At 33.4% G+C, this 285,340-nt stretch overlaps 14 protein-coding genes, 1 long non-coding RNA gene and 3 other non-coding genes across 31 annotated transcripts; 9 read left to right on the top strand and 9 right to left on the bottom strand.

Moving 5' to 3' along the window:
• Positions 1-10,291: 10,291 nt before the first annotated feature.
• Positions 10,292-10,364, top strand: TRNAK-CUU (transfer RNA lysine (anticodon CUU)). Its single transcript has one exon. It is a non-coding gene; the product is annotated as a tRNA-Lys (tRNA).
• Positions 10,365-22,707: 12,343 nt separating this feature from the next.
• Positions 22,708-22,780, bottom strand: TRNAK-CUU (transfer RNA lysine (anticodon CUU)). The gene has a single exon. It is a non-coding gene; the product is annotated as a tRNA-Lys (tRNA).
• An 18,457-nt stretch (positions 22,781-41,237) lies between these two features.
• LOC112283412 (uncharacterized) lies at positions 41,238-43,323 on the bottom strand. The gene is made up of 3 exons (XM_024522042.3): positions 42,814-43,323; positions 42,490-42,597; positions 41,238-42,280 (listed from the first exon to the last, which is right to left on the bottom strand). Exons 1-3 carry the CDS (start codon positions 42,832-42,834, stop codon positions 41,687-41,689), a joined length of 723 nt encoding a protein of 240 aa, XP_024377810.1. The 5' UTR covers positions 42,835-43,323; the 3' UTR covers positions 41,238-41,686.
• Positions 43,324-48,797: 5,474 nt separating this feature from the next.
• LOC112283357 (hydroxymethylglutaryl-CoA synthase) lies at positions 48,798-53,191 on the bottom strand. 2 transcript variants are annotated; one of them, XM_024521947.3, is made up of 12 exons: positions 52,709-53,191; positions 52,066-52,172; positions 51,762-51,894; positions 51,380-51,523; positions 50,998-51,156; positions 50,668-50,741; positions 50,469-50,544; positions 50,287-50,342; positions 50,056-50,143; positions 49,813-49,953; positions 49,478-49,618; positions 48,798-49,292 (listed from the first exon to the last, which is right to left on the bottom strand). In XM_024521947.3, exons 1-12 carry the CDS (start codon positions 52,778-52,780, stop codon positions 49,098-49,100), a joined length of 1,386 nt encoding a protein of 461 aa, XP_024377715.1. In that variant the 5' UTR covers positions 52,781-53,191; the 3' UTR covers positions 48,798-49,097. The 2 variants fall into 2 exon arrangements, with proteins under 2 accessions (XP_024377715.1, XP_090107123.1); XM_090250997.1 differs by having other exon boundaries at positions 52,066-52,224; positions 52,709-53,147.
• A 795-nt stretch (positions 53,192-53,986) lies between these two features.
• On the bottom strand, positions 53,987-56,873 carry LOC112283356 (uncharacterized). Its single transcript, XM_024521946.3, has 2 exons — positions 56,170-56,873; positions 53,987-56,035 (listed from the first exon to the last, which is right to left on the bottom strand). Exon 2 carries the CDS (start codon positions 55,957-55,959, stop codon positions 54,298-54,300), a length of 1,662 nt encoding a protein of 553 aa, XP_024377714.1. The 5' UTR covers positions 55,960-56,035; positions 56,170-56,873; the 3' UTR covers positions 53,987-54,297.
• Positions 56,874-64,648: 7,775 nt separating this feature from the next.
• Positions 64,649-74,884, bottom strand: LOC112283730 (uncharacterized). The gene is made up of 10 exons (XM_073534645.2): positions 74,652-74,884; positions 74,361-74,484; positions 72,902-74,086; positions 72,625-72,726; positions 72,234-72,393; positions 71,901-72,035; positions 71,559-71,648; positions 71,165-71,379; positions 70,371-70,887; positions 64,649-70,015 (listed from the first exon to the last, which is right to left on the bottom strand). The coding sequence occupies exons 1-10, from the start codon at positions 74,683-74,685 to the stop codon at positions 69,878-69,880; spliced, it is 2,700 nt and encodes an 899-aa protein (XP_073390746.1). The 5' UTR covers positions 74,686-74,884; the 3' UTR covers positions 64,649-69,877.
• A 160-nt stretch (positions 74,885-75,044) lies between these two features.
• On the bottom strand, positions 75,045-81,665 carry LOC112283731 (uncharacterized). Of its 5 annotated transcripts, none has more exons than XM_024522790.3 (20): positions 81,395-81,665; positions 80,369-80,575; positions 80,134-80,217; positions 79,888-79,938; positions 79,617-79,717; positions 79,221-79,502; positions 78,872-79,049; positions 78,586-78,717; positions 78,275-78,439; positions 77,781-78,047; positions 77,605-77,661; positions 77,341-77,451; positions 77,092-77,196; positions 76,805-76,914; positions 76,486-76,573; positions 76,125-76,379; positions 75,888-76,016; positions 75,733-75,786; positions 75,506-75,583; positions 75,045-75,387 (listed from the first exon to the last, which is right to left on the bottom strand). In XM_024522790.3, exons 2-20 carry the CDS (start codon positions 80,573-80,575, stop codon positions 75,352-75,354), a joined length of 2,490 nt encoding a protein of 829 aa, XP_024378558.1. In that variant the 5' UTR covers positions 81,395-81,665; the 3' UTR covers positions 75,045-75,351. The 5 variants fall into 5 exon arrangements, with proteins under 5 accessions (XP_024378558.1, XP_024378555.1, XP_024378559.1 ...); XM_024522787.3 differs by having other exon boundaries at positions 80,369-80,694; XM_024522791.3 differs by having other exon boundaries at positions 81,293-81,665.
• A 15,030-nt stretch (positions 81,666-96,695) lies between these two features.
• Positions 96,696-98,303, top strand: LOC112283261 (uncharacterized). Its single transcript, XM_024521757.3, has 2 exons — positions 96,696-97,240; positions 97,485-98,303. Exons 1-2 carry the CDS (start codon positions 96,986-96,988, stop codon positions 98,118-98,120), a joined length of 891 nt encoding a protein of 296 aa, XP_024377525.1. The 5' UTR covers positions 96,696-96,985; the 3' UTR covers positions 98,121-98,303.
• Positions 98,304-103,617: 5,314 nt separating this feature from the next.
• Positions 103,618-105,150, bottom strand: LOC112283821 (uncharacterized). The gene is made up of 2 exons (XM_024523041.3): positions 104,592-105,150; positions 103,618-104,449 (listed from the first exon to the last, which is right to left on the bottom strand). Exons 1-2 carry the CDS (start codon positions 104,776-104,778, stop codon positions 104,121-104,123), a joined length of 516 nt encoding a protein of 171 aa, XP_024378809.1. The 5' UTR covers positions 104,779-105,150; the 3' UTR covers positions 103,618-104,120.
• A 5,294-nt stretch (positions 105,151-110,444) lies between these two features.
• Positions 110,445-119,743, bottom strand: LOC112283675 (putative helicase MAGATAMA 3). Of its 2 annotated transcripts, XR_016503217.1 has the most exons (23): positions 119,470-119,743; positions 118,650-118,809; positions 118,185-118,321; positions 117,754-117,942; positions 117,352-117,558; positions 117,084-117,119; positions 116,594-116,679; positions 116,307-116,357; positions 115,949-116,063; positions 115,463-115,568; positions 115,190-115,287; positions 114,815-114,928; positions 114,565-114,657; positions 114,373-114,426; positions 113,957-114,015; positions 113,716-113,800; positions 113,027-113,392; positions 112,620-112,742; positions 112,167-112,253; positions 111,715-111,966; positions 111,401-111,544; positions 111,025-111,115; positions 110,445-110,840 (listed from the first exon to the last, which is right to left on the bottom strand). XR_016503217.1 is itself a non-coding variant. In XM_024522723.3 (20 exons), the coding sequence occupies exons 1-20, from the start codon at positions 119,590-119,592 to the stop codon at positions 111,727-111,729; spliced, it is 2,529 nt and encodes an 842-aa protein (XP_024378491.1). In that variant the 5' UTR covers positions 119,593-119,743; the 3' UTR covers positions 111,404-111,726. The 2 variants fall into 2 exon arrangements, 1 of the variants encoding a protein (XP_024378491.1); XM_024522723.3 differs by lacking the exons at positions 110,445-110,840; positions 111,025-111,115 and having other exon boundaries at positions 111,404-111,966.
• Positions 119,744-121,289: 1,546 nt separating this feature from the next.
• On the bottom strand, positions 121,290-122,234 carry LOC112283676 (large ribosomal subunit protein eL22y). The gene is made up of 2 exons (XM_024522724.3): positions 121,929-122,234; positions 121,290-121,511 (listed from the first exon to the last, which is right to left on the bottom strand). Exons 1-2 carry the CDS (start codon positions 122,171-122,173, stop codon positions 121,367-121,369), a joined length of 390 nt encoding a protein of 129 aa, XP_024378492.1. The 5' UTR covers positions 122,174-122,234; the 3' UTR covers positions 121,290-121,366.
• Positions 122,235-142,020: 19,786 nt separating this feature from the next.
• On the top strand, positions 142,021-150,179 carry LOC112283799 (branched-chain-amino-acid aminotransferase-like protein 1). Its single transcript, XM_024522969.3, has 19 exons — positions 142,021-143,944; positions 144,525-144,626; positions 144,850-144,921; positions 145,173-145,262; positions 145,384-145,521; positions 145,849-145,907; positions 146,391-146,496; positions 146,703-146,882; positions 147,047-147,147; positions 147,238-147,292; positions 147,541-147,627; positions 147,817-147,868; positions 147,975-148,060; positions 148,198-148,251; positions 148,505-148,588; positions 148,790-148,861; positions 149,035-149,115; positions 149,399-149,434; positions 149,583-150,179. The coding sequence occupies exons 1-19, from the start codon at positions 143,816-143,818 to the stop codon at positions 149,700-149,702; spliced, it is 1,704 nt and encodes a 567-aa protein (XP_024378737.1). The 5' UTR covers positions 142,021-143,815; the 3' UTR covers positions 149,703-150,179.
• Positions 150,180-152,529: 2,350 nt separating this feature from the next.
• On the top strand, positions 152,530-156,317 carry LOC112284120 (uncharacterized). Its single transcript, XM_024523697.3, has 2 exons — positions 152,530-152,844; positions 153,438-156,317. The coding sequence occupies exon 2, from the start codon at positions 153,582-153,584 to the stop codon at positions 155,730-155,732; it is 2,151 nt and encodes a 716-aa protein (XP_024379465.1). The 5' UTR covers positions 152,530-152,844; positions 153,438-153,581; the 3' UTR covers positions 155,733-156,317.
• A 2,976-nt stretch (positions 156,318-159,293) lies between these two features.
• On the top strand, positions 159,294-160,499 carry LOC112284001 (F-box/LRR-repeat protein 4-like). The gene is made up of 2 exons (XM_073534944.2): positions 159,294-159,669; positions 160,026-160,499. The coding sequence occupies exon 1, from the start codon at positions 159,294-159,296 to the stop codon at positions 159,630-159,632; it is 339 nt and encodes a 112-aa protein (XP_073391045.1). The 3' UTR covers positions 159,633-159,669; positions 160,026-160,499.
• LOC141044401 (uncharacterized) lies at positions 160,260-167,867 on the top strand. 5 transcript variants are annotated; one of them, XM_090250999.1, is made up of 8 exons: positions 160,260-160,401; positions 160,563-161,198; positions 161,486-161,670; positions 161,869-162,895; positions 163,170-163,719; positions 164,107-164,200; positions 164,529-166,245; positions 166,440-167,867. In XM_090250999.1, the coding sequence occupies exons 7-8, from the start codon at positions 164,560-164,562 to the stop codon at positions 167,544-167,546; spliced, it is 2,793 nt and encodes a 930-aa protein (XP_090107125.1). In that variant the 5' UTR covers positions 160,260-160,401; positions 160,563-161,198; positions 161,486-161,670; positions 161,869-162,895; positions 163,170-163,719; positions 164,107-164,200; positions 164,529-164,559; the 3' UTR covers positions 167,547-167,867. The 5 variants fall into 5 exon arrangements, with proteins under 5 accessions (XP_090107125.1, XP_090107126.1, XP_090107127.1 ...); XM_090251000.1 differs by lacking the exons at positions 164,529-166,245; positions 166,440-167,867 and adding an exon at positions 161,827-161,868 and having other exon boundaries at positions 161,991-162,895; positions 164,107-164,502; XM_090251001.1 differs by lacking the exons at positions 164,529-166,245; positions 166,440-167,867 and adding an exon at positions 161,827-161,868 and having other exon boundaries at positions 161,529-161,670; positions 161,991-162,895; positions 164,107-164,502.
• On the top strand, positions 167,760-177,041 carry LOC149989109 (uncharacterized). Its single transcript, XM_090251563.1, has one exon. The coding sequence runs from the start codon at positions 167,760-167,762 to the stop codon at positions 171,759-171,761; it is 4,002 nt and encodes a 1,333-aa protein (XP_090107689.1). The 3' UTR covers positions 171,762-177,041.
• Positions 177,042-214,135: 37,094 nt separating this feature from the next.
• On the top strand, positions 214,136-215,784 carry LOC149989110 (uncharacterized). 2 transcript variants are annotated; one of them, XR_016503218.1, is made up of 3 exons: positions 214,136-214,629; positions 215,043-215,141; positions 215,410-215,784. It is a non-coding gene; the product is annotated as an uncharacterized LOC149989110 (long non-coding RNA). The 2 variants fall into 2 exon arrangements; XR_016503219.1 differs by lacking the exon at positions 215,043-215,141 and having other exon boundaries at positions 214,136-215,018.
• A 45,200-nt stretch (positions 215,785-260,984) lies between these two features.
• Positions 260,985-266,465, top strand: LOC112283133 (uncharacterized). Of its 3 annotated transcripts, XR_016503220.1 has the most exons (6): positions 260,987-261,395; positions 261,723-261,866; positions 262,130-263,244; positions 263,464-263,782; positions 263,954-265,028; positions 265,249-266,465. It is a non-coding gene; the product is annotated as an uncharacterized LOC112283133 (transcript). The 3 variants fall into 3 exon arrangements; XR_012217626.2 differs by having other exon boundaries at positions 260,985-261,395; positions 262,130-263,782; XR_012217627.2 differs by having other exon boundaries at positions 260,986-261,395; positions 262,130-263,724.
• Positions 266,466-285,340: the final 18,875 nt, after the last annotated feature.

Consider the following 285,340-nt stretch of genomic DNA (forward strand, 5'->3'; position numbering starts at 1 on the left):
TTTCTTTTCATTTCGGTCAGATATTTTATTTAGTGGATATTTTTAGCCTTGGAGAAATCAGTTGGCAGAGAGGATGGCAAGGACCACTTTCTGGAATGCTGGGGGAGCTGCTGATGGGATGTGAGCCCCACCCCCACTTGGGCTCATAGCTAATTGGTGACCCATGACTTGTGACATATAAAGACAGGCCATGTGGATGTCTCTAGCAGGGAATTGAGAGTTGGGACTAATGCATGCAAACTCCCACTCCAAGCAGCTAACTCAGCAGCATCCTCAGCACATCTGTAATGTGATTGATTTTAATATTGTCCCATCCTTTCTCTGTGATTTTGAGATATCATAGAACATTCTTTGCAGAGGTTGAACTGCTTCACACTACTGGCCTGTGAGCCCCCCATCAATCAGCTCCACAGTTCAATTTTCATTCCACAATCATGTAGAAACACTGAGCACTCATGTGAAAAAAGCACATCATCCTACAAAAACTAGGAAAGTGTATGAGTATGAATGCTATAGCATTGCTACACAGTACCAAAAGGATAAAAAGAAGTAAGAAGAAAAAAATTAAACTCCTCTTCAATTGTTAAGCACATTTCTCAATGCCTGAGGTTGACATGCATTTTGAAGAAGTTGGTTAGCCCAGCTCCAAAAGAAGTTGACTCTGGACTTTGAATCAGAAGACCAAGCAGTGAACAAAATTGATAGTGTCATGTTTTGTAGGACAACTAGAAATCATAGAGGAAGAAGGATAGAGGCAAGAGAATCAGAGAAGACGATAAAATATATACAATTGAGCTTCTTGAAGGTCAAACCAGGATGTTGAAAATGCTGTTTTATAATGAGAGAAAAACCAGGTTACGTGCTCATGGAGGCGCAATGCCAGTTGTCAGGAACTGTTGGTTGTTGCTGTGCATTGTGTGGAAATCACTGGCAGGTAGGACAAGTTGGGCAGTCAGAACCGAACTGGAGGATGGAAGAATTCTGTTCCGATTCCCTTTTTTCTAGATAAAGAGCTGATAGCAAGAGGTGTACGCAGTCTCGAAGGATGTGCATGAAAAATTGCTTTGTTCCAAGGAAGCAGGGTTTGGAGGAGTCCGCTCACTTTTTCGGTGGGCACATCATAGCCTCTTCTTAATGCTTTCTTCTCTTTTTCTCTTTTTTGATTTCAGTAAGAAGATGCATCTCCTTAAGATTCAATCGGATGCCATGAAGGAACCCAATGACGAAGCGCAGTGTGCAGCCCAGATGTATTACAACGTTGGTCAAGCAAAACTCTTATCCCGTAAAGAATTCCAAAAAATAGCAGAGCTCAATGTGGGTACGCAATTGAATATGTATGGTTCGTTGCTAGCAATTGAGAGCGTTGCTGCAAAGGTTTCAGTTCACGAGGTCACGCAAAAAAACTCGTGCAATCTGTTCACAATTGTGTAGATTTGCTAAGTTCTTTTTTAACATTCACGCTCTTTCCACACAGCATCTATCAAACATGGCTGGCGTAAGACGGACACTGTAGTAAAAAGGTTGCCAGTTGAGAGAGCTCAGGAGACCAACTTACTGGTCCTCCTGATGTTTTCGAGCAGTCAAGCGCAACTGTTCACATCCTTCACTTCCTTTTCATTTCATTGCTACGTTTTTGTACTCCTGCCTCAACTTGCATATACTGGCGCAGGCTCAGTGTTTGAAGAAGATGGCGTGATAGGCATGTATGCAGATGGCTTGATTGCGTCCATCCCTACCAAGTGATTGTATCTCTCTACACCGTTTAGATCAAGACGTGACATATCCAGGAGAGGCAATGAAAATGGAGAGAAAGACCAGAATTTCGGGGTCCCATAGTGATCAAATAGTTGAGCTTTCTGGATTTACGTCGCTGTCGACATTAATATCTTCACCCCCGATCCTACTGGCGCCACCAGTGGTCGTCTTCATCAGTGGCAAGAGGCTCTTCCAACTAGAAGGTCGCCCAATTACCTCTAGGTTTCAGTTTCGTGAACTGGGATTGGAGTTCATTGAAGAGACAAATCACCTAGTAAAAATTGTTAACAGTCCAAAAACCTGTCAATCCAAGCATGATCCTGATCGTGCATTCTTTTCATAGCAAATTTACTCAGATTTACTCGGAGCATTTGAATGTTTTCACTTGAATCCACCGTCGGATTAAAAACAATTGCGGCTGGGCGGCGAATGCCGGTTACCATATATTCCAGTTGGTCGGAATGTCTTCGAGATAAGCACAGCAAGCATTCTTAGTTTCCAGGAATCAGTCGGTCTCCGTGTTGAATTAAGTCGTAAGTGCTGGTGGCCCACTCTCATTTCTACGAAGGTAGTAAGGCAACATACACGTATTTTCACATGCAGCCTGCAGACTTGCCACCGCCTTTTTGCGGGAATTTTGCCAAATTTCTGATTCTTTAATTTCGACAGTTCTAACAGCATAATATCTACTCCTGCACTGGAAGCGCAGTCCTCTGCAAGTCGGTAAGCTTAAGTCTTACAAGCTTCAGAGCCCAAAAGCACAAAACCCGCTCAACAGCATTTGATTTACTCGTTTATTTTTGGTTACCTTAGGTTCTTGTCTGATAAATAAACACTCCCCTGTTGTTGTATCAAATGATTGGTGAGGACTTTTCGCAAAGCAGAAACTAAACAGCTTGACAATCTGTAACAGCTTTCTCGACAGTCAACGGCGCTGCTCCTCATGGTACCTTGTCCCGACACTCAACAAGAGCCTCGAAATGCTCTGATCAGGGAGAAAACACAAGTGATGATTCAGTAGAAGTGTGTACAAGTCATTGCACTGCCTCGCTCTCTTACAAACAGTAACAATATTTCACCGATTAATAGCTCTACAATTAAAAGGAACTTTCTAGTTTACCCGAAAGTAACCACACGCTCTCATTAACGGACGCAAGATCTCAATACAAGGGTGCTAACAGTGGCTTGCAAGACACTCAAGTTCGTAATACAGTTGTGTCGAATTTCAGTCAGAGGGTGAAGTGGAGCCGGAACATTCGTGCATCTGGCAGCCTACCATCGCATTGTTTTGGGCAGAGGATCCCTCGCATGCAGCGATGAAAGTGAAGTTCCACTTTCTGTGGACACTGCATAAGCTTCAATAAGTAAATTTTGCTTTTCAACGGAAAGAATCTATCACCGAATTGGAGGAAGGGGCGGCAGATGCTGGTAGCTTGTTTTCGGGTCCATCCACAGAACTCCCATCTCGATCTGAATCTACCTCGAAGTTGGTGTTCCGACGTGCACAGTAACGGGGTGCCCGCCCATCCCACCGAGGGCATTGCTTTTTGAACACTTTCCCCGGTTATGCTACCTTCATAGCTAGCTCGGGGGAGGGGGGGGGGGATTTTATTTTATTTTTTATTTATTTTGGTGTGGTTTAGTGTGATAAAAGTGAAGAAATAAGGTTCTGATGTGCCCCAAAAGAAAAAAAAAAATGAATTGCCACAGTGGTTTAATTGATAAAAATTAACAAAGAAATTTTTGTATTTGATCCTTAAACCAAAGCATAGACTTGAGCAAAACTATCCACTTTCATCATACTAAATCACACCCTTCCTCTTTGTAGAGATTGTTGATCATTGGTGGGTTTGGAATGGCCTTGGAATCTTTCTACATGAAGAATGGTTATTTTTGGGTTTGTACAAGCGCAATTTAGGTCATGGGTTGGTTGAGGGGCATGACTAATTTTAAGGTATTTTGAAATTAGCTAAGTCATTGCAAAACTCCGGTTGCCTTTGTCATATTCTATGACGGACACTCTCACCATGGATAATGCTTTAGGGTTTAAGTTTAGAATTATGTAGTAGAAGTAGGGATTAGAACTAGGATTGGATTGCACTAGGTTGCAACTATTTCAAATCTTGTGTAGTAATTGACCTCAAATCGGTAGTATTGCAAATCAAACTATTTCAAATTTGAAGTAGATTCTTCTGTAGCATATGTAATTGAAGGAGTACATGATTGAGGTTGCAATCAAAATGTATGTATTTGATTTCTATTTAAATAAATTGTTTCTAGTTGGTTAGGATATAGCATGAACTAATTTAGCAACAATGTTTGGAATTTTTTGAATTGAGTTATATTATTCTATTATTTAAAAGTTATTCAAAAAATTTAAGCAAATATTTTTTTACTTTTTTATTTTTTAAATCTTAATTTATTCAATTAGAATTATCAATTTTTTCTACAAGTTAATAAGATAGCTATAAAAATATGATGTACTTATATAGATAATGTTATTTAACTTATATACTTAGGATATATTTTAAAATTTGGTTTTTATAAAAAAAATTAAATAGTCGAAAAAATAAAATTTAAATATATATACAAATTTTTTAAATATTTATATATATAAATATATATTTTAAATACACATGTAGTGTTGATAATGCCACCACGTATTTTGCTATTGTTACCACAATCTCTCATTCACTACGTGCTACTACAACTTTTGCTATTGCCATCATAACTTACTACTTATTTAACATATTCTTTTATTATTTATTTTATTTCAATAAAAAATTATATTAATATATATATATATATATTATATAATATAAAAATAATCTTATTAAAAATTAATAAATAAGATGTATTATGTGATTATAATTATTTAAATGTACAATACTCATTACTATATTGTTAAACAATCTCTTATTATTTTTATTGTATGATATCTATTATACTTGAATAAATAAAAATACTTAGAATAAGATAAAAATTTGTTAAGTTCAAAAAAACTCTTTAAGAAGCTTTGAAGAAATATTTTAAAAAATACTTAGATATTTAAACTTTTATAGATATACCATATAATTATTAAAATATATCCTACAATTTTTTTACATTTAAGAAGTTATCTCGAAGGCAACTTGTAACTTGATACTTGAACCACAAGCCATTTGGTCCTTAAGAAGTATCTACAAGACCTTAGTAGCCAGTGTTTACAAAACAAAGATTAAAGTTATCATAGGTCTAATCAATATCTTTTAGATACATTAATCAAAAGTGGATTTGCTATTATGAAGAATGCAAGGATATTCTTGATATTTCAACATATTTCAAGGATATATATAGTATTTTTTAATATTATATTTGATAGTTTTAAAGTAATAATAGATTATAATATATTATAATAGATAAAATTCTATAAAATAATAAATTTATTTAAAAACCTATCTTTATATGATTAACTACAAATAATAAAGAATTATAAAAAAGTATCAAAGTTATGACATTTAATATTATGGTTCTAGCAAAACATTAAATTTGAAGTTATTATAAGTAGAATATAATATGAATTGATACTTTATTATTTCTAAACTAAGACACATTACAAAACAAATAAAAAATATTTAATTAAGTAAAATTTTAAAAATAATATTAATAGAAGTACTTTAAAATATATGATTTAAAATAAATACCAAGATATTTAAATTGTAATTTATTTTAAAATAGTCCTAATAAAAAGAAATTATGAAATAAAATTTATTTTATTTTCTTTATTAAAATATTATAAAAAATAATAAGAACCTAATTGAATAATAACCAATTTATATTCTATATACATATTTACTACACAAAGATTGAGAGTACCACTAACTTAAAGAAGTTGTAAATTGAGAGGTTTGAATTTTCAATTGATAATTTACAACCAAAACATTAAACAATGACGACACTAAAAATCTTTTATAAAAACGTCATACAATTATTGGCTTGCTTATAAAAGAACACATTTTTTCAGTACATGACAATTGTATTGTGGACTTTCATATTGATATATAATCTATTACATTCTTATATTATTCATAAAAAAATAGATCAAATAATTGACGATGGTATTTGCATTAGGAGATGGATAAATAAACAAGATTGTAACCCAGATCCTCTAAGCTCATTATGATATTTCTATTATAAAACACATCAAGGGGAGGCATAAATCAACTAAATAAATTAAGGAGTTGAATTGGTCTTTTGATTGATTAGATTCTCAAGCATCATTGTTTTTATCAAAACTTAATTTAACTTGCTAATTTATAAGGCCTTAACAAAACAAAAGTGACAACACTTATATTGATAAGGCTCAATCTTTTTTTTTTATTAAAAATTTAAATTTTGTAACTACAAAGGTTTTTTTGAAGAAGCATTTTGATCAAATGAGTCTTTTTTATATATTTTATAATAAAGATAAGCAAGTGCATTGTCTAGAAATAATTGTAGTTAATAGTTGTTGCTACTATTTTTGCTCACAAATGTCTAATAGAGCCTTGAGAAGTTTATTGATAAAGTTGTAGGATTTATAACTTTCAACTTTGTAATCTATACTATTGGGTCTTAGGATCATTTATTTTTAGCACTAGTTGAAGTGCCATGAGTGATTCTTCCATTGTTTTGCATAGATTCTACAACAATGCTGTATGTCCAACTTTGGCAAGAAAGAGTAGTAGTAGTGAACATGAAGCCAAAGTTTTGTACTCATTCTATCCACTTACATGAAATTTGGATGAATTTCACTACTAGATATGAATATAATGTTTTACTATAGATATAAGCAAAAAAATACAATAAATAGTTTATAGCTTACATTGCATTTAAATGTCCATAATTTTATATAGAATTTTCTTTTGTAAATAAGACGGTCCTTATTTAAATGCAATTATTGAAACTTTTTAAACCTAATGTAGACCATGGTCCCTTGATTCATGTTATACAAAAATAAAAGAAGGTTTTTGTAAGAAAATATAAATATTTTAGAGATTTCAAATCTAGATTAAAAAAGATAAGATTTAAATTTAGAATAAAGATTAATTTTATCTTTTTAAAACATAAATTCAAGTTGATTATTACAATCAATTTTCTTCTTACTCTTCTTATTTTATCATAAATACTTATAGCAAAGTCTTTTGTCTTTTCTTAATATATATATATATATATATATATTTGTATATTTATATATTTTTAATATTCTTATTTTATCTGTTGTACAAAGAAAATATTATGTTTATGTTTACGCAATTTATGTAGAAACCATCACATATGGCAAATGATAATAAAATGTTAAAAAAGAGTTTTAAAGAGAATAAGTTTTTATTAGTTGATAAGTGTCTCACAAAAATTAAATATAAATCTAATTTTTTTATATGACTCTCAAAAAACTTTATAATTATTAAAAGTAGGAAATCTAAAAATAGATATTAATGATTATATGACTTGAGTAGATTAGCTTGATTAATTCATCTAATTATAAAAGTGTTGAAAAAGTATTGCAAGTGTTAAATACTAAAACAAAACTACATAATGACTTAGATTATGATAAGATATGATTACAATGTGATTTCAACAAATCAACAAAAGAAAATGTTACTCAATATTATTTAGCAATTCTATTAGATTTCAATGTACTAAAAGATAAGTATTGACATAAATATCTACAAAGTAAACTAATAAATGAATAAATAAATAAAAGCAACAACAAAAATAATAATTCTGAATTTTACAAGATTTAATTTTAAAAAATGTTGTAAAATAAGTACAATATAAAACTTTTGTGGCTTTTAGTTTGTAGTAAAATCAAATAATCATTGTTACAATCACATTGAAGCATGATGATTTAGAAGTAAAGGTAGATTACAATGCCTTATAATAGATAAATCTTATTGATAATAATGTTTTTTTAAAAAAGCCTTTCTTTATACAAAAGTCATTAAGAATAATAAGGAATTATAAAAAGTGTCAAAGTTATGAAATTTAATATTATAGCTGCAACAAGAGATTAAATTTAAGATAATTATAAATAAGACACAGCACAAGTTGAGACTTTATTATTTCTAAACTAACACACACTGTAAACAAAATAATTTTTTTTTGTTAAGTAAATTTCAGAAAATAATTTTGATAGTAGCACCTTAAGCTTCTTGGTATTTGATTTTAATATTACAATTTATGCATCTTGGTATTTATTTAGTGTGTCAACAATGTTATTTCATAATTTGATTGATATTTATAAAAATTACGTTTTTTGTTAGCAAAATATCATCAATGTGGTTATTTTTTTCTATAATATTCTAATGAGAGCAATAAAATTAGCTTTATTTTATAATTTCTTTTTACTAATACTCTTTTTAGTCATATTACAATTTAAGAATCTTGAAATTTGTTTTTAATGTTACACTAACCATATTTATTATAAAAATAATTAACTGACGATTATGCCAATAATAACCCAATTTATGATCTATATTCATATTTACTACACAAAGGTTGAGGGTACCGCCAACTTAAAGAGGTTGTACGTTAAGAAGTTTGAGTTTTCAATTAATAATTTCAACCACAACATTGTACAAAAACCACACTGAAAATCTTTCATGAAAATGCCACATAATTACTGGCTTGCTTGCAAAACACATTTTTTCTGTACATGACAATTGTGTTGTGGACTTTCATATTAGTATAGAATTTATACTGTTCACCAAAAACAGATCAAATAACTGAGGATGGTATCTGTGCTAGGAGGTGGATAAGTAAACAAGATTGTAACACAAATCCTCCAAGTTCATTGTGATATTACTTGTATTGCATGATGAGCTACATACTTCCCAATTACATACACAATTTAGACTTCAAATCAAATTCCACGATAACTACGTGGTGACTTATATTGGGAACAAAATGGTAATTTCAAAACCCACAGAAAACTGTGAAAAGCACTTGGAATTGTCAAGATTTACCTCGAACAAACACATACTGCATGCCACCTGCAATATGAAGATGAGTTGTTCGGAAATGAACCTGTAATTTTACATCATCAATCGAACCGCAAAAAGAACTCCAAGAATTAAGAGAAACAGATAGACACATAAAAATCAGGTGCAATCGTAGAGAACACAATGTTGAAATCAACGATAGAAGATTTGGGTCCTCTGTTAGGCTCCACTAACTCCTCCTAAAAAGCTTGAGAACAACTCATCACAAAATCATGGATTCATCCTTGAGGTATTTTAGTGAGGACAACATAACTTTCCCATGTGATGCACATCGGGATGCAACAAATGCAACAATCCAAAGCAATTCATCGTCTTTCAAGTCTCCGACCGTCTCGAATTCAACAAGTATGTTGCAGTGGACATCGATGAAACCAGTTTAGGAACTGTTAAATGTCTCACCCAAACAAAATGACTCATAGCAACATAGAGAAAATACTCTGATTCGGACACGAAAATTTTCCACAACAACAATCTGTCAGAAATACACGAGCACCTATCATTCTCTGGCACCACTCCGGAGGCGCTGTGAGCACATGATGCAAGTGTCCTCTCTGTGGCATTTGAGTGGGCGCGGCGTGACTCCTCTCCTTCAAACCAATTCCGCGTTATGCTCCGTGGTAAATGTCGCTGGTTTCGTGGAGCGCACTCTGTTGTTGTTTGCAAACTAGACGGCGGAGTTTGTGCGCGGAGCACTTGCCCAAGGGGGCAGCCCAGAATGCCTAAAAGAAGAGGACGATTTGAGGGAATATCGTGGCACGTCTTGGAGCTGAATGGTGTGAGAATTGCGCAGAAAATATGCATAGACCTTGTGAGGACCATGTCGAAGAGATTAACGCGATGCATGTGCAGATTCACCGCTTGTGTGTGCAGGATTAGATCCTGAGGTACTGATACACACGTGCACGAGGATCTGCTCAGGAGCCTAGAGTGTGTGCGGGACCAGGTGGGGGCGGACGCGGGAGCATGGAAATGCGAGCACCTGCTGAAGGAGGAGGTAGGCAGCGGCAGCAGCAGCAGGTCGACGAAGGGCGAGGATCTCCGACGTGCGAAGGCTGAGGGGTGTGGGTTGGGGTGCGAGCGAGCGGCTCAGACGAGACGAGACGAGCAGCAGGGGAGAGCACCACGTTCCTGGCGCTATGAAAACGCCAACGCCCGCAATGTTTTGGGGGAGTTGTGAGGATGGAAGTGGGAGGCTGGGCGTGTGCACAAGTGCTTGTGAGTGCAGCAGCAGCAGTAGGTGCTGCAGATTCCTTCATGTGGGCACCTGCTTTCACCAGGTTGTCGCCTTTGGCAGAGGTTTGTTGGTCTCTACTTGATCCGCCACAAAGTTGTGCTTTTCTTGTGGTTGGTGTTGGGGGTGGGCTTGCGGAATGTACAGGATGAGCGAGGGAGTCTCTGAGGCGAGGATTGAGGATGGTTACTCTGTGTTGCTTTTTCTGGTCAGAGGGAAGGAGAGCGAGGACATAAATATGGATTTTTGCTAAAAATGATTCTTGTTGCAGTGTTGACATGAAGCCGTCCTAGCTCAGTTGGTAGAGCGCAAGGCTCTTAACCTTGTGGTCCAGGGTTCGAGCCCCTGGGGTGGCGATGATTAATTAGGTCCTATTTTTCTTTTTCCACACACTTCTATTACATTTCTAACCTCTTTCTAAATACAATTATCAAACATCATGTTGTTTTTAACACTTACAAACAACTAATCATGTTTTACTTTAGAAAACACTTATTATCACTAACTCTATCATTTTATCATGCACTTGTCACCTAATCCATCTCTAAAGTATTGACTACTCTTCAATTAAACAATCAAGTAACCTACAAATCAACTTTCAAAAAACACCACTCTTTTTATTTATTTTTAGAGGTCTTTAAGATTATTTTTTTGCACAGATTTTGTTATAGCAATTTCTTCTAGTATTCTTCTAAGTGAAGAATGTGACATAGGTTGTATTTTTATTTTTATTTTATTTTATTTTTATTATTATCTTTCTTTTGCTATACAACTTAAGTGCTCTTATTATTCTCTTCATATCTTCTATGTTGTAGAGACAAGGGATTCTTCTTTGAAACTTTATTGTCATGTTCATGTATGGTTGTGAATTTATAATATTAGATTTGAAATTTATAATATTGTGTTTGCAATCTATTATATGAATTGATTGAGTGAAGTTGACTAATCAATCAATACAATCATCTAATCCTATTGACTTACTCAACTAACAATTCCAATCTACTAATCCAATTGATTAATTCAATTAATTGCAAAAATAGGATGTGATATGTCATTGCCATATCACCAACTCAAATTGTGGACTTTAAGATTAAGAGCCTTGGCTTTTATTAACTGAGTTATAAAATCTTCTTTAGAACTAAAAATAAAAAAAAATTAGATGCATTGGATGGCAGAAATGATAATTGTCTTATAAAATGTAAATTTTTTGTTCCTTTAAACACAAGATCTTGCTTTTAGGATATTTCAAATGTTTTCTTTTTTCAAATTTTTCCACAAAAGTAAAAATTGCTTTGCTTTATATTGTATTGAATTCTTATAAATGTGAGTCTTATAGTTTGTGTTGCAATGTTGTGTATATTATTGCTAAAGTAATTGATAATGTAGTCTAGACTATTGCTACCCTAGTATATGAATTCTTTTTCAAGGTCTTTTTCATTTATATGATTCTACTTTTTGTGTTCTTTAGTACGATGACTCATTCCTATCTATTTTTATAAGTACTGTCAATGAATCATAGGATGTCAATATCAGATATGTTGGTCAAGGCCATTTGTGAAAAAAATATGATGTTAAAGATTTACAACTACGTGGATAATGTATTGCCATGCATAGTGAAGCATGCAATGAGATAGTAGTAAATATTCAAGATATTGTTTCATTGCTACCATAGCTATTGTTGAATCAATGAGATCTTTAATGTATTATGTTATTGTATTGAGTGGACCATATAAGATATCTTCTCAAATGTCTAGTTGATTGAAGTTGGCCATAGTTTATATCAAATTATATTTTACTCATGCTAATTGGATATGTGGAAATATTAGAGACATACATATTTATTCTAATAGTTATTTAGATCATATGAATAAGTAGAAGTAGGTAAAAATAAATTAATCTAATAATATCTTATAGATAAGCTTCCTAAAAACTTTATAGATGTAAATCCAACCTTAAAAATGCCTATAGGTGATTGATAGGTTAAAAACTTTGCCAACAAATTAGCCATGTGTTATATGTATTAGTAGCTTGTGGTATTAGCTAACCATGTATTTAGCAAATTAGACACATATTGGAGGTCCTATAGAATGTCATCATGTAGTTTTTAGTTATATAGTATATATAGAAGCAAAAATGATGTCTTTTTCAAGGATCTTTAATTTATTTTTTTTAGAAATAGCCATTTTAGTTTTTTTTAAATATACATGTTTATTTATTTCTATTTTATTATCTTTTTTGAAAAAACTATTATTTATTTATTTTCCTTTATTTAATTCTTATCTTTAACAGATTGACAAGAATACTTTTACAATATCAAAGTTTTGTCTTTTTTTCATTAAATGTAGATTATTTCTTTCTTTTCATAAGACATAAGAATATTAAAAGTTGTAGATTAACTTCTTCTAAACTGATATTATTTTTAATATTTTTTTATTGACAAGTCTTATCTTTTACTTATCTTGAAGAACATTAGACATCATCTTTTTGTCTAGTATTATTATGGCACATCTTATTGAAATAAAGAATACAATGGCACAAATGTAAGAATAATTTAGGAAGTTATTGCTTGTTATACATTAATCTAATTTACTACCACAAGAAATAATCAGATTTCTAGAAAATAAAGATATAGAGATGATTGGACCTACTTCAATATTTGCACAAAATCATATTACTTGTCAAATATTAGAAGACCAAGAGTTGCCATATCTAAGAAGTTAAATGGTATAAGATCAAAGTTTCAAAGATTTATGAATCAAGTACAACTAGTACTTGAACTATAACTTCAAAGCTATCCAATTTCAAGATCACAAGACACATTTATTAAAACATTACTTTTACGTTCTACATTATCATGGTTTTTTTCTTTTCTTAAATGATGTGATCTAATATTAAATAATTTGGAGGTTTTTTTCTTTTTTCTTTTTTTTTCTTTATTTTCTTACAGAGTTTCAATCTAAGTATGAAAACCATATAATACTACTAGTATCTTAAGGCCTAAGATCTAAGGCAAGCTTGAAAACCATATTTCACATATTTGGAGTTGTGATTCTGGTGTTCTATAACATAGTATAGCCTTCCAAGGTTCTATTCTAAATATGAGTCTTTGAGCTATTAATTTGGCTATAAGAGCCTTGACTTAAATTTTTGGATCAAACACCTTTATTCCTCTGTATATGATTGAATGGATTGTTGTGCTTTATTTTGCTTTTTATTTTCTTGTTGTTCCATATGTAATGCTTGATAAAAAGATAATTACATTCTACGACATTTTCTTACTTGAAAATTTTATTTTCAATACTTACACAAAAAAACAACATATAAAATTGAGGCCAATATGACTTAGTTAAACATCATTATTTTGCTTGCTAGTGAAATTTTCTTTGAGTCCCATTTTGCTAATTGAGAAGTAATTTGGTAGATGATTTTAGATCAGTTTTCAACAAGGGGCATGCAGAAGTCCAATAAAAAGTCCAGGTAATGAATCGAGGTTCTCCTCTATTATCTAGAGCAAATCCAAAAGCAAGACCTTGCGTTCAAAGGAATAAAAAAATTTGTATTTTATAAGACAATGCCCATTTTTGGTGCCCAATGTGTGTAATTTTTATTTATTTTTAGTTCCAAAGGAGATTTTATGGCTTAGTTGATAAAAGCCAAGGCTCTTAACCTTGAAATCCACAATTTGAGTCCCTAGGATGGCAATGACATATCACATCCTATTTTTGCAATTAATTGAATTAATCAATTGGATTACTAGATTGGAATTGTTAGTTGAGTAAGTCAATAGGTGTCACGGTCATAATCATGTAAGCTAATAATTACATATAGAAATAGGTAGAAGTAAGTAAAAGTAGATAAAAGTAAGTTAATTCTATAATATTTAATATAGAAGCTTTCTAGAAACTTCCTAGATGCTGCTTTGACTTCATAGGTGTCTTTAATTGACTTTTTGGATTAGAAACGTGGTCAACAAGTTGGCCATGTGCCACACATGTTGTTAGCTTGAAGATCAAGCTAACTATGTGGCCCACACGTAGAAAAACTTGCCTTGTAAGTCAAGGCATGTGTCCTACAAAGTAAACACATATTGGAGGTCCTATAGAACGTCGCCACGTAGCCCCTAGTTAGATAGTATATATAGAGACAAGAGTGAAGGCTTCTTCACTCTTGTCAACTCCTTTCTTGCTTCTAGTCCAGGTTCAAGAATCTTTAGTTTCTTGTCTTGTGGCAATAGCCATTCCAGTTTCCTTTTAATATACCTACTTGTTTATATTTTGACTTATTATATCGAGATAGCCTTTTTGTGTATATTTTCCCATTCTTGAAGATCTTCATCTCGATTGCGTCGTCTTGAAGGTTGTGACAATCGTAATGTCTCTTCCGGCAGGTCAGTAAACGAAGGTTCTTGAGTTGAATCCGCTGGTTGTTGGCTCTCCATCTAATTAGCGTCACAAATGTAAAGAAGTTACAAACAAGGATAGGAAATTGAATGTTATCTTGCCTCAATCTTGTCTCTTTTATAAGAGAGATTTTCATCTTGGTTTTGATGGATGTCGTTGATGAAAAACTTTGACTTTAGCTGATGCATTTCCTAGATTCCTGGATGGCTCTCATGTGCATTCACTAATATCATATCCGTGCCAATGAACAAGATATTTCAGCTTATTTCGGCGCCGCCTTGAGTCTAATATCTCTTCCACCTCAAATTCTTCATTAGGAGGCGGTGGCATTTGTCTTCTTCCTTGTATATCCACTGTCTTATATGGTTTAAGAAGAGACACGTGGAATACAGGATGGATCTTCATTGACTCCGGTAGATGTAACCGATATGCAACTGGATTGATCTGTTCTGAAACAGAAAAGGAGCCAAGCCTACGATAGTCCAACTTGTCACAAGGTCGAGTAGTCTTGATATTGCGACGAAGTAGCCATACCTTATCACCTACGTCGATTTGTGGTTGCTCCTTACGATATAGATCTACGTTTATCTTTTGTCGTTCTTGAGCTTCCTTCAATTGCGTCTTCATTATTGCATGTAACTCTGACAACCGATTTGCCATATCTTCTGCTGCAGGATTATCAACTTTTGAAAAATCAAAAGTATCAAGTCGTGGATGATAGCCATAATTGGCAAAGAAAGGTGTTTTTTACGTGGAAGAATGTACCGTATTATTATAAGCAAACTCTGCCAATGGCAGAAGGGTTGTCCAATCATCTTGTTGGTAGTTGATAGTACACCTTAAATATTGCTCCAAGACTTGGTTTACGCGCTCTATTTGTCCATCAGTTTGAGGATGGAAAGCCGAAGATAGCTTTATGTCCACTTTTAAAATCTTGAAAAGGGTCCTCCAGAATCTTGACACAAATTGAGTTCCCCTATTCGATATGATATCTTTAGGTAATCCATGATAGCGACAGATATTATCAATGAAAAGCTTAGCTGTTTCTTCACCTGTGATAGATTTTGTACATGGCACAAAATGTGCCATCTTGGTGAAACGATCTACTATCACAAATATAGAATCATAAGATCTTGAGCTTGGAAGATCTGTGATGAAATCCATAGAAACAGAAGACCATGGTTGTTCTGGTATAGGTAATGGCTGAAGAAGTCCGTAAGGTCGATGACGAGGAATTTTTGATCTTGAACAAATATCACATGATTGTACAAAGTCTTTGACTGACTTCCACATTTGTGGCCACCAAAAATCTCTTGATATGAGTTCCAAAGTCTTATTATATCCAAAGTGCCCTGCTGCTGGAAAGTCATGACGTGCTTGAAGAACACGTAAATGTGCTTCTCCTTCTGGAACATATAGGCGTCCTTCAAAATATAATAGATTATTCTTGAACTCGAACTTAGAAGGATCATGAGACTTGTAAGAATTATTCTCGATATCATAAACAAGAGGATCTGAGGACATACTGGACTGGATTTGCTTGAGAAAAGTTGAATCAACAGTCAATGTTGATTTCATTGCTCGGAGATGAAATTGCTCATGAGAAATCTTTGATGAAGATCCGATAGTAATTGGCAAATCCCAAGAAACATTGGACATCTCTTACCGTCCTTGGAATCTTCCAATCCATGATTGTTTGGACTTTCTTAGAATCCATCATGAGACCATCATTTGAAATGATGTATCCTAAAAAGTCAACTTGAATAGTGTGAAATATACACTTTTCCATCTTAGCGTACAATCCTGCATCTCTAAGTTTTTGTAATACTTGACGAATATGTATTTCATGTTCTTCGACATTCTTAGAATAGATCAAGATATCGTCTAGATAGCAAACGACAAAATTATCTAAGAATTCACGAAATACATCATTCATGAGATGTTGAAAAGCAGCTGGTGCATTCGTGAGTCCAAAGGGCATGACATTATATTCGAAATGTCCATACGTGGTTCGAAACGCAGTCTTCCATTCATCTCCTTCTTTGATCCGTACTAGATTATATGCTCCTCTTAGATCTATTTTTGTATAGATCTTAGCTTAATTCATTTGGTCAAGGAGTCTTGATATCAAAGGTAATGGATACCTGTTCTTGATTGTGATCTTCTTGAGTCTTCGATAATCAACACACATTCGTAAAGATCCATCTTTTTTCTTTACGAATAGAATTGGAGCTCCTGCTGGAGATTTTGAATGGCGTATGAAATTCTTCGCTAAATTCTCGTCAATATATGTCTTGAGTTCAGCCATCTCATCTTGCGATAAACTGTAAATTGGTCCAAATGGTGGCTGAGTTCTTTCCTTGAGGTCGATTGAACAATCATATGGGCGATGCTCAGGAAGAATATCTGCATTCTTTTTCTCAAAAACGTCTTGATACTCCTGATATTGACTTGGAATGCCAATTGAAGTCTTTACGTTTTCAGAAATAGGTGCAACATAAATAGCAAAAGTTGATCCTTCTTTTGCTGCGTGTATAAATGCTTTTGCACCTATCAGTACGGGTTTTACTATACTAGACTTATAATTTTTTACTTGGTTGGTAGAACTATTAATAATGCTTTGGGAAAAGTCAAGTTTACGTGAATTCCAATCTATGAGCAATTTCATCTCCGAGCAATGAAATCAACATTGACTGTTGATTCAACTTTTCTCAAGCAAATCCAGTCCAGTATGTCCTCAGATCCTCTTGTTTATGATATCGAGAATAATTCTTACAAGTCTCATGATCCTTCTAAGTTCGAGTTCAAGAATAATCTATTATATTTTGAAGGACGCCTATATGTTCCAGAAGGAGAAGCACATTTACGTGTTCTTCAAGCACGTCATGACTTTCCAGCAGCAGGGCACTTTGGATATAATAAGACTTTGGAACTCATATCAAGAGATTTTTGGTGGCCACAAATGTGGAAGTCAGTCAAAGACTTTGTACAATCATGTGATATTTGTTCAAGATCAAAAATTCCTCGTCATCGACCTTACGGACTTCTTCAGCCATTACCTATACCAGAACAACCATGGTCTTCTGTTTCTATGGATTTCATCACAGATCTTCCAAGCTCAAGATCTTATGATTCTATATTTGTGATAGTAGATCGTTTCACCAAGATGGCACATTTTGTGCCATGTACAAAATCTATCACAGGTGAAGAAACAGCTAAGCTTTTCATTGATAATATCTGTCGCTATCATGGATTACCTAAAGATATCATATCGAATAGGGGAACTCAATTTGTGTCAAGATTCTGGAGGACCCTTTTCAAGATTTTAAAAGTGGACATAAAGCTATCTTCGGCTTTCCATCCTCAAACTGATGGACAAATAGAGCGCGTAAACCAAGTCTTGGAGCAATATTTAAGGTGTACTATCAACTACCAACAAGATGATTGGACAACCCTTCTGCCATTGGCAGAGTTTGCTTATAATAATACGGTACATTCTTCCACGTAAAAAACACCTTTCTTTGCCAATTATGGCTATCATCCACGACTTGATACTTTTGATTTTTCAAAAGTTGATAATCCTGCAGCAGAAGATATGGCAAATCGGTTGTCAGAGTTACATGCAATAATGAAGACGCAATTGAAGGAAGCTCAAGAACGACAAAAGATAAACGTAGATCTATATCGTAAGGAGCAACCACAAATCGACGTAGGTGATAAGGTATGGCTACTTCGTCGCAATATCAAGACTACTCGACCTTGTGACAAGTTGGACTATCGTAGGCTTGGCTCCTTTTCTGTTTCAGAACAGATCAATCCAGTTGCATATCGGTTACATCTACCGGAGTCAATGAAGATCCATCCTGTATTCCACGTGTCTCTTCTTAAACCATATAAGACAGTGGATATACAAGGAAGAAGACAAATGCCACCGCCTCCTAATGAAGAATTTGAGGTGGAAGAGATATTAGACTCAAGGCGGCGCCGAAATAAGCTGAAATATCTTGTTCATTGGCACGGATATGATATTAGTGAATGCACATGAGAGCCATCCAGGAATCTAGGAAATGCATCAGCTAAAGTCAAAGTTTTTCATCAACGACATCCATCAAAACCAAGATGAAAATCTCTCTTATAAAAGAGACAAGATTGAGGCAAGATAACATTCAATTTCCTATCCTTGTTTGTAACTTCTTTACATTTGTGACGCTAATTAGATGGAGAGCCAACAACCAGCGGATTCAACTCAAGAACCTTCGTTTACTGACCTGCCGGAAGAGACATTACGATTGTCACAACCTTCAAGACGACGCAATCGAGATGAAGATCTTCAAGAATGGGAAAATATACACAAAAAGGCTATCTCGATATAATAAGTCAAAATATAAACAAGTAGGTATATTAAAAGGAAACTGGAATGGCTATTGCCACAAGACAAGAAACTAAAGATTCTTGAACCTGGACTAGAAGCAAGAAAGGAGTTGACAAGAGTGAAGAAGCCTTCACTCTTGTCTCTATATATACTATCTAACTAGGGGCTACGTGGCGACGTTCTATAGGACCTCCAATATGTGTTTACTTTGTAGGACACATGCCTTGACTTACAAGGCAAGTTTTTCTACGTGTGGGCCACATAGTTAGCTTGATCTTCAAGCTAACAACATGTGTGGCACATGGCCAACTTGTTGACCACGTTTCTAATCCAAAAAGTCAATTAAAGACACCTATGAAGTCAAAGCAGCATCTAGGAAGTTTCTAGAAAGCTTCTATATTAAATATTATAGAATTAACTTACTTTTATCTACTTTTACTTACTTCTACCTATTTCTATATGTAATTATTAGCTTACATGATTATGACCGTGACACCTATTGACTTACTCAACTAACAATTCCAATCTAGTAATCCAATTGATTAATTCAATTAATTGCAAAAATAGGATGTGATATGTCATTGCCATCCTAGGGACTCAAATTGTGGATTTCAAGGTTAAGAGCCTTGGCTTTTATCAACTAAGCCATAAAATCTCCTTTGGAACTAAAAATAAATAAAAATTACACACATTGGGCACCAAAAATGGGCATTGTCTTATAAAATACAAATTTTTTTATTCCTTTGAACGCAAGGTCTTGCTTTTGGATTTGCTCTAGATAATAGAGGAGAACCTCGATTCATTACCTGGACTTTTTATTGGACTTCTGCATGCCCCTTGTTGAAAACTGATCTAAAATCATCTACCAAATTACTTCTCAATTAGCAAAATGGGACTCAAAGAAAATTTCACTAGCAAGCAAAATAATGATGTTTAACTAAGTCATATTGGCCTCAATTTTATATGTTGTTTTTTTGTGTAAGTATTGAAAATAAAATTTTCAAGTAAGAAAATGTCGTAGAATGTAATTATCTTTTTATCAAGCATTACATATGGAACAACAAGAAAATAAAAAGCAAAATAAAGCACAACAATCCATTCAATCATATACAGAGGAATAAAGGTGTTTGATCCAAAAATTTAAGTCAAGGCTCTTATAGCCAAATTAATAGCTCAAAGACTCATATTTAGAATAGAACCTTGGAAGGCTATACTATGTTATAGAACACCAGAATCACAACTCCAAATATGTGAAATATGGTTTTCAAGCTTGCCTTAGATCTTAGGCCTTAAGATACTAGTAGTATTATATGGTTTTCATACTTAGATTGAAACTCTGTAAGAAAATAAAGAAAAAAAAAGAAAAAAGAAAAAAACCTCCAAATTATTTAATATTAGATCACATCATTTAAGAAAAGAAAAAAACCATGATAATGTAGAACGTAAAAGTAATGTTTTAATAAATGTGTCTTGTGATCTTGAAATTGGATAGCTTTGAAGTTATAGTTCAAGTACTAGTTGTACTTGATTCATAAATCTTTGAAACTTTGATCTTATACCATTTAACTTCTTAGATATGGCAACTCTTGGTCTTCTAATATTTGACAAGTAATATGATTTTGTGCAAATATTGAAGTAGGTCCAATCATCTCTATATCTTTATTTTCTAGAAATCTGATTATTTCTTGTGGTAGTAAATTAGATTAATGTATAACAAGCAATAACTTCCTAAATTATTCTTACATTTGTGCCATTGTATTCTTTATTTCAATAAGATGTGCCATAATAATACTAGACAAAAAGATGATGTCTAATGTTCTTCAAGATAAGTAAAAGATAAGACTTGTCAATAAAAAAATATTAAAAATAATATCAGTTTAGAAGAAGTTAATCTACAACTTTTAATATTCTTATGTCTTATGAAAAGAAAGAAATAATCTACATTTAATGAAAAAAAGACAAAACTTTGATATTGTAAAAGTATTCTTGTCAATCTGTTAAAGATAAGAATTAAATAAAGGAAAATAAATAAATAATAGTTTTTTCAAAAAAGATAATAAAATAGAAATAAATAAACATGTATATTTAAAAAAAACTAAAATGGCTATTTCTAAAAAAAATAAATTAAAGATCCTTGAAAAAGACATCATTTTTGCTTCTATATATACTATATAACTAAAAACTACATGATGACATTCTATAGGACCTCCAATATGTGTCTAATTTGCTAAATACATGGTTAGCTAATACCACAAGCTACTAATACATATAACACATGGCTAATTTGTTGGCAAAGTTTTTAACCTATCAATCACCTATAGGCATTTTTAAGGTTGGATTTACATCTATAAAGTTTTTAGGAAGCTTATCTATAAGATATTATTAGATTAATTTATTTTTACCTACTTCTACTTATTCATATGATCTAAATAACTATTAGAATAAATATGTATGTCTCTAATATTTCCACATATCCAATTAGCATGAGTAAAATATAATTTGATATAAACTATGGCCAACTTCAATCAACTAGACATTTGAGAAGATATCTTATATGGTCCACTCAATACAATAACATAATACATTAAAGATCTCATTGATTCAACAATAGCTATGGTAGCAATGAAACAATATCTTGAATATTTACTACTATCTCATTGCATGCTTCACTATGCATGGCAATACATTATCCACGTAGTTGTAAATCTTTAACATCATATTTTTTTCACAAATGGCCTTGACCAACATATCTGATATTGACATCCTATGATTCATTGACAGTACTTATAAAAATAGATAGGAATGAGTCATCGTACTAAAGAACACAAAAAGTAGAATCATATAAATGAAAAAGACCTTGAAAAAGAATTCATATACTAGGGTAGCAATAGTCTAGACTACATTATCAATTACTTTAGCAATAATATACACAACATTGCAACACAAACTATAAGACTCACATTTATAAGAATTCAATACAATATAAAGCAAAGCAATTTTTACTTTTGTGGAAAAATTTGAAAAAAGAAAACATTTGAAATATCCTAAAAGCAAGATCTTGTGTTTAAAGGAACAAAAAATTTACATTTTATAAGACAATTATCATTTCTGCCATCCAATGCATCTAATTTTTTTTTATTTTTAGTTCTAAAGAAGATTTTATAACTCAGTTAATAAAAGCCAAGGCTCTTAATCTTAAAGTCCACAATTTGAGTTGGTGATATGGCAATGACATATCACATCCTATTTTTGCAATTAATTGAATTAATCAATTGGATTAGTAGATTGGAATTGTTAGTTGAGTAAGTCAATAGGATTAGATGATTGTATTGATTGATTAGTCAACTTCACTCAATCAATTCATATAATAGATTGCAAACACAATATTATAAATTTCAAATCTAATATTATAAATTCACAACCATACATGAACATGACAATAAAGTTTCAAAGAAGAATCCCTTGTCTCTACAACATAGAAGATATGAAGAGAATAATAAGAGCACTTAAGTTGTATAGCAAAAGAAAGATAATAATAAAAATAAAATAAAATAAAAATAAAAATACAACCTATGTCACATTCTTCACTTAGAAGAATACTAGAAGAAATTGCTATAACAAAATCTGTGCAAAAAAATAATCTTAAAGACCTCTAAAAATAAATAAAAAGAGTGGTGTTTTTTGAAAGTTGATTTGTAGGTTACTTGATTGTTTAATTGAAGAGTAGTCAATACTTTAGAGATGGATTAGGTGACAAGTGCATGATAAAATGATAGAGTTAGTGATAATAAGTGTTTTCTAAAGTAAAACATGATTAGTTGTTTGTAAGTGTTAAAAACAACATGATGTTTGATAATTGTATTTAGAAAGAGGTTAGAAATGTAATAGAAGTGTGTGGAAAAAGAAAAATAGGACCTAATTAATCATCGCCACCCCAGGGGCTCGAACCCTGGACCACAAGGTTAAGAGCCTTGCGCTCTACCAACTGAGCTAGGACGGCTTCATGTCAACACTGCAACAAGAATCATTTTTAGCAAAAATCCATATTTATGTCCTCGCTCTCCTTCCCTCTGACCAGAAAAAGCAACACAGAGTAACCATCCTCAATCCTCGCCTCAGAGACTCCCTCGCTCATCCTGTACATTCCGCAAGCCCACCCCCAACACCAACCACAAGAAAAGCACAACTTTGTGGCGGATCAAGTAGAGACCAACAAACCTCTGCCAAAGGCGACAACCTGGTGAAAGCAGGTGCCCACATGAAGGAATCTGCAGCACCTACTGCTGCTGCTGCACTCACAAGCACTTGTGCACACGCCCAGCCTCCCACTTCCATCCTCACAACTCCCCCAAAACATTGCGGGCGTTGGCGTTTTCATAGCGCCAGGAACGTGGTGCTCTCCCCTGCTGCTCGTCTCGTCTCGTCTGAGCCGCTCGCTCGCACCCCAACCCACACCCCTCAGCCTTCGCACGTCGGAGATCCTCGCCCTTCGTCGACCTGCTGCTGCTGCCGCTGCCTACCTCCTCCTTCAGCAGGTGCTCGCATTTCCATGCTCCCGCGTCCGCCCCCACCTGGTCCCGCACACACTCTAGGCTCCTGAGCAGATCCTCGTGCACGTGTGTATCAGTACCTCAGGATCTAATCCTGCACACACAAGCGGTGAATCTGCACATGCATCGCGTTAATCTCTTCGACATGGTCCTCACAAGGTCTATGCATATTTTCTGCGCAATTCTCACACCATTCAGCTCCAAGACGTGCCACGATATTCCCTCAAATCGTCCTCTTCTTTTAGGCATTCTGGGCTGCCCCCTTGGGCAAGTGCTCCGCGCACAAACTCCGCCGTCTAGTTTGCAAACAACAACAGAGTGCGCTCCACGAAACCAGCGACATTTACCACGGAGCATAACGCGGAATTGGTTTGAAGGAGAGGAGTCACGCCGCGCCCACTCAAATGCCACAGAGAGGACACTTGCATCATGTGCTCACAGCGCCTCCGGAGTGGTGCCAGAGAATGATAGGTGCTCGTGTATTTCTGACAGATTGTTGTTGTGGAAAATTTTCGTGTCCGAATCAGAGTATTTTCTCTATGTTGCTATGAGTCATTTTGTTTGGGTGAGACATTTAACAGTTCCTAAACTGGTTTCATCGATGTCCACTGCAACATACTTGTTGAATTCGAGACGGTCGGAGACTTGAAAGACGATGAATTGCTTTGGATTGTTGCATTTGTTGCATCCCGATGTGCATCACATGGGAAAGTTATGTTGTCCTCACTAAAATACCTCAAGGATGAATCCATGATTTTGTGATGAGTTGTTCTCAAGCTTTTTAGGAGGAGTTAGTGGAGCCTAACAGAGGACCCAAATCTTCTATCGTTGATTTCAACATTGTGTTCTCTACGATTGCACCTGATTTTTATGTGTCTATCTGTTTCTCTTAATTCTTGGAGTTCTTTTTGCGGTTCGATTGATGATGTAAAATTACAGGTTCATTTCCGAACAACTCATCTTCATATTGCAGGTGGCATGCAGTATGTGTTTGTTCGAGGTAAATCTTGACAATTCCAAGTGCTTTTCACAGTTTTCTGTGGGTTTTGAAATTACCATTTTGTTCCCAATATAAGTCACCACGTAGTTATCGTGGAATTTGATTTGAAGTCTAAATTGTGTATGTAATTGGGAAGTATGTAGCTCATCATGCAATACAAGTAATATCACAATGAACTTGGAGGATTTGTGTTACAATCTTGTTTACTTATCCACCTCCTAGCACAGATACCATCCTCAGTTATTTGATCTGTTTTTGGTGAACAGTATAAATTCTATACTAATATGAAAGTCCACAACACAATTGTCATGTACAGAAAAAATGTGTTTTGCAAGCAAGCCAGTAATTATGTGGCATTTTCATGAAAGATTTTCAGTGTGGTTTTTGTACAATGTTGTGGTTGAAATTATTAATTGAAAACTCAAACTTCTTAACGTACAACCTCTTTAAGTTGGCGGTACCCTCAACCTTTGTGTAGTAAATATGAATATAGATCATAAATTGGGTTATTATTGGCATAATCGTCAGTTAATTATTTTTATAATAAATATGGTTAGTGTAACATTAAAAACAAATTTCAAGATTCTTAAATTGTAATATGACTAAAAAGAGTATTAGTAAAAAGAAATTATAAAATAAAGCTAATTTTATTGCTCTCATTAGAATATTATAGAAAAAAATAACCACATTGATGATATTTTGCTAACAAAAAACGTAATTTTTATAAATATCAATCAAATTATGAAATAACATTGTTGACACACTAAATAAATACCAAGATGCATAAATTGTAATATTAAAATCAAATACCAAGAAGCTTAAGGTGCTACTATCAAAATTATTTTCTGAAATTTACTTAACAAAAAAAAATTATTTTGTTTACAGTGTGTGTTAGTTTAGAAATAATAAAGTCTCAACTTGTGCTGTGTCTTATTTATAATTATCTTAAATTTAATCTCTTGTTGCAGCTATAATATTAAATTTCATAACTTTGACACTTTTTATAATTCCTTATTATTCTTAATGACTTTTGTATAAAGAAAGGCTTTTTTAAAAAAACATTATTATCAATAAGATTTATCTATTATAAGGCATTGTAATCTACCTTTACTTCTAAATCATCATGCTTCAATGTGATTGTAACAATGATTATTTGATTTTACTACAAACTAAAAGCCACAAAAGTTTTATATTGTACTTATTTTACAACATTTTTTAAAATTAAATCTTGTAAAATTCAGAATTATTATTTTTGTTGTTGCTTTTATTTATTTATTCATTTATTAGTTTACTTTGTAGATATTTATGTCAATACTTATCTTTTAGTACATTGAAATCTAATAGAATTGCTAAATAATATTGAGTAACATTTTCTTTTGTTGATTTGTTGAAATCACATTGTAATCATATCTTATCATAATCTAAGTCATTATGTAGTTTTGTTTTAGTATTTAACACTTGCAATACTTTTTCAACACTTTTATAATTAGATGAATTAATCAAGCTAATCTACTCAAGTCATATAATCATTAATATCTATTTTTAGATTTCCTACTTTTAATAATTATAAAGTTTTTTGAGAGTCATATAAAAAAATTAGATTTATATTTAATTTTTGTGAGACACTTATCAACTAATAAAAACTTATTCTCTTTAAAACTCTTTTTTAACATTTTATTATCATTTGCCATATGTGATGGTTTCTACATAAATTGCGTAAACATAAACATAATATTTTCTTTGTACAACAGATAAAATAAGAATATTAAAAATATATAAATATACAAATATATATATATATATATATATATTAAGAAAAGACAAAAGACTTTGCTATAAGTATTTATGATAAAATAAGAAGAGTAAGAAGAAAATTGATTGTAATAATCAACTTGAATTTATGTTTTAAAAAGATAAAATTAATCTTTATTCTAAATTTAAATCTTATCTTTTTTAATCTAGATTTGAAATCTCTAAAATATTTATATTTTCTTACAAAAACCTTCTTTTATTTTTGTATAACATGAATCAAGGGACCATGGTCTACATTAGGTTTAAAAAGTTTCAATAATTGCATTTAAATAAGGACCGTCTTATTTACAAAAGAAAATTCTATATAAAATTATGGACATTTAAATGCAATGTAAGCTATAAACTATTTATTGTATTTTTTTGCTTATATCTATAGTAAAACATTATATTCATATCTAGTAGTGAAATTCATCCAAATTTCATGTAAGTGGATAGAATGAGTACAAAACTTTGGCTTCATGTTCACTACTACTACTCTTTCTTGCCAAAGTTGGACATACAGCATTGTTGTAGAATCTATGCAAAACAATGGAAGAATCACTCATGGCACTTCAACTAGTGCTAAAAATAAATGATCCTAAGACCCAATAGTATAGATTACAAAGTTGAAAGTTATAAATCCTACAACTTTATCAATAAACTTCTCAAGGCTCTATTAGACATTTGTGAGCAAAAATAGTAGCAACAACTATTAACTACAATTATTTCTAGACAATGCACTTGCTTATCTTTATTATAAAATATATAAAAAAGACTCATTTGATCAAAATGCTTCTTCAAAAAAACCTTTGTAGTTACAAAATTTAAATTTTTAATAAAAAAAAAAGATTGAGCCTTATCAATATAAGTGTTGTCACTTTTGTTTTGTTAAGGCCTTATAAATTAGCAAGTTAAATTAAGTTTTGATAAAAACAATGATGCTTGAGAATCTAATCAATCAAAAGACCAATTCAACTCCTTAATTTATTTAGTTGATTTATGCCTCCCCTTGATGTGTTTTATAATAGAAATATCATAATGAGCTTAGAGGATCTGGGTTACAATCTTGTTTATTTATCCATCTCCTAATGCAAATACCATCGTCAATTATTTGATCTATTTTTTTATGAATAATATAAGAATGTAATAGATTATATATCAATATGAAAGTCCACAATACAATTGTCATGTACTGAAAAAATGTGTTCTTTTATAAGCAAGCCAATAATTGTATGACGTTTTTATAAAAGATTTTTAGTGTCGTCATTGTTTAATGTTTTGGTTGTAAATTATCAATTGAAAATTCAAACCTCTCAATTTACAACTTCTTTAAGTTAGTGGTACTCTCAATCTTTGTGTAGTAAATATGTATATAGAATATAAATTGGTTATTATTCAATTAGGTTCTTATTATTTTTTATAATATTTTAATAAAGAAAATAAAATAAATTTTATTTCATAATTTCTTTTTATTAGGACTATTTTAAAATAAATTACAATTTAAATATCTTGGTATTTATTTTAAATCATATATTTTAAAGTACTTCTATTAATATTATTTTTAAAATTTTACTTAATTAAATATTTTTTATTTGTTTTGTAATGTGTCTTAGTTTAGAAATAATAAAGTATCAATTCATATTATATTCTACTTATAATAACTTCAAATTTAATGTTTTGCTAGAACCATAATATTAAATGTCATAACTTTGATACTTTTTTATAATTCTTTATTATTTGTAGTTAATCATATAAAGATAGGTTTTTAAATAAATTTATTATTTTATAGAATTTTATCTATTATAATATATTATAATCTATTATTACTTTAAAACTATCAAATATAATATTAAAAAATACTATATATATCCTTGAAATATGTTGAAATATCAAGAATATCCTTGCATTCTTCATAATAGCAAATCCACTCCTCACTTTTGTGGAAAATATTAAAACTATCCTTAAGCTTTTTAACGTATCAGAATATATATATATATATATATATATATATATATAAATATATTTTTTAAGTGGAATTGAGACTCAACCTATTTGCTATACCAAATTTGGCAAATTCCTTGTATATATTTTTTAGTGTAAAAGTTTTTTTTCTTGCATAAGTTGAGGTTTCTTTCTGCTGATTACTTTTGAATTTAGGTTGGTTTGGTCCTTTCTTTGCCTTGCTTACTTATTGATTTGTTTAAAACTCCAGATTTTCTAAGAAAAATTGATTTCGTAGTAGAAAATAGTGTAATATATAGAATTAATATAAAATATTGTGAGAATTTGGATTTGAAAATTTTAAGAGTTATTCCTGTCTTTATAAGCTTTCTAAAAAGCTTGTACTTACTATGAGAAGAATTACTATGAAGTGACAATGTTTTTTTTGGATAAAAAAAGAACCAACCATTTTTTAAGGTTTTTCTTCTCAAATTTCCTCAGATTTTATTTTGAATTTGGATTTGAAATTTTGTAGAGTTGTTTCTTTCTTTTTAATCTTTCTAAAATATTTTGTTTGTTCAAAAAAGAATTAGTTTGAATATGTCTTTTTGGAAAAAAAAAATCCAATTACTCTTTAAAGTTTTTCTTTGGACGTTTTTTAATAATATATTTCAAATTTAAATTTGATGTTTTTGTCATAAAGCTCTTATTTTTACTAAAAAGAGTTAGTATGAAGATGCAATGGGCTTTTGAATAAGGAGAAAACTAATTGATCTTCAAGATTTTCTTTTGAGTTTTTATTTAGGATTTTTCTTTGAAGGTTTTTTTATAATGTATTTTGAATTTTGAATTGATATTTTAAGAAAGTATTCTTTTCTTTATAAGATTTTTATAAATCTCTTTATTTCTTTAAAAAGAATTAATATAAAATTGTAGTGTATTTTGAATAAAGAAGAATTAATTGCCTTATATTAATATAAATAAAGGTTTTTTTTTCTCATAAAATTTATCATAGAGAATTTTAAGAAGTCAAATTTGGTGTACATATGTATGGACTAAGTAGCTCTCTAAAATGCTATCACATACTCAAATCTACTAAAGTATGGAGCTATGGCAACTAGTTAAATAAAAAAGGGGTGACAACTCCTATATACTATCATGAGTATGAGATAGGAGAGTTCATTTGAATGAAAAGTTTTATTTTTTCATATCTAGCTGCAGCCATTAATCTTATATTCGTATAAAGCAAACACTTTCATGTCAACATGTGGTGCTTCCACTAAGAGAAGCTTTAGGGCTATTAGGTTGATCAAGGCAAAATAAGAGTTATAGATGAAGAAGGCTCAAATAGAGGAGGTAGTCAAAATCTCATAGAGGAACTTTTAAGGACTATGCAGATGTTCATGGGCCAATAAGTTGCCAATGCAAATGGACAAGGGGCCACCAAAGCATTGATGGATTTTATTAGCAAAGTAGGGAAGTTTAATAGAAAGAGTATCACTGAATTTTTGAAAGCCTATACTTGTAAAATGGAAATCTATCAAGTTCCAAAAGACAAGATGATTGAGACCTTTAAACTAGCAATTATATTAGAAATTAGAAAAAGGATGAGACAACTAAATGGAAGTATTTATGTAAACACATCGACTAGATTTTAGGAGAGATTGAGAAATAAATACTTTGATGAGGACACTAAAAGAATGTCTAAAAGAGGTTTTTTTGATTAGATGGGATAACAACCAAGTAAATACATGGAACCAAACTAACTACCAAAGAAGTTTAAAAAGAAGTTTTGACAACTTCCATTATTAAAGAAGCACCTAAAAGTGAAGAAACTAGAATTGTTATTATAAGCTACAAAGGAGGTACTAGAAGATAGATTACTTTTCATATTTTAAGATGAAATGGTAGATAGTGGTTTTAAGATCAATTGGAAAAAGTTGAAGGAAGTGGTGAGCTTCATTACTAAACAACACTATATGAAAGCTAGAAAATTAGGGACAAGAATAGAATAATATCAATGATAGATTGAAGGCTCTTATAAAAACTTTATCTATTTTTATTCCATCAAGCTTTTTAAAAGATAAGATTATAATTAAAGACTTTTTTAAGGAATTAATGAAGGGTATAAAAGAGTTGAAGGTAAAAAATAAATACTTTGAAGAAAAAAATAAGGTCAAAGACTTTATAATTGGTTGAGGGATCTAAGAGGTTTGTAATGAGGTATATTTGGTGCGATGATCCAAATCACAAATATAGTGACTATAGATTCTATAAAGATGCTAAAAAGAATGATATTATAACCTTTAAAAAAGGCAAAATTAGAAATGATTCAATGGATGAGAGAGATGGCATGAAGAAATTGATGGATGATAGATAAAAAAAAGAATAGATCTTCATATAATAGGGAGGTAGAGACTTTTATTATTGATGCAACGTATAGCAAGGTAAAAACCTCTATACATATATCTCAAGAAGTGATGGTGAAAGAAGTATAAGCTAACAAAAAACTAATTAAGAGAAATAATTTAATTGATGCAACGACTATTAGGATCTATCTGATAAGTGAGCACACTAAGAAGAAATCTTATGATGTATCAATGGAGGTTAAGAGAAAAAAAATTAGTGAAGAATAAGAGATAAAAGAACTAATTAATAAAAAAAAAAAAAACTCCAAGTGATAAAAAGACTATTCTAAGAGATGGACTAGTAAGTAATATGAGACAAAAGTATGGCCTTTTGCTTCACATTAAAGAGCTAATATTCTATTTTCAAAGGAGACATGAGAGGAGATGATGAGCAATAGCAAGAAAAAAGAGAAAGAAGACAATACCAAGAAAAATGATAAGACACCAGCCTATAAATTCCAATCAAATATTGAACCTTTAATTAACATAATAGATATTTTTGAAGAGAAGATTTTAAATGCGAAGATTGAATTTATTTTGAGAGAAGCTTTTGATATTATTAAAAAAGTTTTTTATGAACTCATCATTGAGGTAATTAAGAGAAAGTGGAAAATAATAAGTGAAACAATAATAGCAAAGATATTTGATACTTTGATGACCAAAGAAAAAGAAGAAGAGATTGGAGAAGTATTTTCCTTGATTTGTGATAATTTAGGTAGTGGTAACTAGAGAAAAAAGTATGGAATGATTTTTTATAAGATTTAAAATACAAAAATTGAAGTTATAGATGAAGTTTTGTTTGATAAGATGGAAGATAAAGTATTGCAAATTTTTTTATGTGATGGAGTTGCCAACATCAAGATAGAATAAAACACTAGCAATAATCAAGAAAAAGGAATTGGAATAGAAGCTAAGCTATCACAATGCAAAATTAATAAGCTATCAAAGAATAATGGTGAAGTTTTGATAATTTATATTCATCCATTCTGCGCAAGAGTTCTACAAAGATTGAAGACCTTGAAGAGCCAATCTTAGCATTGGTGGATTATAGATTTAAAATCAATATCTTATCTAGAAAATTTTATAAGAAAGATAAATGGCCAATTGACACCAACCATAGATAGATATTAAGAGTTCTCAATAAAAAAAATATATCTTTAATGAAGAATGTCTAAAATTAGGTATTAAAATTGATAATGTAAAGGTAGAAAAAAAATTTAAATAAAATTAAAGAATTTATTCAATCATTTTGAGAAAGCCATTGTAACAAAGATAGACACTAAGATATTAGATGATGGCTCACAGTATACTAAGGTGCATTGCAATGATAGTAAGAAGTCAGTCTAATTTCTCACAATAATATTAGATCATAGGAGGCATAGAGATCAACTTAGAAAAAATTCTATGGACCATGAATATGATGATTTTTTGGATTTTTAGATTTCCACGTGGAATATTAGGTGCCATGAGTGCAAAGAAATTATCTACTATTACATGCCTTAATATATAAAGGAATAGTTATAGGATTTAAAATTTAACAAAAAAAAATATCTATGAGTTTTTTGAAGATTGAAGATTTGGATTTTATGTATAAAAAATCAATTAAGAAGCTTGGAAGAAAATTATAAAAAAAAAGTTTGATTTTGAATAATAAATTTATTTTTAGAGTTATTAAAGAAAATAGATTTTTAAATGATATTTTATAAGTTTTGGAGACTTTGCAAGAAGAGGTCAATACATCTAGTCATGTGATAGTAGAGGTTTATATAAAGAGATATTAAAGATAGTTATTGAAGCAAGGCTGCTTGGAAGTTATGGCTTAGAGACTTAAGCAATGACAAATATTAAATATATGACCATTATTGTGTGGTAATAGGACTATATAGTAAAAATAAAAATATTGATGTTATTATAGAAGAGCCTAGCAAAAAGATGTAGTAGAAAAATAAGAACAAAAGATAAAAATGTAGTGAAAGACTAAGTCTTAATGCTATCTTTTTATAGAAGAAACTTTTATTTACTTTTTAGAGGCATAAATGAGCCAAATCAAAGTAAATGAAATAAGAAATTGATATAGTCATGTTAAGAAGAGAATCAACAACAAGACAAAGCAAAATTTACGTCAAATTATTAAAAATTGATACCCAAAGAAGATTGGTTTTCAAACTCGATCAAAATTAGATCCCAAGGCATAAAACCACACCTATACGGCGACTTTGGAGTTCTTTGGTAAATCAAAGGGTGGAATTTGAGAGAAAACTTGAGAAAAGATTTTTAAAAATTATTTTTATGACGATTAAATCAATATTGAATTTTTGAGAGTTTTTCAAAGTTTGTAATGTTCTTGGTTGGTTTAGATTTTAAAAAATAAAAATATATTTGCAAATTTGAAGGTTTCTTGAGTTTTTTGGTATATATATGAATGAATTTTGGATAGTATGCTATTGTATTAGTTATAAATGTGTATAAAAATTTTGAGGTCAATTGAACCATTCAATCAAAAAGTGTAAAGGTTTTTGTTGATTGAGGTCTCAAAAATTGGAATATGAAGGTAAGTGAGTATTTCTAAGATCTTTAGCAATCTAATAATTGGATTGAAGTGAAATTTTTTAATATGGATATTAGTCTCAATTTCCAAAATTTAGGTAAAATTTAAGAGTAATTCAACAATTCAAGAAGGAAATATTAGTATTGAAAGTTTAGCATTTGGGTTGGAGTAGGGGGCCATCCAATATGTGATTGGATTATCTTACATTTCTTTCAATTAATAAGTGCAATCGATTTCATCTTTCTTGTACTTATTTTTAACTAAGATATTAAGAATTATAAAAATTTTGAATTAATATTAATAGTTTTATCATTAATTTTTGAGGTTCTATTTTTCTACAAGGTTTAGTTTGGAGTTTGACTACAATTTGATTGGTGCATTCTAAAGCAAGAAGACATGTAATATGGCATAAGTAGTGAATCCAATTTAAAAAATTGAAGTGGAAGGTATTGGAGTTGCTTATTTCTTATTTGATAGATAACAAAAACAAGAGTTTTGAAAGAGCTATGGAAGGAGCTTCAAGTAGAGCTAACAGTAGAGTTTCCACTAAAAGACAAGGTATGTATATGGATCCGACCATTGCAAACATGTTCCAAGCTTTCAAATTATCTATATAACAACAGTAGAGCAATGATTATAAGGAAGCTTTGGCAACTAAAGCATTACAAGCAATACTTAACAAGCTTGATCAATTTGATGGAAGAAACATCTCAAAGTATTTAAGATGTTATGTGCTGGAAATGGAATTAAATTGGATCTCTAAGAAGAAGATGATTGAACTATTTGGACTTGCCACAATACTAGAGATACGGGAACTTGTTATATCAATAATGAAGTATTATAAGAGTTCATGAGAGATATTTTTACATGCATTAAAAGAAAAATATTTCTTAAATGACATTAATTGTGTTACTAAGAAATTATTTTTAAAATGGATTAAATGACCTAATAAGAATTTATAAGCAACAAAGCTATTAAGAAAGTTGTCACATATATACTCTAATAAATACTTATATTATTAGGTAGAAATAGATAAAAGTAAAATAATTTCATTATACCTTCTTGAAAAGCTTCTTAGAAGCTTCATAGATGTTGCTTTGATTTTACATGTATTTGTAGTTGATTGATAGATTAGAAACTTAGACAACAAATTCACCATATCTTGGTAGTTTGTGGAACATGCTAACTAGATGGCGTACATATAGTAAACTTTCTTTACAAGTTAAGTTACAAGTCTTACAAAGTGAACATGTTTTGGAGGTCCTATAGGACGTTGCTACATAGTTCTTAGTTAAGAGTATATATAGAGGCAAGAGTGAAACCTTCTTCTTTCTTGTCAATGCCCTTCTAGTCTTTAGTCTTATTTTAAGACTTTCTAGTCTTTTTGTTTTTAATAATAGTCATTCTAATTTAATATTATATCATCTTTGAGTAACTTTTTAGTTTTTTTCTCTGACATAAGAGTGTAATGAGGATTTCTTTCTTTGAAATTCATGTCCTTGATAATTTGACAAGAATGCTAATTTATTGTTTTCATGCTCTTCCTCATTTTTGGAGAATATCAAAATATCATCCAAATAGATGACAACGAAATCGTCAAGGTACTCTCGAAAAATATCATTCATCATATATTGAAAGACCGCTGGAGCATTGGTAAGACCAAAAGACATGACATTATACTCAAAATCGCCATACCTTGTACGGAATGCTATCTTCCACTCATCTCCTTCCTTGATTCGTACGAGGTTGTAAGCTCTCGTTAGACCAATTTTTATAAAGATCCTTGCATGTCCAAGTTGTTCTAAAAGACCAGAAATCAAGGGTAACGGGTAACGATTCTTCTTTGTTACCTTGTTGAGGCCTCGATAGTCCACGCACATCTCCAATGAGCCATCTTTCTTCTTCCCAAATAAGATGGGTGCTCCAGTTGACGATTTTGAATGACGGATGAAGTTCTTGGTTAGATTCTCGTCGATATATTTCCGCAACTCTGCCAACTCCATTTGCGATAGATTGTAGATTGGGCCAAAAGGCGGTTGTGCTCGTTCTTGCAAGTCTATGGCGCAATCATATGGTCTGTGTTCCATTAGCATGTCGGCATTTTTTTTTTGAAATACGTCTTTAAAATCCTTATATTGCTCAAATATACTTGCTGTCAAGATCTTCTCTCCGGTAGTTCAAGCCGCATAAATGACAAACGATGTGCCTTCCTTAGACGATCTTATAAACGTTCTTGCTCCAATGAATAAGGATTATTCTATTTGGGGTTTTCTACTAGGCTTGTTCTTGGGTGGTTTTGTAGGAAAGGTCATCTTGCGCAACTTCCAATCGATGGATGGGTTATGCTTTTTCAACTAGGAAAGACCAAGAATAATAGGATTTGATGGGGTTCTAATAATATTAAAAATAATATGACTACTATGGCCCTTAAACATCACTTCTATAGGTTTTGATTCATAGGTGACACTACCAGACAATAAAGGTCGCCCATCTATGACCTCAACGTGAATAGTTTTGGATTTTTGTACTAAAGGGATCTTATGGTGCTTCGTAAATTCTTTGTCTAAGAAATAAGCAGATGCTCCTGAATCTAATAATGCTAAGGTTCTCAGTTTCTGAGGGCCAATAAGCAAAGGAATTGTAAAGCAAAGGGCAGGTTGAGCGGAAAGAAAGGAACCTAGTTGTTATTGCGATATTTCATTGTTCAGCCGCACTGTTCCTATTGTGGCTGGGTATCCTCGTTTTCCTGAACAAACGCATTCCTAGTCCTGACAATACATCGATTTTGCTTCTTGAGGCAGTTTCCAACTTTGTGGCCTTCTTCACTGCAATATAAGCATAGTCCTCCCTCCATACGTCACTTTTTTTCTTCTAGAGTAAGGGATTTGACACGTACTACATCAATTTGCATGTCTTCTACCTCTGAATGTGAATTCACGCTGCTTGTCGACATAGTTGGGGCATGGTGAATCATATGTTGTCTTGAACATTGATCTTGGCGACATTGAAATAGGCAGTTATTGCACTTCACAACTTGGCTAATAGCTTCGTTGAGCATTTGCGGATCAGGAAGAGTTAATAGCAAATCCTTGACATTGTCCCTTAAAGTCCAATAGAACTCACTCATCAATGCTTCTTTGTTCCAATTCATGTCGCATGCTAATTGCCTGAAGTCCGATGCATAGATTGATGTAGAGCGCATCCCTTGTCGTAGTGACCAGATCTTTGTTGTAGTCCATCAAACCTTGTCGTGTTCATCAAATGCTTCTGCAAACGCCTCCAAAAAGGTTTCAAAGTTGTTTAGTATGGACGATTATTTCTCACACAAAGGAGTAAACCATGATAGAGCTTGCCCTGTAAATAAGGTTCTAATAAGCTCAACACGTGACTCCTCCGTTGGATAGCGTTCGAGCTGTAAAACTGTTATCAACCTGATTTGGTTGACGAATCCTCAAAACTTTGAACGCGTACCATCTAACTTGTCCGAAAGGCTAACTCGAGGCTCCTTATGTTGTAGAACCAGTGGTGCTTATCGAACCTAAGGCAAAGTTGCTTCTCCAAGTGCAGAAGTTTGAGGCTGGTGCAACCTAGATTGTGTCATCCCAGATGCTCCATCATTATGAAGCCTTGCCACGACTCCTTCAATCTCTGCAGTTCTTTGTAATAACGAAGTGAGGACATTCATGATAGCATCCAACTTGGACTCTGAACTTTCCGTCATACTAATGTCTTGGCCTCTGGCCATTCTAAGAGAAGGACAGAAATGACTCTACAAGAAGACAATATTGGTTTAGAGGAGGGTACTCCGCAACCTCTAAAATGCCTTAAGAGCTTCAAGAAAAGGGATAATCCACTCTCTCCAAGAAGAATAAGACTCCAATATTGTAACAAAAGAAGTATCAGTTTAGAGGAGGATAATCCGCAACCTCTAAAATGCTAGTATACTTCCGAGTAGGGAGGTAATCCACACTCTAACGAAGAAGAAACTAGCTCTAATATCTGAGGTGAGTGAAGTCTCGACAAACTGTCACGGACACAGAAATATAGACTCGAGATCTAACAAGAAGTTCAAGAAGAACTGGCAAGAACTAGATTAATCAGATGAATACAAGAACAACACCAGAGAGGTGAGCTAGAGCTCCAAGAGATGTATTGTCGAGACTGAAGAATTCTTCAACCTCGATTCCAATTTATGTTCTTATTTAGGAAGCTTCTCAAGTAACTTCTACCAACTAGGAAGCTTCTAGAAGGTTCCAAAGACTTGCTTCTAGAAGGTTCTAGAAACTTGTCTCTAGAAGGTTCTAAAGACTATGTCCCTAACATCTTCTACTAACTAAGAAGTTTCTAGAAGGTTCCAGAGACTTGTGTCTAGAAGGTTCTAGAAACTTGTCTCTAGAAGGTTCTAAGGACTATGTCCCTAACACAAGGTATATTTTAGAACCTGCTATGACAAAATTTTGGTCTAAGATGCTAGCTATTATAATTGAACCATCAAAACTTAAAAAACCATTGGTACTATGTGCCCCTTAAAATATGCTCTATAGGTTTGTTATGGATTTTTAAGACTTATCACAATAATTTAGTAGAATCAAAAAGCCATTCTATAATAAAATACCTTACCAAGAAGGCAATATGGTTAAATTGAGTGGAAGTTAAGTTATCTTAGTTTTAATATCTAGGATAGCACCATAATTTTAAGATATATTTGAGTAAATATATTAATTAGCATGTACCATGTGAATTTATCAATGGCACTATATTTTTTGTAGTTGTCTAAATTTTGAAAAATAGATTTTATCAATGTTGCATTACAAGTATTCTTGCTTGAGAATTCAGCAGAAACCTAGTTGTAGAAGACAAGTAGAAATACAACAACAATTCTATCAACTCTAGTAGAATCTTAAATAAACTTTAAGTAATCCTAAAAAATCCTAATCAAACTTCAACAAATCCAAAATAAATTTAAAAGAAGTTACAAAAGAAATACAAATAAATCATAAATTAATCTCAAAAAAATAATAAAGAAATCTTAAAGAAATATAAAAATAATTCTTTAAAGAAAGAATAATAATCTTTAAAAAAATACTATAAATAAAAAATTAAAGAAATAATAAAAAAAACTATGTAGATGTAATATAAATATAAATTTTAAATAAATCTTAAATAAGTCCCAATCAAATCTTAATTTAATCTTATATAAAATTTTAATAAACTTTAATAAAATCTTAGATCAAATCCTAATTAAAATCCTATTGAATCTTAACCAAATTCTAAGTCAAATCTTAATGAAATCCTAATAAACTCATAAATCTTAAACCAATCTTAATAAAATCCTAATAAAATCTTAAATCCTACCCAAATCCTAAACAAATCATAATCAAATTATAAATCTTAATCTTTAACCAAATTCTAAACCAAATCCTAATCAAATTCTAGACTCTAAATAAATTCGAGTCAATCTTTAATTAAATTCTAAACTTTAAACAAACTCTTAATAAATCTTATAGCAAATTAAAAATTCAATAACTAATGCTTGAATCATTAGTTTTGATTCAAAATTTGTAAACTTTGCAAAAACTAAGTTAAAAATAAGTATAAAAAATTTAAAGAAGATCACATATACCAATTACAAGAAAAGCTCTTAAAACTTTTCAATTGTTGGATGCCCTCCTTCTCCGACTTGAAGGTTGATCTTTCAACAAAGATTTTTCTTTGCTAAACTATTCAATTGCTCCAAAATTTGAGTAGTACGTAGATATTCAAGTCCAAATTGCTCTCACATATTTTTGCTTCAATCAAACTAGTAGATATTGCCAAATTACAAAATACTTTACTAATCCTAAATCTCAATTATTCAAGACCATAACCTACAAAAACCTTCATATGCTTCAATCTAACCACTCAATTGATCTCAAATTTTTCATTTACATTCACAACAAACACAAAAACATTTTCACTTTTCACTTGTTAATATACTAAAAAACTCACAAAATCTTAAAATTTGTAAATTTTTTTATTTTTCAAAATCCAAATCCACACAGTACATTACTAATTTTGAAAATCCCTCAAAATCTCATTATTAATCCAAATAATATGAAACTAATATTCAAAAATCTCTCTTCAAGTCAACTCTCGAATTCTATTTTTTAATTGACAAAAGAATCTTAGAGTTATTATAGGTATGCAGTTGTGTGCCTCAGGGTCTGATTTTGATCTAACATGTTAACTAACCTAAACATGTTGTTTTCTACTTGTACTACTTCATGCCTTTACTTTTTGTTATTTATCAACAAAGTAGTACAATACTACGAGAGTAAAGAAAAGAAAAAGAGATTAGATAACAAATTCATATAATACAAAATCTCAAAATAAGTAGATTAGAATGTAAGTGAGAATTTAGACTTATTATCAATATTTTAAAACATGCATAATTCTTGTTGTAACTATTAATATTTATTTTAGGAATAAATTATGTAAAACTTAATTAGATATAAAAAATCTTACATACTAATTGAATAAGATTTAATGGATTAATATACAAAGTTTCTACCATTTTTAGATACCAACTAGTTACAAATTTTATCATTATTAGCTTTATTAAACTTTAATTCATTTTTAAGAGGAAAAATTTAAATAAAGATAATAATATAAAAATTTAGTTATTTATTTATTTTAGTCATTTAAACATATATGTGGTAAATAAATAAGCTTGTTTTTTATTTGATATAATTTAGGTTATTATTATTAAGCTAAATTTGTATCATAATTTATAACATCTTTTTGAAAGATCTAAAAAAGAATAGTTATTATATTTTGTTGTAGAGGTGGATTGTTGTGTTTAACATTATGTTTAAGTATTCAAGTAGTCATTGATCAAAAATTTATAAAATCGAATCATATAAATGCCAAATCTAATAGTAATACAATATACAATAGTTATATAATATATTGCTTAATTATGAAATTGAAAATCAATTTTTTTAATCTTATGATCTTTTTTGTACATGTATATAATTAATTTAACAAGATTAATTAAAATTTTAATGCATACTATTGAAATGATTGTATTTATTCTAATAATAAGATTAGATACTAATAAAAGGATATGCATAAAATATTTGTATAATTTTAAAAACGTGCTGATGAGTTTACCAAAATAAATAAAATAATGTATAGTAAGATCCTAGTAAATTTCAAATGTTTAGGAAGACAACTTTTGCAATTGAACTATCAAGTCATAGACTTAACACATGTAACCATCATCAGTAACATACAATTTGGATGATAAATTTTTAAAATTTAGATATAATAAATTAATTCTACTTGCAATAAAATAAAATAAAGTAAAAAAATACCATGATGCAAATTGTTATACTAAGTCTCAAATTGTCAACTATAATACTACTTTAGAAATAAATGTTAAAAGTTTGTTGTTAGTACAACATGGCACATAGTATCATATTTATATAAGTTTGGAAACGAAACTTAAAAGCAGAATAGTTTAGTTTATTTTATTTTCAGTTAACATAACTACAACTGAACGGCTCATTGGTAAAATTGCAGGGTTGTGTAGATGGATCACACATTGTGTACCCCGAGAATGGAACATGCCCCAAAGACCCAAGTATAGCAAAACTCAAAAGAAAGGAAAGTGAGCACCAAAGTGGGTATTCTGATGCCTGAAAGAGAACGGTATATAAAATACTGATGCGAAGCCACGGCTCGGTTCATGATTTCGGGAACTGCTCACAAAAACACATGAAACTCCGTGCTCTTCCAGAAACAGTGATCCACATGAATGTGTAAATTTAACTGAAGTTGCCCATTCTTGCTTGAATCAGTGTCAGTCTTTTATTTTAGTTTGTGCGTCCAACATCGATAAACTGGAAGCAGATTCTCGGAAGGCTTTGTCTTCAGATTGTCACAAGGCTCGATGGCATCACGTGAGGAAGGAACTTGGTCCAGCGTTTGAGGGTTTCGAGAAACAGGAGGCGGTGGAGAGTTCGAGACGAGCAATTCCATTGCATTATTTTTATACATCATATCTAAAAACATTCATCAGCCAATTGCCCTCATCTGATCTGTGCATATTGTCGTTGTTTTAGGTGGAGTGCAACTCAGCGGAAGGGCATGAGAATCTGACAGTATATCTATCTTGCCCTGCTGCATACCCACTCAACCGATATGCACTTTCAGGCCGATGAGTTGCTGCAATACTCTTCATGGAAAATGGAGTTGGCAGTCTGGTGCTGTTTATTTATCATCATAACAGACGGGGAGCCGTTCACGGCCGTTACATGATGTACTTAAAACAAAACAAAACAAATAAGTTGATTCGGCAGGTTCTCTTTTGCTTTTCGAATCGTCTGGTTCTTACACAGACGCTCAATAATCATAGGCTTTCACTATACACTCAATCTCATATACCCCCTATACACTGAATGATTTTCACTGCGTCTTACACGCCGCAATGACACGTCTCCGCTGTGGAGCTCAGATACTCTAAAGCACTTGGATTACCAGAGGATCACACAATGGCATCCCGGTTGCGTCCAAAACTTTTAAATTCCTACAATTCTCTGCCAAAACTCTCACGTTTTCCTTCACACTCTGCTGGTATAGAACAAAATTGATATGATGCAAGACAAGGTTCATGAACAATACGGAGTTAGTAGTGCGCATACGAGGCGTTGCTCTCCGGATAATCTTCAGTGTAATAACTTTCAGAGTTTGATGGAACCCTCTCGTGCCCAAATGATCTGCTTCGTGGCAAGCAGCCGAACGATGACGATGAAGGACGAAGATCGCTGTAAGAGCCATCGTCATCAGACGCTGAATCGTACCTGTCTCTGTTCGAGGGCCAGCGGAAGCTGGAACTACGACCTAGCTCCCTTCGAAACGGCTCGCTGTGAAATGGCTCCCTGTTGTAGGAGACCTGGCTTGAATTGGACCGATATGAGGTCTCTTGTCTGGAGTGATGCTTCGTGTGTGAGCTATGGTGGCCGTGGGACTTATGCTTTTTGTGGGAGTTTTGCATGTGACTGTGTCTCTGGGATGGTTCACTCTCGTCCCAGAAATTGGACTTCTTCTTGATGCGTTTCATCTTCTTCAGCGCGTGATATGGATTGACAAAGTCTGTAACTGCCACTCTCTCACTGAGCTGATCGGTAAAAATGTCGCACACGCCTTGCAGCTCCAAGAGTTCCTCGCGAACCTTTTCCTCGCATTTCGAGCAGCACATTGGAACCCTGAATTCGTAGGTCTGCAATCATCCACAAACAACAAGCTCGAATGAGTATCGGAAGGTGAAACTGAGTAAAAATGTCTCACAACATGGAATCCTCTCCTCTATTACTGCAGCATAATTAAGTGCTGTGGATGGAGGGACTTCAGAAAGTTTCAACCAGAATAGAATTGCTACTAAACAGACCATTACAAGTAAAATCCCGGGGAAAACAAAGCGATGCTTACAGGCAGAAGTGGACCGGAAGAACGACAATCGGAATCAGCCGCATAGTCGTAAGGACCCCGGTAATCGACATAGTCTTGCCAATTAGGCTCATTCCCTCCGCTAAAAATCTGCACATCAGAAAGAAATGAGAGTTCACGACATCAATGAAGAAGCTCGCCGCACAGCTATGTCTCCTTGCAAGGCGTAAGCGTCTCACAATCACGATCAATGGCTAATACAGTGCAGATAGCCACAGCAATCTAAACATGCGAAACTCTCACAAAACTTGAGCTGTGCAGAAAAAAAAAAAAAAAAAAAAAAAAAAAAAACACACACACACACACCTCGTACATCAGCATTGCCATTCTAGAAAACAGTCCCTGTTGTTGAGCTCCTCTGTCTTTCTCTCTTCAAGACCAATGCCTGTAGCGCTAAGATGGTGCCGTCCAAGTGTGCAGTAATGGATTGCTCAGAAGATTGCACTGGAGACAATGAAGCCAGCAGCCGTGCTCATAAGGGAGCTCCAGAAGGCGCGTTTCACAGCAAAACCAAGATGTTCGCGGCTCATCATTGGGATGCAGAACGACGAGATTCTCCAAATGCAGGAATGGGCTCTCACAAGCGTGGTGCAGCCAGCTCCTAGAGATGACCACCCTCCTCAATGCGTCGACTCCACGTTGGTCACACAACCTGAATAGAAACTTACTGCTGGGGATGATACTAATCTGGCACCGAACTTGGATCCGAAACTGGCTCACGGGGCATTGTCGATCGACCTCGCAACACCCCATTCCCGGACAATTTTGACGCTGCCTCCGCTACCCCAGAATGCGAATCTACAAGATTTGAAAAAAAAAAAAAAAAAAACAAAAAAAAAAACACTCCCCTCGGTTCTGACAGCGGAGATTCCAAGGCCCTCCGGAACGCTGGGCGCTGGACTGAGCCCTTCGCTTGTGCCTGTGTCAGTGCCTTCTCGGGGAAGGGATCCAGTCGCTGGGATTCATTAGCACTGCATCACATCCGTCTCAAGCATTCTCGATCGCAGTGCGACGTCAATTCGTCGCCCATTCCGATACCGAACTCTATCGATTTTTTATTATTTTTTATTATTTTTTATTATTTTGTCAGAGGATCTTAATCTAATGCCTGTTGACTCAACCGCAGGATATATTTAGCACGTCAACGCAATCAGGGCTTCGCTACAACTCCCTGCTGCAGCAGCACAAACTCGTGTCTGCGCAATGCGATGTCTAGGTTTCTAACCTTCCTTGCTCGAACGTGCTACGACCCCACATTTTGATCGTCTGACTTCGGCATGGGGACCACAATCGAAACCAACTACAGTTTCTAACCTAAACCACCACATAAAAATATCAACAAAAAAAACCTGAGAAAATTTGACAGTTTGATAAGTCGAGATGAAATCGTCGATTCTGTGCGAAATCGATATCCTCCAGCTTCCGAAACTGGTGAGATCTCGTGGTTTCTGACAAAGATTTACCGTGTGTATCAGTTGTTAGTCTTGTTGCCTTGTTGTTATTGTTGTTGATTCTATTCTTGCAGTTTCGGAGGTCTAAAATTGCGTTGTTTGTCATGGGGACCACCCCCACACAAAACAAAAACTGTAGATTGCAATACAAGCATGATTAGTTGAGTTCAAAAACTTGGATGAAAGCAATTGTATAAAGGAAGCTGGTTGTGTTGTTGCCCTAAATATGTCTCTTAAAAATACACATTCATTTTATTATATTTTGCAATGTGTTTTCTTGGTGCAAAAGAGCTGGTGTACTTAACCGGGGGGGAGGGGGGGGGGATGTTTTTTTATTTGATTGATGAAATTGGAATGAATGTGCATTGACCATTATTTTTTTGCCTGTAGATTCACTTATATAAATATTACCTATGTGTGTGGTCTTGTCAAAAGAATTATGTGTAACCTATTTTGGTTCAGTAGATTTGTATAAAGGCATATTAGCACAAGAAAATTGATGAAGTGCATCAGAATAATTAACATGAATTTTCATACATATACATACTGGATAAAATGACCATATGTTTATCAAAGTAGATTTCGTATTACCAATAGTCATTAAAATTTAAAAAAAAAAAAAAAAAAAAAAAAAAAAACAATGTTCAAGGATTCTGTTTGGAACTTGTGAAAGTATTGAGGATCAACTTCAGAATTCAAAAAAATGAAGTTTTGTTTTGTTCCAACTCTAAATCCATAGGTTACATTAAGTTTAAGCCTTTTTGGAAAAAAACCATACCTTTAAGCAAGGATTCGGAATTCACTAAAATAAGTAATAAGTGCTATGTCAAAAAATCATAAATATGTGTATATATATATATATATATATATCTCGTGATTCTAATTTTAGAAATATATTTTATGCCCTTAGATTTTTCCAACAGTGTCATATTGGACTTAAATTAATTGGTCTAAGCATGTGGATACTAAAGTTGGAATTGACAATATTCAAAGGGAGAATAATATTAGTAATAAAAAAAAAATATATATATATATATATATATATTTCAAAAAAGAAAGAATGACACTTTTTTCTTATCTTTTTTTTTCACAGTGTGGCTATTTAGAGCATTGGTAAACACTGCTATGAAACAAATGATCAAAATGTTTAAAAAATGTGACAATTTTAGTACTGCCTTTAACAAAAGTGATTTGTTTTTAATTCACTCATTATTTGGAAAAAAAAAAAAAAAAAAAAAAAAAAAAGAGCATATAGAAATTAATTTTTGTGGATTTCAAATTTTAGTTAGAATAGTTACTGCATAGATATGCATGATTTTGTGTATGTGTATGACTATATGTATATATATATATATATATACACACACAAATACATAGGGAGTTGTTAAAGCTACATTCCAATTTTGTTAAAGCCACACCCTACTTTCCACCTCATGATCCATTTTGTACATGTCCCTTGTATCCAACCTCGTTCCCAACACCTCCTCCATTTTTCCCATCCCCTCTCTACCCTGTCCAACCCCACCTTTGTCCTAAATGTTTGAAATTGAATAATTCAATTGGTTATTTTTTTTAATATTTAAATAAAATTTATCTTATACATTAGCTTATAAAATTTATCTAAAATAAAATAAAAAAATCTTCACATTTATTTTTTAAAATAATAAAAAAAAAACCTTCAATACTTCTTTTGTTTTCAAAATGATATATTAAATACTTATGATAAAAATTTATGTCCATATTATTATTTGAGTTAGTTATTTCTCACATCCACAATTCTATTTAGAATTCTATGAAATTTAAATAAAATATTTTTGTTTCATATTTTCTATCATATTATAAGAAAATAATTATTATTTTTTTAAATCAATTAATATGCTTATTCATATATATATATATATATATATATTAATTCCACATACACATGATATGAAAAAGAAATAACAAAAAAACCACATAATTTTTAATGGTACTTTTGATAAACTTTTCAACCTTTTTTATCCATATAAAATTAAAGGATTGTTATAGATTTTTCTTAATGGATACTTAAAAATTTTAGCTGAAAATAAAATAAATATAGCTTAATTTGATGTTGATTTGGAATAACCATATCTATTATGAAATGCCAAATTTCAAACTTCTTATATTATATCTTAAAATTTAAGATATATATTGAAATATTTCTTAATATTTTATTATTTCCAAAATTCAAATCATATTATTATTTTTATGATTATTGAAAATATTCACAAAAACATTAAATATTTTTAATTTGATATTATTAATAATATTTTTACCAAAATTAATAAGTTTAGTACGATTAACAAACTTAAATAGATGGCTTAGAAATCAAAACATTCTCAAGTGAATTTCTTTTTGTAAGGAATTATTTTTAAAACTTAAAAGAAAATAAAATACACACACACACACACACATATATATATATATATATATATACCCATAAAATCTTTCATGAAAACATGTATGATTAATTCATAAAACAAAAAATAAACTCTTAGGATGGGGGTGCGGTGGGATTAGGGTTGAAACTGGGGTAGACACGAAAGGGGAATGAGGGAGGAGGGTTGGGAACAAAGGACATGTACAAAATAGATCATAAGGTAGGAAGTAGGGTGTGGCTTTAACAAAATTGGAATGTGACTAAAACAACTCTCTATATATAGAAATATTCTTTACAAACATATTATTGTTTATTATTATTGAAAGTAATTCTATATTTACCGGATAATTTATACAGCATAAATTTAATAAACTTGTGTTATGAAAATTTACCTGATTCTTTATTTGTCCACACTCATGTTATCATATTTAATCCATAAAGACTTACATAAACGAATGTATGAGATATGAATCACAAATAATATTAAATTAATAATTCTATAAAATAATAATAAAAATAATGAAAAAAAGTAACATATTATGCAGAGAATAAAAATACCTACATTGGAACAAAACTGATAAAATGAAAAAGTCTCACTTTATTGCAATCAGTGTTTTGAAAAATTTTATGAATATTAAAAAAAGGTTCAATGCTTAATATAGAAGGCACTTAAATGCTATTGATAAAGAAGTATTTTGATATATATATATTTACATAACACAAAGTCATATATTTTCTAAACATAAATAAAATTATTCTTTTAAATACTAATATTTTCAAATATATATCAAATAAAATGATTTAAAATGAATGTTCAAGTTTATATTTATGCTTTTAATTATAAGTTTGTCTAAAGATCTATACTCAAAAATTTCTTAAGCAATGTTGTTGTGTATTTAATCAGAACAAAGACTATCTACGTCAGTTTTTAGCCAACTACCACCTTAGAGGAATTAATAAAGAATTGGTTGGTGTATTAAATAGAATATATATTGCTTCAAAATCAAACTAAGATAAAACTCTGGCTACAATTATCCTTGTAACTCTGATTGTTTAATATATATTAAATTTTATGAGAAAACTATCTAACCATAAAAATAATTGATATTCTGATTGTTCATATTTATATTCTTCTAATTTCTACTATGGCTTGTCAAATTCTAGATTTTAAATTAAATTACATACAATCTTGCCAAATCTGTAAATCAAACTGTAGCTTTTAACTGTTACAAATCTTTCAAACTTCCACACAAAACCTATAAATTATGTTCACCAAAATCTTGGACACTATTAATACTCCAATATTGATGCATATGATTAAAGATTTTTATTTGATTTAATTATATTTACCTGCATGAGTATTTAGATAGAAATTAAAATTTTTAATAATAATAATAATTAATAATAACAATTAATACAAAGTCCAAGTGTAATAATAATTACACATCCTACTACATGTGAGGCACTTGGACTTGGTATGAATTGTTCAAGGTAGCCAAGAGGAGCTTTGATTGGTTGAGCCTTCAAGTGTTTGTGGTGCCATTGTGCTTGGTCAATTTGAGATTTAGGTGGATCAATTTGATATTCTTTTATATATATATATATATATATATATATATAAACTCTTAATATAATGAGTTATTTAAAAATAATAACACAATATATGAGCCATGAACATGAATACTATTTTGATACTAAATTGTCAAACTCAAAAATAATAGTAAATTAAAAAAAAACTAAAAATCTACAAGTATTTCAGGCATCAGTATTTACAATAGATTTTAATTGGTACACTGTAAATGTTTTTTAAACAATAAATATCCAAATCACCATCTAAAGAGCAGTAAAAAGATTTCTTGGAATAAAATAATGTTTTGCCAATCCTCCATTTGATATGTGATTATATCCGCTTGTGTCTTAATATCAAGTTTCGGCTGTCTTCCAAGCTATTTTTGTACTTACATAAGCACTCTTTAGCACCAATTTCGCAGCAACACCAAAAAAAATAAACATGCAAAATACATGTTATGAATTAGATAAGCATTTCACTACAAAACTACGAATTCAGATTTGAAATTAACTTCGTAAGTCAGTAGCATCTTAGTCCGGAGTACATATATTGAAGTGACTACATTAATTGATGTCCATCAACAATTTCTATTACAACTTCAGTGATGAAACCTCTGAACTGCTTCAAAGTGAAAAGAAATCAAGAATGAAAATGTTTTCAACCATTTCAAAATCATCTCTAGAGAGTTTCAGACTTCACAACAAATTATACAGAAAGCTTTTGACCCAGAAACATGAACCTCAACCAGTTCCATGAAGTTTTTATATGGTTTTACTTAAGGTTGTAAAACACGATTTATGATAATAATCTCACAAAAACAAACTATCTTACGTGGAGCAGTAGAGTACATTTCAGACAAGTAGAACAATTGGTGGAAAACTCTAGGTTTTCTTTGAGCAATCATCTCAAGGTCCGAATCATTGTTAAATTCAACTTCAAATAATTGTAGCGAACTGAGAAAAAATGGGAAAACCTCCAACATGTACACTACATTTATTCCCAAACCAGCGAGCAAGGATGGTTCATATGATCTGCAGTTGTTGGTCCTGGCTCATTCCCTTTCAGACTCAGTTGCCCCTACACATAGCAGCGGCATCAAAACCTCGGGAATTTCAATGTGGAGATGAAGTTAGTAAAGCAGATGAGAAACATTCAAGTTCTGAAGCTGCTATACACCATTGGCTTCCACCTTCTCAAGCTTCGCTTGGTATCTTTCGTAAGTGCGGCGATAGAGGGCATCAACTTGAGTGATGTAAAAGGTTGAGGGGCGTAGAGTAGACTTGGAGCTGATTGGCGTGTAATCTTTCGCACCATAGCGAGTCTCCATGAGGTGCATGGTTTCCACAAACTCCTTGGGTGTGACCTAAATTATTCACCACAACATTATCATTACGTCAATGGGAACTTACAGCTGCCTTGCCAGCAACAGCACTACATTTCTATAGATATTGTTGACTGCAACAATGCAACCTGGGGAGAACAGAAACACGTAGAATTTCTAGGAGATGGGCTACTTCTGCAAGCAAGAACAGCAGTGTGTAGACTTACTGCTATGCGAGAATCCAGTTTGGCGACGATGTCCATTTTCTCTGCTATTTCTGACAACTTTTGGCCGCCGGTAAATTTACAGGAGAATAGGCTTGCTGCTAAGCCACTTCCGTAGGAAAACATGAGTATTCTTTCTCCATCCTACCAATGCAAGAATCAATTTCACATAGTTAATCACGGTTCACCTTGTACCTAGGAAAGCTGATCACCACCTGTACATCAGAATTTTAAAACCCTATCAAACACATAATGTGCGGATGATAGATGCATCAACTGAAGTGGCACGCTGGTATCAATCCACCCAAGAATCGAGTTATAAGAGGAAAGTTAATTACCAAAGAAGATGACTTGTTATGCACGAGAGTTGCAAGACCAGCATACAAAGACGCACAATACATGTTTCCAAGCTCCTTGGGCAACATTGTCGTGGGTCCAACCTTTTCATTGTACTGTTTCTTCGCAACTTCTTGTGAGACCTACATTCCCAGACACCCAGCAAATTGCCATCAGCACTGAGTAGATTTAAGATAGCCATGCAAAAAGGAAACCATAGCTAGAAAGTAAGAGTAAGAACGCACCTTTTCAAGGTCGCGGTTCAAAAGACTATCCGTTGGTGACAATATTGCAAATGGTTGGAACCTAGCACCCGCTTCTTCATCAACAAAGCTGGAGGGAGTCGTAACAAACGTAAGTTAAAGTTTTGTATTAAGCATTTTCTGAACAATTAATCAGATAAAAAGTCACCGTTAAAGCATCAAATGTTGTATTGGGATATTAGAAAGACACATAAAGGAAGCCGTAACAATTACCTGGCATTTCTCAAGTAATCATTGTAAACAAGACGGGCAAAACTTTTTTGCACAAGCTGCACAATACTAACATAGTAACTCGTGAGTATTTAGTTATCTCAAATGCCGCTCGTAAGGATTGCAAAACCAGACGTGCAATGAACTAATACTGTGTAAAAAATCAGTTGAGGAAGACAAAGTACCTTGTTGTAAGGTGCATGGCATATAACATATGAAGCATCTGAAAGGGTGAAAGGTTTGCCTGCAAACTTCTCATACCTGTCAAAACGCATGACACCATTAGTTGCCGACTTCGAAAGTGACACATGGCGGGTGCGGAACGTTTCATAGAATTGTTAACAACACATGGACAGCGGAGGAGTGAAGAGTGAGGAAACGTACTTCAGGCAGAAGCGCCGATAACACGAGTCTACGGCTTGCAGATAGCAAGTTTGCGATAATTTTCCATCAACGACCTGTTATTGAGCACTGCAAACGTCACAAAGGTGGACTTCGACGCAAATTCACATCATTAAGTAGCAACATCACATGATCAAACATCAATGATAACAGATTAAACGAAACAAGATGAACTTATACACAAGCGTTCTTGTTGGAAGTTCACCAAAAATCAAGAATATAAATAACTAAAATATAAACATAAATAAACTTTTCACACCCGTTTGACAAGTTGGAGCCGAAGAACAAAAGGATGTGAAATGAAGGACCTACCGGATATTCACTAGCCAGATTAGGCTTGTAGAAATCGTACGCATTTGCCATATGAGTTCCACTAAGCCTACGCTCGAAGACTATGGGCGCATCAGGTCCGATCAGCATGGCAACAGCTCCAGCACCACCCGTTGGACGTGCAGGCCCTTCAGCATATACCTGCCACAATACTTCCACGACTTAGTCAACTCCCTCCTGTTTTTATTACTTTATCCAAGCAAAGCTAACCCACGAAAATGAGTATGCACCTTACCGACTAGAAGCAGCAGCATCTGCATGACCTATGCAATTAAGAGGAACAAAGTACCGTGAAAAAGTAGGTTTCTTCAGTACAAGGCAGAAAAATCAGCACGACAATAAAAGCAACGCTCAAATAACATACAGCGCTGTCTGCAGCAACGACAATGGCATAACGTCCATCCCAGGCACTACTCTCCACCCAGTTCAGACAATTCTGCAGAGCTGCTGTTCCTCCGTAGCAGGCATTGGTGGAATCTACTCCCTCGATATCTCCGTTACCCGAGTCCTGTTTGTCAATAAACCCATTATATATATTAAAAAAAATTGGAAGTTACGCGTTTTCTACAACCCATTTGGACAATAATAGAGTAAGTCAATAAAAATGTAAAATATTGGCATTCTACGAGATTTGGACTGTTACCAAAGACTTGAGTCACTGTTTATGCATTGGATCAAAGTATGATAGAGACTCCTTGAAGGCTTTAAAATTGATTCACTGTAGAGAAAGTCATCAAGAAACGCACCTCAAAAAGCTGCATCAGGGAGGTCTTGATAGCCTTGCTTTTGTCGATCACCGTCTCGCTGCCCACCTCTAGGCGACCGATGCGGTCAGCTGGAATCTCATATTTCTCCAGCAAAGACTTCACCACTGTCAAGCTGAAGCCCACCGAAACAAGCCGAAAATACCAAGGTTAACAAGACTGGCACCAATTCCAAAAGACAAGAGTGCTCGTCAGTTTGCTCCGTCCGATGATCTGAAATCCAAACACACACACGGGAACAACAGAAACCCCCAACCCCAAGCAGCGGATTGCAGTGGGAAGGTACCTCATGGAAATAACATCCTCAAGATCGGTGCAGAAAGCGAGCCGGTCTTGGCCAAGACCAATAGTGTACTTTCCCTTGCTTACACCGTCGTGCTCCTCCAACTCCTCCTACGAACCCGGAGGATGCACTGTAACTATTCCGATTGAAATACCGACTCATCTGAAAACAGTTACCACTGTCTATCTAAACAACGTGTACACGATCGGCCTTACAAGGACAGATACCCGTGACTACACTTCGTGATCTATAGCAAATGACAATAAAAGTCTTGAAAAAATAACGACTTTCATTCGAGCTCTTAATCATACAAGGCCACAAAGGAATTTTAATATCAAAGCGGATTTTCAACTACAACAGGTTGATCGACAACTACCCGACCAAGGCCCCCAAAAACGAATAAAAACTGGCTGCGTACCGATGAGATTCCACTTGAATAAGGATTATCGTTAACAACATACCTCAAGGGGACAGGGGATCTGGACCGCTTGAGCACAAATACAAAAGATATAAATATTCAAAAGGAAGACAGCCCAAAACCCCAGCCTCAAGTAAACCTCTTCACTTACATCAAAACAAAACACAAACGACCACGCGTCCAATCCCAACAACACCAACTACGACAATCCAGCGCTCGATTGCATACCTGGCTCACATAACTCGCGGGGAAGTACACGTCCATAGCCAAAATACCCACATTCTGAGGCCGCGCTGCCATGACTGCCGACCACACACAGCAACCCTCGATCCCCCCTTTTCTCACTAATTCCCCTCGCCTCTCACAACCCACTCCAAATCATTCCTACACCTCCACCTTCTTCACAACAGCAACACAAAAAAAAAAAAAAAAAAAAAAAAAAAACGTTCCAACTCGCGCACAAATTCGCGCAACGACAGACTCTAGACACAAATTCAATAAAGTAACAACGAATCCAACTAGAGAAGTCGAAAACAAAAGGAAAGGAACACAGACCCAGAGCACAGCCAGTTGCGGAATGAATACTACAAAGGGAAAAAAAACAGGAAGGAAGACGAGAAGGGGAGAAATGAGTATTGAACCAAAGCTGCAATGAAACAAGCGAGTGGGATCCAAAATTGCAACAAACAAGGGGGGAGGTGAGATTACAGGGCGATGATGTCAGTGCAGTGCAGTGTGAGAGCAGCAGCCAGTTCCACGCGCCGACTGGCGAATGTAAAAGATAGTGACCGCCCAAAAAGGGAGATCGTTATTGGTGATGGATCGGACGGTGAGGGAGGAGCGAGACGGTAAAGAAGTGGGTGTAGGAAAGATGGAGAGTTTTCGTCAACGGAGGTGGCGCAATCGTTCGGGGAGACGACGGACGCTATTCGTCGACGAGAAAGGCAGATGTAGTCGTGACGACGGCGCCGCGTTCGCATCACGGGAACTGGGAACTATCTCCACGCGGGGTGTCTTAGGTTAAGAAACTCTTCACTAGTTTAATAAAATTAAAGTTAAGCTACTACAATCATTTTTTTGTTTCTGCAATGAGTTAATGTAGGCTTTGCTGTAGGAAGACTACAAGTTTACCAAACTATATGTTGACCTCTCCATGCTTCCAACCAAAGATAATTAAATTCCCACTTGAAAGATACAATCTCTAAAAGTCCTGGACACAAGTCTTCTGAAATTCAACACAATGTTTACTATTCTGTTGAATATGTTCAAAAGAACCTTAGATACTTTAGTAACAGCCTCAAAGAAGGCACATCTTTTTGTAGAAATACTATACAACCAACTCAATTACACACACATCGGACTGTACATTCGTCTACAGAAGTCTCTCAATTATTAGAGACATGAGTAATTCATAAGCCAGTTAGATTCTTCACCTGGTGGGTACGCCAAGCCACCTGCCAACCTCATTTTTCAGAAGGAAGTCTTCATTCTAAAGGACAAAAGTCGTCAAGCAAAAAAGAGCTTTGAACAGAGACAGACACCTCAGTCAAGGCCTCGTGCTGATTTTTGCGACCTCCAGGAAAATGGTAGGTTGGGTATGTTACATACTTTCCTCTGACAATCCTCTGGGCATGCAATGGACCACTATCACTTTGTGTGCACATCGAGAAACCGCCTCGGAGTAGTTTCAGAACAAACAATCAATTTTCTCTAAAATTGCAAGTCAATTCCCGTATCATACATTTTCTGCGCTCGGTCCGAAGACATTGCGGCCCGCTTATGTAAATAATATATAGAAAGCTCTTTCTAGAGGTGTGTCACTGTACATATGAGCCTCTCCTCAAGCCCGACTCTGCTTCCCAAGGTGTCAGTTGGGTTCGACTCCGCTGCTCTTCGTAAGTGTTGGATGGGTCCAGAGAGTTGCGAGGAGCTTTCAAACCGCCATCTTCCATGGAAAATCTACGACCTTGCTCATCGAAGGATGACCTAGAAGCTCGCCTAGTTATAGCTGGAAGCGTTAGTTCGTAGTCTTCGTCCTCGGGGAGAACATGGTGGTGGTGGCGATGCCGTGTTGCAGGCTCAGGCAATGCCCCAGACAGCTCGCCGCTGTGATTCTTACCCTTTCCGTGTCGGCGGTGGCCATGCTCGTGTCCATCCTGATGATTGTGTTGATGGTGCTTGTACTTCAGTGTCCGATCCACGTCGCTCTTGCGCGCTTCCTCCGTGGCAGTCTCCTCGTGCTCACTCGACATGCTAGCTTGACGACTGAATGGTTTTGAAAGAACCGATTTGAGTCCGAATTTCCAGAAATGAGAGTGATCAGTGCTGCGGCGATGCTCTTCGTGACCCGATGGAGCAGTGGGATGGACATCCTTCGAGACTAGCAGATGCTTGGCAGGGAAGCGGTGATCGTCCTGTTCTTTACCGAAAAGCTTATGGCTGTGGTCGTGGTCGTTGTGCTTGTGGCCATGACTGACGTCGTTGTGATCGGGCTTCGCACGGCTTTTACCAGCTTTTTGATCCAGCTTCTTGTGCGAATCGTGTGGTGCAACTTGGGCGTGGAATCCTTGAAATCTATTAAACAGATTGTTCGCTCCGTCGAGGTGCAGAGTGTGCAAAAGATTTTTCCATTTGCTGCGATGATGATCATGAGGGTCTCTTTTCGCAGGTTTGACCTGACCCGAGCTGTCAAAGGATCGACGAGCACTTTGCCTCGCATTGAATGGACTAGGCGTGTGAACGAATGAGGCGAATGGATCATCCTCTGTATGATCATGACCATGGCCACTCTTTCGCGAATTATCAGGTTTGGCGCTACCGGGAAGTTTGTAGCTCACCACGTTTGGTCCCGGCAACAATGATTTCGACGGTTTCAGAGGACGCTTTTCGTCCACAGTATCCAGGCGACCGACAGCGTCAACGTCTCTCACACTGGGCAAGCTTCGTTGCGCATGTACGATCTCTTGGCGATGAGGCTGGAGCTGCGGATGTGATAGCCAAGACTTCTGCGAATAAACTACCAGAGCACCAGATTCGTTTGGACCGTCATCTGCACGGCGCTGCTGCGACAACCCTGCTGGATTCGCAGCCTGGTCCAGCGTCCTCAGCAGGGAGTCAAGCTCGAATGAATCGAAAAGAGTGCTTCCAGCATCCCAGTTCGCAGCCACAGACTGCGCCACTGACCGATGTGCAAGTTCGTTCTTCATCTGTGCCTCAATCTTGAATCGCGAGGGCCTTCGAACAGCACTCCCATGTGCGGGGCACTGGTTAATCCCTCCTCCACCATGATGTTGAAACACAGCCCAGGCAGCCGCCTTCCTCGCCTCCTGGTTGTCAACCTCGGCCTTAGGATGCTTCTCGAGCGGTACAGAATGAAGCTTTGTACTCTCTTTCAAACTAAAGTGGTGGTTTCGTTTCTTTACTTTCTTGCCTTGCGGAGACTTCGATGGAAAACCTATTTCGGTACCATGAGGCCCCATGTCATGCAGAGGGCATCCAGATTGTGACAATCACTAGCCCATCATGCGGTCGGGACTAGCTCACCGCTCGCTACAGCTACATCATCCTTAGCATTAGCCTTACCCCAAGAAAAAGAGTCCTACGCTTCAAGATTCCATCCACCTTCACAGAAACGTACGCACACAAATCCCCGCATGTAGCAGCAAAAGAAGGCTAAGTATACAACTTACGGAGCAAGCAAGTTTCAGGTGAGCGGGGCCTCTGATGTCCTTCAACCAGATGCACCACAATGCGGGGAAAATTAAGTAAGGGTGAAGACCCGCCGTGATTCAAGTCCCAAGCCCAGACTACTCTTCGCCCTCCGCGAACGTCAACTACATGCCAGAGATCGTGATTACGAACACAAGCAGTATCAGAACCTCCCAATTAGACAATCATGAGTGCCTCACAAGCTGCCGATACTAGACACACCTTCGACAATGGCTCTGAAACCCGGTGCGGTACTCCTCCTCCCACACTTACAACTCTCTCTGAACTTCTGAGGACAAAATCTCGCCAGCTCCATGCAAGGAGAAGCTCGCAGCTGCTTTCGACACCACCAACTCATAACTCTCCCACGAACAAGCTAAACACTTAAAGTGGAGTCTCCAGACTGATATCCAAGCGCTGCAGCAAATCACGACAAACGGACAGGCGCTGCCAACAAATGCCAGCCCTCCAAATCAGGCAAGCCCTCGTGCACTGAAGGGATTTTACCCCCCTGCCCGCCCTCGTCACCACCAGCGCATACCAACTGGATAGACCCGCAGCGTCGCGAACTCACAGACCCACCAGAGAGTAGTTTGTATGGGCAGGAATCTGGCACCCACAAGAGGCGGCATCCTTGCGAAGCACGAGTGCGTGCCGATGTTGATAAAAAGGACTCTCGCCATCCATCGCAAGGTTACCATCGCGCGCATCGCACAGTAACATTGGCTGCGATTAAGAGAACTCGGGGAGGGGGGGGGATGCTGCAAAGCCGCGCTACAAGGTCCACAGAATCCACCTCCAATGTCTGCTTCCCACCTGCAGCAGCTAGCAGCACTGGACCCCACTCGCTGCCTTTGCCTGCCCATCCTGTTTTACACCCGCGGCCTTCGTCGTTCTCCCTTTGTTCGTCGACACACTCTCTCGATTCGTCGACCTGGCCCGCGACTTCGTCCGTGTGCTCCGTCAGTGCTTTTACGACGTGATCCTTCACTTCGTCCGTGTTCTTCGTGGGTTTCTTACGATGTGATCCGTCACTTTGTCCGCACGCTCCTCAACGATGCGATCCGTCATTTTGTCTGTGTGATCCGTTAGCTTTTTCCACAATGTGATCCATCATTTCGTCTGCGTGCTCCGTCAATTTTTTGATGACGTGATTCGTCACTTCGTCCGTTTACTTTGTTGTTTTTTCGAGGACATGATCTGTCATTTTGTTCGCATGCTTCGTCAGTTTTTTGACGACGTGATCTGTCATTTCGTCTGCGTGCTTCGTCAGTTTTTTGACGACGTGATCTGTCATTTCGTCTGCGTGCTTCGTCATTGTTTAATGACATCATCCATAACTTCATCCATGTCCTTCGTCAATTTTTTGACAACATGCTTCGTCAACCGAGACGGTGGGGCCTCTCGACCTCCCACACAAGCATTGCAGTCTTATTAGGACTTTTTGGAATACTTAGGTTAGATGCAAAAGTATATGTATGCATATACTTTTGCTATTGTGTGTGTGGCTAGTGTATTTATTACGTTTTTTCTATGCATTCACAAAAAAAAATTCCTTGAAAAAGCGTGAGTTGAAAGTATTAACTTAAAATTGCAAAAAATGCTTTATTTATATGAATATTAAGGCTAAACTATGTATTACTACACCACTAAATTTATAATAATGCTTATTTAAGATATAAAAATATATTCATATAAAAATAGGTGGTTATTATATTTAAAATTTACATTTTATATTTTTAGTCCATATTAAGTAATCAAATTAAAGATTATGAGCAATAAAACTTTAAATGTAAAAATATTATATATAAACTTAATTAAAATAGGAACTTGATTAAATTATTTAAAATAGTTTAATTTAGAACTCTCAAGAAAATAAATTTAAGTAATAAGAAAATACAAGCAAGATTCAATGCCAATAAATAAGCAATATTGACCAAGTTTATTTAAGGTAATGTAAATCATTCTAAAGGATTATTCAGAATCAAGAAGTGCCTTGATTTGGATGTACTACTTTGCTTGCAATTTGCCTTCAAGTCCAAAGTTTGATAGATTCTTACAATAATTATCTTTTGCCAACCTCAAGATAAAGAAGTTAGATTCTTTAATATATATTCTAACGAAGAGATTTGCAATGCTACCACAAAACTTGACTACGTTTAAAAAATATGCACTAAGTAAGATCCAAGCATTGGCAAATAATGTCTTCTCATCGTAAGCATTGATACTTGCTTACATAACAAATTCATTGTGGTAGGTGTAAAAAAGAGCTTTATATTCATTAGCAATTTAATCAATGTGCATTCCAAAATAATGAAATTGCAATGAAAAGCTATATCTATGAGCCTTGTAAATGAAGTTAACTACAAAAATCAAAACAAGGTCATGTAATAAATACATGTGGTAGCAAATGTGGCTTTATATGTAGATTGTTGACTATGATATGTTATACAAATATGTCTTCAATATGACCATATGTTATAATGAAGATGAGGCCAACATGTTGCAACAAATAATTGGGCTCAAGTTCTTTAGCATCGTTGAGAATAACTTCATCCTAAGATGCAAGGTCTATAATAAATTTGTACACATTCACAAAAGAGACAACATAGCAACTGCTTATAACTTGTATCATTACATCAAAGCTTAAGATTATTTTATCATTGAGAAGGCCAATTATTCCTAGGTCTTTAATAGAAGTGCTCACAAGAGCCTTAAACTCTATGTCTTATTGTGAGATTAGAATTGTTAGACCTAAAATCTTGCGAAACATCTTAGTATTGTGTTCCATAGAGGAGTCCATCATAAGTCAATAAACCTACCAAAGCCAAGGCGAGGCACTTGTAGGCTCCTTCATCTAAATGTAAGCAAGAAACTTGGGCCAATACTACTTGAATTAGATGGTTTTCATGGACATATATATTTACCTAGATAAGCAATATTAGATTGAAGGTAATTATAAATAAATTTGATATTATCTTGTGGCAAAGCTTCTTAGAAGATTCATAGATATGGAATTGACTTTAGATGTATTTGTAGTTGATTGATACATTAGAAACTTAAGCAACAAGTTAGCCATGTATTGCATGTTGTCATGTTGTAATACGACTATATAATAAAAATATAATCAAAAATTAATTTCTAATTAATATCTAATTATCTTGATTCAATAATAATTTAAGATATTTAAACATGGTTTTTATAAAAGCCTCTCAGTTTATTTTCTTGTCTTAATAGTTAGTAGGTTTGAAGTTGGTTAGTAATTTTACCTTGTAGGTTATAGAGACTCTTTTATTACCTTAAAAAGATCATAAATTGGTAAAAATAAGTTAAAAGAAATAAATAATTAGGATGATTGATACTAGGATTAAGTTGAGGGTAGATTTGGGCTAAAAAAATCCTAATAATAGATTAGATTAATACTTAAAGGTCGACTATTTGTGAGATAGGATCAAAATCAAATCTTTAACTACTTAAATGACGACTTAGGGTAAAATAGGGAGGCATTTGAAGATCGGCAATTAAGATTGTGGAGCTAGCTTAGAGCTTATTTTAAATACATAAGGCTTGTTTTTATAGGGTTTAATTTGACCTAGCAATAATTGTTCAAAATCAAGATTTGTATTAATGACTTAGAATTTATGCAATACAATTAAGGCTAGCACTCTCAACTAGTTTGTATAATTAGTATTACATCTATAATTTAAAATTTGACAATGCTTGGTTAATTAAGTGTACTAAGTATATATAAAATTTTATAATAATCTAATGGTATTGTTGAGAGATAATTGGATTTTAATACAAGAAGATATCAAAAGTTGGGAGTTTGGAGTTGGATAAAGTTTCTATGATATCTGAAGATCTACAAGTCAAATTAAAGTGAAATTTGGCATAATATTAAAAGACTTGAAAATCAAGCTATATATCAATTTTGATTGAAGTTAGTAGTTGGAGAAGCAAAAATCATTGCTGGAACATTTGCATGAACTTTTAAGTTGGCAACTAAGTAACGTCAATGTGGTTTTTGGATGTTTTCTCACGATCTGCAAGTTGAATTGAAGTGAATTCTTTTTGAACACATAGAAGACTTGTAGTGGTATTTGTATGCAAAATTTTGCTTTAAGTTGTTGATTAGATTAGGAGCTACAGCTTACTAAAGCTTGCTAATTAGGATTAGGACTTACAAAGAAAAATCAAAATTGCCTAAGTATGAAAGTAACAAGGTAATTGGAGTTTATGTATAGTTGAAATTACTAAGAAGAGTGTTTTTCAGCACTTTGTATTAGATTTAAGCACTTTTGAATTAAAATTCAACTTGCATTCTTCTTATAAGGGCGAAACTTATTAAGTTTTTAGATACTTGTAAAATACAACTTCACCTTCCACAACCAAATGCTCGATGCAGTTCCAAACATTATGACATGTACTACAACAATGTATTAGTCGCTTATAATATAAGCTTATTAGATGGCATACAAATAAAAGACTTAACTTGTAAGTTAGATATATGTCTCACTAGTTGGATACATGCTGGAGGTCCTATAGAACATCACCATATAACTCTTATATAAATAATATATATGGAAGTAAGAATAAAGCTTTCTTCACTCTTGTCAACACCTTTTTTTTCCTTAGTCTTCTTTCAAGACTTTTTAATCTTTTCATCTTTGGAAATAGTCATTTTTGTTTAATATTATATTATCTTTGAGTGATTTTTTAGTCTTTTCAAGTGTCACAAGAGTATATTGATCTTTTTATTCTCTAAAATTCACATCTTTAATAGTTTGACAAAAGTCATAACTTAATGTTTTTGTTTTGTCTTCTAGAAGGACAGTTATTTTTATTATTGTATTTTGAAGGTTGAAAATTATCCACCTTTAATCTAAGACTTAGTTTTTTAACATTGATTTTTTTTTTAAAAAAGAAAGGATTATCTCTCTTTGTAGAAATTTTTATTTTATATTAGAATTACAGATTATTCTTTTTTAATTTGACTTATGGATTGGTTTGACTTATCTATAAAAGAAAATATTATGGATGCTACTCTCAACAAAAGTGAGAATAGATTTGTAACTATTGCAAATTTGTATGACCTTAATAATACTCTTAAGGTGGAAATATTATATATTTTCAATGTGAATCATGGAGGTACTATTCTTATGGCCATTGAAGAAATCAACAATGAAGTATAAAGTCTATAGCAAGTTGTGTAATTAAGAGAAATAAATAGATTAAATTTATAACTAAATCTTAGAAGCCTTGCTACTATAAGTATAAAAGAGATAAGAATAAGTATGATGGAGAAGTTTGATGGAATAAGATCAAAATTTCAAAGGTTTCTACAAGAAGTGAAGTTCTATCTAAAGATGTATTATTTCCAATACCTTATTAGATTTGTGGGCATACTTCTATCTAAAAGTATTCTTTCTTGGTTTGTACCTTTGATGGAAAATAATTCATGACTATTCTATGATTTGAATTCATTCGTAGAAGTGCTTATGGCTACATTTGGAGAAAGTAATTGAGAAAAGATAGCAAAAATCAAATTTATATCTTTACAATAAAGATCACATTCAATTACTATATATGTTGCTAAATTCTAATATCTTGCTTGTGATATAGATTAAAATGACAAAGTATTTATCAATTAATTTTAATATGGATTGAAAGATAATATCAAGGATTTATTGTTAATAATATCAAGAGCAAATTCATTAGAGAAATTTATTGCTTTAGCTCTTGCACAACTTAATAGAGTTTTGAAAGATGCTAAAAACAAAGATTTGGTTAAAGAGATACAAATTAAATTATTGTGATACCTTTCAAGCTTTTGGAAGCTTACTTATCTAAGCCAAAGCTTATGCAAATTGACATGATATGCTTTAAATTTCTTATTGAACAAGAAATAATTTGATGTTGTTAAGAAGGTTTGTACCTATATTATAGAGAATCCAAATATATTACTCAACATTATCCTAAAAAATAACATAATCACAAAATTAGAAACATAGTTGCAAAAAAAGATAATGTATTGAAAAAAAAATTTCTTCAATTACAATATGATTATGTTGCTAAAATCTTCTGTAATACCTAATAAAGATCTTATCTTCTCTTTAAATCCCTCACCTTGTTTTACAATAGAAGTTTGTTTAAGATCAAAAAATTATAAAGTCTTAACCTTGTTAGATTTAGGAGCCTCAACTTATTTTATAAATAAAGAAATTGTAAAAAAATAAGAAATATTTTTAATTAAGAAAGTCAAATCTATACATATAAAAATAATAGATAATCATTTTTTATCTTTTGAAGATGTTATCCATGAAACTATTCCTTTGGATGTAACAATTAATGGTCATAATAGCTTATTAACACTTAATGAAATTAGATCTCTTTTCAGTTCAATTATTTTAATATTATTATAGCTAAAAATAATATAATCCTCAAATAGACTAGATTTCTTATAACCTTGATTTTTTTGTAGTTTAATCTAAGATTTTGTTAGCCAAGAGAAACCTATAAGTCTAATACAATGAAATTCTTATTGATAGGTGTAAGAGTTTTCATGCATGCTACAAAAGAAGGATCATCATTTTTCATGTATGTTATATCCATTTTGATGGTAGAAAGACTACAAGTAGCATTCCAAGTCAAAACCAACATTATCAAGATATTTTGAAAAGAAGAAAGTATATATCCTTCCAAAACATTGTCTATATGATTTTTCAATTAATCTTCAAGAAAGAACTAAATTGTCATTTGATCCAATCTATAACTTATTGCAAAATAAATTTGCTACATTTAAAGAATACATTGACAAGTACTTAGCTTAGAACTACATATGCCATTTAAAATCTCTAATAGAAGCTCCTATCTTATTTTGAAAAGAAAAAAGATGGATTTTTGTAAATTTGTGTGGTTTATCAAGGATTTAACAAGAACACTATTAAAAATAGGTATTCTCTATTTTTGATTTCAAGATTTTTTGATCAACTCAATCAAACAAAGATCTATAAAAAAACTAGATGTACAAAGAGCATACAACTTGGTATACATTAAAAAAAGAGATAAATAGAAGATTGTATTTTGAACCAAGTATGGGCATTTTAAATATAATTTCATGTCTTTAATACTTACAAATGTACCATCTATATTTTAACATCTAATGAATGATGTCTTTTGTGAGTTTTTTGATAATTTTATTATATATAAGAATTTTTTGATAATCTATTCTAAGAACATAAAAGAATATAAATTTTATTTTTGTTGTGTATTACAAAAACTATTAGATAAAAGATTATATTCTAAGATAAAAAAGTATTTATTTCATACTATTCAAGTTGACTTCTTAGGATATAACATTTCAAATGATGGCCTTATAATAGATTCTAAGAAGATCCAAACTATCATTGATTAAAAGATCTCAAAAATAATAAAAAATATAGAATATTTTTTAAAATTTGTTAATTATTACCAAATCTTCATCAAGAATTTTTTTCAAGTTGTAGCTATTCTTACACGTTTGACATGTAAAGACAAACTTAAGTAAATCAAAGAAGCTAAAACATCTTTTGAAACTTTAAAGATAACATTTATTTCTACATCAATTTAATTATGCATCAATTTTTTCAAAGCATTTTTTTATGTAAACAGAGTAATTAAACTTTACTATAGGCTTTATTTTGTTACAAATACGAGCTAATGACAAGTGACACCTAATAGTTTTGGATTCTAGAAAATTTTCAGTAGCTGAGATCAATTATGAGATCCATATAAAAGAGCTTTTTGTAATGGTGGATTCATTTTAAGAATGGCTTCATTATTCTATTTCACAAGATGATTATATATTCCAGTAAATAAAGTATAATTATATATTCTTCAAGCTCATCACAACTTTTGAATAACATGACATTTTGGATATAACAGGACTTTAGAGCTAATATCTAAAGATTTTTAGTGGCACCAAATGTAAAAGGTAATCAAAGGCTTTATATATTTATATGATGATTTTTGAAGATAAAAAACTCTTTATCATCAGCCTTATTGACTTTTCAATTATTACTTATTTCAAAATAACTATAATCTTCTATTTCTATAGATTTTATTACAAATCTTTTAATTTCAAGTTCTTATGATTCTATATTTGTGATAGTAGATTGTTTCACTAAGATAACATATTTTTTAAATTGTACAAAATCTATTACAAACAAAGAAACAACTATTTTTTTTTAATAACATTTATTACTATTATGGATTGCCAAAGGATATTATATTGACTCAATTTGTATCATGATTATAAAAAACTCTTGTAAGATTTTAAAGGTCAATACAAAAGTATCTTTTGCTTTTCATCTTCAAATTGATGGATAAACAAAGCAGATGAATAAAGTTTTAGAGCAATATTTGAAGTAATGTTATCACCTACCAATAAGATGATTAGACAATTTTTTTATTATTGATGAATTTTGCTTATAATAATGTGGTACATTCTTCTATTCAAATAATTTTTTTTTTACTAATTATAGTTATCATCTATAAATTGATACTTTTGATGTTTGAAAAGATACTAATACTATAGCAAAAGATTTAGCAAATCATTTATTAAAGCTATATGCAATAATGAAGGCACAATTAAAAGAAACTCAAGAATGACAAAAAATCAATGTTGATGCCTATTACAAAGAATAACCTTAATTCCATATTGGTGACAACGTATAGTTACTTTGTTGTATTATCAAGATTATTCTCTATTGTGATAAGTTGGATTACTATTGACTTAGACTATTTCCTATTTGTAAGCAAATCAATCTAGTTGAATATAGATTGCACCTACTGTAGTCTATGAAGATCTATCTTATATTCCATGTCTCTCTTTTTGAGCCATGCAAGACAATAGATATATAAAAAAGATAAAAAAAAATGCCACCTCTTCCTATAAGAGAGGATAATTATCAAGAGTATGAGGTCAAGAAGATTTAGATTCAATATAGCACCAAAATAGGTTAAAATATCTCGTTCATTGGTGCAAATATAATATTGATAAACTAAAATGAGAGATATTCAAGAAACTTACAAATGTAGCAAAAAATGTTGATATTTTTTATCAATAATATCCATTAAAATCAAATTGAAGAAAAGTTATAAAAGCCTCAATATTAATCAAATATCAAAGTAGTCTTATTGCCTTAGATTGAAACATCATTAGTAGTTGAAAGGATCTATCAATTATCATCAAAAGAAATAAAGTTCAAAATATGTGGTAAATATAATTTGTCACATCTCAAACTTTTTCATCATATGATTGCTACTCCTTGTAGAACTTCTCTCTAAAAGGAAGAATAATATCACAAACATATATATTTACTTAAATAAAAATTATTAGATAAAAGATAATTGTACGTGGATTTTATATTATCTTGTGACAAAGCTTTTTAAAAGCTTTATAGATGTAGAATTAACTTTAGATGTGTTGTAGTTTATTGATACATTAGAAACTTAGCCAACAAGTTAGGCACGTGTTGCATATGTTAATAGCTTATAATATAAGCTAATTAAATGGTGTACTAATAAAAGACTTATCTTGTAAGTTAGACAAGTATCTTGCTACTTGGACACATGTCGGAGGTCCTATAGAATGTTGTCACATAGCTCTTAATTAGATAGTATATATGGAAGCAAGAGTAAAGCCTTCTTCACTCTTATTAATGCCTTTCTAGTTCTTAGTCTTGTTTTAAGATGTCTTAGTCTTCTTGTTTTTGGCAATAGTTATTATAGTTTAATATTATATGATCCTCAAGTGATTTTTTAGACTTTTTGAGTGGCATAAGAGTAAATTAAACTTTTAGTTCTTTAAAATTCATGTCCTTGATAATAATAATCTTATATATAGAAAGTAAATAGTTTATGATATGAAAGCATGTTGTACCTATTTTTACAATAAAGTTTTGTTGCTGCATGAAGTGTAAAATGAAATCCATTATCATAGAAAAAAAAATGCTCCTTCATTAATACTTTTATGATGTGCTCTATGACTAGATCATGCTGATTTTTTTTTTACACCATATACAAATTAATTTGCAATTGTTATAAAGAGCTCCTTGAAGTCGAGTCATGACTTCTAATATATAGTCAATTATGTTTTGAGCTCCATTAGTCAATACTCCAAGAAAACACATCCACTAATCAAAACAAAATTTGTCAAGAAATTTAGCAACCATGTTGAACATGGCTTTATTTATGTACTACTTAAAAATTGACAATATGCACCTATACAAGTTGATAATGATGTTTTTTTACTTTATATACACTCAAAAGTGCACATCAAGATATGACATGCTTTAGTAGGCTGCAAAATCAAGTACCAACAAGAATTTCCATATATTTTGAAGTAATTTTGGTAGCCATTAAAAATTAATAATATAATTTATTTTGACAAAATTGCTTATATTGCTACAAATACAAGAATGCAACAATGGAGCAAAGAGGACTTTGTACATCTAATCAATGATATTTTCCATCATGTTGAATGATGTTCCATGTACAATGTATCAAATTGTAAGGTTCAATAATTCCATTTTCGTCTTTGAGATTGTGACAATTTAAGAATATAGAGCTTCATTCTATTGTCTATTGACTCACTTCACTTAAAAAGTAACAACATTTACTTCTTTGTCTTCATGAGAATTATATAATTATTGCTCATTGCAACACCATGTTTAGCATGATTGCCAAATGCAATCTAATCTTCATCATGTTTGATGTCATTATCATTGTTATAGATTTTGTCCTCTACTGAATATAATATGTCATCAATGATGATTTTGACAATGGCTTTGATAATATCAAACACAATTTCATATTGGTCCAAAGCTTCAGAGACAAAGTAAGACATCATCAAATTTTGAAACAAGACAACAACATTATCAAAGAAGGCATCTTGCTTTACTTTCAATTGGAGCTATCATACTCTTGAAATTTCAAAGCATGTTGCTTCTTCTTATATAAGTCAATATTATTGTATTGAAATTGTATACTCCAATCTTGTACATTGGTCATGATTTTGTGTTTTGCTCCAATATCTTCTTCACAATCAAATACAATACAAAAGTGGCACTACACCTTATTGACAATTAAAGTGGTAACATAATGGAAATCAATTTTCAATCCATACTTTGTATCATTGGCCTTGATGTAACTTGAGCTATGTTTGTTCTTGGATATTGAAATTGGAGGTTTAAACATCAACAAAAAAATTAACTATCTATTACTCCACTTTAACCTAGTTGCAATTGAAAAAGTAACATTGGCAGTCAATAACTACCACTTTATTTGACTTGGTTGCAATTAAAAAAGTAACCTTTGTAGTTAATAACTACCACTTTGCTCCCAACCCCGACTTGGTTGCAATTGAATAAGTAATTTTGGCAGTTAGTAACTACTGCTCCACTCCTAATCTTATTTTAGGCTCATTTGAAAAACTCATGTAGGCAATTAAGGCACAAAAATCCTAGATTGCCTATTATAAACATGCATTGATATATGTGTATAAGTTATATTTTTATTTATATGAATTCCTTCTAACCTTTCTATATTTGAATAAAATTCATATTACATTTAGTAAAACTATTAACTAATGACTTTTGGTATTACAGGATGTAATTATTGAACCTATTAACATTGCAAAATGCTTTGTTTTACATCCTGTAAAAAATGTTACAGGAATTTACTTAGCCTATTGAAGTGAACCAACTCTTTCACTCATTAATTTAAGATGTGCAAAAAATCTTAAATTTACTGATGAATTTTTTTTAAAAAAAAACCCCAAGACAGGGAAATTCATGTTAGAGAAATTATTATCATTACTATGACTATCATTATCATTTTCATTTTCATTATCATTTTCATTATGTTATCATTATCATCAATATTAAAACAAATTGTATAGAAAAAATAAAAAAATAAAAAACTTTTCAATGCCAGAATATGCATGGTACTCTTATATTTAAAGCATTTTACAATTTTCATAGGATATTGCATTAGAATTCGCATTTGATTCTGTAAGATTGTACATCCCAAAAAAAGAAAATTAATAAAATTCCTAAAACTTGATATTTAACATGAGTTTCTAAAAAAAGAAGTCTGGCAGCTTAATTTGGATATGACTCGTAAAGGGTTTCAAAGTACTTGATAAACTCACATTACTTTCAGGAAGTAGTGTTTGACGTTATTTGACTACGTAAAGTTGACATCTTTAAAAATTGATGTACATTTATATTTGCGCAAGTTGTTCCCAACAAAAGACAAAAAAACATCACTCGAGGCTTGGCCATCTTATGAGGCTGGATGTTAAAGGCACTAAAAAACAAACACAAAGAGTCAGTAAAGGTGACTCCCACAATCTATAAAGATGAGTGTTGTGAACCCCACCTTAAAAGAACACAATGACCAGAAAAGATAAAAGAGAGTTTTGAAGTAATTTGTAGGAATTCAAAGCTTTGAAAATGTGATGTCAACAATTACACAACCATGCAAATAAAATAAACTAAAATAAACTAACAAAAGTGCTCTTCAATGACTTGACTGGAATTCTTGGTTTAACTAGGAATGAAATCTGTCATTTCACCTACCGACTCTTGCAAAGACGTCATCCTGGATTGGAAGGGCTTCCAGAGCAGCAGCTGTTTCTCGAGTCTCCTGCACATTATAGTGTTGATGGTTGCGTCTCTTGTCTCTCGTCGTCGACCCGACAGTAGTCAAGAAAGGTGGGATGTGTCTCGGGGACTATGGGTGGTGGGTTCGGAGGCGAATCACCACAGGAGATGAGAACATGGTAGCAGCTGATGATGGTCTGGGTTGTGGCATTTTAAAACAAAAAGAGAGAGTTGACAAGAATTCACAAGCAAAATTTTAGGATTCTGTAAACAAATTCGCAACGAATCGTTCGGAAGGACTTTGGTATACATGGATACATTCAGTATGATCCCTTTCACTGTGATGTGGATGGATATTTACTGGGGGACAGATTGTATCCATAGTATACCAGAGCTTCCTCATCAAACGTTGTGGATTACAATACCTACAAACTTGAGTGGATGGTTCGCAATTCCTGAAAGGTATCCCATGATTCAATCAGGGCAAGGGCAACATGGACGAATCACCTATTCTGTTGGACGTAAAGACACGTGTATACGCTACCAAACTTCGAAAGCACTTGTACAACTACGGGAAACGAATTCTCACTCGTTGACTGACTTGTTGAATGTTTTGCACCCCAAAAGCACCCCATGTAGAGATCATTGCGAATGATTCTTGTATGTGTGCCAAATGGATTTGGCTAGCACTCGATATTTTGCTGACCATCGCATCGATGAATGGTATCACAGCATTCTTTGACCAAGGCTGCAGCTTCTCCCTCCCGCTTTTCTTCACACAATTTACATCTTTTTGCTCGGTTCCCTGTTGCCTGCATTTTGACCTCCTCTAGTTTTTCTTCGATAGATTTTTGTAATGTTATGATGTGCTCGAGGTCAAGGATAATTAGATGACGATTTGCATCACTAACTTCGTGACGATCCAGAAAATGTGCAAACGTAATAGACACAGTTAATGAAGAAGCTCATACAAGGAGTTAATGAATGGTATCACAGCATGGTTTAAGGGTTTATATAATAGGGCTTGATCAAAATGCTCATTTCATTTGTAGCAGCTAAAAAAGGATATTTTTTCATTGTTTTTGGAATCCAGAAGGAACTTCAACTTAGCATTATGAGCCATCACCTCCGCCAATAGATCATTCGCACTCCGTTGCTTTTGTTGCAGCATGCTCAAAATCTGCAAAAGCGCTATCAGTACACAAACATATGTTGTCCTGATTATTAATATCGAAGTTGTTAGGTACATCACATTTGATCATTCAACTGATACAGGATAAAAGGCCGATATCCAGCGCCAGAGTTGTTTGGGACAGTCTTGACCCTTTCTAATATGGTTCAAATGCCATATTTTCACAAAATAAAATCGAACAGTTTCTCAAGTTCTGGGATGTTTGACGACCACGAGGCTGCCATGTAATCACATGTCGAATAGAGCATAAAATCTGGTATCGAGAATTAATGCCCCTCACATCTCGTCAAACTGCAGTTAGCAATTTGAAATGAGGATCAAACTAGAAAGTGGACGAAATTACCTCATCAAGCTCAACCGAGCAGTCGGCTGTTGTCTTTGAGATAGTGCCGAACGTAGTTTCATTCGGGCAGACCTGACCCATGGTATCCACGGATCGTAATTGGGTACAACTTTCTTTCAACTTGCGGAGTTCTCGTTTTTCGTGCACTTCATTCGTGCAACCCATTCGATTATCCCGCAGTGGCAATTGGGAACCTTGCTTTCCGTGGGTCTTTTGGTACTCAATATTCTTGAAAACTTCATGTTTATGATTCATTGCACCTGTCAAATTTTCTATGGTATTCTCGAGTTGTGAATGAGAACTAATGATTTTGGATTTCTTCTGGTTACGCCTACCGCTCTCCAGTTTATGAGTCATTGCTGATGCAGGTTGCTTAACAACTTCAATATTCGCTATATCAACCTTGTGGTTGCGTGGAGGGCTTCGAACACACAAAGATTTTGAAATCGCAGGTATGTTCTCTGCCCTATGAATGTCGATCCTTGCTGCAGCAGGCCCAAGTCCAGTTTCTTGAATTCTGTGGTGAATTCAAGGGTAAGTATCTTAAACCAACTCCTACATTCTCCAAATACAAATTAAACCAGCTTCAGACATTGAACATACAAAAAGTTCTCAACAATGCGGGTAAACTACCCATCAGACATGTAAGAAAACTTCACTATTTAATATTTTGAAGCAGAACTGCAACAAAGATTCATGAACAATATTGATACCTAGTAATAAAATCATTGTAAATTGTGTTCCCGATTGGTCATTGATGCATAAGATTGAAGCTGGAGTATGGAAAAGCATACCTCGGCTGAGGTCCGAGCTTGTTGTTGCTTGATGGTAGGCGACTTAGACTTTGACCTGATATTGATGAAGCATGTTTAGATACTGAGAGTTTTTCCAAAGCAAGACTTGGCGCGCTCGTCGATTTTCCTTGTCCTGCATATAGGGGCTTAAGCTGATGGTTTTCTGCTTCGGACTGGTGTGCAGCTTGGACCTTAGGACGTTTTGAGTAGTCCTCCTGTAACGAACAACACATGAGCATCAGATCATACACTCTTTGCCAACTAAAAACTTGGAAAATGTCAAAATTAAACCAAACGATTTCTGGCGTACGATATCCGTGAATATACGCAAATGATTTACCATGGTAATTTAAGTGTCTGCATTGAAATGTCTTAGGGAAAAATGAGAACTAGCCTGTTCATCAGCTGACTGTTCTTCTGGAGGGCCTCGTTTGCTACTGAGGATTGCCCTTGTTGGAGGATGTATTGGTGTTTCTAATGAAATCTGATTTGAAAAATATCCAGAATGTCATTCTGAATTAGGATTTTGCAGAGTAATGTTTGAAACGAAATTTAAATCACAGCAGCTGGAAAAAATAGAAAATCAGGCGTCCAACATAAATTTGTTAGTGTTGCCAATTGATTGTGAAACGGAGCTACTAAAAAATCCAAATAATTGTTGACTACTTATTCCTCACACAAGAAAGTGACTGTCACTCATGAGTGTCTTCATGTTCTTGAAAGATGCGATCTATACCGTTTTAACGTTAACTGGCGGTTTCAATTTCATGCGCAAATTCTCGCCATTTTCATTAGATGTAGGATCCTCAATCTGTTTCTCAGACCTCAATGGTGGCAAGGCGTGAGATCGTGACGTCCGCAGAGAACTAACCTACAGAGGAACGGTACTTTCACGTGAGACTAGAATGATACGATGAATGATTAGGACTACAGAAGTGGAGAAGGTTCTCTCAAAACCGACTCCAAATCACGTCATAATGTGCAATATACACGTCAAATGTAGAAAAGAGCCATCAAGTAAAAGAAAGGAACATTCTTTTTTCTCGCAATTTTAAGGTTATACAAGAACCTGTGTAGGCTTAAGGCTCTTGAAGGCCACAGATAGGTTGTCTTTTTGTTTCCGATCTATTGTTTTAACTGTTTTTAAAGGGCCTCTTGAATCTGGCACGTCCACTTTGCTGATGTCCTTGGTCAGAAATGAACGGGCGACCTTTGCTGGCAGTGGAGACCTGGTAGCGTGTCAAAAATTCACTTATCCTACATAATTAGCTTCAGGGTAAAGTTTTCAAAAAGTAAATAACTAGCCACTAATATTCGCGTCAGTAATTGAAACACAGCTCGCAGAGCCTCCCATTATGCCATTGCCATTAGCAGCATTCTTCGGAGAAAGGGGAAGTCCGAATCATATCAATCGGACCGTCTCCAGTTGCACAATTTAAAAAGATTTCACCCCCTTGTACCTCTTGATGTTATTATTGCGTTCAGTTGCAGGCTGGCTAGTTCTGTCTTCGTTTGTCTTCCTCGAAGGAAGATCAGATGAATTTCGCTCTTCAGCTGCGGGTCTAGAGTATCATAAGAACCACAGCAAGGAAATAGTTAAGGATGGATCTACAAGTGACAAACGACTTGCTGTCTGCTACAGGGAAGTCGCAGTCCCAAACATGCAGTGGCAATATGATTTTCATGCAGTTAAGAATCGCCCCACAAAGAATGGTAAAGAATTTTTCTGAAGGTCACCTCGTTGCTCTTTGGCTGTTGCGTTGTAGCCTGCCTTTCATTGAGTTTCTAGAGATCACTCTTTGCACTGGTGAATCAACGTTCTGTTCTGAGCCTGGAAATTCCTCTTCAACCTCGAAGTTTATTTTAGCGCAACTTGCTTTTGTCTGGTCACCAACTATGGAAGGCAGCAAGTCTGTCCAGTGAGTTGTGACTTCCAGTACCTGACTGACAAGAGAAGCTTTAGGCTCCCCTTCTCGAGTATGTGTTACTCCAGCAGTTACATACGTCTGAGCAACATCAGTAATTTCACAAGGCACTTTTTCGGCCTGATTGATATGCCTGACCTGCTCATTATTGATTTGACTCTCAGCGACAGTTTCAAATGGCCCTACCACAAAGAGAGATTCTCCTAATTTAATTTCGCGAGGCTGGATATCTGTCAACTCCGTAGCTTCCCCAACTTTGGCGACAAGACCATTCGACTGTAACTCTATGTCATTCTCCTCTATTTTCCCTTGTGGCACTCCTTCAGTGCTCCTCTGTTGAACGCTTGCATCCTGGTGGTCAACAATTTTTGTGACAACTGAATCGTTCTGGTTTGATAGGGCTTCCACAGGTGGTAGATTTTGCTTTTGTTGTTCCTTTGATTGAAAAGTTGATGCAGTAGCTCCCTCCCCTGAAGATTGTTTAGTTATTTCTGGAGCACTTTCAGTTTGTTCGCCAACTATATACCATCCTTGTAACACAGCTTCTTCAAGGGATTTAGGAGATGAGCCATCATGCGCAGTTACTTTTAACATATCATTATTGATTTCTTTAATTGTTCTTTTATCACTGGAATCTAGATATGCCCTCGTCATCTCAGATTGGCTACCCCATGAAAATGCCTCGGCAGAGTCAGCAGTCTTGGATGCTCTTTTTGGTTCAATCTGGTTTTGGCATTTCATATTCAATTTTTCCTCAACAACCCGAGTCTTTGAGGCAGGATCTAGCTGCTCTTGACCGGAAAGAAGAGAGGCATCATTTTTTGTATTGTATTCGAGAGAATCTTTAGAATGCTCAGAACATGTCATCTGTGGTTCCCTTCGATTTCCTTTATCTAAGTCGCCATATTTTGGACTTTTCAAGAAGTCGAAATCGATATCGAAGGATGACAGTTTGCTGCTTAAGCCAGACTGAGTGCCAAAGTCTATTTCCATGTCACTGACAAAAGAGTTCTAGGATGGTTAGCCTTCGAGGAATGTAAATGCCAGGCACAAGCGATTCTCTTCTTTTTTTAAATCTAAGTGCTAGTCAATATTACAGCAATTTGCAACTAGCTTTGCGACCTTCGTTATTATTAATCTAATTCAAACGAAAAAGCCACGTCACCACAACCGCTGAGAACACATAGCTGGTGATATAGAAACTAATGTGCATGTAGAAGCATCATAAGGACCAGATAATTCTCTGCTATGCCAAGCTGAGGTTTACTCACAAATTGTTAGGTATCTTGAAAGCTTTTCCAGAAACACTCGGTTGAGAGCACTCGAAGTCAAGATTCGGAACAGAGCTCATATTGCCCGGCTTCCAGGCACTGAGGAAGTCGACTCCGATGTCATCTGCTTTGGACCGTAAATACTCCACCGTTAGAAATTCCACCACGACTTATTTCAGATCAAGCCGAAGAGAACACAGTCCAAAACAAAAACTATCCTCAGACATCCACCATTTCCCAGTGCTCTAACTAGCTCAGTTTCGCACACAACAAAGCCATAAATCGACTCACCGAAGCAACTCATTGGATTTTTCTTCTCCTTCATCCTGAAGCTAGAATCAGACCGAGACAACTATTCCACCCACGGTAACTTCACCCTGCAACAATCTTCCACTCAACTTCTAAGAGGCAAAGACGCTCAGTTAGTCCTAAACCAAGACTCGCAACAAATTGCACGCCTCGTTAACGCGCATCGCTTACAACTCCGACCACGATTCCAATCTATAGACTGCAAATTGCATTGTGCGACGATGGCGCGAATTCAAATTTCATTTCAGCAGCGGCGCGCGCAAACAAAACTCAGACAGACACCAGTCAATCTCAACGGATTGGTCATAAACTCTTCTTTTGCACGGTGGACAGCTCCCCTGCACCCGGTATTAGGGTCCATTCATTTGCGGTCGGTTTGTGAAGACTCTCAATGTTATTACAGTAGAGTTTAATACAATAATGTCACATTTTATTATTCTCTATCTGCGTCTCTGGGAGGGGCTAACAAGTCGCCGAATCATGGTGTTCATCGCAAGCACCGCAAGCAATGTGCCCGTGAAGCGATGTTGCTAAATCTTCAACAATAAGAATTAGTGCGTCGGGGGAGATAGAGGAAAGAAGACGCGCTCGACCACCCGATGATTTGTCACACAGAACGTGTGTTGTGCTACCGCTGACTACAAGAAATCTTTTTTGTGGTGCTGAGCTAAGGAAATTGGCTTCACTGGTGCTTGGCGTCCGAAGGAACGGGTGCAGACTGCATTGCATAACAGACGGTATACGATCATTAGAGGATGAGCGATTAGGGAGTGCACGAAAAGAAAAAAATAAAGATGGCTAGGGACTACTCGGGTTACAATTCGGGATATTCATACCTTAACATTCCAGATGTCCTTGGCGTACTCTGCAATTGTGCGGTCACTGCTGAAAACGCCCATCATGGAGGTGCTCGTCTGTAGATATGAAACATGGAGTTATCAGAAGAAAAAAAATAATGTCCAGGATTTTAAACAAGGAACGTAGGGGTTGGTGCGGGTACAAACCATGCGAAGATGCACTACAAAGAAATGGTTGAGGTTGAAGGTTGTAAACTGGCACTTACAATACACCGCCGTGTCCATTCGGACTCGTCCACAAAGATTTGATCAACCATTTCCTGTAACCAAAAATAGTGCCAGGTTACTACACAATTACAGGGAAACATTAGTTCTATTTCCAAAGGATATGGCAATAACTCTTAAGAGAAAGCATTCTGACCTGGGCATCGAGGTATGAGGGCCAGTCATGGGCGAGCAAGTAGTAGTCTCTCCCCTCGCGCAAGGAGTACAAGATAGGCTCAAACTCTTCGTATGGTCCAAAGTCACCAGCCTCGATAGAGTGATAAACCTATACATTTCAATCTTTGTGAGACAAAGTTGCTGGAACATAGCGATTCAAATAAACTAACGCAAGTTTTCCCTACTAGATTTGTTTGTGGAGAAGGTGGTAATTTACTTGCAGGAGCCGCTCATCGATCAAGTCCTCGCCCTTGTGCTTCAACGCATGCCGAAGTCCTCCCACCTCTTCAGCAGTAGCTCCAAAAACAAACATGTTCTCCCGTCCACACGCATTAGCGATCTCAATGTTGGCTCCGTCCATGGTGCCGACAATCAATCCTCCGTTCATTACGAACTTCATGTTGGACGTACCACTAGCCTCCATTCCAGCAGTTGAAATGTGTTGAGAGATATCATTGGCAGGGATGATCACCTACATAGATTGGAAGTATGCGAAGTTATGAGGTAGCCCAACCATGCTTCCCATGCGCACTCAAATCCTGAAGTGATCATTTCCTTCTGTTGTATAGGACTCTTACCTCGGCAAGTGAAACGCTGTAGTTGGGAATGAACACCACCTTCAAGGTATCTCCGACATCAGGGTCATTGTTCACTCTAGCACCAACCCTGAGAACAAAACTTCAAGCTGTTAAAAAAGTGCGTACTAAATACTAGAATTGAGTGTTACACTACTCGAGAAATACATGACGGCGAAGTGTAAGAAGAAACCATTCAGGATATGATGATCATAAGATGTTAGTGTTTAGTGTAATCAAAGCTACACAAATAACGCTTCACATGAGTGAGTTAAAAGAAAGATTGAGGACTATTTCAACACATTGCCGGAGAAATACTCACGCGTTGATGAGTTGAATGATGCGCTTAGCCAAGTAATAGCCAGGAGCAGCTTTTCCAGCAAAAATAGCCACACGTTTCACAAACTTTGCACGGTCTGCTGGTGAGGCCCTCTGATTCATGCAGCAAAGAGTCAAACATCAATTGATTGATTTCAGTGACTCATTTAAGAGGTAGCTTCGATCCAGGAAATCATAGAACAGAATCGTGAAGTTATTGGACTATGAAAGTGAAGAATTTCGACACACAAGTCTTTAGATGTATTCGACAAAAAGAGCGGTGACCATTACCTTAATGCACTGGTAACGGTAGATAAGACTCAATATGTTCAAAAGCTGTCGCTTATACTCGTGAATGCGCTTGATTTGCACATCGAAAAGCGCCTTCTCAGACACCTGAAACAGGAGCAGAAGGTTTCTTTTAACTGACCAACATATTCGATTGCCTCGAGAACGATTAAGCCAACCGAAAGCATATACCTTAACAATTGAAGCTACCCTTTTCGATACAATTTCAAAAATTTCACACTGTTTGCTTACTTCCACACCACACCGACTCTTGATCAGTGCTGCAAGCTTTGCCTTGTTAGCACTCTTTGCAGCTTGGAAATCGTGCTGCAAGGTTTTGTTACCTGCCAAGTGCTTCATCCTCTGAAGGAAGATATACCAAAAGACAAAGAAAAAAATGAATACAAAGTTGCCCAAGCAAACACCAGCTAAGATGTAAAACTTAACAAACACCAATGGATAGAGATTTTATACTTCCAGTTGCAATTAGGGGAGATAAGAGTGGCGATAACAAACCTGGAGTAAATCAAGGTTCAGCACCCAGTCCTCGGTTTCCACAGCTTTAGTGATGATCTGTAGGTGAACAAATTTGTGAGATCTCTAAAGCGTCGCTTTCAATAACTGCAACGAAATTTGGAAGTTCCAGTTAACACTAATGTAACCAAATAACAAACTCAGGGGATGATGAAAACCTTGCTGAGGCCCGGGTTAGCTTGCAAGATCCACCGCCTGGGGGTGACACCATTTGTCTTGTTTTGGAACTTTTGAGGTGAAAGCTCCACAAATTCTGGGAAAAGCGAGGTTTTCACCAAGCCTGAATGAATCTCAGCGACACCGTTGATGGCATGAGATCCAACAGTGGCCAAGATTGCCATTCGCACCGCCTTCGTGTTACCCTCTTCGATAATGCTCATCTTGATCAGCTTTTCGGTATCATTCTTCCACTTCCCCTCAACAACCTGACATATCGCTCGATCTCTCCAATTCAGAAATTGACCATCATTCCACGACCCAAACAAAGAAACTGTTTCTTAATCGTTGAAACTGTGAGACAAAGTGATCTGAGCTTGAAATACAAACCGACTGCCTCGCGTTTAGCAGCTGTTTGTAATCGAAGGATTCAACGCAAAGACTCTTTCGAATCCATAAGACTGCTTAAGAGTGAGAGTTAACTAGAGGGCATTACCTGAAGATGACGATGGTTGATCTCATAAATGATTTCAAGATGACGGGGAAGGAGCTTCTGCATCAATGGAACAGACCATTTCTCGAGCGCCTCTGGAAGTATAGTGTGGTTGGTGTACCCGAATACCCGGGTGGTTATATCCCAGGCAGCATCCCAACTCATTCCCTAAAATCACAACAGGAAGTAAATGAATGCGCACAATTGGACAAGATTGTAGATTGAAATGCAGAGATGACGCAGAAAACAAGTTAGAATCCATCCTAGATTCTAGATCTAATCACGAAAGTTGATGTGATTAATCTGCTCCTAACCTCCTCATCCAGGAAGAGGCGCATTAACTCGGGAATGGCGATTGTAGGATGTGTATCATTGAGCTGCACAGCGACTTTGGTGTCGAACTTCGAGATGGCGTCTCCAGATGCCTTGTAACGCTTCATGATGTCCTGAACACCCACGACAAATCTGATTAGTTATAGTGACAAACCTTGCATAAAAACTAGGCTAGAAAGTGTTGTCAGCATGAATTCCAAGCCCATTACTAGAGCATGTCGAAATACCCATCCTCAGAAAGCGCAATAGCTGCAGTTAAAAGATTACCTGTAGTGTGGCAGATACGAAGAAGTATTGTTGCTTGAGCCGCAACTCCTTTCCTGCATCGTGGTTGTCATTGGGATACAGGACAGAACTGATAGCCTCCGCTCTGACTCTGGCCTCTACTGCCTGAGCGTAATGACCTTCATTGAATTCTCCCAAACCGAATTCTTCTAAGGGCCGCCTGCATCAGCAAATGGAAATTAAAGACTAATGGACAAGAACCGACAGGGATCCAATGTACTGATAAGCGGTATACGATACCCATGACATTCCCGAACGACATTTCACCACGCAACTGTGAATGAAACGAAATGAGCGCAGACACTCAAAGTTGAAGGAGAAGGGTGCATACGCGCTCCATAGACGCATGGTGTTGGTATTCACTGTGCCGAAGCCGGGAATGGGGGTATCATACGCCACAGCTTGCACGACCTCTCCACCTTCCCACTTGAACAGAGTCTTACCATCTTGATGGTGTGTGACTACGTGTCCGTAGAAACGAACTGGATAAACAACATCCAAGCGCTCAATTTCCCATGGATTTCCCTTGGACAACCAGTAGTCTGGACGTTCGATTTGCTTGTTATCCTGAATGAGCTGCTCGAAAATCCCGTACTTGTATCTAATTCCATATCTGAAGCAGACCCAGATGATAGAACACATATTAGTATTTCCTCATCAACGAAGAATGGACGGTTGCATTCAAGGCGGAAAACACTGAAACTAAAAGAATTTTCGATGGCATTACCCGACGGAAGGGATGCTGAGAGTAGCCATGGAATCGAGAAAACAAGAGGCCAGACGTCCCAGGCCTCCATTACCAAGACCTGCATCTCTTTCCTCCTCGACCTGAAATTGTGGGTTATCAGTGCTTCAAATCGAAGTTATTTTGCAAAATAACATAAAATAATATAAAATTTCAGTTATCATTTTTCCCAAATGGAAAAGTGAATATGCCTGGTGGTGACAAGATCATTAAATAAAAGCAGAAAAACTTGCAGCTAAAGGTCGAGGTTTACCGTTTCTTCTAGGTGGTAGCCCAGAGCTTTCAATGCCTCAGAATATTCACCCTGCATCACAAATTTCCTGGGGTATAAATAAAAATTGAAACAGGTCTGAGCGGCAAAAAAAAACAAAACAAAACATTACAATACAAAAAAACAAAAAACAAAAAAAACGGCTTGAGACTGTGACTAGCCCCGAAAGAGCTGAGACTTACGAACTCTATTAGATAGTCCAGATAGATGGCATCAGGATTTACACACCTTGAGCCTCAAGTTCAAGATTGCGTTCAGCAGTGAACGACCCACCAAGTACTCCAAAGAAAGGTAATATATCCTCTTGGCATTCTGAAACAAGCAGGCGCGTAGAACACTGTCAGTCACCACCGAAATTGGAAAGAAAATTGCATGCACAAGGAAATTCTTGAGTAACCTCGATCTGAGTGAATAAATTCGACGGAAATTCAACTAGCCATTGTTAGATAGTTATGCCACCTACCGTCTTGGTGTAGTGTTCCTCTGTCTTAAGCCAGCGCTCAACCAAGCGATCCCGGACGGTCTGTGCAGTCGCCTCGTACATCACTGAGGTGTTGAACGACGGCCGGGGGTGCGCGTAGGTGACTTGAGCATGGTGGAGAAGCTCCCTTTGGAGGTGCTCAACCTCTTCGGGCGCCTGTTTGGTGCTCCCATTGCCAAACAAATGCATCTTGAAAAACGATTCGCACAAGCGGTAGAATTAGCGATCGAAGTCCACGTGAATAGGAGAGGAAGAACTTGGACCGTGGCACAACCAAGTGATCAATGGATGTATCAATCGGGCGGTGACTGCAAATCCACAGAAGAAAAAAACCATAAATGCATTACTCCTATGTCCCCAATATATAATTCTATACCCAAGGCAGGATACCACCATGCACTTCCGTTGAAGTGATTTGTTCAAAGAGCGTGTATTCTAAAGTATTGTCAGTACTAGGATTAGTTTCTACTAACACGCTAACAAGAACAACAATTTTTCCAGCACTCAAAAGAATGCGGCGATAAGTTCTCTTCGATCCTCAAGTCAATCCGCGGTACTTCTGGTATCGAGGTTTTAGAAATACAAACAAAGTGAAACAGATGTAATGCGTCCCAAAATCCTCCCCACTACATTCACAAGATTGCAAAGCACGCCCAAACCGCCGAGGTCTTGTCAAACTCTCCTTAACAAACGCACAGACAGACAAACGCAACAACCACTAGGTACGAAAACTGAAACACAGGTACACACAAACATTAAAAACTCGCACCAACCACCTGCAGAAAGGCACACAACTTCAACGCGATGCAGGTTGAGGCCCGCAAATGCAAATCTCCAATCGAAAGTCGTCTACAGAGAGACCACTCACACAGAAAACCACCAACGCTAACAGGGCAACTCACTCACCAGCGGATAAAAAACCCACAAACTAAACACCTCTGCAGTTCCCGAATCGAGCTTCCAGCAAAAATACAAAAAGAACAAGTAAAAGCAGTGCTACGATCTAACCTCCTAGAAACATAGGAGACGACACGAGATCAACGAGGGGGTCGGAGCTGCTGGGCCTCAAGAGAGGAAAAAAATCACAATGATATGAACATCAGGACAGGTGACGCCCCCTCAAAGGCAGAGTCGAATTCCAGAGACTAGAAAAGGGCCAAAACAGTCCCACTTCATCATCGTTCATCCCACGAACATCCTCCCCGTCTCAAGCCTCGCTGCACGAAACGCCGATCCATCCATCCACTCACGCACGGGGAAGTGGGGAACCCGATCCAAAAGATCCTGGTTCTATATACCGAAAAGATGCTTCATTAGAGGGCTTCTCATCAATTCTATATTCAGCCTTTTTGATGAACCAGGGCAGATTCATTTCTTTTACACAGGGATGGCGACAACAAGCGGGTGTGATAACTGTGACGAGAAGGTGGTGGTTCGCAATCAGGTGAGAGAATGTGCGACAAATTACTCGTGCGTGGGGCCTTATTATAGCCTCATGGTGGTGCATCCGATTGCAGCTTTAGGTTCCCATCTCTCACTTGCAAAGCCCGAGAAGAAAAATTCGCAAGTGCTCGAGTCGTGCAAACTTCGATCCGAGGCGCTGACCGTCGCGCGCTTTGCTTGCCATGCTATACCACTCTCCCATTGAATGGAATTTGAGCTGTCCCCAATTTGTACGCCGGTACGCTTTTCGAGATATTTTTCTCTTTTGCGTTCTCCCAGTGGGCCACATGTGCTCGTCCGAGAGGGCGACCGTATCTCGTGACCTCCTTTCCCCCACCTCCCCAGTAAATTATCACAAATTCTACGACGTGGGTCGATGTTGGAATCGCTCGTCGCGTGCCCGCTGCGGCGATTCTGCACGCGCAGTGACGACGGGGGACGGCGGACTGTGCTCGGAGGAATTAGGGTTTCGTTGCGACGACGACGAAGATGACGAAGGCGACGACCACGACGAAGACGATGCTTCTTCGTCGACAAGAGGAATCGCAAACCCTCACATATTGAAGTTAAATAGTGTGATTTTTAAATTGGTGTTGTATGGGAATTTATTTTGTTGCAGATTTTAAAATATAAAGTTGTACCTGGATTTTCGGTTGATGAACTTGATTTACTATGTATGTTTTGTTTACATTTCTATATACATGTTCTTGCATATTATGGTTTTTACATATTAAAATAACTTTTCATATAATAAGTTACCTATCTATTAAACTATTTGTATGAATGTATACATGGCTTGAGAAAAAAATCCCTATGTTGAATTCAATATGGTGAAAAGATTAACATAAAAACTTATTCAGATTCTATTTAAAATTTCAATAAAAATGCTATCTTAAAATCTTGTTTAAAATCTTATTTTTTATTTTTTGGATTAAAATTTTACATATTACACTATAATTGAAGAACAGTCAAAATATGTACATATTCTAATCATATACAAAATGATTTAAATTAAGTGTATAAACAACATGTTTAAAATCAAGTTCATATTAAAAAAATTACAAAAAGAAAAGAATAAAAACTTTCAATTTTTTAAAGAATTCTCAACATCCAATTAAACAGTTTAAATAATTTTAAAAAAAATCTAATAAAAATCTAAATGATACATTTTAAAAAATATTTATGATAAATAATTAAATAAATTATATTTTAAAATTAATAGCATTAATAATATAAGTTATATAATATATAAATCACCTTAAGCATTTATTTGATTATTTTTTTTATTTACTATAGATTATTACATAAATTATAGAAACTAAAAAACTTTTAATGTAATGTAATGTAATAATAATAAACTAAAAAACTTTTAATGTAATGTTAACTTTTGTTAATCATATAATTTAAAAGTTATAAATAAAATTTAGATTTAAAATTTAAAATTAATGTCTATTGAAATTATATTATATTTTTCTTGTCATGGATATATATATTTATTATAATATTTACCTATATGATTAAATAGAAATAGGTAAAAGTAGATTTATCTTATAATATTTTCTAAAGAAGCTTCCTAAAAGCTTCATAGATGTTGCTTTGGCTTTACATGTATTTGTAATTGATTGATAGGCTAGAAACTTGGTCAATAAATAACCACATGTTGATAGCTTGCAAAACAAGTTAACTATGTAGTCTACATATAGAAAATTTGCCTTGCAAGTTAAGATATATGTCTTGCAAAGTCAACATGTTTTAGAGGTCTTATAGGATATCGCAACATAGCCCCTAGTTAAGAGTACATATGGATGCAAGAGTAAAGCCTTCTTCACTCTTATCAATGTCTTTCTAGTCCTTAGTCTTGTTTTAAGACTTTCTAGTCTTCTTATTATTGGCAATAGCCATTCTAGTTTAATACTATATTATATTTAAGTGATTTTCCAATCTTTTTGACTGTCACAAGAGTGTATTGATATTTTAGTTCTTTGAGGTTCATTTCCTTGACAATTTACCAAAAGTGCTAACTTTTTTTTCTTGTCTTCTTTTATAAGTGTGTTAATTACCTACCTTCAAACAAATTATTTAATTTTCTAACATTGTATTTTTATTTTATTTTTTAAGAAAAATTGATTATCCTTCTTTGTACAAATTTTCATTTAATATTAGAGGTTGCGGATTACCCTCCTCTAATTTGACTTGTGGATTTATTAAGTTGTTTGAAATGGGGTAAAAAATCATGGATGCTATACTTGATGGAAGTGAGAATAGATTTGCAACTATTGCAGATCTTTACGAACTTGTCAATACTTTTAGAGTGGAAATTTCACACATCACTTATATCAAACATGGAAACATTAATCCTACACCTATGGAAAAACTTCATAACCTACATTAAAAAATTATCCAATTGAAAGAAGCAAGTAAATTGACCTCACAACCAAAATTAGGAAGTTTTGCTTCTACAAGCATAACAAAGACATTGATTAATATACCAAATAAGTTTGATGGAATAAGATCAAAATTTTGAGGATCTTTGTAACAAGTCAAACTATATTTAAGGTTGCATCTCTTCCAATCCCTTGATGGATTTACTTAAGTTGAATTCATAGATACACTTTTAAGTAGAAGTTCTCTTACTTACTTTGCATCTTTTGTTAAGGACATGAATTAAAAGATGTATAAACTTAAGAAATCCGTGTCAAAAAAAATGTCACAAAATAAAAATAAAGAAATATGTATATTAAACAGAAACTAGAATAGCTATTGCCAAAAGACAAGGAAACTAGAGACTCTTGAATCTAGATTATAAGTAAGAAAGGAGTTGACAAGAGTGAAGAAGGCTTCATTCTTGCCTCTATATATACTATCTACCTAAGACATACGTGGCGATGTTCTATAAGACCTCCAAAAATATATTGACTTTTCATGACACATATCTTAACTTGCAAGGCAAGTTTTCTATGTAGACACCAGATAGTTAGCTTGTTTTGCAAGCTACCAATACATGTGGCACAGGATTAGCTTGTTCATCAAGTTTCCAATCTACCAATCAACTACAAATACATATAAAATCAAAACAACATCTAAAAATTTGTTTTAAAAGGTATTATGAAATTAATCTACTTTTAGCTACTTCTATCTATTCATGTTATCTACATACCAAATACAATAGATATATATCCATGACATCTTTAATAAAAAATAATTTTTGACTTCTTTATGATTTGAATTTATTCATAGAAGTGTTTATGGCTACATTTGGAGAAAGTGGTCGACAAAGAATTGTAAAAACCAAGCTCTTATCTTTATTCCAAGGATCATAATCAACTACCATATATATTGCTAAATTCCAAAATATTGCTTGCAACATGGACTAAAACCATAAAGCTCTTATTAATCAATTTTAATATGAATTGAAGGATAATATCAAAGATTTTTTATTGACAATATCAAAAGCAAAATCTTCAGAGTAATTTATTGCTCAAGCCATTGCATACCACAATTGATTATTTGAAAGGTGTCAAAAATAAAGACTTGGTTAGAAAGGAATTATCACAGACATATACATTTATCCAAATAGTTACTTATATGATTAGATAGAAGTAGATAAATATATTTTAATTTATAAAGTCTAAAAAAGCTTCCAAGAAGCTTTATAGATGCGATTATGACTTTACATGTGTTTATAGGTTAGAAACTTAGCTAATAAATTAACCACATATTGATAGCTTTTGAAACAAGTTAATTATGTAGCACATACATAAATAACTTGCCTTGTAAGTTATGAAATGTATCTTGCAAAGTCAATGTGTTTTGGACATCCAATAAGACATTGCCACATCACTCTTAATTAAGAGTATATATGGAGGCAAGAGTGAAGCCTTCTTCACTCTTATCAATGCCTTTCTAGTCCTCAGTCTTGTTTCAAGACTTTCTAGTCTCTTTGTTTTTGGCAATAGCCATTTTAGTTCAATATTATATCATCTTTGAGTGACTTTCTATTTCCTTTTAGTGACACAAGAATATATTCAGGATTTTCTTTCTTCAAGATTCATCTCCTTGATAATTTGACAAGAGTGTTAACTTACTATTTTTATCTTATTTTAGAAACAAATAGAATATTCCTATTCTATTGTTGTATTTTGAAGGTTTTTATCCACCTTTAAATAAAAAATCTTATTTTTTAACACTAATATTTTCCTTAAACAGAGTGAATTATCCCTTGTTGTGGAAATTTTTATTAGAGGTTGCAGTTTATCTTTCTTTAATTAAACTTTATGAATTTGTTTGAGTTGTCTATGGAAGGAAAGATTATGGATGTTACTTTCAACGGAATTAAGAATAGATTTGCAATTATTGCAGATCTTTATGAGCTTGTCAATACTCTAAGAATGAAAATCTCACGTATTTCTAACTTGAATCATGGAGGTACTATACCTACACATATAAAAGAAGTTCTGAGTCCGTGGCAAGAAGTTATGCAATTAAAGGAAGCAAGTAGATTGACCTTGTAACAAAATCTAAGGAGTTTTGCTTCCACAAGTATGATGGTAATAAGGATTAGTTTGCTTGAGAAGTTTGATGGAATTAGATCAAAGTTTCAAGGATTTTTGCAACAAGTCAAGCTCTATCTAAGGTTGCATCTTTTTACTCAAGTTGGATTTATAAGCGTATTTTTTTAAGAAAGTGCTCTCTCTTGCTTTACACTTTTAATAAAAAAATATTTGTAACTCCTTTGTGATTTAAATTTATTCTTAGAAGTGTTTATGGCCACATTTGGAGAAAATAATTGAGAAAGAGTAGCAGAGACTAGAATCTTATTTTTATTGCAAAGATCACAGTTAGCCACTATATATGCTGCTGAATTCTAAAACCTCGCTTGCGACATAGATTAGATCTTACATAAGTCCTAGTAAAGTTCTGATGCTTTCTTCAAATCCCTCACCTTGTTTTACAATAGAATTTATTTAGGACCAAAAAATTACAAAGTCTTATCTTTATTAGATTTAGGAGTTTCAGCCTATTTTATAGACAAAGTTTTTGTCAAAAAATAAGAGATATTATTATTCAAAAAAACTAAACATGTATATATAAAAGTCATAGATTGTTATTTGTTATCTTTTAGAGATGTTATGCATAAGACTTTTTTTTTAATATAGCAATTAAAGATCATAATAGTATAATAATATTTAATATAATAAGATCTCCATTTAATCTAATTATTTTAGAATTATCTTGATTAAAAAAGTATACTCCTTGGAGAGATTGGATTTCTTATAACCTTAATTTTTTTGATAGTTTAATCCAAAATCTCCTTACTCAAATAGAAATATATAAGTCTAGTACATCCAAATCCTTATTAATAGATGCAAAAGCTTTTATGCATGCTACAAAAGAAAGATTATTTTTTAATTTATATGCCACGCCTATTTTTGATGGTGAAAAGACATCGAATAATATTTCTAGCTAGTATTAAGATTTTCATGACGTTTTTGAAAAAAAAAATACAAATATTCTTTGAAAACATCGTCCTTATGATTGTTCCATCCATCTTCATGAAGGGACTCAACCACCATTTGAACCAATCTATAGCCTATTACAAAATCTGTTGATTGCATTTAAAGAGTACATTGATGAAAACCTAGCTAAGAATTTCATATGTCACTCCAAATCTCAAGTTGGCGCTTCCATCTTATTTGTAAAGAAAAAAGATAAATCTTTGCGGATGTATGTGGATTATTGACAACTTAATAAGATCACTATCAAGAATAGGTATTCTCTATCCTTGATTTCAAGACCTCTTGATCAAGTAAATTAAGCAAAGATCTGTAGAAAAATAGATCTATGAAGAGCTCATAATCTAGTACACGTGAAAAAAGAAGATAAATAGAAAACTATATTTTGAACCAAATATGGGCATTTTGAATATAATGTCATGCTTTTTGGATTCATAAGTGCACCAGCTGCTTTTCAACATCTAATAAATGATATCTTTTGTGAATTTTTTAATAATTTTATTGTTTATTATTTGGAAAATATCTTAATCTATATTAAAAATAGAAAAGAGTATGAAGTCCATATTTGTTGTATATTACAAAAACTTAGAGATACAAGATTATATGTAAAGTTAAAAAAATGTGTATTTCACACTACTCAAGTTGACTTCTTAGGATACATCATTTACAATGAAAAACTAAAGATGGAACCAAAAAAGATCTAGACTATCATGGATTGAAAGATTCTAAGAATAATAAGGTATGTGTAATGCTTTTTGAGCTTTACTAATTACCATCAAATCTTCATTAAGAATTTTTCTCAAGTTGTAATACCACTTATACATTTGACTTGTAAAAACAAACTTAAGTGGTGTAAAGAAGCGAAAGCATCCTTTGATGCTTTAAAAAAGGAGTTTACTTCTTCACCAATCTTATATCATATTGATTTCTCCAAGGTATTTTTTATGGAAACAGATGCATCAAACTTTGCTTTGGATATAGTATTATCACAAATAGAAGGAGATGACAAACTCCATCTAATAACTTTCTATTCTAAAAAAATTTCAGCAGTCAAGAGATCCATAACAAAGAGCTCCTTACAATCATAGATTCATTTTAAGAATGGCGCATTAATAATGTCATTATTTAGAAGGCACATCAAGTCTAGTCATCGTATATACATTTCACAAGAACCTTGAGTATTTCATATTAACACATGTTTTAAATTGTCACTAAGCTCAATGGAGCATATCATTATTAAGATTTGATTTCAAAATCACTTATCAACCTAAAAAACAACAAGGTTTGTCCAATGCCCTTTCTAAACATTCTTGTCTTGCACCAAAAGAAGTAGATGTATCTTTTGATCAAAAAATAATAATTCTCTTGAAGTTAATATATTTTTACCTTCAAGCAACAGAATCAACATTAACTATTGATTCAACCTTTATTGGGCAAATTCAATGAAGTATGTCCTCTGATCTCCTTATCATAATATCAAGAATAATTCTTTTAAGTCTCATGATACTTCCAAGTTCAAGTTTAAGAACAATCTACTCTATTTTTAGAAATAATTATGTATTTTAGAAGGTAGAATAAGATTATGTGTTCTTCAAATTTGTCATGATTTTTCAACAACCACACATTTTGGATACAATAAGACTTTGGAGCTAATATTGAGAGATTTTTGGTGGCCTCAAATATAAGAGGCAGTCAAAAACTTTGTACAATCATGTGATATTTATTCAAGATCCAAAACTCCTCGCCATCAACCTTATGGACTTCTTTAGATATTACCAATTTCAAAACAACTATGGTCTTTTATTTCTATAGATTTTATTATGGATCTTCCAATCTCAAGTTTGTATAATTCTATATTTGTGGTAGTAGATCATTTAACAAGATGGTATATCTTGTACCATATATAAAATCTATCACATGTAAAAAAATAGCTAAGCTTTTTTTTAACAACATCTATCACTATCACAGATTGCCTAAAGATATTATATTACATAAGGAGACTCAATTCGATACTTTTAAAAGTAGATAAAAAAATTCTCTTTAGCTTTTCATCCTGAAACTAATAAGCAAATAAATTGGGTATCAAGTTTTGGAGCAACACTTGAGATGTATCATCAACTATTATCAAGATGATTAAACAACTATTTTACCATTGGTAGAGTTTGCATACAATAATTTGATACATTCTTCAACACAACAAATACCTTTCTTTGTCAGCTACGGTTATCATCCTCGATTAGATACTTTTGACTTTATAGAAGTTGATAATCATATGGCTGAAGATTTGGCAAATCATTTGTCAGATCTATATACAACAATAAAGGCACAATTAAAAGAAGTATAATAACAACAAAAAATTAATGCAAATAAAAATCACAAGGAACAACCACAATTCAACGTAGGTGACAAGGTATGGTTACTTTGTGATTATTTGTTCTTGTGACAAGTTGGACTATTATAGGCTTCGACCTTTTTCTAATAATGAATAAGTCAATCTTATTGCTTATTGATTATATCTACTAGAGTCTATGAAGATCTATCCTATATTTCACTTGTCTTTTCTTGAGCTATATAAGACAGTGAATATCTCAAGAAGAAGAAAAATGTCACTTCTTCTTATAGGAGTAGATAATAATGAAGAATTTAAGGTAGAAGAAGTCTTAGATTCAAGGTGACACCAAAATAGGTTAGAATATCTTGTTCATTGGCATGGATATGATATTAGTGAATGCACATGAAAGTCAATAAAGAATCTTACAAATGTAGCAAAGAGAGTTAAAGCTTTTCATCAATGATATCCATCAAAACCAAGATGGAGAATAGAAAATCTTTGCTATTAAAGAAACAAGATCAAAAGAAGATAACATTGTATTTTCTATCCGTCTTTGTAGCTTCTTAGTATTTAAAGAAATGAAAAAGCAAGAATCAGCAAATTCAACTCAAGAGTTATCACTTATTAATTTATCAAATCAAACATTATAATTGTCATAACATTCAAGATGACATAATCAAAATGAAGATCTTCATGAATGATATGTCCTTTCTCAAATAGATGGGAAGATACAAAGTGTTTGATATCTTAACTTTGGAAGAAACTTCTAATGTTTGGTGATTTTATTAGAGGTTGAAACAACTCTTGATGGTGTTCCAAATATTTTATTTAAATGAAGTTACAAAGGCCTCAACAATGATCAAATGATTGATTAGTCTTTCTATCTTGGTATGAAATACTATTAATGGCTGAGAGGACATATCAACCACCTTCAAAGAAAACAAATATCAAAATATGTGGCAAATATAATTCGCCACATCTTGAATTTCTTCAACATATGATAATCGTTCTTTGTGGAACTTGTTTTAAGAAGGGAAGGAAAGGGGGTATATATATATATATATATATATATATATATATATATATATATTATGATATTTGCCTATAGAATTAAATAGAAATAGGTAAAAGTAGATTTATTTCATAATATTTTTTTAAAAGCTTCCTAAAAGCTTCATAGATATTGTTTTGAATTTATATGTATTTGTAATTGATTAATAGGATAGAAACTTAGTCAATAAGTTAATCACCTATTGATAGCTTACAAAAAAAGTTAATTATGTGGCATAAATATAAAAAACTTGGCTTAAAAATTAAAATATATATCTTGCAAAGTCAACACATTTTACAGGTCATATAAGATATTGCCAAGTAGCTCTTAGTTAAGAATATATATGGATGCAAGACTTTTTAGTCTTCTTGTCTTTGGCAATAGCCATTCTATTTTAATACTATATTATCTTTGAGTGATTTTTTAGTCTTTTTGAGTGTCTCAAAAGTGTATTGACATTTTAGTTCTTTGAGGTTCATTTCCTTGATAGTTCTATTTTAAATTTGATTGTAGAAAGTTTTGACATTAAATCCATAATATATAATTATATATATTAATAATATTTTTTTAAAAGTTTAAAAACTAAATAGATGTTTGGAATAATAAAATAAAATACATCCAAAATTTAATTTTGTTTTTTAATTGTGATTAAATTATAATTTTAATATCTATAATGTATTTTTTATAAGTATATAATTAAAAATATCTTAATTTAAAAGTCTAGTTATATCTTAAAATAAAATTATGTCATTTGACACTTTAGGTATAAATAATACCTTAAATATAACTTCAATCAAATTAATGAGTGATGCTAAAAAAAAAAGTACAATTCTGGATTATTAAGTGTAATATATTACAAATAAATTTTTCTTATGTATTGATGTTATGTCTACATGGCAAGCATAGAGCTATTAGTACATAAGAATTGCTAAAATTTAAGAGTAAAATTAGCATAAAATTGCTAATCACACACATATACAAAATATATTTTAAACAAGAGACATTTCAAATGATAATTTATTTATTTTAAATAAAGTAAATTTTATGTTGAATAAAGCAATAAAATAATTTGGTGTAAAACTTTTAATTGAGTATTTGATTGTAACATTGACTATCAATTTTAATTATCTAATTTATATTTAAAATATATAATTAACATCAATTTAATTACTATAATGCTTTTCAACATCATGCAATAAGAATTTAATTTCATTGTTGGTATTTCCAAAAAAAACTTATTATGTTATTTGTTACAATGAGTTTTTCATAAGCATAAAAAATAAGGATTAAAACAGTTTTCTTTTGCCATATTTGGAAGAAAATGGTCTTAGTTTGCAAAAAAATATACTTGACTCTGATTTGAAAATTAAATCTATGGTAGCAGATAATTTGAAGTTACTAGGTATGTATGTGTAAATGTTGAATCATGTTGAAATATTTTAAATGATACATTACTTTGAAAAGCAGAAATAATATCTAGAACAACTATCCATAGTTTCTTTTCTTCTGATACTTTGGCTTTGTGACATTGTGAATTTGAAAAGAATAAATTGATAAAAGATAAATTAAAAAATATATAATACCATCATGGTATTATTTCTTTCTATGTTGCAAAGGTGGATTTATTAGAATTTAGTTTATAAAAAAATTCAAAAATTAAATTTATTTTCAAAATTAAAAATTAATATGCCTGTAATAATAAAATAAAAAATAAAACTAGAAAATACAAAGAATGAAACTAAGGTTGTTTATCCTGTTAAACAAAACCTGATTTTGTCTCGGTCTGAATAAATTTCCCAAAAAAGTCGATTGGATGTTTTTCAACCCATTTGAATATATGTAACAGAAAAAGTTCCATGGTTTTTTGTTTTTGGTTTTTCTAAATTGAAAAGAATCAATAGTAATGAAATGTTGTAACAGCTAGCAAATAAAATATGACATGGGTCCTTAAGGCGCTTTAGATGTGGGTTGAATTAGTATGTGCTGTCTCCAAACTAAACTATATCATTATCATGTTAATTATTTTTCTCCATGATTTTAAAACATTATGATACATTAAAAATATGGAATCTCGAATGGAGTATTCATCAAATACTGTTAGAATCAGTATTCTTGACTAAATGTATATTTTTATTTTTAACTATTTCAGAGATATTAAATGAATAAACATTTGTATTCTGACAGCCGTATATCATAAGTCACCATGGCATAAAACGTAAACATTCATAAAACATATAATGTTTTTATAATACTTGTGTACAATAATCATTCCCTGAGCATTTTATTAGTGAATGACATCATTCTCTAAATACACCAATAATTGCCAAAAGGTGTTTGGTATGAATTTTATAATGTCTGGGCGGAATAAAATATTTTTTTGTTGCAAGAAATTCAACAACATTAAATCAATGATCAATGCAAGATCATAATAACAAAGAATCAAGACCAAATTAAAGTTATTTTTTTAAAATAGGAATTCATTTCTCTGACAAGCACATTACTGTGAATAAACATAATGATCCATTTTACCGTTTGAATTGGTTCTGTGGTTTTATTTTATTCTAGGTATTTTTTTTTTGATTAATTCATATTTAGTATGAAATACTGTCAAATGCGAAGTTAATCTATAATAATAATAATAATAAATTATGTAACGAAACCTTTGGAATACATCAACCTTGATTGATTTTGTTTTGTAGTAATTGAGTTTTTTTGACAGAATGACAACAAATTTGGATATCTTTAGTAATGGACCAAAAGTGTCTTATATATTTTTTTAAAAATCATCTGACACATAATTTTTGACAACTATGAATGCAACGTGTCTTCATTTCTTTATCTGTTAACAGCATAAAATTACTATCAAATCAATAAATAAATAAGTAAATATACATATATATATATATATATGACATGCAGTTATGTAGGTTTAGCTCAGTACTATTGGAAATATTGCAAATGTAAGCAATTTTAGTTTGAAATTTAAGGGTAAATTGATTTTCATTCTTTATATTATTAGACCAAAAAAAAATCTTATACATGATTTCATAGAATATTATTTTTTTCCCCAACTCTTAATTGAATCAATTATGAAGAAATGTTTCTATTGTTAGTTTTTGAAGTGCACATATATTTTGGTGTCGCTTGTGATCATATATATAAACAAAAACTTACACATTCTTATGTTCATGCTCAAATTGGAGGTACCAAAATATCCATGCTTATATATATATATATATATATATATATATAAGTTATGACAATCATTTACATCTAACACTTTTTATTTGAATGCACAAGTTTAGGTAAACAACAAAGCCAAATTTATAAAGATTCATGTTTATATAGACATTGTTCATAATCCAAGCCTATGTATGACAATGTGTGTGTTTGTCTATAAATATATATATATATATATATATAAATGATCATAGAGGGTATTAAAAAATTCATGAGGGGATACCAAAATATCTTTACCATTTTGAAACCTACATTCCATGGTCCATTCTAAAGTGTACATTCCTTGGTTTATTCTAAAGTGTTGCAAAAGTTGTATTTCTTATGTACCAATAGAATAATTATTTTAATATTTTAAAAAATAACTTTTAATTGTCTCTTGAATTGTATCCCATTCCTTTCTTCACTTTTTACCAACAACTACAATTCAAGCTGGCCATTCAACTTTAAAAAGTATTTATAAATTATACTATAGTATCCTTGTTATATATATATATATATATATATATTTACAAGTATTTTGTACAAACTAATAATTAAAACTTTATTTATTTGAATGTAGTTAATTAAAACATAGAATAAATACATAGGAAGAATCATTATTTATTCTTCAATGTAAAAAGTATAAAAGATCACCCTTATTTAATCAAATTTAGTACTTTGGTCACCAAAACTAGTGTTAGTGTTTCTCCATTTTATTCTTGGTTTTTTGGTTATAGCTATTATTCTCAATATTAATAACAATTACATTTGATCTATGCTGAATTAAATGTTTTATCTTATAATTAAAAAAAATAACATGACAACTATAGAAAATAATCAAACTGTGTGAAGCACCTCTTACTAATTTACAAAAAAAAGAAAAAAAAAGAAGAAAAAAACCATGTCACCAACTTAAATACTATATATATATACTATGCACACTCCATTTTTTTAAAAAATCAAACCAATCTTTAGTACACACATCTTCTAATCAAATTTAAAAAGTGCAATCATCTTTATGATCCTCACAACAAATATGTCCGATAGCACACCCTCTAATATCTATAGCTAATTTTTTTTAAGATTAAAAAATCAGCACAGAAAAAATAATGCAATATTTTAGATTAGGCATATCTCATTTTATTTTATTTAATTTGCCATAAAAAAATTGTTAATATGTTTTTATAACCATGTTTTCAATATATATCCAAAATATAACATTGAAAGAAATCAAGTGAAGCATAAGTATAAATAATCATTATTAAATTTTCACTTCTATTTGTTTTATATACATTTGCAAGCAAAAATACGAAAATACTTACATGTAAAATGGCATATGCTTAGTGATGGATTTAATATATTATTTTTATATTATTTGATAATATTATTATGATTATATATATATATATATATATATATATATATCAACTGTTTAAAGAAATTCCTATATATTATTTTAAGCCAAAAATAGTTAATAGAAATTAATAGCTTACAATATAATTTAATAGTGTTTTTAAATAATCTCGAAATAAACAACAAAAATATATTTTTTTAAGAATGTTGGCCTATTTTTTACAATCATTTATTATGTTATAGTTATTATAATGCATAGTATTATGAAATATAAAATTTAAAGTCTTATCTATTCATGCATTTATGCTTAGTAATTTTAAGAAAAAAGTAATATACTTTATAAATAATCATAATTACATTATATTATATTGTATTAATCATTATAAAATATTTTAAAAGAAAGCTCAGAAAGAAATTAAAAAAAACTATGATGTGATTCAACCTCTAAACCAAGTAATTATTTTATGAACATCATATTAAAAAAATAATAATAATTAATTTATAAATATATTATTAAATAAATATTGTGCATTTATGAATTACTTATAGATTCTACTGAGTTAAACTTGTTAAATATAACTAAAACATAGAGTAGATAACAGTCCAATTTATAATAATAATATTCATAAACTTAAATTAGAATTAAAATTATACAATTTTTTTTATTTACGAAGGAGAAGATCAAATTATACTCTAAATATATAAGCATATTATATAAAGAGAATTCTTAATGCTACATCCCTAATTGATATCACTACATCCCACATGACCTCCACATGACTTAAATTGACTAAAAAGCACACTTCTAAACTTAGAGTGCATTTGGAAACCCAATATTTAATCCCAATATTGATTGAAAAATAAAAGACATTAAGAATTAAGTTGTTTTGGCAACGAAATATTTTTTTTTCTTAAAAAAAAATAATTTTTTTTTTTGAGGAAATAATTTTCTTTTTTAAGGAATGGCTTGCAATATTTTTTTTTTTTGTCTCTCTCTCAATCACTACTCTTTTCGTAAAGCAAAAAGGAAAGAAAATTGCAAAAAAAGAAGAAAAGAGAGACATATTATTAGCTAGTTGTCTACAAGGAGGTCATGTGGAGTGCAACAATATCAATCGGGAAAGAAACATTGACAATTCTCCACATGTGAATATATATATATATATATATATATATATATTCAAAATACATACCATAAAAATTCACAAATTCAAACCAACTGTAACGAAATAATGGGACGCAAGTTCCCTCAACGAACGGGAGCCGAATAACGGACGAGAACAAGCAACGGAACGAGAAAGTTGCCACGTTGCACGAAAGAGCCACGTCACCACTGCCACGCGGAAAGACCCCTCAAATGCCAAGTGGAAGAGGAGGCCTCGCCACACCGCACCGCACCGCGTCGCTCTCTCTCTCTCTGATCTCTCTGTGTCTCTTGCTCGCTGTCTTCGGCCAATATCCCTCATTTCCTCTATCGCCACCGTCTTCAAATTTCACTTCTGGAGGTTGTGAACCCAACCAACCGAAGCAGAAATCACACATATTGTTTTCAAGGATACACCATTCGCACTTGGGTTGTATCGGAGTTTTGTGGGTTGCGAGGTTTCGTTGTCGGAGTTGTGAAGTAGAATTGGAGAGATTCGTGGGGTTGTTGAGCGAGAGAGAGAGAGAGAGAGAGAGAGAGCAGAATGGTGGTGTTTAAGATGGACGTTTTGGCCGTCGGGCAGGTTGTTGGCACGGTGAGAGTCGGTGTGGAGAGTGCGTGTGGGAGGCGAGAAGCAGTGGCCGTTTGTTCGAATGGGAAGAAGCCGCAGGGGCGTGTGATCGTGAGCGCGGAACGGCTGAAGAAGTGGCCGTCTGTGCGTGTGGGCGCGCCGTCGTCGCTTGGAAGCCTTGGAGTGAGGTGCAGCGCCACCTCTGGGGGCGATGACGAGCCCAAGAAGGTGCGTGTTCGCTTTGGGTCATGTGTACCTTGAGGTTTTCAAAAGACGCATGATGTTTCTTATCAATACTATTGTTGTTGTTGTTATTCTTTGAGGTCGTCCGGTGTTGGTGCGTTGATGACATTGTTGAGTCATACGAGGCTGGACATTGCAGACAGCGATGCGTTTGTAGGGTATAGAATAGTCTATCCTTTCTCTCCTCGAAGGAAAGAAATGAGTAACGTAAGCCGATTGTGGAATGCAGAGTTATGACCTTAACGAAGTGATCGAAAGAGTAACACACGAAGAGGAGAACCAACTACCGGAAGAGGAAAAGGACACGCCAGAACCGTTACCTGAGGGTGAACCCAGCCCATTCTCTCCAGCAATCGACACAGACGACACAGACGATCAAGCATTTCAAGGAGAAGGGGTTTCGAAGGACAGTTTGGTGATGCCACCGAGAGCTGATGCGACGCACGAGGGTGCAGCTTCTTCATCAATTGGAGAAGGCCTTGGAGTGAATGATATATCAGCAATTCCATCGACTCCAGTAGGCGGCAATGCAAAGAGCCGGGATTGGAGAGTTTACATGTCAAACGGCGGAGAACCTGACATGGATTTGAGTCCAAGTTTGGAAAAAGCAAGCGACATTGGGACACACTCAGAGCACCAGAAAGAGATGTTTGGATCCAGTGAAGCGACTTGCGATGAAGAGAGCTCGTTCATGGCAGAAGAAGGTATCTTGGAACAGGATGGAGGCAATTCAGTGGACGATTACAAGCTTCGGGCTCACATTTTTGAGGAAAGCGCCGTTTTCTTCTCTGCTTTGAAGGATCGAGGTACACATAGTTACTGTAATGCGGCAAATTCCTTTACTACTTCCGACTTAGTTGATTAGGCAAAGTTTTAGGGTTTTATTTTTGTTTTTTGTGTTTTTCTTTTTTTTCTTCTCTGCCATTACGCGTAGAAAGCACGTGGTCTGAGATTAGGGTTTCCTTGTACAGCTAAAATGAAGTTGATACTTAGTCTTTGCAGTGAACACTCACTCTTCTTTCAAGAAACTTCACGTTATTTTATTTTATTTTTCTGAGTCTTATTCGCATCTTATTGTTTCCCTCCTCCTAATTGTTGTTAATTTTGCCTTCCGTTGAAATTATTCCCAAGCTGATATTCTTGAGCCCAAGGAAATGTTAATGTTAATGTGATTGGACAACTAGAATTCAATAAATTTATATTTGGGGAATGCAACCTCGTGAAAATAGAGAACTTGATATTTATATTTTGAAATGTGGCCAGTGCCAAAGCTGCAATATAGATAAAAGGTAACTTGTAATGAATAAGTTTTTTATTTTATTTTATTTTATTTTTTACGTTTTTTTGTGTACTTTTCTTTTAAAGTTATTAATTGGCATTTACTTAATCCAACCTAGCAACTAAAAAGAACTAGAAGATGGGAAACATAGCATTAGTTTAATTTGTTATTAAGTAGTAATTGTATTTGTTAAGAAATATTGAGCACAAAGTTGTAGAAGTGGATATTTTAACATAGATGACAAAGATTAAATCTCAAGATTTTGATTAAAATAAAGTTGTTTTGTAATTGCAAGATATAAGTGTAAACTTACATTTAACATTCAATCAATTTATTTGTTACACTTTTTCCATTGTCTACACAAAAAAATTAGATTTTAGTTTTGCTTACACCACATAAGATATGAGATGGTCAATGCAAAAGAATTTTAAATTACCACCACATTTTTGTACAAACTTAATCCTTAAGAATTGTCAAGTATTATGTTTTAATTTTTACAATAACTACCATTTAAACACTTATAAAATGTGTTTTAAATTTTTTGATTTAATTATTGTAGCAAAACATGTAATTATGCAAATCACAACCCACCATATCTAGTTTCTTTGGAAAAATCAAACAAAACAATTACTCTTTTACATTAGACTTAGTAAAAACATAATGTAATATACATGATCTTAGAATTTAGTTGTACAACATAACAACATTATCAAACAGTCACATCACACTAACAAAACACTTTCGTATTGGAATAAAACTTTATAAAATAAATCACATACCTTTGCAAAACCAACAGATTACATCAAATCTAGTCCCACCATCTTACAAAGCACATTAATCTCAAGAAATATTTGAAACACTTTTAAAAAAGAATCTATCGAATGTATATCAAAAGGTTCCAATTTAATTAGTGTAGCTTACGTTTCTGAATTAGAAACAAAAAGATTGAGTAATATATTTTCTATAAGAAAGAATCCTCCAAACCATCTTCTACAAATGCCCCATTATTGACAATAATACATGGTTCTTGAATAATGCCTGAAGATGAACATAGCATCACTTAAATTCGTGCATGGTTGCAGCGGCTTTGAATGGACTGCAACATCAAAATGACCTCTCGATGCCGAAAAACTTCGATTATTGTCTCCGATTCTATTCTTGCCTCTTTGACTCCCCACAGGGTCTCTCACCCATGAATTCTTACTTCCATGGACTATACTAACATGTGGTTCTTTCCCCTCTTCAAACTCAACGTTCAGAATCCAAGCCATCGATGTGAGAGAAAGAAAAAGAAAAAGAAAGAAAAAAAACATTGTAAGAATCATGAACTTGTCTTCCATTGCAAGCAAAACATCAACCTGTACAACACATTCCTCACTGCAAAAACTGCCACTCGTCCGTGAACTTGGATCTTATTCAAGATATGATGCTAGTTGAGCTGTGCAGTGGGTGGTAGTTGTAAAGACGCCGGTGTCGTTTACACCACAATCTGTCCGTGGACAAACGGCATTTCACCACACTAAGCTCGACGTCAACAAACTTGGAATTAACACCGTTTGTGTCGGTATTTCAAGTGGTGGAAACTTAAATGGCAGCCACTGGGATCCAAAAATGAACCCCAAGCTTTGTCGAGGATAACTTTTACAAACACTTGTATGTTTGATTGATTAACTGCATTCGACATTAACTTGGACTAGTGAAGCGGTGGTGTTGAAATCACAGTTCACAGAAGAGCATCAATCTGCTTTCAACAAGTGCAGATCTGAGAGAGACCCCTTCATCTCTCTAATGCACCAGATCACAATTTATTGTGATGAACATCAGGATTTGGACGTTCAGTTATCGATCTGCGTTCAGTCAGTTGCATTGGATATTGAGTTTTGGAAGTTGGCTTTTTTGATGATCATGCTACTTAACTTCCGAATTGACTGGTTGATGATTTTCAGTGAAGAAAGAAGAAAGAGTTTGTGCACATCAACATCTGCAAAGTTCTTCCTTTAATAGTAAAATGCTTTTGCTCTTGATATCTGGTGCACACCTTGCTTTCTGTCATTCGGTTGCTCTGTGAACACAGATATGAGTTAAATTTACTCACTTTTGCGTGGTGATGTTGCATTTTGGAGCCCACAACATGAAAACTTGAGCTCATAGTAAACCATTTGGAAGGGTCAATAGCTCTTCTTTCCTTTTTTATCTAGTTCAATATGTACTCACATCTAGAAGTTTTAATCTATGGAGGATTTAGTAAGAAATACTAATACTTGTTTTGATTTTAAAATGTATAAAATTGTTCACTCATATTTAAAAAAATTATATTAATATTTGTGGATTTTTTTTGGATGACTATTTATGAACAGTAGTGTCATCAACGAGGTCAATTATGTATCGGAAAAATAAATTAAAAAATGAAAAAAATTACAAATAGAAAAATAATATAATTTCATTTATTTATCCAAATTATTGATTTATCAAAAAACATTATTATTTTAATTATTTTAATAGTTTATATATATATATATATATATATATATATGTTTATATATATAAAAGCAAAAGAAATTAGCTTGTGAATAGAAATAGTATGTACAGTATAAATACTATTTTGCAGAATATGTCATGTTAAATATAGGTCCTAATAATGATATCAATCAAATTGTAAAATACAGTAGTTAAAAAATAGAGCAACTATTGTTAGCTAAACTACTTTAACAAAATCTTTTGGTTGATATTGTTGTTTATTAATAACATGTGCAAGGAAAATAATTATTACACATTAAGAAATTTAGAGATGGATTAGAAAATAAATTATTTATAATATATATATATATATATATGATTTTTTTTTGAATCTATAAAATGATTTATATCATCTTCTTATTCTTTGTCAAAGTTTTTGTTTTAAATTATTTTAAGCTATTATATTAATGGCTTTAAAAAAGAGACTATAGCAAGAGCTAAAGCAATAAATTTTAGTTTATAAAAAAAATTCTTCATATTTTTAAAATTAAATTATTGATTTAATTTTTTTTAGTTATTTTTTATACATAACTTTTGATTTTTTTATTAGAATCCAATATAGAACATTAAGTTGCAAATACCATCTTAAGGTATACTCAAATTTTAAAAAATCTTTTGTTAGCAAGTTGTATAAATAAATAAACTTTATTTAGAAAATTTGGTAAAAAAACAATTATGGTAACAAAAAATATTAAGTTACTAGATATTTTTCAAAAAATGATAAAATACTAGATCTAATCAATTATTTGCAACTACTAGCCAAATTTTCTAGTACTTAATCATAATTTAAAGTTTATTTTTATTACACTCATGGTCACTTTGACTTTACATGTATAGCTCTTTTGAGTAAAAATTATGACATCATAGATAATTCTTTGCTTAGATTACCTCTATTTATTAATTTTGTAGTAAATTTCAAGTTTAAAAAAAAAATAATCTTAATTTATTTCAATTCAATATTTAAGTATGTAACAATAGATGGACATAATCTCATAATTTTGTGTGACCAATTTTTATATCTTTTAGTTTTTTTTTTTTTTTATTCATTTATCGAAATTAACTAACATAAATATTGTAGAAAGTCATATTATATGTATAATGTGTATAATACTCAAGAAGAATTATAATTTCAATAATTACAACAGCTAGGGTAATTAAAATAATCTAATCTTTAAAAAATTAAAATAAAATTATTACCCATACACATCTAAAAAAACTTGATGATTCTATCTACTACAATATTTCATTTGATGCATAAGAAGTAGCTTCTTTAAAACTTACAATACCATTCAAGGCCTTGTTTGATCTACTAAAGAACCATTTCATTACTTGGATGCTTTAAAAAGCTTGCAATCTAACAACAATAAGAATATAATTTACTAACTAGACCACCAAGAAATGCTCAAAGTGTTAATCTTATTTATGGATATTAATTTATCCGTTTTTTATTATAATAAATGTGATATTTTTAAATACATACATACATACGTATATATATATATATATATATATTCATATTCATGTGGATATTAATATTTGAATATTAGCAATCAAAATTTTTGTTCTTTATTAATACTTTTTTAACGTCCATTTATAATTGTATATAAATAGTGTAGTTTTATCTAGATGTCTAGAATAAGCAGTCTTTTTACTTTAATAATAGTTACAAAACAACAACAAGGATTAATATTACATAAATTAGTGAAAAGGAGGCGGTATATGGTAACAATGGATTTGTAGCCAAAGTGCTCAGGTTTATAATTCACAAAAATTTCAAAATCTCATTAATTAAAACAAAAAATACAATAAATTTCAATTCTTGAAACAAAAACACTATTTTTCTTGGACTTCAGATTTTGGTATGGACCCACTAACACAACATTATAGGATGCGTACTTCTCTTTTAAATATTTTTAAATTCAGAGTTAACAAAGGAAAGACAAAAAGTTCACCATTCTGAAAGAAATTCTCAAAATAAATTTATGAAAAATGATGCTCATGCGACCACAGTCTTGGAAACACGTTATAAATATCTGTGCCTAAAACACGAAGTCACGAGAGAAAAACAATTTGCACATTTACAGGAAGGCATTCAGGATTGATCTCAAAAAAGCGTTGAAAAGAGCGAGTTTACAGTTCAAAGGAGCAGATCACACATCTTCAGGCGTTCAACTCCGCTTGTGAAAGAATGATGTCCCATTTAACTATTTAACTAATGCATTGGTTCATAGATAAAATACTTGACTTAAACAGAATTGATATAAATGAACACCTTCATTGTGAGAGACATGTCTCTAACCTGTGTCAATATTACTCAGACACTCGCAGTTTGTAGTCAGAATGCAAACGCTCAAACTAAACATCTTCAAGTGGATGATTCGACGATGCAGTGGTTTATAAACTCAACAATGAGAAAACAAACTACAAATAAAACAGCTTGGAAAGAGCAAACAAGCATGACGAATGTGAGCCAGCACGAAGAGCCATAGCATCAATTTCTGAAACAAAGCTACTGTAGTTCTGATGAACTGGGTAAAGACTCAACACATGGCGAGTAAAATCACTGTTCCGAACAACTCCATGCAGTTTCAATTTGATATTATCTGGAACAAAGAAAAAAGAAAAAAAAAAAGAAAAAACACAACTGCTCTGAATCAGAAAAAGCCAACGCCATAGCCCATCTCATGAGTGTGGGTATCCTTCACCATCTCATCAGTCCAAGTCGCACGAGCTACACCGATTGCTCGCACCAGCAACTTCTCTCGTTTCTATTCTGAAACATGTCTACACCCCTTGCACTTCCAGATGTTTCTATATTTACATCATCCCCAACCTGTGCCGGCGTTTGCATGCCACACCAACTTGGTGTAAAGTTCATCTCTGACGAATCGAGGTGAGAAATCCGGAGTCGGAATCCCCTATTCGGCTACACACCTACAATACATATATCTACTGTGCCCAGCATGAAGATCTGATGATGATAACAAATGGCAACATCTCCATGAGAAGGAGGCAGTTTACGAAGCGGATGCCCTCCGCATGTTACCAACTGTGTGTGTGATCCTGGCGTTATTGGTGCAGTGATGCACCTAATTCCAGCAACGCGAGGTGGAGAGACCAGAGCTGCGCCCCCAAGGCCGATACAAACAAGATGGACATCACGGGCAGCACCGCCATGAGCACCGACGCAATGCCTACCACAGTCCCAGGCCTCAACGTCAGAAGCTGGCTTTGCATAGTGCTTAGTAAGAGGTAAACGTCTGCGCGGTAGTTGGGGTAAGCGGATCGCTCCCATTCTGCCCAATCCGTAGGAATATCGTTGATGCCCTCTTGGGTGCGAATGCTCTGGATACGCTTCCTCAACACCATCATGTTTGAGTCAACTAAACTTGGGCCACCTGTATGATCGAATATATTTTTGTGTCAAACAGAGGGCTAAGGACGAACTCAAGAATCGCAAGAAATTGCAGAAGGCTGTTTCATTTGCAACAAGGAGGAGCAGTAGGATTCAAGCATTGACGACAGAGAGCAAGAGTTTACCTGTTCCAGCCGACTCGGGCTCAGCCGTGCCCGAAGCTCTTGCAATACCCACCCTCTGTCTTCTGCACTTCAACGGCCTCTTCAGATCACCCAATTGAAATCGTGTAGATCGGATTCCGGCCGGAGTCGATGGCAAAGAGAGCGAACCAGCCATCACTGTCTGCGACGCCTGCACTTTGAGAGCCATGGCGAAAAAGAGATCGCGACTGACACCAACCTCAACAAAGTGCAGACTCGGTTCTCAGCGGAAACGTCGCAATCATCGACCTCTTCTACAAAACCCGCGCATACTCTTAAACGCACCTCTAATTACTCCACAGGAATTTCTCGCTTTTTGATTAGTGACGGAAAAAGAAGCAATAAGAAATATGAAGACGATCGATCATGCGATGGTCATGCGATGGTCATGCGATGGTTGACTCCCACTTTGACTTGCACAACACCATACTCTGCGCACTCCACAATTCAAACTCGACCCGATGCGGGATCGCCGATCGCAAAGCAGAATCAACTCTGAACCCGCAGGAATGCTTGAATCATCCCACACGAGCAAAGGCGAATTGTGGTGGGCGAACTGCAGAGGCGGCCCCAAGAGTCTATTTGAGAGAGACGACCATTGCTTCCTAAATCTACAAATCCAAATCCAACCCACCAAACTACTCGAAATGTACCAGAGATGTGCATCTAGCGAACCGATAGCAAATGCGGTGACGAGAATCCTGGGACACATGAAACAAATTCTCTATCCTCATTCATGTCAGAAATTCAACGAAAAACTGTCCATCGCAGTGAGCAAGCCGTTAGACGGATGGGAGGGCAGGGAACGTGGATGATGAATTGATGGAGAATGCTTTTGGGGAGAGAAACAAGTGGATTTTTTCGCTCATGGATAGAGCTCGATCCTATCCCACTCACCTCTACGAGACAAATTGCTGTGTCGACCAGCTGAGGGGTAGAGTTGTTCATTTAGGTGATGACGCTTTTCCCTATTACCTTCCTTTTTTACGCGCACTCAACGCTTTCTCGCATGCGCTTCTGCTGGACCCCACTCACGGTCTCCCCGCTGCGCTCTGATTTGATTCTGCAAAATTTTATTAATGCGGGAAGTGTTTTGTAGTCAATCCTGCTCCTCCGGTTGCCGCTGCTCCAAGCTTCGCTTTTGTGTCAAGTGGGACACTAACCCAGTTTCCACCTCCCAACGACGGCGTCATCTCCAAAAAATCCCTCACATTCTCGCACACTCTCGATCAAAACCACACCCACCTAAGACTGCAAATCGGACAAGCTCGACAAAACCGACGCGATCTCATTTGCGAAATTAGGATTTCGGCGTTGAGGTCGAAATCCGAAGGGATGAATGAGGGGTCAGAGTGAATGGATGAGAGTATATTCTGCGCATATATTCATCTATCGGTAATAGGGACTGGATCCCTCTAGCCGTGCTCATGGGCTTCGATTGTGGCCATGGGTGGGGAATCGAAGCGGAAAGGAGAAAAATCTGGTGAGGCGAGGATGATTGAGAGCCCCATGGCCACAACTTTAAGGGACCCCCACACAATTAAAGTGTTTTTATGTGGGTGGGTCCAACAACTTGCTTTGATCCATTTTTCGGGTTATAAGTGCCTATTTTAAAGGGGGAAATGTAAAAGAAGAGGGGGTGTAAATATCGGCCCTATCTTGCTTTAAAGATGGAGAAAAAATCAATATAGGGACAAAGTTTTTTCTCATACAAGAATGCTTTTTAGGGTTCCCAATTTGATGCACAATAATGAAGCTCTCATGATTGGGTATATCATATCCTATCACTTTAAAAATTCATACTTTTTAATACTTTTTTAGTTATTTTTTTCATTTAGATGTAAGAAATGACTGTGAACAAAGAAATAAACAAATGAAGATGAAATTATTTAAAGGAAAATAAAACAATTTGAGCGCTGATTGTCATGGACACTAAAAGGGTGTCTAATTTTTATAAAAATCTAGTAATTTGGAATCATGTATCATATAGGTCAAAGCACCTTTGTGTGATAAATTGTTTTTAACATATTATTTTTGCCTCAATCAATATGCAATATTTGAAGCTAAATAATCAAATCACTACTTGTAAAAAATTGATTTTTTTAATATTATTATTAATTTTTTTATTTATTTTGAAGAAAAAATTATTTTAAAAAAAATCATACATTGTACATCTTCAACTTTCATATGGTAAGATTAATTATTATGCTTTAAAGATTAAAATAGGTCACCAATGTTCTAAATCTATTATACCTTCTTCTTCTTCTTCTTCTAGCAAAGCAATTTGTTTTTTAATTAGGCTTCTACCAAAAGTTGTAATATTGTAATACATTATGAGTTTCATTCAAAAAGATTATGTTTCATGTGAATATTTTGATTCAATTGATAGTTTTGTTAAAATTTATTTACCTATCTAATCAACTAGATTGGATTTTGAGTTAATTGATTCTAAAGATATATTTAATGTATACCATTTACTTTCAATATAAAAGCTACATCTATAAGAGAATACATTTAGGCAATGACATTATTACAAGCCCTACTTACAATATACAATCTTTATTGCATACTACACAAAATAAAGCCTACAAGTGCACCTTCTTATTTGACATGTGAACTTATCAAATTCTTAGAAAGCCAAATCTTAGATTATACCAATAAGTCTTAAAATAAAAAAAATAAAAATACATACAAAAACATTACATTAGACCTTGCTAAAAAAGAGTTTATTTATTTATTTATTTATTTTATTTCACTTGCTTTTTTCTTCTTGTCTTAGAACCTCCACAACTTGGATAGCAAACAAGACACATATGCAATATTTTGGTCCTAAAAATTAAAAGAATTATTGGTTTGATATTATAAATTAATTTTAAAAAAATATTATTTTTTTCTTAATTTTTAAATATTATTTCTAAATTGATATATGATTGATTAAATCCATAAATTTATCATTCAAATTTTGTGTGTGTATATAATAAAATAAAAAATATATAATACTAGTAATAATTATACTAATAAGATGTCTATTTTTATTTATATTTTAAATGATAAGATTATATTTACTTACAATTATCTCTTAATTAGTTATATAATTTTTCTTCTCATATAATAAATTATATTCTACTTTAATATTGATATATATATATTTTTTTAATAATATACAAATTATTTATTTTATTCACTGAAATTGTGCATTTTTATTCGTTTTTTCTTTTTATGTAAAAAAATCTATTTTATTTTAGGAACCAATCATTTATTTTGTAAAAAATAATAAATAACTTTGTCTCTTTGATTAGGATAACTTGAGTAATAATTTATATTTTGTGGTATAGTAGAATTAATAACTTAACTTAGACATTACTAACTAAGAAATGTTAATATGATAGTTTTTCAAAACTTTGGATCACTTCTTTTTTAATTGTACATAATCATCTTCTATCTTTGTATTATATTATAAATAATTTTTATTTTCATATTAAATCTTTTTATTATAATTTATATGTATATCGACAATTTTTTAATTTTTTTTAATTTTTGTTTTTTTTTCTTGTTTTACACTCTTTTGTCATGTTTAATTACTAACAATTATGGTAATGTCTAATCTATAACCCATTTGTGATTCTTTAGATTGAGTTGATAAGTATATTGTCAATTAGGTGTACGTAGGGGCACTTTATACTTATGACACAAGGGGAGTGGCCTTAAATTTGAAATGATTTGATTAATTGAAATTGTGAAGCCTCTTTATATTAGCTTTATACTTTGAAAAATGAGTCTGTAGACCCTAAGAAGAAAAGATGATGTAGAATGCACTTTTTTACTACATATCATAAATAGTATTGTCTTCCAAAATTTTTACTAGGTTTGTATTAAAGAGGTGGTGTTTAAAAAAAATTGAGAAGCTATAATAACCATTAGAAATATGAAGTTAAGTTCATTACACTTCGTATGATTTGTTGAACCAAGATATGGATTGATATATTTAGACTTGTAATAAAAAAATGATATAGTCTATTTTATAGAATCTTTTTTTAATCCTATTCCATATCCAAAGGCCAAGACTTCTAAATATAGGTTTTTAAAAACCATTAGAGAGTTCTTAATAAGACATTTAAACCATTGCCTTTTCAAGTCCGCTTCTAGGTGTAAAGTATCCCTTAGTAGCTATGTTTATAATAACTTCTAATTGTAATTTATCTATCTATTTGCAACTTCTTTTTTATTTTTTTTATTTTCATAATATAATATTTTAAAAATATTTTTATTCATAATTATACATTTTATATTTAGTAAAATCTTAATTATCTAAAATTTTCTTTTATATCAAATAGATGCAATATAAATTAAAATTACTTTGAAATCTAAATATAATTATTGAATTTTAATTAGATATAAAAAATAAAAAATAGATTAAATTATTGGTTGTAGTTAATTATATAAGTTTTTTGTAAGAATCTTTTATAATTACAAAAAAAATTATCTAGCCATATAATATATAGAGAATTGTTAACACTACATTTTAAATTGATATTGGTACATCCCACCTGATCTCCACATGATTTAAATTAACTAAAAAGCGTGCTTCTATGCTTAGGGCAGGTTTGGCGGCTCAATATTTAATCCCCATATTTATCTAAAAATATAATAAATATAATAAATAAAAAATAAGTTTTTTCATATTTTTGGCAACCTAATTAATTTAAAATAAAAATAAAAACCAACAAAATTTTGAATTCAGTTATTTATGACAAAAATATTCAATTTATAAAAAAACTTGCAACTTGTTTTTTTATAAAATATTTATTATCTCTCTCTCAAGAATCACCATTCCTTAAAGTAAAGAAAGGAAAAAATGTGCAAAGAGAAGAGGCATATTATTAGCTAGTTGTGCATGTGGAGGTCACATGAGGTGTAGCAACATTAGTCAGGGATGTAGCATAAACAAAAAAAAATTCTTTCTCTTTCCTTTTTTTCTCTCTCCTTTCTATATATATATATATATATATATATACATATATATATATACATACATATAATTAAAAAAATTAATATTGGAGAATTTATCCCTAAAATTGATATTATTTTGGTCAAAAGTATATATATATATATATATATATATCTATGCTTTAAATTTTAAAGAGTTATTTTGATATTTTTCAAAAATATGGAAAACAAAGCTCCTAACACAAAGCAACTCTAACAGCTCAAAGTTTATAAGTTTTTCTTTGTTTTTTTTCCAAAGAAATTCTAAACCCTAAATCTTATCACAAATTAATTCAAAACATTTTATATGTTTCCAACACCTTTAACTAATATCTTTCTGTGCTTTTATTGATCAACAAGTTTTGCAATCATTAAAATACTTTGTCATGTACTTTTTACAAAAAAAATTTGAAAATTGATTTTTGTAATAACAAGCAAATGCATAATTTCCTCTATATCTCTTATTTATCCATTTAATAGTGTAGTATACAATTTTTTTTGTGTAATTACTAGATGATTTTACCGATCTGGAGTTCTCGTGTTTGTTTTAAAATCATCTAAGTTTGAGAAATTTTTCAAAGCATCAAACACTTTTTGTATGGTTCCCAAGTCTAGGGAGTACGTTGAATCTGAATTGCTCAAGAGTATTGATAATGTAATCTTTAGTTTTAACACCAACTTTGCTAAAAATTGGTTGATGCTGGAAGTAATGTTCATTTGCACATGCAAATTCAAAGAAAATAATAAAGAACTCATTTCTACATGATCAAAACAAAAGTTACTAGCATTGGGTACGTCCTGATTGTAGCTTAAAAGAGTGCTCAACTATGATCGCAAATCACATTTACATATTTCAAATAAAACAAATGAATAATATTTACTTAATTAGAGGTCGTACATATACAAGACTGAATCTCATTGCTTCGACCCAATTGTGTCATAACTACAATAAACAAATGCCACGGATCAAGAACTTGAGGGAGCACTCACTTTCGTTAACATGCAGTATTAGTTGATATGAGTACTACAACAGAAAATAGATCACACTGTTCTAAATACACCTCGAAGGTGCAATGAAAGTGGTGCCTTCAACAGTCCCCACATCTCTACGTTTATGTTGATTTTGAAGAAATTTGGAAACAAAGTTAAGTAAATTGGTATCAAATCTATGAGAATGTCGAGAGCTTACTAGAGACAACAATGTACAAATGTGTGGATTGAGAGGGCTGCTCAGTACACCAATTTCTGTACATGATCCACCAATTTCATAAACACGGGCAGATTTAAGCAGGACAACCAAAACATACAGTTAGCAGTAAATCACAGAAAACACGATAATACAAGGAACCTCATTCTCGCCGATCACTGCAATTTTTAGGCAGATTGAGCTCCTAGACTATCCTTCACGTTTTTAGTGGTAAGTGTTGACCTGCACTATCCCGCCGCACGAGTTCGATGGCGCCAAGCTTACTCCATTAACTCCATTACAGATAGCCGCAGCCGAGTAGGTACCCAGGTACCTGGTACGGGATGAACAGAAAATCTAAATGGCTCTTCGCACCAGAACATTTTACTAAACCCTGGACCTTTTACCTTCTCAAATTGTTCGTACATGATTTTGTGTTTTTTTGTTCACCCCAAACTCATAACCCTACACCTCACTTACCACTATTTTAGGGACTCCCAACAATTGGTTGCCCGTCAATAGGACGTTCAAAAAAACTGAGGCAGCTACCCAACATGTCTACAGACACACACGGACGACGGACAGATGCAGTAAAAAGGTCAGAGTGCGAGCTGGGTACCTGTTCTGCGAAATCGATTACACGTTAAATGTGAGAAATTTTTAGTCTTGGAGCCCAACCAATGCATGGCACCTAGAAGTTTTACAGTGCATTATCCACTGCGACTTTACACCCACAGTGTGTCGAGAACTACTTCAGCAAATACTGAACGCAATACACGTCGTTGGTCAGATCAGACTGAGGAAGCACCAATTCTCAGCGACATCCTAATGTGTAACAATCTAAAAGAGCGTGGTTGTCAGAAAACTTGAATAGTGGCTTCGAAAAAAGTGAGGCACACTTAAGCTACAATCACCATTATTGGTAAAGCTTACAGCATGTTTCCTTTAAATATCTTCTACATCCTCGTCAACATCTCCAAAATTTTCAGCAATCTCATCTACGTCTTCATCTGCATAAGCATCTAGAAGTTCATCCATGTTCGTGTCTTCTACATCAGTGATCACAGCTGGGGTGTCGGGTTCCGCCAGCTTTCGTTTAGCTTCCTCTTCTTCGTATTGCTCCGCAAGTTTCTTCATATTCTCTAAACTTTGATCGTTGAATAAAGCATGGAAAGGCTTTGTCACCTGAAGCAGAGGCATATGCACGATGATAAGGAAAAAGGTTTGAAAATCATATTGATGCTTTACAACCTTCGTCACAAAAGCTCTAAAAAATATGCAATCACCAGCAGAATCTACAGAAAAGTACACAACACATACTGAACGCTTCCAAAAGTCCAGAACAGACAGAGTAGCATTAATTTCACAGTACAGCATCTGCACACCTTGTAAAGACGATGCCGCTCAATTGAACTGGTTACAAGATTTCTCCAGTGCTTATCAATCTTTAAAGCTTTTGCACATCCTACAACCTGCAAAGTAATTTGGATAACAAGAAGTCAAACAAATATACTCGAAAGTATTCTTAAGAAAAAGTCGACAAGCTTCCTGCTATTTCATATCAGCTTAGTAATACCGTAAGGCTTGGCCAAAATAATGTGGTGATATCATAAATTGTGACGATGTTTACCATTGCAACACACCTCTGCACTCAAGGAAAAAGATGATATCGACGATAGTCCACAATACGCTTATACATCAACAACAAAATCCATAGCCCTTTTCGCATAGTACAGGAAACAGAAACAGCCACACACATGCTGCCTATGGCTGTTACTGTTTTTGATCCATTAGTAGCACACTTCGCAAACAAAAGCAGTGAGATTGAGAACTCTTACCAGCATAGATGCCCTAGCTCGGGTTAATCCCACGTTCATACGTCTAAAATCAGAAACAAACCCTATGCTTTTTCCTTCTGTAGCTCGAACACAAGAAAAGATAGCGATATCTTTTTCTCTTCCCTGCACGTACAGGAAAGGACACAATGAGTCCAGAATGACAGCAAGGTACACAGTAATCACTAAGACCTCATTAACGATGAATCTAGGAAAGAAGAAACCCAGAAGAATGTCAATTAATAAGTTAAGTTTCCAATAGCACATTAAGCACAGACTTCTTACATTGAAAGGGAAAGAAAACTAAAAAAGGAAAGTGTTATTCTAGTCACTAATGGAATGAACCTTAATACATGCCACAATACATTGTGTTGCAAAAATTGGGCAACATCTAGACTTCGGTAGTATACCTGAAACCCATCAACAGTGTTGATATCAACAAGACGAGCAGTTTCTTTTCCAAGGACCTCAGTAAAGCGTTGGCGAAGTAATTTGACTTGGAGCTTGTATGGAGATATCACAGCAACAGTAGGAGAACCTTTCAATTCTGGATATAAGGCGACCAGATGCCTATACAATACTAGAACAAACTCAACTTCATCTTTGTTGACCCAGGACCCACTTCCTGGAGGTTGACTCTCTTCACCATCTATGTCGAAAAAAGTGTAAGGCCCAAAACATCGGTGTTCGTGCCACGGACGACTTGTCACTCTTTCCACGTCATCACCATCCTCTAATGCCCCCTCATAAAATTCTTTTGATGGAAAAGCGCGGATCTGACACAAGAAACATTCATGTAATATAAACAAGGTCCAAGTAACAATGAGCTACGCCCAGCGAACCAAAAATCTACCTCTCAATAAAAAATTAAAAAACATAAAATAAAAATAAAATAAATAACACACATCCAGAAATAACATGAATGAGCTCAAGAGGCAACTGTCAACAAGAACCTTCCAAACAAGAGAACTGCATCTGCAAGCAGATCTTAAATTTGAAACTAAGGTCCGAAATCAGTGGATTATAATTTCTTTTTGAACTTAGAATGCTACGTAGAGTAATTCAAGTCAATCGATGTTGGGTCAGCCACGTAAAATACCAGGGGATGCATACGATACTGCGTTTTCAGCATTTTTACAGGATATCCAGCCTTCTGCAATCGCTTAAACATGCTCATCCCATACCTTCAGAAACAAAACATTGTTCCATATATATTTTTGTAACAGGAGATAAACTTGTAGTTGTAGAATACAAATTCAAACACACACATACACAGATAGATAGATGGATAGATGGATAGGAAGATATGAACGAATGCCACGCAATGAACAAATGTTTACCCATGAGAAACTGCTTTAGTGGATAAAACAGTGGCTGGCAGTTGCAGTGGATCTCCAACCTGCATTGTCATATGAAATTCTAATGAGGCGAAACTGAGTTCAGCTACCTGGAAAAAAAAAAAAAAAAAAAAAAAAAAAAAGAGAAGAAGAAGAAGAAAGTGAAGGTCCAGGTTCTGATGTTCATCATGTTCAACAACCTTGATTCTTATTAACATAATAAAAAGTTCTGTCCCTTTATATTTGAAGTGGTAAAGGTGCGTTCTCAAGGTCATGGCTCAAACAATCTGATTCTTTCATGTACCAAGTACTATCAAGCCATATTCTGCAATCTTCAGTCGTGTTCAGTGCTCTAAGGCCCTCGTAGTATTAACATAACCAACCTTACTGGCCAAAACCTACACAAACCACGTACATACCAGAAACACTTGCCGACAACCATGAACAAGCGGTACAAGTGTTGATGGCTCCACCTGCACATGCTTCCACGATTTTACTTACCACACAACTACTTTTCCAAATTATAAGTTTGAGATCAGCACAGAACAGAGAAACTTTCACGTTCCAAGTTGAAACAATTCAACAACGCCAGAAAAGGATGTGTTTCTCACCGCCTGGGCTGCCTCATCAATGATAACAACATCAAAGCCACGATTCATTCGCAAGAAAACGCCTGCGCCACTGAAGCTCAACGTAGAACATACCTGCAAGAATCCGTATCAGATGTCATAAATTTATAATCACTTCAGGCCACTTCACGAATATCCATCAACTAAGAAAATCATCCACATGCACTCAAAACATGAACGAGAAATAGTTCCTTCAAGCTAATGTAACATTATGGATTTATTGCAAACTCACAATGGCCGCTTCGTCTAATATGGAAATTCGACAACGGTCACGTTCCATTCCAGCACTAGCCTTGGGACCAGCTGATACAACTGACTTTTGCACACCGCTCAAACGTTGATTGACCTGCATATTTCATTTTGATGGTTATAAAATGCATCTAAGAAACGACACTATATTTTCATGTCCGTACAGTCAAAAGACTCATGCGAAAGGACCACACATTCAGAATACTAAAATCCTGATATAGACTCTTAAAACATCTGAAAAATTCGAGCTTTGGTAAATTTGGTACTATAAAGACACTCATTCTAACACATCACTTGTTACTTTGCATGCGATAACCATTCGTTACAAACGAAAAGGAGATAGGATTGCGAAACTCACTAGAGTGTCCATGGTAACAGCAGACACTGAATGATGTGCATTAAGGCCCACTCTGACTACGTTTGGTGTATAAGCTTGTCCATTTTCATCCCGAAGTCCTGCAAGTATTGGTCGCCAGTTTAAGTTGCAGCTTCAATGTACAACATTGATTGAAATCATCGCAATAACTTCAACGTAGCATGCTAAATTAGTTCAAAACAAATACAAAGACGTCTTCAGATAAGCCACACAATTCCAAATAGGATAAAACAAAATCTAGTAATATGGAGCGACCTGTGTTCAATAGACGCAACACTATTTCATCCAAAGCTGAATTCGATGGAGCACACACTAACACGTGTTTGCGATGCTTCCGCTTAGCTGCAATACTCTCTGGCCGCTGCACTCAACCAACTGAAGGGATTAGATGCTCAGAATCTTCAATTGCAATACTAAGTTGCTTAAAAAAATCTCCAGGAAAATGCCTATTTTTTAGCTGCAAAGTTAAAGAAGGAACTCGTGACAAGGCCATAGGCTTATAGAGAATCGTCAATGCTTGGAAGTCAAAAATATGTATCTAAAAAGAAAACCGGTGAAAGTATACAGTAATTAGCCTAACTATACGATCTCTGACCTTGGTGAAAGAAGGCAAGAACGATATAACACATTATCAAGACATATGTTGTACGATGCTCGTTAGACAGTGAACAGTACACGCTGTTGCTAAACAGAAGCACCTTTGACAAGAGTTCTATTAATCTGACATAAACACAGACTTACAAACTGATTGGTAGAGGTGGGAAAGAACCCATCATCACCGTCCATGGGCATGATGAGATCTCGAGGGTTCACACTTTCATTTAGCCACGGTGAAGCCTTTATCCAGTGATCCATCCTGCAAGGGAATGCCAAGAAGCACAAAGAATCATATCAAACGAGAGAACAATAAGAAGTCTAAACCAATTGCAGAGTGAATTTTCAAATTCCCAATCTGTTAAAAGAGTAAACAACTCAACACATTTTCATTCACATAATTTCCATCATCTCGTATTTAAATAAAAAACGATGTTTGGTGGAGTTGTGTATATTTCCAGCAAAAGAAAATTGCAAAAAATAACCATATGTCAGGAAGTAAAACCTCTTCGTAGATGTGAGTTCCAGCTTGTGTTGGATAGATACATCACCATTCCTGCAAATTAATGATTCATTATAAGTGAAACCCGGGATATATGGTATTGCAAAAGAAACAATGAAATGATCATTTCAAAAAGTAAAACTTAATAGTCTATACCATTAATCAGTTTTCCTGATTTACAAAATCTATTGCTGAAGGATTAACAGGAAAGCATACGCTGGTTAAAACTGAAAACCTAGATAAGTAAAAGCAACTGCATCAACCGAGAGAAAACGAAGCGACAGCACTACTTGAAAGGCTGTCTAACCGGTGTGGAGTGCAAAACAACGCTGAGAAGGCCAAGGATAGTTTGTGTCTTGCCTGTTCCAGGTGGCCCCTGCATCATAATAGAAAGTTTACAAGGAGGAACATCCAACCTTTCATGTAAAGAGAACTAGGCATAAGTGACTGACTCAAGAAGAGTGAAAATCAAACGTACCCAAATTCGAAAGCTGGGGAAGGATTAAAGCAGCTAGAACCTACAACAGCGAACAGCTAAAAAACAGGAAGCACCTACTGATGATTGTTCATAACGCTTAACCATAACAAGGAAACTCTCCTACCTACGATAGATGTACCATCAATCAGGTGAATCTATAATTCTAATACGTTTTTAAATTCGGGGGTCCGATACATTAGACTGAGAATTCAGGCTTACGGTCTGTATAAGCCACAAAAAGTGACAAATCTACTCTCATTCACAGGTAACACAAATGGTCTATGAAGAGAAAAAGGAAGAACCTGGATAAGGACCAAAGGATCACGTGAACAACCAGCCTGCGTCAGTCCAACTGAGACTCAGAACATACAAATTTTACAAATGAAGCACAAGTACAAATGAAGCAACCTTCGTCTGACTACGCTGATCTTGAAAAGAGTATGATTCAATGTGAATGTTTCGGAAGTAGGACAGTACACCCTTCCTTTATCGTCCCTCCAATTCAATAGCTGAAGAGGATAGTATAAGACAAATTACTATTCACGAGAAATTATGAGGAGATGGGAATACCTGGATAGCCTGAAGCTGGGATACATTATGAGTATGATTTAAGTGATCCAACAACGAAGGAGGAATGGTCCATTGACCTGAATCTTTTGCTGATTCGGGGTCATCAGATTCAACGAGACTAGCAGAAAGAATGGTCTTAACGAATGGTAGCGTGCCTACTGATCGAAGCGAGGTATACTCTCGTGATATCGTTGACATGTTGCATAGCTGTATGACAGAAGAGTGCATAAGTTACTAAACAAGAGAAGAATCTACAGTAAACAAGACTATACAAGATGTAAGTGATGAAATAATAACTCACTCGGAGTTACAAACGAGTAAACATGAACAAAGATATTCCAAAGATATTCTTGTTGTTTAGCCTTGTACTGAAAAGACTCTTGATTGCAAGCACGTGACTACCTTAAGGATCCACCAGGCAGTTTTCGGGCCTGAAAGAGATGCGAGCACTTTATCTGAAGCGTCATTCTCAATTGAGATCCCCGTCTCAGCTTCCTTATCCAGATACATGCGTATCCGTAAAGCTTGTTGGCCCTCCCGACTTTCCACATTTGCAAGAGCATACGTACTCGGCAACTTCCCTTGCCCTAGCTAAAATTTTCAAAACAATTGTTCTCAGTAGAAAGTGGTAATATTGAGAAGCATATCTACCTTTCAAACACCTTTGCGTTCGTCGTAAAAACCTCAGCTGCATCTAAAGAATACAGATGATGAGACCTATCAGTAAAAAGCAGCTCACGCAAACAAGCCTAAAACCATGAGTATGTTTCACACGCTCGAAGACGTTAAATGAATGTTTGTAAAGGCTTAACGTGCAATATCATCACATATACCTGCTCTTTGCTTAAAAGCACCAGATCGTTCTCATAGTACTCTTGACATTCCCCAGCATCAATGGCGAGTTTTACGAAGTGAAATTCGTTGACTCTCTCGCATTGAATCACTGCCACCATATGGCATTGTCTTGCACCTGCGCCACACCACAAAAGTGGGCGTAATCCTATCTGGTTACACACGTCGTGCTCATAAAACGAGTGACACAAAAATTTTCATTACAAAGAGCTCTTACACTCTATCTAAATTTGAAAAGTGAATGAAATAACGTTTAAGTCTGGCTGTGTGTGAATGCTGCAGGTGGTGGTTCAAATAGCGTCGATTGTTGCATGAAACATCCATTATTATTTTAAAATTAGGTGTTGCCGAAGCAACTAATTTGTTCATGGGCCACAAGAAATAAACATTCATATATATAGAGGATCTGAATAAGATTGGCGCATCAAAATGAATACTGGGCAAACCTTCTTCTTCATCCCCACGCAGAATTTGCGCACGACATTCCTCGAGAAGTAGAGACTCAAAAACCTCTAGATATTCATCGAGGTCCTTAAATTTATCAGGAACATTACGCAGTGCAGACCCTTTAGCTAAATCTGATGCCTTCCTCTTCTTCTGGTTGGCCTGCCATGAATACAGTGCGTTGCGGTTAGAGGGCAGCCTCTAAACCAAGTGCAAAACATTATACAACGTTGTTCTATTTCTAAAATCTGAGAACTAGAAAGAACTGGAATCAGTCCACAATGAAAAAGTCAGCACTCTTCATTAAAACACAGGTTCCACCTTTGTGACATGTGTAGTGAAAATAAATCGTATCTTAATGAAAACGAAAAACCTGTAACGTCAACACATTCTAGAAAAATCTATAGAGAGCTCTCAAATCATGCACTGATAACTGATTAAGCTCACACCTCATTTTTGATGTGCATCGAGAACAACACACAAAAGAATCACCGCAGCACCCGACGGAATTCCTCGATCATAAGAATTGGAAAAGAAACTATATCCAAGTGAATTGGAAACAAAACCATGACTACGGAGAGAAGCATCGCTCTAGGGTTCAAGACTGAGATGTCCTAAATTTCAATTTCTCACCAAAATGGCACAATCCCACACTCAATCAACACGATTTTCTCGTGTATTTCAACGAAATCCCTCGTCCACGCTGAACTACATTATGACGACCTTACTGTGAAAGATGAAAGACTCCACACAATCTAGAGGACGAATCGATGCCGCGCTACACAAAAATCGCGCTGAGGCCGATCACTGAAAAATTCTTACCTTATCTTCTGTGACGATGCGAATATAATCCCAAGCGAGGACGGATTTCTGCAGACGAGTGTGGTGCGATGCGACCTGCGCAGCGCGGTCCTGTCGTGCCGCGCCCATGGCGTTGGTCCCCATAGCCAAGTCGCAAGCTCAACAACAGAGCCCCCTCCAAACACAAAACCCAGAACCCTACCAATTTCAGAATAGCAAAACGCATGGGGAACGACCAGGGGAACTCTGTCCCCAGAGATTGGGAACCTTCGTTGACAATTCTTTGGAATATTCTAACCCATCAATAAAAATGTCATATTGGCTAATATTTAGTTTAGCTTTAGTCTGTAACGACGACGAGAACATTCGAAAATCACTGACAATGTGAAATGCCGATGTGGATGAGAACAGAGATGCCAAAACAGATAAGAAAATATAAAATCTTTAAAAATTATCCTTTCTAAATTTCACATTTTCATAGAAGTTCTTCTAGTACTGGTTCATGGATTTCAAAATTCTTTGATACCAAACTTTGAGGATTAGTACTTGGGTTACATGCATGTATGTTGATTCTGAAGTAGATTATTCATTTTTATGATGTAGTGGATGTGAATTTGAACGGGTATAGTTATTGGGTTGCATGATATGCAATAAATTTTATAAATTTATTTCGTACAGTTTGCAGTTTACCACATGAATATGACTCATTTGTCTCGTCCTAATGCACCATGAGGAGAGCTACTTGGTTGGAAGTCCTGTAAAGGTTTCGCTTACGTGAGCTTGTCTCTAAGACACTGTCAAATTCCATTGGTCGAAGTAAAATGTTTGTCTCTCTGTTTATTCCACAAATGAGCCTCTCCACCCATCTGCAAAATCTGTTGCCCATGTGCTGATATGAAAGGAACAGCTTCCGCAGCAGGAAGAAAAGGAGAAGATAGAAAAGAGCAAGTGCGGAGACTGTTTCACGAGCTAGAACTAAAATTCCAGCAATGTAGAGCAAGGTTGACTCGGATCAGAGTTCTCTGCAAACATGCACACTCGGACTGATGTGCGAGCTGAACCATGGCAGTTCACAATTCTGACGTAATCCATGCATACAATCTACTTGTTGGTTCAGAGTATTTCCTATTCATCTACATTTGGATAAATTCTTTCCATGTAGGGCCCTGGCACTTGGAATCTCAAAATCTGTGGTGCAACAGTATCATGAGCATCCATTGTTTGTGTACTCCTATCGTTTCGGTTGCTAGAATGAACATCTGCGAACCAGGAAGCTTCAAGATGACATGGATACGGTAAGTAGAGAATGTTTTAGAAGGCAGCTCATGTGGAGAATGTGTAGATCGTTGACATGATCAAGGACGAAGTGACCAACGAATGGGTCGAAGAGAGATCTATGAGCACCACGGTACTCATGGATGCTCGTAGGAAGCGCATCCGCCCATTGAAAATCTTCGATAGTGATAACTGCATCGTGGTGTCTCCACGCGGCGAAGTGAAAGGCATTCATGTCGAAGCTTTCACCTTTAAAAAGTAGAGGGAAAAGATAGTTTTCAGAGTTCTCAGTTGCGAGTCGTCACGAAACCTAAGCACCAATTGAGCATAACGGAGTTCGTACTCCGGCGTGGACTAGGAATGTTGTTATGGTTAGATTTATACTACATCATTGGGATTCAAATATCCAAACCAGTCCTGAACTAAATCCAGATTCGCAAAGTTGCCAAGTCCCACTGTATCACACGGTGTTTCATGCCACATACAAGACACCCAAGAACAGAATTTCAAGGTGCCCAACACCGGTCAGCAATTGAATAACCATAAACGTCGTGATGTCTTCAATAGAAAGTCCGAAAGTGTAAAATTTACTTCAATAAACTTGAATACAAAAACCGCGAGTTTAAAAGTGCACTACCGTAATTTAATCTTCCTCTTCTGCCTCGTTGTCAGCAATGTTGAAGTACCGCAACTCATAGACGTTCCTGTCTTTGTTCGACGCAATCACCCGCAACCAATCTCTCACATTATGCTTCTTCAGATACTTCTTGGTCAAATATTTCAAGTATCTGATGAGTCAACAATTCATGATTGCAGGCCAACAGAGGCAAATGTGAGGAGACAACTCTAAATGTACAACCCAAAAATTCACAGAAAACAAGTTGGATTTAATCGGGTGAAAAGTTTAAGCGAACTACGCTCAGAAACTCAAAATTTTCGTCAAATAACAGACTAGCCCGCTGAGAGGATTCTTACAGGGAGATTGAAGAGATAGGCCAATGAAAAATGAAAACCCTAATTCAAAAATTCGAGCTTATGCCAACGAAACATACTTAAATACAACAAAAAATTCCATTCGATTCATCCCAACGCATACACGCCAAGGAAATACCGCCAAATTTCACTTGCACTAAAATGCACTTTCACGAAGTTTTAATAGCAGGAGACAACTACACCCCGACAAGAAGGATGTAACAAAAACGCACCTCTTAGAGAAAGAGCTCTCCGAAGTGACGCTGATTTTGTTCTTCTCACGAGAGATGGTAACAGCGCTACCGAGAACTCCGGCCTTTCCGTCGACTTTGATACGATCGTTGAGGAACTTCTCAAAAGAGGCAATGTCCATGATCTTATCTTCAACGGGCTTGCCACAGTCGATGGTGAAGGTCTGAGCCTTCTTCTTCCCCTTAGACCCTGCATGAACTTTCTTGGACGCAACTGGGGGCGCCATTGCTGCGGGTCCTGCGATTCACTACCTGCTCTGCTTCGTGGGAAGAACACTACGTCAGGCCGCGAAAACAAAAGGAATCTATCTCCGCAGGCTCAACCTCATGTGCGAACCCGCAACACAGCATCAAACCCTAATGGATGGATGGATGGATGGATGGATGGATGGGTCAATGCATGCATGCATGGATGAATGGATGGATGGATGAATGGATGGATGGATGAATGGATGGATGGATGGGTGAATGCATGGATGGATGAATGCATGGATGGATGGATGGATGGATGGATGGATGACATCTTTCGATCTAACATCCAAAGTCGTCGGCTGATGCATGAGCTGCTTAGTATGAGAGTCACCAACCTCCATTTTGAGGAAGCAACTCACAATTTGTCCAACTGAAGAAGATACAAAATCGTGAATTAAAACATACTAGAAAAGTAGAAACAACACACTTATTCGGTCTAGGAAGTTTTATATTTAAGATATTCATGTGTTACAAGTATTCAAGAGTAAATATAATTAAAAGGGGCCAATCCAAAATAAACAAATTTAGGACTTAGCATTTAAAATGTATTTAGAATATTGGATTTAGAAATCTGTATTTGATTAAAACTTAGAATTTAGCGTTTTCTTTGTATATAGGATTTGAGATTTAATGTTTTCTTAGGATTTAAGATGTATTAAAGTTTGTTGATGGTAGAATTGAGGTTTAGATTTTTTTGAGAATTTCTTAATAGATTATTAAGTTTGGAATTTCTTAGGCATTTTTAGCATTTATAATTTAGAAATTATAAAATAAAATTTTTGATTGGATCTAAATGAAGTTGAAGCTTAAATTAATTAATTAAAATATCTAAAATAAAAATAAATTAAAATGTAAGGATTAATATGTATGTTAAATTCTAATTATATGCAATTATAAAATTAAAGAACACTGTAGGATGTTCCTAACTTCTTTGTACGAACATATTTAACAAATAGATGGTCTTAGAGGTATACAATTCAACTTTATAATACAAACATCTGACTCTATAATTTACATTTAGAAATAATATTTTATATCATATATTTATTAATTAAATCCATACTATTGTAATAGAATATATGTAAAAAATAAGTTACATTTGAATAAATTGTAAGAAACAAATTGTAATTAGCAGCTATAATAAATTGTTGCAAGAGCAACTTACTAGGTAACCAAGTAGAATGACTTCATGTTGGCCAATTGATGATGTACACAACATAGCCATGGCTTAGGAAATACAAAGTTTGATTTAGTTGTTTGTCTGAGTGAAAAATTAGTAGGTCATTTGCCACTGATTAGCTCTAGCAACATAACACTATAACTATAGATGTTACTTTTTTTCAATAATCCATCCACTATGCATGTACTCTATATAATATTCGAAATAATTTAATAATTTGTATTATGAAGACAACCAATATTATATAATTGCTAAATGCATCATGTTTTTTTTCAAAATTGTTGAAATGATGTATTTTTATAATTACATACTACAATATAAAATATAAATTTTGGATCTTTTTACTTATCAACATAATAAATCTAATAATATAAGCATGTTTGGTGCCAAAGAACCAAACGTGCTAGCAACAATTGTTGTTATATAGAGGGTTTGCTTTCTAGTAGCTTTGCCAAATTAAAATCAAACCTATGACGCTCCAATTTTCATCTAACAAAACATTTAAATACCTAAATTTTCACACCCTAAGAATCATAAGATATTTCTTCTATGCTTCTACATAAGAACTATCATAAATATACAATAGATCTAGATTGAGGTCATCTAATTCTTCCATTCCAATTATCAAGGTTGATATCATCTAATTCTTTTATGCCAATTTATTTCTAAATATATCTTCAACAACTTGATACTTCTATCTATTAATTTCTTTATTGATACATGTCTTGTAATATTCTACCATTCACTTGAATTTGTTCATAACTTAAGATTTATTCAATGTATTAATAAAGTAGAAAGATAAGACATAATAAAATTGTATTTATAAACTCTTTATTGGAATTTCTATTATGGAATCTTTAATAGAATTTTTTTTCTATTTAAGTTTATAGATAGTAAGTTTTTTTTATTGCTATTTGGATTTAATAAATCTATTCTATTTATAACTATCTAAACTACTTATGGTGGTTGTAACTATCTTATCTTTCCAACACATAGATAGCTAGTCACTGTGCTTTTTTAATTTTTTTTTTATTCTAAATCTTTTTTTATCTTCATTTCATTGTCTTTTTTCTTTAATTTTATACCAAGATTTTTTTTTCTTTTTATCAATATTTATTTTTATTAAATTTTAAAAAAATTAAATCTTAAGCTAGAGGCAAAATTTATTAATTAACTTTAAAATTATATTAAATGTTTTAAGAATTGAAAGTATTTTTGAAGATAATTCTAGGATTTAAACATTTTTAGACTTGATGTGTCAATGAATGACTTGAAGAATATAATTGTAATAAAGATATGGAATTCCTTAGGCTGAGCCAATTGCTACATTCATTCATGTATTCTAACTGAGATGATCTTCATATACCAACTTCTTTATATCAAAGAAATTAATCTTTGATTATGATTTAGCTTTAATAAAATAATATTAAATAAAATCTATAGTAGCTTAGTTGTTTATTTGGTGTGTCCAATGTGTTAAGTCAAAGATTTAATTTGCTCATGACTTTGCAGTAGAAGAGCATCAAAAAATATGACTACTTGAGTGAATACTCAATTGACAATTTCTCCACATATATTTGATTTGTCTTCAAATTTTTATCAGAAGGTCTTCTCACATATTTCCTTTAGATATAAAAAAATAATCTTGTATAATTTTTTTGTATGACAAAAATCTTATCATTTTTCAAATGTGTGATTATGTAATGCAATGGGTTGTACAATGGGTTATACTCACATTTAATAATCTAATAGCTCATTCAACTTTAAATACATTAATGTATCAACAAAATAAATGCATTAATTCTTTATTGTCCCTATATTGAAGGTAAATTATGTATTTTAATACTTAAAAAAATTAATAATTTTTAAATTATTCCTTTGGAAAAAACTTCAATTTTCTCCACATTGTCTCTTATAGCTATCCATAAGTTCCTGCAATCATCTAATTGGAAAGATAAAAGGCTTAAAGTAAGAAATAAAGCAAATATCTATATTTTTATTATATTATTTACATGTATTACGGATATATACTTATTGTAATTATTATCTATATTATATGTATTGATAAAAGTAAATAAAAGTAGATTAATTTAATAATATCTTCAAAAATAGCTTCATAGAAGCTTTAGAGGCATTGTTTTGACTTTACATGTATTTGCAATCAATTGGTAGGTTAGAAACTTAATCAACAAGTAAATTATGTGCCACATGTTTTGCTAACTTGTAAAATAAGCTAACTATATGGCGTTTATATAGAAAACTTGTCTTGCAAGCTAAGATACATGTTGTACAAAGTTAATATATTTTGGAGGTCCTATAGAACATTACCACATAGCCCTTAGGTAGATAATATATATAGAGGCAAGAGTGAAGCCTTCTATCATCGACATATATATTTATTCCAATAGTCACTTATATAATTAGATAAAAGTAGATAAATATAGATTAATTTTATAAAATCTTCTAGAATAACTTCTAATAAGCTTCATAGACGTGATTTTGACTTTAAATATGTTTATAGGTTAGAAACTTGGCCAATAAGTTAACCACATATTGATAGCTTATAGAACAAGTTAATTCTATGTAATAGCTTGTAGAACAAGTTAATTCTATATAATAGCTAGTGGAACAAGTTAATTATGTGGTGCATACATAGATAACTTGCCTTATAAGTGTCAAGGACAAGAACTCGATGAAAAACAATTCAGACAAGTGAGCCTTTACTCAAAGAGAAGTAAATAAACAAATATATATATTGAAAGAGAAACTGGAATGGCTATTGCCAAAAGACAAGAAAACTAGAGACCCTTGAAACTAGACTAGAAGCAAGAAAGGAGTTGACAAGAGTGAAGAAAGCTTCACTCTTGCCTCTATATATACTATCTAACTAGAAGCCACGTGGCGATATTCTATAAGACCTCTAATATGTGTTGACTTTCTAGGCCACATGTCTTTGCTTGCAAGGCAAGTTTTCTATGAGTGGACTACATAGTTAACTTGTCCTTCAAGCTACCAACATGTGTGGCACATGGCTAACTTGTTGACCAAGTTTCTAACCTAAAAGTCAACTATAGACTCCTATAAGGTCAAAGCAGCGTCTATGAAGCTTCTAGGAAGCTTCTCTAGAAGTTATTGCACAATTAACCTACTTTTATCTACTTTTACATACTTTTATCAACTCTTGTAGTTAATTATATGTATATCCTTGACATTACCCCACCTTCTAGGGACGAGTTCCACGAGGAGCGGTGATTATATGTTGAGAAAGTCTAATATGCGGCTAATTGTATTTGCTACATACTCTGATCTCTGTTCTCTTCGAAGGTAGTTGATGGGTCCTCTTAGCCATCGATAGTGTCCCATTCCAGGGCGGGAAGACCACCCTGTTATTTGATCATTATTGAGGCCTTCATAACTTCCTTCAAATAATACATTTGAAACACCATCAGCAGTCGTTCCTATCTCCAAAAATATCACCAAACATCGAGAATCTCTTCCAAGGTCGTGATACCAAACGCGTTGTATCTCACCATCTATTCGAGAAAGAACATGTCGTTCTTGAGGGTCTTCATCTCGGTTGCGTCGTCTTGAAGGTTGTGACAATCGCAATGTCTCATCCGGTAAGTCAGCAAACGAAGGTTCTTGAGTTGAATCCGCTAGTTGTTGGCTCTCCATCTAATTAGCGTCACAAATGCAAAGAAGTTACAAACAAGGATAGGAAATTGAATGTTATCTTGCCTCAATCTTGTCTCTTTTATAAGAGAGATTTTCATCTTGATTTTGATGGATGTCGTTGATGAAAAACTTTGACTTTAGCTGATGCATTTGGTAGATTCCTGGATGGCTCCCATGTGCGTTCACTAATATCGTATCCGCGCCAATGAACAAGATATTTCAGCTTATTTCGGCACCGCCTCGAGTCTAATATCTCTTCCACCTCAAATTCTTCATTATTATCTACTTCTATAGGAGGCGGTGGTATTTGTCTTCTTCCTTGTATATCCACTGTCTTATATGGTTCAAGAAGAGACACGTGGAATACAGGATGGATCTTCATTGACTCCAGTAGATGTAACCGATATGCAACTGGGTTGATCTGTTCAGAAACAGAAAAGGGGCCAAGCCTACGATAGTCCAACTTGTCACAAGGTCGAGTAGTCTTGATATTGCGACGAAGTAGCCATACCTTATCACCCACGTTGATTTGTGGTTGCTCCTTACGATATAGATCTGCGTTTATCTTTTGTCGTTCTTGAGCTTCCTTCAATTGCGTCTTCATTATTGCATGTAACTCTGACAACCGATTTACCGTATCTTCTACTGCAGGATTATCAACTTTTGAAAAATCAAAAGTATCAAGTCGTGGATGATAGCCATAATTGGCAAAGAAAGGTGTTTGTTACGTGGAAGAATGTACCGTATTATTATAAGCAAACTCTGCCAATGGCAGAAGGGTTGTCCAATCATCTTGTTGATAGTTGATAGTACACCTTAAATATTGCTCCAAGACTTGGTTTACGTGCTCTGTTTGTCCATCAGTTTGAGGATGGAAAGCCAAAGATAGCTTTATGTCCACTTTTAAAATCTTGAAAAGGGTCTTCCAGAATCTTGACACAAATTGAGTTCCCCTATCCGATATGATATCTTTAGGTAATCCATGATAGCGATAGATATTATCAATGAAAAGCTTAGCTGTTTCTTCACCTGTGATAGATTTTGTACATGACACGAAATGTGACATCTTGGTGAAACGATCTACTATCACAAATATAGAATCATAAGATCTTGAGCTTGGAAGATCTGTGATGAAATCCATAGAAACAGAAGACCATGGTTGTTCTGGTATAGGTAATGGCTGAAGAAGTCCGTAAGGTCAATGAGGAGGAATTTTTGATCTTGAACAAATATCACATGATTGTACAAAGTCTTTGACTGACTTCCACATTTGTAGCCACCAAAAATCTCTTGATATGAGTTCCAAAGTCTTATTATATCCAAAGTGCCTTGGTGCTGGAAAGTCATGACGTGCTTGAAGAACACGTAAACGTGCTTCTCCTTCTGGAACATATAGGCGTCCTTCAAAATATAATAGATTATTCTTGAAGTCGAACTTAGAAGGATCATGAGACTTGGAAGAATTATTCTCGATATCATGAACAAGAGGGTTTGAGGACATACAGGACTAGATTTGCTTGAGAAAAGTTGAATCAACAATCAATGTTGATTTCATTGCTCGGAGATGAAATTGCTCCGATTTCAAGAGGACCATTCTTTGTTGCTCAAAAGCTGCATGTCCTTCTTTTGGTGCAAAATAAGAACGTCTAGATAGGGCATCGGATAAACCTTATTGTTTTCCTGGCCGATAAGTGATAATGAACTCGAATCTTGACAAAGACATACTCCAACGAGCTTGACGACGATTCAACACGCGTACTGATATGAAATACTCGAGGTTCTTGTGATCTGTATACACAGTGAATGGACTAGAAGCGCCTTCTAGATAATGACGCCATTCTTGAAAGGAATCCACGATCGCAAGAAGTTCTTTATCGTGGATCTCATAATTGATCTCGGCTGCTGAGAATTTTCTTGAATGAAAAGCTATCGGATGAAGTTTGTTATCTGTTCCTATTTGTGATAAAACTGTACCCAAGGCAAAATCTGATGCATCTGTTTCCATAAAAAATGCCTTGGAAAAAGTCAACACGATATAAGACTGGTGTAGAGACAAACGATGTCTTCAAGGCTTCAAATACTGCTTCCGCTTCTTGATTCTATTGGAATTTATTTCTACTAGTCAAGCATGTAAGTGGAGCTGCAACTCGTGAAAAATCTTTGATGAAGATCCGATAGTAATTGACAAATCCCAAGAAACTTTCGACATCTCTTACTATCCTTGGAATCTTCCAATCCATGATTGTTTGGACTTTCTTAGAATCCATCATGAGACCATCATTTGAAATGATGTATCCTAAAAAGTCAACTTGAGTAGTGTAAAATACACACTTTTCCATCTTGGCGTACAATCTTGCATCTCTAAGTTTTTGTAATACTTGACGAACATGTATTTCATGTTCTTCGACGTTCTTAGAATAGATTAGGATATCGTCTAGATAGCCGACGACAAAATTGTCTAAGAATTCACGAAATACATCATTCATGAGATGTTGAAAAGCAGCTGATGCATTCGTGAGTCCAAAGGGCATGACATTATATTCGAAATGTCCATACCTGGTTCGAAACGCAGTCTTCCATTCATCTCCTTCTTTGATCCGTACTAGATTATATGCTCCTCTTAGATCTATTTTTGTATAGATCTTAGTTTGATTCAACTGATCAAGGAGTCCTGATATCAAAGGTAATGGATACGTGTTCTTGATTGTGATCTTGTTGAGTCGTCGATAATCAACAAACATTCGTAAAGATCCATCTTTTTTCTTTACGAATAGAATTGGAGCTCCTGCTGGAGATTTTGAATGGCATATGAAATTCTTCGCTAAATTCTCGTCAATATATTTCTTGAGTTCAGCCATCTCATCTTGCGATAAACTGTAAATTGATCCAAATGGTGGCTGAGTTCCTTCTTTGAGGTCGATTGAACAATCATATGTGCGATGCTCAGGAAGAATATCTGCATTCTTTTTCTCAAAAACGTCTTGATACTCCTGATATTGACTTGGAATGCCACTTGAAGTCTTTATGTTTTCAGAAATAGGTGCAGCATAAATAGCAAAAGTTGATCCTTCTTTTGCTGCATATATAAATGTTTTTGCACCTATCAGTACGGGTTTTACTATACTAGACTTATAATTTTTTACTTGGTTGGTAGAACTATTAATAACGCTCTGGAAAAAGACAAGTTTACGTGAATTCTAATCTATTCGAGGATTATATTTTTCTAGCCAGGATAAACCTAAAATAACTGGATTGGACAGGGATTTAATTATGTTAAAAGCTATGTAGCTATCATGACCGTCTATTGTTACTTTTATAGGATGAGTTTCATGAGTGACATCTCCAGAAGACAAGGGACGACCATCTATGACTTCTACATGTACTGGTTTAGGTTTCTGTACAAAAGGTATTTTACGACTTTTAACAAATTGTTCATCTAAAAAACATGCTGAGGCTCCCGAATCTAATAAAGCAGAGGCTTTGTAATTCTTAGGTCCTAAATATAAGTCTATTATAAAACAAGGAGAGGGTTCTGAAGAGAGGATAGGACCTTCATTAGGAATTGTACAAGGTTCCAGCTGCATGGTCCCTATTGTAGCTGGACGAATCCGTTTTCCGACATGTTGTCTTCTTTTACTGTCGTACCCCTCATTTTATAGTTGCGTCGTTTCTTTGGAGAATGTTGAGCAGTGTGCTTAGGTTCTCCGCAATATAAACATAATCCTTCTTGACGACGACGAACCTTTTCTTGCTCAGTTAGGGATTTAAAACTTATCGCGTCAATTTGCATGTCTTCTACTTCCGAATGTACGTTTGGCAAAGATGTTGATGTTGCCATTGAGTAATAACGTTGAGGTTCCCGTGAATGATTCTCGGATCGAAATTCGAAAAGTCGATTATCACATTTTACCGCAAAATCGATTGCTTGACTTAAAGTTTGAGGATCAGGTAAATTGAGCATCAATTTCTTTACTTCGTATTGCAATTCATAAAGAAATTGACTGATGAGTGCAGCATCATCCCACTTGATGTCAATTGCAAGTTGTCGAAATTGTGAAGCATACACAGTTACTGAGCGATTTTCTTGTCGCAAAATTTGGATCTTATTTGTTGTAACACGAGTTGCATCGTGTTCACCATACATAGATCGAAACTCCGCCAAAAAAACTTCCAAATTGTCCAATATTGTATTTCGTTGTTCAAGAAAAGACGAAAACCACGATAATGCAGAACCAGAAAGTAAAGTGCCAACAAACCTGACTTGTGATCCTGGAGTTGGATAGCTTTGCGGTTGAAGTTCAATTGCCAATTGTACTTGATTGATGAACCCTCGAAACTTTGATCTCGTACCATCAAATTTTTCGGGTAAGGCAATTCTTGGTTCTCTAGTGCTTATAGGGTGTTGTACAATTGGAAAAGGAACGTGATTTGTTGCAGATGTTGAAGCAGCTCCGATCATCTCTATATCTCCACTTTCTGCTATTCTTGTTCTTTCCTGTGTTGGGGAATTGAGTTGATGCATCGCAAGCATTAACTCCCTCATTTGCTCTTGCATTTGTGCCATTGCACTCTTCATTATAAGAAGCTCTGGCATAATGACACTAAGAAGAAAAATTTGTTTGATACTGCTCAAGACAAAAGAAAAGAAAGACTTGATAAGAAAGAAGATACTAAGAACAATATCAGTTTAGAAGTGGGTAATCCGCAAACTTCTAATACGCTTATGTCTTGTCAAGAGAAAGGGGTAATCCACTCTTACTCAAGAAAAACAAAGCTCTGATATTGTAAGTGTACTCTTGTCAATTTGTCAAGGACAAGAACTCGATGAAAAACAATTCAGACAAGTGAGCCTTCACTCAAAGAGAGGTAAATAAACAAATATATATATTGAAAGAGAAACTGGAATGGCTATTGCCAAAAGACAAGAAAACTAGAGACCCTTGAAACTAGACTAGAAGCAAGAAAGGAGTTGACAAGAGTGAAGAGAGCTTCACTCTTGCCTCTATATATACTATCTAACTAGAAGCCACGTGGCGATATTCTATAAGACCTCTAATATGTGTTGACTTTCTAGGCCACATGTCTTTGCTTGCAAGGCAAGTTTTCTATGAGTGGACTATGTAGTTAGCTTGTCCTTCAAGCTACCAACATGTGTGGCACATGGCTAACTTGTTGACCAAGTTTCTAACCTAAAAGTCAACTATGGACTCCTATAAGGTCAAAGCAGCATCTATGAAGCTTCTAGGAAGCTTCTCTAGAAGTTATTGCACAATTAATCTACTTTTATCTACTTTTACATACTTTTATCGATTCTTGTAGGTAATTATATGTATATCCGTGACAATAAGTTAAGACATGTGGCTAGCAAAGTCAATACATATTGGAGGTCCTATAGAATATCGTCACGTAACTCCTAGTTAGAGAGTATACATGGAGGCAAGAGTGAAGCCTTCTACACTCTTGTCAATGCTTTTGTAGTCGTCAGTCTTGTTTCAAGACTTTTTAGTCTTTTTGTTTTTGAAAATAGCCATTTTAATTTAATATTATATCATCTTTGAGTGACTTTCTAGTTCCTTCCAGTGACACAAGAGTATATTAAGGACTTTTCTTTTTTCAAGATTCATGTCCTTGATAGCTTGATAAAAATACTAACTTACTATTTTTATCTTATTTAGAAGTGAGTGAATTACCTCACTTCTATTGTTGTATTTTGAAGGTTATAGACTATCTACTTTTAAACAAAAAATCCTATTTTTTAATATTGATCTTTTTCTTAAAGAAAGTGGATTACTCCTCTTTGTCAAAATTTTTATTAGAGGTTGCGGATTACCCTCTTCTAATTTAACTTTTTGAATTTGATTAAATTGTCTATAGAATAAAAGATTATAGATGCTACTATCAACAGAAGTAAAAATAGATTTATAACTATTTTAGATCTTCATGAACTTGTCAATACTCCAAGAGTAGAAATTTCACATATTTCTTACGTGAATCATGGAAATACTATACTTACAGCTATAAAAGAAATTCAAAGTTTGTGGCAAGAAATTAAGCAATTGAAGGAAGCAAGAAGATCAACTTCACAATCAAATCTACGAAGTTTTTCTTTTATAAATATGATGGAAATAAGGATTAGTATGCCTGAGAAGTTTGATGGAACAAGATCAAAATTTTGAAGATTTTTGCAACAAGTTAAGCCCTATGTAAGTTTGCATCTTTTTCAATATTCCTATGGATTTACTCAAGTTGGATTCATAGGCACACTTTTATCAAAAAATGTTCTCTCTTGGTTTGTACCTTTAATAGAAAAAGATTCTTGAATCTTTTATGATTTGAATTCATTCCTAGAAGTATTTAAGGCGACATTTAGAGAAGTGATCAAGACAGAGTAGCAGAGAGTAAGCTCTTATCTTTACAGGAAGGATCACAATCAGCCAACATATATGGTGGTGAATTCTAAAATCTTGCTTGCAACGTGGAATGGAATGACAAAGCTCTTATTAATGGATTTCAATATGGATTGAAGGATAATATCAAAGACTTGTTATTGACAATATCCAAGACAAAATCTTTGAAACAATTTATTAATCAAGCCATTGCATATGACAATCAATTATTTGAAAGACTTCAAGAATAAAGATTTAGCTGAAGAAGAATAAATCAAATAATGACGGTAATTCTTAAGTTTTTAGAAACTTATTCATCAAGGCCAGAATCAATCTAAATTGATATCGTATATTTTAAATCCCTTACAAAGCAGGAAAAGAGGTGAGGATGTCAAGAAGGCTTATTCTTATATTGTGGAGAAGCTAGGTACACTGTTCAACATTCTCTAAAGAAGTAACACAATTAGAAAATGAGAAGCATGATTGCCAAAGAAGATAATGTGTTGGAAAATAAGTTGTTTTAGTTACAATAAGGACTGTGCGGTTGAAATTATATACGATATCTAGTAAAGGTCCTATTTTCTTTTCAAATCTTTCATCTTATTTTACAATAGAAGTCTGTTTTAGACCAAAAAATTATAAAGTCTTACACTTGTTGGATTCAAGAGCCTTAACTTGTTTTATAAAAAAAGATTGTGTCAAAAAATAAGATACATTCTTACTTAAGAAAATCAAATATATGCATGTAGAAATAATAGATGATCATTCATTATCTTTTGGAGATATTATATATGAAATTATTTATATAAAAGTAATAATTAGTAGTTATAATAGTTTAATAATATTTAATGTGATTAAATCTCTTTTTAATTAAATTATTTTAAGATTATTGTAGTTAGAAAGGTATAATCTTTGGATAGATTGGATTTCTTGCAATCTTCATTTTTTCCATAGATTAGCTTAAGATTCTATTAGTAAAATAAAAATCCATAAGATTGATATATCTAAACCAATATTGATAGGTGCGAGGACTTTCATTTATGCTACAAAAAAAGGGTCAATTTTTGTTACATACGCCACATCTATTATTTATGAAAAATAGATTTCAAGTGGTATTCCAAGCCAATATTAAGATTATCAAGACGTCTTTAAAAATAAAAATGGAGAAATTTTTTCAAAAAATTATCTTTATTATTGTTCTATTGATCTTCAAGAAGGAGCTTAACCACCATTCAAACAAATCTATAACTTATCACAAAACTGATTAGGTGCACTTAAGAAATACATTACTGAGAATTTGGCTAAGAACTTAATACACTATTTTAAATTTCCAACCAAAGCTCCTATCTTATTTATGAAGAAAAAAGATAGATTTCTAAGGATGTGTATAGACTATTGAAGACTCAACAACATCACCATCAAGAATAGTTTCTTGATTTTAAGACTTCTTGATCAATTGAATTAAGCAAAGATGTAAACTAAAATAGATCTACAAGGATCATATAATGTAATATGCATTAAAAAAAGAAACAAATGAGAAACTACATTTTGAACAAAATATAGGCATTTTGAGTGTATTGTCATGGCTTTTGGAATCATGAATATGCTAGCTACTTTTCAACATTTAATGGATAATATTTTTTGTGAATTTCTTGCTAATTTAATTGTCTATTATTTAGACAATATCTTAATCTACTTTTAGAACATAGAAGATCATGAATTTCATATTTTTCATAAGCTACAAAAACTAAGAAATACAAAATTATATGCCAAGATGAAAAAATATATATTTTACATTATTTAAGTTGACTTCTTAAGATATATGATTTCAAACAATGGTTTTATGATAGTTCCTAAGAATATCCAAACTATCATAAATTGAAAGATTCTAAAATAGTTAGAGATATGGAATGTTTTTTAAAATTTGCCAATTATTATTGGTTCTTCATCAAGAATTTTTCTTTAATTGTGGCTCTTCTTACACACTTGACATGTAAAGATAAACTTAAAAAGAATAAAGAAACTGAAGCATTGTTTGAAGCCTTGAAAATAGCATTTATTTTTATACCAATCTTATATTGCATCAACTTTTCAAAGGTATTTTTCATGGAAATAAATGCATAAAACTTTGCTATGGATGCCATTTGGTTACAAATAGAAGCAGATGACAAGTTTCACTTGCTAACTTTCTATTCCAAAAATTTTTTAGTGACCAAAATAAATTATGAGCTCCATGACAAAGAGTTTCTTGTAATTATGGATTCATTTCAAAAATGTATTATCTAAAAGGTGTTTCTAGTCCAATCATTATTTATACAAATCACAAAAACTTCAAATATTTCATGTCAGCATGTAATTCAAATCATTGCCAAGCTTATTAAAGCATGTCTTTATCAAGATTTGATTTCAAATTTACTTATTAATCCAAAAAATAACAAAGTTTGTTAGATGTCTTTTTTAGATGTTCTTATCTTATATCAAAAGAAAGAAATATAGATTTTAATCAACAAAGAACAATCTTCTTGAAGCTAAAGCATTTTCAACTTTGAGCAATAAAATCAACATTGATTGTTGATTCAACCTTTATGAAGCAAATTCAATCAAGTATGTCTTCTAATTGTCTTATTCATATTATCAAAAATAATTCTTTGAAGTTTCATCATACTTCCAAATTTGAGTTTAAAAATAATCTACTTTATTTTAAGAAATGATTATATATTTTAGAAGATAAAGCACAATTATGTATTCTTCAAGTTTGTGATATTTTTTCAATAATTGGATATTTTGGATACAATAAGACTTTAGAATTAGTATCAAAAGATTTTTGATGGCTTCAAATATAGGAGGTAATTAAAGACTTTGTACAATCATGTGATATTTGGTCAAGATCCAAAATTCCTTGTCATTGACCTTATGGACCTCTCCAACCATTACTTATTCCAGAACAATCATGGTCTTTTGTTTCTATGGATTTTATTACACATCTTTTAGTCTCAAATTTGTATGATTCTATATTCACAATAGTAGATTATTTTATTAAGATGGCACATTTTGTATCATATATAAAATGTATCACATGTAAAGAAATGGCTAAGCTTTTTCTTGACAACATCTATTACTATTATAGATTATGTAAAGATATTATATCAAATAAAAGGACTAAAATTGTATCAAAATTTTAGAATTTTTTTTAAGATTCTAAATATAAACATAAAACTTTCTTTTAATTTTCATATTCAAATTAAAAAGTAAATAAAATTGATAAATAAAGTTTTGAAGCACTTTTCAAGATGCATCATTAATTATTATCAAAATAATTAGATAATTTTTTTACCATTAATAAAATTTGCGTACAATAATTTAGTAAACTTTTCTACTCAATAAACATACTTTTTTTTTCCAATTGTGTTATTATCCACAATTTGATATTTTTGACTTTTCAAAAGTTAATAATCTTGTGGTAAAAGATATGAAAAATCGCTTATTAGAGCTACATACAACAATGAAAGCACAATTAAAGGAATCTCAAGAATGATAAATGATCAATGTAGATGTCTATTGTAAAGAATAATTATAATTCATTGTAGGTAATACAATATGGCTACTTTGTTGAAATATCAAGTCTACTCATTCTTATAAAAAGTTGGACTATCGTAAGCTTAGACCTTTTCTTATTCATAAAGAAGTCAATCTTGTTGCTTATTGATTATATCTATTAGAGTCTATGAAGATCCATTCTATATTCTATGTATCTCTTTTTGAAACATATAAGATAGTGAATATTTCAAGAAGAAGACAAATGCCACCTCCTCTTATAGAAGTGGATAATAATCAAGAATTTGATATAAAAAAGTCTTAGATTCAATGTGGTGACAAAATAGATCAAAATATCTTGTTCATTGGTGTGGATATAATACTAGTGAATGTATATGGGAGTCAACAAAAAATCTTACAAATGCAACAAAGAAGGTTGAAGATTTTCATTGACATCATCCATCAAAACCAAGATAAAAAATAGTAAATCTTTACTATAAAAGAAATAAGATCTAAAGGACGTAATATTCTACCTTCTACTTTTTTTTTTGTAAATTTTAAATATTTGTTATGCTAAAGAAATGGAGAATCAACAATTAACAAATTCAACTCAAGAACTATAACTTCTTGACTTTTTAGACAAGACATTGTAATTGTCACAATCTTCAAGATAACATAATCAAGATAAAGATCCTCAAGAACAACATATTCTTCATTGAATAGATGGCAAGATATAATGTGTTTGATATCATAACCTTAGAAGAGATTCGTGATGTTTGGTAATTTTATTAGAGATAGAAACAACTCCTCATAATATTTTAAATATTTTATTTGAAGAAAATTACAAAGGCTTCAACAATGATCAAATAACAAGGTGGTCTTTTCGTCCTAGTAAGGGATATTATCGACAACTAAAAGGACCTATCAACCATCTTTGAAGAGAACAAAGATGAGAATATATAGCAAACATATTTTGTTGCATATTAGATTTTCTTGACATATGATGATTGCTCCTCCTAGAACTTGTTTCTAAAAAGAAAAATAATATTATAATTATATATATTTATTCTAATATTTATATATATGATTAAGTAGAAGTTGATGAAAATAAATTTATTTAATAATATTTTTTTAGAAAAGCATGCTAAAAGATTCATAGATGTTATTTTCATTTTACATATGTTTATTGTTGATTGGTAGGTTAAAAATTGGTTAATAAATTAACTACGTATTGGTAGCTTGTAAAATAAGCTAATTAATTGGAGCATATATAAAAAATTTGCATTTCAAGTTAAGATACATGACTTACAAAGTCAACACGATTTAGAGGTCTTATAAAATATAACCATATAGCTCTTAGTTAAGAATATATATAGAGGCAAGACTAAAGCCTTTTTCACTCTTGTCAACGCCTTTTTAGTCTTTGGTCTTGTTTCAAGACTTTCTACTCTTCTTGTCTTTGGTAATAGCCATTCTAATTTAATACTATATCATCTTTGAGTGATTTTCTTATCTTTTTGAGTAACATAAGAGTATATTGATATTTTAGTTTTTTCAGATTCATGTCCTTGACAGAAGCTATTATCAAAGAGACAAATTAAAAAAAGATGCATAAAGTTGTGAAATTTGTGTCAAAAGGAAAGTGAAAAAATAGAAGAAAGTATGTATATTTAAGAAAGAACTCGAATGGCTATTGCTAAAGATTAGAAAAAATAAGACTCTTGAAACTAGACTAGAAACCAAGAAAGGAGTTGACAAGAGTGAAGAAGGCCTCACTCTTGCTTCTATATATACTACTTAACTAAGGAATATGTGGTAACATGCTAAAGGACCTCTAATACATATCCAACTTGCAAGATGCATGTCTAATTTGCAAGACAAGTTTCCTAGATGTGCGCCATATATCCAACTTGTACTACAAGTGCTCGACATGTTGACATGTGGCCTCCTTGTTGGCCAAGTTTTCAACCTAACAATCACCTATAGACATCTATAAAGGAAAAACAGCATCTATGAAGTTTTTAGGAAGCTATCCACAAGATATTATCATATTTATCTACTTTGACTTACTTCTACTTATTTTTATTATCTACATAATTATCAGGATAAATATGTATGTCTATGATAGCTATAGAGATACTACTTTAACTTTATATGTATTTATAGTTAGTTGATAGGTTAGAACCTTGATCAATAATTAATCACATGCTACATATATTATTAGTTTAGAGAACGAACTAATTATATGGCGTTGTCATGATGTAATACAACTATATAGTGAAATTATAATCAAAATTAAAATTTTAATTAATATCTAATTATCTTAGTTTAATTATAATTTGAGGTATCTAAATATGACTTTTATAAAAGCCTCTTAGGTTATTTTCTTATCTTAATAATTAGTAGGTTGAAGGTTAGTTAGTAATTTTTCCTTCTAGGTTGTAGAGACTCTTCTACTACATTAGAAAGACCATAAATTGATGAAATCAGGTTAAAAGAGGTAAATAATTAGTATAGTTGGTACTAGGATTAAGTTGAGAGTAGGGTTGGGCTAAAAAGTCCTTAGGATAGGATAGATTGATACCCGGGGGTCAACCGTTTGTGAGACATGGTCGAAAATAGACCTCTAGCCACTAAAACGACGGCCTAAGGCAAAATAGGGTTTCATTTGAAGATCGAAGGTTAGGGTTTGAGAGCTAGCTTGAATTTCTTTTCAGAGACATAAGAATTATTTTGAGAAGGTTTTGGAGAACTTAGCAATTTTTATTCAAAGTCATGGTTTGTATCAGTGATTTGGATTTTATATAATATAATTAGAGCTAATAATTTTGGCTAGTTCGTATAATTGGCATGACATCTATAGTTGAAAATTTGATATTATTTGGATTATTAGGTGTGCTAAGTGTATACAAAATTTTGTGATAATATAATAGCGTGGTTTAGAGATATCTAGTTTTTAGCAAAAGAGGATTTTAGAAGGTTGCAATTTGAGGTTGGGTAGGGTTTCTATGGTATCTGAAGATCTATCGATTGGATTAAGGTAAAAATTGGCATGATGTTGGAAGACTTAAATATCAAGCTACATACCAATTTTGAGACAAAGTTAACGGTTGGAGAAGGAGAAATCATTGCTGGAATTTCTGCTTCACTTTTCAAGTTGGCGGTTGAGTGACATTGGTGCAATTTTTGGAGGTTTTCTCACAATTTGTAAGTTGGATTGGGCTAAAAATTCTTGAGAATTTAGAAGACTTGCATTAAAAATTGCATGCAAAATTCAACATCAAGTGGATGGTCGGATAGGATGTTATAGCTTATTAAAGCTCACTGATTAGGATTGGAGTTTATAAGAAAAATCTAAATTACTTAAATATGAAAGTAACAAGGTAATTGGGATTTATGTATAGTTAAGACTACTAGGAAGAGTGTTTTAAGCACTTTTGAATTGAAATTCAGATTATATTCTTCTTGTATGGGCAAAACCTATTAGGGTTTCTTGGCTACTTGTGAAACATAATCTCACCTTCTACAGTTATGTGTCCAGTGCATTCTTGAGCAAAACAACTTATAATATGACAGTGTCCATATAGAATACTTACTTTGCAAGTTAAGATATATATTGTATAAAGTCAACATATTTTGGAGGTCCTATAGAACATCACCACATAGCTCTTAGGTAGATAGTATACATAGTAGCAAGAATAAAGCTTTCTTCACTCTTGTCAATTTCTTTCTTGCTTCTAGTCTAGTTTCAAGAAGTCTCTAGTTTTCTTGTCTTTTAGCAATAGCCATTCTAATTTCTTTTTAATATACATACATTCTTATTTCTATTTTTTCATACTTCTTTAAGAAAGTCTCACTTATTTATTTGCTTTTATTAAGTTTTTATCCTTAATAGTATGTTACTTAAGCTATGCCTCATCTCCATTTGTATTCTTATTGATATATTTAGTAGTCTAAATCAGATATGCACCTTGCAAAATCCAACATCCTTTACTCTTCCTTCTTCATAGCTCATACCTTGTGCCTTGCAAGGAAGAGGTTGTGACCTAATTTGACTTTGGTGTGCAATTGCAATTCATCTTCTTTGTGGAAGCAACACTCATTACCACAACATTTTGCCTCAAGTATTTAGTAGACCATCAATTGATTAGACCAATGCATGTTGTATCCTCAATATATGAATTTCTTCATGCACATGATTGTACTTTGAGCTTGCATTTTTCTCAATATTATGCATTTGTGCATAATCTTTTGATATGATCTTTTGATAACATTAATGTGGTTCTATTGAGACCATATAAATTCAAGTTTTGCTTCATTTTTGGTGAAAACTTTTAATGAAACAATAAAGCATGCAATTGATTAGAGATGGTTTTTGTCTATTCTTGTTTATCTCGTTGGTTTGTCCCCCTACAATTGTTTTATATAAAAGATGATATGTTTTAAAAATCTTTCTAATAAATTTGATTATTTATTGGCTTGAGGTGATTCTAATAGACTAGATCAAAGTATACCAATACTATAATAAAAAATTAGAGATTCACATCTTTTATTTTATATATATATATATATATATATATATTATCACATTTCGAAAATAAAATAAATGACATTAATTGCCACTAGTATGCCATTAACCAATAACTCCAAACCTCCAGCAAGTCGTTCAATTAATAACAAATTATATTTCTATGAAAAGCAAGACCTTCTACACTGTCACTACACCAAAAACATATGAGAATCACTAAATTTAATTACCAAACCTCTGTTGCATATCATCATTAAAGAATCCAGCCATATTTCGTGAAATCAGATTCCATACATTCAGAAGTGGAATACATCTCATTTACAACTTCATTGCAAATTGTAGAGTTAGATGTTTGCATTTTGTAGAGTAAAAATGCATTTGCAGTGAAACAAGTGAGCAGAGCACTAACACAAACAGAGAGCATGCATGCACTCGAAGCAGCGTCGCATCACATAACACACCTCATCGCATGAGACGAACTTCACTAGGGTTTGTTAGTTTTGTTTGCGGATCGAGGAAGAATGCGCACGAGGTAGGAGAGCAAGGTCAGAAGCACCGATCGTATTCCTGAGCAGTTTAGTGAAGTTTTTCGTGCCATGTCTTTAAGTTTTGGAGAACTCTTCGAAGATATTGCAAAAGATATTTGAAGACGGAGGTTCTTAAGACCGCAAGGAGTAATTTATTACGGCTTTGGTATGAAGATCATGCAGCCCCGTAGAATTGACGTGGAGAGACGGAACCACGATGAGATGCTTTCGTAGTCGAAGGCATCGCAAGCTTCCTTTGCTTGGCTTGGTGTAACTGTTCCCCTGAGGAGCCGGAGGATGCCAGGTTTAGATGAATAGCCCAATAGATAATGTATTTGTGTCTCTATGTAGCCTTTTTCGATTGCAATTCTGCGATTGATTGTTTCCAGTCTCCACTTGGTCGGTGTAAGGATATACCTGCAGCTCCCCGTGTGGTCGCTGCAGGTTTGTGAGATGCTTTGTTTTCATGGTTTTGAAAGCGTATCTCTGCTGCTGTTGATGTTCCTACATTGAAAGCGTAATCAAGTGTCGTTTCTTTTGTTCGGAATGATAGTTTCAATCTAACCCGCCGGAGCAGGTTCTTCATACACTGTCAAAATCGTTTGCACGTCGCAAGGGATGCTACATAAACTGCAAGATTTATCTCATTTTCAACGTGGATTTCATTTCCTGTAGAAGGGCGGCGTCTTTGGATAGTGGTATTCATAAGTTTTGATTGTGCAGCCATACAAATCTTTCACGAGCTTTATCATGCCACTACAGGCGTTATATTCCCGCACAATCCGAGGAGCTGAGAGAAAAGCAAAACTCCTAAATCTTTGGTCAATAGATGAGGCCAAGTAACTGCCGTGCTCCAGAAACCTTCAGAAAATATCGTCGAGTTCTGGAGATTGTGAACATTTTTTTGTGAGAGGCTTTCACTGGCATGAATCCTGAATGATTCGCATCGAATATTTCTAGGGGATGCATATGCACAAACATACCAGCAATCAAAGAATGCTGTGAATCTAAAACATTCGAGCTCACTGGAAGCATCGGTAGACTGGCACTTAAAAGAGGAGGTAGAAGAAGAGAAAGCACCAGTCAACTCACTTGCAAACTTGGCAGCAGCAATGGCTTTCAATTTGACCTCTACAGGCGCCAAAAGTCGCTGGAACACATCGGAACATTTGGTATTTGTGAGGTTGCTTGTGTTAAAATATAAATGCGATAAGCTTTACGAAGTTTTTATGTACAAGTGTTGTGCGTTGCTGTGAGAATATGTGAACAGTACGAATTATTCGCAGGCGTTTTATGGGGTCTGCCATGCTGTCATTGGACACATGGCCTAGTTAATGTCTATCCTGAGCATTTGTTGGGGGCAGTCAGAGCAATCACGGACACATTGTTGTTTTCGGAACTAGCAAGCTTTTCTTGACCTCTTTGCAGGTCGTCGTTTTCCCTTACGTGGACATGCGGCAGTACTATAGTTAGGTGCCGTGTTGTGGTATAATTTGCTTGAGAGGATGAAAGGAACCTTTGTGGGCTCTGGTGACGTTTGTGCATCTGGCGAACTCGGAGCTTTACTGCATCAAATCGTAGCACTCTAACAATTTTGATTAATATTTTTGAATTTAAGAGAGAGATAGATAGATAGAGAGAGAGAGCCAGAGAGATTCGCACAGTCGGTGACGTATGTTTCAGAAACAATGTAAATGTAGCGTGAGGGAGCGGTGAAGAGGAGGGATATTGTGGGGTGGAGGGTTTTGTTTGGTGTCTTTGGCGGAGTAGGACACAGAGGCGACATCATGAAGGTAGATGGCGAAGGATTTGAGGTGATGGGGGAAGAGAAATCAAGAGATTGTGCCGTGGAGGTTATTAATGTCTGGTCTGGCCCTCGATCACTCAGTACCAGCCTCATGTACTCATTTGCGCAGGTAGTTTCTCATCTTCCTTTGAATAATTTTGCTAGTGTTCATTTTGGTCGATCCTGATTGTTGGGTGAACGGGATTTCTACTCAATCCCAAATATTGATTAAAATTCCTCCTGATAAATTTCGTCTCTTCGGAGCAATGCCCAGTCTTGACTGTTGATTTACCACTCAACTGGTTGTCAGTCAAGAGAGGTCTACATATGTCTTGATTGCTGAGTATAAATGTGGATCATCCTGAAGCTTGTCTTCCGCATATTTGAGAAGGTGCTTTCTTCCTTGGTCGTCTTTGATTGTCCTTTCAGTGTTCCATACGGAACTAAGATAAACCTGAGTATCGTCGTAAAGTTCGGCTAAGGGGTCATGCACTCTTCTACAAACTATAAGTCAACTTTGAAGAGGCAGCTTTAACTCGACCTCGAATTTTGTTATCCTGTTCCACTATTGTATTGTGATGGCCAGTAATCCTAGTAATTTAAGTTATTAATAGTAACCACTGCCTCCTTATGTCTGTGCCTAGCTTTCATTTGTATCATTGGACTATCAATTGTCTGATAATCTTCTTACCTTCACCGCAAATGTGCAGCGCGATGACACAGAGGTCCTGGACGAACCGCTTTATGCTCACTATTTGCGTCTTAAACCTAATGTTTGTCACCCTTCACAACAGGAGGTGCTCGATCAAATGGTGAGTGGAAAGCTGCCCCAGCCTCCAGTAACGTAAGGAATGATTGAATTTTTAGGAATATTCATTCCGCAGGGGATTACAGTTTCTGCTGTACCCTGGCTTAATAGAATTTTTTTTAGATGTGTGTCTCGAGTGTTAACAAACCATGATTCTGCTAAGCCAAGGTCTATTAAGCCGTTCATATTTGCACTGTTCACTTACCAAATGTTTCTGTGGTTTGAAGGAGAATGATGGTAACAAGGTTGTGCGAGAAATAATCCATGGGCCTTGTAAAAAGAAGTATCGTTATGCTAAGGTAGCTGTACATTATCCTCCTGAGTTGTAAATATGGCATTGAGGCCTCTACCCTCTATCTGCACAGTAAGTTACATAGTATATTGACAATGATCGATTTCGTTATCCGATTTGTGGCAAGGAGATAAAAGACACTGGAACACGTATCGCAACTTGTAATTGTGGAATTGATTCTGTTACATCTTTTTTTTTTATTTTTCCCTTTTTAAATTTTTCCATGTCTGGTGTACTTTATTTAAATGTCAATGGCAGCACATGGCAAAGCAACGAACCCCTTGCCTGACAAAAGAAGTACTCCGTGGACGCCACGTTCTCCTTATACGAAACCCTCTGGAATTTTTGGTAAGTTATTTCTTACAGCTACAAGATCTAAAAATTTGCGGAGTGTTAGTGCCATGCGGAGTCACGATAGGATAAGAGAACCATTTATTACTCACTCCATATATACACCTGTTTCGAACAGCCCTCTTTTGACAAGGTGCTTCAAGAAGAGATTCCTGAGTTGGAAATGGTCCATCTAGCATCACTGTATATGGAACTCCGTTCTATGCATCAAATACCACCTATAATTGATGCTACGGATCTAAGGCGCGACCCAGAGGTACTACAACTATTCTTTTGATGAATTCTTTCTATTAATAACTTTCTCTGGATTTCTACCGCAAATTCGATTTGTTGCGTGGTTGATGTCAAGTTCAGCCCATGTGACGAACAATATTCCATACTGCTAGTGAATCATTTAAATTTTTTTATTTTACAAAGATGCAACATATTTACAGTTTTCATTCCACGTGTTTGAGTGTGTTTTGACAAAAGAAAAAATCTTAATCTCTTTGTGATCATCTTTACGTAGAGCTGTGCGTTTCATTTTGATATTCAATTTTGATTGCAAAAGGGTCTAACTATTCAGCAATCTGCTAATGATCAGGGTATGCTTCGGAGTCTATGTTCAGCAATTGATATTCCATTTCAGTCATCAATGCTGAGGTATGCACCTCTATTTGAACTGTGAGTTGCGAGCATACTCGCGCAGGCTAACACTCACATGCATTTTTACTGCTTCGCAATTAACTTATGCTGCTTCCAGCGTCTTTGATGTTCAATCTCCTCAGCGCTAGCGTATTACAACCAGTCATTATTGAACTTATATCTACAATTTATTTTAGATATTCATATGTCTGCATGGCACGTGAGTGGGAGTCGCTTGTCTTCGGGCGTGGGCTTCGGATTGGCTTAATCATTGGACAGATCTTAAATGGTGACAGTTGAGAAGTCATTACATAGCCAAAATGACTGAAAAAGCTGAGTTGGGAAGAATTATACTGTTATATGGTCCGATGAGGTGAATACAGCATTATGCACATGCGACCTAGTTTATCTTCTTTGTCGCAAATGTTAAGGTGGAGCTTAGATCACTATTGTACATCAGCTTAAGTTTCAAAAACTTCAAGCTGATCATGACCTTGGCAGTTGGAAAGCGGGTCCGAGACCAGAAGATGGTGTGTGGGCACCCTGGTGGTATTCAAGTGTTCATAAGTCAACAGAGTTTGTTTCACCTCCACCATTTGCAAACAAGGTTTCATACTGTTAAAATTGAATGCGTGAAAATCCTAATGATTACAATAGTTAGCTGTTCCATTAATATAGAAGAGGGTATAGATTGAGGAGGATAGAGGTGTCTCAAGGTTCTGCAAACTGTGAATATTTTTCCTTTACGTTGCACGGCCCGACTGTTGGTTTTTGAATATCACTAACTGCTGATCACAATACCCTCTCCAACAGCCCTTCCCTAAGAGACTTTACAAATTACTGGAACAAAATCAACCCTTCTATGACTTTTTGAAGCGGGAGGCTATACTTCCCATTCCAGCTCCTGCTGCCCCCCCACCACTGCCTTGTTTGGATAATAAGGAGCTATTTGTTTGGGTTAACGGACAGATACTTCCCCGTAATTCTGCCAAGGTTAGTGATGACAATTCTATTGCTCCCTTTCGAAATAACTCAGGAACTTTAGTAAGGTCTCTATTTTATATTCAGGTGTAAGTATGTTTAAGCACTTGGTTGAGAAGTTTTGAATGACGAGTTGTTTTTAGTAGTGCTTATCAGACATCATTTTCTTGGATCAGGTTTCTGTATTTGATTCGATTGTGCAAGGAGGAGATGGAGTGTGGGAAGGACTTCGGATTTATAAGGGTAAAGTGTTCAAGCTAGAGGAGCATCTAGACAGGTACATTCGCATGATCAAAACATTTCACTTGTTACCTGCATCCAAGATGACTTTCAGATAAATCTGATTTAGTATTTGTGGAAATTGCAGGCTTTTTGACTCAGCCAAAGCAATGGCTTTTGCCAATATTCCCAGTCGTGAGGAGGTGCGTCTAATAGCTCTAGTTTTATTCAAGGGTTGCGTGTTTGATGGGCTGTGAATAAGCTCAAAACTGTTTTTACTCTGTTATTCAAAAGTGACATTTTATTTTGTTTTGTTTTTTGTTTTTTGTTTTTTGTTTTTGTTTTTGTTTTTGTTTTGTTTTGTTTTTATTTTTTTCTTCCTGTGGCTGTGGCTGTAGCTGATTTCGTTTCTATAGTAGCGGGGCCAATTTGTGTAAATGTATGTCTTCAGGTGAAGCGGGCTGTGTTTGCCACCCTCATAGCAAATGACATGCGTGACAATGCACATGTCCGGCTAACACTTACTCGCGGAGAAAAGGTGGGAGTTTATACCAGTTACCTGTGGCAAAGCACATTGTTGTATTATTTCTATTTCATCTTTATGTCTTAAAAGTTCTAGGCATTGTATGTGCAACGTAGTGTATATAACGAAGTTTTTAGATACGTTTCCGTGTTATTCTGAGGCTCAGAGTCTTTGTCATTGACAGTATTGGTGATGTCCTTGCAGACTACCTCAGGAATGAGCCCGGCTTTTAATGTATACGGATGCACTTTAATTGGTTGGCACTTCTCCTCATCAAATATTGCTCCTCTCGACTTTCACTGTCTGTACTGTAACACGAGAATACTGAGATTCATGCTCTTTGATTTGTAACGCTACTGCAGTACTGTCGGAGTGGAAGCCACCTGTCTACAACAACACAGATGGCATACGCCTTATCACAGCATCAACTCGTCGCAACTCTCCCAATGTAACTCCCTACTTGAAGTAATGACTTCCTCACATAGACACGAAGCAGGTTCCTGTTCTTTTCCAAAAATCTAACCGGAATTGTGTTAGCTTACTTCCCATTAAAATTAATATTCGCTAAGTTTTATCTGCTTGCAGAGCTTGGACTCGAAGATTCACCACAACAATCTCATCAACAATATATTAGCCAAGGTTTGTTCGCTCTAGTACAGAATCAGCATTTGACCTAGATATCTCGATTTTTTCAATGCCTCGAAGGATTCTGTAATGTCTGAAATAACATTGAATTGTTTCCGTTCTGAAAATACTATCTTACAAGCTTGTGGATGTGAACTCACATCTACTCACCGGCAAACTTTCTCTCTGGGCAATACTGGCATGGCAAACAACTTAATTTAGGATGTGTTATATTGGTCAATGAATTGTTCTGATGCTTTTGATCCAGGTGGAAGGCAATATAGCCGATGCAGGAGACGCTTTAATGCTGGATTGTGGCGGATTTGTTGCTGAAACGAATGCCACCAATATTGTGAGTGTTTGTCTATGCGTCCTGCAGCTTTCCGATGCTGTTGACTGGACGTGTTATTTATCTAACCTTTGATACAATATCAATCTAGTAAAGGGTATTTTCATCAAGTGCAAACATTTACTCAGGATCCTATTACTGGTGCCTTGTTCACCTAATTGATTTGGCAGCGGTTAGTGACAATCTGACATGTCTGAGTTGTAGTTTATGGTGAAGAAAGGACGAGTTTTGACACCGCATGCTGACTACTGTCTACCAGGCATCACACGCGCTACAGTGAGTACTTTTTTCAGAGACAATTGCCCACTAAAGTTTGTGGACAGTTTCGACTCAGAGTGCTTGTTATCAAAGAGCATTTCATGACTAAGGATTTCTCTCAAACTTCAGATGCACCTCCTTGCTGATCATTAGTCGGCAATATATGTTCATACTTCATGTGTCTTGTACAGGTAATTGATCTTGCTCGCCGAGAAGGGTTTCCTATGGAGGAGCGCAGAATTAGCCTTACGGAGTTTCACACAGCCGATGAGGTATGATGACAAATTACACTGCATTGCGTGCTGTATCTACTGCTTGAGTTTAGCTTAGTGTTTGAAGTTTGATGAACGTTTATGGTTGATAATGTTTTGGTATTACGATGGTGCAGTAGCAGTTAAGTCTTACTACAAAAACATTCATATCATGATTCTTCTCTTAGAAACTTGAGCAATCTGGTGCTAATGACTTCAAAAAATTATGCTAATCAATATACCATGAGTTTTCCGTACTGTTTGATTACATTCTTATATCTTTTATTGCTGGGAAATGTTTTAGGTGTGGACAACTGGTACGATGGGAGAGCTGACACCTGTAAGTGAGGCGAATTCCAAAGGAACTATTTGAGACTTCCCAAGGATACTGCCTTGAGAGCTTGAAATTCTTTTACGTGTTCCTGAACCAAATTTTGATTCCTTAAACTTGAGTTCTTACTGTTAATTTAATTGCGTATGCACATCAGGTTACTGAGATCGATGGTCGGCAAATTGGAGATGGCAAAGTGGGCCCTGTAACAAAATATCTTCAAGCTGCTTACTCTAAGCTGGCAGAATCTGAAGGTGAAATCATCCCTTTTCGATGAGAGTCAACCTTCTTAAGTTCATCTGCAACGTACTTGGAGTCATTTTAGTCAGGTTTATGTTTAAATTGGTCATGCTAGATCAAATTCAATTTCTTAAAACAGTGAATACAAGTTGAAAAAAGGCCTTGTATGGAGTTAAATGCATGCATTCTTGGGATCAGTGATCGTTTAGTTGTAGCGCGGCATTTTCGCGTTGCCATAGTCCTTACTAGTTCAATTTCTGGATGCATGGTTTGTAGTTTCTGCAAGGTATAGCTGTGACTGTGTTATTCAATTAGCTTCAACATCACGCTCAAGCCGTTTTGGGTGAATATTGATCAACATTTGAAAGGACTCTCACTTGGTTTTCATCTTGAAAACCATGGGATTTCGTTTTGCTGGTTGAAAGATGTAATCACAGCTATGATTTGGGAAGTGTGTAGCCATAAATGTCTTCAATATTCATGCAATTCAGAACTCATGTTTTACTTCGCAGTTTATGATCCCCGTATGGTCTCATTTGTGCAATAATTCCTAACCACAACATGGATGTGAGTTGTTTGGACTCGCATTTGAAATACTGCATCCTGGTATGCTGAATGTACTTCTGAAAGTGCAACTTTCGGTCGATTATGTCTAGGTTTCAGGAATCAACCATAAGAGCAGAGAAGTTAACGGAGGGTAATCTAAAGACAACTTTTAAGTTTGCCCCAAAACTCATAGAAATAAGCACCCAAGATTCTGAATGACATGTATCAAGCCTGGATTCCAGGAGTTGCACATGTATATATATATATATACACACACACACACACATACATATATATATATATGTATATGTATATATACACCGTTGAATCGTTTCAAGGAATCACAGTCAAATCACGATTCTAAACATGATAATTGGATCTTATCACAGAAATATTTCCCAACTCATCTCATGCCAGCAAAACCAAATTTTAATAAAAGCCAACTTATTCTAGATTTGGAAGCAACAAACAATTCTTCATTACAGTGCATGTCGTGCTTTAGCCTTTTGGTAACATTATGAATAATGCCAAGAATCTTCAGATTAGTGAAAATCATGAAAGAGATCCGGACATAAGAGAGAGCAGGGGCAAAGTTCTCACTCATCCACATCCAATACAGACTGTTCATAGATTCCTTGGAAATCTTATTAGTAAAACAAAGAAAATATTACTGCTCTTGCTCCATACAATACTACATATTTTATATATTAGTTCAGTATAGTATGTGTAAGATGTCTTAACGTTTTTGTTTTGTGTTTTTTGTTTTGTATTTTGTATTCTTTTTTCTTTTTTCTTTTTTCCCCTTCTTCTTCTTAAATACATGTTTCTTTATTTAATCTAATAATGTTTCTTGTTATTTATTGTGTTGAATTGTAAATCTTAAAAGTTAAATAAGTATTTATCAAAAAAGTCATGCCATACTAATACTTATAGTATTTAGCTTCTTGCAATCTTGTACAATCATCATAATAGATTTTGATATTTTATGAGACAAATTTTTAAGAAAGAGTTGATAACAATAATCTCTGTAGGTTATATATATATATATATATATATATATATATATACTCTTGTGAAAATATTTGTGGAGAAAAAGTCATTTATCCATTATATGATGTTAATGCAAAGAAGTAACCGTTCTTTACAAAATATTAATATATGAAAGAGGAAAACATATATTTTGAGAAAAATATTTTTTTAATTATGAATTTAACTCTAAAATTGGATGTTGAGCTAATCTTGGTCTTTGATTCAGATCTTAAACTTCTTTTAAACAAAATTCCTGTTTTAGACCTAAACTTTCTGTTGGATCTTATTTGTAGTTGTTGTGTTGGCCTCACTAGCAAACCCCTTCTGGATTTACCTAACTGATAATAATACAAATATTAGTCAAGGTTTTTGTTAAAACTATGAATCTTCCAGTTAGATTATATCTTCGTAAAACCAATAATATATATTATTTTAGGATAAGATGTTTTCTATTTTAAGCTCGTTATACTATTTGTGGGCATTGGAATTTCTATTTCCTATAAACTAATTTTCCTTTTGTTTTATATTTTTTTCTGCAGAATGTTTTTATATTTCAAATTTTTAAATCCCTACTATTTAAAATTAAATTTTTATTTTGAAGAATCTATGGTTTATGATTTCCACCAATTTAAATGGTCGTTAATCAAAATCTCAACTTTATGCATAAATTTATTCAAAGTGTAAATTTTATTTCCTACTAAACACGGTGTAGACTTACATACGTACAGTTAGATACCCAAATCCTTCACTTCTCAGTCCCAAACTCTTCAACCCAACAGTGTCCCCACAGTCCAATCCCCAAACACACAACCCCACTAACTTACACAAAGCTGAGTGAAAAAAAATCCCTTTAAAAAATATAATAGAAAGAGGAGGATTCTAGATGAAGACGAAGGCAAACTCGTGAGTAGTGAGAAAGGGAGGAGGGGTTGACTAGTCATCTTCTGTTCCCCCATCGGTAGCTAATAATTTGCATCGCCGAATGTCGGCCGCAGGATCAAGCCCACGACTGCGCAATTACTGTGTTAGTTCTGACAAGTGGGGGATGCTGAAGTCAACCGGCGCAGCTGGGATCGGACCCGTTGCCGTTCTCGGACTTAATAAAATTTCACATTTTATAACGGAGCCCAGTTGGGTTAATGGGGTGGGGTGGGTCCACTAGATTGGATTTGCTTCATTTGCCACTAGGCTTGCCAGGTAGGTATTCTTACCGCCGCTGCTGGCAATGATGGTATGGGGGATATGCACTTAAAGTTCGGCGGTGATGGTATTGACGGGGTGGTGGTGGTGGACTAGCTATAGTGTTGGTGAAGAAGACGACGTTGAGTAGTGGTACAAGGCAGCAGCAGCAGAAGTGGGCTTAGTTGTTGCGAGAGCTTGGACCTCGTGGTTTGTGTTTTTTTCTTAAGGGTTGTGAGTTTCATTTTGATTTTTTGGGGTGTGTTTCGTGTTGCGTTGCGGAGAATGCCAATAGTGTCGGTAATCGAGTAGTTTTGTTGAATGCGTGTTGGAAGGAGGGGCGGTTTTTGCGCTGCGTGTGGTTTGTTTCGGAGGGGCGTTGCTGGCTTTGGCGGAGCGGTCGTTGCCTCTGCTTGGAAGCCCTGGTGAGCTTTACCTGGACCCAATTCTTAACGTTTGTGGTTTTGTGATTTTGTTTTTTGCCTGTGAAGTTGTATTCGTCTCACCGGTCGGAGATTTGGTAGATTCATGTGCGTACGATGGAAACTGGCTCTTTCGCGCTGACGTTCTCTGCTTAAACTGTTTGCATTTGAGAATGCATAAAAGGGAGTTGTTATGATCTAATCTGTTCCCGAGGTCTTTATAATAGAGTTGCGACACTTGCTACCTTAATTCTTTATCTAATTGTCGGTGCCCAGTTTTAGATGGCCCAGCTAATAGTTAGGATGTGTAATTCTCATTGTAGCAATTAATTCGTTCCTCCCTCTCTGCGACAAAATCTCTCACCACGTTGAGAGGGACTAAGGACTGGTCAACGATGGCAGATGCTACTCTACGCGATCTAGTGTTGCTCCCTCCTTCGCACACTTGAAGGTTTATCTGACGACAGTCACTAACCATCTCGTGTCGCAGTAAATAAACGTCGCATTTTCTACCTAGGCCTAACCACATCACTAACGGCCTCCGCTACAAATGGCAGTGCTCTGATCAATTCGTGAATTTGAACTTGTTTGTTCAGGTCGACTGACTCCAGAGACCGGAGCTCAATTGATTGAAGAGGACTAGGCTATGACCTTGCCAGGTAGCAGAAGGAACTAATTGTGATTGAAGAGGTATCTAATGAGGAAATAAATCCGCTGTCTGCGAGGATTTACTCAACACGATGGGGATGAAGAACAAGGCACCTGGGCTGTCGACAGCTGAAGCGCTATACCCTCCACCACATCGCCAACTTAATGGAAATAATCAAGCTCCCTCTCAAAAAGTTTCTATGGATAAGATGTCATATGCACCCGGGGGTGCCATGCCGGGACTTCAACCTGATCAAGCTCTATATCCGCCACAGATGCCACAGCTGGGAGCTGGTGCAGGGCAATATCAGCCAGGAATTGGCAGTCAGTTACCTCCACCTTCTGTTCAGAATGGTGCTGCTGGGAACTATCACAATGCGGGTGGTGCTCCTGCTACAAATAACCTCACCCAGCCTGTGACGAAGCCTACTCCAGCCAATGCAGTATTTGGCAACGGGTATCAAACAACAGGGCAGCAGCAAGCGTACACTCCGCAGCGTCAAAGCGTGAGTGGCGCTCCTGTGAAGAATGCGAATTACCAAGTTCCAGCCGCTGAAGCTCCAGTGAGATATGGAATGCAGGAGCAGGCCAAGAATCCAGCTTCGGCGCGTCATCAATCTGCCTCATCGCCTGCACCAAAACCTTCTGCAACCACTACGAGCTTAACCCGTGCATCGAAACCTCCTACAAGAGCAGTCCCTCAGCGCCAAACTCCTGCACCACAACCTCCTGCAAGCGTAACATCTCAGAGACCAACTCCTGCTCGCACACAACGAGCTGAGGATTACGCTCCTACAACTCAGCGTCGGTCTAGCGCAGTAGGAGGGGGTGGCCGAGGAGGTCGAGGTCAAGGGGCAGGGCGAGGCAGGGGAGGTGGGCGAGGAAGGGGAGTGGGGCGAGGCAGAGGTGGCCGAGGAAGGGGAGCGGGGCGAGGCAGAGGTGGCCGCGGTGGCCAAAATCAAGGAAACCAAGCACAAAATCAACAAAACGGGCCCAACGATCAGAACGACGAAGACAACTACGATGGCGACAATTACTATGACGACAATTACTATGACGACGATGACGGGCTAAATCGTGACATGGGCAGCCTGAATCTTCAAACTTCGGGTGGAAACCAAGACTCCTCCTCTGGCAATGCAGATTACCAATTCGAGTACACGCAAAACTCGACGTCCTCTTACAATGTGGATTACGAGTCGAACACACAAGTTGAAGTAACACAGAACACCTCGGTTGAGTATGATTATGATGCACAGCATTCGACTTCAGCTAACTACGATGCACAGTTCTCGGCGGAGGCAGGGTATGCAGAGGGAAATGGAGAGGGTGATGGGTACTACTACGACGAGAACGGGTACCAGTATGCTTTTGACGAGAATGGAGAGTCATACTACACAGGCATGGCGTACGACGAGAATGGAAACGAGTACACTTGGGACGAAAGCGGGAATGCTTACTACACTAGCCAAGAAGCCACTGGCGGTGAAGCAGGTTACGCAGAGGGTGATGGGCCCTACTACGACGAGAGCGGATATGAGTATGCGTATGATGAGAACGGAGCTCCGTATTACGTCGATTCGTATGATGAGAATGGGAATGCATACGCATATGACGAAAATGGGGATGCTTACTACACAGACCCACAGTATGATGGAACGGAAGCTGATCGTGGAGCGGGTACTCGTGAGGCTGCTGAGGGTGGCGAATATTACGCTTATGCTGAAGGTGACGATTATTATGCAAATGCTGAAGGTGGCGATGACTATGCAAATGCTGAAGGTGGTGAGTATTACGGCGCTGGTGAGGCTGCTGAGGGTGGCGAATATTACGCTTATGCTGAAGGTGACGATTATTACGCAAATGCTGAAGGTGGCGATGACTATGCAAATGCTGAAGGTGGTGAGTATTACGGCGCTGGTGAAGGCGGCGATTACTATGCAAACGCCGAAAGTGGCGAGTATTATGCAAATGCTGAGGGTGGTGAGTATTACAATGGTGGTGAAGGCGGCGAGTATTATGCAAATGCTGAGGGTGGCGAGTATTACGACGGTGTCGAAGGTGGAGAATACTATGGGGGTGCCGATGGTGAGAATTATTATGACGGCGATGGAGACACTCAGGTTGATGGTGGAGGCGAATCATTCTTTGGTGGAGGCGAATCATTCTTTGGTGGAGGCGATGCTGGTGGCGGTGATGCCGGAGGAGGATCATTGTTCGACATGGGAAGCTGGTTTGAATGATCCCAGAAGAACATGTGTAACATTCCATCCGGACCATGTTTCCAGTTCTGCACTGACCAGGTAAGATCAGCTCTTGTAGTTGATCATGCTTTACGTTTGTGCTAACCCACCTCACCATCCTTGCCGGCAAGCTCAGTCTCTTGGCACAATGAAAGCTTGGTAGGCCGTAATGTGGGTGCAATTTTGCTGAGAATCAGTAGACGTGGCCATGTTTTTTCTTTCTTTTAGTGATGAGGTGCTGGACTCTCACCATATCACATCAGAGCTGCTCCTTCATTCATTGTGCTGTTTTCCAGAGGAATGCTTATTCCTCATCGAAATCTTCTGTTGATATAGCTTCTGTTGATAGGAGTTCATGGTTCCATGTATTCATGTAAACAAGGACAAAACCTCTCAGCTTTGAAAGAAAGTTTAAGAGACGGTGCCTTCAATATCATTGTTTATGAATATTTGAGGGGAAAAAAGAAAAGAAAAGAAAAAATGCTGTGGGTGTAGAGCTAGGAAATAGCTGTGGTGTGTAGTTGCATGCAGCTGAGAATCACAGGAATTTTGGAAGATGTGAATGAAATAAGACAAATTCCATTACATTGTCGAGTCATTAACCTTTGAAATTTCTTATGGATATTGTGTTCCTTTGCAAGTGATTACAATCTTTTCTGATAAAATGTAGTATTATATTTATTGTTAGTTGTTTAAAAAGATCCTCAATATTATTGTTGGTATTATAATAATTCATCCGTGGAATGATCGAAAATGAAACATGTTTTCTAAACTTTGTTGATTTTTGAATTTCACTGAAATACAATATCTGAAGATTCAGCTCTGAAAAGATTTTGTACATCGAACAGATTCCACTGCAAAATGTGTCTATTTCTTCAATAAGACCTGTTATCTAAAGCAAAATTATATGACATGACAATTATGACTCGAGTATTTCACGTAAAATAGGAAAAAGGTGCCTACTCAACAGATTTTCGAATTACCAAAACTTTGCATTTTGCACTAATTACTGTAAAACAAACAGAAAAAAGCATTTTAGGCAAAGATCTTTGCCTGTAAAAAAAAAAACAAATTCTTGTCTTCAACTCACAAGTCATTTTTAAATTATCATTATGGATAAATCTGGATTGAATAAAACGAAGTCACAAAAATACCAAAACAATTGGTAGATGACTGATGTGTTGTTGGCCTTAATTACAAAAATACAAATAAAAATTCATATGTTGTAACATCAATGCCATTCTAAAATCGCTTTAAAACTTAAGTTTATTAATGAAAATATTTAATTGTATAGTTTACTAGAATTATGATGTTAAAAAATAATTTAACATTTATATGTGATTTATATATTATAGGCATATATTTCAAAATAAAAGTCAAATGAAACAAATGGATATGAGGGAGGTACTTAAATGAAAAAATTTCAAATAAACTTAAATGAATGTATTTTTCCTTCTTATACAACAAAAGTATAAAATAATAGTTCAACATCTCTCATGCAAACACATTGATCAGTGGTACATTCAGCATTGTTCAACTGACCTTTAGACACGTGTTGAGCTGCATAATATCCTGAAAACCCTTGAAAAATACAGAGGATACCATGAGGTTAAAGCAATTGGAATTTACCAACCTATGCCAACTTAGCATTCAATTGTTCAATAATACCAATATATACAATTAACTATGTTTGTTACTCATATTTCAATCAAAACTTTCAGTGGAAAAAAAAAAAAAAAAAAAAAAAAAAACGGAACAAAGAAAAAGGAAAGTAAAGAAAAGAAATAAGAAAATCCACCAGAAACAACTCTTTCTCATTCAAATTGGTATTTTACAATACACAAAACAATCTTTCTTCTGATAAGGTTTTGTCACAAAACTCAGCAATGTGACATTGAAACATCAACAGCATGCATCAGCACGCATCATCTATCTTTACACTGGCCTTGAAAACTCAGAAAAACACCACATTTAAGGTTGATTAAGACGATGTATAATACAGAACAATGTCATTGTTTAAATCACACCACAAATAAATGAATATGGGTGTGTATTCACACATACATACTCGCAAGTCAGTGCGTGCCTGCAATTACACACAGATATGAGTCAGTGAAGGAGAGAGTGTGTGTATATTTATATACTCAGACATGAGTCAGAGAGTGTGTGTGTGTTGATTTGTGCATGTACTTGTACTTATAATCTGAAATTGATGTGATATTTTTGAGTCGTAAAGTACGGCAGTATGACAGTGAAAGTTTGGTGTGCTTTTTGAGAGCGGATCTCGGAGAAAACTGCCACATTTGTGGACACAGAAAAATGCCACAACTCAACGACGCATCGTCTCCGCTTCGGGTGCAACCAGACAACAAGTGCAACAGCAGCACTCCACGAAAGCCATATCCTTGTGAATGGAAACATGGGAGCCAAAGTGTGAATGTAGCTTAATGCCGCGGCATTCGTTCATGGCGTGGATTGCGAACACACCTTTACTCCATTTTGTCATACTCAAACCACAGTTGATCAGTCTGTTATTTCTATGACACACACTCACTCACTCACTCACTCAAAATTTAGGAGCCCTGCGAAAATCTCAATGACTGGGTTCCTATTAAGAGCATTTCCACATCAGGCTAAAGACACATTCAAGGGAAACGGTCATCGCATATGTTGTGCGTCGAACTTTCACGAAACCAACAGTCATCGATCATAATATACGCTGTGGGACTCGATCATGGATGCAGTTTGGGTTTCAGCTCACGACAATGGTGAATGCAATGGAAGTGACGATCTCCTCAGTGAGAAGATGTGTATGATAGGTGAAAGCATCGTGTGCTGTGATGAAGCAGGGAGTTGGTTTTGGGCTTGAGGAGGACGTTGTAGCGAAGAGGATTGGTTGTTGCTGCTCAGGGAGATAGTTCCTTCTGGAAATGGTTTGGTGACGCGGCGATGAGTAGGAGGAGCAGACCCATGAGTTGGGTTAACCGGCGGAGGTTCATAATGTGGACGTTGAAAGGAGTGGGTTAGGGAAGATTAGGCAGGTGGTTACACAGGACTGGAGATTATGGAAAGCTTTTCCAAGGTAACCATGGTCAGAGGTCCAACATCTTGTTGATTTGGGATGGCTCGCTTCTGGTGCTATGGCGACACAAGAGCCGAAATGCGGACTGAATCGACGCATTGTCCTCTCGTAAGGTGCTGTAATCAGGGTTTGAAGTGTAATGGGTAGTAGGCGCAATGCGTCTTTGTGGATCGACAGATGATTCGTGTTGTTAGACCGAATCTGGGCTCCTGATTGCTGAAAGATTTGGGCAGAGTGTGTTGGCGGTGTAGTGGATTCATGTTTTGCGAATTCTGGCTAGTGTTTTTTTTTTGTAGGATGTAAAAATGGCTACTTTTATGAGTGTTAATTTGGCTCGATGTTTTGGTGAATTTTTGACTTGAGCTTAGTACCGAAGCTAGGAAAGGCATATGTGCAAATTGAAAGGGCAATGCAACCACTGCCATGCCGATTGAATAATCTTTTTAGTTATTTTTTGCCGGACTGTACGAACACCAAGCATGGTGAAGGGGCAAGATCTGATAAACTTGCTGCAGGATGAGACGTTAGTAGAAATCATGAAATATTTGGACGGAAGGGGTATCGACCGAGATGCTTACTCGTTGGTTTGTAAAAGATGGAGGACGCTGGAGAGTGCATGTCGCCATTTCTTAACCTTGGACGAGACGGGGCAGTCAGATGCATATTTAGCAAAGTTGGTTCAAAGATTCCCAAACCTGCGACAAGTTTGTGTAGACGAGGGATTACCTGTTCCTGTACCTATCAACGGCCGGCTCTCACATCGTCAAACGCTTTGTCCTCATATGATGAGGCCATTTCAATGGCCCGCTCTCACATAGTCAAACGCTTTGTTCTCATATGATGAGGCCATTTCTTGTAAGCCCCATACATCGAATTTGTGTTGCAGTTTACTTCATAATAAGTTATGGTTCCTTCAGGTCAAACATAATTCGATTTTAGCCACTTTTGAAGTTTTCTTTATAGCTAATCTCGGATATTGTGACAATTGAGAAACTTCCGAGATTACAATGATATCTAAAGATTTGAGAATGGTACACTCAGCAACATGCTGGAATCTGATAAAGAAGGTTGCTGATGTTCTTTAACGCCTCGATCTTTACTTTGAACGTTCTTTGTTGAATGTAATCTTCCTTTCGAGGATTCTGAGGATGAACTATTAGTCGAATGGCTGAATCATTGCGAGTGTTTCTTTGTTGGATATTCGTGGCAAGGTAAAGATGCAGGCACGACATTGCCCCGAAAGAGGAGGAGAAGTGGGCACCGCATGGTGATGAATTGTGAAGATGACAGAAACGATAATGGTTTGAGTAATTTTTCAGATATGGGGCTTCGATTTCTGGCGAAAGGATGCCCAATGTTGAGGGCTATCCCCAAGAGTTCATATTCAATTAGTTTACTTGACTCATTTATGTCATTGGATGCTGATTTAGCAGAATAGGAGAGGGTGCGTTAATTGCAATAGGTCAAGGATGTCACCAACTGCGGTTGCTAAATGTGAGTAGGTGCCATCAAGTGGGTGATGTGGAATTAAGCAACATTGCTCAAGGATGCCTTCCTTTCATGCATGTTGACGTTAGTGTTTGTCAGGTACGTCTACTATTGGACTTGAATACATCACGGCTTGATAATGTTTCTTGAATTCCCAATTGTCACAATAGAATATACAGGAATAATGTTTGACGTTATTATCATCCCCATGATTTCCTGAAATGCATTGAAACCTTGAAATGGTGCCTCCTGTGGTACAGAATGTAGGAGATACAAACCTTGCAACTTTGGGAACGGGTTGCCCTCTTCTTAAGGAGGTCATTTATTCACACTGCCGAAAAATAAGTGAAGTAGGCTTAGGCCAATTGGTGTCAAAGTGCCAAACTATAGAATCATCTCATATGGTGTACTGTTCGTGTGTAACCTCAACTGACATAGCGACAATGTCTGCCTGTTGTAATTCACTCAATAAGGTTGTGGTTGAGAAGTGAAAAATTATCGATCGCACCCAAAGAAGACATTCTACCATCTTAATAGAGCTCTGCACAGATCTATGACTAATTTTACATTTCTATTAATAGTAATAACTACTGCACTTAGGTCAAAAGAAGGCTTCACCACTGCAAGAGAAACCTCAATAATGTAGGAGAGATGGTAAGTTTTATCAAGCTCAAGTACGACACCTTTTTACAAAACAAACGTATTCTTCAATTTTGACATAGCTAGTATAAAAGCATTTAATCTTCGTGTGCCCTCCCATCGCTTCGAATTGCTCGAATCTGCGCTTACATACATGACGCATGCAAACAACGTGACATCTCTGTGCCGCACGCAAACAAGGTGACACCTCTTTGCCGCACGCAAACAACGTGAGAGCGAGGAGCCGCGGATGTTAGGTGATCCTGTGGTTTTCTATTTTTTTTGGTTCCGAGATTGTTATGATGGCTTTCTGTATTTCGAGTGTGGTGCTCGAGGTGATGCCCGGAAGCCAGACAATAGGGTTGATCGTAAGCTCATGTTTGGTGTATCTTATGCAAGCGCGTGAACAATCAAGAGGTTTTGGGTTTTTTTAAGAAGATTGAATATTGTAGATACTAGAAGTGATGATGTTAATCTAGCGGAAGTCCGAATCTTTTGCTATTGACTTGGGCTGTCTGGCATTCTTGCGTTGTTGTGTACTCAGGACTTGTTTGTCTGCTTGTTAATTTTGTGATTCCGGCTTCAAGGATGAGGATTGGAAGAAGATGACGGCGCATTGAACAGCGTATCACAATTGTATCCTGGCTAGACTTGTGCGCAATCGAATTGCGAGGTAGGAGCGGATCTGAATGATGTATAGGACGGAAGACTTCTATAACCTGGAATATGGTGAGATCATCTTCAAACTTGTTCATCTACGAAGATTCTTAGTCCATTTTGAGGATTGAGCTTTCTTTGACTCACAGTTGCAATCTCTCTGTGTCATATGTCTTGAAAGACTAAATGTGCTCAACCTGTTTGTGTCATATATTTTGAATGACTCAGTGTTCTCAACAGAAGATCTGACCTGGGGCTCTTCCACTGCAGGTAATATTGAACTTTAGTCGGAGATTACATTACACTTGCAATGCTCTTGATTGAACTGTCAACAGAACATCGTACTCAGATTTGGTAACCTCCTGACGAGCTTCACCGGGGCTTGTTATCAGAGTCAACGCACCAGCTTCCCCGAGATAATAAATTTCTCCGGTGTCCCCGATCAATCACAACAAGAAGGATGACACGGGATCGACTGCAGGAATCTCTTTCGTAAGAGCAAAGTGTCACGAATATCCGAGATAAGTAGCAAAAAACAGCACTTTCACCTTTGAAGAGGAACACCTGAAGCATAACTGCGGTTGTCCGAACCAACCAATGAGTAGAAGCTTCCATTCACTTGTAACACGTTCTGGAAGACCACGTCTTTCACCATCGACCACAAGTCCAGTTTGGAACGACACTTATCAGATAACGTCGTCCTGGGCAAGCATGTGATAGACAGAAGAACGAGGAAAGGCGATCCTGGATACTAGTTTTTTTTCTGTTTTATACTTTCTTCTCGTGTTTTTTTCCGCTTCTATCTCACCATCTTCTATTTCATGCAGTTGGTCACCGAAGCCGGGCGAATCTTTTGTCTTGTTTTTTTTTTTTTTTTTTTTTTATCTTACTTCTGATAACAATGTCGAGTAGATATTGTAAGCCCTGTGTGCGTGTGTGTGTAGTGCTGAAAACACCATTGTTTGTTAGTAGGTTCAGTATTGGGTCACCTCGGATTTGCTTGAACTAGTCTCTTGCATTCATTGTTGAATTTTGAATTTGGAGGTGGAAATCGTCGTGTTGGAGCCTCGCCAACTTTGCTTTCGGACGACCTCAGAATCAGTCAAATTGGAGTTAGAACGAAACTTTTTGGCAACAATTGAAGTGGTAAACTGGCCCTTCGCACCTTGGATTACCCAACCAACTTATGAGAGAAGCAATGATGAACTGTGAAATATTGGATTGTTACAAATACTGGTGTTGTTAAACTTCAGCAACAAGCGAAGGATTGTTCCAGCAGTTGGTGTCGTAGTCTAAGGTGAGAAAGCGCGTTACTATCCATTTTTTGCATAAATTCCGTTATCCCGATTGGTTTTACCAGTTACTATACGTCACATAATCTGGTTTATTTTTAGAACTAGTTCAGTCAAGAATGTAGTCGTGATACATTTCACATTTGAGTGAACTATTGTAAATTATCTTCATTTATACTTAATTTGGATGTTTGTCTTTGGTACACAGTTGTTTGTTAGTAGGCTGATTCTCGTCCCTTGGATGATACAACCCATCAGTGTTGTGTTCATTGTGTCCAGGGTATCAAGCAATCCTTACAGCTTCGCCCCCTGCGTCCCCTTGTACACTTCCCTCCGCCCTCTCGCAGCAAAACCCTCGCTGCAGTGTGCTGTCTTCTCGCTTTGAATTGCTTGAATCTGCGCTAAAATACATGACGCCGTGACAACTTTGTGCCGCATGCAAACAACGTGAGAGCGAGGAGCCATGGATGGTAGGTAGTGATGTGGATTTGTTTTCGGTTCCGAGATTGTTGGGTTGGCTTTCTGTGTGTTTCGAGTATGGTGCTCGAGGTGATGCTCGGAAGGCAGACAATAGGGTTGATCGTAAGCTCATGTTTGGTGTATCCAATGCAAGCCCGTGAACGATTGAGAGGTTTTGGGTTTTTTCAAGAAGATTGAATATTGTAGATATTGTAAGTTATGATGTTAGTCTAGGGGAAGTCTGATTGGCAAGAAGAGGACTTTGCATTGAACAACATATCACAATTGTATCTTGGCTAGGCTTGTGTGCCATCGGAATGTGAGATGGGAGTGCTTTAAAGGACGGAAGAGTTCTTCAAGTTGGAGTATGGTGAGAACATCTTCAAACAAGGAAGATGTTTAGGAATGTCTATTGAGCCATTTGTTATATAGGGTGGACTTTTCATTGATTGATTACTTGATATCTTTCATTTGTATAATGAGTGATGTAGAAAACATAAAGGATTGGAAAAAGAAAAGCTTATAAACTTCATTAGAGGATTAGATATCACTTAAAATAGAGGAATGTCATGGCATATCATATTTATAATAAGAATTAGTGTTATTAGATAATTATTTTTAAGATGGATGGCATGTTGAGAAAATGATCTAGTTTATTGTTTATCAAAGATATGAATCAATTTTGTTTGTATGAAGCATGTGTAATAGTCTACATATTAATCAATTTTGTTAACATATATGTTGTCTTTGTGTGAAGATTTTGTGGCAATTGAAGAACATTTCAAGAATCTATGGTTGCATGAGTAAGCAAAGGAGTATACTCTAGAATTCATTGCCAGTTTTATATTGAGGTAAGAATATCATTGATATTTATGAAAAGGAATCACAATATCATTTATTTTGTGTAGATTATTTTTTTTCCATATATATATATATATATATATATGGGAATATTTGTTATATAGAAAAGATTAGAGGTAAGAAAAATTTATGAAAAGGAATCACAAATGTTATTAGAGATTTATTTAGTCAATATAAAGTTTATTAGTATGAAGCATGTGTAATAGTTTAAATACATATAAACTTTACACATATCTTTGTTACTTTGAATTTTTTGGTGATTAAAATTTATTGAAATGTTATAAATTGTGCACTAAGGTTTTATTCATGTGATTGAAGGCGAATTATACATATTTTCCAAATATTTGCAATGGCCTATCTTGTAAAGATGGTTATGAAGCATGTCTTAGTAATGTGGAGGTTTTTATTTGGTTGTTGGACATTGGGATTTGCACTTGCAATGGAATTTTGTAACAAGTTTGTGGAGGATATTGGAGTTGTACTCAAAGCAAGAGAAGTTGATATTGGAGATGTGCTTACTCAATGCTATAATTACAATCAAGAAATGGAGGTGTTATTGAAGACTAAACTTGTATTGAATAAAAAACAATGTGTAAATATTTGCCAACCACTTGGCGGTGTTATCAAAGTATTTGAAGTCTTGAGAGTTTGTTGCAATGGAAGAAGTGAGTTTAAAATTCTATTTTGCGAATTTCAATGTATAACATTGAGGATATACAAGTTGATAAAAGCTTGTGCACAAGAACAATGGTGTGAAGCAAGTATCCTTCAAATGGAAAACAAAGAAATGTTTAGAGAGTTATTATGGGACTTGAAGACTTGTTATGATGTGGGAATTGATCTATTATCAAAGAAGTATCCTAAAAAGATGGAGGACATTCTACTTGTATTGTTTGATGTTTCAACACGTGAAGAAGTGAAACATGATGGTAAAGAACTTTTCAAAAGATTGGACCATAAAAGTAAAGATGTTCAATTTAAAGATTGTGAATTGGCAAACTATCTATCAACAAGATTGATGAACTTGTGGTGTGTAGATGGTGGAGAGATGGATTTTTTGGAAGTATCAAGTGATATCAAAAGTTTAGAGCTTGGGAGAATTATAAATGAGGGTGCATTTGGAAAAGTTTATGAATCAAAGTGGTTTGGACTTGCAACTGCAACAAAAATAATGGATGCTAGTTGGAATGATATGTTCATGAAAGAAGTGGGTATCTTGGCTATCACAAGTCATCCAAACTTGATCAAATATTATTATGCAGCCAAAAGTAATGCAAATGAGAATAGAGAGTCTTCAAAGATGAATAATTCAAGGAAAAAAGTATACTTGGTGATGGAATTGATGCAAACAAGTTTGAGCAACATATTGGAGGCAAAAAGAGCAATGCCATACTACTTTCTTATTGATATTATTTATCAAATTGCAAGAGGAATGTGTTATTTACATGACATGCAAATCGCACATCAAGATTTAAAGCCGGAGAATATACTACTTAATGTTATAGATGATGATAAATCTAGTCATCGTTTTCATTATGCTGTTGTGAAGTTGATTGATTTTGGTTGTTCAAAGATCAATGTGGGTAGGAATCCAAAAGTTAAAGAAAATAAATACATATATGGGACTTTAAGATACACAGCTCCAGAGACATTGAAAAGTACAATGGAATCGACAAAGATGTGTGCTTTTGAAGCAGATGTGTATTCTTTTGCAATGATATGTTCTAAGATTCTTTCAGGTGAAGATCCATTTGATGGTATCAACACTAAAAAAGAATTATTGAAAAAGATTGAGAAAGGTGAAAGACCAAAGTTGCCTTCAAATTGTGATGATTTGAGTAAATTGATTGAAGAATGTTGGACTTTGAATCCTTCTAGAAGACCTAGTTTTGGGGACATTTGCAAGAGACTCGTAACATTGAAGAAAAAATACTTGGTGGGAATTGATGTAGCCAAAACACCTCATTTTGGAGCATTTAAGAAGGAAAATCATGAAAGTAGTAAATCAAAAGATGTTAATATTGGTGATACATTGGTAAGTTTTATATTAGAGATTTGGTGTGATATAAATGTTACATTGATTTGTTTGATTTCAAGATTTACACATTCAAATATGTATAAGTTAATAAAGTTGTTTTGTCAAAATATGAGTATGTGGTAAGATTAGTTTTTAAAGTCTATTGCATGAATTGTATATTTTTTAACATCTTGATTTGGTTATTTGCATAGGTACATGATTGTAAAGACAATATAATGGGTGTAGAACAACGTTTGTCAAACATCAAACAACTATGCAAGGATGGAATAAATGCATTGTGTTTTGTTGGTATGGGTGGAATTGGAAAGACCACATTAGCAAAGATTACATTTGATACCATGCGACACATGTACAATGTATCATGCTTTGTTGAAAGTATTCAAAAGAAGGATAGTGCTCTTTCAATAATTTGCAAAGTTTTGAACCAACTAAACTCTGAAAAAAAACCAAGGAGTTTAGAAGAAGCACAAGTTATGATGAAAGAAGTATTGATGAGCAAAAAGTTTATGTTGGTGTTGGATGATTTGAAGGAGAAGAGTCAAATCAATGATGTAGTACTTACAGATATTCTATGTTCTAACAAAGGCAACACATTAATTGTGACAACTCGAAATTGGGAGGTAGTAAAAAGCTACCCTACAAAGATTCATAAATTTGATATTGGAGAACTTGACAAAGATGCAAGTTTGAAGTTGTTTACAGCTTATTCTTGTAGGGATGGTGATGAATTGCCAAAAGAACTTATTGAGGTTGGCAAAGAGATTGTAAGATCTTGTAATGGACTACCCTTGAGTTTGAAAGTTTTGGGATCATTTTTAGGAGGACAAAGGAGGTTGAGATGTTGGGAAAGAGCTTTGCAAAAGTTAAGAAGAGGAAGACCTTTGGATGGAGATGAAATAGATAGTGAATATAAGCTATGGATTATTTTGAAGATAAGTTTTGATGCCATGAAAGTTGAAGAAAAGAACATGTTTTTGGACATATGTTGCTTCTTTTGTAACAATGTGAAATGGGGTGGTACAATGAAAGAAACCATAATACAAATATGGACCAATAAGAAAAGTGGAGATGAAGAGCTGGATGCAAGTATTGTTTTGGACATGTTGGTTCATCAATCAATGATAAAAATAGAAAAAGATGGAGTTATAAAAGTGCATGATCAATTACAAGATATGGGACGAAAGATTGTTGAAGAAGAAAAAGAATACAAAGACACACGAATTTGGAATGCAAATATGGTGCCAATACATGGAATAACAACAAAGGTAAGACTTTCAAATAGTGGTAGAATAACTTGAATACAATTATTGACAAAATAAATAATTAAGAAAAATTAGAGTAAAAGACATTTGAATTTTTATTAAGAACAATATTACTAAACTTATTTGTTGCAATATGAAATACTTAGAGATTTGTACATGGTTTAAGTAGTTGATAAAGCTATGGATTGTGATTTCTAATTATTCTCTTGTCATGTTGATTAGTTGGAAGGTATAATTCTTGATTATAATATGAAAGACAACTTGAGAAGATTTATAATGAAAGGATTACACTTTTTTTCTTTACGAATTCTTATATGTAACATTGATGCAAAGCAAAGTAAAGATGTCTTTGAAATACTTATGTTATTGGTAGAAAATGCATATAAGTTAAAAGTTTTGTTACTAAGAGGATATCATTATCGTATACCTTATGGGTTGGACATGAGCAAAATAAAGTTGCCCTCTATAATGTGCAGTGAAGAGTTTTGGAAAGTATTTGAAGAATTGACAATATTGAGTCTAATAGGATGTACTTTTGGTGAACCACTACCTAGAACATTGTTTACATCTAGTACGTTGATGAGACTTGATCTAGATGGATCTATTGAACTAAATGTTGTACTAAAAGGCTTTAAAAACCTTAAAAATTTAACAATCATGAGATTAGTTAATAATAAAACTTTAAATATAATGTCAAAAGAATGGACAGATGTAATTTCTCTGAAAACACTTGATATGACTAGATGCACAAGCTTGATAAGCTTGCCAAATGAAATAGCAAATCTTTCTTCTTTAGAGGAACTTTATTTAAATGGATGCTCAAGCTTGAAAAGTTTGCCAAATGAATTGGCAAATCTTTCTAATTTAAGAAGGCTTGATTTAAGATATTGCTCAAGCTTGACGAGCTTGCCAAATGAATTGGCAAATCTTTCTTCCTTAAAAGAACTTGATTTGAGTAGTTGCTCAAGCTTGAGAAGATTGCCAAATGAATTGGAAAATCTTTCTTCTTTGATAAGACTTGATTTGAGTGGTTGCTCAAGCTTGATAAGCTTGCCTAATGAATTAAGAAATCTTTCTTCTTTGGAAGAACTTGATTTAAGTCATTGCTCAAGCTTGATTAACTTGCCAAATGAATTGGCAAATCTTTCTTCTTTGACAAGACTTGTTTTGAGTGGTTGCTCAAGCTTGACAAGCTTGCCAAATGAATTAGAAAATCTTTCTTCTTTGGAAGAACTTCGTTTAAATAATTGCTCAAGCTTAACAAGCTTGCCTAATAAATTAAGAAATCTTTCTTCTTTGGAAGAACTTGATTTAAGTCATTGCTCAAGCTTGACTAACTTGCCAAATGAATTGGCAAATCTTTCTTCTTTGACAAGACTTGATTTGAGTGGTTGCTCAAGCTTGACAAGCTTGCCAAATGAATTGACAAATCTTTCTTCTTTGACAAGACTTGATTTGAGTGGTTGCTCAAGCTTGACAAGCTTGCCAAATGAATTGACAAATCTTTCTTCTTTGACAAGACTTGATTTGAGTGGTTGCTCAAGCTTGACAAGCTTGCCAAATGAATTGACAAATCTTTCTTCTTTGACAAGACTTGATTTGAGTGGTTGCTCAAGCTTGACAAGCTTGCCAAATGAATTAGAAAATCTTTCTTTTTTGGAAGAACTTGGTTTAAATCATTGCTCAAGCTTGACAAGCTTGCCAAATGAATTGACAAATCTTTCTTCTTTGACAAGACTTGATTTGAGTGGTTGCTCAAGCTTGACAAGCTTGCCAAATGAATTGACAAATCTTTCTTCTTTGACAAGACTTGATTTGAGTGGTTGCTCAAGCTTGACAAGCTTGCCAAATGAATTGGCAAATATTTCTTCTTTGACAACACTTTATTTGCGTGGTTGCTCAAGCTTGAGAAGCTTGCCAAATGAATCGGTACATATTTCTTCTTTAACAATACTTTATTTTCATGGTTATGTAAGCTTGACAAGCTTGCTAAATGAATTGGTAAATCTATCTTCTTTGATGACGCTTGATTTAAATGGTTGCTCAAGCTTGAAAAGCTTGCCAAATGAATTGACAAATTTTACTTCTTTGACAATACTTGATTTGAGTGGTAGGTTAAGCTTGACAAGTTTGCCAAATGAATTCACAAATCTATCTTCTTTGAAAGAACTTGTTTTGAGTCATTGCTCCAGCTTGACAAGCTTGCCAAATGAATTGACAAATCTTTCTTCTTTGAAAGAACTTGATTTGAGTAGTTGCTCAAGCTTGAGAAGCTTACCAAATGAATTAGCAAATCTTTCTTCTTTGACAAGACTTGATTTGAGTGGTTGCTCAAGCTTGACAAGCTTGCCAAATGAATTGACAAATTTTTCTTCTTTGACAAGACTTGATTTGAAAGGTTGCTCAAGCTTGACAAGCTTGCCAAATGAATTGGCAAATCTTTTTTCTTTGACAAGACTTTTTTTGAATGGTTGCTCAAGCTTGAGAAGCTTGCCAAATGAATTGACAAATCTTTCTTCTTTGACAAGACTTGATTTGAGTGGTTGCTCAAGCTTGATAAGCTTGCCAAATGAATTGACAAATCTTTCTTCTTTGACAAGACTTGATTTGAGTGGTTGCTCAAGCTTGACAAGCTTGCCAAATGAATTAGAAAATCTTTCTTCTTTGAAAGAACTTAGTTTAAATAATTGCTCAAGCTTGACAAGCTTGCCTAATGAATTAAGAAATCTTTCTTCTTTGGAAGAACTTGATTTAAGTCATTGCTCAAGCTTGACAAGCTTGCCAAATGAATTAAAAAATCTTTCTTTTTTGACAAGACTTGATTTGAGTGGTTGCTCAAGCTTGACAAGCTTGCCAAATGAATTAGAAAATCTTTCTTTTTTGGAAGAACTTGGTTTAAATCATTGCTCAAGCTTGACAAGCTTGCCAAATAAATTGGCAAATCTTTTTTCTTTGACAAGACTTTTTTTGAATGGTTGCTCAAGCTTGACAAGCTTGCCAAATGAATTGACAAATCTTTCTTCTTTGACAAGACTTGATTTGAGTGGTTGCTCAAGCTTGACAAGCTTGCCAAATGAATTAGAAAATCTTTCTTTTTTGGAAGAACTTGGTTTAAATCATTGCTCAAGCTTGACAAGCTTGCCAAATAAATTGGCAAATCTTTTTTCTTTGACAAGACTTTTTTTGAATGGTTGCTCAAGCTTGACAAGCTTGCCAAATGAATTGACAAATCTTTCTTCTTTGACAAGACTTGATTTGAGTGGTTGCTCAAGCTTGATAAGCTTGCCGAATGAATTAGAAAATCTTTCTTCTTTGGAAGAACTTGGTTTAAATAATTGCTCAAGCTTGACAAGCTTACCAAATAAATTGACAAATCTTTCTTCTTTGACAGTACTTGATTTGAGTGGTTGCACAAGCTTGACAAGCTTACCAAATAAATTGGAAAATCTTTCTTCTTTGACAGTACTTGATTTGAGTGGTTGCATAAGCTTGACAAGCTTGCTAAATGAATTGACAAATCTTTCTTCTTTGAGAAGACTTTATTTGAGTTGTTACTCAAGCTTGACAAGCTTGCCAAATGAATTGACAAAACTTTCATCTTTGACAAAACTTGATTTGAGCGATTGCTCAAGCTTGACAAGCTTGCCAAATGAATTGACAAAACTTTCATCTTTGACAAAACTTAATTTGAGCGGTTGCTCAAGCTTGACAAGTTTGCCTAATGAATTAAGAAATCTTTCTTCTTTGGAAGAACTTGATTTAAGTCATTGCTCAAGCTTGACTAACTTGCCAAATGAATTGGCAAATCTTTCTTCTTTGATAAGACTTGATTTGAATGGTTGCTCAAGCTTGACAAGCTTGCCAAATGAATTGGCCAATCTTTCTTCTTTGACAACACTTGATTTGAGTGGCTGCTCAAGCTTGACAAGCTTGCCAAGCAAATTGGCTAATCTATCTTCTTTGACCACACTTGCTTTGAGTGGTTGCTCAAGCTTGACAAGCATGCCAAATGAATTGTCAAATCTTTCTTCTTTGAGAATACTTTTTTTGAGTGGTTGCTCAAGTTTAACAAGCTTGCCAATTGAATTGGCAAGTCTTTCTTCTTTGAGATATCTTTATTTAAATGAATGCTCAAGCTTGACAAGCTTGCCAAAAGAATTGGCAAATCTTTCTTCTTTGACAAGACTTGATTTGAGTGGTTGCTCAAGCTTAACAAGCTTGCCAAATGAATTGACAAATCTTTCTTTTTAGACAATACTTGGTTTGAGTAGTTGCTCAAGCTTGATAATCTTGGCAAATGAGTTGACAAATCTTTCTTCTTTGAAAACATTCTATTTGAGTTGTTGCTTAAGCTTGACATACTTGTCGAATGAATTATCAAATCTTTCATTTTTAAGAAGTCTAAGTTTAAGTTGTTGCTCAAGCTAGATAAGATTGCCTAATGAATTAGAAAATCATTCTTCTTTAGAAGAACTTTATTTAAATGATTGCTCAAGCTTGATAAGCTTACCAAATGAATTAACAAATCTCTCTTCTTTGACAATAATTACTTTAAGTAGTTGCTTAAGCTTAAAAAGCCTGCCAAATGAATTGACAATTCTTTCTTTGAATAGTTGCTCAAGTTTTTCAAGCTTGCCAAATGAATTGGAAACTCTTTTGTCTTTGATTGAATTGAGTATCATCTAGAATAACATGGTGGTTAAAATTCTTTTCAAGGTTTATAATTTGGTATTTTTATAATTCTTGAATAATGTGATTGCTTAATCTTTATAAGCTTAGAAAATCCCTTTTTTTAACAACTCTTTCTTTGAGAATTTTTTCTAATTTCATAGGCTTGTCAAATAACTTAGCAAATCTTTCTTGTTTAACAACAATTTATTTGAGGGATTGATCAAAATTGACTTGCTTGTGAAATGAATTGAAAAATATATCTTTTTCGAAAGGATTTAATTAATGTCTTTTTAAAACTATTTGATATAGGTATTATTAATAATATTTTTAGAGAGTATTAGTTCTAAAATATTATGGATTTTTTAATACTTTTTTTTATAGTTTTATTAAATATATTTGTCTTGAAAAGAATTTTATAATAGTATTATATTGAGATTTAATCATATTAAAAAGATATATTTTCAGACTTGATCTTTGTGTTAAATAAATCAGACGTAATTTATTTTATATCATGAAATATTATTATAATTTTTATTCTTCACATGGTTTTTAAATAATTAATTTTTTTTAATTTAATTCTTAAAACTATAATAATATTAATAACAATTTTTGTTTCTTTAGTATAATATTTTCAATAACAAATTATTGAAAGTATTAAAAACTAGCACTTGAGAGAGTGCACATAGTAAATAGGAGGTGTATTTTTAGTAAATCTCTTTAAATAGCTTAAATATTATATTTTTTATATACAAAGTCATTGCAAATATTTTAAAGATTATCGATCTATTTATTAATTTATTTTATTGCCTTGCCATAGTAACTTTATCAAAAAAACTTAAATAGTATAATTTTCTTAGATCTATTTTGTTATTATATGACTTAAGTATTATTATGTTTCTAAATCAATTTTAAATTTATTCTTATTTTAAAGAAGGAAGAAATGTTTTATTTAAAAGTTGAAAATTCTATAAAAGATATATTTTTAAACTTTATTCATATTTTTAGATTAATTGAGTATTATAATGATCTGAAAAAAATCATAATTATATTTCTTAAAAGTAATTATGACTTTTAAATAGTTTAAATATAGCATTATTATTATGTAATCACATGATTTTTGATTTTCTTAAGTAGAAACTAATATTTTAGCTTGATAAAGTTTTCCAAAAAAAGTTCAAAAAATTAAGAATATTAAAATTTCAACTTTTTTATAATTTTAGAAATTTTATGCAATATTTATTCTGTAAAATACCTCTCTTAATGAAATTTATATTGTATTAACTTTTAAACTTAATATTGCTGCAAAAAAATCTAAATTCACTAAGTACTTATTTCTTTGTTTGTTTGTTTCATTGTATGAGTTTTTTTTTGCAATATGATGGTCCTTAAATATCTTTAATAACTCTAATCATCATTTTCGAATGAGAGAGTGTTATCTTTTATGACTCTAATCGACAAAGTAGGATTTTATTTGATTTAAAGAAAGAAACCAAGTAGCCATGAGTATGCATGATTTGATATAAATGTAATGATAGAAGACCTTAGTAGTGTGAATAGATGTGGATAAGTAGACTTGTATATGTGTGTAGGTACTTTGAATAAACAAATATTATTCTTCTTTCTTATCTTATTCAACAAAGTCAAATATTTTCTTTAGACTTGAAAAAATCTTAAAGTAATAAATATATTTTGACTTAGGATATGACATGTATTTCTTTTAATAATTAATTTAATATAAATTTTATTAATATAAACATAATAAAACATATTAGTTTAAAATATGAAAACATAAAATTGTGGAATATATTGTTATACATAAAATTATTAATGAGTTTGTTGATTTTTTTAACATTTAAAGTATATTTTTTTTTCTAAGACTAAAAACACACCTTTTAGAATGTATTAGAAACTAATATTTTATACAAAGTCTTTTACTATTTTGTAGATATGTAATGCAATCAATTGCAGTAATATTTGACAACCATGCAATATTTCATGTTTCTTTATTACAGAAGTTGCAAGGCTTCCCTATACCACATTGGCCTTCTCTTCACTGTGCTTCTTAGCTTATTTTACATCAAGCAAAAGCTCTTTCTCTTCCTCCTCGGCCAATCGCTATCTATGCTTCTTCAATTTGTTAAATCTCTTCAATTAAAAATATAGTCATGCCTCAAGAACTTTTAGGGTAGTGTTGTCCATGGATTTAAGAAGGAGCAAATTTTGGTTAGCTTGACCCACTGCCTTCAATATCTACACCTCCACTATATTATTTGTAGCCTACACTTGTCTATACAATGCACCTTTTCTTTGCTTTGATTGCATCTAGTTGTCTTTGGTTGTCTTAGTAATCCATGATTGATCTTGAAATACCTTCTTTATGTCTATAATCTTTGTGTGTTCTTACTTTCATATCATCTCACTTGATTGCCTTGCATTTTTTTCCATCCTATCAATGCTATCGATCTTTGAGGCAAATTGTATAGGTGCCTTCTTCTTCAAAGTTAGAGGCTTCACCTACAACCACCTATCAGCGTATTTTAGATGCTCCTTCATCAAAACCCAATAATATTTGTATTCAAAATTTGTCCCCTTTTAACTCTTTTGCTTGTAGAACTTGTGTATAAGGCTGAAGATATTGAGTGTATTTGTGCCACTTTTGCAAACATTTTATAATTGTGTATAGATACCTTTCCACTTGTATACATTATATTTTATATAGCTCCATTTTGTCATTAACAAACTTTGCAACCTCCCATCGACATGCCTATACTCATTATACTGATTTGAAATGTACTCCCAAACATCCCAACTCTATATTGGTTGCCAACAATCCTATCTTGCAATACATACAATACAATTGTTCCTTCTTCTTACATCAATATATCATATCCTTTACTCCAAAGTGTACTAAACCTCCTTTTGCAACTTTGGAAATTAATTTATTTCCTACTATCATGGAGTCTATGCCAAAAAAGAAAAAATTTGGTCAAAATCTTGATACTTAGGCATCTAACATAAAAAGAGTCACCATAGCAAGCTATTAAAAATAGTTTCCTTCTTGCCATGGCTATCCTTAATTTGACCATTGAACAGTCTATAGTCAAATTTATTGTTGATTCCAAGAATGTGCATGACTTGATGGACTATCTCCTCATGTGTGAAGGTCGATATAGGTTTGCAAATCACAAGTGAAAGCCTTCACACAGATCAATTTTAAGCCTTTGTTCTAACTAGTTTTTTATAGAAATAATTTTGATTTTTTTTCTTAGGCTTACATTATTAAAAGCTCCATAATGGCTTTGTATAGTATTCACTAGATATTTACAATGTATTGTCAAAAATTGTGTAATATAATTGACTATATTTTTAAGCTCTTGGATTTATACTTTGTAACTTTTGCTAATCATGATGGTGAGTGAATCAATCATCAATGTAATAAGCTTGAAAGAAGATGTTTTTGTTAAATCCTAGATGTTGAATATTTGACATTTGAAAATTCATGCCTCTAAAGTTTTAAGCTACATAGAATATTATTGTAATTATGTAAACAAGGAATTGCTAATAATGAATCAAATATTTACATATAACATTGCCTTCATGTTCATGCTTAGTTAATTAGAAAAGTAAGTGATGCAATCTAATTTGTAATAATATTTGGACTTTATGTAATTATAAAAAAAAAAAAAAAAATAAAAATACAATAATGGAAATCAACATCATTTTTATCCATAACAAATTGGAGCCATGTACAAAGATCTTATGGATGAAGTCCTAAGAGATTAAGGTTCATTAGTTTCTTCTCTTTTATAAATATCAAGGAGTTCTAAACATCCAATTAAAAACTCAAAAGGTTCTTCAATTACTGAATTTATTATTTTAATTGCATATTTTGATAGATGAAACATTAAGCTCAGGTTCTATGCCAAAAACTTAGGACATTATTGCAATTATGTGCTACATAGGACATTGTTGCAATTATGCAAACAAGAAATTACTAATAATGAATCAAATGCTTAAATACAACATTGCCTTTACGTTGGTGCTGAGACAATTAGAAAAGTATGTGATGCAATCTAATTTGTAATAATATTTGGACATAATGTAGTTAAAAAAAATAAAAATAAAAATAAAAAATACAATAATAGCAATCAACATCATTTTTATCTATGACAAATTGGAGTCATATACAAGGGTCTTGTGGGTGAAGTTTGAAGAGATTAAGGTTCATTAGTTTCTTTTCTTTTATAAATATCAAGGAGTTTCTAAACATCCAATTAAAAACTCAAAAGGTTCTTCAAATTAATGAACTTATTATTTTAATTGCATATTTTGATAGGTGAATCATTAGACTCTGGTTCTATGGAAAAAGCATATCAAATCTTCATGCTCTTTCATGTTGGTCTTGTTTCTTTAAAAATTTGTTCCACATATTGTAAAAAAGTTGAATGCATTTAGTGACTAATAAAATATTGCTCAAAATATTATTTCACATGAAAGGTATTCAAATGCTATAAGAAAAAACAGCCACAAAAACAAAATTAGACAAAAATAAAAAATAAAAAATAAAATAAAAAAAAACCACTTGAATTTGAATCATCATTGATATGCAACACTTTTTTTTATTGCATCACTCTTTTTATAAAATCAATGAATGTAAGTAAAAATCAATCTATTAGAAAAATAAGATTTATAAAGAAGTTCCATTTTGTGCATCACTTCCAAAGTCGAAGTCGACTCAAAGGTTAGCATGTTGATCAATTAGAGTGAGCAATAAGGTGTTAGATATAAGAACTAGAAACTAGCACATGGATATGGCATTGGCAATAGTACAATATAATTATAGTAATGGGAAGAATAAACAAGGGAGTTTAAATTCCAAAAATAAATAATAAAACTTTCAACACTAAAAATAGAGTGGTAAAAGAAAAAAAAAAAAAAAAAGGATGAAGAGTAATAAAATTTTATATAGCTCCTCTTGAAAGAATTGCCAACCAAATCTCTTTGTGACATTATGCATGACACATTGTGCTAGATAACATTGGATTGTGTTGCTTTGAAGCCAAAGCAAATTTGAGATGATTTAGCAATAAAGGTAATTTGTCCACTCACTCTCTTGCACTCTTTCTTTTTTTCTTATCATGATCTTTTTTTTTGCCCCGATTTGCTATATCTAGTAAGTTTGTCACATATGTTCAAAAGCTAAAAAAATTTAAAATATTAGTTAATGTATCAATTTTAATACAAAAGCAATACAAAAACAACAGATTGCATGTTTTAATGCACCACTTTGATATCTTTTTAGAGATATTTCTATTCCAGCATTTTTTTTTTTTTCATAAACTCCATATTTTTTTATTATCTCAGCAATATGTTTTTTAGAAGAAAATTTCCTGCTTTAAAATTCATCTATCACAACATAATGTACCACTACTTTACTACACTAATACTTGACCATGTCCTCAAACTATTGCAATTTACACTTCCATTCAATAATGTTATCTTTTTAAAAGTTAAATTCTTTCATTAACTTTTTATCCTTGAAATTAAAGTTTGTTTGAGAATAATGTAACATAAATTTAAATCTTTGAAATATCCTACATCTAACAACTCTACATATTTGATTATCTTTAAATTTTTCTTTGTCATAGGATCTCACAATAATGCATGACTTCCAAAAGCAATTAATCAAAACTTTGGAATGCTATAAATGATAGCGATCCACATATTATATAGTAGGCATTGGATTTTTTTGTGAAACTACTTAAGGATTTCAAATTCTTAATTAAATCCCTCAATATCATCTAATCTCTTCATTGTCATAACATGCTTACAAATCTATAGAAAAGACTCTTAGTCATATTTATTGATTCATATGGTTTCTCTTTGATAGCAATGCTTATATAATATATAGCTTTTAATATTTAAAAATAACATATAACTAAATTCTACTATAATACTAATATCTTACTAGAGCATAAAAACTATTTTATATGATTCAATTATTAACTTCAACGAATCTCTCAAAAGATTGTTATGAATCAATCTCAATGTCTAAGAGTATATGTGGCAACCAACTAGATATCTAGATTTGTAATTAATAGTTGGTTTCTTTAACATCACAAATAGATGTTGGTATATAAGAAAATAAGACACTTTACTATGATTTAAAAAGGTCTCAAAGATATATAAAGCTTGAAGATAAAACAATCCATCATTGGTTTAAAATTGAAGATTGAATAATAAATGATAGTCAATCTTAAGTATTACTTGAACAATAGATGTATAGAAAAGATATCTAATAAATAATCAAACAAATCTATTCCAATTATAAAAAATATCAAAAATTTAGAAGTATTCCAAATTTATATTTTTCAATTAAAAAATAAATAAAAATCAAAGTATTAAATATATTATAATATTAAATATTATATTTTTTATAATTCTTTACAAATGTAATCTAAATATGTGTCTAAAGAATGGGAAGATATCGTAGCCACTTTATAAGCAAAAATTACAACAAAAGTGTAAGTCAAAGTAAGATTTAAAGATTTGTAATGTATTCAAATCAAGAAGGCTTATAACAATATGCACCAATAATTTATTTTTGATAAATTAGAAGAAAGTGAAGTCAATCAATTAAAATAATCTATCAATGTATGTATAAGATTTTATATTATTTTTGAACTACTGCTACAAAAAGGCTCTTGAATTATATTATTCATCTATAATAATATAGTTATCATATTTTTAGATTACTTATTTTAATTTAGTACCTTTAATTTCTATGTAATTTTTGATTAGCATAAAATTACTTATTATTTGATTGGAATTTTTTAATATAATTCTTTAATGAGATTTATTTTCTTCAAATTTTTGAAGAGATAGTTGAAATATTTATTCAAAAGTTAAAAATTAAGCTTGATTTATTATTTAATGTATTATTATAATTATACAATTGTTATAAATATTTGGTTATTTTTATCATTAGAAATCTTTATGAATCTGATCTTATTTTGTACAATTATTATACTAAGAGCCATTATAATATAAAAAATAATCATAATATTTTAAAGGTTAAAAAAAATATAAGATTTAAAAATTAGTATAAAAACCACTTATCTTATGTAATGATTAGTATGAGTTATTATCTTGGGCAGAAAATTTTATCTTTTTTTCAAAATTTATTAATAATAGCCTTAATCAATTTCTTCTTACTATACTTGAAATAGTTACTAAGCAGCTTAAAAACAACAATACTTATTAAAATCAAGTAGGTTCTAATTCAGACCAATACAATTCAATATATAATTTTCATTTAATTGGTTAAAACAATAGAAAAATAATAATATAAAAAAAATAAAATAAATCTTAATTTAAAATTATAATTTAAAATTACTTTTTATTTTTTTATTTTTTTTATTTTTTTAAATAATTATTTTTAATAATCTCAAGTCTTGTAATAAAGAATTAAATTATTTTAAAATATAGAATAAAAATAGATCTTATAAGAATATAATAAAATTTGAAAATATAATAGTTTTAATATTTTTATTCATGAATTATCTTAAGCTTAGAATTAGCTTTAGGATAAGAATATGTTATAAATATGAAAATAAAAAGTTTCTAGTTATATACCTTATCTAACATATATAGATATATATCAATTAAGATTAAAATTTTAGGTATAACCAATTTGTAAAAATATTTTTTAATAAGTATGATATATCCTTGATTTATATCAAAAATATAAAAGAAATAGAAGTAAAAATTTTAAGAGATTTAGAAAATTATTAGAAGAAAAATATATAACTTTGATACTATTTTTTTTCACTCTAGTAATAGTAATAAGTTTAAGAGAAATCATTTTTTGGATTTAATAAAGAAAATTTATTTTTTTAATATAAATTACAGATTTATATAAAAAAATTCAATTGCAATTCACTTCTTAAGTCTAATAGTAGGTTACAATGATATAATAACAAAATCAGAAACCTAAATAAACATGGTAGTTTTAAAAAAATATTTGAAAAATAATAATGATTGTGTGATGGTTTAAGGATAGACATAACAATTTTGTGAAGAAGAACTTCTTTGACTTATACACAACTATTTGCTACAACTTATATGTTTTTTTTAAAAAATAAAATAAAATAAACAAGTAAAATAAAAAAAAAAAAATATATATATATATATATATATATATATATATATATATATATATATATAAATTGTTTTCAATAATAAAAAAAAAATTATTCAAAGGAGGATCTTACAAAAAAATTCAAAGAAATCTAATGCATTTGAAAAAAAAAATTATAACCTTATACATTCTAATATATTTTTAACTATTTTTGGATTTGTTAATTTCACCTCAAAACATCTACTTTGCTGCATCTTATACATCTTTGAATCATGTATATTTGTTCTTATCTACCTTTCAAGCTCTTAAGTAGCACATTACTCAATATTGCATATAAATGCACAATAAAAATATCTTTTGTTCAAATCTATTTGGTAATTCTTTTGATTCATCAACTAATATTATTATCCTTTTTTCGCAAGGTTGCCAGTTTGCATTATTTGTAATTTTTGTTTTATAACTAATACACTATGATTATAATACATAGCATGTTGTACTTGCCTACTTATCAAACCTTTCTGTTGATGTGATACTATTTTTATTGATAATTTCTCTACTCTAGTTTTTTTGACAACAATTAAAGTCCTACAGACCTCATTATCCTCTTCTTCTTTCTTAATCATAGTTCTATTGCAAATTCCACCATTCTTCAATCAGAGTTTTGGGTGCCTTGCATAGTATCTCAAAAATTCTTTATTATCATATTCTACTTGTTACTCTTATTTTTGCTGTTGTTATATTTTTTTGTGCCAAAATTCTTCTTGCTTCATAATTATCTTTCCACAATAATAAATTGTTGTCTTTTGTTCTTATGTTTGTTCTTTTATTGCATCCTTACTTGATTTTTTTTATTGTTCTTGTTAGTTCGTAATTTTGTTGTTATTTGTCGTTTTTATAGAATCTGTCATTGTTGTATTTAGTCCTTTGATTTTCAATCCAAACTTATGAAGTGTAAAATGTCTCTAGCATGCTTCTAACTCAAATTGATTGTAAGACAACTTATTACTCCACAAGCATAAGACAAAATCCTTGTTCTATTTTCTAGTTTATTTGTTGTTTGTCCTTTGATTACATTTTATTTTTGAATCTAGTTCGCCTTGGTACCTTACTTGCACAATTTTAGTTTGACTTTATTCACTTATTTTCACTTGATCCCTTTTTGTTGTGTTCTTTTAATTGTTGCTATTGGTTTGCCTACATTATTTCACTTTGTTGCCCTCCTTGTTGAATTGAATTGCTTAGCTCCTGATATTTGGCACTCCAAGGTAGTCCTCTCACTTTGTTACTACATGTCGTTCTCAATTGTACTTCAACTCTCGCAAACAAGTTGTCACTAAAACAAGTTGATCATTGTTATTAGACCAATTCAATGCTTCACACCTTTGTTACGACAAGTCGATGCTTTCCACATCCTTAGATTCATAGTACTTACAATCACATGCCTTAAAAAGACACATCTCATCCAACCTTATCCAATAATATTATATCAATTTCCTCGAATCATCTGAGATAAATTTTGAGTATAGGGCAACTATAATCTACTTATTAAGAATCTTATGTCGTTTGCATAAGATCAGGTCCTTGAACATCGTTCTATGCCACTTGCAATGCTCTTTATTGAACTGTCAAAACAACATCGTTTTCAGATTTGGGAACCTTTCGTCGAGCATCACTGGGCTTGTTATTCATAAGCAACCGACCAGCTACCTTGAGATAAGAAATTTCTGCAATGTTTGATCAATCATAATAAGAAGGATGACACATGAACCATTATAGAAAATTTTCTTGTAGGAGCTCAATGCCACGAATGCCTAAGTAAAGTAGCAAATAACATCACATTTTACTTTTGAGGAGTAATGCCTAGAACACCACTGTGGTTGTCTCAAGCATCCAACTTTTCGTCTTTTTGTAACTCCTTCTAGATAACCTAATCTATTACCAAGATTCAAATCCATAGATATACCAATTCCTCATACGAGTATTTTTGTAGACAAGCTTTCTTGAGATCTGGACTTTATGCAAGCAATATTCAATATTTTATATGAGAATGACTATCTAGACTTTACAACTCAATGTTGATTAGCGATAGAAAATATATTGCAATATTAAAGAAGTGTAAGTATACAACGTTGTTCTAAACTACATCATCCTCATCTATCATCCTTTATATACTCTCTTCATTCTCTAAAGCTCGGCATGCATCCTTGCAAGACCAAACTATGTTAGGAGAATAAGCCTATCTAATTTCTTCATGGTCATAAGCTCATTATGCATACGATGGCTGCAATTCCAAAGAGAAAGGGTCCATGTTATAGAAGATCCATGAAAGCATACCAAAGAACCTTCAAAATCACAATTTTGTTTAGCTTAGTCAGTTTGTCATAGAATCGAGAAGAAGTAATTGAGACCTAACATCCCACATTTGAACTCATTTGCAAAACTACTGCACCTGCAATGACCTCAATTGTAGACAATACCATGCCCTTTTGTACACACAATGTAAATATATTTCTACTAATTGATTGAGAAGGCAACAATAAGACATAGAGTGAAATACAACAAAGTGGAAAGTGGGACTTTTCTATGGAGACTAAGGCACATGGAGATTGTGGAGCAACGATGGCAATGGTAGCGGGGTTGAATTCTTGCATCAAATATGTTGATGATGACAATAAGTGGAGATGGCTACTAAATCAAATCTGCTTTGCTTTTCTGGCTTCATGTTCCCTTGATGATTATACTTATTTCTTGTTTCTCTCTTATTTCTTATTTCAACATATTTTGATGATATGTTGAAGAATTAGGATTGAGTAGAATTGGGATATTGGATTCTCTAGTAAATGTGTTTTGAAACATTCTTTGGAATAAGACTTTTTTTTGTGAGAAAAAATACTAATAATAATACTAATAAGAAAAATAAGAAATGTGGAGAAACTAATATATGGTTTATGAGATAATATCTTAATTTGGTGCATTTTTTTTTTTTTTTTTTTTTTTTTTTTTTTTTAATGATACATCCACCAAACAAATTCTTTAGATTTTATACAAACAATGCCTTGGATAATACATATATATATATATATATATATATACACACTTATTTTTTTCTATTTTTTATTTCTTTTATCTAACACATATAGTTAGATGATATTTTTAAATTTTATTTGTTCTTAATGAAGTTAGTAAGTTGAATAAAGCTATAATTATTGTTCAAGATATTGAAAGAGAAATAAAAAAGTTCATGTAAATGGAGTGAAATGTTACTACACATATTACATATTGGTGTGTAATATGGTTCAATAGAGATTAATTGAATTAAGATTCTAGTATGATTTTAAGTGAATACATGACATAAGTACTAAAAGAATTAGGGTCAATACTAATAGCCATTTAACTCTAATACTATGATAGTTTTATGCTTACCATTTAATGAGATAGTATATCCAATTAGAAACTCCATGACTTAAATCCTATAGAGCAATAAGTCAAAAATTTCCAAAATCATTGAAATGTGTTTCTTTTCTTCATTTTAATAATGCCAAACTACTAAGAAATAATTGGCCTTGGCCTTCTTTTTATACTCATTATTTCAACATTCTTGCTACATTGCTTTTATATGTGTATGTATTTTATGCATGTGATATATAGTGTATAATATGTGAAATTGGTGCTTAGCCATTTTATTTGCATATATACAAGAGATATTTATATATTCTTAATATTTGTATAGAATAATATTAATAACGATATTATTCTTACTTTCTTATGATAGTATTTAAGTTTGTGCTTTTCATATCTATGCTGTATTTGTTGTGGATAATTTGGCTACATTTGTTATAAGATTTAACCTCATAAATCTTCAAAACTTTATTTAGAAAATATTGATCTTTAAAACATTATCAAATCAACTAAATAATTTTATTAATTATAGCTTAATGCATTATTGTTTTTTTGTTTGTTAAATGAAATGTCAGTGAAATGATTGAGCTTTAATTAAATTGCAAACATACATACTATTAGATCCTGAATGACTCTTTTTAGCATTGGCAGTATTAGATATTTTTTTACCATTTTGCTTTAGAAGATCTTGAACTATTATCATTACGATATAATGTAATTTTAACATACATTGATCGTTGACATAGATTTATTTATTATCAAAGGATTCAAAATGAAAAGAATGTCAGAGAGTGTGTGTTGATTTGTGCATGTACTTGTACTTATATTCTGAAATTGATGTGATATTTTCGAGCCGTAAAGTACGGCAGTATGACAGTGAAAGTTTGGTGTGCTTTTTGAGAGCGGATCTCAGAGAAAACTGCCACATTTGTGGACACAGTAAAATTCCACAACTGAACGACGCATCGTCTCTGCTTTAGGTGCAAGAAGACAACGAGTGCAATAGCAGCACTCCACAAAAGCCATATCCTTGTGGATAGAAACATGGGAGCCAAAGTGTGAATGTAGCTTAATGCCGCAACATTCATTCAAGGCGTGGATTGCAAATATACCTTTACTCCATTTTGTCATAGTCGAATCACAGTTGATCAGTCTGTTATTTCTATGATTCACACTTACTCACTCACTTACTCAAAAATTAGGAGCCTTGCAAAAATCTCAAAGATTGGGTTCCTATTGAGAGCATTTCTGCATCCGGCTTAAGACACATGCAAGAGAAATGGTCATCGTATATGTTGTGCATTAAACTTTTGCAAAACCAACAGTCATCGATCACAACATACGCTGCGGGACTCGATCATGGATGCAATTTGGGTTTCAGCTCACGACAACGGTGAATGCAATAGAAGTGACAATCTCCTCAGTGAGAAGATGTGTATAATAGGTGAAAGCATCGTGTGCTGTGATGGAGCAGGGGGTTGGTTTTGGGCGTGAGGAGGACATTGTAGCGAGGAGGACTGGTTGTTGCTGCTCAGGGAGATAGTTCCTTTTGGAAATGGTTTGGTGACACGGCGATGAGTAGGAAGAACAGACCCATGAATTGAGTTAACTAGTGGAGGTTCATAATGTGGATGTTGAAAGGAGTGGGTTAGGAAAGATTAGGAAGGTGGTTACATAGGACTGGAGATAATGGAAAGCTTTTTCAAGGTAACCATGGTCAGAGGTCCAACACCTTATTGATTTGGAATGGCTCGCTTCTGGTGCTATGGAAACACAAGAGCCAAAATGTGGATTGAATCGACGCATTGTCCTCTCGTAAGATGGGATAGTTAGAGTTTGAAGTATAATGGGTGGTAGGTGCAATGTGTCTTTGTGGATTGGCAAATGATTCGTGTGTTATACCAAATCTGAGCACCTTATTACTGAAAGATTTGGGCAGAGTGTATTGGCGGTGCAGTGGATTCATGTTTTGCAAAGTCTGGGTAGTTTTTTTTTTGTAGGATGTAGAAATGGCTGCTTTTATGAGTATTAATTTGGCTCGATGTTTTGGTGAATTTTTGACTTGAGCTTAGCACCAAAGCTAGGAAAGGCATATGTGCAAATTGAAAGGACAATGCAATCATTGCCATGCAATTGAATATTCTTTATAGTTATTTTTCGTCGGACTGTTGAAACATTAAGCATGGTAAAGGGGCAAGATCAAGCTGTAGGCATGACATTGCTCTCGAAGACGAGAAGAAGTGGGCACCGCGTGGTGATGAATTGTGAAGATGACAGAAACGATAATGGTTTGAGTAATTTTTCAGATATGGGGCTTCGATTTTTGGCGAAAGGATGCCCTAGATTAAAGAATCTATCTCTCATGTGGTACTATGCAGTGTCAAGTCACAGCCTTGTCATTGTAGCAAATGCTTGCAGAGGCTTTAAGGTCTTGGACTTGCAGGTATACGATCAAGTCTACAACCATACTTCAATGTTTCTATCTATGTATATTGCTGTTGTACTATCCCATTACAAAAACGAAGATCGTGATTTGTAATTTTTGTTTCTTGGGCTTGTTTGTGGTTGGTCTTCTTTCATGTTTGTGTGGTAAACGATCCTGATTAAATTCTTAACTATGTAAAGATGTATTTATCGGAGGGAACTGTTGTAGGACTGCTATGTTGGGGACCAAGGTTTGAAGGCCATGGGCATATATTGTAAAGAGCTGGAAGAACTGAATTTACGTTTTTTGTGAAGGAATCAACAATATCAACATAGTAGGAATTGTTGAAAGTTGTGGAAAATTGCTTCAGTCGCTTGGAATTGAAGCTTGTGCTCATGTAACAAACGTGGCATTAAAGGTCATTTAGCTCTGCGCCTAAATCATTTTCTGTATATGTCCTGCTTTCTCAACCTAGTTCATCGCCATTGGTAAGCTGTCTGGCACAGCCTTAGAAGTGTAGAGTCTATACAAGTCCGGACGTATTAAGTCTTGGATTACATGTTGATGATACAAATGCTCTTCAAGCACGTTGTTTGATTTTGACAGTTGAGCACCTTATCATAGTTTGCCTCTAGCTGCAAGTTGTGGGTACCAACTGTAACATACTCAAGAAGTTCACTTTGGACTCCAAGCATATTGAGATGGACAATATGTTGGTGATAGGCCGGGGTTGCTCACAACCACAAATGCTTTGACTACTATGTGTAAATGTGTGCGATAGAGGTTTGCAAGTAGTTGGTCGTAATTGTCTTTTATTGGAGACCTCAACTTTAAACAGCTCTCAGAAATTTACAGACCGACAAGTTTTTGATTCATACAGTTCATTACAAAGTTAACAGAATGTATCAATCATTGTTTTTTTGATAGTTTATGTAATTTTCTTCTGATGAGCCATATGCATTGATACTTTCTTCTGAGACTTATTTTTCTCTAGACAATAACGTTGTGAACACAAGTTTGTTTAATTGTGATATTGAATTTCTCAATTAAAAAATATTACAAACCATAGCAAAAATGCCTATTATGCATAATTTTTTTGTGAACCTACTACTTCTGCATGAGAACCTAAATTTAAAAAAAGAGTTGCAGAGCGATCTATGCTCATGAACAAGGTCTAGTTATGCAGTCATAATACCCTTTACTAACTCATAAGTATTCCATCTACAGAAGTCTGGTGGCTATTGGAGGAGGATGCAAAAAATTAAGAAAGTCACATTGAGTGACTCATACTACGTGGGTGACCGCAGCCTAGTTGCCATTGCTGGGGGATATCTCTTACTTGAAGCTTTAGAAATAAACGGTTGTCATAATATTGGAACTGCAGGACTTTGGGCTATGGGCCGTTCTTGCTAGTGGAAAAAACTTCTTTTACAAGAGAGTGAAACGTCAATATTTTTGAAACTTACATCAATTTATAATGAAGCAATGATTACTAATTTTTGATACCTATAGGAGATGTTTTGTAGTTGATGAAGGATTTCATACTACAAAGTCATGCAAGACAAAATCAACTCTCTTCATAGAGTTTCTTTCTTCATACTAAGACCACTTTCACACCTCAGTCTCTTACTTGACACACTCCATATTTACTTTTGAGGAGTCATATAAAATGTAACATGAATTATGTTACAAAAATAGAAAAAATTATGAGTTTTTAATTTTTAAAATGTTTATATTTATGAATATTTTAAATAAAAAATAAGAAGAAAATTACTTAAAAATAGATTGATAACTAAATAGGATTGCAAACACTAGAATCAAATAATAATAGAATGCATAATTTTTTTGTTTAGCTTGCTACATGGGCTATCACTAGTATATGTATATATATATATATAGATAGATTATTTTTTATCCATTAACTAATATTTTTTGCTTACTTGATAATATTTGTTGGAATGGAGGTTGTTCTTAGGTCATAAAGTTAGATCCTAAAATTAATATTTCTTGTATAATTGATAAAATTTCTATGCACTGAATTTAAACACAAGTAGTGAAACACAACACAAACAAACATACACTAGTCAAACATGCACTAGTCAAACATACATACACATATATATATATATATATATATATATATATATATTTAATTTTCATAGTCGCAAGATCATAATTTTCTTTTTAAGATAACATAAAATATCTAAAATAATTTTTTTTCAACTATAAATTTTTCAACTGTAAGAAATTTATCAATTATTAAGTAATAATTAGTCTTATACTTATTTTGATTTTTTTTATGTGAGTTATGAAGATGTTTTCAAACTATTAATGTGCATTATATACACATACAGTAATTTTCAAGCATGAAAGTTTAGTCTAAAGTTTAAAAATTATTATTATATATGATTTATGTGCAGGATAAACAATATCTTTGCATATAACTGTTTATCAAATATAAAATATTTATTGATTTGTAGATACATACTTTTGTAAAAATATTTTTTATTTTATTTTTTATTTTTTTTTATTGCATATGCTGTCCTTGTTTTAGTTTTTTTTTTAGTTTTTTTAGTTTTTTTAGTTTTTTTTTTTTTTCGTCCTCAAATACCATTCAAATTACCTACACACGATTGTTTCTCATCAAATTAAAATATATATATATATATATATATATATATATTTTAAAAACAAGAAAAAAAAATAATACATGCAGAATCAAGTATTTTCCATTATATTAGAATACAATCAAACAATTTTTTTATTTATTTTTGAAAGCATACTCATTTTAAGTTTTTTCAAACTAAAATGATTAGTTTAGTGAGTAGGGTTTATTTACTAGAGACATGTGTAATAAATTCAAGTATTTTATATAAATAGAAAGTTGAATAATGTACTAAAAAGACAACCCATCTTTTCATATTGTACAAACTGAGCATGGTGGCATAACAATTGGTTGTTATTTTTAAATATAAATTCAACAGATAAAATAGACCACAATTGATGTAGAACAAGAGTTTGATTTTTTCTTTGTGGATACCGAAGAATTATACAATCATGATATCATGTGGGAATTTAATTTAATAATATTATTCTAGTTTTGAACGCCTTGAAATTTGTACTTTGTTAAGGACATGGGTACTTGTATGATGGAAATTAAAAAGTACAATAGGATGGCATTTCTCAATCACAATCACATTCTCATAGAATATTATTCTACATAACATGTGTACAAATGTTTTTTGTAGGAATCTTATTCTACTCCACTACATTGGATTAGTAATTATTTATTGATGATATGCACCAAAATTAGATGTTAGTGCCAATGATCCCTTTATTAAAAAATCGATTTAGACTTTTAACTCAAAACTCTAGGAAGGAAAAAACAAAAGATATAAAAAGAAGAAAGAAGAAGAAGAAGAATTTAGTATCAAAATAAGAATTAGAAATAAATGGCCTACTTGATATGAAGTATCAATTAGGTTGTGCTTTATAAAAAGAATATGATGTTTGCTTAATTTTGGATTTGAATGATATTTTTAGAAGATATATTTTTGATATAGAAATTCACTATATTTTTTATTTTATTTTATTTTTCATGTCTAAAGGATATAAAAGTGATGAAGAGCCTAACACTAAAATTTTAAATTTGTGTGCTTCAATATGATTTAGTAAGAATGAGTCCATTCGGGAGAACGGGCTGTAATTGTTGTTTTACTTATTCTACAATTCCTTCTAGAATAAACATGTATAGGAGAATTTGAACACAGGGAAAGATTAAGCGCATGAGCTTTATTAGTTAGGATCACACAATTCCTTCAGACACCCAAATCGAGTTATAATATTCTCGTATAGAAAAGTAGCCATCATATTGGTATTATCATAGTGAGAAGCAATAGCCTCTGCCCATTTTGTTACATAGTTTGTGGCGACTAAAATATATCGCTTCTAGCCACGTTTTGACGCTAGTGCGATGGGACCGACAAAATCAATACCCCATTTTTTGAACGGTGCCTGTTCCAAGATTGGAACTAACGGCATGACAAAAGTGCCCGTGGATCGATCAATTTGTTGAGAGGGATTACAATGACGAATAAATTAGTGTGCATCAGAAAACATTGTGGGCCACCAATATTCGACCATTAAAGCCTTGCGAGCAGTACTATCTCCTACAAAATGACCACCACAACTATCCAAATAGCAACCTGTGAGGATCGACTGTACTTCACTTGGAAAGATATAGTAGCGTAAAATGCCATCTTTGCCTTGTTTATACAAAGCATCGTGAATCATTGTGTACTGGGCACTCTTCAGAATGAGTGGCTTCTTAAGCTTCTCGGTGAAAGTCGGTTGAAAGGTATGGAAGGTCAGAAACTGAATGATTTCACTATACTCAGGGGAAATCACATCCACCACAAATAATTCGACGTCAAGAAGAGCATCTAGGATAGGCTCATTGCCGAAAATATTAGACAACCGAGATAAATGATCAGCATTATCATGTTTCTTCCCAAGTCGTACAACAATGATAAAATTGAACACTTGTAAGAATAAGATCCATCGAGCAATGTGTCCACTCAATTGAGGCTTATTAATCATGTATTTGAGGGCATCATGATCCACATAAAAAACAAACGGATATCCAAGCAAATAGTGCCAAAATTTATGAACCGAGTATATCATATCCAACATTTCTCGTTCAGTAGTAGTGTAATTACGTTCGACAGCCATCAATTATTGACTGGCATAATAGATAAGATGATCCAGATCCTTGTCATCCTTCTGACTTAACACCAATTCAATAGCCACATTGGATGCATCAACATACACATGAAAGGACTCCGTCCAATAAGGAGCCTCCAATATTGGTGCAGAGACCAATTTTGACTTCAACGCGTCAAAGGCCACGGTACATTCCATGGTCTAGATGGAACTAGTTCCATCTAACGGAGGTTTTTTTAGTAAGTTTGTGAAAGGTTGATAAATAACTACGAATGAACGAATGAATCTTCAATAATAACTGACATGGCCTACAAATCCACAAACATCGGAGATCGTCTCTGGTCTGGGCAAGTTTATTATATGCTGTACTTTGTCAAGATCCGTAGCAATACCACGGCTCGAGACGATATGTTCTAATAATTTACCTGATGGAATACCAAATTGACACTTATCTGAGTTCAATGATATCCCCAACTTAGCGCACTGAGCCAAACATTTGCTCAAACAATTAAGATGATCTTATTTTGTACTAAATGCACAAAATTCATCTAAAAAAATCTCCATAAATAGCCAGAGATAGTCTTGGAAGGCCTAAGTCATCACTCTCTGAAACGTGGCTGGAGCATTGCATAACCCAAAAGGCATTACGCGATAAGAAAATATGCCCCAATCCATAGTAAAGGTCATCTTAAGCTGGTCTTTTTCTGCAATTTGAACTTGATTATATCAGAAAAATCCATTGAGGAACGAATAACATTTGTGATCGACTACGGCGTCCAATATACTATCTGTGAAAGACAATTGAAAGTAATCCTTCTTAGTGGCCGCATTAAGTTTCCAAAAATCTTAAAAAATGCAAATTTTTCCATTCTTTTTTGGCACCATGATGATTGGAGAAACCCACTCGCTATTCAATACCGGATAAATAAAACTAACCGCAAGAAGCTTGTCCAATTCTTCCTTCACCATAAAGGAATATTTAAAATTAAGACGATATTGCCTTTGTCGTATCGGTTTAGCGTTCTCCTCTAAAATGATATGATGCTCAGAGACGTTAGCGGAAATATCTTTTAAATTAGCATAAGTTCAAGCAAAAGTGGACTTATGATGCAAGAAAAATTCTGTCCAATAAGTCAACTCCTGGTCCTTAATACCTTTGTAGACCTTAATTATCCATGGCTCTATTGTGGTTGCCAAGTTAATAGTTTGACATAAAGGTGCAACGATGATGTTCTTTTTCAACCCCCACATTGGTTAAAAATCAGTCAGTAAGTCCAACATATGCAAAGTACTGAATCCTGTGTTGAGGGCACTAACATGGTACACATCATACTTGGTAACCCAATCAATACTAACATAATCAGATCTTTTCGAATCCATCAGATATATCAAGTACTCCTCCGAACCTCTACATTGGTATACCACTCCAAGGTGTTGCGCTGTCAAGGCAAGAAGTCGATGAAAAAAATAATTCAGACAAGTGAGCCTTCACTCAAAGAAAGATAATAAAATATAAATAAACAAGTATGTATATTGAAAGAGAAACTGGAATGGCTATTGCAAAAGACTAGAAAACATGAAGATTCTTGAAACTAGACTAGGAGCAAGAAAGGAGTTGACAAGAGTGAAGAAGGCTTCACTCTTGTCTCTATATATACTATCTAACTAGGGACTACGTGGCGACGTTCTATAAGACCTCCAATATGTGTTGACTTTGTAGGACACATGCTTTGACTTACAAGGCAAGTTTTTCTACAAGTGGGCCACATAATTAGCTTGATCTTCAAGCTAACAACATGTGTGGTACATGGCCAACTTGTTGACCACGTTTCTAATCCAAAAAAGTCAATTAAAGATACCTATGAAGTCAAAATAATGTCTATGAAGCTTCTAGGAAGCTACTATATTAAATATTATAGAATTAACTTATTTTTACCTACTTTTACTTACTTCCACCTATTTGAATATGTAATGACTAGCTTATATAAGTATATCCGTGACATTACCTCCCCTTCTAGGGATGAGTTCCACGAAGAGCGATCATCATATGTTGACAAAATCTATGATGCGACGAATTATATTTGCCACATACTCTGATCTTTCTCTCTTCGAAGATGATTGATAAGGCCTCTCAACCATCAGTAGTGTCCCATACTAGGGCGGGAAGACCATTTAATTACTTGAACATTATTGAGGACTTCATAACTTCCTTCAAATAGAACATTTAGAACACCATCAGGAGTTGTTCCTACCTCTAGCAAAATCACCAAACATCGGGAGTCTCTTTCCAAATTGTGATACCAAACACGTTGTATCTTGCCATCTATTCGAGGAAGAACATGTCATTCTTGAAGATCTTCATCTCGATTGCATCATCTTGAAGATTGTGATAATCGTAATGTCTCGTCCGGCAGGTCAACAAATGAAGGCTCTTGAGTCGAATCCGCTGGTTGTTGGTTCTCCATCTCCTGAGTGTCACTACTACAAAAAAGCTACAAACAAGGATTGAAAGTAGAATGTTATCTTGCTTAGATGTTGTTTCTTTTATAAAGAAGATTTTCATCTTGATTTTGATGGATGTCATCGATGAAAAGCCTCCACCGCCTTTGCTGTATTTACAAGATTCTTTATTGGCTCCCATGTGTATCTACTAATATCATATCTGCGCCAATGGACAAGATATTCTAATTTATTTCGGCGCTGTCTTGAATCTAAGACTTCTTCTACTTCAAACTCTTTATTATTGTCCACTTCTATAAGAGGAGGTGGAGCTTGTTGTCTTCTTGATATGTCCACTATCTTATATGGTTCAAAAAGAGACACGTGGAATACTGGATGGATTTTTATTGACTCCGGTAGATGTAAACGATATGCAACTGGATTGATTTGTGTAGAAATAGAAAATGGTCCAAGTCTTCGATAGTCCAATTTGTCACAAGGACGAGTAGTCTTGATATTGCGACAAAGTAGACACATCTTATCACCTAAGAAGAATGGTAGTTGTTCCTTTCGATAGACATCCGCATTGATCTTTTGTTCTTCTTGAGCCTCTTTTAACTGTGCCTTCATCGTTGCATGTAGCTCTGATAAATGAATCACCAAATCTTTTGCAACAGAATTATCAACTTTTAAAAAGTCAAAAGTATCAAGTTGTGGATGATAACCATAATTAGCAAAGAAAGGTGTTTGTTTTGTAGAAGAATGTACTATGTTATTGTAAGCAAACTCTGCCAATGGCAAAAGAGTTGTCCAATCATCTTGTTGATAATTAATGGTACATCTTAAATATTGCTCCAAAACTTGATTAACATGCTTCGTTTGTCCATCAGTTTGAGGATGGAATGCCGAAGATAGTTTTATATCCACTTTAAGAATCTTGAAAAGAATCTACCAAAATCTTGATACAAATTGTGTTCGCCTATCTGATATAATATCTTTAGGTAATCCATGATAGCGATAGATATTGTCAAGAAAGAGCTTAGCTGTTTCTTTACCTGTGATAGATTTTGTACATGGTACAAAATGTGCCATCTTGGTAAAATGATCTACTATTACAAATATAAAATCAGAAGAACTTGAGATTAGAAGATCCGTAATAAAGTCCATAGAAACAGAAGACCATGGTTGCTTTGGAATGGATAATGGTTGAAGAAGTCAAAAAGGTTGATGACGAGGAGTTTTTGATCTTGAGCAAACATCACATGATTGTACAAAATCTTTGATTGCCTTCCACATTTGAGGCCACCAAAAATCCCTAGATATGAGCTCCAAAGTCTTATTATATCTAAAATATCCTGCTCCTGGAAAGTCGTGACAAGCTTGAAGAATACGTAAACGTGCTTCTCTTTCTGGAACATATAGGCGTCCTTCAAAATAGTGTAGGTTGTTCTTGAATTCAAATTTAGAGGGATCATGAGATTTAGAAGAATTATTCTTGATATCATGAACAAGAAGGTCTGAAGACATACTTAACTAGACTTCCTTAAGAAAAGTTAAATCAACATGCAATGTTGATTTTATTACTCAAAGATGAAATTGCTCCGGCTTCAAGAGAACTATTCTTTGTTGCTCAAAAGTTGTATTTTCTTCTTTAGTTGCAAGATAAGAACGTCTAGACAAGGCATCGGACAAAACTTATTGTTTTCCTGGCCGATAAGTGATGATGAACTCGAATCTTCATAAAGACATGTTCCAATGAGCTTGACAATGATTTAATACGCGTACTGACATAAAATACTCGAGGTTCTTGTGATCCGTTGTCGTAGTGTAAATACTTATAATATGTAAAAATTAGTTAGAATACATTAAATGTTAATAAATCTAAATGTATGTTAGAGTGGATAATAGATTAAATTAAAAAGATTTGGTATAAAAAAATAAAAATAAAAACTTTTTTTTGTTTTCCTTACTTAGTTTGATTATAGTATATAAAAGTTATAGAACCTTAATATTAAGTATGAAGCCTTGAGAGGAGATAGGGGCCTAAAGATGAAGATTTAAACTAATGGGAGGTTAATTGGGAGGGATGAAACCAAGGCATGGTTGGATGAAGGTAGAAATAAGGATCTTCGTCTCCATTGGTCGAAATCCATGCCCAATGGGCTTTTAGGAGGCTGCCTACGACCTTGATAAAGGTTTCGGCGACTTCAAAGAGGCAATTAGGATATCAGAGGCAAGGATTGTGAAGTTTAGGGTTTTAACTACAATTTTTGTGAAAATTTTATAGGATTTGGAGTTAGGATGAATAAGTTATAGCCGTTTGAAGTTAAGGTGTCAATTTGAGACCTACTGTTACTCTTTTGAGTTTAAGAGGAGTCTTACGGAAGCTTTTGGAAATCGGATGGTGCGGCTGGAAGGGCAACTTCAAGGCATACATCTTTTGTGATGAAAAGTTTGCATTTGGAGTTTATGTGAAGGAGTTATAGGGAGTTAAAGACAGCGCATTCAAATCATTTGGAGTTTATGTGAAGGAGTTATAGGGAGTTAAAGACAGCGCATTCAAATCAAAGGCAGTAAGTGAGCGGTTTTGTTCAAAGTAGTATTAGGAGTCATAACTTAAGTTTTCGAACGAAATTTTGGCTCAAACTTTAGGAGAATGTAAAAATTTGTGTTAAAAAGCTATCTATATAAGTTTCGTGGCATTTGGACTTATGGTTTGTGAGATATGAAGAAAATTGTGCGTAGGTATATAAAGATTAGGGTTTGAAGCGACTGTTAAGGTTTTGAAGATATCTCAAGATCCGCGACGAATTTGCGGTTGAAATTTGTTGTACAAATTAAGAGCAACATATAAGTACTTTATATAAATTTCGATCTTGTTTGGACGGTTGGATCAAGAGTTATGAGGTGTTGAGATTCGGAAGAATTTCCATACAAGGATATACAAGGTTTTAGAGTACTTCTACCATATTTTGGATGTTATTGGTTATTTAAGACTTAAGTATTTGGTGTAATTGTCCCAAAAGGAGAACTTATATATATAAAATTAGGGTTTCTTTATTTTAAGCTTGATTGAGCAATTAGTGACAGCCAAAAGCCCAGGACTTTCTTGAAGCAAAACCTCTCTACCCCGACACCATATACACGGTGACTGGACTGGAAGCGCCTTCTAGATAATGACGCCATTCTTAAAAAGAATCCATGATTACAAGAAGTTCTTTATCGTGGATCTCATAATTGATTTCTGCTGCTAAGAATTTTCTTGAATGAAAGGCAACTAGATGAAGTTTGTCATATGTTCCCATTTGTGATAAAACCGCACCCAGAGCAAAGTCTGATGCATCTGTTTCCATAAAGAATGCTTTGGAAAAATCAATACGATACAAGATTGGTGCAAAAACAAACGTTGTCTTCAAAGATTCAAAAACAACTTCCACTTCTTGATTCCACTGAAGTTTGTCTTTATAAGTCAAACGTGTAAGTGGAGCTACAACTCGAGAGAAGTCCTTTATGATGATTCGATAGTAGTTGGAAAATCCCAAAAAATATTGGACATCTCTTACCGTTTATGGGATCTTCCAATCTATAATAGTTTGAACTTTCTTAGGATCCATCATAAGTCCATCATTTGAAATGATGTAACCTAAGAAATTGACTTGAGTAGTGTAGAATACACACTTTTCTATCTTAGCATAGAGTCTTATATCTCTTAATTTTTGTAACACATGATGAACATGAAGTTCATATTCTTTTAGATTCTTAGATTAGATCAAGATGTCGTCTAGATAACAGACCATAAAATCGTCCAAAAACTCTAAAAAAATATCATTTATTAGATGTTGAAAAATTGCTGGTACATTTGTAAGTCCAAAAGGCATGACGTTGTATTCAAAATGTCCATACCTAGTTTGAAACGTAGTCTTCCATTCATCCCCTTCTTTGATGCGTACTAGATTGTATGCTCTCCGGAGATCTATTTTTGTATAAATCTTAGCTTGATTCAATTGATCAAGAAGTCCAGATATTAAAAGTAGTGGATACCTGTTCTTGATAGTAATCTTGTTGAGTCCTCAATAATCAATACACATCCGCAATGATCCATCTTTTTTCTTCACAAATAGAATTGAAGCTCCTACCGGAAATTTACAGTGGCGTATGAAATTCTTGGCTAGATTTTCTTCAATATACTCCTTGAGTTCGGTCAACTCATTTTGTGATAAATTGTAGATTGGTCCGAATGGCGGTTGTGCTCTTTCTTGAAGGTCAATTGAGCAATCATAGGGACGATGTTTCGGGAGTGTATCCGCATTCTTTTTTTCGAATACATCTTGAAATTCTTGATATTGGCTGGGAATGCCACTGGAAGTCTTTTCACCAGTAGAAACAGGTGTGGCATAAATAATATATGGTGATTCTTTCATAGCAGCATGCAAGAAAGCTTTTGCACCTATAAATACGGGTTTAATTGAACTGGACTTATGACTCTCTACTTAATTAACTACACTATTATTTATACTTTTAAAGAAAGTAAGAGTTCGGAAAATCCAATCTATTTGAGGGTTGTATTTTTTTAAGCATGATAAATCTAAAATGACTGGATTAGAGAAAGATCTAATGATATTAAATACTACAAAATTATTATGACCATTGATTATTACTTCTATAGGAAGGGTTTCATGAGTAATATCTCCAGAAGACAATGGACGACCATCTATGACTTGTACATGAACAGGTTTAGTTTTCTTTACTAAAGATATGCCATGTCTTTTAGTAAATTCTTCATCTAAAAAACACGCTAAGGCTCTTGAATCTAATAAGGCAAAGACTTTGTAATGTTTAGGTCCTAAAATAATATTTAATGTAAAACAAGGAGAGGGCTCTGAGGAGAGAATAGGACCTTTACTAAATGTTATACAAGGTTCCAACCGCACGGTTCCTATTGTAGCTGGACAAATTCATTTTCTAACATATTGTCTTCTTTCACAGCCATACTCCTCATTTTGTGATTGCGTTGTTTCTTTGGACAATGTTGAGCAGTGTGCTTTGGTTCTGCACAATATAAACATAATCCTTCTTGACGACGACAAGTCTTTTTTTACTCAGTAAGAGGTTTGAAACGTACTGCATTAATTTGCATATCCTCTACTTCCGAATGTATGTGTTGAAGAGGTGTTGGTGTTGCCATTGAATTATAGTAACGTTGAGGTCTTCTTGTACGATGTCGTAATGTGTGAAGTCTTGCTTGAGAATGTTCCAAGCACCTAGCTGTAGAAGGAAGAATAGAAATTGCGATAACAAAATCCTAATTCTAATAGAATACTAATAATTTTCTAATTAGACTATAATAATGGTAAATAAACATAATCAAATTCAAAACAACTCAAAGAAATTTCAAACAAACAATAAAATTCTTAAAGAAATATTAGAATGTTTACAAATATTATTCAAATATATGTCAATTCGACCTTAATTTAATTCTAGTTAAAATCCTATTCAATTACACTCAAACTTTAGACCAAACCTAATTAAATCTTAAACCCTAATAATTCCTAAACCCTAAGTCAAATCCTAAACAAACCTTAAATTAAATCCTATTTCAAATCCTAAATCTTAAACCAAACCCTAAATCAAACCCTAAACCAAACCTTAATCCAACCCTAAATTCTAATCCAAACCCTAAATTCTAAACCAAACTTTAAATCAAATCCTAACCAAATCCTAATCCAAACCCTAAATCAAACCCTAATCAAATCTTAAATCCTAATCCAATACCTAATCCAATCCTAAATCCTAATCTAAATCCTAAATTCTAAACCAAACCTTAAATCAAATCCTAACGAAACCCTAATCCAAACCCTAAATCAAACCTTAATCCAAACCCTAATCAAATCCTAAATCCTATTCTAAATCCTAATCCAAACCCTAATCCAAACTTAAACCCTAATACAAATCTTCTCTTAAATCCCACTCTTCGATCTACCAAAGAGTCCTAAAGTCATCAACGAGACTCGGTTTTGTGCCTTAGGGTCTGATTTCGACCCTGGTTCATAACCGGCTCTCTCCGGGTATCAAAATCTAGTTTTTTTAAGTAATTTTTACTATAATTTACTATTAACTTCCTCCCCAAGATGTTTATATCATTTTTTTTTCTAATCTATCTTATTTTGCCTTATTTTTGGCTCTACAAAGTAAGTAGAAGTCACCTTTCTAAAAAGATAGCATTACTACTAAAAGTTTTACTACCTTCTTATCTTTTATCCATATTTTTCTACTTTTTATTTTAACTTGGTTCTTCTATAATAAGATCCATGTTATCATATTTTACTATATAATCGTGTTACAACACGACAACGGTTCTCAGATCGGAATTCAAAAAGGCGATTATCGCACTTCACAGCAAAGTCAATTGCTTGACTCAATGTTTGAGGATTAGGTAAGTTGACCATTAATTTTTTTACATCATATTGTAATCCATAGAAAAATTGGCTAATAAGTGCAGCATCATCTAACTTGAAATCAGTTGCAAGTTGTCGAAATTGTGAAGCATACAACGTTACTAATCGATTGCCTTGTCGTAAAATACGGATCTTATTGGTTGCAACACGAATTGCATCATGTTCTCCATACATGGATCAAAACTCTACCAGAAAAGCCTCTAGATTATCTAATATTAGATCTCGTCGTTCAAGAAAAGATGAAAACCATGATAGTGCTGAACTTGAAAGAAGCGTACCAATGAATCTAACTTGTGATCCTCGAGTTGGGTAGCTTTGGGGTTGAAGTTCAATCACAAGTTGCACTTGATTGATAAATCCTCGAAACTTAGATCTAGTGCCATCAAACTTCTCGAGTAGGACAATTCTTGATTCTCTAACACTTGAAGGGCATTCCACCATAGGAAAAAGGACCTGGTTTGGTGCAGATGTTGAAGCAGCTCCAACCATTTCTATATCTTCACTTCTTGCCAATCTTGTTGCTCCTTGAGGTGGTAAATTGAGTTGATGCATCGCAAGCATTAACTCCCTCAATTGCTCTTGCATTTGTGCCATTGCATTCTTCATTTCAACAAGTTCTGCCATGATAACACTTAGAAAAGAGAAGATGTCTGATATCGCTCAAGACAAATAGAAGAGAGGACTTGAGAACAAAGAAAATACTAAGGACAATATCAGTTTAAAAGAGGGTAATCCACAACTTCTAATATGCTTATATCTTATCAAGAAAAAAAGAGTAATCCACTCTTAATCAAGATTAGACAAAGCTCTGATATTGTAGGTGTACTCTTATCAATCTGTCAAGGACAAGAACTCGATATAAAAAAAAATTCAGACAAGTGAGCCTTCACTCAAAGAAAGATAATAAAATATAAATAAACAAGTATGTATATTGAAAGAGAAACTGGAATGGCTATTGCAAAAGACTAGAAAACATGAAGATTCTTGAAACTAGACTAGGAGCAAGAAAGGAGTTGACAAGAGTGAAGAAGGCTTCACTCTTGTCTCTATATATACTATCTAACTAGGGACTACGTGGCGACGTTCTATAAGACCTCCAATATGTGTTGACTTTGTAGGACACATGCCTTGACTTACAAGGCAAGTTTTTCTATGTGTGGGCCACATAATTAGCTTGATCTTCAAGCTAACAACATGTGTGGTACATGGCCAACTTGTTGACCACGTTTCTAATCCAAAAAAATCAATTATAGATACCTATGAAGTCAAAGTAATATCTATGAAGCTTCTAGGAAGCTACTATATTAAATACTATAGAATTAACTTACTTTTACCTACTTTTACTTACTTCCACCTATTTGAATATGTAATGACTAGCTTATATAAGTATGTCCGTGACATGCGCTGCCTCTACAGGTGCCTCCGTAATCGATGTGACTGCATCATTATCAGAGCTAAGCTCATTGTCCGACGTCAATTTTGATGCTGGCAATTGAGACTCATTGTGATAGCGTATTAGGTACATTTGTAATACCATTTTGTCGCCGTCCTTGCCAATTGTCAAAGTACCCAAACCCCAATTGTTCTTGGCCTTTGCTTGATAAAGCCAAGGTCATTCCAATAAAATTGGATACGTTAAAGTCGAACGTTGTAGTTGAAAGACGATATAGTCAATTACATATGCAATACCAGTAATTGTAGTTTGAACACTCCATAAAATATCCATTGATTTAACCTAGCTATGATCTGCCATCCATAATACCAATGTTGTGGATATTAAGTGTTCCAAATCTAAAGCATCCATTGTATCAACGTTCATTAAATTGACACTGGAACTACCATCCACTTGAATACTAGTGATCATGACATCGTCAATCGAAACATCGATGGTTGGTGCACTTGGGTCAAGGTTCAAACTAACTTCACATACTTTTTTATTATGTTGCGAATGCCGTGTTAGCGATGAATTCAATATTGAACTCTAGTGCGACACTCTAGTGCAATCGCTAGAAGTTGCTTCATAAAAATAGAAGGCCGAATAGCATTTTGATCCTTCAATATGTCATAGGGTTCCATATTTAAGGTAATGCCCAATGCCCTCTTTTTTTTTATTGGGTGGAGTTTAACTCCTTGAGTTAAGATATTCTTCCGCCCTAGATTCGAAATTGGAATAGCAGATGGATTTTCCTTAGAATTCACGCCTTTGAAAGGATCTTTCAATGAAAAGGACGTTTCTCGAAACGGCATAGAGAACGGTGTCGTATTACGTGCTTTCCTGCTCGAGAACGCGCCGGGCGTCTGGCTGTAGAAGGTAGTATGGAGATTCGCCGATAGTCAAGCAGTCTATCAGTTTTTGACTGCTGGAATATAAACGACTGCAACAATGTACCGTAAATCTATACGGGTGCTCTTCGACTACTTGTCGGAGTCCTTTTTGCCCCAGCCGATAGGTCTCTAGACGTTACAGAGAACCCCGTACAACCCAAACTGTTAACCTTCAATACTGCTTTGTACTTACGATCTTGTATCCACTGACTGTCTTGTTAGATTAATCCAATAAATTTCATTCACTCCGCATACTCAATCCTATAGACACCCTTTTAATCCTTCAATCACAGACGTAACTCGATTTCACAAAACAGTCAAGAGTATTCAAACCCACTTCATTTAAAAATCCCGATTCACCATTACAACACTGACTTCAGCAACGATTGCCTCAGTCTTCCCCAAAACTCTACGAAGAAGAAAAATCCAAATCCTATGTCTTTCCTTCCCCGACCCGAAGCATGAAGCTCCTCTCTCTAATTCCCTTGATCTTCAAAAACCTCCCATCCCCCAAAATAAAAATCCACACCACTCCAAAACTATATCCCCCCTAACCTTATCCTCTGAATTTCTTCAATCTTCCGTCTTAGATCCGGAATTGGCTCCCACCTCAAGCTTGGATCCGAAATTGGCTCCCACCTCAAGCTTTCTCCTCCGTTTTTACCTTTAAGAAATCCATTTACCGAAAACAACGTTCCCTGAGACGGCACAGAGAACAGGACAGCCTGAAACAGAATCGAACCCCGTAATCGGGACCACATTGAGTCGCCCGACCAATTCAGGTCCTATATTGGGAAAGATGTCCGTAGTAACCTGGATGTTCCAGTAATTGGGTCAAATTGGTCCTCGCGTCAGATTGGCTAAGACCCGTAGTAAGACCTGGATTTCCCGTAACTAGACTGCATTGGGTTGCCCCACCAATACAGGTCTCATATTGGGTAAGAGGACCCGGATTGGATTCTCGAAATTGGATCCAATTGGCTCCTCGAACCCGTCGTGTGAATTGGTCCTTCTCTTCCTGCTGACTCCCGTTATTGGAATCGAACGGGGCATTCCAGTATGCCCCGGCTGACTGTAACGGAGTCACTGAACCTGACCACTCAGTATTTGTACTGGAGTTGGTCGATGCTCCCAATATTCGAGATAACTGAATATTAATAAAATTCCCCTTTCTTTTTATTTTCACTGTATACTCGTGTTACAACACGACATCTACCCCCTCTGAACCTGTGCATCCTCTGGTATGCACTAATTTACCCAATTGCTGTTTGATTCAGAATATATCCCCTACGTCTTTGTCCAGTTCGTCTTCGTCACCTTCATTATCCATATCACTTTCATCTTCTTGCTGCGGAATCTCTGTACCTTCATTAAGGTCTTCCATATTCATCTCTGTGTGTCTTCGTTTAAATATTTTTACTCTCTTCCCTGCAATTGGTATTTTCAATTTTGTACCATCTAACTCCCGTAATGAGTAAGTCGCATTATCATGAACAGTTGTTACAACATATGGTCCAAACCAACGTTTTGAAAATTTCCGCAAAGTACTATGTTGATTATCCAGACTATTGTCATAAACAAGTACCCAGTCACCTTCCTCGATTGCTTTTGGTCTCAATCGATGTTGCTTATCGAATCGCGCCTTGTTTTGTAACCTTGCTCTTTTTAACCTTTCCAATGCTATCTGGACATCTTCCGTTCTTTGCTCCAATTGTCGAATCCTAATAGCCAGAAGTTCTTCTCTTGTCAATCCATCTTCCCATGGTAGCATACTCCAAGTAAGTACCTTTTCTTCAATCGGCATAATTGGTTTTTGACCTGTCATAAGTTCTACTGGCATATATCCTGTCACCAAACTATGTGTTGTTCGATCAGCCCATAATGCAAATGACAAAAGCCGTGGCCACTCTTTAACCTTCCCATTACAAGCTTTAACCAATGCTTTCACAATCGGCGGGTGACCGCGTTCGCTTTTCGCATTCCCTTCCGGATTATAAGCAGTAGTAAGTGATAGTTTAACTCCACATTTTTCAAAGAACTTACGAGCTTCTTGTGCATTTAATTCTCCACGATCTGCAGTGATTTTTCCTACGCACCCGTAATGGCAAATGACATCTTCAAGCAAAAACCTACAAATCCCTTCTGTAGATTTTGTCCTCAATGCTCTTCCTTCTACTTGATTTGATAAATCTTCACGAGCTAAAACCAAATATCTCATCTGCCATAACCCAACCGGCATAATAACCAAATCAACAACCCATTTAAAATGAATAGCCAGAGGATACGTAGGATGAAGACCATCTCGATGTCGGATATTAGAATACGATTGACAGATTTCACATGACTCTTTAAATGAGAGCACATCTCGATACATATTTTTCCACCAATATCGTTCCTTGAGTTTAGCAAAAGCAGCCCAGATTCCTCTATGGCCTGCCCATAAACTATCATGAAACTCCTTTAATAATTTTAGTTTTTCTTTCCTTTTGCCTATCACTCGTTGTGGCATCCCAATTCCTTTCTTCGGTCTCTTCCATAAGAATCCATCTCGAAGTAAAAATCCATATGCTTTCTTTTTCTTATTTGTTTGAATTTTTCTGTAGACCAATTCCCCTGCTTAGACAAGGTATTCAAATAATGACCAATATCCAATAATTCTCCTTCATAAGATTCTTCAAGAAATAGCTTGTCTTCTCTGTTGAGATTTGATATTGAATAGAATTTCAATCCGACATCATCAATGTCTTCAACCATTTCGTCCTCCCTCTCGTATCTTGCTCGAGACAGCATGTCTGCTACTAAATTGTCCTTTCCAGTGATATGCTTAAATTCTGGATTTAGTGACTTAATATAAGCAATCCATCTCAACATTGCAATATCTGGCGTTGAACAGTTAATAATCATTCCAAGCAATGGCAAGCAATCTGTTTCAATTACTACTACTGCCCCAATCAAATAGTCCTTTTCAGCTTTCATAGCCGAAACGACTCCCCAAAGTTCTCTTTTGACTTGCGAATATGCACGCTGACGAATACTTAAAACTTTAGCTCCAAATCAAACTGCAAATCTACTCCCATTCGAATCATCTTGACCCACAGTCCATCCAACGACAATTGGACTAGCGTCTACAGTAAGAATCAGTGGTCTATTGCACTTATAATCAACCTTCCTCAATATTGGAGGTGACATCAAAAATTTCTTCAATCTTTGCATTGCCTGAATATGCCTTTCTTCCCATTCAAATCGGTAACCCTTGCATAACAGTTCATATAATAGATCCGCTATGTGAGCAAAATGAGGGATCCAGATTCGATAAAATACACATGCACCCAAAAACCTGCGAACCTCTGTTAAAGAACCACAATCCTCTTTCATCCTTCCAATTGCATCAACTTAAGTCGGATCTGATTTTCTTCCGTAAGATCCGCATAAATGTCCAACAATTACAACCTCTCGCACTCCAAATACGGACTTCATACCCGATAATATAAGATGAACTTCTCCAAGCCGAGTTAAAATCTTTTTACAATCTTGTATATGATCAACAACATATCTGTGACACCCCCTCGTATCTAAAGTTTCATCCTTATCTCCTTCTTTGCACCCTTTTATAGGAACATCATCCAGAAAAGGCATAGTCTTTTCCGGGATAAAATCTCTCAATACCTTATTCATCCCATTCATCATATGCGCAACTGAGTTGGTCGCGCCTTGAGGAAGAGTGCACATTCTAACCAATCCAAGCGGTGTTCTCATCGTTGTCATATCTCTACTTCCTTCGGCAAGTTGAAATTGATCATAACCTGAATACAAATCACCCATTGAATAGATCGCCCTTCCAGGAAACGCCTCAACAAATTCATCCACAATAGGTCCAATTCCTGCATTCCTGACAGTTACAGCATTCACCGGCTGCATATCTTGAATAAACCGCAGTGACCCATTCTTCTTAGGTACCGTAAACCATCGACTAGAATACGGCGCAAATGAAGGTTCTAATATTTTCATCTTTATCTTTTCTTTCAATAGTTCGACCAATTTAGGTAAATGTGCCCTCGGTACTGGAATCGGTCTTAGATTCCAAGGTACATGCGGTACAGTGAAGATAACCATAGGTGTTATAATATTTGGATCCACACACCCAATTTCATGAGATTCGAAGGCAAACGATCTACCTTGTTTAGCCAACATCTTTTCGAAGCAAGTAATTTCCTCCGGCAATAAAGAACCATCAGAACCAATCTTCAATTCTTCAAAAGTCTCTTCAGTAAACTGATGTCCAATACTCATTGGATCTCTTAAACTTGCTTCTTTTGATGCTTCTCCCATTTGTTCTTTAGAATCTTCTGGTAATGGTCCGGCAACAGGCTTTACCTTCTTATCTGCCGTTTTATATCTTGTCTCTACTAAAACTTCTGGTGCTTGAAAAGATTCAAGCATGGTATAAACCTCTCTCGAATGAATCTCAACAATCTTATCATTATCTCCTAACCCAATAGATGTAATCAATTCCAATAAATCTTCCAGCCCATTTTCTTCATAAACACCCAAAATCCTCTCATCATCTTGCAATGTACCTATCTTGCGTAACTGTCCTTCAATATCATATAATCTTTTTCTTTCTTTTCTTTTAAAATCTTCAACTTTCTTATACATAATATTTCCATTCTCCAATATACCAATAAAACTCGTATCAAAGGTACCTTCATCTCGCCAGAGTACCTCCTCTTTTGTACCTCCATAATCTCGCTTTACAGTGGTACCTCCCCAAAATCCTTAAATCCTTCAACAATCTTTGGCAATGGTTTCTCCCTCAACCTATCTCGATTCCGTTCATGGTTAGGAGGTACTGTTAGAAATTGTACAGCTTTCCTCCCATCTTCGCTCCGTACCCTTGCATAAGCAGAATCATCGTCAAGTACCTTTGTTTCCATCCGTGTTGCCGTGATATAAGGTTGTCCTAAAATCAACGGATAAGACGTTGTATCTTGAACGAAGAAATGTTGCTCCGTAGCAACATCCCCAATCCGAATTTTGACATCTGGACAAGCTCCATATAATTCGCCTCGTGTGTTATTAGCTGCTCGTATTGCCCATCCATGTTCCATATCAATTGGCCATTTTTGCTTCTTATAAAGATCTTTAGACATGAGATTTATTTCAGAACCATGGTTGATCAAAGCAACTATTGGTTCTTCTATATCTCCTACCTTCACCAATACCTCAGTAGTTGCCCTTGCCCAATGCTTTCGAGTATAATGGCTCAAAGTTTCCATTTCCTTGTCACTAGAATCTTCGAAACGTACTCGCTGATTATACCCATTCTTTTCATTTATTGGTTGCTTGTAACCAATATCAACCTCTTCTTCATCTCTACATATTCTTGCGTCAATAGCATGACTCATTCCAGTTTCGCTCATTAATTGCCTCTTTTGCTTAATGCTGTCAATGATAACATCATGAAACTCCTTCTTTGCAATTCCCAAGACTTCTTTCAATGTGAATTCCACCTTAGCGTTTAATATACGTTCTTCCAACACCCCTTTCAAATTTGTTGCTGCTTCAATGTCAGAAAGTAGCTTATAAGCAATTGATTTGCCCTTATCTTTTGTCTCCGTTGTTTTTTCTCCCAATGATGCTGAGGTATCGTTTACAGGCAATTCTTGTGAAGCTGCCTCCCGAGCCTTGTCTCCTCGAGTTTGCCTCTTAAAAGAATTTCCTTCTCTAGTATCATCAAAATTACTTCGTCTTTTCTCTTCCATCAAAGCTTCATGTTGGCTCTTAGCAATATATGCATGAACTGAAAGAGACTCAACGGGATCCTCCCAACCTGTTCTTCCTCGTATTGTAGCTGCAGTTCTCAATAACGCTTCTCGAGGTAATTTCCGTTCTTGCATTATAGAAACGGCAGAAGCCCAAAACTCACTAGTTTCCGTACTTCCACCAATTTCATCATCTACTCTAGCACCATAACTTGCACTTTCTCGTGCTACTGTTTCATGCCCTTTTAAGTAATCTTGAACCAATGCTCTCATTCCTCCCTTGCCAAAATTGGTTTGAAGAAGATCCTCCCTATCTTTCAATGCTATCTTCCCATCTTTCCAGCAAATAATTCCCTGCCGTATCATGTTATTAAATTCATTGCAATCTTTTCTAGTGTGTGAAGCATCATCACACCAAATGCATCTTTGTACATATCCTTGTTTTGAAACATTCTTCGAATTGTTTATAGAAGTATTCTCTTCAAGTCTTGCCAATTTGATTTGAAGATCTCGCATTCCTCGTATAATTTCTTCCATACCCATATCTGTTTTCTTTGACAAGTATGTCGAAGGTTGAACTGTAGGCATTGTCGGTGGTGTAGTACGTACTGGAGCTTTGGATGCTTGTACTTGTTTCGGAATATTACTCCTATCCTTCCTCCTTTCTTTTTTTGTAAGCAACCCCACCGCATCTTCAACGTTCTTCCACTTCGTTGTCAATCCTTCATCTTCTTCTTTGTCTTCAAGAAGGGGTTCTAATTTCTCTTGCAATTCTCCATCAGCAGCTTGAAGAAATAAATCAACTTTGTTCGGCTCCAATGTCAATTTTTCTACCTTCGATAATTGAGAGTACTGCCTCTCAAATTCCCTTAGTAGCTCTATTGCTTGCAAATTCTTATTGGGCCGTTCAATCCATCCCAGAAACAGCTTCTTAGTAACGCGATCAGCATCGTCCAAGAAATATTCGTCTTTCAATGCATGTGAAAAATCCTCCCATGAATTCCCACAATGATCCGTAATCGATGTAATGTGGTCCCTTATCTCCGGTATCGTGGCAAGTCCAAATAGTGCAACCATTTTCTTCTCAGAAACCCGATTTAATTCCATTTCACGAACATAACATCTTAAATACCTTGAAATATTCCTCCCATCAAATTGATCAATTTTATTGACCACTGCTTGCAATGCTTTGGTTGCCAAAGCTTCCTTTTGATCATTGCTTTGCTGTTGCTGCATTGACAATGAGAAGGCTTGAAACAAACTAGCAATAGACGGATCCATGTGCATACCTTGTCCTTTAGAAGACTCCCCACCAGAAATTTCTCCCAAAAATCCTTCAAAATTTTTATTTTCGTTTTCCATAAAAAATAAAGATAAAATCAACCGAAATCCAATACCTTCTACCTCAAGCTTTCACGTCGGGTTCACCACTTATGTCGTATTACGTGCTTTCCTGCTCGAGAACGCGCCGGGCGTCTGGCTGTAGAAGGTAGTATGGAGATTCGCCGATAGTCAAGCAGTCTATCAGTTTTTGACTGCTGGAATATAAACGACTGCAACAATGTACCGTAAATCTATACGGGTGCTCTTCGACTGCTTGTCGGAGTCCTTTTTGCCCCAGCCGATAGGTCTCTAGACGTTACAGAGAACCCCGTACAACCCAAACTGTTAACCTTCAATACTGCTTTGTACTTATGATCTTGTATCCACTGACTGTCTTGTTAGATTAATCCAATAAATTTCATTCACTCCGCATACTCAATCCTATAGACACCCTTTTAATCCTTCAATCACAGACGTAACTCGATTTCACAAAACAGTCAAGAGTATTCAAACCCACTTCATTTAAAAATCCCGATTCACCATTACAACACTGACTTCAGCAACGATTGCCTCAGTCTTCCCCAAAACTCTACGAAGAAGAAAAATCCAAATCCTATGTCTTTCCTTCCCCGACCCGAAGCATGAAGCTCCTCTCTCTAATTCCCTTGATCTTCAAAAACCTCCCATCCCCCAAAATAAAAATCCACACCACTCCAAAACTATATCCCCCCTAACCTTATCCTCTGAATTTCTTCAATCTTCCGTCTTAGATCCGGAATTGGCTCCCACCTCAAGCTTGGATCCGAAATTGGCTCCCACCTCAAGCTTTCTCCTCCGTTTTTACCTTTAAGAAATCCATTTACCGAAAACAACGTTCCCTGAGACGGCACAGAGAACAGGACAGCCTGAAACAGAATCGAACCCCGTAATCGGGACCACATTGAGTCGCCCGACCAATTCAGGTCCTATATTGGGAAAGATGCCTGTAGTAACCTGGATGTTCCCGTAATTGGGTCAAATTGGTCCTTGCGTCAGATTGGCTAAGACCCGTAGTAAGACCTGGATTTCCCGTAACTAGACTGCATTGGGTTGCCCCACCAATACAGGTCTCATATTGGGTAAGAGGACCCGGATTGGATTCTCGAAATTGGATCCAATTGGCTCCTCGAACCCGTCGTGTGAATTGGTCCTTCTCTTCCTGCTGACTCCCGTTATTGGAATCGAACGGGGCATTCCAGTATGCCTCGGCTGACTGTAACGGAGTCACTGAACCTGACCACTCAGTATTTGTACTGGAGTTGGTCGATGCTCCCAATATTCGAGATAACTGAATATTAATAAAATTCCCCTTTCTTTTTATTTTCACTGTATACTCGTGTTACAACACGACAACGGAATAGCTTGAAACGGAATTAAAGCCTCCGTAATCAATTCCTCATTGGGTAATCCAATCGAGTCAGGTTCTATATTGGGTAAGAGGTCCGTAACAGGACCTAGATTGGATGTCCCTATAATTGGGTTAATTTGGCCCTTCGCATCAAGCTCACCCAAATGCTGAATTGGTCCTTTCCCTTTTTTCTGACTCCTAGTAAGAACGGCTTGGATACATTCCACCCGATTTACCGAAGAATCTTGAGGACCTTGATTTATCTCCACTATTTTTCCTTGGTTTTGGATTTGTTGATCTTGATTATTGAAATTGAACGGAGCATTACATTGTTGATAAGTATGCCCCAACTACTTGTAATTTCCACAAACTAGCGCATAATCGTCACATGCTCTCGGATTGGGACATTCACTAGCATAATGATCAATTTGTCTACAACAAAAATAACAAAGTGGTCTTCTTGCACCCCCATCAGGCATGTTGGGTGTTTCCACCAATATATATCTACTACGCTTGTTCCATGTAGGGTTAGAAAATGATCTTGGTTGTCCCGTTGGAATGGAGGAAACTTGGTTCGATGACGTCAATGGAGCATATTGCTGATACCTCTGCTGCTCCTTCCGGTAATTCTGGAGGTTTGATGCAGACCCCTGATTAAAATTAGAACTTTGAAAGTTATTGAATGCTCAATTTTATCGATTAGATCGATTTCAATTCCATCCAAATATATTTTTCGATTCAACTTGATTAACATTCCAGTGAGTTGGTGGAATCATGGTCTGATTACTCAATTATTGTTGCCTTTGTAAATTCTAACAATTAGTTGTTAAGTACTTTCCTCCGCAAAATGTACATTGACCCATCATTTGTGAGGATGAAGGGCATTCTGTTACCAAATGACCATGGCCCTTACAATTATTGTACCAAACATTGGTCCTAGTATTGGTAGGCTTTTGCCTCTTCTCCTTATCCTTGGACATATTGACAGCCATTTCCTCTATTTTCTTCGTCAGATTCAACAACAAGGCTTCATTGGAATCTTTTGGGGCTGGTATTATTGGTAACTCTGCCGCAGTTAACGCTTGTTGTTGATACGAAAAATAGGGAGCATACGTTGTTGTCTCGTTCGATGGCATAGCTTGCAATGGGGTAATATTAACTGGCCCCTAAATATTGGTATTGAAATTGGTCCTTGTATCTAACATGAGTGGATAAGCACTCACTGATCTGTTCAAAGTCGGATTTTGATAATTGCCTTGAATTGGAATCATCGTAGCTCCCACAGTTAAAAACTGCTCATAATGGCATTCCTTCCAAACCTTGGCTCTATTAAGGAATGAAGACACCGTAACGAGTTGAGCTTCTTTCACAAACATTTTAAACTCTAGTGGTTGCAAACCATTGATTAATATGGATAAGATAAATACCTTTGACATTTGGTGATTCAGCCACTTACTGAGTGTATCAGCCACCCAGCCATAATACGATTCCATCACTTTCCCTAGGATCATTTTGCTGTTCATTAACCTCTCTCGAAGACGATCCTCGAAACCTATTGGTAAAAAATGGGTTAAAAATGCATTCTTCAATGCTACCCAATTCGAAAATTGACCCACTGATTGGCGATTGTACCATTCAAACGCCATGTCTTTTAAGGTTGCTAGCAACCATCGTAATCAAATATCTTCAGTTCTTCTATTATTGGGTATATATTCTATCAAAAATTGAGATAAATATTGATGGAGATCCGTACCCAAAAAGTCCCTAAAAGTAGGTAGTGGAGCCACGCTCTTTGTACGATCGCTCACGTCATCCATTTGTACTGCTATTGGAACCGCTAGACCACCCATCGTCATTCAAAAGAAAAATGTGTCACTTAATCTCTTATTAAAATTACCACTACCTTTCCAAATTATCTTTTTCAAACTTTCCAACCTCCTTAATTTACTATTATTATTCCTAAAAAAGTTTATCAGTTCAATTGGAGGTGAAAATGATGGATTTTGAAATACATTGAATTGGCGCTTATTGACAAGCAATTTATGCTATTCTACGGAACCAGTTTTTACAAAATCAATAATTTTCGCTATTGGGAAGGTACCCAACAGAGTATCCAATTCTTCTATGTTTCCTCTACTTGCAATTAACAAGCTCAAGAGATACGTTGGACCGTTGACAAAATTTCCTACAAGTGCTCTTGGCAATTTTCTTAATGGTATATATGTCTGAAATATTAGAGATCAGTCAGCTTATGGATATACTCGGATATGTCGACAAGCATGAAACCATGGCTTAATCCAACTTTGTCAACGCTTTCTTTTTAACTTACGTTCTTGCTCGTTTTGCAATGATTCTCTTCCTTACGCTCTCTCTTGTCTTTCTTTTAATTGACATGTTTTCTTTATTGCAATGTTTTTATTCTTAATAACCATAATCTTTCATTATATACTATTGAATTTGCTTCCTATTTCCCAGCTACTCATCCGGTAGTTAATTCCTAACACTCAATGTTATTGTCAATCCCCCCCAGCAATGCCAAAATGTAGTTGTTGTTTTACTTATTCTAAAATTCCTTCGAGAATAAATCTGTATAGGAGAATTCAAACACAGGGAAAGACTAAGCGCATGAGCTTTACTAGTTAGGGTCACAAAATTAATTATATTCCGAACTACTAAAACACTAAGAAATACTACAATGCTTCGTCCTAGTAACAATAATCCTTCATCAACTGATAACTACAATGTGCAACCTTGCACTCTCAAAAGACCGCTCAAAATTCAATAAATTCCATCCAACACCAAGAATAACAGACTTCACTCCAACCAATCGAAATTCACAGAATTCCCGTAATCATAGACTTCCTCTGTCGAAACACACACACACATAACTCTCAATAAACAACAATCGTAATCTTCCATCTATAATCAATCTTCCAATAACTTCTCATATAATTCAATCACTTAGTACTCCAATTACATAACCAATAACTAATAAATTAATCGCTGATTTATTCCACAGACTCACTTCTCAGTATTCAAAAACTATCTATTACTCTTCAACAACAAAGAAAATAAAATAAAATAAAAAAACAAAGAGAAAGCACCAAGCTTAACCTCGGCTCATGATTATCACAGTCTTGCACCTTGACAAACTTCTACAACTCCTATATAATTGCTACTGATTTTTAGATTCTAATCATAATCCTATAATAACTACTTTTAATAACTGAATCAATCATCCATCCTCCTAAACTAACTATTCTATGGACTATTAATCTATTTTACAAATATCTTACAAAAACGAACTAATATCTATTCTACATAGGCTCAAGGCCGTAGCACCGAGCCCTAAATTCTAAACATCAGGCCTGATTCCCGCCCATCTAGGAAATTAAAAGATTTCCCGAAGATCCAGCCCCGAAGTCTCTTATCGCCGGAACTCAGAACGATGAAGTTTCACGACGACAGTTGAGAAGTCGACGCTCGTTCGTCGGTCGGTCGGTCGGTCATTTTCAGTGACGTCCGGGAATCCGACGAAAGAACGTCGTCACCTTCGCTGAATTGTTATTCATATGTATATTTCGCAACGCCGATCTGTTCATGGTCGAAGGTGATTGTGTTTGTGTTTGTGTTTAGTTCACTCGAATTTCGGTTTGTACTGCAATTGTGCTCTAGAAAGTTTTGGTTGTACATTGTTTCGTATTTTATTTTACTTTTACTTTTAATTCGGACTGTGCTTGCATCGTGGAATTCATATGCTCATCGTGCATCGTGGAATGGCCGATGTGTGCGGCGCTTTGTGACCTCTAAATTGCCTATCCTGGAGTTGTAGAGGCATTCAGACTCGACTAGGAGACAGTTTGATGCATCGTGGTCAAGTGTTGGCGTCAACGAGCTTTATGTTGCAGAAGCGTAGGAGACGGACGGAGTTGTGATTCATGGACTGCAATTCTGATTAGGAGGAAGGCCCTGATCGTGTGTTACGAATATGCTGAATCTGTTGAAGCGTGCGGAGAGGGGAAGTAAGCTTGCAGGGAGAAGAGCGCCACATTGGAACCGAAGAATGGAAAGGTAGAGGAAGGGCCTAGGAGTCCTACTCCAGCAAAGCTGTTTCTCAAATTGCTAAGCTCTGGGAATCCAAAGAGAAGGAGACGTAAGAATGCAACCTAAAAGTGGTCGAATATGAAGAATTACTCCGGCGTATTGTGTCATATTGAATTATCATAACAATTTTTCAACTACCATATAGCGCGGTGGAATTAAAGACCTTCACAATCCAGATGAAAATCTTAACCTATCTCCTGGATGTACTGAATGTGTTCACTATTCCTGGTCAGATTTTGTTGACTCACGAAATGCTCTTCTTGATAGATACCGCAGACCCGAACAGTGGCATGTATGCAGAGTAAGCATGTCCGCTTGCAGCGAGTCTCTTCATGATTGCTGAGGAACTGAGTCGGGTATGTTTCCCTCGTGAATTTCAGTAAGTTAGTGACGAGGAAGTGGGATAGAAAGGAGCAGCGGAGATGTTACGATTGTAACCGAGACTATCTTTGTGCATCCATGTTTGATGCTGTGCAAAAGTAGGAACTCCTCAACTTTTAAGCCCCTTAGTCCTTAGACAACTAGTGCTTTCTGATAATCCCGCCAATTTCAATGCACAAACAATATGCTTTGCTCATATATATATATATATATATATATATTCTATCTGCTTGAGTGTCGTGAAATGTGACTTGGAGTTGACGCAGTGAGGGGTCTATTTCAAATGAGCTGCATTGTTTTGATGACCAGGTTTATTTGGATCATTGTTTGAAACAGAATCCTGACTATTTGGGAAGTTTCGTGCAGAATTCCGCAACAATGTTCAAACTAGAGAAGAGCTCGAGGAAGAACCCAAGCTCGAACTCAAGGCTACTATATGGTTCATCGGTAAATAAGACTAGAAGGAGAATCCTGGTAGAAGCTTCGACAGTTGATACTCTGCGGTAAGCATTTTCTTAGTCCAGACACCACTTATCCAAAAAAGTAGGGACATGTTTCGTATCGTTGCACACTTGAGAAGAAGAGCTGGAAAATGACCATTGTTATCAATCGTGTTGGTGAAATTTATTCATTTCATGGTGAAACTTATTCACGGCTGTGCACCCAAAGAAAGGAAACATTTGCACGAAGAGCACATAATTATGTTAGCCGCTTCAAAGGTTAACAATCAGCGTGCCTACTGATACTGGCAGAAATTAATTTGCGAATGCTAAGAAGTGCTTGGGCTCCAGAAGTCTCCACTCCATAAAATATGCTTCTCATTTTCTCTCAACAATGTCATGATGTCTTAGGTGATTCTCATGTTTCATCAAAGTAAATCAGTTTCTTAGGTGATTGTTATCCTGAGTTGGTGAAGCTGTATGAACTCATCATTCTTAGTTGCTAGGCAATACATCATTTCAATGTCTAATACTCTCTAAAATGTAGTAGGCATAACCTTGATGAAGTAGAGACCAGAGTCCAAAAGAACATTGTGGATTTGATCTCGTTGTTTTGATGCAATTAAGTTCTAAACATAAATTACAGATTTGATGATTGTGTCCCAAAGATTTGAGTGAAAGAAACTGAATTGTTTTGCTCAAATAATATTTGCATTATAAGGATATGAATGTTTGTTACACTATCTACCTGTTTTTGGATCCTTTATGAATATGTTTATACATGAAAGCATTCAATAATTAAAACATATATGCACATGATCTAAAGCTAATTATATTTTTGAACTAAAATCAATTTAGATAATGTTACATAGAATTGGATGTGTCTTAGTAGTTTTTGGAAAAATATTATTCTTTTTCTTGTGACTTACTATATTTCTATTATTTGTAGTTTGGTTACAAAAGAAGTTCAAATTTTATAATATTTTAAAAAATATTTGCTTCTTTTAATTTTTTTGAGCTTTTAAAATATTTTCTTATAATACAAAAGATCATCCACATGCTATTTATATCTACATATAAATTCAGTAGTAACATATGCATAGATTAATAAAATTAATTAATTAATTAATTATAATACTTTCTTTTTTGTAGTATATGTATAAATAAAAATATAATTTATTATTAGCTTCAAATATTGTAATAGAATAAATATGGTATATGTTTAATCTTATATTAAGGAGAATAACTTGAAGAATGTAAATAACCAAGTTAGATTTTTCTTAAAAAAAATGACAAAAAGAAGAAGTATATATATATATATATATATATATATATATTGAAGAAGAAATCGGAATAGTTATTGTCAAAGACTAGTAATCTAGAGTCTCTTGAAACTAGACTAGAACAAGAAAGGAATTTATAAGAGTAAAGAAAGCTTCATTTGAATCCTTTATATATATTATCTAACTAAGAGCTATGTAGTAATATTCTATAGAACCTCCAATACATGTCTAATTTGTAGGACATGTTGTAATATATGTAATAGATAAAAGAAAGAAGAAAATATCACATTATAGAAGTTTTTTTAAAAATATTATAACAAATTATTTTAGAAATGTAGATAATAGTTAAGGAGGTAGTAAAATTAATTAGTATTAATACTATTTGTTTATAAAAAAATACTTCTTATTACTTTGTTAGATCATAAAAAAGATAAAAAAAGATAAATTAGTAAAAATAATATTACAAAAATCTTAAGGTATTAGTAAAAAGTAGCTTGTGGCAAATATTTCTTAGAAAAATATTAGTTTGATACTTAAGGAGGATTAATTTTGAATTAGGATTAAAACCAAATTCCAAGACACAAATTCGTATTGGACATTAAATGTGAGGTTTTATTATTGATTAGAGAATAAATTTCAAGAACAAAGAAGAGAAAGATTCTTTGGGCATTGATTTTGATTGAATTGAGTTTATAATGACTTTATAAGGGCTTTTCAAATTTAAGGTAGTTTTGAAATGACTTAAGTATTTGAGAAATTAAAAATAATAATAAAAAATAAAAACTCATACTTTAAACCATTTCATGAAATTTGTAGTAAATCTTAAAATTTGTGGATTATTGATTAAATTTAATTAAAAGTTTGTTGTAAATTTGAGCTTGATCAAAACGTTTATTTTAAGGTTATTAAAACTCAAGTAGATTGGAATCTCAAAATTATAAGATTTGTAGCAAATTTTTAATTAGATTGAAATGATTTAAAAAAAAATAATAATAGACTTGATTTCCAAAAACTAAGTAAAATTTGAGAGTGATTGGACATTAAAATCAAGAGATATTAGTGCTCAAAAATCAATATTAATGTTGGAAAAGGAAGTCAATTAATACTTGAGGTGATTATGAGGTTTATCTCTCATTTTGTAAGTTCAATCTTCTCTAAATTTTTTGTACTTGTTTTCAACTAAAAAATTTAGATGTATGCAAATTTTGAATTGAAATAAAAAATTAAATTATTAATTATTGATATTTTTATTTACTTTAGAATTTGATATAGATTTAGTTAAAATTACCTACGATTTAATTAAGATTTTGTTAGAAATTAATTAGAATTTTATTGGAATTTAGGATTTATGATTTAAATAAGATTTAAATAAGATTTAATTAAGATTTAGAATTCAATATTTGATTAATATTTTATTAAGATTTTATTAGAGTTAAGATTTAGGATTTCCTTAGTATTTGGAATTTAGGATTTTATTATGGTTTTATTTAGGTTTGTTTAGAATTGATTAAAATTTGATTAAGATTTGATTAAGAATTGATTGGAATTAGATTAGAATTTATTTAAAGTGTATTAAAGATTATTTAGGATTTATTTGGAATTAATTAGAATATGATAAGATATATCTAGGATTCTTTTAATATTGATAGGATGTACTTAAGATAATTAGAAGTTTAAATAAGTTATTCAATGTTGCTTAAGGATATTTTTAAATATCTTATGTATTTATTTGAATTATAAATCAAAATTCATCTAAATTTAAATTCTTTCATATTCAAATATGTAAAATATTTTTGTATCAGTTTCATATAACACAACAATGTATCTAATTTGTACAATAAGTTTCTTATATATCTATTACATATCTAATATATTGGCCTAGCTTTAAACCTATCAATCACCTACAAACATGTATAAAGTCAAATTTGTATCTATGAAGCTTTTAAGAAGCTACTCCACAAGATATTATTAAATTTTCCTACTTTTACTTACTTTTATATATTCAAATAATCTAAATAATTAGTAGAGTAAATATGTATGACTTTGATATTATCTCCGTCTTTTTTCTTCTTTTTATTTTAAGAACAAGTTCAATAAAAAGAAATAAATACATGTTAAACAAGTCCAAAATGCAACAAATTATATTTGTCAAATATTCTATATCTTTAAATTCTATCAATCTTGTTGTTCTTTGTGGTAAAAAATTTAATTGATGCATTGCAAGCATTAATTTTATTATTTTTTTTTGCATTTGTATTACTAAACTCTACATTTATACAACCTTTGCTATGATAATATAATATATATATATATATATATATATCATTTAATATAAGTAAAAAAGAGGACCTAAGAATAAAGAAAATTATATAAATAATATCAATTTAGAAGTAGGTAATTTATAACTTTTAATATGCTTATGTGTTATCAAGACAAGACAAAGCTCTAATATTGTAAGTAGATTTTTATCAATTTTTCAAAGACAAAAATTGGAGAAATGAAATGAAAAAATAAGATATTTTTCAAAGAAAGATAAAATATGTGGATATATATATATATATATATATATAAAGATATTAAAAAAAAATGGAATGGCAATTGCCAAAGAATAATAAACTAGAGTCTCTTGAAACTAGATAAAAAAAGAATTGACAAGAGTGAAGAAGGCCTCACTTTTGCATCTTTATATATTATCTAACTAAGATCTGTATAACAACATTCTATAGAATATCCGACATGTATTTAATTTGCATGGTAAGTTTTTTATATGTGCATCACATATCTAATTTGTATCACAAGTGATCAATATATATATGAAGTAATCAACTTCTTTGGCATAATTATCAATGCAAAAAATGTCACATCATTAGCAATGGTAAAAAATATATATATATTAAAAATGCATAATTAAACATTAATATAATAATTTATAAGATTGTATTCATATATTGTAGTATTGTAATTATTTTACTAGGCAATTAAGAAAATTTTCAATGAACTTGTAGGTATCATGAAGATATTTACATGTTGAGAAGCATTACGTTTTCATTAGAGAATAAACAAAATTCATTAACAATCTTATGCAAGAAGTAAATAGAATGTCATTTCCAGAAGGAAAAATTCAAGTAACAATAGAAATATACTAGAAAATCTATAAGCTCTTATATGATGGATAATTTAGATCTAAACCAAATTTATGTGTTTATAAATTGATTTTTAGGAGCATCATAAGAATTCAACAAATGTTTTCAGTCTCAAAAAATACTTTCAAAATATATATTATTTATAAGATATTCAAAATAAAATATAAATTTCTTGGATTTTATGTTTTTTTTAATATAATCATTCAAAAATTAATATTTTAATTCAATTTTAGTTCTTACATATATCAATGTTTTATTTTTTGTTAGAGTAATCATTTTTGATGTAGAAATTTAATTATTTTTTAAATTCTAGAATAGTTTAATATGATAATTTCATCACAATCTAAGTCAACACCTATCACAAATTTTGTCCTTGTATTAGTCTTAAGTATAATATGTGTATTTTGTCTTCAATACAAATATTGTGTATTCAATAGATATCAGACAATATTGTTCTTTCTAAACACATTTTTCTAGTACAATTAAAATATACTTTTGAGATGTGTCCATAAGATTTTTTATTGTCAAAAAAGATTTGTAAGATATAGATATAACTTGCAAAATTCTACATTATTACAATTGAAAGAAAGTATTAGTATTTATTGCACAATTAGTAGAACTTTTATCAATCTAATATATAATGTCTAGAATATACTTATGATAACATACACCAAAAAATTATCTATTATTATATATTATATTTCTAAGTAAAATATTTTATCAATCTTCAGTGTGTGGTTTTGTTGCAAACACATAATTTTTTTTTTCTCATTCTTCTTCTTAGAATTTAAATGTAAGTGTGACATCATTTTCAACAAGGAGTTGATATTGTCCAACCTAAGAAAATTATATTCTTAAGATTAAGACCATCTTGTAAGGATATAAATACATGATTACAAAGACAATGTTTGTTGTAGTTGACAATACATACATATGTGTAAATTGTAGCCATAGCAAATCATGGGGTGGGACCTTGCTATCCATTCTTGAAACATGGTAAGTAGAGACTATACCACCAACCTTTCTAAATTGCAAGTAAACTAAAATTTATCAAGACCCATTTTTATGGAAATACCATTGAGAATGTCCACAAAAATTGTTGCAATACATTTGAATACTTAATTGAATGGCAATTGAAAGATGACCCAAAATACAATAAGTGAGGTATATCTTACACAAATAAGAAGGAATAATTTTTTGTAATTTATTTTCTACATAATCATGTGGAAACTATAAAAGAGGAATCTTGTTTATTTTTTAAAAATTATTTATAAATAAAATAAAATAAATCAATTATAAGATTAAAAATTTGAGATCAATGAATAGGATTGTAAGCCTATTCCATTCCAAAAGAAACTTTAAACATAAGAACTTTCTCACACCTTTATTTTGGTCCCTGTTGGTTCAAACAATCATAACAATGTCCACTAAAATTCTTCATTATATGCTCTTACCATTTAAAATCTCTTTATATCTACTACTTCTCTACATAGTCCATTTGTAGGTTATAAAGAACTCAATGTATAAATATACATGGAAATTTTATACACTTTTGAACCATGGGAGCTTATCCAAAATATTTCAGAAGTCTTAGAGAAATAAATGTGTTTCATCCAAACCCATACTACAAAACTTATATTGAAACATCATCCCATGTAAAACACAATCTAAAATCTCATTTGGTTGTGCTAGAAATGCACTCTTTATTTGCTTTAAATCATTACATGGAATGCATAGCCCAAAGTATGTAGTGAGGGCATGAAATAAACTATGCAGCTAATACTTATATAACTATAAAAATTTCTAAAAAAAAAAAAAAATAGTTCTAGATGAACAACAATAATGATATTAATAATATAAAATTAAAATTAAAATTAATAAATGCAACTAAAAGAATCTTTCATCAAATTTTAAAATCTTTCATATGTTTTTAGAATTTTCCATAACTTTGTATAACCAACCAAAATCCTATTTGGTTATTTAAACTTGTAAGACATTATGAAGCTTCCAGGACCTCTGGTAGAAAGCTCCATATGACTAAATTATATATTTTAGGAATAATTTTGGCAAAATTAAAAATACCTCAATTTAGCCAAATTATTATTGTGATACAAACAAAATAATGTATTTTTCAATTATAGTTATTATATGTCAAGGACAATCAAGAAAACTATGCATATTTTTAAATACATAACCTATTAAAAAATGGTATTTTCTGATTTATTATAGGTTTTTATATATATATATATATATAATGATATTGTTAAGAGTATATGTGTGGATGTATGTAATTTTATACAAAGAAAAAGTTGTTTTAGTTTTTTTAAACTAAAACAATTAATTTCAACACTATATCACAGGTCAAGAAAAAGGACTAAATTACAGTTTTTATGTTATTCATCTATTACTGTTTAAAGAATTATGACTATTTAAAAACAAGTTAGTTAAACAGATCATCCTGACGCCATGTGGGAATGTGGGAGCGTGATGGGAATGGAGTGTGTTTTATGTCTTTTTGCACAACATGGAAAGACACCCTCTACTTCAGCAATTTAATAATGGTCTTATTGTAATATAGACTATCAAAGGTAATATATGCACATATATATATATATATATATATATATACATATATATAAGTGTGTATTTTTTAATTACTAAAATTAATAAGTATTTCTTTACATTTTAATATTTACTTCATTAAAATTTATGAAATAGTCAACACTCCAAAATGAAAGCAATTACCACTATCTTTGTTGATATTGATAATAGTAAAGAATTTGAGATAACAAATTTTTAAATTGAAATAAATATTTTTTATATTTTCTCAAAATTAATAATACTAAGTTTACATAAAAACTATAAGATACTAGAATAAAGAAACAAAAAATATATAAATACATGCTTTACATTAATATCTATATAATCTAAAGACCAATCATTAAGTCACTTGTACTTGGATAAAATATAATGCGAGATCTCTTCCATTCACAAATGCTATCCAAAAATATTATGATTTTTTTTCTCTCATGCTAAACCACCAATATAAGGATGAATACACCATCATTCATATTCAGACTGTGCAAGCAAAAAAATTAAAAAATAATAAAATATAAATATAAAAATAAAAAATAAAAACAAACAAAAGAATGTTTAATATGTCAATATAGCACAGGTCCAATTGCGAATTCCCAGACAGACTAACCAACGTGGCATTCCCACGTACACAGTGCAGGAGAAAGCAAACGATCTTTTGATGCTTTTACTTTTTTGTGTTACTACTGAGACTTCGATTGTTAGAGCACTGACTGATGAAATAAGCATATTCCCAAGATTTCAATTTTAGGGTTCCCATAAAAAATTTGCAGCTGTGAAGCCCGTGAATCACAAAAATATTCCATTATGCCCATCAGGCTTTTTTTATGAAGGTCTTCTCCGACACATTCAAGCATTCAAATCATTTCAAACTCCATTAAATTCATGGTTTCTATTTCCATGTCCTTCGGAATTCGCATACGATAATATGAAAATAGTAAACTATGTAGAAAATCAAATGTAGGGCTCATCGAATATCGATGTAAAATTAAATTCATGAAGATGGTTGTGAATGAGATTGTATATATATTAAAAAAAAACCCCCTCAGTTCCATGTCGTCACATTGAGTTGTTGAAATCCCCAATTCTGAAATGCTTGTGGAATCCCACTAAAACTAAAAATGAAAATGGAAGGAATAAATAAGTAGGTGAATTTGTCTTGTTCTATTCTATTCTAAATGTTTATTTAATAATCAGTTAAGCATGGTTCATCCTGAAAAGAAGGTTTAAACGACGAATATGATTCTTTCTTAGAAAAGTGGCAGTTAGAATCTTCCTTTCTCTCTTTTCAAAAAAGCTTTGTTTATTTAAGGTAAACTAAATTGAAAAAAATAAAAAAAAATAAAAAAAAATAACCATTTTCTGAATCTTTAAAATTCTCTTTCACCATTGTAAGCAGATTATTTCTATTTCTTCCCACTGGGAAACATCACAGAAAATAAAACTTAGCCATGCTATATGTATTCATATGTATGATGAAATAAATAATCAAGTTAATCCTCAATTATGGATATCTTCACTCATTGCTATTCATTTAGGAAAAAAAATCTGCAATTGATAGGCAAATTACCCACTAACAGCTTTGCTTTTGAAGGCATTGTTCAATGATTCCCAGTCTTAATACTTGTTAGTACCAAGGCATTCATTGTTACACTTGATTGATATTGTGAATAATTTAGATTATTGTAGAATGTAGGCTCATCATAACAAATCCACATTATGAAAAAAGTATTAAAAACTAACACCAGAAAATAGAGAACTTTTGTTCAATAATGGAGAATGACGAGACTTTTGTTTTTATTTATTTATTTATTTTTTGTATTTTTCAAAAAGGAAAAAAAATAAGACGAAGAAGAAGAAGAAGTGATTTGAGTAGGGAGGGTTTTATTGAGGATATATGGTTTAAGAAAAAAAGCTATAAATAACCTTTTAAACACCTAAACTATTTCCTATGCAAGATACAAAGCTTTATTCACATATTTATTTATTTACTTATTTATTTTGAAATACACATACTGAATATATACACATTTTGTTGTGGACATGCATCAAAAATCTTTGAAGGCAATAGAGATAAATTGCACAATAAAAACAAGGCTACTTGAAAGGATGATAAAGTGCAAGTTGTAAGATTATAAAACACAAATATGATTTATAGCTTATCTTCAAGAAGACAATTACATCAAACACACAAGTCTAGGATGCACAAGAGTACCTAAGATGTGACTAGATATTCTAAAATCACTTCTACTCCTATGAAGATTCTTTCTATCTATCTATATATATATATATATATATATATATCACTCAATAACTTCCAATCTAATTGTCTAGTTGGGTACAAAATTCTCTATAAGTTAACTTATATCCTTTACTACCTCCACACAAAAATTCAATTATAAATTCATTACAAGTCTTTGGATATTGTCCAATCTCTAGGAGGTACTAAACATGTCAATTTCTAAGTACCTATGCACTAATTTCATCATATGTCAAAAATCTAATAATTAAATACCATGAATTTTTCATATACACCTTCTTAACTTAATCATCTACACATATGGAAATTTTGAGCCAAAAATTTGTCTAAAAACTTAAGATATGGAAAAATCCAAAACCTCTATTAAAAAAAACTTACTTACAAATCCTAGCATTTAACACTAACTTACACTAGCTCTCCTTCTTTTGTTTTGAATTGGAATATATCCATTCCTTCACATAAAATATAATTCTTTAAGATAGCTTTTTAATCTCACTTTTTGATTCTTCAAAGCTTTCTTATAACTCTCCATATACTTCAATGAGTAATAGTAGATACTAAAATCACATCCTAACTTCAAACAACCATATTTCTTCTATTACAACTCTAAATCACATATTTATTTCATCCAAATTTTAGCCCAAAACATAAGATTTTTGAATCCAATCTCCAAACTTCACATGAGTCGCCTTTCCTTGAAAGTTCTATCTTGTCCCAAAATGATTGCTTTAAAGTAGTTTTAAATTCCAATGTCATCTCAGATAACATCTTGAAGCCTAATGGACATGACTTTCAACCAATGGAAATGAAGTTCTCTATCACTCACCTTATCCTTTCATATAGGATGTCCTAGAAGTCAAAATATTATATCTTTGACTCCAAATCCCTTCTTAACTTCTTACTAAAAAATCTACAAGTTCTATCTTTGATTACAAAATTTAAATTATAAAATTAAATAAATAAGACAATTATTTTATTATATTTATTTTTTAATTTTAATTTTAATTTTATTTAATTTTATTTTTAATTATAATTCAAACTTTTATAATATTTCATATTATTTTTACATATTATACTACTTCTCCACACAACAACATGTCACTTGATCAAAGTACCTCTTTTTAAATAGAACTATTATCTGGAGCCAAACCACCAAATCAACCAATTTATTTCCTAACACCAAATGAATTGAAAGAGCTACAAAAGATATTTGACAAACTCTTAGAGAAGAACTTGATTTGAAAAAATATGTCACTATGGAAAATACTTGTAGTCTTTGTATCCAAAAATGATGGTGAACTTTGGCTTTGCATAGACTATCAAGGCTTCAATAAGTAGATTGTCAAGAATGCATATCCACTTTTACGTATGGATGATCTTATTGACCAACTTCAAAGTGTAACCATCTTTAGTAAATTGGACCTTTGGAGTGGCTATTGGAAGATACCTATTGCAAAAAAAGATATAAAAAGGAGAATATTTTGTATACGCTATGGATATTTTGAATGAATTATTTTATCTTTTAGCCTCACTAATGCTCCAACTTCCTTTATGGATCACATAGATAGACTATTTTGGAATTTTTAGGATAAGTATGTAGTTTTTTTTTATTGATGATATCCTCGTCTATAGTAAAATCCTTATAGAGCATTAATAATATTAATAAAAAGTGCTATGTTGGCTATAAGATAGTTGCTTCTATTGCAAGCAATCAAAGTATAAACTTTGAAAGTTGAAACTCATCTTTTTAAGGCATGTAGTATCTTCCAAAGACAAGTGCATGGAGCAAAATAAGATAAAAGCGATGGAAGATTAGCCAACCACTAAAGATGCTTTTGAAGTCTACTCATTCTTAGGCCTTATTGGATATTATTGTCATTTCATTTGGCAATTTGAACACATTGTTGGCTCATTGACAAGCTTTTAAGAAAAAGGTGCTTTATTTGAATAAAAACCTAGAGCATCAAAGTGAATTTAATAAGTTAAAAGAGGAATTTATTACTGCTCCAATTTTACAACCGTAAGAATCTAATCTTCTTTGTACACTTAACATTGATGCTTCCAACTTTGTTATTGATCCAGTCCTTCAACAAGACTTTGGTAGGGGCCTTCAACTTGTAGCATATGAATCACATAAGCTTAGTAAGTTAGAGTGCAATTATTCTACATATCATCGAGAATAAGTAGCAATTGTACATGCTACAAAGATATAGCAATATTATATGTTAGAGAAGCTAGTGATTGTTGGGAATAACCATCGGCCTTTGCTATATAATTTATATTTAGAAAATATAAAATCACAACATCATCATTGGAAAGAATAATTATAGCTCTTCAACATTCAACTTGAGTACAAGCAAGGGCAATAACACACCGTGCTAGATACCTTATTGTAGAAACCAAACTTGAAGATCAAATTAAAAAACAATGTAAAAATTGCTACCATTAGTAGTGTCATTTCAAATCTAACTAGAGGAGCAAAATGAAAGGAAGCTACATATTGGAATGCTTATTTTAAGATGGTTATCAATTGGTTGAAGGTGGACAATATATAGTATCAAGATTATCATCTTAATAAAGGCTTATTATATTTCAAGAAGAAAATTTATGTATATGACAATACTATATTCTAAAAACACATACTTCAAGAAAGAAAAAATATTCTAATATCTAATTATCTAGGGTGTGAAAAGATTCTAGAAAAAATCTCAAAAAAATGATTTTGGATAGGTTTGGATTGTGATATTGAAGCTTTTGTGTACTCATACGAGTCATGCCAATATAACAAAGTATGTAATATGGCATCTTTTGAGTTATTGTAGCCAATTCCACTACCTACGGTACGATGCAAGTATGTGACCATAGATTTCATCACGTGTTTGCCATAGATGCCTCACAATTACACCACAATTATTGTCTTTGTGGATCAACTCTCAAAGCAAATTCACTTGGCTGTGATGTACTCCAATATTGATGCTCCAACACTTATATGGATATTTTTTGACACTATCTTTTGTCACCATGGATTATCTCATGTTATTATTTCAAATCAAGATTTGTACTTTATAAGAAGTATTTAAAAAGCCTTATTCAAGCTACTAGAGATATGACTTGCCATCTCCATGACCTTCAATTCTCAAACAAATGGACAAACAAAGCATTTAAATTCGATCTTGAAAAGATATGCTATGGACATTTGTGGTGGTTCACGATAATGACTAGGATAAATATTTGATACTTTTAGAATTTTCTTACAATGATAGTATTTTAGTAAATACTAGTCATTTATCATTCTTCTTTAATATCGGTCAATATTTGATTACACCAACAACTTTCTATTATTCCATCAACATCAATAATCTAACAATGGAGGAATTTATACATTGGTTTACAACAGCCTTAGAAGAGGCATGGCATTGCCTCCCTACTGCATAGAATTGACAAAAGTAGTATGTGGATAACCATCGGTAATACAAGACTTTTTGAGAAGATGACCAAGTGTTACTTTCTATCACCAGCCTTTCACTTGCTACATCAACTCATGTCCGTAAGTTGACACCTCGATAGCTTTGACATTTCTATATTTTGCAGTGATTTTTGATGTTGGATACCACTTCAAGCTTTTGTCACATATTTGGATTCATCCAATCTTCTATGTTTTGTAGCTTTATGAGTTTCATATTGAACAAAGGTGCTTTTCAAACCAACACCAACTACTACTACCACCATTGGTTGTGATTGGTGATCAATAAAAGTATGAAGTGGACAATATTTTGGAGCATCGCTACCTTTGTCGTGGCAATGGATATTTGCAATTTCAATGCAAAGTCTTCTAAAAAGGTTATCCTATCCATGATGGAATGTGGGAACCTACACAAAACCTCACCTATTATTAAGAAATAATTTAGAGATACTATTGGGAGAAAAACAAGGATGTTCTATATAAGTAGAAGAAGATTAATTATAATAAGGTATGGATAAGATATTCGTATTATTGAAGCATAGAAATAGATAGTTGGAGCCATTTTTAGGAAGTTTTTAGAATTGGAGCTAGATTGATAGTCCATGTAGGATCCACCATCGAACATTCTAAAAAAGCTTAGGGTGGTTATATAAGTAGGATCCACCTTTAGACCTTTTAAAAAGAGAAGTTATCTTGATAGGGCCTATTATTAGAAATATTCTAGAAAGTTCTAAGATGGTTGAAAAAAATATAAATAAGATTGGCCAAGACCATTTGGATATTTGATTAAATATGACTTTGGCCCCTTTTTTTCAATAAAGTTTAGTTTGCATTTTTTTTTTTTTTTTTTTTTTTTTTTTTCTCTCTCTATTTTATTCCATGCAATTCTATTTTCTTTGTTTTGCCTTTCATTATTTCGTTCTATTTATTTCTATTCAATTTTGTTGTGGTTTGCTCTATCCTATATTGTAATAGAATTTATATTGTTGTAGATTAGAAGGGTTTTAGATCTTAGAGAGAGTTTAGTCCCGTTTCAAGATTAATCATCAACAAAAAAAGCTTAACAAAAGATATTTTTGCTAAATCCTAGTTTTTGAATACTTGACATTTTTAAGTTTATGCTTCTAAAGTTTTACATTGCATAGGATATTCTTACAATTCTGCAAACAAGTAATTACCAGTGATGAATCAAATGCTTAAATACAATGGCGCCTTTATATTGTTCTTTAGACAATCAAAAAAGTAAGTAATGTAACTAATTTTTAATAATATTTGGACTTTATGTAAATCAAAAAATTAAAAAAGATATATAATAATGGCAATCAACATCATTCTTATTTGTGAAAAATCAAAGATATATATGAGGGACTTGTGGAAGAAGTTTTAAGGGATTAAAGTTCATAATTTTCTTCACTTTTATAAATATTAAGGAGTTTTTAAATATCCAATTAAAAATTCAAGAGGTTCTTCAAATTAATGAGCTCATTATTTTAACTACATAATTTGATAAGTGAATCATTATGCTTGTATTCCTTGCTAAATCTTATTAAATTTTCATACTCTCTCATGTTGATTTTATTTCTTTACAAATATATTCTATATATTATAAAAATATTGAATGTATTTATTGACTAATAAAACATTACTCAAAATATTGTCTTATATGAAAAATTTCCAAATGCCACAAAAGAAAAACAAGCACAAAAATAAAAGAAAGCAAAAAAAAAAATCCACTTAAATTTGCCATGCCATTGAAATACAAAACTTTCATATCACATCACATCTTTCATAAAACCAAAGATTCAAAGCAAAAACCAATCCACCAAATATACTAGATTTATAAAGAAGCTCCATTCCATATATCACTTCTAGACATCACTCGACTTAGAAGCCAACATGCGGATCAATTAGAGTAAGTAAGAAGAGGTTGGATATAAGAATCGGAAACAGTACATAGATATGGTATTGGTAGTACCATAGTGCAATCATATAAGTAGATAGAATAAGTAATAGACTTTAATTTCTAAAAATAAATGATAAAAATTTTAACATTCAAAACAAAGTAATAAAGGAAAGAAGAGGAAAAAATGAAAAGTAAGTAAATTCTATGTGGTCCTTCTTAAAGAGACATCAGCCAAACTCTATGCAACATTTTTGTAGATAGCATTGAATAATGCAACTTTGAAGCAAAAGCAACCTTGAAACAATTCAACAATAAAACCAATTTGTCTATTTATTTTTATATTTTCTTTCTTTTTGTCTTGTCTTGATCTTTCTTTTTGTATTAATTTTCCATATCTAATAAGTTTGTTACATATATTTAAAAATAAAAAATAAAAAAATATTAATTGATATATGAATTTCAATATAAGATAAAACAAAAACAATACAATCTAAATTCTAATGCATCAATTCAAACTTTTGTTAGAGATGTTTTTATTCTAGTAAAAGTTTGTTTATATAAACTCCATATTTTTGGATTATTTCAGCAATATGTTTTTTAGAAGAAATTACTTACCTTACAACTCATCTATCACAATATAATGTAATACTACTTTACTACACCAATACTCTACTATGTCTTCAAACTATTACAATCTGTACTTCTATTCAATGATATTGTCTTTCTAAAAATTGAATTCTTTTATCAACTTTGTATCCTTGAAGTTAAAGTTTGTTTGACAATAATGGTTGATAATGTAACATAAATTCAAATCTTTAGATTATTCTACATCCTACAACTCTTCATACTTGAATATCTTAAAATTTTTCTCTGTCAAAAGATCTCACAATACTACATAACTTCCAAAAAGAAATCAATCAAAACTCTAGAATATTTTGAATGATGGATATTTGATTTTATTGTGAAATTGCTTGAAGAATCGAAATTCTCAATTAAATCCCTTAATACCATCTAATCTCTTCATTGTCATAATATGCTTACAAATCTATGGAAAAGATTCCTAGTCATATTCATTGATTCATATGAATTTCTCTTTCATAGCAATGCTCATATTATGTGAAGTTTTTAACATTTAAAACTTATACACAATTAAATTCTACCACAATACCAATCTCTTATTCGAGTGTGACAACTAGTTTATATGACTCAACTATTAGCTTCAATTAATTTCTCAAAAGATTGTTATTAATCAATATCAATGTCCAAGACTACATGTTGTCATGATATAACATGGCTAATATGTGAAAAGGTGAATAAAATATCATATTTTTGAAGATCTTATTTCAATATATTATAACAAATTATCTTGAAAAAATAGTCAAGGGGTAGAAAAAATTAAAGGTGTTAATGCTGTCTTTTTTACAAAGTAAGCTTCTACTGACTTTGTAGGACCATAAATAGAGAAAAATAAGATAGATTAGAAAAATAAATAATATAAGCACTTTTGGAAAGAAATTGAGAGTAGTTTTTAGCAAAAATTACTTTAGAAACCTAAGAGCTGATACCCAGAGAGGATTGGTTATGAACCTAGGTCGAAATCAGACCCCATGGCATAAAACCGAGCTCCTATGGTAGTTTGACGAGTTCTTTTGTTGATCGGAGATTAGGATTAGAGAGGAGAATTGATAAGATTTCTATAGGCAATGATTTTGGGAAATTAAAGTAGATAATGTCCTTGTAAGAGTTTTGCAAAGTCAATGTTGTTTTCACTGACTGTGGATTTTTGGACAATAAAATAGGATTGATGTTTTGGGCAATTTCAAGAGTTTGGTAACAAATCTATGGATGAATTTTTTGGATTTGTGGATGTAGTTGTGCTTGATGTATGCTGTGAATTTGGATTTGATTGAATAGTTAGATTGAAAAGCATGAAGATTTTTGTGGATTATGGTCTTGGAATTCAAGATTTTGAGGACTAGTGAGGTTTCTTAGATATCTGTCAATTTGCTAGTTAGATTGAGGCAAAATATTTTCATAGAAGTAGTTAGCTTGATTTTCAAAAAATATGTAATGTTTGAGAGAAAAATAACAGTTTAATTTGGAGTAATTGGCTCAAGGAGATTGGCATCAAGGTTGGAGAAGAAAGACGGCTAATACTTGTGTAGATTTTAAGATTGATCTTCTTTTTGGTGAGTTCGATTTTCTTAAAAAAAATTGTGCTTGTTTTTAACTTATTTGTTAAGAGGTGTGCAAATTTTGAGTTAAAATCAATAATTCATTCATTAGTTATTGAGGTTTAAATCTACTATAGGAATTACTTGGAATATATTTAAGATTTGTTTAGGTTTTGGTTAGGATTTATTTACGATTTGACTAGGATTTATTTAAAATTTAACTTGGATTTGATTAAGATTTGACTAGGATTTGGTTAAGATTTTTTTAAGATTTGTTTAGGATTTGATTAGGATTTTGTTAGGATTTATTTAGGATTTAACTAGGATTTATTTAGGATTTGGTTAGAATTTATTTAGGATTTGATTAAGGTTAATTTAAGATTTATTTAGGATTTGACTAGGATATATTTAGGATTTTTTTATGATTTGGTTAGGATTTGTCTAGGATTTGGTTAGAATTTGTTTAGGATTTGTTTAGGATTTGATTAGGATTTTGTTAGGATTTATTTAGGATTTAACTAGGATTTATTTAGGATTTGGTTAGAATTTATTTAGAATTTGATTAAGGTTTATTTAAGGTTTATTTAGGATTTGACTAGGATATATTTAGGATTTATTTATAATTTGGTTAGGATTTGACTTGGATTTATTTAGGATTTGACTAAGATTTATTTAGGATTTGATTAGGATTTGATTAGAATTTGATTAGGATTTAGTTAGGATTTGACTAGGATTTTATTAGATTTTGACTAAGATTTAATTAAAATTTCTATTTTAGTATATTTTTGAATTTCAATGTTAATTCTTTATGATTTTTTTAAAAGGTCTCTAAGAATTCTTTGTGTTTCTTATATAATTCTTTTGAAATTTCAATTGAATTTTATCGATGTTTGATTATATTTGCTAAACTTTAATTGTAATTTATTTAAGAACTTATTAGAGTTGTTAAGACTTGTTGTTGCAATTTTCTTTTTATCTTCCACAACTAGGAGCCTGGTGCATTCTCAAGCAAAACTTCACGTAATATGACAATGTAGCAATGAATTAGATATCTAGATTTATAATGAATATTTGATTTCTTTGATATTATAAATAGATATTGTTATATATGAAAATAAGATTCTTTACTATGATTTGAAAAGATTTCAAAGATATATAGAGCTTGAATATAAAACAATCCATCATTAGTTTAAAACTAAAATTTAATAGTAAATGAAAGACAATCTTAAGAATTACTTGACCTATAGATGTATAGAAAAGATATCTAATAAGTAATCAAATAAATCTATTTGAATTACAATATATAGCAAAAATTTAGAAGTATTCCAAATTTATATGTTGTAATTGAAACAAATATAATAATTAAATTATTAGATGCAATATAATATTAAAGATTGCATGTTTTGTAATTCTTCACAAATGTAATCTAAATATGTATCTAAAGAATAAGAAGGTATCATAGCCACTTTATAAGCAAGAAATATAACAAAATTATAAGTCAAACAAAGATTTAAAGATTTATAATGTGTTTAAATTAAGAAGGTTTGTAACAATATGCATCAATAATTTGTTTTTGTTAAGTTAGAAGAAAGTGAAGTCATTCAATTAAAATAATATATTATTTCGAACATAAGATTTTATATTATTTTTTAACCACTACTATAAAAAAGCTCATTAATTTTATTATCCATCTATAATAATATAATTATCTTGATTTTAGAATACTGATTTCAATTCAATACCTTTAATCTCTATGCATATTTTAGTTAGCATATTATTACTTATTATTTGATTGAAATTATAATAATATAATTCTTTAATGAGAGTTATTTTCTTCAAATTCTCAAAGAAATAGTTGAAATACTTATTCAAAAGTTAAGAATTAAGTTTGATTTATTATTTGATGTATTATTATAATTATGGAATTATTATAAATATCTAGTTGTTTTATCATTTGAAATCTATATGAATCTTATCTTATTTTGTATAATTATTATACTAAAAAAAATTTTAATATAAAAATTAATAATAATATGTAAAGAATTAAAAATAAAGTATAAGATTTAAAAATTAGTAATAAAAATCACTTATGTTAGATAATAATTAGTTATCTAATTAATTGATTAGTTATCTTGGGTACAATATTTTATCTTTTTTTTTCCAAATTTATGAATAATATTCTTAATCAATTTCTTCATATTATATTTAAAATAGTTAATAAGAAAAAATTGATTTCAATTATAATAAGAAGAAATTGTCTTTGTGCCGCTTAGTAATATTTTTTTCATATATTACCTTAAATTTAGAATTAGATTTAGAATAAAGATAAGTCATAAATAAAAAAAAGTAAAGTATTTACTAATATACCTTGTCTAATATATATATATATATATATATATATATATATCAGTTAAGATTAAAATTCTAAGTATAACCAATTAATAAAAACATTTATTCATAAGAATGATATAGCCTTGATTGGTATCAAAAATACAATAGAAATAGAAATAATTTTTTTTAGAGTTTTAGACAAATGTTTGAAGAAAGGTATATGACTTTAAGACTATTTTTTATTTTTTATTTTTAATTTTAATTTTAATTTTTTACTTTCATAATGTGATATTAAGTTTAAGGGAATTTTTTTTTTGGATTTAATAAAGAACTTTTATTTTCTTAATAAAAATTGCATACTTATATAAAAAAAATCAATTGTAATTCACTTCTTAAGTCTAATAGTAGAATACAATGTCGTAATAATAAAATTAGAAACCTAAATGAATATGGTAGTTTTATAAATTTAATTAAAAAATAATAATGATTGTATGATGGTTTTATATTTGTCTTCTTTGACTAATACAAAACTATTTGCTACAACTTATGTATTTTTGTTTTCAAAATAAAATAAAAAAATCATCAAAACAAAAAATGTAAATTTTTTCAAATAATAGAACACTTGTTTATTCAAAAGAGGATCTTATAATAAAATTCAAAGAAATCTGATGCATTTGGAAAAAAAGAATCATTATCCTATACATTCTAATACATTTTTAACTAGTTTTGGACTTCTTAATTTTATCTCAAAACATCCACATTGGTACATCTTATACATCTTTGAATCATGTATATTTATTCTTATCTACTGTTCAAGCTCTTATGTAGCACACTACTTAATTTTTCATATAAATATACAATAAACATCTCTTTTGTTCAAATCTATTTGGAAAGTCTTTTTATTCCTCAACTAATGTTATTATCCTTTTCTCACTAGGTTGCTAGTTTGTATCAGTTGTAATTTTTGTTTCGAAATTAATACACTATAATTATAATACACACAATGTTGTACTTGTCCACTTACCAAACCTTTATATTGATGTGATGTTATTCTTGTTGATAATTTCTCTAGTCTAGTTTTTTTGCCAACAATTAAAATCCTACACACCTCATTATCTTCTTTTTCTTTCTCAATTATAGTTCTCTTCAAAATTCCACCATTCTTCAATGATATTTTTCAATGCATTCCATAGTATCACACAAATTCTTTGTTGTTGGATTTTCCATCACTGCATTCTACTTCCTGCTCTTATTGTCACTCTTGTTGTATTCTTTTTGTGCCAAACTTCTTCTTACTTCATGATTGACTTTCCACAATAGTAAATTTCTCTCTTTTGTTTTTATATTTTTTTTCTTTTTTTGTTTTTTATTTTTTTATTACATCTTTATTTTACTTTTTTTATTGCTCTCATTTATTCACAACTTTGTTGTTGTTTGCTACTTTCACAAAATCCATTGTTGTTTGTCCTTTCATTTTCAATCCAAACTTATGAAGTGTGCAATGTATCTAGTATGCTTCTAACTCAAATCAGTTGTAATATAACTTGTTGTTTGGCAAGCATAAGAAGAAATCCTTGTTCCATTTTCTAATTTGCCTATTGTTTTTCCTTCGATTACATTTTACCTTTGATTTTAGTTTGCCTCGGTACCTTACTTGTATAATTTTAGTTTGATCTTATTCACTTGTTTTTACTTGATCTCTTCTCGTTGTCACTATTGAAGTATCCACATTGAGTCACTTTATTGCTTTCTATGCTGAATTATTGAGCTGCTGATTTTTGGCACTCCAAGATAGTCTTCTCACTTTGTTATTGCATGTCATTTTCTATCACGCTTCAACTTTCACAAAAAAATCATTGTTGAGTCAAGTTGATTATTATTATTGGACCAATTTAGTACTTTATATCTTTGTTGCAATAAGTTGATGCTTTGTACACCCCCTAAATCATAGCGCATACAATCACATACCTCGAAAAGACATATCACATCCAACCGTATCCAATACTAGTCAAATAAATTATTAGAATCATCTGAGATAAAATTTGAATATACTACAATTTTAATCTACTTTTCAAGGACCTTATATGGTATACATGAGTTTAGGTCCTCAAAACTCATTCAACTTTACTTGCATTGCTCTTGATTGAAGTATCAAAAGAACATTGTGGTCAGATTTGACAACCTCATGTCAAGCAACACAGGGCTTGTTATTTAGAAGCAATCCACCAATTGCCTCGAGATAAGAAATTTCTCTAGTATCACTGATCAATCTTAATAAGAAAGATGACATAAGAACCACTGCAAGAAATCTTCTCGTAGGAGCTTAGTGCCACAAATGCCCAAGAAAAGAAGCACCTTGTAGAAGACCTAGTCTATTACCAAGACTCAAATTCAAAGATATAGAAGTTTCTCAAGTAAGCATTTCTTTAGATAAGCTTTCTTAAGATCTGAACTTTATACAAATAATATTCAATATTTTATGTATAAATATCTATGCAGAGTTTATAACTCAGTTTTGACTAGCAATGGAAAATGTAATGTGGATTGAAGAAGCGTAAGCATACAATACTATCATAGATTGTAGCATCCTCATCTGTTATCTTTTATATGATCTATTCATCCTCTAAAACTCGACATGTATTGTTGCAAGATCAAACTACATCAAGAAAGCAAGCGTATCTGATTTCTTCACACTCATAAGCTCATTACGCACACGATGGCCATAACTCCAAAGAAATAGGTTCCATGTCATAGAAGATCCATGAAAGCATTTTGAAGAACCTTGCCAACCACAATTGTGTTGAATTGAGAGAATTTGTTCTAAAATTGAGAAGAAATAATTGAAATTTGATATCCCACATTTGAGTTCATTTGCAAAACTACAATACTTGAAATGACTTGAGTTGCAGACAATACTAAGTCCTTCTCTATACAAAATAAAAATGAATTTTTGTTCTCAGCAATTCCATTCTGTAATTACAGTGAACAGGAGCTCATAGAGCAAAACACTTCATAATGAAGGTTTTTGCAACACCCTAGTTCTTTCTAGAACATCCCACAGTTCTTATGCTTACTAGCTTTTGAACTTCTAGTACAACCCTCTTTGCTTCCTTTGTAATGGAGGTGCCACACTGCGATCATTTTGGCTTCAACCATCTCCACGCTAACTGATTGACGAGGTGATAATGTGAAGTAGAGTGAAATACAACAAAGGAATTGTTAAAGGTTGTAATTAATTGCTTCAATCACTTGAAATTGTAGCTTATGCTTGTCTAACAAACATGGCATTAAAGGTAATTCAACTCTTCACTTAAATCATTTTTTGTATATGTCTTATTTTTTCAACCTTGTTCATTGCAACTAGTAAGCTGTTGGATATAACCTTGAAATTGTAGAGTATATCTAAGTCCAAATGTATTAAGTCTTGGATTGCATCTTGATGATACAAATGCTCCTCAAGTACGTTGTTTGGTTTTGACATTGGACCACCTTATCATTGTTTGCCTCCAGCTACGAGTTATGGATATCAACTATAACATGCTCAAGAAGTTCACTTTAGACTCCGAGTATATTGACATGGATGATATATTGGCAATTGATTAGGGTTGCGCACAATTGTAAATGCTTCAACTACAATGTGTGAATGTATACAACAAAGATTTGGAAGTAAATAGCAATAATTATCTTTTATTAAAGACCTTAGCTTTATACAACTTTTAAAAATTTATACATTGGCAAGTTTCTTATTTACACAGTTAATTGTAAAATTAACACAATGTATCAACCATTTTTTTTTGATAGTTTATGTAATTTTTTTTTCATAAACTATACATTGATGCTTTCTTCCAAGCCTCATTTTCTTCTAGACAATAACGTTGTGAGTAGAAGTTTGTTCATCCATAATTATGAATCTCTCAACTTATAAAAATTATAAACTATAATAAAAAAGAATTTATGAACATACCACTTCTGCGTCAGAACCTAAATTTAATAAAAAAGTTCTAAAGCAATCTATGAACATGAACAAGGTCTAGTTATGCAATTATAATATCCTTCAATGATTCACATATTTTCCATCTATTGAAGTTTAGTGGCTATTCGAAGAAGATGTAAAAAATTAAGAAAAATTATATTGAGTGACTCGTATTATGTAGGTGACTGCAGCTTCGTTGCCATTGCTAAGGGTTGTTTCCAACTTGAAGCACTAGAAATAAACCACTATCATACTATTAGAAGTACAGGGCCTCAGATGTGGATCATTCTTATTAGTAGAAAAAATTTCTTATATGGCATAATAAAATGTCAATTTTCTTCAGTTTTGCATGGCGTATGTTGATATTTAGACTTACATCAATTTAAAGTAAAGCAATGATTACTAATCATTGATACTTCTAAAAGATGTTTTGTAATTAATGAAGGGTTTTTTTTGCTTTTTGGTCATATTTTGCAGTTTTGTAGACACTTTGATTTGTTATTTTTTTTTTGAGGGTTTTCCTTTCAAACTTGATGTACTTTGTTACAAAAAAATCTAAGAGCTTGTGCTCAACTATTATCAAATAATAAGAAATAAAGGACTTATAGAAGTCAGAAAAGGTTGCAATCAGCTCGAGGCCCTGCATTTGATTGATTGTTCATCGATTGGTGATTTTACAATTTGTAGTATCTTAGTCTCTGTTTTTGTGATATGAATCTTTTAATTTGTTGTGGGCATTTGTGATTTTAATCGACTTGAGGAATATATTTGTTTATAAAGCTTCATCTCATCATAAAAGAATTCATGTTCAAATAGTTTATTTGATTCATTTATATCATTGAATTCTGATTTAGCAGAATAAAAGATGATGTGTTGATTGGAATAGGTCAAGGATGTCAACAACTACGGCTACTAAATGTGAGTAGATACCATCGAGTGGGTGATGTGAGATTAATCAGCATCGCTCAAGGATGCCCTCTACTCATGCACCTTGACGTCAATATTTGTCAAGTACGTCTACTACTGGACTTGAAAACATCACTGCTTGATAATATTTCTTGAATTTCCATCAACTTCATTGTTACAATAGAATATACATGAACAATATTTGACATTATTATCATTTCCATGATTTCGTGAAATACATTACAATCCTTGAAATAGTGCCTCCTGTGGTACAAAATATAGGAGATATATGCCTCGTAGCTTTGAGAATGGATTGCCTTGTTCTTAATGAGGTCTTCTTTCACACTATTGAAAAATAAGTGACGTAGGCTTAGGATAATTGGTGTCAAATTGCCAAACTATAGAATCATATTATATGGTGTACTGTCCTTGTGTAACCTCAGTTAGCATAGTTGTAATTCATTCAAAAAAGTTATTGCTGAGAAGTGGAAAACTATTGATCGCAGCCAAAGAAGACATGCCACCATCTTAATAGAGCTTTGCATAGATCTATGATTAATTTTCTATTTCTTTTAATTGTAGAAATCATTGCTTTTAGGTCAAAAGAAGGATTCACCACTATAAGAGAAACCTCATTGATGTAGAAGAAATGGTAAGTTTTATCAAGCTTAAGTAAGTATTATTACATTTAACAAAGATTTCACTTAGTGAGAAATTTTTCTCATTAGATGAGCAAAACATTGGACACTTGACTCAGTCACATAAGTAATCTCATTGATGCACATATTGACCTATTCTGGTATGGCCAGTAATCCAATTTGTATTTTGAAAGGTGCAAATAATAGCACCTCTATTTCTTGTTCGCTCCATAAATAAAAAGTCGCTATTACCATAAAAAAAAATAGTAAAAGAAATGAAAATTTGATCATACTAAGATTGTATTTTGTACCTGCATGATGTGATTCATTGGACAAACTTTGAATCACCAGAATGCTTGTCTCTGTTCATTTCTTTTTTTCAATTTATTAAAGTGTAGCATGACATCCTAAGTATTGTCAATGCAATATCAAAGTAAAAACATATACATTCATATTCATATTTATAATAGAAGATAATGATGGCAAAATAATACATTTATACTCTGCTAATAGTTAAGCCTTGGCAATGAAAATAATATTCTAAGTCAACATTCAATGATACTATATCAAGTCTCTCGAATCATTTGAAATAAAGCGATCCAAGGTACTACTTTTTTTGTTTGTTAGTTTTTCTATCTTTTTTTCTTCTTACATTATTTTCTGCTTCTTCTATCTTCAGTTTCTATCACTTGCAATTCGTCACCTAAGCCAATCGAATCCTTTGTTGTTTTTTTATCTTACTCTTGATACCAATGTTGAATAGAATTTGTAAGCTTTGTTCAAGCTACTAGGCACACAACTTGCCATATCCACGACCTTTTATTCTCAAAAAAATGGACAAACAAAGTATGTAAATTGGACCTTAGAAGATATATTATGGACATTTGTGGCGATTCACTATAATGACTAGGATGAACATTTGATGCCTTTAGAATTTGCTTACAATGATAATATTTAAGAAAGTATTAGTTATTTACCATTCTTCTTTAATATTCGTCTATATTTGATTATACCAATAACTCTCTATTGTTTCATTAATATCAACAATCTGACAATAGATGAGTTTATACAATGACTTATAATGGCCTTAAAAGAGGCATAACATTGCCTCCTTACCATATATAATCAATAAAAAGAATATGTGGATAATCACCCATAATACAAGATCTTTCAAAAGGATGACCAAGTATTACTTTCTAATGCCAATCTTCTACTTGCTACATCAACTCAAGTCTGTAAGTTGGCACCTCAATGGCTTGCATTTTTCTATATTTTTGTAGTGATTTTTGATGTTGCATACTACCTCAAGCTTCTCCCATATATTTGGATCCATTCAATTTTTTTATGTTTTGCAGCTTAAGAAGTTTTATATTGAATTAAGATGCTTCTTAGACCAACTCCAACCACCACCACCACCACCACCACCACCACTAGTTGTAATTGATGATTAATAAGGGTATGAACTAAATAATATTTTGAAACATTCCTACCTTCACCATGGCAATAGATGTTTGTAACTTCAATATAAAGTCTTCTAGAAAGATTAACCCATCCATGATGGAATATAGAAACCTATACAAAACTTCACTCATTATTAAGAAATAATTTGGAAATATTATTGGGAGCAAAATTAGGATATTCTATATAAGTGGAAGAAGATTAATCATAATGAGGAAGAGATAAGATATTCATATTATTAATGTATAGAGATAGATAGTTGGAGCTATTTTTAGAATATTTTTAGAATTAAAACTAGATTGGTGGCCTATGTAGGACCTACTATAGAACATTTTAGAATGACTTATGGTAGTTATATAAGTAGAATCCACCTCTAGATCTTCTAAAAGGAGCAAATATCTTGGTAGAACCTATTATTAGAAATATTTTTAAAAATTTCAAGATGGTTGAAAAAAGAATAAATAGAATTGGAAAAGATCATTTGGATATTTGATTAGATATGGCTTTGTTCTCTTTCTCTCAATAAAATTTGGTTTGCATTTATTTTTTGTTTTATGCTCTTTTATTATCTTTTTTTTTGTTTTGTCTTTCATTATTTCATTCTATTTAGTTTTGTTCAATTCTTTTCTGATCTGCTGTGTCCTACATTGTGATAGAATTTATATTGTTATACATTAGAAAGATTTTAGATCTTAGAGAGAATTTAGTCTCATTTTTAGGATCAGTTAACAATAAAATAAGCTTATTTAAAGATATTTCTACTAAATCTTAGTTGTTGAATACTTGACATTTCTAAGTTCATGCTTTTAAAGTTTTATATTGCATAGGATATTATTGCACTTCTCCAAACAAGTGATTATTAGTGATGAATCAAATGCATAAATACAATGGCACATTCATGTTATTTTTTAGACAATCAAAAAAATAAATAATGTAATTAATTTGTAATAACATTTGAATTTTATATAAATCAAAATTAAAAAAGATATATAATAATGGCAATCAACATCATTCTTATTTGTAGCAAATCAAAGCTATATGTGAGGGTCTTATAGAAGAAGTTTCAAGAGATTAAAGTTCACAAGTTTCTTCTCTTTTTATAAATATTAAAGAGTTTTTAAACATCCAATTAAAAACTCAAGAGGTTCTTCAAATTAATGAGCTCATTATTTTAACTACATAATTTGATAGGTGAATCATTATGCTTGTATTCATTGCCAAATCTTATCAAATCTTCATACTCTCTCTTATTGATTTTATTCTTTTAGGAATATATTCTATATATTATAAAGAACTTGAATGTATTTATTAATTAATAAAATATTATTAAAACTATTTTCTTACATGAGAAATATCTAAATACCACAAAAAATAATAGGCACAAAAATAAAAGAAGACAAACAAAAAAAATCCACTTGAATTTGCCATGCTATTGAAATGCATTACTTTCTTATTACATCACACCTTTCATAAAATCTAAGAGTCTAAGCAAAAATCAATCCACCAAATATATTAGATTTACATAGAAGCTTCATTTCATATATCACTTCTAGACATCACTCAACTTGGAAGCCAACATGCGGATTAATCAGAGTAAGTAAGAAGAGATTGAGTACAAGAATCGGAAACTAGTATATGAATATAGTATTGGTAGTACTATAGCACATTCACATAAATAGGTGGAATAAGTAACAGAATTTAACTACCAAAAATAAACAATGAAACTTTCAACATCCAAAACAAAGTGGTAAGGAAAAGAAAAGGAAGAAGTTGAGAGTAAGCAAATTCCATGTCGCTCCTCCTTGAAGAGACACTAGTCAAATTCTTTGCAACATTATCATGGATAGTGTTGAATACTGCTGCTCTAAAGCCAAAAAAATCTTGAAAGAATTCAGCAACAAAACTAATTTGTCCATTTGCTTTCATGTTTTCTTTCTTTCTTGACTTGATCTTTCTTTTTGCCTCAATTTGCCATATCTAATAAGTTTATCACATATGTTCAAAAAATAATAATAAAATATTAATTGATGTGTAAATTTCAATACAAAGTAACAAAAAAACAACACAATCTATATTCTAATGCATCAATTCAATCTCTTGTCAGAAATAATTCTATTCTAACAAAACTTTGTTTCTATAAACTCCATATTTTTGGATTATTTCAGCAATATGTTTTTTAGAAGAAATTTCCTACCTTACAACTCATCTATCATGATATAATGTATCACTACTTCAATACACTAATACTCTACTATGTCCTCAAACTATTGCAATCTGCACTTCCATTAAATGATGTTGTCTTTCTAAAAGTTGAATTCTTTTATCAACTTTGTATCCTTGAAGTTTAAATTTGTTTGTAAATAATGGTTGATAATATAACATAAATTAAAATCTTTGAATTATTCTATATCCCACAACTCCATGTATTTAAATATCTTAAAATTTCTTTTATCAAAAGATCTCACAATACTATATAACTTCCAAAAATAATCAATCAAAATTCTAAAACGTTGTGAATGATCGACATTTGATTTTGTTGTGAAATTGTTTAAGGAATCCAAATTTTTAATTAAATCCTTCAATACCATCTAATCTCTTCATTGTCACAACATGCTTACAAATCTATGAAAAAGACTCCTAGTCATATTCATTGATTAATATGATTCCTCTTTCATAGCAATGTTCATATTATATGAAGCTTTTAACATTTAAAATTATACACAACTAAATTCTACCATTATACCAATCTCTTATTGGAGTGTGACAACTACTTCACATGACTCAACTATTACCTTCAACTAATCTCTCAAAAGATTGTTATGAGTCAATCTCAATGTCTAAAAATACACGTAGCAATGAACTAAATATCTAGATTTATAATGAATATTTGATTTCTTTGATATTATAAATAGATATTGCTATATATGAAAATAAGATTCTTTACTATGATTTGAAAAGATTTCAAAGATATATAGAGCTTGAATATAAAACAATCCATCATTAGTTTAAAACTAAAATTTAATAGTAAATGAAAGACAATCTTAAGAATTACTTGACCTATAGATGTATAGAAAAGATATCTAATAAGTAATCAAATAAATCTATTTGAATTACAATATATAGCAAAAATTTAGAAGTATTCCAAATTTATATGTTGTAATTGAAACAAATATAATAATTAAATTATTAGATGCAATATAATATTAAAGATTGCATGTTTTGTAATTCTTCACAAATGTAATCTAAATATGTATCTAAAGAATAAGAAGGTATCATAGCCACTTTATAAGCAAGAAATATAACAAAATTATAAGTCAAACAAAGATTTAAAGATTTATAATGTGTTTAAATTAAGAAGGTTTGTAACAATATGCATCAATAATTTGTTTTTGTTAAGTTAGAAGAAAGTGAAGTCATTCAATTAAAATAATATATTATTTCGAACATAAGATTTTATATTATTTTTTAACCACTACTATAAAAAAGCTCATTAATTTTATTATCCATCTATAATAATATAATTATCTTGATTTTAGAATACTGATTTCAATTCAATACCTTTAATCTCTATGCATATTTTAGTTAGCATATTATTACTTATTATTTGATTGAAATTATAATAATATAATTCTTTAATGAGAGTTATTTTCTTCAAATTCTCAAAGAAATAGTTGAAATACTTATTCAAAAGTTAAGAATTAAGCTTGATTTATTATTTGATGTATTATTATAATTATGGAATTATTATAAATATCTAGTTGTTTTATCATTTGAAATCTATATGAATCTTATCTTATTTTGTATAATTATTAATTATCAAGTTGACCACTGTTATAGGGCCAATTCAATATTTCACATCTTTGCTACAACAAATCAATGCTTTGCACATCCTCAAAACCATAGCGCATATAATCACATACCTCAAAAAGACATATCACATCCAATTCTATCCAATAATACTTTAATAAATTACTAAAATCATGTGAAATAAATTTTGAGTATATTACAATTTTAATCTATTTATCAAGGATCTTATATGGCTTGCATGAGTTCAAGTCCTCAAACTTCATTCAACTTCACTTGCAATACTCTTGATTGAATTATCAAGAGAACATCATCTTCAAATTTGACCACTTCCATCAATGTCATTGGGCTTGTTATTTACAGGCAATCCACCAGCTACCTCAAGTTAAGAAATTTTTCAAGTGTCACTTATCAATCATAATAAGAATGATGATATAAGAACCACTATAAGAAATCTTATTGTAGGAGCACAATGCCACAAATGTTGAAAAAAAGTAGTACATTTTGGAAGATCTAGTCTATTATCAAGAAACAAATCCAAAGATATATCAATTTTTGAAGTGATTATTTTTGTAGACAATCTTTCTTGAGATCTGGACTCTATGCAAATAATATTCAATATTTTATGTGAGAATATTTATCCAGAGTTTAGAACTCAATTTTGACTAGCAATGGAGAATATAATGCAGTATTAAAGAAGTGTAAGCTTACAACAATGTCCTAGATTGCATCATCTCCATCTGTCACCTTTCATATATTCTACTCAACCTCTAAAGCTCGGCATGCATTATTGCAAGACCTAACTTCATTAAGAAAGCAAGCCTATTTGATTTCTTAACTCATAAGCTCATGACACGAGATGGCTACCACTCTAAAGAAAAAGGTTCTATGTTATAGAAGTTCCATGAAAGCATTTTGAAGAACCTTGCCAATGACAATTGTGTTCAACTTAGATAGTTTGTCATAGAATCAAGAATAAGTAATTGAATTTGACACTGCATGTTTGAGTTCATTTGTAGAACTACAATACCTTCAACAAACTTAATTGTAAACAAGACCATGACGTTCTGCACACAGAATACAAATGAATTCCTATTCTCCGCAATTCCTTTCTACGATTGTATAGAGCTAGAGCTCATGGAGCAAAACACTCCAAAACAAAGGTTTTTGCAATACCCTAGCTCTTTGCAAAACATCCTTTAGTTCTCATGCTCACTAGCTTCTGAGCTTCGAATGCAACCCTCTTCGCTTTCTTGCAATACAAGTGCCACATTGAGATCATTTTAGCTTCAACCATTTCCAAGCTAATTGATTGAGGAGGTGACAATATAAAATGGAGTGATATTTAGGAAAAGAATTTCTAAAGGATGTGAAAAATTACTTAAGTTGCTTAAAATTTATGGCTTTTGCTCATATAACAAATATGGCGTTGAAGGTCATTCAATTCTTCACATAAATCATTTTCTATATATGCCATGCTTTCTTAATCTAGTTAATTGCAATTGATAAGTTATCTGGCATAGCCTTAAAACTATAGAATATATATAAGTTCGGATGTATTAAGTCTTAGATTACATGTTGATGATATAAATATTCTTTAAGTACATTGTTTGGTTTTGACAATTAATCACCTCTTCATAATTTGCCTTTGGCTACAGGCTGTGGGTAGCAACTGTAACATGCTCAAGAAGTTTACTTTGGACTTCGAGTGTATTGAGATGAATGGTGTGTTGGCAATCGGCCGGGATTGTACACAACAGCAAATATTTTGACTATAATGTGTAAACATGTGTGACAAAGCTTTACAAGTTGTTGGCCATAATTGTTCTTTATTAGAAACTTTAGCTTTATATAGCTTTCAAAAATTTATAGACTAACAAGTTTTCTATTCACAGAGTTCATTAAATAATTAACAGATTGCATGAAATATTTTTCATATTTTATGTAATTTTATTTTGATGAATCATATATTGATGCTTTCTTCTAAGACTCATTTTTCTTTGGACAATATTATTATGAATAGAAGTTTGTTCATCTATGATATTAAATCTTTCAATTTAAAAAAATTACAAACTATAGCAAAAATACCTACTATACATTTTTTTTTGTAAATATACTACTTTTGCATGAAAACCTAAATTTAAAAAAAGAGATACATAGTAATCTATGCTCATGAATAAGGTCTATTTATGCAATCATAATATCCTTTATTGACTCACACATTTTCCATCTACAGAAGTCTAATGGCTATTGGAAGAGGATGCAAAAAATTAAGAAAAGTCACATACAGTGACTCATACTACATGGGTGACCATAGCCTAATTGCCATTGCTACGTGGTGTTTCCAACTTGAAGCATTGGAAATAAGCCATTGTCATAATATTCGAACTATAAGACTTGAGGTTGTGAGCCATTCTTATCGATAGGAAAAACTTCTTTTACAGTATAATGAAACATCAATATTTTATAATTTTTCATGCCATATGTTGAGGTTTAGACTTACATCAATTTAAAATGAAGCAATGATTATTAATTATTGATACTCTTAGGAGATGTTTTGTAGTTGATGAAAGGTCTTGTTTACTTATTGGTTACGTTTTATAGTTGAATAGACACTTTGGTTTGTTATTTTCTTTTTGAGGGATTTTCTTTTCTAACTTGATGTACTTTGTTGCACGGAACTTTAAGAGCTTGTACTAAAGTATTGTCAAAGAATAGACAATGAAGGACTTGTGGAAGTTGGAAAAGACTTAAGTTAGTTCTAGGCCTTGTATTTGGTTGATTATTCATTGATTGGTGATTTTTAAATCCGCTGTCCTGTTGCAACACAAGTATACCATGAAAATATAAAGAAAGGGGACTTTTATTAATGTTATGTTACCTCGAATATTGGGAGCAACGACCAATTCCAGTGCAAATACTAAGAGGCTAGGTTCAGTCAGCCCGTTACAGTCAGCCGAGGCATACTGAAATACTCCATTCGATTCCAATAACGAGAGTCAGCAGAAAGAGAAAGGACCAATTCAACGACGGGTGAGCCTGGTTCAAAGAGCCAATTGGATCCAATTTCAAGACATCCAATCCAGGTCCTATTACGGGCCTCTTACCCAATATGAAACCTGACTTGGTCGGGCAACCCAATGCGGTCCAATTACGGAAACATCCAAGTGTTACTACGGGCCTCTTAGCCATTATGAGACCTGAATTGGTCGGGCGATTCAATGTGGTCCCGATTACGGGGCTCTGATTCTGTTTTAGGCTGTTCCATCCTTTGTGCCATTTCGAGAACGTCCTTTCGGTAAAAAGATCTCTTAAAGGTAAAAACGGAGGAAAAAGCTCTGACGGCAGAGCCAATTCCGGATCCAAGATAGAAGATTGAAGAAATTCAGAGGCTAAGATTTGAAAGAGGAGAGAATTAGGATTAAAGGGGAGGATAGGTTAAGAAATGGAGGAGAGAATAAGTTTTTTTTGAAGGGTCAGAGAGTGAGCTTCATGCTTCAGGAGGGAGAAAAAAGACAGAGAATTGGGGTTTTTTTTCATAGGATTTTGGCAAGATTGTGGCAATCGTTGCTGAAGTCAGTGCTGTATTGGTGAATCGGGGTTTTAATGAAGTGGGTGTGATTACTCTTCACTGTTTTGTGAAATCGAAGTTACGTCTGTGATTGAAGGATTAAAAGGATGTCTATAGGATTGAGTATGCGGAGTGAATGAAAATTTTTGGGTTAATCTAATAAGACAGTCAGTGGATACAAGATCGTGAGTATAAAGCGGTATCGAAGATTAGCAGTTTGGGTTGTTCGGGATTCTGTGTAACTTCTAGAGACCTACCGGCTCGGACAAAAAGGATTTTGGTGAGCAGTCGAAGGACATCCGTATAGATTTACGATATATTCTTACAATCGTTTATATTCCAACAGTCAAAAATCAATAGACTGCTTGAATATTAGCGAATCTCTATACTGCCTTCTACAGCAAGATGCCCGATATCGTGTTGTAATACGAGTATATCGTGAAAATATAAAGAAAAGGGACTTTTATTAATATTCTGTTACCTCGAATATTGGGAGCAACGACCAGTTCCAGTGCAAATACTAAGTGGTCAGGTTCAATCACCCCGTTACAGTCAGCCGGGGCGTACTGAAATGCTCTGTTCGATTCCAATAACGGGAGTCAGCAGGAAGAGAAGGACCAATTCACATGACGGGTGAGCCTGGTTCGAAGAGCCAATTGGGTCCAATTTCGAGAATCCAATCCGGGTCTTCTTACCCAATATGAGACTTGAATTGGCCGGTCAACCCAATGTAGTCTAATTACGGGAAATCCAGGTCTTACTACGGGTCTTAGCCAATCTGACGTGAGGACCAATTTGACCCAATTACGGGAACATCCAGGTTACTACTAGACTCTAATCGAATATGAGACCTGAATTAGTCGGGCGATTCAATGTGGTCCCGATTATGGGGTTCGATTCTGTTTCAGGCTGTCCTGTTCTCTGTGTCGTTTCAGGAAACGTTATTTTTGGTAAATGGATTTCTTAAAGGTAAAAATGGAGGAGAAAGCTCTGACGGCGAGAGCCAATTTTGGATCCAAGCTTGACGATGGGAGCCAATTCCGGATCTAAGACGGAAGATTGAAGAAATTCAGAGGATAAGGTTAGGGGGGGATATAGTTTTAAAGGGAGGGTTTTGAAGATCAAGGGGATTGGAGAGAGGAGCTTCATGCTTCGGGTTGGGGAAGGAAAGACATAGAATTTGGATTTTTCTTCTTCGTAGAGTTTTGGGAAGACTGAGGCAATCGCTGCTGAAGTCAGTATTGTAATGGTGAATCAGGATTTTTAATGAAGTGGGTTTGAATACTCTTACTGTTTTGTGAAATCGAGTTACGTCTGTGATTGAAGGATTAAAAGGGTGTCTATAGGATTGAGTATGCGGAGTGAATGAAATTTATTGGGTTAATCTAACAAGACAGTCAGTGGATACAAGATCGTAAGTACAAAGCGGTATTGAAGATTAACAGTTTGGGTTGTTTGGGGTTCTATGTAACGTCTAGAGACCTACCGGCTGGGACAAAAAGGACTTCGACAAGCAGTCAAAGAGCATCCGTATAGATTTACGGTGCATTGTTGCAGTCGTTTATATTCCAGCAGTCAAAACTGATAGACTGCTTAACTATCGGCGAATCTCCATACTACCTTCTACAACCAGACGTCCGGCGCGTTCTTGAGCAGGAAAGCACGTAATACGACAAAAAGTAGTGAACCCGATGTGAAGGCTTGAGGTGGAAGGTATTGGATTTCGGTTGATTTTATCTTTATTTTTATGGAAAACGAAAATAAAAATTTTGAAGGATTTTTGGGAGGAGTTTCTGGTGGGGAGTCTTCTGAAGGACAAGGTATGCACATGGATCCGTCTATTGCTAGTATGTTTCAAGCCTTCTCATTTTCAATGTAGCAACAGCAAAGCAATGATCAAAAGGAAGCTTTGACAACCAAAGCATTGCAAGCAGTGGTCAATAAAATTGATCAATTTGATGGGAGGAATATTTCAAGGTATTTAAGATGTTATGTTCGTGAAATGGAATTAAATCGGATTTCTGAGAAGAAAATGGTTGCACTATTTGGACTTGCCACGATACCGGAGATAAGGGACCACATTACATCGATTACGGATCATTGTGGGAATTCATGGGAGGATTTTTCACATGCATTGAAAGACGAATATTTCTTGGACGATGCTGATCGCGTTACTAAGAAGCTGTTTCTGGGATGGATTGAACGGCCCAATAAGAATTTGCAAGCAATAGAGCTACTAAGGGAATTTGAGAGGCAGTACTCTCAATTATCAAAGGTAGAAAAATTGACATTGGAGCCGAACAAAGTTGATTTATTTCTTCAAGCTGCTGATGGAGAATTGCAAGGGAAATTAGAACTCCTTCTTGAAGACAAAGAAGAAAATGAAGGATTGACAACAAAGTGGAAGAACGTTGAAGATGCGGTGGGGTTGCTTACAAAAAAAGAAAGGAGGAAGGATAGAAGCAATATTTCGAAAACAGTACAAACACCCAAAGCTCCAGTACGTACAACACTACCAACAATGCCTACAGTTCAACCTTCGACATCCTTGTCAAAGAAAGCAGATATGGATATGGAAGAAATTATATGAGGAATGCGAGATCTTCAAATCAAATTGGCAAGACTTGAAGAGAATACTTCTATAAACAATTCTAAGAATGTTTCAAAACAAGGATTCATACAAAGATGTATTTGGTGTGATGATGCTTTACACCCTAGAAAAGATTGCAATGAATTTAATAATATGATACGGCAGGGAATTATTTGCTGGAAAGATGGGAAGATAGCATTGAAAAATAGAGAGGATCTTCTTCAAACCAATTTTGGCAAGGGAAGAATGAAAGCATTGGTTCAAGATTACTTAAAAGAGCATGAAACAGCAGCACGAGAAAGTGCAAGTTATGGTGCTAGAGTAGATGATGAAATTGGTGGAAGTACGGAAACTAGTGAGTTTTGGGCTTCTGCCATTTTTACAATGCAAGAAGGGAAATTACCTCGAGAAGCGTTATTGAGAACTGCAGCTACAATACGAGGTAGAACAGGTTGGGAGGATCTTGTTGAGTCTCTTTCAGTTCATACATATATTGCTAAGAGCCAACATGAAGCTTTGATGGAAGAAAAAAGACGAGGAAATTTTGATGATACTAGAGAAGGAAATTCTTTTAAGAGGCAAACTCGAGGAGACAAGGCTCGAGAGGCAGCTTCACAAGAATTGCCTGTAAAGGATACCTCATCATCATTGGGAGAAAAAACAACGGAGACAAAAGATAAGGGCAAATCAATTGCTTATAAGCTACTTTCTGACATTAAAGCGGCAACAAATTTGAAAGGGGTGTTGGGAGAATGTATATTAAACGCTAAGGTAGAATTTACATTAAAAGAAGTCTTGGAAATTGCAAAGAAGGAGTTTCATGATGTTATCATTGACAGCATTAAGCAAAAGAGGCAATTAATGGGTGAAACTGGAATGAGTCATGCTATTGATGCAAGAATATGTAGAGATGAAGAAGAGGTTGATATTAGTTACAAGCAACCAACAAATGAAAAGAATGGGTATAATCAGCGTGTACATTTCAAAGATTCTAGTGACAAGGAAATGGAAACCTTGAGCCATTATACTCGAAAGCATTGGGCAAGGGCAACTACTGAGGTATTGGTGAAGGTAGGAGATATAAAAGAACCAATAGTTGCTTTGGTCGACCATGGTTCTGAAATAAATCTCATGTCTAAAGATCTTTATAAGAAGCAAAAATGGCCAATTGATATAGAACATGGATGGGCAATACGAGCAGCTAATAACACACGGGGCGAATTATATGGAGCTTGTCCAGATGTCAAAATTTGGATTGGGGATGTTGCGACGGAGCAACATTTCTTCGTTTAAGATACAACATCTTATCCGTTGATTTTAGAACAACCTTTTATTACGACAACACGGATGGAAACAAAAGTACTTGACGATGGTTCTGCTTATGCAAGGGTACGGAGCGAAGATGGGAGGAAAGCTGTACAATTTCTAACAGTACCTCCTAACCATGAACGGAATCGAGATAGGTTGAGGGAGAAACCATTGCCAAAGATTGTTGAAGGATTTAAGGATTTTGGAGAGGTACCACTGTAAAGCGAGATTATGGAAGTACAAAAGAGGAGGTACTCTCGCGAGATGAAGGTACCTTTGATGCGAGTTTTATTGGTATATTGGAGAATGGAAATATTATGTATAAGAAAGTTGATGATTTTAAAAGAAAAGAAAGGAAAAGATTATATGATATTGAATGACAATTACGCAAGATAGGTACATTGCAAGATGATGAGAGGATTTTGGATGTTTATGAAGAAAATGGACTGGAAGATTCATTGGAATTGATTACATCTATTGGGTTAGGAGATAATGATAAGATTGTTGAGATTCATTCGAGAGAGGTTTATACCATGCTTGAATCGTTTCAAGCACCAGAAGTCACAGTAGTGACGAGATATAAACGGCAGATAAGAAGGTAAAGCCTGTTGCCAGACCATTACTAGAGGATTCTAAAGAACAAATGGGAGAAGCATCAATAGAAGCAAATTTAAGAGATCCAATGAGTATTGGACATCAGTTTACTGAAGAGACTTTTGAAGAATTGAAGATTGGTTCTGATGGTTCTTTATTGCCGGAGGAAATTACTTGCTTCAAAAAGATGTTGGCTAAACAAGGTAGATCGTTTGCCTTCGAATCTCATAAAATTGGGTGTGTAGATCCAAATATTATAACACCTATGGTTATCTTCACTGTACCGCATGTACCTTGGAATCTAAGACCGATTCCAGTACCGAGGGCACATTTACCTAAATTGGTGGAACTATTGAAAGAAAAGATAAAGATGAAAATATTGGAACCTTCATTTGCGCCGTATTCTAGTCGATGATTTACGGTACCTAAGAAGAATGGGTCACTACGATTTATTCAAGATATGCAGCCAGTGAATGCTGTAACTGTCAGGAATGCAGGAATTGGACCTATTGTGGATGAAATTGCTGAGGCGTTTCCTGGAAGGGCGATCTATTCAATGGGTGATTTGTATTCAGGTTATGATCAATTTCAACTTGCCGAAGGAAGTAGAGATATGACAACGATGAGGACACCGCTTGGATTGGTTAGAATGTGCACTCTTCCTCAAGGCGCGACCAACTCAATTGCGCATATGATGAATGGGATGAATAAGGTATTGAGAGATTTTATCCCGGAAAAGACTATGCCTTTTCTGGATGATGTTCCTATAAAAGGGTGCAAAGAAGGAGATAAGGATGAAACTTTAGATACGAGGGGGTGTCGCAGATATGTTGTTGATCATATACAAGATTGTAAAAAGATTTTAACTCGGCTTGGAGAAGTTCATCTTATATTATCGGGTATGAAGTCCGTATTTGGAGTACGAGAGGTTGTAATTGTTGGACATTTATGTGGATCTTACGGAAGAAAACCAGATCCAACTAAAGTTGATGCAATTGGAAGGATGAAAGAGGATTGTGATTCTTTAACAGAGGTTCGCAGGTTTTTGGGTGCATGTGTATTTTATCGAATCCGAATCCCTCATTTTGCTCACATAGCGGATCCATTATATGAATTATTACGCAAGGGTTACCAATTTAAATGGGAAGAAAGGCATATTCAGGCAATGCAAAGATTGAAGAAATTATTGATGTCACCTCCAATAATGAGGAAGGTTGATTATAAGTGCAATAGACCAGTGATTCTTACTGTAGACGCTAGTCCAATTGCCGTTGGATGGGCTGTGGGTCAAGATGATTCAAATGGGAATCGATTTGCAGTTCGATTTGGAGTTAAAGTTTTAAGTATTCGTCAGCATGCATATTCGCAAGTCAAAAGAGAACTTTGGGGAGTTATTTCGGCTATGAAAGCTGAAAAGGACTATTTGATTGGGGCAATAGTAGTAATTGAAACAGATTGCTTGCCATTGCTTGGAATGATTATTAACTGTTCAACGCCAGATATTGCAATGTTGAGATAGATTGCTTATATTAAGTCACTAAATCCAGAATTTAAGCATATCACTGCGAAGGACAATTTAGTAGCAGACATGCTATCTCGAGCAGGAAAGCACATAATACGACACCGATGCGTTCTCAAGCAGGAAAGCATGTAATACGACACAAGTGGTGAACCCGACGTGAAAGCTTGAGGTGGAAGGTATTAGATTTTGTTTGATTTTATTTTTATTTTTATGGAAAACGAAAATAAAAATTTTGAAGGATCTTTGGGAAGAGTTTTTGGTGGGGGTCTTCTAAAGGACAAGGTATGCACATGGATCCGTCTATTGCTAGTATGTTTCAAGCCTTTTTATTATCAATGTAGCAACAACAAAGCAATGATCAAAAGGAAGCTTTGGCAACCAAAGCATTGCAAGCAGTGGTCAATAAAATTGATCAATTTGATGGAGGGAATATTTCAAGGTATTTAAGATGTTATATTCGTGAAATGGAATTAAATCAGGTTTTTGAGAAGAAAATGGTTGAATTATTTGGACTTGCTACGATGCCGGAGATAAGAAACCATATTACATCGATTACGGATCGTTTTGGAAATTCATGGGAGGTTTTTTCACATGCACTGAAAGACGAATATTTCTTAGAAGATGTTGATCGCGTTACTAAGAAGTTGTTTCTGGAATGGATTGAATGGCCTAATAAGAATTTGCAAGTAACAGAGCTACTAAGGGAATTTGAGAAGCAGTACTCTCAATTATCGAAGGTAGAAAAATTGACATTGGAGCCGAACAAAGTTGATCTATTTCTTCAAGCTGCTGATGGAGAATTGCAAGGGAAATTAGAACTCCTTCTTGAAGACAAAGAAGAAGATGAAGGATTGACAACAAAGTGAAAGAACGTTGAAGATGCGATGGGGTTGCTTACAAAAAGAGAAAGGAGGAAGGATAAAAGCAATATTTCGAAAACAATACAAGCACCCAAAGCTCCAGTACGTACAACACCACCAACAATGCCTACAGTTCAACCTTCGACATCCTTATCAAAGAAAGCAGATATGGGGATGGAAGAAATTATACGAGGAATTCGAGATCTTCAAATAAAATTGGCAAGACTTGAAGAGAATACTTCTACAAACAATTCGAAGAATGTTTCAAAACAAGGATATGTACAAAGATGCATTTGGTGTGATGACACTTCACACACTAGAAAAGATTGCAATGAATTTAATAATATGATATGGCAAGGAATTATTTGCTGGAAAGATGGGAAGATAGCATTAAAAGATAGGAAGGATCTTCTTCAAACCAATTTTGGCAAGGGAGGAATGAGAGCATTGGTTCAAGATTACTTAAAAGAGCATGAAACAGCAGCACGAGAAAGTGCAAGTTATGGTGCTAGAGTAGATGATGACCTTGGTGGAAGTATGAAAATTAGTGAGTTTTGGGCTTCTGTTGTTTCTACAATGTAAGAAGGGAAATTACCTCGAGAAGCATTATTGAGGACTACAGCTACAATACGAGGTGCAACAGGTTGGGAGGATCCTGTTGAGTCTCTTTCAGTTCATGCATATATTGCTAAGAGCCAACATGAAGCTTTGATGGAAGAAAAGAGATGAGGAAATTTTGATGATACGAGAGAAGGAAATTCTTCTAAGAGGTAAACTCGAGGAAATAAGGCTCGGGAGGCAGCTTCACAAGAATTGCTTATAAAGGATACCTCAACATCATTGGAAGAAAAAACAAGGGAGACAAAAGATAAGGGCAAATCAATTGCTTATAAGCTACTTTCTGATATTGAAGTGGCAACAAATTTGAAAGGGGTGTTGGAAGAATGTATATTAAACGTTAAGGTGGAATTCACATTGAAAGAAGTCTTGGAAATTGCAAAGAAGGAGTTTCATGATGTTATCATTGACAGCATTAAGCAAAAGAGGCAATTAATGGGCGAAACTGGAATGAGTCATGCTATTGATGCAAGAATATGTAGAGATGAAGAAGAGGTTGATATTAGTTACCAGCAACCAACAAATGAAAAGAATGGGTATAATCAGCGTGTACATTTCAAAGATTCTAGTGACAAGGAAATGGAAACCTTGATCCATTATACTCGAAAGCATTGGGCAAGGGCAACTACTGAGGTATTGGTGAAAGTAGGAGATATAAAAGAACCAATTGTTGCTTTAGTCGACCATGGTTTTGAAATAAATCTCATGTCTAAAGATCTTTATAAGAAGCAAAAATGGCCAATTGATATGGAACATGGATGGAAAATATGAGCAGCTAATAACACACGAGGCAAATTATATAAAACTTGTCCAGATGTCAAAATTCGGATTGGGGATGTTGCGACGGAGCAACATTTCTTTGTTCAAGATACAACATCTTATCCGTTGATTTTAGGACAACCTTATATTACGACAACATGGTTGGAAAAAAAAGTACTTGACGATGGTTCTGCTTATGCAAGGATACGTAGCGAAGATGGGAGGAAAGCTGTAAAATTTCTAACAGTACCTTCTAACCATGAACGGAATCGAGATAGGTTGAGGGAAAAACCATTGCCAAAGATTGTTGAAGGATTTAAGGATTTTGGGGAGGTACCACTGTAAAGCGAGATTATGGAGGTACAAAAGAGGAGGTACTCTCGCAAGATGAAGGTGCCTTTGATGCGAGTTTTATTGGTATATTGGAAAATGGAAATATTATGTATAAGAAAGTTGATGATTTTAAAAGAAAAGAAAGAAAAAGATTATATAATATTGATGGAGAATTACACAAGTTTGGTACGCAGCAAGAAGATGAAAGTGATTTGGATAATGACGGTGACGAAGACAAACTGGACAAAGATGTAGAGAATATATTATAAATCACACAACAATTGGGTAAATTGGTGCATACCGAAGGATGCACAGGTTCAGAGGGGATAGATGTCGTGTTGTAACACGAGTATACCGTAAAAATATAAAGAAAGGAGACTTTTATTAATGTTCTGTTACCTCGAATATTGGGAGCAACGACCAATTCCAGTGCAAATACTAAGAGGCTAGGTTCAGTCAGCCCGTTACAGTCAGCCGAGGCCTATTGAAATACTCCATTCGATTCCAATAACAAGAGTCAGCAGAAAGGAAAAGGACCAATTCAACGACGGATGAGCCTGGTTCAAAGAGCCAATTGGATCCAATTTCAAGACATCCAATCCAGATCCTATTATGGGTCTCCTACCCAATATGAGACCTGACTTGGTCGGGCAACCCAATGCGGTCCAATTACGGAAACATCCAAGTGTTACTACAGGCCTCTTAGCCAATATGAGACCTGAATTGGTCGGGCGATTCAATGTGGTCCCGATTACGGGGCTCTGAATCCGTTTTAGGCTGTTCCGTCCTTTGTGCCATTCCGGGAACGTCCTTTCGGTAAAAAGATCTCTTAAAGGTAAAAACGGAGGAAAAAGCTCTGACGGCGGAGTCAATTCCGGATCCAAGACGGAAAATTGAAGAAATTCAGAGGCTAAGGTTTGAAAGAGGGGAGAATTAAGATTAAAGGGGAGGATAGGTTAAGAAATGGAGGAGAGAATAAGTTTTTTTTGAAGGGTCAGAGAGTGAGCTTCATGCTTCGGGAGGGAGAAAAAAGACAGAGAATTGGGGTTTTTTTTCATAGGGTTTTGGAAAGATTGTGGCAATCGTTGCTCAATTCAGTGTTGTACTGGTGAATCGGAGTTTTAATGAAGTGGGTGTGATTACTCTTCACTGTTTTGTAAAATCGAAGTTACGTCTGTGATTGAAGGATTAAAAGGATGTCTATAGGATTGAGTATGCGGAGTGAATGAAAATTTTTAGGTTAATCTAATAAGACAGTCAGTGGATACAAGATCGTGAGTATAAAGTGGTATCGAAGATTAGCAGTTTGGATTGTTCGGGGTTCTGTGTAACGTCTAGAGACCTTCCGGCTCGGACAAAAAGGATTTTGGTGAGCAGTCGAAGGACATCCGTATAGATTTACGATATATTCTTACAATCGTTTATATTCCAACAGTCAAAAATCAATAGATTGCTTGAATATTAGCGAATCTCCATAGTGCCTTCTACAGCCAGACGCCCGGTGCGTTCTCGAGCAAAAAAGTACGTAATATGACACTGTAGTATCGCTCTTGGTTGTCACCTACTATGACATTTATACATTTGACACTATTACAAGGTAGATATTATCATTCTCACTTCCAATAACTAGAAATCATAAGTTTTAAATTTGTGTGATATTATTTTATGCATTGCACTTGTATGACTTCTTTGCCGATCTATAATATTCATGTTGGTGATCAAGGTATAGGAGCATTTGGAACCCATTGAGAGAAGGTGACAAATCTTAGACTTTATTGCTGTAATAGGTATCTTTTAATCTGTTGTGGACATTCATGATTTTATTTGACTTGGTGAATAAATTTGTTTGTGAAGCTTCATTCCATCACAAAAGAATTCATATTCAATTAGTTTATTTATCTTATTTATGTCATTGATAGCTGACTCAGCACAATAGAAGACAATGCTTTAATTGTAATAGGTCAAAGGTGTTATTAACTGTGGCTGCTAAATGTGAATAGATGCCATCGAGTAGATGATGTGGGATTAATCAACATTTCACAAAGATGCCTTCTTTTCATGCACCTTGATGTCAATGTTTGTTAGATACATTTACCACTAGACTAAAATATATCATGGCATGATAATATTTCTTGAATTTTCATCAGCTTCATTGTTACAATAGAATATACATGAATTATATTTGACGTTATTATCATCTCTATAATTTCTTGAAATGCATTGCAACTCTTGAAATGGTGCCTCCTTTGATGTAGAATGTAGGAGATATAAGCCTTGTGGCTTTGGAAACGGGTTGCCCTCTTCTTAAAGAGGTCATTCTTTTACACTATCAAAAAATAAAAAATGTAGACTTAGGCCAATTGGTATAAAATTGCCAAACTATAGAATCATGTCATATGATGTACTATCCGTGTATAACCTCAATTAGCGTGGCCATAGTACCTGCCAACTATAATTCACTCAAAAAGGTTGTGGTTGAGAAGTAAAAAATTATTAATCACACTCGAAGAAGACATGCCATTATATTAGCAGAGCTTTGTATAGAGCAATGATTAATTTTTTATTTCTATTAATGGTAGGAATTGCTACACTTGGGTTAAAAGAAGACTTCATCCCTATAAAAAAAACTTTATTAATACAAGAAAGATAGTGGATTTTATCAAGTTCAAGTACGATATTTTTTTACAAAAAGAATATATTCTTTCATTTTGACATAGCTTGTATTAACATATTTAACAAAGATTCCATTTAGTGAGAAATTTTTCTTGTTAGATGAGCGGAATAGTAGACACTTGATTCAATCACATAAGTACTTTCATTAATGAACATACTAGTCTATTCTAATATGGCGAGTCTCCCAATTGTGTGTTTTAGAAGGTGCAAATAATAGCACATCTTTTTCTCATTCGACCTATAAACAAAAAGTGATTGTTATTCAAAGAGAAATGGTAAAAGAAATAAAAATTTGATCGTATTGAGATTGCATTTTGCACTTGCATAACGTGATTCACTAGACAAACTTTGAAACATGAGAACGCTTATCCCTATTCATTCTATTCTTCCAACTTGTTAGAGTATAACATGACATCCTAAGTATTGTCGATACAATTTCAAAGTGGAAATATATACATTCATATTTCTAGTAGAGGATAATGATGGCAAAACGACACCTTTATACTTTGCAAATAGTTAAGCCTCAGCAATGAAAACAGGGTTCCAACTCAACATCAAACCATACTAAATCAATTTACTCAAATAGTTTGAGATAAGGCGATCCAAGATACTACTTTGTTTGTTTGTTTTTCTTTCTTTCTTCTTATGTTGTTTTCCACTTCCTCTATCACCATCTTCTATCACTTGCAGTTGGTCACCTAAGCCAATCAAATCCTATGTTGTTTTTTTTATCCTACTCCTGATACCAATGTTGAATAGATATTGTAAGCCCTGTCTGTTGTGTGCGTGTGTGTGTTGTGCTCAATGCAGTTAGGTACACCATTGTTAGTAGGCTCATTATCGTCCCTTGGATGATACAACCCATCAGTGTTCTTTTCATCCGAACCATCTAGGGTTTCAAGCGCACCACAGATCGTCGACCTCCTTTGACCCCTTAATCACTTCCCTTCGCCCTCTCGCAGCGAAACCCTGTCGTGTGCTCTCCCATCGCTTCGAATTGCTCGAATCTGTGCTTACATACATGACGCATGCAAACAACGTGACACCTCTTTGTCGCATGCAAACAACGTGATACCTCTTTGCCGCATGCAAAAAACGTGACACCTCTTTGCCGCATGCAAACAACGTGAGAGCGAGGAGCCGCGGATGCTAGGTAATCCTGTGGTTTTTTATTTTTTTTGGTTCCGAGATTGTTATGATGACTTTCTATGTTTCGAGTGTGGTGCTCGAGGTGATGCCCTGAAGCCAGACAATAGGGTTGATCGTAAGCTCATTTTTGGTGTACCCTATGCAAGCGCGTGAACAATCAAGAGGTTTTGGGTTTTTTAAGAAGATTGAATATTGTAGATATTATAAGTTATGATATTAATCTAGCAGAATTTCGAATCTTTTGCTATTGGCTTGGGTTGTCTTGCATTCTTGCGTGATGTGTACTGAGTATTTGTTTGTGTGCTTGTTAATTTTGTGATTCCGGCTTCAGGGATGAAGATTGGCAAGAAGATGATGGAGCATTGAACAGCATATCACAATTGTATCCTGGCTAGACTTGTGCGCAATCGAATTGCGAGGTAGGAGCGGATCTGAATGATGTATACAACGGAAGACTTCTACAACCTGGAATATGGTGAGATTATCTTCAAACTTGTTCATCTACGAAGATTCTTAGTCCATTTTGAGGATTGAGCTTTCTTTGACTCACAGTTGCAATCTCTCTGTGTCATATGTCTTGAAAGACTAAATGTGCTCAATCTGTTTGTATCATATATCTTGAATGACTCAGTGTTGTCAACAGAAGATCTGACCTGGGGCACTTCCACTGCATGTAATATTGAACTTTAGTCGGAGATTACATTACACTTGCAATGCTCTTGATTGAACTGTCAACAGAACATCGTACTCAGATTTGGTAACCTCTTGACGAGCTTCACCGGGCTTGTTATCAGAGTCAACGCACCAGCTGCCTCGAGATAAAAAATTTCTCCAGTATCACCGATCAATCACAACAAGAAGGATGATAAGGGATCGACTGCAGGAATCTCTTTCGTAAGAGCAAAGTGTCACGAATATCCGAGATAAGTAGCAAAAAACAGCACTTTCACCTTTGAAGAGGAACACCTGAAGCATAACTGCGGTTGTCCGAACCAACCAATGAGTAGAAGCTTCCATTCACTTGTAACACATTCAGGAAGACCATGTCTTTCACCATCGACAAAAAGTCTAGTTTGGAACGACACTTATCAGATAACGTCGTCCTGGGCAAGCATGTGATAGATAGAAGAACGAGGAAAGGCGATCCTGGATACTAGTTTTTTCTATTATATACTTTCTTCTTGTGTTTTTTTCCGCTTCTATCTCACCATCTTCTGTTTCATGCAGTTGGTCACCGAAGCCGGGCGAATCTTTTGTAGAACTTGAAGAACTTTTTAAAAGATTGGACCATAGAAGTAAAGATGTTCGATTTAAAGATTGTGAATTGGCAAACTATCTATCAACAAGATTGAGGAACTTGTAGTCTGTAGATGGTGGAGAGATGGATTTTTTGGAAGTATCAAGTGATATCAAAAATTTAGAGCTTGTGAGAATTATAAATGAAGGTGCATTTAAAAAGGTTTATGAATCAAAGTGGTTTGGACTTGCAATTGCAACAAAAATAATGGATGCTAGTTGGAATGATATGTTCATGAAAGAAGTGGGTATCTTGGCTATCACAAGTCATTCAAACTTGATCAAATATTATTATGCTGCCAAAAGTAATGCAAATGAGAATGGAGAGTGTTCAAAGATGAATAAATCAAGAGAAAACGGTTACTTGGTGATGGAATTGATGCAAATAAGTTTGAGCAACATATTGGAGGCAAAAAGAGCAATGCCATACTACTTTCTTATTGATGTTATTTATCAAATTGCAAGAAGAATGTGTTATTTACATGACATAGAAATTGCACATCGAGATTTAAAGTCGGAGAATGTACTACTTAATGTAATAGATGATGGTAAATCTGGTAATGGTTTACATTATGCTGTTGGGAAGTTGATTGATTTTGGTTGTTCAAAGATCAATGTAGGTAGGAATCCAAAAGTTAAAGAAAATAAATACATATATGGGACTTTAAGATACATAGCTCCAGAGATATTGAAAAGTACAACGAAATCAATAGAGATGTATGCTTTTGAAGCAGATGTGTATTCTTTTGCAATGACATGTTCGAAGATTCTTTCAGGTGAAGATCCATTTGATGGTATCGACACTAAAAAAGAATTATTGAAAAAGATTGAGAAAGGTGAAAGACCAAAGTTGCCTTCAAATTGTGATGATTTGAGTAAATTGATTGAAGAATGTTGGACTTTGAATCCTTCAAGAAGACCTAGTTTTGGGGACATTTGCAAGAGACTCATAACATTGAAAAAAAAATACTTGGTGGGAATTGATGTAGCCAAAATACCTCATTTTGGAGTATTTAAGAAAGAAGATCATAAAAGAAGTAAATCAAAAGATGTTAATATTGGTGATACATTGATAAGTTTTATATTAGAGATTTGGTGTGATATGAACCTTGCATTGGTTTATATGATTTTAAGATCTACACATTTAAATATGTGAAAGTTAATGAAGTTGTTTTGTCAAAATATGAATATGTGGTAAGATTAGTTTTTAGAAACTATAGCATGAATTATATATTTGTTAACATCTTGATTTGGTTAATTGCATAGGTACATGATTGTGAAGACAATATAATGGGTGTAGAACAATTTTTGTCAAACATCAAACAACTATGTAAGAATGGAATAAATGCATTGTGTTTTGTTGGTATGAGTGGAATTGGAAAGACCACATTAGAAAAGTTTACATTTGATACTATGCAACACATGTACAATGTATTATGCTTTGTTGAAGGTATTCAAAAAAAGGATAGTGCTCTTTCAATAATTTGCAAAGTTTTGAACCAACTAAACTTTGAATCAAAACCAAGGAGTTTAGAAGAAGTACAAGCTATGATGAAAGAAGTATTGATGAGCAAAAAGTTCATGATGGTCTTGGATGATGTGAAGGACAAGAGTCAAATCAATGATGTAGTACCTACAAATATTCTATGTTTTAACAAAGGTAGCATATTAATTGTGACAACTCAAAATTGGGAGGTGGTAAAAAGCTAACCTACAAAGATTCATAAATTTGATATTGGAGAACTAAACAAAGATGCAAGTTTGAAGTTGTTTACAGCTTATTCTTATAGGGATGGTGATGAATTGTCTAAAGAACTTATTGAGGTTGGCAAAGAGATTGTAAGATCTTGTAATGGACTATCCTTGAGTTTAAAAGTTTTGGGATCATTTTTCGGAGGACAAAAGAAGTTGAAATGTTGGGAAAGAGCTTTGCAAAAGTTAAGAAGAGGAAGACCTTTGGATGGAGATGAAATAGATAGTGAATATAAGCTATGGACTGTTTTGAAGATAAGTTTTGATGCCATGAAAGTTGAAGAAAAGAACATGTTTTTGGACATATGTTGCTTCTTTTGTAACAATGTGAAATGGGATGGTACAATCAAAAAAGACCATAATACAAATATGAACCAATAAAAAAAGTGGAGTTGAAGAGCAAGATGCAAGTATTGTTTTAGATATGTTGATTCATCAATCAATGATAAAAATAAAAAAAGATGGAGTAATAAAAGTGCATGATCAATTACAAGATATGGGATGAAATATTGTTAAAGAAGAAAAAGAATACAAAGACACACGAATTTGGATTGCAAATATGATGCCGATGCATGGAGTAACAACAAAGGTAAGACTTTCAAATAGTGGTAGAATAACTTGAATACAATTATTGACATAAAATAAATAATAAAGAAAATTAAAGTAGAAGACATTTGAATTTTTATTAAGTACAATATTACAAAACTTGTATGTTGCAATGTAAAATACTTAAAGATTTGTATACGGTTGAAGTACTTGATAAAGCTATGGATTGTGATTTCTAATTATTTTCTTGTCATGTTGATTAGTTGGAAGGTATAATTCTTAATTATAACATGAAAGATAACTTGAGAAGGTTTATTATGAAAGGATTACAATTTTTTTCTTTATGAATTTTTGTATGTAACATTGATACAAAGCAAAGTGAAGATGTCTTTGAAATATTCATGTTATTCGTAGAAAATGCAAACAAGTTAAAAGTTTTGTTACTAAGAAATAATCATTATCATTATCTTTATGGATTTCACAACAAAATAAAGTTGCCCTTTGCAATGTGTAATGAAGAGTTTTAAAAAGTATTTGAAGAATTGACAATATTGAGTCTAATAGGATTTACTTTTGGTGAACCACTACCTAGAACATTGTTTACATCTAGTACGTTGATGAGACTTGATTTAGATGGATCTATTGAACTCAATGTAATACATAATGGCTTTAAAAACCTTACAAATTTAATAAACATAAGATTACTAAATAACAAAACTTTAAATATAATGTCAAAAGAATAGACAAACATAACTTCTCTAAAAACACTTGATATAACTAGATGTGCAAGCTTGATAAGCTTACCAAATGAATTAGAAAATCTTTCTTCTTTTGAAGAACTTTATTTAAATCGTTGCTCAAGTTTGATAAATTTACCAAATGAATTGGCAAATCTTTCTTATTTAAAAAAGCTTGATTTAAGATATTGCTCAAGCTCAATAAGCTTACCAAATGAATTGAAAAATCTTTCTTCTTTAACAATACTTGATTTGAGTGGTTGCTCAAGCTTGAAAAGCTTGCCAAATGAGTTAATAAATCTTTCTTCTTTAGAAGAACTTGATTTGAATGGTTACTCAAGCTTGACATGCTTGCCAAATGAATTGGTAAATCTTTTTTCTTTGACAAGACTTAATTTGAGAGGTTGTTCAAGCTTGACAAGCTTATCAAATGAATTAGCAAATCTTGCTTCTTTGGCAAGACTTAATTTGAGTGGTTTCTCAAGCTTGACAAGCTTGCCAAATGAATTTACAAATCTTTCTTCTTTAGAAGGACTTGATTTGAATATTTGCTCAAGCTTGATAAGGTTGCCAAACGAATTGAAAAATCTTTCTTCTTTGACAATACTTGTTTTGAGGGATTGGTTAAGCTTGACAAGCTTGCCAAATAAATTGGCAAAACTTTCTTCTTTGACAAGACTTGATTTGAGTGATTGCTCAAGCTTGACATGCTTGCCAAATAAATTGGTAAATCTTTCTTTTTTGATATGACTTGATTTGAGTGGTTGCTCAAGCTTGACAAGCTTGCCAAATGAATTGGCAAAACTTTCTTCTTTGACAAGTCTTGATTTGAGTGATTGCTCAAGCTTGACAAGCTTGCCAAATGAGTTAGTAAATCTTTCTTTTTTGACAAGACTTCATTTGAGTGGTTGCTCAAGCTTGACAAGCTTGCCAAATGAATTAGCAAATCTTTCTTCTTTGACAATACTTGATTTGAGTGGTTGCTCAAGCTTAACAAGCTTACCAAATGAATTGGCAAATCTTTTTTTTTGAAAGCAATTGTTTTGGAAATTAGATTGTTTCCTATTATGATGGAGTCTATGCAAAAAAAAAGAAAATTTGGTCAAAATCTTAATGCTTAGGCATCCAACATAGAAAGAGTCTCCATAGCAAGTTATTGAAGACATCTTCTTTCTTGCCATGGCTAGCCTTAATTTGACCATTGAACAATCTATAGTCAAACTTGTTGTTGATTCCAAGAATGTGCATGACTTGATGGATTATCCCCTCTCAAATGTGAAAGGTCGATATAGATTTACAAATCACAAGTAAAAGCCCTCACAAAGATTAATTTTAAGCCTTTATTCTAATTAGTTTTTTATAGAAATAATTTTGGTTTGTTTTCTTAGGCTTATATTATCAGAAGCTCCATAATGGCTTTGTAGAGTATTCACTAGATTTTTGTAATGTGTTGTCAAAAATTGTGCAATATAATTGACTATATTTTTAAACTCTTGGATTTATACTTTGTAACTTTTGCTAATTATGATGGTGAGTGAATCAATCATCAATGCAACAAGCTTGAAAGAAGATGTTTTTGTTAAATCCTAGATGTTGAATATTTGACATTTGAAAATTCATGCCTCTAAAGTTTTGTGCTACATAGAATATTGTTGTACTTATGTAAACAAGGAATTGCTAATAATGAATTAATTGCTTAAATACAATGTTGCCTTCATGTTGATGCTTAGTCAATTGGAAAAGTAAGTGATGCAATTTAATTTGCAATAATATTTGGACTTTATGTAGTTATAAAAAAAAAAAAAAAAAATACAATAATGGCAATCAACATCATTTTTATCCATGAAAAATTAGAGCCATGTACAAGGATCTTATAGATGAAGTCTTAAGGGATTAAAGTTCATTAGTTTCTTCTCTTTTATAAATATCAAGGAGTTTCTAAATATCCAATTAAAAACTCAAAAGGTTCTTCAAATTAATGAACTTATTATTTTAACTACATATTTTGATAGGTGAATCATTAGACTGAAGTTCTATGCCAAAAACTTATTAAATCTTCATGCTCTTTTATGTCGGTTTTGTTTCTTTAAAAATTTGCTCCACATATTACAAAAATATTGAATGCATTTAGTGACTAATAAAATATTATTCAAAATATTGTTTCACATGAAAGATATTCAAATGCTATAAGAAAAACAGCCACAAAAACAAAAGTAGACAAAAAAAAAAAAAAAAAAAAAAATCCACTTGAATTTGAAGTGTCATTGATATACAACACTTTCATATTGCATCATTTTTTTTATAAAATCAAAGAACGTAAGTGATAACCAATCCATTAGAAAAATAAGATTTATAAAGAAGCTCCATTCCATGTATGACTTCCAAACACCACTCGACTCAAAGGCTAGCATGTTGATCAATTAGAGTAAGTGAGAAGGTGTTGGATGTAAGAACCGGAAACTAGCATGGATATGGCATTGGCAACAGCATAATATAATTATAGCAATAGATAGAATAAATAAGGGAGCTTAAGTTCTAAAAATAGATCATAAAACTTTCAACTCTAAAAACAGAGTGGCAAAAGAAAGAAGAAAAAGAATTAAAGAGTAATCAAATTTTATATAGCTCTTCTTGAAAGAATTGCCAACCAAACTCTTTGTGACATTGTCCTAGATAGCATTGGATTGTGCTACTTTGAAGCCAAAGCAATCTTGAGATGATTTAGCAATAAAGCTAATTTGTCCACTCACTCTCTTGTTCTCTTTCTTTCTTTCTTTCTTGTCATGATCTTTTTTTTGCCCTAATTTTCCATATCTAATAAGTTTATCACATATGTTCAAAAGCAAAAAAATTATAAAATATTAGTTGATGTGTCAATTTTAATACAAAGCAATACAAAAACAACATAGTGCATGTTCTAATGCATCACTTTGATCTCTTGTTAGAAATATTTCTATTCCAGAAAAATTTTGTTTTCATAAATTCCATATTTTTTGATTATCTCAGCAATATGTTTTTTAGAAGAAAATTTCTTGCCTTATAATTCATCTATCATGACATAATGTACCACTACTTGACTACACTAATACTTGAACATGTCTTAAAAGTACTGCAATTTACACTTCCATTCAATAATGTTATCTTTCTAAAAGTTAAATTCTTTCATCAACTTTGTATCCTTGAAGTTAAAGTTTGTTTGAGAATAATACTTGATAATGTAACATAAATTTAAATCTTTGAAATATTCTACATCCAACAATTCCACATATTTGATTATCTTTAAAGTTTTCTTTGTCAAAGGATCTTACAATACTACATGATTTCCAAAAGCAATTAATCAAAACTTTGGAATGCTGTAAATAATAGCAATCCACATATTATATAATAGGCATTGGATATTGTTGTAAAATTGCTTAAAGATTTCAAATTCTTAATTAAATCCTTCAACATCATCTAATCTCTTCATTAACATAACATGCTTGAAAATCTATGGAAAAGACTCTTAGTCATGTTCATTGATTCATATGGTTTCTCTTTGATAGCAATGTTTATATAATATATAGCTTTTAATATTTAAAAATTATATATAACTAAATTCTACTACAATATCAATATCTTATAAGAACATAATAACTATTTCATATGATTCAATTATTAACTTCAACAAATCTCTCAAAAGATTATTATGAATCAATTTCAATGTCTAGGAGTATATGTGGCAACCAACTAGATATCTAGATTTGTAATGAATAGTTGGTTTCTTTGAAATCACAAATAGATGTTGGTATGTAAGAAAATAAGACTCTTTACTATGATTTAAAAAGGTCTCAAAGATATGTAAAGCTTGAATATAAAACAATCCATCATTGGTTTAAAATTGAAGATTGAATAGTAAATGATAGACAATCTTAAGTATTACTTGAATAATAGATGTATAGAAAAGATATCTAATAAGTAATCAAATAAATCTATTTCAATTATAATAAATGTCAAAAATTTAGAAGTATTTCAAATTTATATTTTGCAATCAAAAAAAATATAAAAATCAAAGTATCAAATATTATAATATTAAATAGACATATTTTAAAGATTGCATGTTTTATAATTCTTTACAAATGTAATCTAAAAATATGTCTAAAGAATGGAAAGGAATTATAGCCACTTTATAAGCAAAAATTACAAAAAAAATATAAGTCAAACTAAGATTTAAAGATTTATAATGTATTCAAATCAAGAAGGCTTGTAATAATATGCACCAATAATTTTTTTTTGATAAGTTAGAAGAAACTGAAGTCATTCAATTAAAATAATCTATATATATATATATATATATATATATATATATATATATATATATATAAGATTTAATATTATTTTTTAACTACTACTACAAAAAGGCTCTTAAATTATATTATTTATCTATAATAATATAGTCATAATATTTTTATATTACTCATTTCAATTTAGTACCTTTAATTATTATGCACGTTTTAATTAGCATAAAATTACTTATTATTAAATTATAATTATAACAATATAATTCTTTAATGAAAGTAATTTTCTTCAAAATATTGAAGAGATAGTTGAAATCTTTATTCAAAGGTTAAAAATTAAGCTTGATGTATTATCTAATACATTATTATAATTATGCAATTGTTATAAATATTTGGTTATTTTTATCATTTGAAATCTTTATGAATCTGACCTTATTTTGTACAATTATTATACTAAAAGCCATTATAATATAAAAAATAATCATAATATTTAAAAGGTTAAAAATAAAATTTAAGGTTTAAAAATTAGTATAAAAAACCACTTATCTTGACTCATGATTAATATGAGTCATTATCTTGGGTTAGTATGAATCATGAATCAATTTCTTCTTATTATACTTGAAATAGTTATTAAGCAGCTTAAAAACAATAATACTTATTAAAATCAAGTAGATTCTAACTTAAACCAATATAATTCAATAAAGAATTCTCATATAATTGGTTAAATTAATAAAAAAATATAAATATAAATAAAATAAAATAAATATTTACTTAAATTTGTAATTTAAAATTACTTGTTTTTATTTTTTATTTTTTATTTTTTTAAATAGTTATTTTTAATAATCCCAAGCCTTGTAATAAAGAATTAAATTATTTTAAAATTTAGTATAAAAATAGATCTTATAAGACTATAATAGAATTTGAAAAGATCATAGTTTTAATATTTTTATTCATGTATTATTTTAAGCTTAGAATTAGCTTTAGGATAAGAATATATCATAAATATGAAAATTAAAGTATCTAGTAATATACCTTGTCTAACATATATATATATATATATATATATATATATATATATATATATATATATATATATCAATTAAGATTAAAATTTTAACTATAACCAATTTATAAAAATATCTTTTAATAAGTATGATATATCCTTGATTTATATCAAAAATATAAAAGAAATAGAACTAAAAAATTTAAGAGTTTTAGAGAAATGTTTGAAGAAAGATATATAACTTTAAGATTAGTTTTTTTTACTTTAGTAATATAATATTAAGTTTAAGAAAAATTATTTTTTAGATTTAGTAAAGAAAATTTATTTTTTTAATATAAATTACAAATTTATATAAAAATATTTAATTAAAATTCATTTCTTAAGTCTAATAGTAGGTTTTAATGATATAATAACAAAATTAAAATCCTAAATGAATATGGTAGTTTTAAAAATCTATTTGAAAAATAATAATGATTGTATGATGGTTTCAGGACAAACATAACAATTTTGTGAAGAAGAACCTCTTTGAAAAATACAAAACTATTTCCTAAAACTTATATGTTTTTAAAATAAATAAATAAATAAATAAATAAATAAATAAAATCAACAAAACAAAAAATATACATTGTTTCTAATAATAAAACACTTGTTTATTTAAAGGAGGAGCTTACAATAAAATTCAAAGAGATCTAATGCATTTGAAAAAAAATCATTACCTTATATATTCTAATATATTTTTAATTATTTTTAGATTTGTTAATTTTACCTCAAAACATCTACTTTGTTGCATCTTTGAATCATGTATATTTGTTCTTATCCACCTTTCAAGCTCTTATATAGCACATTACTCAATTTTGCATATAAATGCACAATAAACATATCTTTTGTTCAAATCTATTTAGTAATTCTTTTTATTCATCAACTAATATTATTATCTTTTTTTCACAAGGTTGCTAGTTTGCATCAGCTGTAATTTTTGTTTTAAAACTAATACACTACAATTATAATATACATCATATTGTACTTGTCGACTTACTAAACCTTCATGTTGATTTTATTCTATTCTTGTTGATAATTTCTCTACTCTAGTTTTTTTTGACAACAATTAAAATCCTACATACCTCATTATCTTCTTTTTCTTTCTTAATCACAATTCTATTGCAAATTCCACCATTCTTCAATCACACTTTTGGATGCCTTCTATAATATCACACAAATTCCTTATTGTTATATTCTACTTATTGTTCTTATTGTCACTCTTGTTATATTCTTTTTGTGCCATACTTCTTCTTACTTCATAATTGTCTTTCTACAATAGTAAATTGTTGTCTTTTGTTCTTATGTTTGTTCTTTTATTGTATCCTTACTTCATTTTTTTCATTGTTCTTGTTGGTTCACAATTTTGTTGTTATTTGCCGCTTTTATAGAATCTATCATTGTTGTATTTAGTCCTTTCATTTTCAATCTAAACTTATGAAGTATAAAATGCCTCCAGCATGCTTCTAACTCAAATCGGTTGTAAAACAACTTATTATCCTGCAAGCAGAAGAAGAAACCTTATTCCTTTTTCTAGTTTTTTTGTTATTTGCCCTTCAATTACATTTCACTTTTGAATCTAGTTCGCATTTGTACCTCACCCTCAATTATATTTCACTTTTAAATCTAGTTTGCCTTGGTACCTCACTCACATAATTTTAGTTTGACCTTATTCACTTATTTTTACTTGATCTCTTGTCATCGTGTTCCTTTAATTGTTGCTATTGGTTTGTCAACATTAACTTACTTTATTGCCCTTCTTATTGAATTGAATTGCTTAGCTGCTGTTTTTTGGCACTCAAAGGTAGTCGTCTCACTTCATTACCACATGTCATTCTCAATTGTACATCAGCTCTTGCAAACAAGTTGTCACTGAGGTAAGTTGATCATTATTATTGGACCAATTCAGTACTGCACACCTTTGTTACAACAAGTCGATGCTTTCCACACCCCTAGGTTCATAGCACATATAATCACATGCCTCAAAAAGATACATCTCACTTAATCCTACTAAGTAATATTGTATCAATTTGCTAGAATCATCTAAGGTAAATTTTGAGTATACAAAAACTATAATCTACTTATTAAGAATCTTATGTTGCTTATATGAGTTCAAGTCCTTGAACATCATTCTACTCCACTTGCAATGCTCTTGATTGAATTGTCAAAAGAACATCGTCTTCAAATTTGGCAACCTCTCATCGAGCATTATTAGATTGTTATTCAGAAGCAATCGACTAGTTGCCTTGAGATAAGAAATTATTATCAATCATAATAAGAAGGATGACACATGAACCAATATAAGAAATTTTCTCGTAGGAGCTCTATGCCACGAATGCTTAAAAAAAATAGCAAATAACATCACATTTTACTTTTCAAGTGTGATGCTTGGAACACAACTGTGGTTGTTTCAAGCATCCCATATGGATAAACTTTCATCCATTTTTAATTCTTTCTGGAAAATCTAGTCTATTACCAAGATTCAAATCCAAAGATATACCAGTTCCTCAAGCAAGAATTTTTATAGACAAGCTTTCTTGAGATTTGGACTTTATGCACGTAATATTCAATATTTTGTATGAGAATGTATGTCTAGACTTTACAACTCAACGTTGAGTATCGATGGAAAATGCATTGCAATGTTGAAGAAGTATAAATATACAACGTTGTTCTAGATTGCATCATCCTCATCTATTGTCCTTTATATGCTCTCTTCATTCTCTAAAGCTCAGCATGCATCCTTGCAAGACCAAACTATATTAGGGAAGCAAGCCTATCTGATTTCTTCATGTTCATAAACTCATTATGCACATGATGGCTGCTACTCCAAAAAAAAAGGGTCCATGTCACAGAAGATCTATGAAAGCATGCCGAAAAACCTTCGAAACTACAATTGCGTTTAGCTTAAATAGTTTGTCATAGAATTGAGAAGAAGTAATTGAAATCTAACATCCCACGTTTGAGCTCATTTGCAAAACATCTGCAACGACCTTGATTGCAGACAACACCATGCTCTTCTGCAAACACAATGCAAATATATTTCTACTAACTGATTGAGAGGGTGACATTGACCTTAATTGTAGACAACACCATGCCTTTCTGTATACACAATGCAAATATATTTCTACTAAATGATTGAGAAATGACAATGTGAAGTGAAGTGAAATACAACAAAGTAGAAAATGGAGCTTTTCTGTGGGGACTAAGGCACATGGAGATTGTAGAGTAGCGATAGTGATGGTAGCGGGGTTGAATTCTTACATCAAATACGTTGATGATGATAATAAGTGGCCATGGCCATTGAATCAAATCTGCTTTGCTTTTGTGGCTTTATGTTCCCTTGATGACTATACTTATTTCTTATTTCTTTCTTATTTTGGAGATATGTGAAGAATTAGGGTTGAGTATAATTGGGATATTAGATTCTCTAGTAAATGTGTTTTGAAATATTCTTTAGAATACACCTTTTTTGTAACAAAAAAATTCTAATAATAATACTCATAAGAAAAGTAAGAAATGTGGTGAAACTAATGTATAGTTTTTGAGACGATATCTTAATTTGGTGTATTTTTTATTTTTATTTTTTTTTTAATGATGCACCCACCAAACAAATTCTTTAGGTTTTATACAAAATAATGCCTTGGATATATATATATATATATATATATATATATATATATTTACTTTTTTTTTATCTTACACATATAGTCAAATGATATTTTTAAATTTTATTTATTCTTAATGAAGTTAGTGAGTTGAATAAAGCTATAATTGTTGTTCAAGCTGAAGGTATTGAAAGAGAAATAAAGAAGTTCATGTAAATGGAGTGAAATGTTACTACACATATTACATATTAGTGTGTAATATGGTTCAATAGAGATTAATTGAATTAAGATTCCAATATGATTTTAAGTGAATACATTACATAAGTACTAAAAGAATTAGGATCAGTGTTCATAGCCATTTAACTCTAACATAGTGATTGTTTTATGGTTACCATTTAATGAGATAGTATATCTAATTACAAACTCTATGACTTAAATCCTATAGAGAAATAAGTCACAAATATTCAAAATCATTGAAATGTGTTTTTTTTCTTCATTTTAATAATACCAAACTACTAAGAAATAATTGGCCTTGGCCTTCTTTTTATACTCATTATTTCAACATACTTGCTACATTGTTATTGTATGTATATGTTTTTTTTGCATATGAAATGTAATGTATAATACGTGAAATTGGTGCTTAGCTATTTTATTTGTATATATATATAAGGGATATTTATATATTTTTAATATTTGTATAGAATAATATTAATAATATTATTATTTTTATTTTCTTTTGATAATGTTTAAGTTTTTACTTTTCATATCTATGCTATGTTTGTTGTGGATAATTTTGCTACATTTGTTATAAGATTTAACCTCATAAATCTTCAAAACTTTATTTAAAAAATATTAATCTTTAAAATATTATCAAATCAACAAAATAATTTTATTAATTACAGGTTACTACATTATTGTTTTTTTGTTTGTTAAATGAAATGTCGGTGAAATGATTGAGCTTTAATTAAATTGCAAACATACACACTATTAGATCCTCAATGACTCTTTTTAATATTGGCAGTATTAGATATTTTTTTATCATTTTGCTTTAGAAGCTCTTGAACTATTATCAATATAACATAATGTAATTTTAACATATATTAATAGTTGACATAGATTTATTTATTGTCAAAGGAATCGAAATGAAAAGAGTGTCACAGTGTGTGTGTATTGATTTGTGCATGTACTTGTACTTATAATCTGAAATTGATGTGATATTTTTGAGTTGTAAAGTATGGCAGTGTGACAGTGAAAGTTTGGTATACTTTTTGAGAGCGGATCTCGAAGAAAACTGCCACATTTGTGGACACAAAAAAATGCCACAACTCAATGATGCATCGTCTTCGCTTTGGGTGCAACAAGACAACGAGTGCAACAACAGCACTCCACAAAAGCCATATCTTTGTGAATAGAAACATGAGAGCCAAATTGTGAATGTAGCTTAATGTTGCAGCATTTGTTCATGGCGTGGATTGCGAACACACTTTTACTCCATTTTATCATAGTCAAACCATAGTGGATCAGTCTATTATTTCTATGACACACATATACATACTCACTCACTCAAAATTTAGGAGCCCTACAAAAATCTCAAAGACTGGATTCTTATTGAGAGCATTTCCACATCTGACTTAAGACACATGCAAAAGAAACAGTCATTGCATATGTTGTGCATCAAACTTTCGTGAAATCAACAATCGTCGATCAGAACATACACTGTGGAATTCGATCATGGATGCAATTTGGGTTTCAGCTCAAGACAACGGTGAATGCAATGGAAGTGACAATCTCCTTAGTGAGAAGATATGTATGATAGGTGAAAGCATCGTATGCTATGATAGAACATGGGGTTGATTTTGGACATGACGAGGAGATTATAGCAAGGAGGATTGGTTGTTGTTGCTCAGGGAGATAGTTCCTTTGAGAAATGATTTGGTGACATGGCGATGAGTAGGAGGAGCAGATCCATGAGTTGGGTTAACCAGTGGAGGTTCATAATATGGACATTGAAAGAAGTGGGTTAGGAAAGATTAGGCAAGTGATTACACAGGACTAGAGATTATGGAATGCTTTTCCACGGTAACCATGGTCAGAGGTCCAACATCTTATTGATTTGGGATGGCTCGCTTCTGATGCTATGGCAACACAAGAGCCAAAATGTGGTTTGAATCGATGCATTGTCTTCTTGTAAGGTGCGGTAGTCAGGGTTTGAAGTATAATGGTTGGTAAGTGCAATGTGTCTTTGTAGATCGGCAAATGCTTCATGTGTTATACCAAATCTTGCCCTTGATTGCTAAAAGATTTGGGCAGAGTGTGTTGGCGGTGTAGTGGATTCATGTTTTGTAAATTCTAGCTAGTTTTTTTTTTTGTAGGATGTAAAATGGCTACTTTTATAAATGTTAATTTGGCTCGATATTTTGGTGAATTTTTTACTTGAGCTTAGCACCCAAGCTAGGAAAGGCATAAGTGCAAATTGAGAGGGCAATGCAACCACAGCCATGCCAATTGAATAATATTGACAATTACTTTTTGTCAGACTGTTGGAACATCAAGCATACTAAAGGGGCAAGATTTGATAAACTTGCTGTTGGACAAGACGCTAATAAAAATCATGAAATATGTGGATAAAAGGGACAGCGATTGAGATGCTTGCTCATTGATTTGTAAAAGATGGAAGACGCTGGAGAGCGCATGTCACTATTCTCCAATCTTGAGAGTGACGGGGCAGTCAGATGCATATTTAGCAAAGATGGTTCAAAGATTCTCAAGCCTATGACAAGTTTGTGTAGACGAGGGATTACTTGTTCCTGTACCTACCAATGGTCGGCTCTCATATTGTCAAACGCTTTGTCCTCATATGATGAGACCATTTCTTGTAAGCCCCATACATCGAATTTATCTTGCAGTTCACTTCATGATAAGTTATGGTGCCTTCAAGTCAAACATAATGTAATTTTAGCCACTTTTGAATTTTTTTTTATAGCTAATCTTGGATATTGTGACAATTGAGAAACTTCCAAGATAACAATGATATGTAAAGTTTTGAGAATAGTACACTCAGCAACATGCTGAAATCTAATAAAGAAAGTTGTTGATGTTCTTTAACGCCTTGATCTTTACTTTGAATGTTCTCTGTTGAATGTAATCTTCTTTTGGACAATTTTGAGGATAAACTATTAGTCAAATGGCTGAATCATTGCAAGTATTTTTTTGTTGGATATTCGTGGCAAGGTAAAGATGCAAGCACGACTTTGCCCTGAAAGAAGATGAGAAGTAGGCATCGCGTGGTGATGAATTATAAAGATGACAGCAATGACATTGCTTTGAATAATTTTTCAGATATATGGCTTCGATTTCTAGTGAAAGGATGCCAAAGATTAGAGAGTTTATCTCTCTTGTGGTGTTGTGCAGTGTCAAGTCACGACCTTGTCATTGTAGCAAATGCTTGTAGAGACTTAAAGGTCTTGGACTTGCAAGTATACGATCATGTCTACAACCATACTTTAATGTTTTTATTTATGTATATTATTGTTGTACTATCCCATTACAAAAACAAAGATTGTGATTTGTAATTTCCGCTTCCTAGGCTTGTTTGTGGCTGGGCTTCTTTTAAGTTTGTGTGGTAAATGATCCGGATTAAATTTTTAACTATGTAAAGATGTATTTATTAGAAGGAATTGTTGTAGGACTGTTATGTCAGGGACCAAGGTTTGAAGATCATCGGCATATATTATAAAGAGCAAAAAGAGCTGAATTTATATTTTTGTGAAAGAATCAATGATATCAATATAGTAGAAATCATTGAAGATTGTAGAAAATCGCTTTAATACTCAAAATTATAGCTTGTGCTTGTGTAACAAACGTGGCATTGAAGGTCATTCAGCTCTTCACCTAAATCATTTTCTGTATATGTCTGTTAGGGACATAGTCCTTAGAACCTTCTAGAGACAAGTTTCTAGAACCTTCTAGAGACAAGCTTCTAGAACCTTCTAGAATCAAGTCTCTCGAACCTTCTAGAAGCTTCTTAGTTGATAGAAGTTACTTGAGAAGCTTCCTAAATAGGAGTATATATTGGAATCAAGGCTGAAGAGTTCTTCAGTCTCGACAATACATCTCTTGGAGCTCTAGCTCACCTCTCTGGTGTTGTTCTTGTATTCATCTGATTAATCTAGTTCTTGCCAGTTCTTCTTGAACTTCTTGGTAGATATCAAGTCCGTATTCTGTGTCCGTGACAGTTTATCGAGACTTCACTCACCTCAGATATCAGAGCTAGTTTCTTCTTTGTTAGAGTGTGGATTACCCCTCTGCTTGGAAGTGTACTAGCACTTTAGAGGTTGCGGATTACCCTCCTCTAAACTGATACTTCTTTTGTTACAATATTGGAGTCTTATTTTTCTTGGAGAGAGTGGATTACTCCTTTTCTTGAAGTTCTTAAGGCATTTTAGAGGTTGCAGAGTACCCTCCTCTAAACCAATATTGTCTTCTTGTAGAGTCATTCCTGTCCTTCTCTTAGAATGGTCGGGGGCCAAGACATTAGTATGACGGAAAGTTCAGAGTCCAAGTTAGATGCTATCATGAATGTCCTCGCTACGTTATCACAAAGAACTGCAGAGATTGAAGGAGTCGTGGCAAGGCTTCATAATGATGGAGCATCTGGGATGGGACAATCTAGGTTGCACCAGCCTCAAACTTCTACACTTGGAGAAGCAACTTTGCCTCAGGTTCGACAAGCACCATTGGTTCTACAACATAAAGAACCCCGAGTTAGCCTTCCGGACAAGTTCGATGGTACACGTTCCAAGTTTCGAGGATTCATCAACCAAATCAAGTTGATAATAGTTTTACAGCCCAAACGCTATCCAACGGAGGAGTCACGTGTTGGGCTTGTTGGAACCTTACTTACAGGACAAGCTCTATCATGGTTTGCTCCTTTGTTTGAGAAACGATCGTCCATACTAAACAACTTTGAAACCTTTTTGGAGGCATTTGCGGAAGCATTTGGTGAATATGACAAGGTTCGATGGACTACAACAAAGATCTGGTCACTACTACAAGGGATGCGTTCTACATCAGTCTATGCATCGGACTTCAGGTAATTAGCATGCGATATCAATTGGGATGAAGAAGCGTTGATGAGTTAATTCTATTGGAGTTTAAAGGACGATGTGAAGGATTTGCTGTTAACTCTTTCTGATCCACAAACGCTCAACGAAGCTATTAGCCAAGCTGTGAAGTGCGATAACCGCCTATTCCAACGTCGCCAAGACCAACGTTCAAGACAACATACAGTTCGCCACACCCCAACTATGTCGACAAGCAGTGTGAATTCACATTCAGAGGTAGAAGACATGCAAATTGATGCGGTACATGTGAAATTTCTTACTCTAGAAGAAAAAAAGCGACGTATGGAGGAAGATCTATGCTTGTATTGCGGTGAAAAAGGCCACAAAGTTGAAACTATCCGAAGAAGCAAAATCGACGTATTATCAAGATTAGGGGTGCGTTTATTCAAGAAAATGAAGATGCCCAGCCACAATAGGAACCGTGCGGCTGGATAGTGAAATATTGTAACATCAACCAGGTTCCTTTCTTTCCGCTCAACCTGCCCTTTGTTTTACAATCCCTTTGCTTATTGGCCCTCAGAAACTGAGAACCTTAGCATTATTAGATTCAAGAGCATCTGCTTGTTTCTTAGACGAAGAATTTGTAAGGTGTCATAAGATCCCTTTAGTACAAAAATCCAAACCTCTTCATGTTGAGGTCATAGATGGACGACCTTTATTATCTGGTAGTGTCACCCATGAATCAGAACCTATAGAAGTGGCGTTTAAGGACCATAGTAGTCATATTATTTTCAATATTATTAGAACCCCATCAAATCCTGTTATTGTTGGTCTTTCCTGGTTGGAAAAGTATAACCCATTCGTAGATTGGAAGTTGCGGAAGATGACCTTTTCTACAAAACCATCCAAGACTAAGCCTAGTAGAAAACCCCGAATAAAAAAATCCTTATTTATTAGAGCAAGAGCATTTATAAGATTGTTCAAAGGAGGCACATCGTTTGTCATTTATGCGACTCCAACTACCGGGGAGAAGATCTCGACAGCAAGTATACCGGAGCAATATAAGGATTTTAAAGACGTGTTTCAAAAGAAAAATGCCGACATGCTACCGAAACACATACCATATGATTGCGCCATAGACTTACAGGAAGGAGCACAACCGCCTTTTGGTCCAATCTACAATCTATTGCAGATGGAGTTGGTGGAGTTGCGGAAGTACATCGACGAGAATCTAGCCAAGAACTTCATCCGTCATTCAAAATCATCAGGTGGAGCACCCATCTTATTTGTGAAGAAGAAAGATGGCTCGTTGCAAATGTGCATGGACTATCGAGGCCTCAACAAGGTAACAAAGAAGAATCGTTACCCGTTACTCTTGATTTTTGGTCTCTTAGAACAACTTGGACGTGTAAGGATCTTTACAAAAATTGATCTAAGGAGAGCTTACAACCTCGTACGAATCAAGGAAGGAGATGACTGGAAGACAGCATTCCGTACAAGGTATGGCCATTTTGAATATAATGTCATGCCCTTTGGTCTTACCAATGCTCCAGTGGTCTTTCAACATATGATGAATGACATTTTCTGAGAGTACCTTGATGATTTTGTTGTCATCTATTTGGATGATATTTTGATATTCTCCAAAAATAAGGAAGAGCATGAAAAACACGTTCGTTTGGTATTGGAGAAACTACGCGAGCGAAGACTATATGCCAAGTTGGAGAAGTGTTTATTTCACTAAATAGGGATGGAGTTTCTGGAATTCGTTGCGACTACGAAAGGCTTGAAGATGGACCCCAAGAAGGTGGAAGCAATTGTGTCTTGGGAGGTTCCGAAGACGGTTAGAGATGTACAATGCTTTCTTGGTTTTGCCAACTTCTATCGAATCTTTATCAAGAATTACTCTCAAGTTGCTGCTCCTCTCACTCGGTTGACATGCAAAGATAAGCTGGAATGGGGACGTCTAGCAGAGAAGGCGTTTAAAAACCTGAAGACCGCATTTACTACGGCTCCACTCTTGGTACATCCAGACTTTACAAAGGTCTTCTATTTAGAAACTGATGCTTCAGATTTTACTTTGGGAGCTGTACTTTCACAAATAGGAGAAGACAAGAAGCTCCATCTGGTTGCATTCTATTCTCGAAAGTTCTTTGCTGCTGAAATCAATTATGAGATCCACGATAAGGAACTTCTTGCTATAGTAGATTCTTTCCAAGAATGGCATCACTTTCTTGAAGGAGCTGCACATCTAGTGACCGTATACACAGATCACAAGAATTTAGAGTATTTCATGTCGGCTCGAGTTCTAAATCGACGTCAAGCTCGATGGAGTATGTTGCTATCTAGGTTCGATTTTATTATCACTTATCGACCTGGAAAGGAGCAAGGACTATCTGATGCCTTATTGAGGAGATCGTATCTTGTACCAAAGGCTGAAGAAGCAGCGTTTGATCAACAATGTATGACATTGTTGAAGCCAGAGCAATTTTAGCTTTGCGCTACTATTATGCCAATTGATGCTGACTTCCTAAATCAGGTACGTGCCGTAACCATTGAAGATTTAGTAGCCATTGATATTAAGCAGCGTGCCAATGACGACAAGTTCAAGGTGGAGGGAGATCTTTTATACTTTGAAGAGTGGTTAAATATCCCAAAAGGACCAGCACGACTTCGAGTTCTTCAATCTCGCCACGATTTTCCAACTGCGGGACATTTTGGATTCAACAAGACCTTGGAATTTATTTCTCGAGATTTTTGGTGGCCCCAAATGTAAAAGGATGTGAAAGATTTTGTCCTCTCCTACGACATTTGTTTAAGATCTAAGAATCCTCGGTATCGCCCTTATGGACTCCTACAGCCATTGCCGATTCCACGTCGACCATGGTCTTCAATTTCCATGGACTTCATCACGGACCTGCCATCATCGAACTCATTTGACAGCATCTTTGTCATGGTAGATCGGCTTACAAAAATGACACACTTTGTCCCTTGCAAGAAGACATCATCCAGTGAAGTCATAGCAAGGCTCTTTCTCGATAATGTGTATCGATATCATGGACTACCAGATGATATCGTATCACATCGAGGAACCCAATTCGTATCAAAGTTTTGGAGATCTCTCTTTGAGATAATGAAGGTGGATATCAAGCTTTCTTCGGCTTTTCATCCTCAAACTGACGGTCAAACGGAACGGGTGAACCAAGTCTTAGAACAATACTTACGATGTAGCATCAACTATCAGCAAGACGATTGGACCACATATCTGTCGCTAGCCGAGTTTGCATATAACAACACCCTCCATGCGTCGATTCAATACACACCATTCTTTTCCAACTATGGGTATCATTCAAAGCTTGATTTATTGAGTTCATCAACAAATAATAATCCAGCAGCTGAAGGATTTGCGAAACAACTATCAGAGCTTCAAAATACGTTGAAGCTTCAATTACAATCTGCTCAAGAATCTTACAAGGCGTCTGTAGATAGATTTCAGAATCAAGCACCTACTTTCAAAATTGGAGATAAAGCATGGCTTCTTCGACGGAATATCAAGACCAAGCGACCATGTGATAAGTTGGACTATCGAAGATTGGGACCATTTATCATCCAAAAGCAAATCAATCTAGTGGCGTACCGTTTGGAATTACCGGCTTCTATGAAGGTACATCCAGTCTTTCATGTTTCTTTGTTGGAGCCTTATCGAGAGTCATCTTTTCCTGGAAGAGTGCAATGTCCGCCACCTAGTATTGAGATCGATAACCACGAGGAATACGAGATTGAAAAGGTGCTGGATTCTCGGTGAAGGTGGGACAAGTTGGAGTATCTTGTTCATTGGTGCGGCTACGACATTAATGAGCGAACGTGGGAGCCAACTGAAAATCTCACCAATGCGTCACAAAAGATACAGGAGTTTCATCAACAACATCCTCATAAACCTAAGCGGGTTCGACAATAGCTTCTTTCTGAAGCTTGCTCACCCAAGAATATAAGAAAGGGAGAGAGCACCACCAAAATTTGTAGTTGATGTAGTTATTTTCTCCAAGATAAAATAGAATTTTTTCAGTAGCCATAGTTTGGTCTTCTGATATGGATAGCCAAGAGATAGATACTATGCTAGTCAGATTATCTCAACCAACTAGTTCACGAAGGCGACCCCGAGATGAAGAACCACCTGCACCACGACGACGACGGAAGATACCAAGTAACCGATCACTGGTGATTGTATTTGAGTCCGAGCCTGCTTACGATGGTCAACTAGAAGGCATATTTGCATGACAATTTCACAATGAAGACACGGAAGTTCATGCTTGGTCAGAAATTGAAGGAGTGGGCCACTACCATTGGCTTCAAGGGCCGATGATCCACTTACCTCGTGAACAACAGTTGGAGTTCATAGCAGACGTTATGCGATAAATCTTCATTTTCTTGCGTTGGTACTGATTGACAATAACATTACTTCTCAGAGACCTCGAAGCTAAAGGAGGAGGTGATGTTAGGGACATAGTCCTTAGAACCTTTTAGAGACAGGTTTCTAGAACCTTCTAGAGACAAGCTTCTAGAACCTTCTAGAATCAAGTCTCTCGAACCTTCTAGAAGCTTACTAGTTGATAGAAGTTACTTGAAAAGCTTCCTAAATAGGAGTATATATTGGAATCGAGGCTGAAGAGTTCTTCAATCTCGACAACACATCTCTTGGAACTCTAGCTCACCTCTCTGGTGTTGTTCTTGTATTCATCTGATTAATCTAGTTCTTGCCAGTTCTTCTTGAACTTCTTAGTAGATATCAAGTCTGTATTCTGTGTCCGTGACAATGTCTTGTTTTCTCAACCTAGTTCATTGTCATTAGTAAGCTGTCTGGCACAGCCTTAGAAGTATAAAGTCTATAAGTCCAAATGTATTAAGTCTTGGATTGCATGTTGATGATACAAATGCTCTTCAAGCATGTTGTTTGGTTTTGACAATTCAGCACCTCATTATAGTTTGCCTCCGGCTATAGGTTGTCGATACCAACTGTAATATGCTCAAGAAGGTCACTTTGGACTCCGAGTATATTAAGATGGATGGTATGTTGGCAATAGGTCGGGATTGCACACAACTGCAAATGCTTCGACTACAATGTGTGAATGTATACAATAAAGGTTTGTAAATAGTTGGCTATAATTATCCTTTATTGGAGACCTTAGCTTTATACAGCTCTAAGAAATTTACAGATCGGCACGTTTTCGATTCGTACAATTCATTATACAGTTAATAGAATGCATCAACCATTTTTTTTAATAGTTTATGTAATTTTCTTCTGATGAGCCGTGCATTGATGCTTTTTTCTTAGATTTGTTTCTCTTTAGACAATAATATTGTGAACAGAAGTTTGTTCACTCGTGATATTGAATTTTTCAATTAAAAAAATTTACAAATCATAGCAAAATTGTCTTTTATGTATAATTTTTTTGTGAACCTACCACTTTTGCATAAAAACCTAAATTTAAAAAAAGAGGTGCAAAGCGATCTATACTCATGAACACGGTTTAGTTATGCAGTCATAATATATTTTACTGACTCACTCATTTTCTATTTATAAAAGACTGGTGGCTATTGAGAGACAATGCAAAATATTAAGAAAAATCACATTAAGTGACT

The sequence above is a fragment of the Physcomitrium patens genome, chromosome 6 (genome assembly GCF_059467195.1).
Source record: "Physcomitrium patens ecotype Gransden chromosome 6, ASM5946719v1, whole genome shotgun sequence".
NCBI lineage: Eukaryota > Viridiplantae > Streptophyta > Bryopsida > Funariales > Funariaceae > Physcomitrium > Physcomitrium patens.

Coding starts and splice junctions, on each gene's coding strand:
- LOC112283261 (XM_024521757.3), top strand. CDS start 96,986: ATGGTGGTGTTTAAGATGGACGTTTTGGCCGTCGGGCAGGTTGTTGGC. Junction 97,241..97,484: donor GCGATGACGAGCCCAAGAAG/GTGCGTGTTCGC, acceptor TGTGGAATGCAG/AGTTATGACCTTAACGAAGT.
- LOC149989109 (XM_090251563.1), top strand. CDS start 167,760: ATGAAAGACAACTTGAGAAGATTTATAATGAAAGGATTACACTTTTTT.
- LOC112283357 (XM_024521947.3), bottom strand. CDS start 52,780: ATGGCAGCGCGGCCTCAGAATGTGGGTATTTTGGCTATGGACGTGTAC. Junction 50,144..50,286: donor GATTACTTGAGAAATGCCAG/GTAATTGTTACG, acceptor GACTCCCTCCAG/CTTTGTTGATGAAGAAGCGG. Junction 49,954..50,055: donor TGAACCGCGACCTTGAAAAG/GTGCGTTCTTAC, acceptor CTGGGAATGTAG/GTCTCACAAGAAGTTGCGAA.
- LOC112283356 (XM_024521946.3), bottom strand. CDS start 55,959: ATGGGGCCTCATGGTACCGAAATAGGTTTTCCATCGAAGTCTCCGCAA.
- LOC112284120 (XM_024523697.3), top strand. CDS start 153,582: ATGGGGATGAAGAACAAGGCACCTGGGCTGTCGACAGCTGAAGCGCTA.
- LOC112283676 (XM_024522724.3), bottom strand. CDS start 122,173: ATGGCGCCCCCAGTTGCGTCCAAGAAAGTTCATGCAGGGTCTAAGGGG. Junction 121,512..121,928: donor GAGAGCTCTTTCTCTAAGAG/GTGCGTTTTTGT, acceptor TTGACTCATCAG/ATACTTGAAATATTTGACCA.
- LOC112283730 (XM_073534645.2), bottom strand. CDS start 74,685: ATGAAGGAGAAGAAAAATCCAATGAGTTGCTTCG. Junction 71,649..71,900: donor CGCCAGTTAACGTTAAAACG/GTATAGATCGCA, acceptor TTTTCAAATCAG/ATTTCATTAGAAACACCAAT. Junction 70,016..70,370: donor GCTCGGTTGAGCTTGATGAG/GTAATTTCGTCC, acceptor GCGCTTTTGCAG/ATTTTGAGCATGCTGCAACA.
- LOC112283731 (XM_024522790.3), bottom strand. CDS start 80,575: ATGCATTTGTTTGGCAATGGGAGCACCAAACAGGCGCCCGAAGAGGTT. Junction 78,048..78,274: donor TCAACCATCGTCATCTTCAG/GTAATGCCCTCT, acceptor GCGATATGTCAG/GTTGTTGAGGGGAAGTGGAA. Junction 77,662..77,780: donor CTAACCCGGGCCTCAGCAAG/GTTTTCATCATC, acceptor GTTCACCTACAG/ATCATCACTAAAGCTGTGGA.
- LOC112283821 (XM_024523041.3), bottom strand. CDS start 104,778: ATGGCTCTCAAAGTGCAGGCGTCGCAGACAGTGATGGCTGGTTCGCTC. Junction 104,450..104,591: donor GCCCGAGTCGGCTGGAACAG/GTAAACTCTTGC, acceptor TCGATCATACAG/GTGGCCCAAGTTTAGTTGAC.
- LOC112283799 (XM_024522969.3), top strand. CDS start 143,816: ATGAAGGTAGATGGCGAAGGATTTGAGGTGATGGGGGAAGAGAAATCA. Junction 143,945..144,524: donor TCATGTACTCATTTGCGCAG/GTAGTTTCTCAT, acceptor GCAAATGTGCAG/CGCGATGACACAGAGGTCCT. Junction 147,628..147,816: donor CACTTACTCGCGGAGAAAAG/GTGGGAGTTTAT, acceptor ATGTCCTTGCAG/ACTACCTCAGGAATGAGCCC.
- LOC141044401 (XM_090250999.1), top strand. CDS start 164,560: ATGGCCTATCTTGTAAAGATGGTTATGAAGCATGTCTTAGTAATGTGG. Junction 166,246..166,439: donor TTAATATTGGTGATACATTG/GTAAGTTTTATA, acceptor TTATTTGCATAG/GTACATGATTGTAAAGACAA.
- LOC112283412 (XM_024522042.3), bottom strand. CDS start 42,834: ATGGCAATGCTGATGTACGAG. Junction 42,598..42,813: donor TGGCAATGCTGATGTACGAG/GTGTGTGTGTGT, acceptor TCTGATGTGCAG/ATTTTTAGCGGAGGGAATGA. Junction 42,281..42,489: donor CTTCCGGTCCACTTCTGCCT/GTAAGCATCGCT, acceptor GGATGATTGCAG/ACCTACGAATTCAGGGTTCC.
- LOC112283675 (XM_024522723.3), bottom strand. CDS start 119,592: ATGGGGACCAACGCCATGGGCGCGGCACGACAGGACCGCGCTGCGCAG. Junction 116,358..116,593: donor CCGGTTAGACAGCCTTTCAA/GTAGTGCTGTCG, acceptor ATTAATTTGCAG/GAATGGTGATGTATCTATCC. Junction 112,254..112,619: donor GAGCTAGGGCATCTATGCTG/GTAAGAGTTCTC, acceptor ATTACTTTGCAG/GTTGTAGGATGTGCAAAAGC.
- LOC112284001 (XM_073534944.2), top strand. CDS start 159,294: ATGGTGAAGGGGCAAGATCTGATAAACTTGCTGCAGGATGAGACGTTA.